Source organism: Natator depressus, chromosome 3 (assembly GCF_965152275.1).
Source record: "Natator depressus isolate rNatDep1 chromosome 3, rNatDep2.hap1, whole genome shotgun sequence".
Lineage (NCBI taxonomy): Eukaryota > Metazoa > Chordata > Testudines > Cheloniidae > Natator > Natator depressus.
Window position 1 is genome coordinate 47,308,274 of NC_134236.1, and position 211,777 is coordinate 47,520,050.

Genomic DNA, 211,777 nt, shown 5'->3' on the forward strand with positions numbered 1-211,777 from the left:
CAGAAAAATATTACAGATTGAACTGTATTACCTTTCTGTAGAGCTCCACAGGACTGTGGGGGGTGGGGAGAGGGGATAAGGAACAACTCCCCTCACTCTTCTATACACACACACCCTATGTAGGAGGAACAGATGTGTATATGGAGTGTTCCCTCTGAACACAAATCTAGGGCGCATGCCTGGACCTTGGGTATGGACCTCAGGAGTTAGACCAAGTTGAATAATGTTTCCAAGTTTGAAAACTCACAACCCAGGTGCAAAATGTTTCATCAGTCACCCCAGTCTTAGGTGTTTCACACGCAGCAAATAATATCAGATTTACTGTAAATCTGAAACCCTTTCTTCCTCAGCAAAGGATTTCCCTGCAGCTAAAGGGAAAAATCAATTGCTAACTTACAGCGTTTGTAAAGCTGAAATAAAAATCAACCCTGCTTTTTGGTTATGGCCACAGGCGATGGTATAATAGGCCAGGGAAGCTAAGCCTCCCCTGTGGCGAAGCTGCCAACCCGCGGCCTTTGAGAGCACAGATGCCTGGGCCATGGTGGCCCCTCCCACTTTCCCCCTGTGGCCCTGCCCATGCTCCACCTCTTCCTGTCCCTGCTCAGTCCCTCCCCAGAGGCACTCACTGCTGGCCAAGTCCCTCCTCTCTTCCATCCCCCCCCAAGCCGCCTGCCACTCACTGTGTCCCTCCCTTCCTCCACGCGGTTGAGCGAGTAGCAGGGGTCTTGGGGGAGGACGGTGGAGGAGAGGAGGGACGCAGCAACTGGTGGGCGGTGGGAGTCTTGTTGGAGACAGGTGGAGCGACTCAGCAACCAACAGGCAAACAGGGAGGACTTTGGGGGAAGAGGGGGTGGAGGAGAGGAGGGATGCAGCAGGCGGCAGGTGGTGGGTATGTCAGGGATGGGGGGTGGAGGAAGAGGAGAGAGACGTGGTGGGGTTCTCGGGGAAGGGGAGCTGGAACAACTCAGCAAGAGGCGGGCAAGGGGGCTGAGTGTGAGTGAGGCCTGGGGCAGAGCGTGAGTGGAGTGTGGGCGGGGAGAGGAGGCCAAGTGGCGATGGGGCCATGGTCCAGGCACCAAGGGAGCTTTCAGCACTCGGGCCAGCCTCCCAAGCTGGTATCAAGCAGAGTGCCCCAAGGGTAGGTCCTGGGGCCAGTTTTGTTCAATATCTTCATTAATGATCTGGAGGATGGCATGGACTGCACCCTCAGCAAGTTTGCAGATGACACTAAACTGGGAGGAGTGGTAGATATGCTGGAGGGTAGGGATAGGATACAGAGGGACCTAGACAAATTAGAGGATTGGGCCAAAAGAAATCTGATGAGGTTCAACAAGGACAAGTGCAGAGTCCTGCACTTAGAACGGAAGAATCCCATGCACCGTTACAGACTAGGGACCGAATGGCTAGGCAGCAGTTCTGCAGAAAAGGACCTAGGGGTTACAGTAGACGAGAAGCTGGATATGAGTCAACAGTGTGCTGTTGTTGCCAAGAAGGCCAATGGCATTTTGGGTTGTATAAGTAGGGGCATTGCCAGCAGATCGAGGGACGTGATCGTTCCCCTCTATTCGACATTGGTGAGGCTTCATCTGGAGTACTGTGTCCAGTTTTGGGCCCCATGCTACAAGAAGGAGGTGGAAAAATTGGAAAAGCGTCCAGCGGAGGGCAACAAAAATGATTAGGGGACTGGAACACATGAGTTATGAGGAGAGGCTGAGGGAACTGGAATTGTTTAGTCTGCGGAAGAGAAGAATGAGGGGGGATTTGATAGCTGCTTTCAACTACCTGAAAGGGGGTTCCAAAGAGGATGGATCTAGACTGTTCTCAGTGATAGCAGATGACAGAACGAGGAGTAATGGTCTCAAGTTGCAGTGGGGGAGGTTTAGGTTGGATATTAGTAAAACCTTTTTCCCTAAGAGGGTGGTGAAGCACTGGAATGCGTTACCTAGGGAGGTGGTGGAATCTCCTTCCTTAGAAGTTTTTAAGATCAGGCTTGACAAAGCCCTGGCTGGGATGATTTAGTTGGGGATTGGTCCTGCTTTGAGCAGGGGGTTGGACTAGATGACCTCCTGAGGTCCCTTCCAACCCTAGTATTCTATGATTCTAGGAAATGCTGGAGCCACACGCTGCCCATGGCATGGCCGCTGTAACATGTAATGCGATCGAATTAGCTTTTTCTGAGAGGCTTATCTATGCTGTGCGCTTTGTTATGCTATCTTTGAGTGTGCTGCTGCATCAGACTACAGTTCGTATTTCTTTACTCTCAGTATAAGTTGAATATTTGTTACAACAGATTTAAGAGGAATTTCATTTGGTCCTGCTGACCAACGAATAAGAATTTTCCTTTGACCTGGTCACAGGGAAATAATTGAGGGTAGTACTCGCATTGAATGCATTGCAAGGGCATGCTTCACTTTAGGATCTGCACTGGTCAAAAGGGAAGTGCTCCAGCAGCAGAAACTCCTCAGTGAGTTGGGGAGGTTACAGCTACACAAACCCACTGAAACTCCTGCTTTACATGGGGACTCCTGGGGGGCGTTGATGCCTGTGTAAGGGGACTGTTGCCCCCTTACTAACATTCAGTGGGGGTGTTTTGGTTGGCTAGCTCCCAGTACTAAAAGGGGAAGGGTCTATGGGAAGCCAGGACCCTGAGACTGATAGTCCCCAGGAACAAGGGGGCGAGGCCAATGCTCCAGGTCAGCCTGAATGACAAGGCGAGCAGGCTAATCAGGGAGTCAGGAGGCCAGGGAGGTCCCGTCCTCCCGGTCAGCTGGATTTGCCTGGGTCAGACAGAGTGGGGCTGAGCTAAGGAGAAAGCAGGGGCCCAAGCTGAGCTGGGGAGCAGACCTGTGCAAGATCCAGAGGGACCAGAAAAGCAGCCCAGAGAGAGCAGACCCTGTCCTGGGAGCAGAGCTGCAGCCCCAAAACTAGAGGCACGGCCCAGAGAGAGCAGACTTGCCCTGGGAGCAGAGCTGCTGCAACCAGAGGCAGAGGGGCCAAAGAAGCAGCCCAGGGAGCTGGAGGCAGAGCAGCAGCAGCCGTGCAGAGACAGAGTGGTGGAGCTGGGGCTGGAGCAGTCCGGAGCTGGGTGCGGTGAGCAGCTGCGGAGAGCGAGGGGGACCCTGGGCAGCAGGCCCAGCACAGGGAGACGCCTCAGCCAAGAGGCTCTGCAGGCCAGGCTTGGATCATAACCCCAACAGGGCAGGGGCGACACTGGGAAGAAGGGTCGTACCACTTCGAGCCTGAGAGCGTGTGGCCACCACCAGAGCAAGTGTCCAACCCACAGCATCCCTGCAGCAAAGCCAGGGCCGGAGAAGGAGGCCTGGGACTTATAAGGAACAGACTGTGAACTGCCCTGACATTCCAGAGACACTGCTTGTGATGTTCCCTGCCACAGAGCTGGTTGATGTGTTTCCTTTAACCTTTCCCATTTTTCCTTATTCCTTTTAAAATTAATTGTTGATTACATAACTTGCATTTGCTTTAACTTGTATGTAATGGTCAATGGGTCAGAGAAGTGCCCAGTGCAGAGAGAGTACGCCGGAGTGGGGACACCCTAGCCCCTGTCCTAGGTGACCACAGCAGGGTTGGGGGATCAAGCCCCCAGGAATCCTGGGCCCAGCCTTGTTGGGGTTACGAGGACTCTGCCAGACAGGAGAGTGGAAGGGGAGTCATCAAGGGCAGGGAGGCCACTGGGTAAAGGAAGTGGGTGCGAGGACTCAGATCCTTTCGCTAGCCCACTTCACCGGGGTAGTGCAGAAGCCAGGAAAGTTCCCCACAATAGCGGGACTATTCCCCCGCTTACACTTGCAAGATGTGCTGACCGAACACATGCTCCGGGCAGCTTAATTTTAAAGCCTTGCTGCATCTCACCCCAAGGATCATTCTGTGGGATGCAGCAGCCCCATTGTCACAGAAGGCTGCAAGTTACACCCATTATATTAACAGGGATAGAGCAAGCCTTATCATAAATGCATTAGATTTCATGTTATATTTGTTTTATAGTTGAAAAAGATTTGCTCCAAAATTTAAAAAGGCAAATTCTCCTTTTGTGTCAAATAACATGCAAAATGAGAACTTTAATTTCTGAGAATAGTGAAGTACTGGCAAAGAATATGAATCTATGAATCTATGGATAGCTAACTCCCTGCAATGCAGATGATTTGCAAGGTGCTCACTCGTGCAATTATTTTGCAAACAGTGTGCCTGAGCCGGAACATAATATCCATCATCTATTTTAGTGCAAACAATGAGCAAAGCATCTACTGTTTTGCAGTCAGCACACTGTAGACACTGATTGTCTTTGTTCCAACCTTGCAGCTCAGTAGTTTGAATTGGCTTCTGCAGAACTCAGTATAGCACTGGAGGGGATGGCTTATTTTTAAACATCAGGTTTGAAATACCTACATGGACTTGATAAAACCATATTTGAATCCTAGTAGGGTAAATTCAACCCTTCATCCCTTTCTAAGTAGATTGACTTTTAAAAACTGAGGTCCTATTTTTGTTGTTGTTGTTGTATAGTCATTAAAGATCCCTTGGCACTTTTTGTTACTCATGAGTTAGCCAGTATTTCCAGACCAGCTAGTGTTTTCCAGCGTGCTGCTTATTGCTGTCTGACTGGCTGCAATTCTCCATCCCAGAGATGGCTGCATGTCAGTAGCGCAATGTGTAAGTACTCTGCAGTCTTGCTAGATTAAAGGTTGTATAGACATATGGAATATCATTATTATTATTACATTTCAAAAGAATGTGAAGGTTGCAAAACCAAACACTCAAAAGGTTAGGAAATGCCAGAGTTTGGCACAAGGGGGACGAATTAAGATTGCACAGTCAACCTTAATTCTGGCATTTCCAAACTTTTGAGTGCTTGACTTTGCAACTTGTTGTGCTTTTAACATAGTCTTTTTAATGTAATTTCCCATTTTAAAAAAAATATAAACTGAAAAACCAGAAATACCATCATATTGACCCCCAGCTTGAGTCATCAGCATGTTCAGACATTTAGATCTACAGCACAGATGTCCACTACTGGAGCTAGGAGAGTAACTGGTAGCGGTAGTTATCTGTTGCCCAGTGATGGATTCATAGAATCATAGAATATCAGGGTTGGAAGGGACCTCAGGAGGTCATCTAGTCCAACCCCCTGCTCAAAGCAGGACCAATCCCCAATTAAATCATCCCAGCCAGGGCTTTGTCAAGCCTGATCTTAAAAACTTCTAAGGAAGGAGATTCTACCACCTCCCTAGGTAACGCATTCCAGTGTTTCACCACCCTCCTAGTGAAAAAGTTTTTCCTAATATCCAACCTAAACCTCCCCCACTGCAACTTGAGACCATTACTCCTTGTCCTGTCATCTTCTACCACTGAGAATAGTCTAGAACCATCCTCTTTGGAACCACCTCTCAGGTAGTTGAAAGCAGCTATCAAATCCCCCCTCATTCTTCTCTTCTGCAGACTAAACAATCCCAGCTCCCTCAGCCTCTCCTCATAAGTCATGTGCTCTAGACCCCTAATCATTTTTGTTGCCCTTCGCTGGACTCTCTCCAATTTATCCACATCCTTCTTGTAGTGTGGGGCCCAAAACTGGACACAGTACTCCAGATGAGGCCTCACCAATGTCGAATAGAGGGGAACGATCACGTCCCTCGATCTGCTCGCTATGCCCCTACTTATACATCCCAAAATGCCATTGGCCTTCTTGGCAACAAGGGCACACTGCTGACTCATATCCAGCTTCTCGTCCACTGTAACCCCTAGGTCCTTTTCCGCAGAACTGCTGCTTAGCCATTCGGTCCCTAGTCTGTAGCTGTGCATTGGGTTCTTCCGTCCTAAGTGCAGGACCCTGCACTTATCCTTATTGAACCTCATCAGGTTTCTTTTGGCCCAATCCTCCAATTTGTCTAGGTCCCTCTGTATCCTATCTCTGCCCTCCAACATATCTACCACTCCTCCCAGTTTAGTATCATCTGCAAATTTGCTAAGAGTGCAATCCACACCATCCTCCAGATCATTTATGAAGATATTGAACAAAACCGGCCCCAGGACCGACCCCTGGGGCACTCCACTTGACACCGGCTGCCAACTAGACATGGAGCCATTGATCACTACCCGTTGAGCCCGACAATCTAGCCAACTTTCTACCCACCTTATAGTACATTCATCCAGCCCATACTTCTTTAACTTGCTGACAAGAATACTGTGGGAGACCGTGTCAAAAGCTTTGCTAAAGTCAAGAAACAATACATCCACTGCTTTCCCTTCATCCACAGAATCAGTAATCTCATCATAGAAGGCGATTAGATTACTCAGGCATGACCTTCCCTTGGTGAATCCATGCTGACTGTTCCTGATCACTTTACTCTCATGTAAGTGCTTCAGGATTGATTCCTTGAGGACCTGCTCCATGATCTTTCCGGGGACTGAGGTGAGGCTGACTGGCCTGTAGTTCCCAGGATCCTCCTTCTTCCCTTTTTTAAAGATTGGCACTACATTAGCCTTTTTCCAGTCATCCGGGACTTCCCCCGTTCGCCACGAGTTTTCAAAGATAATGGCCAATGGCTCTGCAATCACATCCGCCAATTCCTTTAGCACTCTCGGATGCAACTCGTCCGGCCCCATGGACTTGTGCACGTCCAGCTTTTCTAAATAGTCCCTAACCACCTCTTTCTCCACAGAGGGCTGGCCATCTACTCCCCATGTTGTGATGCCCAGCGCAGCAGTCTGGGAGCTGTCCTTGTTAGTGAAGACAGAGGCAAAAAAAGCATTGAGCACATTAGCTTTTTCCACATCCTCTGTCACTAGGTTGCCTCCCTCATTCAGTAAGGGGCCCACACTTTCCTTGGCTTTCTTCTTGTTGCCAACATACCTGAAGAAACCCTTCTTGTTACTCTTGACATCTCTTGCTAGCTGCAGCTCCAGGTACGATTTGGCCCTCCTGATTTCATTCCTACATGCCCGAGCAATATTTTTATACTCTTCCCTGGTCATATGTCCAACCTTCCACTTCTTGTAAACTTCTTTTTTATGTTTAAGATCCGCTAGGATTTCACCATTAAGCCAAGCTGGTCGCCTGCCATATTTACTATTCTTTCGACTCATCGGGATGGTTTGTCCCTGTAACCTCAACAGGGATTCCTTGAAATACAGCCAGCTCTCCTGGACTCCTTTCCCCTTCATGTTAGTCCCCCAGGGGATCCTACCCATCCGCTCCCTGAGGGAGTCAAAGTCTGCTTTCCTGAAGTCCAGGGTCCGTATCCTGCTGCTTACCTTTCTTCCCTGTGTCAGGATCCTGAACTCGACCATCTCATGGTCACTGCCTCCCAGATTCCCATCCACTTTTGCTTCCCCCACTAATTCTTCCCTGTTTGTGAGCAGTAGGTCAAGAAAAGCTCCCCCCCTAGTTGGCTCGTCTAGCACTTGCACCAGGAAATTGTCCCCTACGCTTTCCAAAAACTTCCTGGATTGTCTATGCACCGCTGTATTGCTCTCCCAGCAAATATCAGGAAAATTAAAGTCACCCATGAGAACCAGGGCGTGCGATCTAGTAGCTTCTGCGAGTTGCCGGAAGAAAGCCTCATCCACCTCATCCCCCTGATCCGGTGGTCTATAGCAGACTCCCACCACTACATCACTCTTGTTGCTCACACTTCTAAACTTAATCCAGAGACACTCAGGTTTTTCTGCAGTTTCGTACCGGAGCTCTGAGCAGTCATACTGCTCCCTTACATACAGTGCTACTCCCCCACCTTTTCTGCCCTGCCTGTCCTTCCTGAACAGATTCACTTAAAGGATAAAGAAAAGGAGGACTTGTGGCACCTTAGAGACTAACAAATTTATTTGAGCATAAGCTTTTGTGAGCTACAGCTCACTTCAGCGGATGCATTCAGTGGAAAATACAGTGGGGAGATTTATATACACAGAGAACATGAAACAATGGGTATTATCATACACACTGTAACGAGAGTGATCAGGTAAGGTGAGCTATTATCAGCAGGAGAGCGGGGGGGAAGAAACCTTTTGTAATGATAATCAAGGTGGACCATTAATATTTCTAACACACCTCTGAACAACATACTAACCCACAGAGACCTTCCTACCAAGACTACAAAAAGAAGGATTCTGGGTGGACTCCTCCTGAAGGTCGAAACAACAGACTGGACTTCTACATAGAGTGCTTCCGCCGACGTGCACGGGCTGAAATTGTGGAAAAGCAGCATCACTTGCCCCATAACCTCAGCCGTGTGGAACACAATGCCATCCACAGCCTCAGAAACAACTCTGACATCATAATCAAAAAGGCTGACAAAGGAGGTGCTGTCGTCAACATGAATAGGTCGGAATATGAACAAGAGGCTGCTAGGCAGCTCTCCAACACCACTTTCTCCAAGCCATTACCTTCTGATCCCACTGAGGGTTACCAAAAGAAACTACACCATCTGCTCAAGAAACTCCCTGAAAAAGCACAAGAACAAATGTGCACAGACACACCCCTAGAACCACGACCAGGGGTATTCTATCTACTACCCAAGATCCATAAACCTGGAAATCCTGGATGCCCCATCATCTCACGCATTGGCACCCTGACAGCAGGATTGTCTGGCTATGTAGACTCCCTCCTCCGGCCCTATGCTACCAGCACTCCCAGCTATCTTGGAGACACCATTGACTTCCTGAGGAAACTACAGTCCATCAGTGATCTTCCTGAAAACACCATCCTGGCCACTATGGATGTAGAAGCCCTCTACACCAACATTCCACACAAAGATGGACTACAAGCAAACAGGAACAGTATCCCCAATAATGTCATGGCAAACCTGGTGGCTGAACTTTGTGACTTTGTCGTCACCCATAACTATTTCATGGTTGGGGACAATGTATACCTTCAAATCAGCGGCACTGCTATGGGTATGCATGGCCCCACAGTATGCCAACATTTTTATGGCGGACTTAGAACAACGCTTCCTCAGCTCTCGTCCCCTAATGCCCCTACTCTACTTGCGCCACATTGATGACATCTTCATCAACTGGACCCATGGAAAAGAAGCTCTTGAGGAATTCCACCATGATTTCTAGAATTTCCATCCCACCATCAACCTCAGCCTGGACCAGTCCACACAAGAGATCCACTTCCTGGACATTACAGTGCTAATAAGCGATGGTCACATAAACACCACCCTTTACCAGAAACTTACTGATCGCTATGCCTACCTACATGCCTCCAGCTTTCATCCAGACCACACCACACGATCCATTGTCTACAGCCAAGCTCTACGATACAACTGCATTTGCTCCAACCTCTCAGACAGAGACAAACACCTACAAGATCTCTATCAAGTGTTCTTACAACTACAATACCCACCTGCTGAAGTGAAGAAACAAACTGACAGAGCCAGAAGAGTACCCAGAAGTCACCTACTACAGGACAGGCCCAACAAAGAAAATAACAGAACGCCACTAGCTATCACCTTCAGCCCCCAACTAAAACCTCTCCAACACATCATCAAGGATCTACAACCTATCCTGAAGGACGACCCATCACTCTCACAGATCTTGGGAGACAGGCCAGTCCTTGCTTACAGACAGCCCCTCAGCCTGAAGCAAATACTCACCAGCAACCACACACTACACAACAGAACCACTAACGCAGGAACCTATCCTTGCAACAAAGCCTGTTGCCAACTGTGTCCACACATCTATTCAGGGGACACCATCATAGGGCCTAATCACATCAGCCACACTATCAGAGGCTCGTTCACCTGCGCATCTACCAATGTGATATATGCCATCGTGTGCCAGCAACGCCCCTCTGCCATGTACATTGGCCAGATTGGACAGTCTCTACATAAAAGAATAAATGGACACAAATCAGACATCAAGAATTATAACATTCAAAAACCAGTCGCAGAACACTTCAATCTCTTTGGTCACTCGATTACAGACCTAAAAGTGGCAATTCTTCAACAAAAAAACTTCAAAAACAGACTCCAACGAGAGACTGCTGAATTGGAATTAATTTGCAAACTGGATACAATTAACTTAGGCTTGAATAAAGACTGGGAGTGGATGGGTCATTACACAAAGTAAAACTATTTCCCCATGTTTATTCGGCCCCCTCCCCCCCCCCCCCCCCCACTGTTCCTCAGACGTTCTTGTCAACTGCTGGAAATGGCCCACCTTGATTATCACTACAAAAGGTTCCCCCCCCCGCTCTCCTGCTGGTAATAGCTCACCTTACCTGATCAGTCTCGTTACAGTGTGTATGGTAACACCCATTGTTTCATGTTCTCCATGTATATAAATCTCCCCACTGTATTTTCCACTGAATGCATCCGATGAAGTGAGCTGTAGCTCACGAAAGCTTATGCTCAAATAAATTTGTTAGTCTCTAAAGTGCCACAAGTCCTCCTTTTCTTTTTGCGGATACAAACTAACACGGCTGCTACTCTGAAACTTAAAGGATAGGAGATGTACCCTTTGCCAGTGAGTTTCACAGCTATTTACTAACAGCAGAATAATGTAGAGACTGTGGACTCCTGGATTCAACTTGAGGTTCTGTAGGGGGTGTTCTCTAGTAGTTATAGTCTCTTCTGTCCCTGTGTCCCTAGCCTGTCTCTGTCCTCCTCTCTTCTATCAATCCCCCCCACCCCTTGCTCCTGCCCCTTTGGTGTCTATCCCTTATATCCCTTGGTTCCTGCCTACTTCCTGCTCTCCTCCTATCCATTCCTACCACCCTCCAGCTCTGGCTCTCGTGCCTCCCACTCTTTGTGCTCGTGGACAATCCTTCCACCCCTTCTGCTGTCCCCCCACACCCACTCCCTCTGCATTCAAATCAGGGAACTTCTTCCTTCTCTTCTTCATTGCCTCGGCCCAGGAGGGGCTCACTGAAATCAGAGACGAGATAGACAGTCTTCACGCTCTCACTTCTGGTGCTGATGCTGCAGCTGCCCCCAGATGCTGGGAAGAGTGATTACTGAGAAAATCCTTCTCAGCCCCTGTAGCCCTGGGATGGAGTGTGTTCAGTTGCTCTGTGGGGATGGTGCATGCACCATTCGATTGCCATGTAGGACCTATGTTGTGGGGATGAAGCATGCTAAGTGCACATAGAATCTTTGGAAGTTTAGGTTCAAGACTCTAACAGACCTCTACTGAGCATGTGCAAATGGAGATCTTTTTCAGAGGCTTGTACCTTGGCCAAATTTGCATTGTTTTTCTTTTTTTTTTTCTACCAGAACAACAAAGGACACATCCCTGACAGTGGGGAGACTGCCCCACTAAATTTCAAGTCCCTGCCCCAAAGTAGGGGACACTAGATCGTCTCAGTAAAATACTTGTAAGAATGTTTTCAACATGGGCAACACAACATAATTTTCTCTGACCTTGTTCTCAGAAATAGCTGGACTGTTTTAGCCAAAACTTTTTTTAAAAAAATCAGCTGGAGGCATGGAAAGTTCAGTCCAAATGGTTAGTTTGGCAAAATTATAAGCAACTGGGAACAGGATCTTTTAATGGGAAGTGTTGAACAACATTAACTAGAGGCATCGTTACCAGTTTTTAATGTCTCCCTGCAGTTATAAAGTGCATAGCATTGGCTTGATCTGTAGTTGTCTCATCCTCTCCCTTACTTTTCTCTCTGCTTTTGGTCTTGAGGCTTAATTGAGATGATAGGAGAGAGCGTCTCATCTTTCACAGAAATTATATTTATAATAAACATTATTTTGCTCTTGGAGAAATGGGGGAGGGGAGCAAAGAGAGGCACCTAAGGGAAGAGTGAAAAAAGTGTGGGGGCTGGGTGAGGAGGACGGTTGAATCTCAGCAACATGTTAAACATGCACTTAGCTTTCCTATGAAGTTATAACTGTTCATGCTTATGGGCTGCATCCTGAGATCATGACTGAGATCTCACTGGGACAAATCCAGCCCCCTTATCTGCAGCTGTGGAGGGGCCTTTTGTGGCAGGATTGGTGTGGTTCTGGTATGCCAAGTTGGAGAAGTCAAGAAGATGGGGGAAACCACATAGGGCATGCCCAATAGCTGCAGGAGGTGGAGTCTCATTCTGCAGGGTCTCTCTTCAAGCAGTACACACAGAACGGAGAGGGAGGGCCCATATTTGCAAGTCTATGGACCTGATGCTGCATACTCATACAACTAGGCCTAAATCATGCAAGTAAATCCATTGAAATGAATAGGGCTACTCAAGGTAAGTCCTTCTGCTGCACTGGAACTAATCAATTTGAATTCTGTTCGTCACTTGTACACTGACCTGCTCAGTGATGAGCTGCCAAAATCTTAACAACGGGTTCCCTCCTCACCCCACGAGGGGGTCGTTGCCCACCCCCGCCCCCTGGGACTGCTGCCCCATCCACCCCCCTCCCCTGTCCCCTGACTGCCCCCAGAACCGAGCAGGAGGGTCTTGTGGGCCACCGTAGTGGGTGCTGACCCCACCCCTAAGAGCCAGAGGCACCTGCCGGGGGGTGAGGTGGGGAGTCCTGGCAGTGCTTATCTGGGGCAGCTCCCAGGAAGCATCTGGCAGGTCCCTCTGGCTCCTAGGGGCGGGGGAGTGTAGCTGGCAGGGGAGCAGGGGGAATGGCCGCTCCCCCCACTGATCACATCAAAAGTGGTGCCTTAGGTGCCGACTCCCTGGGTGCGCCGGGGCTGGAGCACCCATGGGGAAAATTTGGTGGGTGCAGAGCACCCACCGGCAGCTCCCCGCCCAGCCCCAGCTCACCTCACCTCCGCTCTGCCTCCTCCCCTGAACGCACTGCCCCGCTCTGCTTCTCCGCGCCTGCTCCCCCTGGCTTCCCGCGAATCAGCTGTTCGGTGGGAAGCCGGGGTGGGCTGAGAAACAGGTGGCGGCTTCCTGCTCAGGCCCAGGGCGGCGGAGGTGAGCTGGGACAGGGAGCGATTCCCCTGCATGCCCCGCCCCTGGGTTACCTGCTGCGGCGTGGGCAGCCCTCCTCGCACCCCTCTGCCCCAGCTCACCTCCGCCTCCCTGGGGCTGAGCGGGAAGCTGCAGCCTGCTTCTCAGCCTGCCCCAGCTTCCCGCGCGAACAGCTGATTCGCAGAAAGCCTGGCGGGGCAGAGAAGCAGAGCAGGGCGGCGCGTTCAGGGGACGAGGCGGAGGCAGAGCGGAGGTGAGCTGGGGCCGGGGGTGGGGCAGGGAGCTGCTGGTGGGTGCTCTGCACCCACCAAATTTTCCCCTTGGCTGCTCCAGGGCTGGAGCACCCATGGAGTCCGCGCCTAAGGCGCCACTTTTGGCCGTTTAAATTTAGAAGCTTTTTTAGAACTGGTTGTCCCTCGCGGAACAACTGGTTCTAAAAGGGCTTCTAAATTTAACAACCGGTTCTAGCAAACCGGTGCGAACCGGCTCCAGCTCACCACTGGACCTGCTGTTTGGCCTTAGGCAAGTCTCTGCATCTAATTTTCCCCTCCCACCCTTTGTCTGTTGTATCGATTTGGACTGTAAAATTTTTAGGGAAGGGTCTGTATCTCTCTCACGGGGCCTCTTCCAAAGCCCATTGAAGTTAAAGGAAAGACTTCAGATAAGACCCTATGTGTCTGTACAGTTCCTAACTGGGACAGCTAAGCGTTATTGGAATATAAATGTATAATTTTAACATACAATAGGTCCTGTTGTTAAGAAAGGGAAAAAAAAGTGATCCGGGTAACTATAGGCCTGTTATTTTGACATCTGTAGTATGCAAGGTCTTGGAAAAAATTTTGAAGGAGAAAGTAGTTAAGGACATTGAGGTCAATGGTAAATGGGACAAAATACAACATGGCTTTACGAAAGGTAGATCGTGCCAAACCAACCTGATCTCCTTCTTTGAGAAAGTAACAGATTTTTTAGACAAAGGAAACGCAGTGGATCTAATTTACCTAGATTTCAGTAAGGCGTTTGATACCATGCCACATGGGGAATTATTAGTTAAATTGGAAAAGATGGGGATCAATATGAAAATAGAAAGGTGGATAAGGAATTGGTTAACAGGGAGACTACAGCGGGTCATACTGAAAGGTGAACTGTCAGGCTGGAGGGAGGTTACCAGTGGAGTTCCTCAGGGATCAGTTTTGGGACCAATCTTATTTAATCTTTTTATTACTGACCGCGGCACAAAAAGTGGGAGCGTGCTAATAAAGTTTGCGGATGATACAAAGCTGGGAGGTATTGCCAATTTAGAGAAAGATCGGGCTATCATACAGGAGGATCTGGATGACCTTGTAAACTGGAGTAATAGTAATAGGATGAAATTTAATAGTGAGAAGTGTAAGGTCATGCATTTAGGGGTTAATAACAAGAATTTTAGTTATAAGCTGGGGACGCATCAATTAGAAGTAATGGAGGAGGAGAAGGACCTTGGAGTATTGGTTGGTCACAGGATGACTATGAGCCGCCAATGTGATATGGCCATGAAAAAAGCTAATGCAGTCTTGGGATGCATCAGGCAAGGTATTTCCAGTAGAGATAAGGAAGTTTTAGTACCGTTATACAAGTCACTGGTGAGACCTCACCTGGAATACTGTGTGCAGTTCTGGTCTCCTGTCTTTAAGAAGGATGAATTCAAACTGGAACAGGTACAGAGAAGGGCTACTAGGATGATCTGAGGAATGGAAAACCTGTCTTATGAAAGGAGACTCAAGGAGCTTGGCTGGTTTAGCCTAACTAAAAGAAGGTTGAGGGGAGATATGATTGCTCTCTATAAATATATCAGAGGGATAAATACCGGAGAGGGAGAGGAATTATTTAAGCTCAGTACCAATGTGGATAAAAGAACAAATGGATATAAATTGGTTTAGACTTGAAATTAGACAAAGGTTTCTAACCATCAGAGGAGTGAAGTTTTGGAATAGCCTTCCAAGGGAAGCAGTGGGGGCAAAAGACCTATCTGGCTTTAAGATTAAAATCAATAAGTTTATGGAGGAGATGGTATGATGGGATAATATGATTTTGGCAATTAATTGATCTTTAAATATTCCTGATAAATTGGCCCAATGGCCTGTGATGGAATGTTAGATGGGGTGGGATCTGAGTTATTACAGAGAATTCTTTCCTGGGTATCTGGCTGGTGAATCTTGCCCATATGCTCAGGGTTCAGCTGATCGCCATATCTGGGGTCGGGAAGGAATTTTTCTCCAGGGCAGATTGGAAGAGGCCCTGGGGGTTTTTCGCCTTTCTCTGTAGCATGGGGCATGGGTCACTTGCTGGAGGATTCTCTGCTCCTTGAAGTCTTTAAACCGTAATTTGAGGACTTCAATAGCTCAGACATAGGTGAGAGGTTTATCGCAGGAGTGGGTGGGTGAGATTCTGTGGCCTGCATTGTGCAGGAGGTCAGACTAGATGATCATAATGGTCCCTTCTGATCTTAATATCTATGAATCTATGAATTACTTTTTCAGAATTTTTTTGCAAATATTTACTATCATTCCAAATCTATAGAGAAGCAAATTAATTTCAGCACATTTACAGAGAAAAAGAAAGCATTTTTACCAGAGCACATTTATATCACGAAAATCTGTTTCCTAACAGAAGGGGCTAAAGTCTGGTTGGTAAAAGTAGCTGCCCTTTTGGAGCTCATTAAACACATCATAATATTTGCCTATGTGCCAGTACCAAGCTTGAAAATATCCATCTGTCAGTTCTGCTTCCCATTTACTCTTTCCACTGGTATGGAGCACTTTATGGTGCCTATGAAAAATTCTTGTTCTCTCACAGTAAGTGTGTTTAGGAAATGTTTACTTTATTTGACCTACGTACCTTTAAAAACAATTGATTTTGACAGTTGTGACACCGGTTTTATAGAAATGGACAGCCTTTTGATTGATGTTGTGACCAAATAGATTAGCTCTGCCATTTTATTGTGAATTTAATAATTTTATTTTTGCCAGGACTTCTTTTCAATTTCCATATAATGGTTAATATTTTCTTTTCTCTTGCCATATATTTTATGTGACTTCTCGAAGTTTGAGCAGTCCTCCATATGCCCTTAAAACAAACTGTAAATTTTGCTTTTGGTGTTCTGAGTAATCTCTCCCTTGAAGAATCATGTCTAATTCCACAGACAATTCCCCTTACTAAACTGTCATGTACAGTAAGCCACTCAACAAATTCACGTCTCTGCTTTCATCTTGAATAGTCACTATGAATAGGCAATTTCAAGGCAAATAAAAAATCTTTTACCTACTGCAGCCGCTTCCAGTAATTTCTTTGATTAATTTTCCATTGAGTGTTGCAAATAAATGCCAGATAATATTCTTTTTGTCCTGGCTCTCAGATTTGTCAACTCAACAAATTTCACAATATGTCAGTTCCTCTTTTCAAATGGGGAAATGTCTTTAATCTCTCTCTCTTTTTTTTTTAATGCTTCTCTTTTACCAGGATATTTTGATATTTGAATGACAAACAGCAAAATAAAATTCTTTTTCTTACTCTAAAAGCTATTAAAATATAATAATCTAATTAGCATGCATTATATCAGAAAAGTACCATAACAGGAAACTGATGTGAAAGAATCAATATTAAAACTTGCATTTATCAATAACAAAATGTAAAAGTGTGTGTGCGTGCATGTGTGTGCAGGTAAGATCCTATTTCATTATATTAAGGGCACTAAACTTCCCTTCCAGTTAAGATGAAAGAGGAAACTATGAAATTATGAACCACAATAAAAATTACAGATTGGAAAAAAAAATTAGTCAGTGAAAACATTTCTCACCATCACCTAGGCTGCTGGAGCCCCAGTGCTAATTACTTTTATTTGACTTCAGATGGACTGGCAAAATATTCTCCATACAGGGCAAGACTTAGGAAAAATGGTGCACTGGATGAACTTGTATTTTGGTCCCCTGTGGGCTCCCCAGGCTCCCCACCCCACCCTCTGCCACTAATCCCTGCCCTGTTCCCCCTTCACCCCTAACCCTGCACTCCCCTTCTGCATCCTGAATCCCTGTACTCCCTCCTTTGCCCCTGACCCTTGAACCCCTCCTCCTGCACCCCAACTCCTGCACTGTGCCCCCTTCACTGCTAATCCCTGCACCCCCTCTTGCACTCCAGCCTCTGCATTGTGCCCCTTTTTCCCCAACCCCTGTCCTCCCCTCCTGCATCCCAACCCCTGAACCCCTCATCCTGCACCCCTAGCCCCTGCACTGTGCCCCCTTCATCCGTAACTCCTGCACCTCCCTCCTGTGCCCATATAGGGAATCTGACTTGGAAGTACAGAGCAGCTGGCAATTGCTGCTCACTCCCCACATTGAATGCTGCTCCTCCATGTACCCCAGGGAGCTGTGGCGGGGGAGGAGGGGGAGGCGGGGTGGCAGGAGCAACATCAGGGCTCCCTGCGTCAAGGTCATTTTCCATACCTGGGCTGTGTAAGGGGAGGGCAGGAGAGCAGCAGCTCCTGATGCTCGCCTCACAGCAGAGCGCAGGTGAGAAAAGTGGATAAGAGCGCTTAGTGTTGCTCCTCGCTTCCCACCCCCCAGTCACAGCTGCCTAGGGGTAGGGTGACCATATGTCCCGATTTTATAGGTGCCTATTACACCCCCACCCCCTGTCCTGATTTTTCACCCTTGCTATCTGGTCACCCTACCTATCGGGCCATGGAGGAATGTTGGGGGAGGGGGATAAGCAGTATCTGTGTGTCACCGCTCGCCATCTCCCCATGTTCCTCCACCAGGAGAAAGCAGGGAGAAATCGGGGCACCCTTCCACATGGCACTCCCCTGCCAGTCAGGAGCAGTTTCTGACAATACACCAGCAGTGCACACCTCCACACATCCTTGACCACCAGTGCCCTTGGCGGTCATCCAGGTGGCCCACACCTAAGACTGGCCCTGTCTCCAGATATACCAACCAGCGTTGGAAACAATGTGGCAAAGGACTGCCTCTGATGTATACCTACTTGTTAGTGCTCCCTTAAATTATATCCCTCCAAGTCAGCAGAGCATTAGATTGTAAGGTCTTCAGAGCAGGGACTGTGTCTTCTTGTGTTTTTGTACGGGACCTAGTACAATGGGCCCTGATCCTGATTGGGGCCTGTAGGTTCTAACTCAGTACAGATAGTAATAATGAATAATGATGTTCAATAGCATGAGCTGAAGTGTTGTCATTGTCTAACAGAGCCCCGGAGCAAAGACTGCAGGTGGAGTTTAATAGATTATACTGCCTGTCCAGATCCGGAATATGTGTGGGTAGCTTGGCTGAGGCTGTTCAGGTCTAGCCAAATCCAACAACTCAGTTTTCTCTGTTGGGTCTGCAGGAGTACAGGAGCAGACCACAAGCAATTAAGGGGCTGCAGAGCCACCACAGCTCTGATTTGTTACACTACGCTGACGCCTATAAAAGGAAAAGACGGATGTTGGCCTGGACTCAACCTGATAAGAGACTCTGGTGCCTGCCTATACCCTGGCAAGGGGAGGACTTTTGCTTTGCTTTGTGGGCTGGTAATGGAGAGCCCACCCTGTCACACTGGCCCTCAGTAGGAGCCATCTTTTAAAGGTGTCTCAAGTCAGTGTCTGATTTTGCATCTGCAGTTAATTGTGGGTGCAATATTAGAGGCTGTTTTTAAAAAACAGGCCTGAATGCTTGTCTCTGCTTGCTGTCTTCATGATGGTCATGACAGCGACTGGGAAAGCAAAGAATCCCTCTCCAGAAATAACTCCCAAATCCTCACTTGCCAGAATCCCAGCTCTATTTGTTCTACTTTTCTGGCTTCACAAATGTAGTCGTCAGAGGGGTTCAGCCCTTGAAGATGGGTGCACTGTAACAAATCATGGTTTGTAAAGCAATAGGCTTATTGCTAGCCCTTCCTACAAATCAAATTTAAGTAAATCAGATTAAATCAGAGGACTGCTACCTGATGTTATTTACAACTAATTATTTTTAAACAAAGGCAGAGGTTACAGTGTGCAATCCTTCTTTTTAGGGGGAGGAGAGGAGAAGAGATGCTGTACAATGGCTCAAAAGTATTACTATTTATACCAGCCTATAAATACATTGACTGCACTAAAATGCATTGTAATCAGCACACGCCGCTAAAGCTTTGCTCAAGAGGTTTATTATGTCACCAGAATTCCTAGATTCTTTTAGACTAAGGCCTTGTCTACTTTGGCAAGTTTCTGCGCAGTAAAGCAGCTTTCTGCAGTGTAACTCCTGAGGTGTAGTCACTGCCAAACCACTTAGTGCGCAGACACTGTGCAGTTGCAGCGCTGTAAAAAATCCACCCTGCCGAGAGGCGTACAGATTTCTGCGCCAGGGCTACAGCGCCGCAGTGCCAGTGTAGACACCCTGGTCAATTACAGTGCTGCAATTGGCCTCCGGGAGGTGTCCCACAATCAGGGGTGGCAGGTTTGTATAATTGGTGGTGGTGTCCAGAACGGGTCCAAGTCCTGTCCCCCCCGCACACCAACACACACACCTGCCTAAGGCTTTGGGAAGGAGTTTTGGGTGCAGGAGGGGGCTTGGGGTGCAGGGTCAAAGTGAAGGAGCTGCAGAACGCCTACCACAAGACGGGGGAGGCAAACCGCCGCTCTGGTGCTGCGCCCACAAGCTGCCGGTTCTACAAAGAGCTGGACGCGATTCTTGGTGGCGACCCCACCTCCACTGTGAAGGCCACTGTGGATACTTCAGGGCTTGCGTGCCAGTTGAGAGTGGAATGAGCCTACAGGAGAAAATCTAGGACGAGGATGTGGCGGGGGAGAGGGACCGGGAGGGGGACCCAGAGGCAGAGGATGACTCGGAGGTCAAAGATGCATGCAACCAGGAGCTCTTCTCGGAGGAGGCTAGCCAGTCACAGCTGTTGGAGCTTGGCGAAGTGCAAACAGGAGAGGAGGCCCTTGGTAAGTGGCTTTGATTTTGGGAATTGCTGAAGCGAGTTGTTGCGGGCAGGAAGGTTGCAGAAAGCAGGCTTGTGTCTGTGTGATGTACGTACCACCACATGCCTAGTCTGAGGGGTGGAACAGGGTGTTGTTTGACTCCCTCGCTTCACGGGAATCTGCCTCAGAGAGCTGCATGAAACTCTCATGGACATAAATGGGCAATCCACTGCTGCAGGTTCTTTGGCAGAGCTGTTTTGTTTCTTGCCCCATTAAGGGTAACTTTCCTGCGCCACTCTGCTGTCAAGGGGCCGGGGGTGGGACACCATTGCTACACACAGGCGAGCCGCATAAGGACCGGGGCGGAAGCTGCAGTCTTGGAGAAGACCCTCTCTTGATTCCCTGTTCACCCTCAGCAGCGCGATATCTTCCATAATGAACACAGCCTGTGGAAAATGTGGGGACAGTAATGATTATAAGGCCACCCCTACAGTGCTGACTGTTCCTAAGAGCCACAAGCCCAGTGTATAGTTTGGTCCTGGAACACTGATTTCCCCTGCCCTGGCGGTTACTCACCATTCTGGAGGTCTGGTGGCTCAGGTGTGCTTGCTTGGGGTCAGCCAGTTAGTGACAGGTATGTGATTAGTGGCTGTGTTTTAAATAACGGAATCAGTGGTCTGTGTGTTGCAAACAATACTGCTTCTGTAAAAATGTTGCATTTTGGCTTCACAGATATGACCTTGGGAGCCCAGCATCCTCCTTTGTTATGGACGGCTGAACGGCTGCACAGAATTAGAAAGTGGCCATGAAGAACTAAAGAGGACTTTCTGTGTGATGTCATGATGCACTCCGTGGCTGAAAAACAAGAATTGAAGGAGTGGCAGGACAGAGAGAAGAAGGACCGAAAGGAGAACACGGCACGCCAGAACGAAGCCATGGAGCATCTCTTAAATGTTATGGAGCGCCAAGCGGACACGCTCTAGGCACTACTAGCACCGCAAACCAATCAGCTTCGTGCCTGCCCTCCCCTGCAGCCGCTGTCGCAAAACTCTTTCCCATGAGTCCCCCAGACACCACCAACACACTCTTATCAACCTCCTGGCTCCAGTCTGTACCCGCTGCATTCCACTCCTGCCCGGTCACAGTCCAGCCCTGCACTCAACACCCGTACCTCTGCAGTTTAGCCCTGCTGAAGGACAGTACCCACTCATTGTACTCCAAAGGACAAGGTTGAATATGATACCTGGACATACACAAATCTTTAACCGTCCCAGGACCCCACCTCCTCCTGGGACCCTCCCTTCCCTCATCCCCCACAGGGCTGATGTGGTTTTTTGTTTTTCTCTCTCCGCCCGTTGTTGTTTTTTAATAAAAGACTTGTTTTGGTTTGAAAGCAATCTTTATTCCATTAATTGAAAGCAAACAGAGCCCTTCAAAGCAACAGGCAATTTTCTTAAACCTTCAAGGTGCATCATCTGCACCAATCACAGACACCCCCTAGCATTACAAGCACTGCAATCCCGAGCACAGCAACAAATATTAGTGGCTTTCAGCTTCAAATTGCTACCTCAAGGCATCCCTGATCCTTATGGCCCCACGCTGAGCCCCTCTAATAGCCCTGGTCTCTAGCTGCTCAAATTCAGCCTCTAGGCACTGAGCCCTGAGTGAAGCTTTCACCCTTCCCTTCACAAATATTATGGAGCGTACGGCACGTGGCTATAAGCATAGGAGTATTGTCATTGGTCAGGTCCAGTCTCCCATATAGGCAGTGCCAGCAGGCCTTTAATCAGCCAAAAGCACACTCAACAGTCATTCTGCACTTGCTCAGCTGTTGTTGAACTGCTCCTTGCTGCTGTCAAGGTTCCCTGTGTATGGCTTCATAAGCCATGGCATTGATGGGTAGGCGGGATCTCCCAGGATCACAGTGGGCATTTCGACTTCCCCTACAGTGATCTTGTGGTCCATGAAGAAAGTCCTTGCTTGCAGCTTCCTGAACAGGCCAGTGTTCTGAAAGATGCATGCATCATGCACCTTTCTGGACCAGCCTGCGTTAATGTCCGTGAAACATCCACAAGCGCCTGGAGAACCATAGAGAAATACCCCTTCTGATTAATGTACTCAGTGGCAAGGTGGTCTGGTGCCAGAACTGGAATATGCATGCCATCTCTCGCCCTTCTGCAGTTAGGGAAGCCCTTTTGTGCAAAGCCATCCACAATGTCATGCACATTGCCCAGCGTCACAGTATTTCGGAGCAGGATGCAATTAATGGCCCTGCACACTTCCATCAACATGAGTCCAACGGTCGACTTTCCCACTCCAAACTGGTTAGTGACCGATCGGTAGCAGTCTGGACTAGCCAGCTTCCACAGTGCAATCGCCATATGCTTCTCCAACGACAGGGCAGCTCTCATTCTCGTTTCCTCGTGCCGCAGGACAGAGGCGAGCTCATCACACAGTTCCAAAAGGGGCTTTCCTCATCCAAAAGTTCTGCAGCCACTGCTCGTCCTCCCAGATGTGCAGGACGCTGTGATCCCACCACTGTGTGCTTGTTTCCCGAGCCCAAAAGCGGCGTTCCACTGTGGTCAGCGCCTCCGTGAATGCCGCAAGCAATCTCGTGTCGTAGCTACTAGGCATGGCAAGATCAATGTCGCAGTCCTCTTGTCTTTGTAGTTTAAGGAATAACTCCACCCCCACTCGTGACGTGTTAGTGACAGCAAGCAGCATATTGGTCAACAGTGCGGGATCCATTCCTGCAGACCAAAGAGGCAGAGCACGCAGTACACAAACCGTTGAAAGATGGCACCAAATGCGGACGGAAGCACAGGGATTGATGGGATGCAAAGCAATGCATCACGGGGCATTGGGACAGGACCCAGGATGCCCCGTGACCCCCTCTGCCTTCCCACAACTCTAAGTGGCAGAAGAGGAAGAGATGCTCTGTGGGATGGCTGCCCAGTGTGCACCGCTCAGCATACCGCCGCAAGTGCCGCAAGTGTGAACATGCTATTGGGCAGGCAGCTGACAGTGTGAACACACAACAGCGGTTTTCCTTCAGGGCTCTCTGAGCAGTGAGGTAACTGCCGGTGATGTAACTCTGCCAGTGTAGACATACCCTTATAATACATGAGTTTTATTTCACTGTTTATTAAGTGACATCTGACTTGTGTACATGAAGGTGTAACACTTTAAGAGTCTGGCATGATTACACAATAGTGAATTATAACAGCTTGTGTTGTTCTGTGATAAAAAGGAGATAATTTACAGTTGCAGCTGCCTGCTGTTTAAAAACTCCTTATTTAATGATTTCAATAAAAAGTAAGAGCTAGAAGTGGTTGCAGTGATCAGCAGACCGCTTTGAGAAAGGAGAAGCATGTCTCTCATTGTGAATGTACTCTAGTAGTCAGCCCAGTTTGACTTTCAGCAACTCTCAAGACTTTAGTTTACTGTTTGTTTGGTAGTATATTGATGTAATTTGCTTGAAGGGGGTTGGTAATTCCTCTCCTCTTGCAGGGAGAATCAAAAATTTAAGATTGAGAGTTTTACTCAGATTATTTTTTAAAGTAACTAAATCCAATACACCTTGTAGCACTTTAGTCTCTAGTTCTTTTTCTCTTACATTTTCTGCTTTGCCCCGCCTTCTCTGTTTTTTTGCCTTGTGCTCTTTTTGTGTTTCTCTCTCTTTCCCTTTTCCTTGTCTACATAAGGGGAATTCTGGGGGGAAAAACAGTCTCTGAGGGCTGGTCTACACTATGTGGTTAAGTTGACCTAAGTTATGCAACTCCAGCTATGTGACTAACGTAGCTGGAATAGACGTACTTTAGGTTGACTTATTGCAGTGTTTATACCATGCTGGGTCGACGGGAACATAAAAACATAAGAACGGCCATACTGGGTCAGACCAAGGTCCATCTAGCCCTGTATCCTGTCATCCAACAGAGGCCAATGCCAGGTTCCCCAGAGGGAAAACTCTCCCATCGACTTACCTTATGCTTCTCATTCCAGTGGAGTACCGGAGTCGATGGCCGAGCGATCGGCGGTCAATTTAGCGGGTCTTCACTAGACCCGCTAAAATGACCCCTGATGGATTGATAGCTGCAGCATTGATCCACTGGTAAGTGGAGACAAGCCCCTAGTGTGGTTAAATTGCAGGAGCCCTGTCTTATTTTTACTGCATTAATTATACCTGTCTTCCAGCAGTTTAATATGGTGCTAAAAATGCCAGCAGCCACCAGAGCATCCATCACCATTGCAATCTCTATTTCCTTCTCCCCTCTTTTTCTTTCTCACCAAAGCATCACCAACAAATGGGGAAATGAAAGCATATTGCTCTCCTGGATCTGCCAAGGCTGCACACTAGTGTTTTCCCTATGGCACTGCCAAAAATAACTCAAAAATTCACAATTAATTGGTGAATACCACAAAACATATTGAAATAGTTTGACTTAATTATTTACCTGGGCGTTAGGAGGGGCAGGTTCAGGGCATTTGCACACATAACTATGGGTTTCCTTGATTTATTGCCTTTATGCCATTCTTCACTTTCTTTACATTGTTTGTTCTACAGAGCAAACAAATGAGGCATTCCTCACATTCCTTTTGAAAGAGTAGAAAGCAGTTCTGTCAAATCTCTGGCACTGAGCAAGTGACACCCACAATTTGAACTCTCACTCACTGATTTCAAATAATAACCCTGTGGATTGGTAGTGTGGTCAGTCTAATCTACCTAGGTATTTACATGTGGTATTTGACTGCTTTGAAAAAAATCAGAAAAAAACAAGAGGATTTTTCATTTCTTTTGTGCAGAAGCATGTAATATGGAAACTATTTAGAAAGGGAGATGGAGACTTGTCGATTTGATGGTCCTGGTATGAATCCAACCCAAGTTGGTAGCGACACCAGTCTGTGACTGTTTCGTGGTCTATGTGAAATGAGGACAGCTGTCCATATCAGAAAAACTGACAATAATTGAGACCCCTGTTGGTCTTTCCCAGCAGAGACGCTAAGGAGGTCAAGATGGAACTACCGACTAACACTTTTAAAGCTGATCCCTGCATTATAGCGTAGAAGCACATCAGTTGGACAATTTGGGGAAATCTTGCACTAGGGTTCCATGCTGTATATGTTTTGTGACTTAATGGAGGAGGCCAATTTCCTGGGCTGTCAGTCTGGCACTGAATAGTAAATTTGCATACAAGATGGAAAAAGATCATCCAGATGCTACTTTTTTTTTTTTACTACAAAATGTAAATAAATGGTCTGCATGCTCAAGATAGACTTAGATTAGCTTGTAAACCTGTTTATGGTCTTCTGGAGTGAAATACTGATCCAATTGTGTGAATAGGAATTTTGCAAATTACTTCAGAGGGGCCAAGATTTCACTCTTGATGTAATAGTATTTGTATTACTCATGACTTGTTTGAAAGTCAACCTAGCTGCTGTATTTTGTTGTTCTCTAAAAAGTTTCTTGTGTGCTATACTTAATCTAGTCAGTGTTAGATCAGCAATCGTTACAATTATTTGATCTACTCAATCTAGCAGCCGTCTCCATATGCAGTTTCTTCAGATGTATTCAGGGCTTGCATTTTTTTTTTTTAAATCACTGGATACATGTGAAAACAAATGAAATTTCTGGTTCCAGACTGATATGTTTGGGATGTTTGTAACAAAGCAGGAAACATTTCAGGTATTTATTTAATATTTTGTAGGCTAGTTAACTGTTAGCAGTGTACAAAATCCTAAAATGTCAGGACACATTTAAGAAAAATCATCAGATAATTGCAAAGGCTGCAGAAATCAGACAAATGAAACTTGCGAGATTTAGCAGTTGATCTAACGTGAGAAATAATACATTAGATTTTAAAAAGACTTCCAATATTCTTACTATCAAATAGGAATTATTCAAGATTTTAGAAAGTGGGAAAGAAGAAAGACAATATTGGATTCAACCCCCTCCCAAAAATATATTTTCCATTTTCCAACTTTATAATTATTAACAATATCTTAACAAGTTCTAATGCTAAATAGTTATTTTCCTAATGCTAAATAGTTATACACAGTTATGCAGAGTCCAAAAATGGTATAAGGAAACCCAACAAACAAGATCTTTGAGACTGAGTTATCTCTGTAAAGCTCTGTAGCCATCCCACTCTCAAAGGCATGAAGGAATGAAGTTTGTAGTAACAGATGGTGTTGTTTGTATGTTTGCCTCTGCTAACCCTCTTGACCTTAGAATTAGCCTTTTTTCAAATGAGTTGAAAACCTTATTTTAGAAAGCCTTCAGCACAGCAAATTGGTTTGTTTTTATGATATAATCATTTTAGTTTGTAAGGTGCCTAAAAGTTATAACATTTTCTTTTTAATTGCTTCAACAATATAGTGTGAAGAATGTAATGTAAGAAAATATATGCAGTCTGCACACAATCTTGCTCTTAAAAGATACAAAGCATCTCAGAGAAAGAAGCTTAGACCTCTCTGGCCAATACTATGGTTAAGCCAGGTAAATTCAGCTGGCCAAATTCATTCCAGTCTCTTTATTCACACAATATAGTTTGTACTATAATATCTGAATGAATATGCAAATTAACATTACTGTACTTGATTCTGCAAATCCTTACACCTATAAATAGTCCCACTGCAGTTCAATGGGACTAGTCACAAGTGTAAAGTTACTCACCTGCTGGATTAGGGCCTATGTTAAGCATGTTAGAACAGCAGTTCTCAACCGGGGGGCCGCGAGTAGGTTTCAGGGAGTCCGCCAAGCAGGGCCAGTGTTAGACTCGCTGGGGCCTAGGGGAGAAAGCCGAAGCCAAGTCATGCAGGGTTGAAGCCCGGGGTCCCGAGCTCTTTCACCCGGGGCTGAAGCCGAAGCCTGAGCAACTTAGCTTCACGGAGCCCCCTGTGACATGGGACCCAGGCAATTGCCCTATTTACTACTCCCTAATGTCGGCTCTGGATTTTATATGCAGAAAAAGAGTTGTTGTGGCACAGCTGGGCCGTGGAGTTTTTATAACATATTGGGGAGGGAGGGGAGGGCTTAAGAGAAAGGTTGAGAACCCCTGTGTTAGAATACTATTGTGTACCTTCTAAAATACTTTTATTTGATACTCCTCTAAATTATATATTACGTTGGGATGGTAGCAGTATAAATTAGTACCACCAGGAAAAAGTTCTGCTGGTCCTGTCCTACATGAGGCCTGATTCCGCATACACTTAAATAAGTGCATAACTTTATACAAGTGAGTCCCTTGGTGTCCCTAGCCTCTGTTTGCCAGAAGCTGGGAATGGGCGACAGGGGATGGATCACTTGATGATTACCTGTTCTGTTCATTCCCTCTGGGGCACCTGGCATTGACCAGTCGGAAGGTAGGATACTGGGCTAGATGGACCTTTGCTCCAACCCAGTATGGCCATTCTGATGAGTAACAAAGTTAAGCATGTTGCAAAAGTGTTAGCAAGGTTGGGACCTAAGTGAGCCTTACTATGGACTGAGTGCAACATGGAGCTACTATTTATTTTTTATTATATTTTTAAGGCATTGGCTAGTGTAGTATGACAAAAGATTTGTTATAAAGCAGTGTTTGCATGTGCTGAGGTACACAGAAAGACAGGTTTTGTGTAACTGGGGTTGTCTGATCCTGCAAAAAACTATGAACGTAACTTTCCTCAGATGAATAGTTCCACCTGTGTAAGTGTTTGAAAGACCAGAGCCTTGTGACAAGAGCTGTGATTACAATCACAGACCAGGATGACAATCTTTCCACTTTCTGACAATATCAAATGGTGTACTGACAATGCTGCTTTTCTACGGACAAGGTTTCAGACACTGAAGAGGACAGTCAGACTCCATCACCTATTAAAAGTAGAGATAGAGTGGAAAAATTACAATTTTAAAGCAATATTAGTGTTTGTACAAACTTCTGTTTTTACTGTCTATATTTACAGAACCCCTCATTTTAACCATCCAAATCAATCAATAATCCATCAGATTCTTCCTCTCCCCCCGGGGTGTGTAACCCCTCATTCAGCTTGTTTTGTTTTGTTTTGCTGGTAGGGTGGGAAAGTTGATCCTGTTTCTTAATGGGCAGGAAACTTTGAAGGGTGCAATGCTCCCATTGCCTCTTGCCTCGTGTTGTTGCTGCAGCAAGGAGCAGCAGCAGAAGAGGTGCTCTGGATTGGTGTCCCAGAGCCTCAGGGTCAGAGACCAGAGTCAGGAAGGGAGAGGGGGAGGGATCAGGGAGTGATGATGTCAGCCTGGAATGAGAGGGAGGGAGGGCGAGAGCGAGTGTTCCGGGTCAGGAAGAGGAATGAAAGGAGGGAGAGAAGAGCAGAGCGCCCAGGGACCCGTGCTAACGAGATACAAGTGATTGGAGAGCAGGGGCCCCACAGGAGACCATAAGAAGGACTTCCCCCGCTGCTCCTGCTCGTTGGGCTTTCTGGGACTGGTCTAGGGGGAAGAGTTTCCTCCTTCTCCAGCAGCGTGTTGAATGCGGGTTCCTGTTGCTGCCTCTGCTGGGACTCGCAGTGGGAAGAGGAGGAGCAGGAGGGAGGAGGCTTTGGAACCCGGAGCGGGTTGCTGGCGGCTGGGGCCGCTTTGGAACCCGGCGGGGGTTGCTAGGGGGGAGGGGGGCGGGCGCTTTGGAACCCGGCTCCGGCGGGGGTTGCTAGGGGGGCTCGCAGCCCGGCGCGGGCTGGTCTGGGAGGAGCGTCGGACCCGGCCGGGCTGCTGGGTGCGCTCCCAGGCTCGCTCTTGCCGCGGCCGGCAGTAGCCGGGGAAGGCGGCGGCAGGGAGAGGCGCTGCTGCTGCCAGCCCTGCAGCAGCCGGACCCCTCGTGGGCGGCGCTGGCTGCTGCTATGTTTCATTGCATCCCCCTGTGGCGGTGCAACCGTCATGTGGAGTCCATCGATAAGCGGCACTGCTCGCTGCTCTCGGTGCCCGAGGAGATCTACCGCTACAGCCGCAGCCTGGAGGAGCTCCTTCTGGACGCCAACCAGCTCCGCGAGCTGCCCAAGGTGAGCACGGGGGCTTGGGGAAGCAAGGCAAGGTCCTGGGGTTAAATTGCCCAGGCGGGCTCATTTGCCTGGGCTGGGGCTCCTCCCCCCTCCTCCGCTATTGTTACAGCCTGCTCCAGTGAGGGTTACAGGTGCCGGCTTTGTGGCGTGGCCGTAGCCGCCTCCCGGTGAGGGGCTGCACCAGGTGAGCAGCCCCGGCAGGAGCCCGTGGCCCGGATTACCTCCCTCGGCGGCTGCTGAGGCTGAGCCGGGAGCAGTGCTCGTGCTTTGGCCGCTCTCTATGAGCTGTCACAAGCCAGGCTCCCGAGAGGTGTTTGGAAAAGGGGCGTATGGGGGGCGGCAGCTCATGGAAGGCCAGTCCTCTTCTCTCTCTCCCCCCCCCGACTGTGCCCAGGCCAGCTCCTCTGAAAACCTGCAGCTCCATCCATTCGAGAGCCAGCTGCCTGCTAAAACAGGCAAGCCGTAAGGCAGAAGGGAATGTACTGGACTCCACCTTGAATCCAAATCCACTCGCTCAGCTGGTGTTTCAAGTACAGCGTGTCCCCCCAAGGCGTGCAGCTAGGGTGACTAGATTCCCGATTTTATAGGGACAGTCCCGATTTTGGAGTCTTTTTCTTATATTGGCTCCTATTACCCCCGATTTTTCACACTTGCTGTCCGGTCACCCTACTTGTAGGGTCGTGCGAGCCACGCGGCTCAGTGGTGGTGGTGGGTGAGTTTCCCTCCTCACATTAGAGCGATCCGTCTGAAACAGTGCAGCTCCTCCCCTACCAGTCCCCCAAGGAGAACCGCGGGGGGAAGAAGGGTAGCTACTTCTGCCTTAGTTTGGTGTTCACCCTCGTAGAGTTATTTGCTGAGGCTGTTAGTACTAATGACCCAATACACGTGTTTAACCTCTGGTGTGACTTGGTGCAGTTCACCAATTAAACAAGAACAAACTTGTGATAGCAATGTTTGCCTAGGGAGGGTGTCATCTAAAAAAACAAACAACTCCCTCCCCCCCCCCATAAAAATAAAAACCCAGTAGATCATAAGATCCGGGCAACTTTCTTTGGTTTAGAAGAGGAAAGCTTGTCAGAATTAATATAGTCTTAAACCAACGGTACTGCCTACAATCAACTATTATCTGTCTAATTAAAGGGACACAATAAAGTTTTATTTTTTTAAAGTTAATTACTATTCCTAATAGCACTGTAGATAATTGCAAGTGGAGGGGAAATTAAAAAATGTATTAGTTTACACCACCAGTGTTTGTTTACTTCTGGTACTTTTCTCAGGTCTGCAGTATAAAAAAATAAGCCAATCAGTTTGGCTCTCTGGCTTTCATTCACATTCTGTCACAAATATCTAAAGCGGCACTCCATTTCAGATCTTGTTAGTGTCAGAACATGCGTTAAAAGTGATTTTCAGATACTACATGCTAATATTGTGGGTTTAAATAACACTCTACTGTATCTGAAAAGAAGTGAGCAATCCAAATAAACAAAAGGAGTAACTTGACTATACATGAAGTACTGTAGAGCGTACACTACAAAGTAAACAGACTGCATTTTACAGCTGTGCTGAGGTTAGGTGTTACATGTAAAACACTCTTAAATGAGTTGTCACTGTCCATTTACGTTTAAGCCAACTATCTTCATTTAAGCTTTTTAAACCAATAGCAATATTTTTATTGATGTTGGTTCTAAATTCTGGGTCTAGGCTTGCTTGATAATGCCCATTTAATGTATTATAATGCAACTGGATTATCAAACTATATACTGATTTTGGTAACACTAGTAGCAGAGGAAAATCATAATGTGGCATTAGTTTTTAGTGTTTCACCATGGCTCATAGTGGTGTAAGTGGCCTTTCAGAAACAATATTTCAAAATCCTAGTGTGTGGAAGTAGTACAGTACTTGCTATGGGAGAACTGGGGAGATGAAAGGCCTAAAGCTTGCTAGTGTGAATGTCAGTGACAACATCTATTCACATCTGTCTTTGTGCTGCTGAGTTATAAGTAGACTTTGTATCTAGCCAGGTTTTTTTAATATACTAATCTGTAGGGCTGACAAATTCTCTTTTTTTCCCCATGATGTTGATGATCTTTCCTTTCTTGTATTCTCCTTCTGGAAACTAAAAATGTTTGATTCTTATTTTGTTGTACTGTAGATTTGCTCTTCAAGTTGGTATGAACTCTGCTAGGTCATCAGTGTTGTGCTTCATTTACAGAAAGCATTCACCAGAACTTTCTGTGTAGTACTTCATTGGCATAGTTTGTCATGTTTGACAACATTTCCTGTACAACTTCTAACAAATTAAAACTTGCTACTAATCTATTGTGAAACATTAGGTGTTGCTACCATGAATGGCATAGGAGCATTTGGTGATTCTGAAAAAGCTACAGTCCAGAGTAATTTGTTTTTTTTGTTTTTTTACAGTTACTCATTAAAAACAAAAAAACTTTTTAAAAGGTTTTAGCATGGGAAGATGATTAGCCAGTTGTTAAATTGTGGGTGTGTTTAGTTGTTTGTGGATGATGGTGTGCTACTTTTTTTTTCTTTTTTTTTTTTTTAAAGCGTTCTCAGGTGCAAACTTTGGACCCTAGTGAATTGCAGTGGTGAAAATCTAACGCTGGAAATGAAACATGCTTAACTGGAAACTGAATTTAATAGGCAGTTGAACGTCTGTTAACTCAGAATTCAGTTAAAACAGCCTATGTAACTGAACAGAAATGGATAAACCAGAAAGGAGGAACTTTCAGAGGTGTCCAGTATTATTTTTCTGGGATCAGGGGAGTATAATTCATTCTCTGAAAGATAAATGATGGTTTTTAAAACAAGTTTTCTCACAGGAGCTATGACTGTTTTTTGACTCTCTTTTTTAATAAGAGTAATTATGAAATGGTAAGGCGTGACTTTGCTTAGTGAAACTAGAAGAAGTGTTTTTAACTGAAGGGAATGCTTTACTGGTCCAAGTATCATCTTTTGAAATAATTAGACTTCCTGGAACAACAGGTTTGAATCTGGGCATACCTGACTCAACTCTCCATCCTTATGAGGTAGATAAATCCAGTTTCACACAACTCTAGCTTGTGTGAGGCCTTTCAGGTATGTAGTGTAGTTGTAGCCGTGTCAATCCCAGGATATTAGAAAGACAAGGTGGGTGAGGTAATATCTTTTATTGGACGAACTTCTGATGGTGAGAGAGGCAAACTTTTGCGCTTAGAAGAGCTCTGTTTGGCACAAAAACTTGTCTCACTCACCAACAGAAGTTGGTCCAACAAAACATTACTTCACTCACCTTGCCTTTTGGATAGGACCTCTCTTAAAGTGTCATCTGCTCTGTGTGGACTGAACACCCTATGACTTTTTGTAAGAGTATGGCTATCTGACCAAAATTTCCTCTCCCTCTCAACTCCGTCCTTGTGCAGTATACTGTGCTCTTGCTTACTGTAACTGCTGTCACTCTGCCTCAGACAGGACCTTGTTTCAGGGATGCAGTGAGAGTGCATGAGGGGGTTGTAGATCCTATTGAGACCTAAGGCTCTGAATAAATGTAAAATCGCTCGGGTGCTATAAATGATAGAGGCAGGATGATCCATGCACTTCTTGCAGTCATTACTTTTTCCTGAACAGTGTTGTTGATGTCTGTCAGGTGATTCATACAATAATTTTTTTGTCTGTCCCCTATGCGATCTTCTGCATTCAGCCTGCTTAATGATGGCATATAAATCCTTCTCTACTCAGTGTATTGGGAGTCCCCCAGATATAGAAAATAGCTGATGGATAAGGACAAGTGTGCTGGGGTTGCAGTATAGCAAGAATCAGAGTTAAACAATAAATCTTGGTAGGTAAAAAGATGTATTTGAGAACAGATGCAGTCTTGTCTGAAGTTTGTGCATGGGCTTTTAGAGGTACTGTATTTGTGTCCAATGCATACAGTTTATGGAAACTGTCTGTCATGATATCTATCCTTATGCTGCCTGGCTTATCAGAAGCACATAAACACATTTACTAGTCTGCCTTTTATAGTGTCCTATGGACTTTTCTTCTCCATTGTTCTACTGTGTGTCCATTAACAACTTCTGATAAATGGGCTCAGCTAGGGGTAGTGTCTGAATAGATATAAGAAATAATAACAACAAAGTGTGTGTTATAGTGCTCTTCTAATCTTTTGAGATCAGAGACCACATCTCTAAAAACATTTACTGTAATGGAAATTTTAAAGTTGTGCTGTTTGGAATAAAACTGCCTTGGTAGGGTAATGTAAGAACTTAAGAATATTTTGTTTTTAAATGTGGAACTTTACATCGCACACAAGATGCTGTAGTCATCACTTTATATTAAGAGAAGAGTGAGGCACAAATTTTGCAAAGAATTGGTAAAGGGGCATGTTGTGACCCTCTCGTAGGCAGAAGATGCCACTGAAATTGTCGGTGAGGTCTGTTTATGAACTGATGGGACAATATGGACCTAAATAGTCACCAGTCTTATTTTTTATATTGTGCTCTAAACACACTACAATATTTTTATAAACAAATTCTCATTTTAACACACAAAGCAAACAACTCTTAAACAAAGCTCCCAAAGACCTCCTGAATTCAGCAAAACCCTCCTTAGTCCACAGTTAGAAACTCCTCTTGCTCATTTCTTGCGTTCACCACACCTGCCCAGGAAAAGCTGTGGGAAGTAAGGGTCCTGCGACATGCCCTAAAGTTCATTATGTGAAATGCGCAGACCACAGAGTGAACTTACTCTGCAACAACACAAACAAATATTTGTGTCCTCGTTAAAATGTCTGTACTTGGGATTGGTTAAAGGGATTACTTAAGGCAGTTCTCAAGGAACTAAGTAAATTACATACTTGACAGAAATGTTTTTGATTGTGCTGCTCAGAGTTGTAGAGGTTGTCAGTAGAGTAAGAAGTTACACTTCTGTAGACAGATTCTTCATGCCACCTGCTACTTCCTTATTAGAGGGCAAAGTCTGCACCTTAGCTTTTGAGGCCTTTTGCTGCCATGCATTAGAGCTGATGTAGTTCTGTTGTGCTGAAGGACTGATTGTGGAGGGGCTAGGGCAGGGGTGGGCAAACTTTTTAGCCTGAGGGCCACATCGGGTTTCCAAAATTGTATGGAGGGCTGATTAGGGGAGGCTGTGCCTCCCCAGACAGCCAGGTGTGGCCCGGCCCCTGACCCCTATCCAACCACCCCTGCTTCTCGCCCCTGATGCCGCCCCCCCCCCCGGGACTCCTGCCCCATCCACCACCCCCTGACTGCCCCCGGAACCTCTGCCCTTGAATGCCCCCTGCTGCCCCATCCAACCCCACCTCTCCTTCCTGACTGCCCCCCCCGGGACCCCTGCCCCCATTCAACCCCCCGTTCTCCCTGTCCCCTAACCGCCCCTGAAACCGCTGTCCCTGACTGCCCCCTGCCACCCTATCCAACCCCCTCCCTTCCTGACTGCCCCCTGGGACGCCTGCCCCCATTCAACCCCCCTGTTCCCCGCCCTCTGACTGCCCCCCGCCCCCAAACTCCCCTGCCCTCTATCCAACCGTGCTGCCTGGAGCACTGGTGGCTGGCTGTGCTACAGCCGTGCCGCCCAGCTGGAGCCAGCCATGCCACCGCGCAGCACCGAGCACCGGGTCAGGCCGGGCTCTGTAGCTGCACTGCCCCAGGAGCTCGCAGCCCTGCTGCCCAGAGCATTGCACTGGTGGCGCAGTGAGCTCAGGCTGCGGGGGAGGGGGAACAGCAGGGGAGGGGCCGGGGGCTTAGGGGCCGGGCAGGAGGGTCCCAGCCCCCAGGCCATAGTTTCTCCACCTCTGGGCTAGGGAGAGGGCCTCAAGAAGCAACATAGTCCAGTGGATACAACACTGGACTGGATGTCCTGCAGTTTTGAGTGAGTGCTATTTCTAGATCTGCCATGGACCTGTTGTGTGGCCCTGGGCAAGTAATTGCCTGTCTCTCTGTTTTCCATCCCACGCATCACCAGTCTTGTCTGTTTAAATATTCTGTTCTGTGGGACACGTTTTATGCGTTACTGTGTTTGTCCAGTGCCTGGAACGATGGGGCCCCGATCTTGGGGCCTGTAGGTGTTTCTGTAACATCACTACTGATGATACAGGAGGGAGGGAAGCAGTGTGTAGGGAATGAGTGAGACATAGCCGTAGGCTCACGTAAATACATTGACACACTGGCCAAAATCTCAGTGTCATGCACTGCTATGGTCTAGAGGCTGTGCTGAAAGACTGGTCCATGCTTTGGCTGCACGTTGGTGGAATAATTACACACTCATCGTACACAAACTTTTGTCATTTTGCTTCAGGCAAGGATGCTAATTTGGCCTCTGTAGGCTTTGCTCTAAGGCGATAGTCACTTTTGTAATCCGCTTAAGTGAAATCACAGTAGGACATTCTTAATTTGAAATGTGTCCACACAAAGACTTGCATAGAAATAACAAAAGATGTGAATTAAACTAGATTTTAGTTAGTTCAGCTCCAGTTTGTACGTAGACAAGCTCTGAATGTGTTTGGAAGGATTTCTGTAGAAAATCATAGACTACAGGGCTGGTGCGCGCTCTCTCTCCGTCCATCCGTCCGACCTACAGTCCATGATGCTGCATTTCCCCCCAAAACACCCACCCATTCGTGAGTCAAAGCATTGTCAGGTGGTGAACGCCAGGAGTGTAAATCAGTGGTGGCAACTTGATGGTTGGTGGCGGTAGCCTTCCATTACTCCACTCAAATTATTTAAAACACAAAAGTAGTCATGGAATTTATTCCCCAACAGTCACTAACTTATTTATAGGTTCTTTGTTTCTCACATGCACTCTACTGTATGTTGTGGTAATTGGTCGCCTAAGAAGTCTTTATAGCATTGTATAGTATCTGATCTTGATTGGAGAAGACTTTATTGAATAAAGAACCAGCTGAGCAGCATAACTTCCCTGTGTGTAAACTAAGATATCTGGTCTTTGTTCACCCGGTCCTTATGTAGTTCAGCCTCCTATAACTCATAGGGTTAAGATTAAAAAGAAAAAGTTGATTTGATTGACCAAAATCTAGTAGTTAAGAAAAAGACCTTTATAGTCTTCACCGAGTGCCTCTTTTTAACATACAGTATTTGACTGACTGTATTTAGTTTGACCGGAAAAGCACAATGCATTGGCGCAACAATGTTCTTAGTCACTTACAACCTTTTATTTATAAACCACGTTTCATTAAATGTCCCTTCTTTACTCACCTGCTGGAGGGAGTGGAAATAGTTTTTTATTCTTTCAACTTAATTTATAGTTAAATATCATTTGCTATGGTAAAGAAACTAACCCTCACTGAAGAGTAGGGCCTTTTTAGGATTATCTTCATTTTTCTTTTTCTTAAATTCCTCTTTCACTCCAAATCTGAAGATGCTAGTGGGGTAAGAGACAAATCGAGTAAGCTCACAAAGCTTTCTGAAAGGAAGCAAATACACATGCTGTGTGATTCACTTCATAAACATATTTATATTCCTCAAACATGAAAAGGCACACACCAAAAGTTAAAAGCTTTCAAGTCTGAACATAAGTCTCCAGTCAACTGCGTTGCATTTCCCAATTTTGTGTGTTGGCCCTTAACTACCGATACACATTTTTATCAACTTATTTACGTTTCAGCACTTGACCTATTACAAAGTTTCATTCAAACCAATCTGAATGTTTAAAAACACATCCTATCATCGCTGAGCTGGTTGGACAGAAGTGCAGGTCCTTCAGAATTTTTGCAAATTTTCAATTCGGCAGTCATGTCTTGTCATTTTACTTCTAACATTTAATGCAACGAACTGTGACACAAATGCTTCTGTATAGATTTGGGGTAGAAAACTGGGTTGTCTTTTGTAGCTTTTAAAATTAAAGGAGTTAATGGAGGATTACATTTCAGCTTTTCTTCCTGTTTTGCAGACAACCTGTGATCTTTGTATTTGGGATCAATTATGTTAGCAAGTAACGGAAAGGTTCCATAACTTCTTTGAATGGCTTTTCAGTTTTTGTCCTTGTGATGTTCCAGTTTTTCATTAGATCAAGCGTTTTCCCAGAGACTGAAACAGGCCTTATTTACACAGAAAATTAGAGTGGCTTAAACGAGTGCAAACCTGTGTGTGGATACTCCTCATTCATTTTAGAGTGGCTTATTTCAGTTTAGCCTGTTGAGAGCAGGTTTAAGCTAAATCGAAATAGCCACTCCTAAAATGAAATGTAATGCACACACCTATGTGGATACACATTAAATTTGCACCTTTAGTTAAACTAGTGCAATTCTCTGTGTAGATAAGCCCACAGTGGTGTGTGTCCTCCCTTTGTAATCTGTCAAGTCCCACTGAAATGTCTTGTAATTGCTATAGTATATTAGTACAGTACCTCTTTGTAGAGTCCTTGTAAACTGAATGAGTAATTTTTTTTCCTTTCCTCCACCGAACTGGTGGGTGAACTAAAAAACCCAAATGTTCAAATTTCTTGGGTCAAACTGAATGTTTTGTTTGCTGCAAAATGAATTATTTTCATTTTAGTTTTGATTTGGTTTTAGATATTTTTACTTTTTTTTTTTTTTTAAATTTGAACTAAATTTAAAAATAAATATTTCATTTTGAAAGTGTCATAACACAACATTTTTCAAACTTTTTTGGAAAAATATTTTCTTTTTTGTTTTTTGCGAAATATACGAATAGATTTTTGTCAAACCAAAATTGCATTTTTTGGTGAATAAACTATTTGTCTGAAAAATTTCACCCGGCTCTAGTCCCTGTATTTATAAAGTGTGTGTGCCATGTCTTGATCAAAATCCTCCTCATTCAGGATAAAGTGCTATGAAAACTCTTTAAACATAGGTCTTTCCTTCTCTTTAGAATATGTGAGACACTTAAGTATACTGTTTAGTTATATGGAAGATGAAGCTTAGCTTCTCCCCTTATGTTATGCATTATAATTATCCTCAGTTATGATGACATATTTCTAAATAGATTTTTTTAAATTTGTAGAAAATATGTGCGGCATTTGAAGTTGTCATATGTGGGGAGGAGAGGGGAGATGTCCAATGGAACATAGTCCAGCATGCTATGGATGGGATTATAAAAACAGTTGTGACTAGCAGTGTGGTGATGGCATATACAAGGGTTTAAGGTTAAACTACAACACTAATACTTCCACAAATTACATCTCTATCAGTAGGTTTCAGAGTAACAGCCGTGTTAGTCTGTATTCGCAAAAAGAAAAGGAGTACTTGTGGCACCTTAGAGACTAACCAATTTATTTGAGTATAAGCTTTCGTGAGCTACAGCTCACTTCATCGGATGAAGTGAGCTGTAGCTCACGAAACTTTATACTCAAATAAATTGGTTAGTCTCTAAGGTGCCACAAGTACTCCTTTTCTTTTATCTCTATCAGTAGTGGTTAATGGATCTTGTTGTAAATACTGTTCTAGAACTAGCACCTGGAAACATTCATGTCAAATGCAATTTTAAATTTGCTTGTATTTCAGGCTAGAAATATAGATTATACAACAAATAAATTTCAATAAATTCTGTGCATTCCCTTACACAAAATTCAAGTAGCATGCATATGCTCTGTGAAGATAATTGAACTAAAAAAAGATTTTTTTTGTGACAAAACTAAAATTATATATGATACTAAATGTATATTTTATAAATGTCTCCACTCTCTCACCCTCCCTATTTAAAGTCTGTAATACACTTGCACTGACAGTTAAAGTAAATGATGCCTTGCAGAGAAATTATACTGGGATATTATGTTAACGCAACTAGTGTAAGTATACAAGAACACTGTGTGCTGATTGCTCCAAATTGCAGTAGGTTACTAATGCACAATGTTCCTTTAAAATTGGTTTTTGTCCTTTGCTGGTTGAGGCATTAAGAAAATAATGTATTTTTAGTGGACTGACAAACAAACTGCCAACAAAAGAAGAAAACAAGTTCAGCAGAAGTGAATATTTAGATAGCTTCTGCAGAGCCTGTAAATTCCCTGTTGGTGCCTCTGAGAATGTGGCAGAATACAAATGCTTTCAGAAATCTGGATTTTCTTTGAGGTCCTCTTGATTTAATATTTCTTTTCCTTTTATTTTAATTTGGAGCCCCTTGCCTACAGTCCTGTAGAGAGGCAGTTACAGTGGCATTTATCTCAGATGGAGGAAGAAAGAGGGCACATGTCTCAAAACAGTGTTCATTATGTTTTACTGTAAAACATGGATTGCTTAGCAGATTGGTGCATGCTACAAATTCACTATTGAGAAGAGGGGTTGCCTTGCCCTGCTTAAGGTGCTCGAGGGCAGTTTAATTGCAGTCTCAGCAGCACCAGCTGTAATGCTTGATCACTGGCCTCCCCTGCAGCAGCTAAAATAAAATGGTTTCCCCCCCCCCCCACTGTGATCCTATGTCTGTGGCACCAGATGCTCTTTAATCTTTATTGCTGCTGCTTAGTCCACATAAAGGAAAAAGTAAATCCTTGCCTACAGGAAAATAGAATGAAGCAACCTTTTCAATGTGTTGCATTACAGAGCGGGCATGTGAGTAGAGATGCAGCAGCATGTGAATTTGTAAGCCCAGATAACCCCTTGTGCTTTTTTTTTTTCTCTGTTTTTGTAAAAGTGAGATGTAGCAGCATAGTCCTGGACTCAAAACTGGCCAGTTACTGATTGTAGGTCAGGGATGGCATGTCTTTTGAGCACAGCTGCCAAACACTAAATTGGTGGTGGTGGAGTGCCAACCTTAGTGTAGCTTCAGTTATCCCATTCGCTCTCTCTCTTTGGCCTCTTTTTTCCCTTCCCTTTCTGCCTTGCTGATTTTGTATCTCAGACTTCAGCGCATCCATTGGAGGGAAGAGGGGCATGCTGCATTTCTTATGTCTTGTCAAGCACGTCATCTAGAGTGCTTGCCAGCGGAGTTTGCATCATGAACTGTAGGTCTGTGCTTTTTCTTGGCCTGAAATTTGGCTTTTTTCCTTCCCTTCCTTTTAGTGTGAGTTGCACATGTATGTGAAGCTTAAGGAAAAGATGGAATGCAGAAGCATGACATTCTTTCATGCATTATTCAAAGTCTTAAAATTACGTAATGACTCCAGAAAGATGAAAGCACTACTCTAACCCAGCTGTAAAATTTTGGGGTGGATGTTTGGACACAATCCTTACCCATGCTCACTCCCATCCCTCTGCGCAAAAAAACAAACAAAAAAAACAAAAAAAAAAACCCCACAAAAACACCCTCTAGCAGGCTCCTTTTCACTGTGATAAATACTGTCAGATGACTTTGTTTGTGGGGCATCCACAGACTTGATTCATTGTACAAAAAGGTGACTGGTTCTTTGGGCCATCCACTACTTTCTGCTGCAGAAATGAGGTCAGCTGGTTGTGATGAGGTCCAGTAGTTGTTGGGGGTTTTGTAGAGGCCTCAGCCAGATCAAGGCCCTGTTGTGCTAGGCAAACAGTTAAACGACAGTCCATGCCCCCCAAAAGTTATAATAATATTTTTTCTAAATTGATTATTGTCCAGAATAAATTGAGGGGAGCAGTGTTTGTCAGATCCCGTTCTGTTCTGCACCCCACTTACTATCCCAGTAAGTAGTGAGAATGCAGGATTTGCTCACTTGCTAATGGTGAGGCCATTGGGTAGCTGAAAGATCCTGACTTCAGTTATGTTATAGTAACTGACGTTCTATTGTACACAAAGCTGCTGCTGACTATCCTACAGTTCATGAGACTCCAACTTAATTTTTTTTCACACTTATACCTGTCCAAACCAATTAAACTTCATAGTTATTTCAAATGCTTAACTTCCTCCAGATGTTTATACCATGGTTAAATAGACAGTTGGCTGTTTTCTGCTGATCTCTTGAGCTGTCATTCCTCATTGTTCCCACATACTCCTGCTCAGAGGTCATTGTTTGGGATCAGTGGGGACTATAAACTCTTTTAAGGGCTTCATTGCAACAGTTAACTTGAGGTAGTACACTCAAGTTTCTCCACTTGAGCAAGCCTAGTATTATTGAAAGCTGCCATATTGCAAAATAGCACTCATAATGCGCAGTGATTGGATTAGCAGCGCAGTGACTGGGTTAACTGGTGGTGACTTATAACAATGAATTCCTGCATCTCCACTGCATACAAGCTCCAACCAACCCTCTGCCTCACACCCCCTCCAACAGACCAGCTAGTTTCAGTTCTAAGCACCACTTGAGCTGCAGGTGTGTGTGTGTGTGTGGATGGGAGTCTGATTATGGGGGTGAAACTTTAGATGTGGCTTCGATAGCATAATAATGCCATGAAGACAAACCCTAAAGCAAAAAGGCAGTTGGATATATACAGTATCTGTACAGCAAAGACAGTAACTAAGACATGTGGTTAATACATTAATGATGTTCTAAAACAGACTATTAATATACCACAAAAATATCCCTTCTGTGAAACAATTAGTGATAGGTACTGACATAGCCATACAGTGACTTGATTTCCACATGGGAGGCATCTGTTAACCAAGCAGGTGTTCAGAGCTGAAACAATTGCTGTTCAATATTAGCAGTATCTCTTACATGTTAAATTAGGTGGTTCTTCTGAAGTTTGGTTGTCTTTCCAATGTAAAAGAAAGTTATTTAAACTTAATATAAGCCATCTAGCTATACTTACTCAAATTTACCACCAGAGGGTCCAGAGTTGATTGAAAAGTCTTCTTCAAGAAAGAAATAAACTTGGAGCTTTTGTGTCTTGGGAAACAGTGAAGTCTTATAGTAGTTTAAGAGATGAGGCCTTATCCTTCTCATAGAGGATGCTGGTAATCTATCAGTGGGTGACTACTTCACTGCTTTAGGCCCAACTGCACTCTATGTAGGGGAAGATCAGACTCTTATCTTTGGTTGTGATGGATCCTACATCCATGAATACTGGCTTGAGGTTTTCTTTCCTTCCTTTTATTTTGCTCCTGAGATATATATATTGATTGGCTGGAGACTTCCTCCTGGACATATCGTGGAAAATTGCCAGGTGTCATTCAGTTGCTTTTTCAGCCATGCAGCTACACAGGTAGTGTGTAAACTGACTTTTAAGAAGAATGAGTCTGTAACTTTCAGACTGTTGATCCATTATTATCTGAATTTGAAGAGACTTCTTTCAACAGAATTTAAATTACACATTAGGTTTTTTACTGGCCTTTATGGGTTTGGCAGTCTCTTTTTGCTGTAAAAGTCCTTTTGACGTTTTTCAGTTTAGTTTCTGCTCTTGGAATAAACTCCAAAACTAGAATTCAAATCTGAGGTTAGCTTGGACATGGTAAGTGCAGTTGGCACAACTCCCCACACTTTTAGAACTTAACATTCAAGAATAACTACTCTATCGAGGATTACTAGTTAATATTCATTGTCTTACTAGGACAAATAAGCACTTGGAATGACACTGTCCTTGCATATTCTACAGATTAAATCATGCTTTTAGCAAAGCTAATCAATGGCATAGGTTGCATAGTATATGAATATCTACACAAAGCACCAGTCTCGCGGTCTGTCATATTTTTAAATGTATGTAATCCTCTTTGACTTAAAATTGGTGACCAGTAATCTTGAAAAACATATACCATTTATTAAAACTATATTTAGACGGACTCTCCAGCCCATAATATATGTAGGCTTATAAAGTTAGTCTGAATTTTCTGCATGCAGTATAATTTGTAACTGTATGTGCAGTGTTATGAAAGATTCCATGCTGAGCGTTGCTTTCTTCTGTGAAAGTTGTGTATTAAGGGAAAGATTTATTTAATTAAACTTTACATTTGAGCTGGCATGCCATCACTTGTGACGCCAGCAGCAGAGGATTCCAATGTCCAATCAAAAACATCTGAAGTAAACCCACCGCAACAGTTATTTCCCTCTTCTGATTATTTTAACATTCTTACTCCTGAGGGAATTCTGTGTCCCTGTGTGTGTGCAGAATTTATGTCCCCCGCAGAGTTCTTTGCTTCCTCGCAGAAAAATGACTTTCTGACAGGGAAGCAATGGAAAGCGTAAGAGCGGTCATACGACCCTCCTCAGCAGTATGTTTCGGGTGCCCAGGGCAGCTGTCAGAGAGGTAAATCACTGTGGAGCAGGGGGCAAGACTTGAGAAGACCTGGCTGGTGGTTCCTATCTTGTACCGGGCTCACCTGCTAGTCCCAGCGGGGCTAGGAAGGACGGGACTTTCTCTTCCCCTGCATGGCATCTGAGGCCATGTCAGACCCACCTTCGGATTTCTCCCCTAGCTGTAGGAAGCTCAGCAAACTGTCTTCTCCCCCTGTCCCCAGTCCCCTTGCGCTTCCTGCACCCATTGCTCCTCAGCTGCAGGGGAAGGGATCACTGTACAGGGAGCTGCTCCCACATCCACCAAACCCCCGTGCATCCAGAACCCCTCATACCCAGACCCTCCCACTAAGCCTCATCCCCTTTCACCCAACCCTCCCCCCCCCCCCAACGAGCCCCACTCCCCCTGCATCTGGACCACCCCGACAAGCCACCTGGATCTCCACCCTATTGAATCCCAACCATCTATACCCCCACACCCAGACACCCCCTGCCCCACTGAGCCCCAGCCTTCTTCGCCTGGACCGCCCTGCAGAGTCCCATTATCATTGCACCCACAACTCCCCAACAAGCCCCTGTGCATCCAGATCCCGCACTGAGTTGCCCTCATCCAGATTGCCCCACACAGAGCCCTCTCAACCCACACCTGGATCTCCCCTCCCCCTGCCAAGCCCCTCCACACTTAGGCTCAGCAATGCAGGATCCATCTGCCCATACCTGGTGTACCTGGCACAGAGAGGCAGGGCTCTGGGGTGTTTCTGGGGCAGGCCTGGCCTTTGCACTGTGTCAGGGTTGCGTGCAGCCTCTCCGCTGAGTCCATGTCCTGGGGGGGAAACCTCACAGTGATCTCCCATCTCTGTGCAGCCGGTGGCCTGTGTTCCCAGTGCCATGCTGGAGCCTCCATATTTATTTGACAAATAAAATTTGTGGAATTTTGCAGACTTTTAAAATATTGTGCAGAATATTTAAATTTTTGGTGCAGAATGCCCTCGGGAGTAAATCATTCTGCAGTTTGGTTTCCATCATCCTCATTCAAAGTGATGCTTGCTCTTTCACACTTTATCGCTTCAATGATATGTTAAAACTGTGCTGCATTTCACTGTTTGGGAAAGGATTTATATGTATATTTTTTCCAGCTTCAGCCCCCTAGCAAGCTGAGGCAATGGTCTTAGCTAGAACGGCAAAAAATGTCAGCTATGCTAGATGTTTTACCATCCCAGTACAAAGGTGCTCATACGGGTTATACGAAATGTTTATACCATATCTATGCTATGACAAACATGCATTTAATGGTATCTGTAATCTCAAAGATTTGTGAGATAATTTGGAACAAATGCCTTTCCTTTTAGCTGTCTTTTCAGAGAGTTCACCAAAACTTCCTTTGGCTTCTGCCTGTTTGCCCAGAAAAATATTTGTGGTTGTGACAATGAGCTTCAAATCCTCCCTTTTTTCTGGGGCAGCACAAGAGAAGAATAAAACAGTTTTAAAGAAAATGATTCTAATCCGTGTCCTGATAATTACAGAAACGTAACCTGCAAATGGAAGATTACTCTCTCAAAACCCGAGGGCTTTTCTCATTTTGGTGGCTTTCATACTTTGATGTTAAAAATTGTTGCCTAAAATTAGGCTTCTAAATAAGTGGCCTGAAAAGAAGTGTGGGTTTATGAGCGTAACTAAAGGCCTACATTTAAAAAAAGTTCTTGTTCAAATTGTTTATCAATTTACTATACGTGAGGCTTTTTATTCTCAAACTTTTCTTCCTAAATCTGTAACTCCTATATGCCTATTTTTCCTTTTTAAAAGCTGTTGCTGCCTTAAGACAGGGGAAGTTTTGATCTCTGTTCAGTTATTCTGTGCCTTGATACTTTAATTATAGGCACTATATGAAACAGTAAGTAAAATAAAAGTTCCAGTGACTTTCAGATATCCCCAGCGATATGTTTATTTCTTGGATTTGAAATTCCAGCCTTTATTATCTGAAGTTGACACCAAAGCTATGTTACGTATAAAATGCTTAAGGGGCTATTTTAAAATAGACTTTTAACTGCTTGTTACCCCCCCCCCCCCCAAATAAGGCCTCAGTTTTCGTTAGATACAACATTGAGCTTGCAACTCATTCATAGTCTCTTCATGGCAACTTATTGTGGATGTAACTGTTGTCATTTCTAGAAAATCAGGCCCTAATTATCTTTCTGAGGCTCCTGCTGTTAGTGGTGGCCTTCCTGAAGGAAGATGTTGCTTGTGATGTTAAGCGTTTTGGTCAATCTGCTGAGTCAAAGGGAGATTATAAATTGACTTTCACATGGCTTCAGTGTGGTTGTATCATTGAAAAGAACACTTAAAGCAGCCTAGCTTCAAGAGTGTTCTTTAGCCCTCCATTATCTTCGGTTTTTTTTATTGTCTCTTGCTTTCATCTGCTCCTTATTGTTGTTCAGGCAAGGGATTGAAATATTCATGCAGGATTCTAGTGCATTAATGCTCTGCCTTCTTGTAAGAAGGGAGCAGTCAAAGAAATCCAACAACGTGTGTGTGTTTGGTCAGTTGCCCAGAAGAGAAGTTGGAGTTTCCTCAATCCTTGTTAGAGACTGAGTGACTTTATTTTTTGGTTTGCTTGTTTCCAGATTCAGGAGGACCAATTATAATGTTTGACATGAAAGATTTCATTAAGGAATGAAATGTGTGGTGTATAATATTTTTTGGTCATGAACATTATAAGGATAAAAATTGATTTACAAGGTCTTAATTTGTGGACTATAGCTAGTCAGTGTCACAAGTGACCCTCCCCCCTTCCTTTGCAGCAAAATGAACAGCATTAGCATTGAGCTTTGAAGTGTTCCTCCTAATATAAATCCTTAAACACAATGCTGAGAAAAATGGGTAATGTTCCCTTTCTTTTTCTTTTTTAAACTGAGAATTCTTTCACTAAAGAAGCTGTATTTAAAAAATGTTGCCAAAACACGTGCAAAGAAGTTGGATCTACAGTCAAAACCATGCTGTTGCAGCATATTTTGAATGCTGGGTAGACACTCTGGTCTGGCCCCCATTCAAATATCAAGAAATTATTATGTTGCACTTAGGTTCCTACCAGAGTGCTTTGTGAATAGAGTCCGACTATTATGGTAATCTAGTAATGAGCCAGGTCTATCAGATTACATGTAGCAAATATTTAAAGCAGTATGCTCTCTTGATGAGTGTAACGTGTGCATGCGTATAGATATAAATATAGATATTTTTAACTAGTAAATACTGCTATTTTGGCCACTAACAAACAATTGGCAGAAGTAAGGGTAGCTCAGAGACTACCTCAAGGCTTCAGTGAGCATTGACAGTGTAGCTCTTGCTTAACTATAAATAGGCATTATCTGAAATTGGAATAGGATCCGCTAAAATTGGAACTGAAAAATGATTTAGGCCTGTATAAAAAGGTTACAACAACTTTAAGACTTTTTTTCACATTTCTACAGTTTATCATTTATCTAAATATTGGATAATATTGGATTCATTTATCTAAATATTGGTGTTGCCTCCTTAACTGGTACATAAAATGGACATACAATTCTTAGAGAACTTTAAATGTATGAAATTTAGTTCACTTTGGGAATAGTAACCTGGCTAAATATCTTGTAACTTGTTCAGGTTTAACTGGTCCTATTTGGTCCTTATACATTTTTATGTGGTGTTTTCAATATATATTGCAGACATGTGTACATGCTGTATATGTAATAAACAGCACTGTGTGGATGAGGAGTTCTCAAATGTTTCTAGTCTGCGCTGTATATTAATAGTGTCTTGTGAACCATCTCCCCTTCCATTTGAAATTGTGTGCACTATATCCCTTCTCATTTGCTTGGAGTCAAGTGATATCCAATATCGTTTTTGTTTTAGTCCTTCATTGTTGCACAGTTGTATTTCAAGGGAGTTCTGCATATTTCTTGACTTCATAGTGAGTAATGAAAGGTCAGTTTTATTAGTGATGAGTCTAGTAATGTCAACCTTAAGGGTTAAAAAAAATCATATGTCAGCCCCCCCCCCCAACCATGAGATTTTAAAATAATAAAAATTGGGGCTTCTTTTTATTTGCCATCTGTGGATTTTTTTATTTTTAAATCCTTTAGAAAACACTTGGTCCATATTTTCACTGCAGCCATTAGGGCTAGAACATTTTCTAAATGAAAGCTGAGATTGAGTCCAGGAGCTGGGGCTTAAACAAAAGCAAACCCCTCCAAACCTAAATATCATGAGACTTGCAATATAATTTTGAGTTGGCAACACTGTTTTTCTTTTGTAATGCCTTCTTCTGAAAAGCAGTTTTCAAAGTAGAAAATTGTGATATCCAAGTCCAAGCTATCACAAGATCGTCCTATAGATGATGTTTTATTGACTTGTGTGAGCACAATATTTCCCTATAGTATTAAAACTATGGGAATGGAACTTACAGACTTTTTAGAGTAGCGAGTTCTCTTTGTGCTCTAACCATCATAACTGGGATGTGGATATCTGTGTATGTGAATAGCTTTTATAATTAATATTCTACTTTGTGAGATCAGAACAATGCTGAGATGTTCTCTGAGAGAGTTGCTGAATAAATAATACCAAAATAGTATTTATCTAGAAGTGTAGTCAGCAAACTATATTGCTTAAAAACCAGCCTCTAAGTAACAATTACGTAACTGTCTAGACATTATGAATCTGCTGTGATTCATAATGGCTAGAATTTTATAAATGTTCTAAAAGCTACACTGAACTTTATTTTTCACAAAAGAGTGCTGCAAGGTCTACTCACCTTTCATAGCAAGGTCAGTACAAATACCTAGATGGAAATTGTTTTCTGTGGTTCTGAAAAGAATCTGACTTCTTTTTAAGTTGTTTCTGTACTTGATTTTTATCAGACTAAGGGTATGTCTTCACTACACAGCGGGTCGGTAGGCAGCGATCGATCTAGCGGGGATCGATTATCGCGTCTAGTCTACACGCGATAAATTGATCCCCGAGTGCTTTCCCGTCGACTCCTTTACTCCAGCGCCTCAAGAGGTGCAGGCAGAGTTGACAGGGGAGCGGCAGCAGTCGACTCACCGTGGTGGAGACACCATGGTAAGTCGATCTATTCACATAGCTGAAGTTGCGTAACTTAGATTGATTTCCACCCCCCCCCCCCGCCCCAGTGTAGACCAGGGCTTAGTTGAATAAGAAGATTTGTGAGGCAGTCCCTGGGACTTTAGATGTTTATATCAACCAGTGCAGCTGTCCCTCAAGAAACTTGACATATGTGAACTTAACCAAGTTGCAGATGCATTATGTGAATAATAATATGGGATTTTCTTTTTCAGCCCTTTTTCCAGCTTGTAAAATTACGGAAACTTGGACTCAGTGATAATGAAATTCAGCGGCTCCCTCCAGAAATAGCAAACTTTATGCAGCTGGTGGAACTTGATTTGTCTCGAAATGGTAAGCTAGAGTATTCACAGACTTGTTTGGTTCTGCCCTATTTATTGTACAGAGGAGAACCTTAGAGTTACAAATACCTCAGGAATAGAGATTGTTCAGAACTCTGAAATGTTCGTAACGCTGAACAAAACGTTATGGTTCTTAAAAAGTTTACAACTGAACTTTGATTTAATACAACTTTGAAACTTTACTATGCAGAAGAAAAATGCTGCTTTTAACCTTTTTAATGTAAATGAAATAAGCACAAACAGTTTCCTTACTTTGTCAAATTTTTTAAAATTTGACATTTGTTTTTTTTAAAGTAGTTTAACACAGTACTGTACTTGTTTTTTGGTTGCTTTTTTTTTTTTGTCTCTACTGCTGCCTGATTGCATACTTCCAGGTCCAAATGAAGTGTGTGGTTGACTAGTCAATTCGTAACTCTGGTGTTTGTAACTCTGAGGTTCTACACTGTACTGTGATTCTCAATATGCTACTGGGGGTCTTTGTATGGCTCTGAAGCCTCTAAACACCATGAAGAATGTGCTCCTAGATAACGCAGTTTTTTCTGGCGTGCTAGACTGTGTGTGCTATGGTTCAATGCTAAGGGGAGCCAGCAGTAGAACTATAGCATTAGAGTACTGTTTTTCTCTCTACCCATTCCTTTCTGAAAGGTTAAATACTGTTGGCTGAAGGAATACTAATCTATATATACTGTTTTGCTGTGTGTGTGTCTGTTTGTTTGGTAAGGTTTTCAAGCACAGTTTATAAATATACACCTAGAAGGCAGAGACAAAATGAAAGATGTGGCAGAAAGCCCATTGATGTACAAAGGCTATGCCCTGGCTAGATGTCCATTCCATTCCTCATCCTTTTCTGTCTCTCTCCGCCTAATCTTTTGTTCTTCCTTGCTGCAAGTAAAAAGCATGCCGTTTGTTGTTCAGGTCTTGCGCTTGCTTCAGCTACTGCTCCTGCTTTTCTAAGCAGTGACAATGAAATTGGTGTGACTTGTCAGCTTTGTAGCCTGGTGATCCCTTGGTAATTGTGGGAGATGTTTAGGACCTGCAGGGCCCCCTCTCAGCAGCTTGCTGCCCTGATGGGTTAGGAACAGCAAATCAGTGTTTAGGAGTGGAGCATGGTCTCTTGTTGCCTGGGCCAGCAAATATCGGGAACGCTGCAGAAGCAACACACAAGGAGCCCTGGGCAGAGGGGTCACACTCAGTGATATGCTTCTGGGTTAGTGAAGGAACAAGAGCCAGTTAAATGCAGAGGCAGTCATGTCTATCCTTTTAGGTCTGGAGTGTTGCTTCAGTGTATACTTCTGAAAATTGCCATGTATGCGGGGGACGGAGGCAAAAATGTACCTGAATATAAGGAGAAAGAACACTGAAGAGCTAGAGAAGTGACGTTAAACTGTAAGGGAAATTTGTATTTGTTTCCATTGGTAGAGTTACCTAACCTTTCCTCTCCCCTTCTTCCCCCCCATATCTATCTAAACTTTGAATCCTCGCGTGAAGGTGTCAGGTGATTACATTCTCACCAGACCCCTCCTTTGGACATTCAGTAATGAAATGCAGCCACTTCTGACCCCCATTCCCAAAAGAATTACTGCAGGACTTCCACTGTGCTATATCATTTCATTCATATTCACAAAGCTTTGTAGGGAAAAGGCTGTGTTATTGAGCAGGAATTATCTGGGAGCCAGAAAGAATGCATTCAGTTGGTTAAGAAATTGCATTGTAAAAATGGTGTATACGTCTCTGTGTTAATGCCACTGGCTTTATGTACAGCATTTTTGGCTGTGTAGGTCTGCCAAGAGATGGCAATCCTTTAATTCCAAAAGAAACAGTACTTCGGCTCAACTCTGTGTTTTTTTTTTTTTCCCTGCAAATGAAGAACTGATGGAGCAGAGCCATTGGACCTTAAGCAGCCTCACTTCACTTGGAAGTTGGCATGAGAGTTCAATTCTAACAAGAATGGATAGTGTGAATGAATGTTTGTGCGTGGAGGGTGGTGGTGGTTTATAAAATACTTCCTTGTGCAATAACTTCCGAAGTGATGACTTGGACTAAAGTAGGTTGCAGGAAGCAATGTCTCTTAATCACCCATTTTATTGTGCTATTTTCTTGCTTCCAAGTTCATTACCCGAAATGACTGGCTTAACTTTCTTCAGTTCAATACAGTTGCATGTAACTGCTTACAACTTAGTTGCTTTTGTCAATCTAAAAAAACCCTTGTGTAAGGATTCTCACAATATTCTAAATATCAGAGTGTTCTGTGTGGTTCCTACTTCTGTTCTTCAGAACAGCTTTATATAGGAGAGAATCTCAACATGCCTAAGGTTCCTCCTACCCGGTGACTCTCTATTAATCAGTCTTTGCTATTTATGTATTCAGCAAAAACTACAATCATGTGTGTTTCTTTCAGACCAAGGAAAACAGCTCTGCTTGTCAAAACATGACCTGCTGCGTGCATAGGGAAGTGTGGTGGTGACATCTTAACTCTGGGCACAAGAGATCATTGTTCTGTTCTTGTCCTAGCTGTCTGCTTAGTGCACTAATTGCTTTCATTTCTGACCATCCTACTTCCTTCAGAGATGGAATACTAATACCAGTTATTAAATCACAGTTACCACCACTGCCCGTTGTACCTGTCTATTCCCCACAGATAAAATGGGATACTCTGAATGTTCTATCACTGGATGAGGTGGAGGAGAAGTTACTGAATGAACAGAATGCTCCCATTCTTCTATCATAGAGCTAATGTTTTTTCCTTTCTCCCCACCCTTCAAGTGATAAGCTGAGGGCAACTTTACATAGGCCACTATCAGATGTATAGACTACAGAACTGCATTGCAAATCGAAAAAAGTGTGTAAAGAGCCAGTGGCATCCCCAGCACCAACAAATATAACTTGCAGTATATTTTAAACTCCAAGATATAAATGAATTGCTAAATGCAGGCAACACTTCATCATGCTGTCAGCAGAGTGAGTGTGTCTCTTATGTTGGCATGAAGGGAGGAATGCTACTCAGTGAAAGCTTTGTCAGGGATGGTGAAGATCCATTCCCTGCCACCTTTGCTCCTTGCTCTTTATTACTCCCAGAAGTCCCAGCCCTGTGCTTGCTACCCAGGTGCCTGATCTCCTAACTCAGTGTACATGGTACCAGGATTTCTAGGACTGAGGGACATCTTATGTTCCCCACTGAGGTAGCAGCAGCTGAGAAGGAGAAATAATAATATACTCCAACAAAGGACACATTCAGTACTTCAGAAAAGATGTTTGTGCAAACTTAATCATTGTACGTGTGGGTTATCCCTGCATATGGGAATGGAAATTTAGGACATTTACACAAGGAATTAAGCTAAGGTAAACTTAGTCCACTGTACTTCTGACTGAGAGCATCCACACAGGAGTCTCAGGGTATGTCTATACTTAAACTGCAACAGCCACAGAACTGCAGCTGTGCCGCTATAGCGCTTCAGTGGGAACAATCCCTATTCCAGCAGGAGGAATTCTCCTGTTGGCGTAGGTCATCCACCTCCCCGAGAGGCAGTAGCTATGTCGATGGAAGAATTCTTCCATCGACATAGTGCTGTCTATATCGGGGGTTGGGTGGTCTTAGTTACATCTCTCAGGAGTGTGGATTTTTCAAACCCCTGAGAGACGTAGCTATGCCAGTGTAGGTTCCCGTTGTAGATCGGCCCTAATGTGCTTTAAGTAATACACTTTAAATTCACACCTTTCGTTCAGTTGGTTTAATTTCTCTGTAGACAAGCCTTTAGGATTCTTGAGTTTGACTGACAAAAAGTTGTTCCTGGTGTGGGCAGGGGTTCCAGCTTGAATATCTGGCCCAGGCTATCTGCTTGGAGGAGACCATGTCTACGCTAGGAAAGTTGTGCTGGCATATCTATGCTAGTATAGCTATATCAGCAAAGTATCCTACATAGATGCAGCTTATATCCGCGTAAAAGTGCTTTTGCTGGCATAAGTTACACCAGTTCCCCTGAGAGACATAAGCTATGCCTGCAAAAGCACTCTCTTATGCTGGTGTGTGTAGACTAGGGGTTGCTCTACGCTAGAAAATTAGATCGACCCAACTACATGGCTCAGGGGTGTGGAAAAAATCCACACCGCTGAGTGAGGTAGTTTGGTCGACCTAAGTTCCTGTGTAGACAGTGCTCAGTTGACAGAAGAATTTTTCTGTTAACCTAGCTACCGCCACAGGGGTTCTCCTGTCACTGGATTAACTCCAGAGCTGCAGCTGTGTCACGGTAGCGTGTCAAGAGTAGACAACCCCTAAGACTTGTAACTAGAGTGACCACAGCTTCCCAAAGAGAAAACGGGACATTCCCAGCCTCTTACCTGAGGCCCCTTCCCCCACGAGGCTGTTGCCTGTCGCTGGAACCCTGCTGGCCCCCTCCCCATGCTGGAATGTTGCCTCAACATTCCCCCCACCCCACCCCCCGCCCCAGCTCTGTATCCCTCCCTGGTGGGAGGAGGGGGCTGGCATCTCCGCTTGCCCCCACCAAACATTCCTCCACAATGCACCCCACTTTTTGACACAAGTGGGCATCCAGACTCTTCTCCCCCCCCCCCCCCAAAGTAGGCATTTGTCCCGTTTGCTCTTGCCAACTTGATCAGCAAACGGGACAAATGCCTACTTTTTTGGCGGGGGGGGGGGGAGTGTGTGGAAGCTCGGGACCAGGCTTAAAAAAGGGACTGTCCTGGTCAAAATGGGACATATGGTCACCCTATTTATACCGGCATAGCTATGTCTGTTTAAACAAAAAAAAACAAACAAAAAAACCCCACATGCCTAACCAATATAACTATGCCCGTATAAGTTTTAAACGTAGACCTCAGCACTTCTTCTGGCCTCAAAAACAGCATGGTTTCTGGAGATGCTAGCCCTACCATGACTTATGTGAACTGTTTTAGCATTAATATAACACTGGCAATGTCTGGGGATTGTAGCAGTGAGGATGATGGCAACTATCCCGTTTTCTATCCTAGCTGTTCACTGTTCCTTGTCAATCAGTACTTCCTCCACCAACCACTTCAATCAAACTGAGGGGACAAAAATTTACCCATCTTAGTTTCTATCGTGCTCATGTGCTCACATGATTGAGGTGCAAAGAGCTGATGGCCAGAGGGAAATGTAAGCTGTCACTTCTGTGTGTGCACTATTCTCCTGCAACTGAAGTTCCTTCCCATTACATGTGAAATAAGAAAGCTACCTTCACCTCAGGAGCAATTCTAGGTTCCCATTATTAGGGGAGTTATTTGTAAAGTAGAATTTGGCTAAAAAGCCAGCATTTTGTTGTGCTTTATGATTTATATAAAGGATGAAGACTCTCCAATTTGCTGTTGTTCCATTGCTTAACATTCGTAACTTTGGCCTTTCGGATAATAATTTGGAGCCTTGTGAAGACCATTGCTGGGGGAGAGGAGGGGTTAAATGTTCTCTTTGCCCATCTCCTCTTCAATAGCACCAGGCCTGCTTCAGCCTGAAATGAAAACAAGACTTACCTTGCACCCATAGTTGTGGTATATAAATATTATCTTTCTTCCCAATGAAATAAGGAATTCTAAAAGAAAAACTTTAAGGGCTGTCCTGAAACTAGTGTCTTGCTGCCTTTTCATTCTGGCCTTGTTTCTTCTCTCCTACTCCGCTTGTGTTTCTGTCCCATTATATTTCTGTCTGCTGTTGTAGATCACTTTCTTTTCTGGGGTGGTCCCTGAATCTGTTGTGTACAGACTGCTGTGTAGAGTGACTAACTTAAGTTTGATTTTTCGAGGCGTGTCCCTGTGAGTGTTTCACTTCAGGTGATTGTGCATTCCTGCGCCTTTGATTGGAGAATTTCAGCAGCAGTGCTTGTCTGGGTTGCAAATTCGCTCTCCGCATCTTGTGCCATTGTCAGCACTTATCTAGCGCTGTGCAACCAGATCCCCCTCAGTTCCTTCTCAGCTGTCCTCTGCCTGAGACTGAGCTCCCAGTAGTGTTAAAACCGATAACTATACTTAGTGTTTAGAACAGTCTTTTAGAGTGGTCTTAAGTACCCTAATTAGGTTTACTTATCCCTTTCTCCCTGTTTATTTTCTTAAAGAAAGAAAACAAAACCTTTTTTTCCCTCTCCCCTTTCTTCCAAGTTTGTATATCCCTTAGCATAGTTTGTGTTCACTGTTAGGATCGAACCACTATAATTTGAACCATTCCTGGTTCACTGGGCGTCAAGTGCTGCCTTTCCTGATGGGAGGTGATCCCAGTTTCAGATGGACACTGAGTACCTCTGGCACCTAGGTGAGACACATGTCCCACAGAAGTGCTCTCGCTACACCAGTTTAAAACCTTGCGTCAGGAAGGACAGAGACCTACATCTCAAACTTCTACTAATGGAGAAGTCTCTGCACCTGGCATCCGATCCTGGTCCACAGACTCCCTCTGGACTACAGTCTCCAGCAACTTCACCCTTCTCACAGTGGAAGGCTCACTCCTCCAAAAAGGTAGTGAGGAAAAGAGCATTTACTTCCTATCCTAAAGAGCTGCCAAAAAAGAAGTGGTCTCCGGCCCGCTCCATGCCCTTGGTACCAACTGCACTGCAGCTGAGTACTTACAAGGCACCAGGAACCTCCAGTAGTGCGCATACCGTGAAAGTGGGCAAGCTCGGTGTCGAGGGGCAAACAGACATCTATCTCCTCTGCTGTGGCACACACCGAGCTGCCTAAATATGCGGCAGCAGGATGCTGCACCCAGGCTACGGCACCACCTCCTGTCCCAATAGCGCAGAGTGCTCAGATATCAGCACTGACAGCTGCAATTGCAACAGCATCGTTGGCACCGACCACCTTTGTACCAAAATCATTGGCACCACACCATTTTCTATACCACAAGGACCTGCTTGTTTCACTGACGCTGGAAACATCTCTCTTCGGTACCAATGTTTCTCTGGCATGTTCGGCACCATGGGAGCCCATTTCATCTCTGGCCCCTCCATTTTCCAGCGAGGAGAAAGATGAGGAGGAGGTTGCCTTCTGCTGTGAGAAGGATGGCACTGCCTATGCCATTCCCCACTCAGTGGCCCTACTGGGACCCCTAGGGGCCTTATAGGAGACAGTATCCCAGCACCCTGTGGGGAGAGGATTAGATTTCCCCCACCATCCTCCATGACTGCACCATCAGAGCCCCTTGAAGAAAGCTTTGAAGAACAGGCAGTGACCCTGGATAGGACGTGACACCAGCCACTAATATATTTCTTCTTCTTCTTTCTTCTTCTTCCCAGATGAGGCCATAATGCCACCGCCACCCACAGCTGCGGACGATTTCAAACATTTCCAAGAGCTCTTTAAAAGAATCCCTGATTCCCTAGAGATCCCTCTAGAGGAAGTCCCAGAGTTCCAACACAAACTACTGACATTTTCCAAGCATTCTCTTCATCGAAAATAAATGACGCACTCATGAAGTCGGCTAAAAACATGGCAGACCCCGGCTATGATACTGCCCACTTCCAAGAGAGTGGATAAAAAGTACTGTCCCCTCAAAGGAAATGGACTTTTTATTTTCTCACGCTACATCGAATTCCTTAGTGGTTGATGCCATCAACCAATGAAACAGGCAGCACAAATCCAGATCCACTTTGAATGACAAAGAGTGAAAACAGTTAGACCTCTTTGGACACAAGGCCTATTCATCAGCCACTCTTCGATTTCGGATTGCCAGTAATGCTGCTTTAATGGCAAAATATGACCACACGAACTATTCCAAACTCTCAGATTTTATTGACATAATCCCAGAAGACAAAAAAGATCAATTTAAAGCCATTATTTCAGAGGGCCAACTCCCAGCTAAATCACCTAACGGGTTTCTTTAGATGCTGCTGACCCGGCGGCACACTCCATGGCCACTGTCCTAGTTATGTATCAAGCTTCGTGGCTTCACTTGTCTGGCTTTCCAAAAGAAATACTGTCCACAGTGGAAGACCTCCCATTTGATGGCCAGAAGCTGTTTGCGGCAAAGACTGATGAGTCCCTTCATACCATGAAGGACTCTCTGGTGACTCTTTGCTCCCTTGGTGTATATACACACCTGCATCAATAAGAAAACAGGGTAAATACTATGCCACACAATGTACAAGGTCTGTCCCATATGCCCAACAACAGAGGAAATATGACACACAAAGGCACAGACCGAGACCTCCAAAGCATCAACCACCCTCAGCTCAATCATCAGCATCCTACCAATCCTCTGAAAAACAACAATTTTGAGGGTTTGGTCAAGGGCTTGAGAGACCTGTACCTCTTCAGGGACGCCTCTCATGAACACCTTCAATAGCAAGAAGTAAACCACTTCCTCCATCTGGGTGCCGTACAACAGGTATCATCACAACACAAGGAAAAGCTTTTACTCCCACTACTTCTTAACCCAGAAAAAGAATAGTGGATGGGGGGTGGGGGGGTCTATTCTCTACCTCAGAAAACTCAACAAATTCAACCAGTGGTTCGGGATGGTCACATTAGCAACAATAATATCAGCATTGGAACAGGGGGACTGGTTTTCAGCCCTCGACCTACAAGATGCCTATTTTCACATAACCATACATCCTGCGCACAGGAGGTCCTCAGGTTTACTCTGGGGACAGAATATTATCAATAAAAAGTTCTGCCTTTTGGCCTTTCGACAGCAGCGTGAGTCCCCCCCCAGATTCTTGTGGTAGTGGCGGTACACCTCCGCAAGCAGGGAGTGACAGTTTTTTTTTTTCTCTATATGGACAATTGCCTTCTAAAAGTACCCACAGAAGTAGATGCCATAGACATTATGCACAGGATAATCACCCTCTTCTCGCGGTTGGGATTCCAAGTAAACATAGAAAAATCAACATTGACACCCATGCAGGAACTGGACTTCAACAGGGCCCATCTTGAAGCTCTAGAGGCCAAAGCGTCCCTACCACCGACCAGATTAGTTACTATAATCAGTCTGATCTTCACAGTACTGAACAGCCCACAGATGTCGGTGCGGACCTGTCTCCAGCCATTAGGCCTCATGGCAGCAACCACATCCGTAGTACGACACACATGACTTCACATGCTCTGCAGTCAGGGTTCGCTAAGAACCGTCTACATTCCACACAAACATGGCCTGAACAGGCACCTCACTGTGCTGCTCAAAGTCAGACTCTTTACGCTGGTGGACCCAACCCCACAACATGTGTGTGGCAGTCCCTTTCAGACAGAATCCACCCTCAATGCTTCTCGCAACAAATGCCACCTTGATGGGGGGGCTTACCTACACATCGTACAATTCAGGGAAGATGGTCTCCCTCTGAGACACTGTAACACATAAACTTCCTGGAATAGCGCAGTCCGCAATGCATGCTTGCACTTCCTGCCCTTGATCAGGAGCAAAACCAACAATGCCTGAATGTTTTATATAAAACTGACGGGGGAGCAAGATCACACTTCCTGTGCAGTGAAGCCAGGAAACTATGGAACTGATGTATCCGCTACAATGCCTCATCTCTCTCTCTCTCTGGATGTCAGAACACCGCAGCAGATACAAGAAGGAGGGAATGCTCTCAGGACCATGAGTGGAAGCTAAACAACACGGTTCTGCAGAACATATTCAAACACCGGGGTCACCCATTCATAGAACTCTTTGTGACATCCCAGAATTATAAATGCCCGCAATTCTGCTCGAAAGCAGGGTTGGCTCGCTGATCCCTGCGCAATGCCGTTCTTCTCAAATGGGATGTCTCCCTGCTATACGCGTTTTCCCCCATCCCCCTGCTATCAAAGGTAATACACAAAATAAGAGGAGACAAGGCCAAAGTCACCTTGATAGTCCCCACATGGCCCAGACAAACTTGGTACTTATACCTTTTGAGGATGTGCACCATGCACTTTGGCGGTATGTGCACCATGCACTCTTCCACTTCTGCCAAATCTTCTATTGCAAGGTGCTGGACAGGTGTATCACACAAACCTGGAGAGGCTTCTCCTGAGAGTATGGCTACTACACGGTTCCATCATGACGAACTGACCTGCTCAGAACAGCTGAAAAACGTATTGAACAGTAGAAGCACAGGTTTCAGAGTAACAGCCGTGTTTGTATACGCAAAAAGAAAAGGAGTACTTGTGGCACCTTAGAGACTAACCAATTTATTTGAGCATAAGCTTTCGTGAGCTACAGCTCACTTCATCGGATGCATACTGTGGAAAGTACAGAAGATCTTTTTATACACACAAAGCATGAAAAAATGGGTGTTTACCACTACAAAAGGTTTTCTCTCCCCCCACCCGACTCTCCTGCTGGTAATAGCTTATCTAAAGTGATCACTCTCCTTACAATGTGTATGATGATCAAGTTGGGCCATTTACCACCCATAATACTTCATAAATGGAGGAGATTCTATACCTGGTGCAAAAACAAACTATCCCGAGCTGTTACCGCCCACTTACCAATGATTTTAGAATACAGGCTAGAATTCTTTAGTTACAGCCTATCCCTTAGCTTGCTCACAGTCCATCTCGCAGCTATTACCGCCTTTCATCACAAGGTAAACCCTCACCAGGAAAAATGGCATAAAGAAGAAGAAAGAAGACCACATGATCCATGAGATCTGTATTTTCCCATCCTATCACCAAACACTTTCTTAGGGATATCAGAAATGCCCACCCTGAAATATGAGTACCTGCCCCTCCCTTGGGACTTGAACTTGGTAATATGCTGCCTTTCCTGGGCCCCATTTGAATCATTAGCAACATGCTAACACATCTGTCAATGAAGGTGGCATTCTTAGTCACTATCACGTCTGCCCGACGAGTGGGAGAATTAGGGGCCCTCCTGGCACACCCACTATATACCATCTTTTTCAACGACAAGGTCACCCTAAAACCTTGTCCTATATTTTTATCCAACCAATCCATCTTGCCTCATTTTTTCCCTAAACCTCATGGAGAAAATGGGACTCAATATTTCACCCTCTGGATACCAGACACACACTAGTGTGCTACTTTGAGAGAACTAAGACCTTCAGAAAGTCACTGATACTTTTTATTTCAACTTCGGAATGATCTGAAAGTTCCACCCTTTCCAAGCAGAGACTGTCTAAATGGATTTCTGGATGCATCCACCTTTGCTACCAACAGGAGGATATACAACCCCAAACAGAGATCCGAACCCATTCCCCCAGATCCTTATCAACCTCAGTAGCCTTTCTCAACAATTACCAATCATGGACATAAGTCAAGTGGCTACCTAGGCGTCCGCATACATGGTCAGAAAACATTATACAATAGATCCGAGCTCAAGTTTGGACAAATTGGTAGGACTTAGTGTATTATCATCCGTTACCCATGCAACTCCTAAGCCCCTTCCATCCACTGAGGGGCACTGCTTGAGTCACCTGAAGTGGAGCACCCACAGGGACACTCTTCAAAGAAGAAGAGACGTTTACTCACCCTGTACAGTAATTGAGATTCTTCGAGATGGTGTTCCTGTGCGTGCTACACTACCCGCCCTCTTCCTTCTACTTCAGATTTCAATTTCCGGATTCTATGGTAGAGAAGGAACTGAGAGGGGTCTGGTTGCGCAGTGCAAGATAGATGTCGACAATGGCATGAGATGGGGAGAGCACATGCAGAACCCAGGAGAATTTCAGTAGCAGTGCTCGTCTATCAAAGGTGCAGGGATGTACAATCACCGAAAATGGAGTACCCAAAGTGACACCATCTTGAAGAACCTCAGTTACTTCACAGGGTGAGTAACCTTCTTATTTCCAACTCTCCCCTCACTGTCTTAATACTGCCAAGTATTAAACTTACCTTTTTTTGTTAATTGTGTGTATTTTTTAAATAGCTTTTTGTCTGAGAACGGTTTGTTAAAAACAGAATCTGAAGTCTACCCTGGACTTTATTTGTGGATGCCCTCACTAAAAGGTGACCAGGAAAGTATTTGAGTGGTGGTGCTTTCTTAAATAATTAGGTATGTTGGTAAGGGAAACTCATTGCTACATATTTAGTTTCTCTCAAATTCTGTTGTGCTAATACTGAATATAAGACAGTGAATTTCCCTCTTAGAAAAAGCCTTAGATTGAAATCGTCAGCAGGTGCAGGCCCTACAACCTCTTAATGTCATTGTTTGTTTGCCAGTATAGAAGCGTGACGTTGTTTCCTTTTCTACATTGCTTTACTTCTCCCCCAACCTTCCTGGCGCCGGGGATGGGGGAGGAGACTTGAGTAAACCGTGTAAGCAGCATTAACTCAAATTATGTCTGAGAGAGCATAAATATGCAAGTAATAGTTATTCCATTGTAAGGCTGTGTCTGCATGGGGATTTTACCAAAATCATTCCCACCAGTGTCCTCCCCAGTTCATCTGTAAATTTTCTTCGTGTAAACAAGGTTGTAAGGAGGTACCAAGGAAGAATGAGTCAGTCAGGGATGTGAATGTCAAAGAACAGATAAGATGTGGTAGGCTGATTTTTATAGCGGATCTATGAATATTTTAAAGGTTATTAGGAAACATTTTTATGGATTGGTGTAAGGAGCTGGACACTATCCTTGGTAGCAACCCCACCTCCACTGTCGAGAGACCTGTGGATACTCTGGTGGGAGTGGACAGTGGACTTAACCCTGTGGACGAAGTTGTGGACGAGGTGGTTGGTTGAGTTGGAGGACGATGTGGAGCACAAGGCAGGGTCGTTTGGTGGTGTGGCGAGTTAGGACTTCTTTTCCACTCTGGAGGGGTCTAGTCCATTCCAGCAGTCTGTCTCTGGCGCACATGATGCGGGAGAGGAGAGCCCTCTTAAATGCTGTTTTTGGGTTGATGCTAACCGAAGCAAGGAGGACATGTTCAGAGAGATGTTCCAATCCTCAGAGGCTGAAAAAAGAGAATGCAGGAAGTGGAGAGACCCTGAAGGAAAAATTTAAAATAAAAAGACAGGACAGAAAGGAGAGTGAGGAGCGCATTGTAAAGGGCCAAGAGCAGATGATAAAAGTGATGGAGACACAAACAGAGATGTTTAAATCCCTAAGCATGCTCCAGGCAGAATACGGGTGTGCTCACTCTCCTCTCCTCTCCTCTCCTCTCCTCCCCACCTCACCCCCCGGCCGGTTGATAGAGAACTGCCTTCCCAAAACTCCTCCCGCACATACCTTGCAACTTCCCGGAAAGTCTCGGTACTCCGTTCTCTCCACCCCTTTGGACAGATTCCAGAATGAGAGCTGGACTTACACACAGCTATAAGAGCCTATGTGCCCTGCACTCTTATCTCCCATCCTACCAAGCCTTTTGTTTGTGGTGTTAATTGGTATTTAATAAAAACAAACTCTCAAAAAGATAAGCAATCTTTGTTTCATACATGTAGTGGTTGGTCATAATAGTAATACATAGTGTCAGTTTGATCATTTGCTGACTGTAAATCCCAGTCAGGAATCATCACAATTTTCATGCAAGGTGGCAAGTTAACAAAGCATGGCAGAATGCTATGTAGAAAACACATTACTGGTGCTTATTGTCAAAATGTTGCCTCAAAGCCTCCCTGACTTGAATAGCCCCCCATTGTGCCCCCCAAGTAGCCATGGTATCTGGCTGATCAAATTCAGCCGTCAGGAGATCCACCTCTGTGCTCCATCCTGTGGGAAACTTTTCACCCTTCGCCTCACAAATATGGAGAACGCAGCAGGCTGCTATGACCATGGGGATATTTTCCTGGTTTAGGCCAAATCTGCCATTAAGAAAGTACCAGGGCATTTTTAGTCTGCCAAAGGCACATTCTATGGTAATTCTGCACCTGCTCAACCTATTGTTGAAGTGCTTCTTGCTGCTGTCCCGGTTTCCCGTGTAAGGCTTCATGAGCCATGGGAATAAGGGGTACGCTGGGCCTCCCAGGATCACTGTAGGCATTTCAACATCCCCTACTGGCATCTTATGGTGTGGAAACAAAGTCCCTGCTTGGAGCTTTCTGTACAGGCCAGTGTTCCTGAAGATGTGTGTGTCATGCACCTTTCCAGACCATCCCATGTTGATGTCAGTGAAATGCCCACCATGATCCACAACCTCCTGCAATACCATAGGGAAGTACCCCTTTCTATTGATGTACTCCGTCGCAAGATGGTCCAGGGCCAGAATTGGAATATGCATGCCATCTGTTGCCCTGCCGCAGTTTGGGAATCCCATTGCCTCAAAGCCATACGCTATTTCACGCATATTGCCAAGAGTCACAGTCCTTTGTAGACGGATGCAATTAATGGCCCTGCACACTTGCGTTACTGTAGCCCCAGTGGTTGACTTCCTGACTCCAAACTGATTCGTGACCAACCCATAGTAGTCTGGAGTTGCCAGATTCCACACAGCGATCGCCACGTGCTTCTCCACTGAGAGGGCAGCTCTCATTTTGGAGCCCTTGTGCAGCAGTTTTGGGGCGAGCTCTGCACATAGTTCCAGGCAGGTGCTTGTCGTCCCAGGCTGCATAACAATGCAGTCTGACCACTCAGTGCCTGTTTCCTAAACCCAAAAGCAATGGTCCACTGTGTTCAGCTGCTCCATGAATGCCAAAAGTAATCTGGTGGTGCTTGTTTCTATGGTGTACAGCAGGTCAGGCAACTCTGATTCCTGTTCAGATTGGGTGCTCATGGCCATCCATAACAGTGACCACAACAGTAGATAGTAATGTGGTATCCATCCTTTCAGACAGAGATGTTGGACGCACAGTAAAGAGGATCTGTTGAAAAATGCAGTTGGAAGCCCATAGAATACTGGGTAGCCCATAGAATCTTCATAGGGAAAGTAATATCACCCTCTGTACTAATATCTCTTTTGGTGTGTAAATATACTAAACTCAAGTGTGGTTTTAGTGGTTTTAAGTATGTGACTATCAGTCTTTAAATCAGATATTTAAAGATATTTGTATTCAAGATTGGATATCTTCTTTGAGCCAACATTTAGACGAAGGAGTTATGGAAGAAGAAATGCATATTATGTCTGGTTTTAGTCTCTGAATTCTGGCAGCGTTCTGTTCTTCCCATGACCCTGCAGAATTCCTTATTCATTTGCTGCCAAAAAAAACCCAACCTCCTGTAAAAATAATTAGCGGGTCAGAGGGTATGTCCGCTAGAGACTAAATGAATTGGATACGCACAGCTTAGAAGAGATAAGGCTACAAATACCTGTAGAAATGAAAGACAAGAATGAATTAGTCGGTATACAAGACTAGTGAAGATAGAAATGTAAGTTTTTGTTAGTGACTGGGATGGAAAAGATCATCTTCACAGTGAGGTCTTGCAGTGGAATTATATAATTAAGGAAGTTAAATAAGGGAGTGGATTTCCAACAAATAGAGTTTGGCTAAAGGATTTTTTTTTTGTCTCTGTATTGGACAAGATGGCCCAAAAAGTAGCTTCTAATCTTATTCAAGTGTGAAACCTGTAAGCCTGTAACTGTATTTCATCTGTGTACTACTGCAAAAATCATCTTAGTCTTCCTAAATCCTTCAGTTTTGGCTGCAGAAGAATAGGGCCATACTACTTGGTCACTTCAGAAACTGAGACCATTTCACTCCTACCCGTCTCTGGATCCAAGACGCACAAAATATTCTGATCAAAAAGCTCTCCATGGACTTGCTCAACTCCTACTTTTGTCATCACCTCTGTTCATTCATTCCACTTGCCTTTACCTCCTGCCCCTTTAGTATGACTCACTACACTTGGGCTTCTCTGTGTGATTTACCTGGAACTCCTCCTCAAGGACACACTTTCTTTTCCATCTCACCTTGGAACCCTTCCATCCGTTTCACGTTAGCCTATAATTGATCACCTCTACTTATCCATTCTTTCCTGACATTACTGATGGCTTAAATTCATCACTAACTAGTCTGCAAGACTAGTGTTTTGCTTTTAAATCTCACCTCTTCTTCCTTGTCTATATAGCTTCCCTTGTTCTGCATGTGTAACCCACGTGCTTTATAAAGTAGTATCTTGGTGACTTTTGGGCTTCAAAAAAAAAAAAAAAGGAAGAAAAGCATCAGTCATTTGCATCTCTTGCTCACCTGTGCGTGCAGCCGAGTAGGGAACATGGTTATAAGATTGCCATGCCTTTCTGGAAAATTGGAAGCTCTTTGGGGCAGGGACTGTCTTTGTTCTGTATTAGTACAGCACCTAGCACAACCGGGTCCTGGATCCTAGGCAGTGGTACCAATTGAGGGGGAAGTGGTGAATGCCCTCCCACCCCCAGGTTTTTGCACTTTAAGTATTGGTCCCATGCTAAATCAGTACAGCTGCTGCCAGAGCCATTCGGAGCATCATTTTGGCTGCTTGGCTGAAACACCACTGAAATTTGACCCAGTTGCCCCTTTTTACAGACGGAGGGGCATCAGATGTTAGTGAATGGCATTGCAACCTGGCACATGAGGTTGCAGCATCACTCAAATTTGGCCCTGCTGCCCCATCATCCAGATGAAGGGGAGTCTGTTCCTGTACAGTGGAGCACAGGGGAGTCTGCTGAGAACTCTACTCCTGGCAGCACTGGCACAGTGAAGCAAGTGGGTAAGAGAGAGGGGAGACTGAGGCTCCCTGGCTGAGGGAGACCTGCCGCCCCAGTGGTGGGGAAGAGGTTGGGACAAGTAGGACTAGGGTGGGGTCCCTTCTGTGGGGTTGGCGGGGACTGGAATTGCCCCTGCTTCCAAATATCTGAATTGATGTCTCTGCTTGTAGGCACTTACCTTAGACCTTAGTCCATCCCATGCTTTGCTGCACATTGGGCTACCCACATTTGCCATCCTTGCCTATCAACTGCCCTTCTCTCCAAATCTTCCCATTTCACGTTGAGGTGCTTTAATGTCATTCAGAACTGTTCGTTTCCATGTTATTTGCGGTCTTCCTCTCTTTCTTCTTGCGTTTCGTGGCTTCCATTCAAGGCTGTATTTGGTAAGCGTTCTCTTTCCATTCTCAGCACATGTCCCAGACACTGATGTCCTTTTTGTAGATTATTTGTGAGGGTGCCTTGTCCAGTAATTTCTGACTTCTTCATTCGTCTTCCTATCTCTATATGTTATTCTCAATACAGTAACTCCTCACTTAAAGTCATCCTGGTTAACGTTGTTATGTTGCTGATTAGTTAGGGAACATGGTCATTTAAAGTTGTGCAATGCTCCCTGATAACATTGTTCGGCAGCCGCCTGCTTTGTCCACTGCTTGCAGGAAGAGCAGCCTGTTGCAGCTAACTGGTGGGGGCTTAGAACTAGGGTGGACCAGCAGCCCCCCCATCAACTCCCCGCTCCCCTAAGTTCCCTGTGCGGCAGCTGCAGTCTATCAATTGCCGGCAGTTCAGCTGTCCCTCCCCCCACTGCCATGTGCTGCTCCTGCCCTCTGCCTTGGAGCTGCTCTCCAGAGCCTGCTCCTTGCTGGGGGGTGGGAGGAGAGTGGGGCTAATGTCAGGGTGTCCCCCTCCCCCCTGCTCCTGCACCCCTCTTACCCCGTCTCCAAAGAGCAGGGGACACACACGACAGAGCTCAGGATGGAGGGAGCTTCTGTCTCAGCTTGCTGATTAACTTAACAAGGTAGTGTACTTAAGAGTGGAGTCAGCGCACTTGAAGGGGAAATGCCCATCTCTCTCACACACAGGGTGTGTGTCTCTGTCTCTGTCTGCCATACTGTCTCCCCTCCCTCCATTTGTGCTGCCTTGTAGAGCGTGAGGCTACATTAACAACGAGTTAACCCTTGAGGGCTCAGCCAATTGCTAGTTCATCATTGAGCAGTAAGGCATTCCCTGGGAAATATCCCACCCTCTGACTCTACCACCTCAACCAAGCTTCACAATCATCATCGCTGTGTACAGTATTAAATTGTTTGTTTAAAACTTGTGTGTGTGTATGTGTATGTGTATGTGTATATATATAATAGTCTTTTGTCTGGCAAAATTTTTTTCTTCCCTGGAACCTAACCCCCCCCCCCCCCCATTTACATTAATTCTTGTGGGGAAATTGGATTTGCTTAACATCGTTTCACTTAAAGTTGCATTTTTAAGGAACATAACTACAACGTTAAGTGAGGAGTTAGTGTATTCTTATCAGACGTTTGTGATGAAATGCATCCAGTTTTGGTGTATCTTTCTTGGTAAGTTGCCATGTTTCACTGCTATATATTGTGATGGCAATAACAGTTGCTTTGTACACGTTCGGTTTTGTCTTGAGGAGATGTTTGAGTTGCCAGATGTTTTTGAGTCTTCCAAATGCAGTGTTTTCCTTCCCGATTCTTCTTGCCTCGGAATTGGTACCATCTTGGCTGATGGTACTTCCAAGATACGTAAAATTGTCCACCTTCTCTAGTTTCTCTTCTTCAATTCTGATTTCTGTCCCTGTAGTTCCTATTAGCATGACTTTTTACATTTCTTTGCATTGTATCTCAAACCTGTCTTCTCCATTACTACTTGGTTTGTGCATTTTTGTAGTCTGTTGGCATCTTCGTTTATAAGAGCGATGTCGTCAACAAAGTCTAAATATAGATCAAATGGCCTTGAATTGTTCCATTTTAGGCCATATGTATCAGTGTCACATTGTTTTAATACACAGTTGATGACTAGCATAAATAAAAAAGGAGACAGGACACACCCCTGCCTTACACCTGTCTTGGTGCTGAATAGCTTACTCAGTCCACTTTTAATTTTAATGCAGCATTTATGAAGGCATTCTATGCCAACTCAAAAGTTGATTGATTTTGTTGGAATTCCATATTGTTCTACAATTTTCCACATTGTTTGTTTTTGTTTACACTATCGAATGCCTTTTGAAAGTCCACCAAATTGATGGCAAGACTGCCTTGGAATTAAGTTGTGCTCTCAATAATCCGTCTCAGGGTGAAAATAGCATCTGTGCATAATCTCCCTTCTCGAAATCCAGATTGTTGTTTATGTAGGATGGTATCCATCTTTCCTTTCATTCTGTTCAGGAGGACGCTGCTAATACTTTTCCTTTGATAGAAGTTACTCTCCTCCAATTTGAGGAGTTGTGTAGATCACCTTTCTTCTGTAACTTGATTATTATACCGAGGGTCCATTCTTCTGGCACTTTCTCCTCCATCTATATTTTGTTGCATAGTGAACAGATGACTGATTCCATGTCTTTGCCTCCATTTAAGCATCTCAGGATGAATGCTGTCCAAACCAGGTGCCTTGTGTTTTTTTTTTTTTTTTTTTTTTCAGGTTCTGCAATCCTGTTTTTACTACTTCCATTTTTACCTCAGATACATCTATATCTAGCTCTAATAGTTTGTCATTGTTAAATTCCAGTCTTGTAATTGAAGTGTTCCACCCATCTATTTTCTTGTACCTTCTGTGTTTTCAAAATTTCTCCTTGTTTCCCTTTCACTGGGACACGTCTGAATTTTGATCCATATCTTGTTAACAGTTTCAAGATCTTGTAGACTGTTCTTGTATCACTTCTTTCCCCTGCTTCTTCAGCTTCACTAGCCTTACTTTCTATCCAGTTTTGCTTATCTTTTTTTGCATTGTTTCTTTACTACTTTGTCAAAGTTCCTATAGGTTTATTTTGTTTCTTCAATCGCATATTGTAGTATTAGAGTCTTTTGTTTTCTTCTTTTGTCTATAGTTTTCTGTTTCTTCCGAGATCCACTGTTCTTTATTGCTTCCTCTCTTTCTACCAATTATCTTTTCAGCTGCTTCTAACATAGCTGTTTTGAAAAGATCCCAGTATTTTTCCACTTCATTTTCTTCAAGATCTTTAAGAGCCTCAAACCTGTTCTTGACCTCTCTTGTACTCTTTTCATATCCTGCAATCTTGTAGTTTCTGTGTATTGAATAATCTGAATCTGTGTTCTTTCTTTTTGAGTGCTTTAAACTTCAATTTGATGTTTGCTTTCAGCAAGTAATGATCGCTCCCTATATCTGCTCCTCTAAATATTCTTGTGTCTAACACTGACGTTTTCCACGTCTGACTAACACAGATATAGTCTCTCATTTTGCGTACAGCCATTTGGTGAAATCCATGGGTTTTTTGTGCGTTTTGTGGCAAATTGCTGGTACGATTATGATGGGTCCCGCTCTTCCTCTTCTTGGGAGGGGGGATTCAGGGCACAGTTTCCTGCCCCTGAACTAGGGTATTTACTGTCCCACTAGTAACCCAGAGAAGGGTAGTGGAGAGGGAGGGACCCGGGCCTGTCCTCTACTCCGGGTCCCAGCCCAGGGGCCCTAGGGATAGTGGTAAACCACTTGAACTAGTGCTTCCTTCCCCTGGGCTGCTTCTTTCCCCTGGGCTGCTTCCTTCTCCTGTTCTTCAGCTTGTGGGGCTTCCTGCCCCCCACAAGCTGGGTGTCTCTTTACCTAGGGTCTTGGTCTTCTAGCCAGCCACGGCAGTTCTCCAAACTCTCCTCTACTTCAACTCCTTCAAACTGCTCTCTGCTCCAACTCCAGACAACTCTGCTCTAACTCCTTCCCCTGGCTGATTGAAGCAGGTGGTTTTTATCAGGTGATTAGCTTCAGGTGCTCTAATTGGCTTCAGGTGCTTTTAATTAATCTATAGAAACCTTTCTTCCCTCTACAGGGAATAAGGCTTCTCCTCATCCTGGGACTTACATATCTCTCCTACATCACTTTCCTGCTGCCTTCTGGCTATGCTGTATCACAGTTTTTATGTTGGAAGAAAGAATTGCAGATGCTAAAATTGTTTTCGGCACAAAATTCAAGAAGTCTTGTGCCATTGTCTGTTGTTGTTGTTTTTCCAGTTGTATGTGGGCCGATGACTGTTTGTTTCCCAACCTCTTCTTTCTTTTCTGATCCGGGCATTTAAACCTCCCATAACCAGGACAAGATCATGGTTTGGTATTTCTTTCATTACATCTTTCAATTCTGTATAGAATCTCTCTTTATCCTCTTCATCTGTATCGTTGTTTGGAGTGTATGCCTGGACTATGGTGCACTTAATGTGCTGAGAGTGGAATCTAGCTGCCATAGCTTATCTGATATTGGCTGCCAATTCACAAGTGATTTCTTTGCAGTGCTATTCATGATGATCCCTACACCTCTTTCATGTTTGGTTCTACCTGAATATAACATTGCTTGTTTTTTCTCCAGATGTTATATACCTTGATCTTTCCACCTAACTTCAAGAAGTCCTAGGATGTCAATTTTATATCTATCATTTCTTTGATGACCTGTGCTAATTTTCCTGAACTATTTAAAGTTCATACATTCCAGGTAGCTATGGATGTACTCTTTTTGACCGTCAGAATTTGAACCATCGAGTGAGTGACTTCCCGATGGATTTGATCATCCACTGTCATATGTGCATCTGAATGCTTTCCATCCTCCTCAGGCCATGATTTTTGGTTTATATGGTTTATGTGAGTAGTTTCTGTAGCTAGAACTTTATTTTACGGTGAAGCCACCTCATCAACCAGTCCTCCTCCTTTTTGATCCGGGCTTGGGACTGGCACTGGCGGAGTTGCTCGTAGGCACTAGACCAATGTTTCCAAACTGGGGTTCATGAACCCCTGGAGGTTTTGTGAAATGTTACAGGGGGTTCTCGGGGGCGGGGGGGGGGAGAATTCCGGGGGCGGACAAAGCTGTCCCTAGGGACCCCGGGCAGCACGGGGCCAGCAGCCCGGAGCCCCTGGACTTCTAAGAGCTAAGCAGATCAAAGCAAACATATCTATCACACTAAGGAGATTTAAACTTCAAAACTCCTTATAAGAAATGGAAAGGGAGGTGGATATATTTTGGTGTTTTTAAAATTAAATAGGCAGCTAGTATTGTTTTTAAAATTATTATCAAGAACAAGTTTAAGCTGTGTTGTAACATGCGTTGATTGCCTGGACTGCTCAAGACCTGAATGCTTGAGGAGGAACTCTTTGAGTTGGCTTCTTAAATACCTTCATTCTGTTTCATATTTGATACTCCTTGATGAAACATAGGAGCCTTGTCTTATAACAGGCTTATTCAAAGTGATACAAGCTACGAAAGTGAGATCTTGGAAGAGTGTTGCCATTTTCATAATGTAATAAAAATACTGTAATGATTAATAATAATTAATAGTGTGTAATAAGCATGTCATAAAAACAAAAGATCAAAGGTTTTATAATTTTATACTCATGTAAAGGAGAAAATCCTGGGAAATCCTCATTTTTAGGAGGGGGTTTGCGAGACTTGACATTTTAGTGAAAGGGGTTCACAGGTTTTTAAAGTTTGGGAACCACTGCACTAGACTAATATAAATGTCAATGAACTTGCTTTGGAGCTTTACTCAAAGCTGTATAGACAGCCTCTGTTCTGTGCAGGCAGTTCTGAGTGTCTTACACATCCTCAACCTGAGAATTGAGTTAATCAGCGCTCATGGACGGAAATATTACACATGTAGGAGCTATAGGGAGCCCTACCAAATTCACGGTCCATTTTGGTCAATTTCAAGCTGGTAGGATTTTTTAAGTGGTCACTTTCACGGTTTCAGATATTTACATCTGAAATTTCATGGTGTCGCAAGGCTATTGAAGGGGGGGTCACAGTATTGCCACCCTTACTTCTGCGCTGCAGCTGCTGACAGAGGCATTACCTTCAGAGCTGGGCAGCTCAGATATGAAAGGGTCACATGTTATAGGGGTGTGTTATCACTTGAGGAGGGCAGGGCCAGTCGTATGGGTGGGCGACTGTGCAGGGCCCTGTGGTTGGGGGGCACTGTGGCCCCCCCAGCCAGCTCACGGCTCCTTTAATCCCTAAGCACTGGGCCTAGAGCAGGGAGGGGCAGGGCTGGGGACAATGGTGCCAGAACCTTTATAGAAGTGAGGGGGCCACCGGTGCTGGAACCGGGGGCGGCAGGGACCATGCCCTCCACTTTTTAACATGGGCATAGTTTGGGGGGGGCAGAGGGAGGCATTGCCCCCCCAAACTGCAAGCCTTTGGGCACACACAAAGCAGCGCCGATAGGGGCTGCGCTTCGTGGCAGCGTTGCCCCCCAAACGGCAAACCTCAGGCAGGTGCAGAGTGGCGCCCAGCTTCTGTGCCATCAAGAGAGCAAGAGGGGACCTGGCATGAGTAAGAGAAGGAAGTGGGCCTCAGACTGGGCATAGCCAATCCCCAGATGCAGCCACAAGGGGGTGCTCCAGCAGTGACTAAACCCTGTTACAAAGTCACATTTGGCTAACAGTTAACCGCTTTAAATAGGGACTCTGTCTGGGTAAAGAGCTCAGAGACTGAACTTAATGAGAAGAGGGCATGTAACGGGGCTGCTCTTCTGAGGAAAAGAGTGCCTTATACAAATCTAGGGAATGAGTATTTTATATGCGGATGTGTCAAAATCTGCAACACTGAGCTACAGGCAAAGTTCTCTATCTGACTACACAAGTTGAGCAGACCAAGTCGACTATTCAGAGACCTGAATGCTGCTCTCTACAAAGATAAACTGACCAGATTGAAGTGTTCGGCTGTGGACTGCAGTTTTCATTCCAGTTTGGAAGAATCCAGGCGATGTTACATTTTGCAGTCTGTGCTTGGTGTTGACTAAAATCTCATGGTATTCCACCCGCACAAAGCGTGTCTTGTAACGTTTAACTTTAGCATGCCACACAGAACTGAACTGAACAGGGTACAAACAAAATGGATACCCTGCTCCCTATGACATGCATCTGACGAAGTGGGTATTCACCCACGAAAGCTTATGCTCCAATATGTCTGTTAGTCTATAAGGTGCCACAGGACTCTTTGCCTGCCTCCTATCAGTGTAGCCAGCAGCTGGTAGTTCAGAGGCAAGTGGAAGATGGACTGCACAGGGAGAGAGTTCTCTCCTCCCCCCGTTCTGCCCCACACCGCCACTGTCTAAATTTAAAACTGGCAGTTAGACCATCCCAGAGGGATACAAGATTGTTCCATAGATACATCTCAGAGGAGCCACGGCAGAGCTTTTGTACCACTTAAGAAATGTTGAGTAAAACTGCCAAATATTAGCAAATATCAGCTGACAAGATTAACCAGCTGATCACAGTACTCCATTTCTGATTTGGGCTTGAAAATTGATCCAGAGACTGACTACACCTTCAGAAGTTTAAAAACACACCCCACCCTCTCCTTTACAGGGGAGCATGGAACATTTCCAATATCTTGGTAAGTGAACAGAGACAGGAAAGATTTGGCCCAGCTGTGGGGAACTTCAGCGTGATTGTAGGCAGTAAGGCATCACACCACTGAATGGAATAACTCCTGAATACCTTTTAAAAAAGTCTGAGCTTAAGTCTCATTTTCAAAAGTGATTTAGGGCATGTCTACAGTACAAACTTTTGCTGACACAAGTTACATTGGCATAAAGCAGCCGCAGTTAGTATATCGCTTGGGCTGGTCATGCGTGGCTGCTTGCGTCAGTGCTGCTTGTCTTGATGCACAGTGCCGTGCACTGTGGCTAGATATCCCAGCGTGCAACCTGGAACTGTCAAGCACATTGTTTTGGCAATGCATGGCGGGGCAGAAACGAGTCACGCAGGGGTGACCGGGAGCAAGGGGTCAACTTCCCAGCATGCAACTGTCTCCATCCCATAATGTCATCTCTATTCCATAATTTTTGCACCTTTTTAAAAAATCTCACAAACGTGTGTGGTCCTTCTCGCTGTCTGCCATTTCTAATGGAAGCGTGGAGCTGACACATCTCTGGATTATTGTCCATAAGCATTGCAAGCACAGGCTAAACGGTCCTCCAGTATTTGCAGAGCTTGTAAGAAAACCTGAATTGGCATGGAACATGATGATTTCTTGGAGGACAGATTGCTGTGGGACATAGAACCAATTTAACCTTGTTGGTGGCGTTCACAGAGCAGCTATGGATGGTGGATCTTGTTGGTTTAAATCCAGAATAAATGTATTTAGATCAGAGGGGCACCCTCCACATTTATACTAGTAACTGAGGTAATTTGGCTCATAGGCTGCAAATGCTGCCAGAATTTGACCTTCTATAGTGACTAGAGTGCCACTGGTAGTGTCTTAGCCAGCCACTTTTGTATCTGCAAAACAGCTATTGAAAGCTGTGTGAATTGTTGTAGAGTGCTTAGTAGATACTGGCAATACAGCCATTAGGTAGGCAAATGAAGCAACTAATTTGTTACTTTTAAGTGCTTTGGGGGACATGGAGCACAAGCGGTCCATAAAAACACATTTTATTCTGTGTAGAACTGAGTGACTTAGTTTTAAGTGGTTTCCAGAACAAGGTTGTTTTTACCATATGGTGAAAACCTACTAGGGAGAAAAAGGTAAAATAGTGCTAAACTGAACATGAGATACATAGAGGTTTTTGGTTAAAACCTTGAAGGAAGTAGTGCTTGAGGTAGACAATGCAGGGAATTCTGTAGTCAGACTTTTTCTCCCAAGGCTATGTGTACATTAAATATAGCAAGCTTGCTAAATTGTCAGCGACAAGCATAATTTATTCTTAAACAAGGGTAATAAATTACCAGAGAGCAACCCTGCCTGGAAAAAGGTATATCCTCTTACATACATGACTGCTGAGCTTCATTTTATCTGCTTGTGTGCTGGTACAACTTTCGCTTGCTGTCAGCGTGGCTGCATTGTCATACGTCATAGAGCTTATGAGTGCTTTAGCCTTCCTATTCAGCAGTGCTTGCACATAGTCTGTGTATGCCAGAACATCGGGGGCAGCATGTGTAAATGCAGAGCATTCATCAATGTGCAGCATTAGAAAAATCCTGGATATTTAAGCAGGATTTCAGTCTGTTATCCAGCAACAGTGAAAAGTGTCTTACCTGGCTAGTTTTACTTTTGGCACGGATGTACTGTTTAAATATCAGCTATGAAACCTAATAGTGAACAGAAATGGAAGATGCTGCATAACCCACTGAAATTTAACACTGTCTCAGGGACCTCAGTATTTTATACTGGTCGTTGTCATTTCTTCCATTATGGTTCTTTCTTCTTTTATAATTATCAATTCAGGATGATTCTTGATAGGTACAGTGTTTCATCCTGGACCTCATTTCATATTTTTCTCTGCTCACCTATATCCTGTAATTTTCTTTAAGAGTTAAGTAAAAGGAGTTCAGAAATATTGTTTAAATCCTCTGCTTTAAATTGACCTTCAGTGGGCAGATATTCCAGCTCCCTTGATAATCCTTTCCTGATGTCGTCATGTAATGAAGAAAAATGAAGTTTGGCGTCAGCCTTGATTGATTTTTTTTTTAATCTACTTTTGTGATAGTGTGACTCAAGTGAATATCAAATTCATGTTTTTGTTGGGGTGTGTGTGGAAGAAAGTGTAGATGGAAGGAGAGAAGAGACACTTTGTGGGCAAGTCTCCTTTTCCCCCAATTCTGCAAACACCCTCAGGATTTGTTTCCACTTATTGAAGACATTTCTGCTCCTGTAGTGAAATCATAATCCTTGGGTTTTACATGGGTCTGAAATAGGAGAAAGTGGGCCAGAAGGGCATGTTCTTTTAATCTGTGAATTATAAATGATCTAAACAGGCTGTCTGCACTGCTTTATAATAGGAAACTTCGCATACTAAGAAAACACAGGGGTTTTGTGTCAAATTAAAAAAATCAGTCTTTGGCCTTAATTTTACTTACTGGTGTTACAAATGACACTTAAGATAGCTGAAAGATTCAGTGAAAAATATTTTCAGTATACTTGTTTGTTCCGTTTTTGTGTGGGTCTCTTATACAGAAAGAGAAGAGAATTTCTTTAAAATGTGGTTTTATAAAACCACAAAGTGGCATGGTAATTTAGGGCATGATTAGTTCCTGAAATTATTTCTTAGCTTTATTGAGTGGATTTTTAAATCTGTTTCTGTTATATGTTGTGACAAAGTCAGGGCGGAGGGCTGCAGGAGGGTCTGGGAAAACAGGTACGTTAACCCTAGAATGCTGAAGGCCCTTTTTCCTACAAGCTGGGAAGGGGTCACTTCAGGTCAATTAGGAATACCTGAGTCCAATTAAGGGCTGCCTGAAACCTGTTAAATCCTCTCTCCTGGCTGGGAGAAAACAAACTGCTGCAAGGCTGGCAGCAGCAGGAAGATAAGCTTCTCCAGCGTGTGAGTCTGCGCTGTTTCCCATAGGGGAGACACCCAAACCCAGTGCCTGGGGAAGGACTGACGCCCCAGGGCCAGCAACAGAATAACACCTTCCCCATGAGGGGGGCAGAGAAAGGTATTCCTTTTTGTTTCAGTGCGTTACAGACTTGTTTCCCTTTGTTTGGCAGAGGAGCACTCCTCAGGCCTGCTCCAAGGCCTACTGGGAAGACACTGAGAAACAAACCCCGAAGAGGGAAGACGAACACGCTCCAGAGTGGGACTGATTTCCCCAGGCCCTGTCCCTATAGGAGGAGGGAGCGCTAAGTCTGGCGAGGCAGAAGGGGTGCCTTGCCACAATGTCCTGTTTCTATATGCCTCCTCCAAAGCTCGGCAGACCAGATTGAAAATAGTTCCTCCTTCTATTTTGGAGAAGAGGGAAATATAGGTACTAACTGTGTTTGGGCTGCAGCGAGACAGGATTCTAGGTGCTGATTAGTTTTTAAACTGTTGTGCCTATCACTGTAGCATCTGTCTTGAGGTAGATATTATATAGTGTCGACAGTATGCTTTGGTGTTATACAAAGAGAAGATGAGGTCCCTGCTTTGAGGAGCTAAAATCTAATGCTAACTGAAATATTGTTCAGACATGTCAAGAGGAAAGCCCAAACACTCAAGGAAGTGCAGGGGCAAATATGGTTGTTCTCTCCCCATCCATTGGACAACTGTCTGGTAAGGAGGCAGGAAGGAGTGAAGTATGGGCAGATCCAGACCCATGGGTCAACCATCCTGCATGCTGGCCAGCAAAAAGGAGTATGCTATAGTAAAGGGCTACAGGAAGTTACTTGGGAAATACAACAGGCACTGTGTGGCTAACTACGTATGCCAACTGGTGCCTTCTTTCTACCCCTGTACTGTGCCCAGTTTAGTCCTGTATGGGCAACATTCAAATGGGGGAATGAGATGAAAGCTGTCTAATTCAAAAGTCAAACTTAGCACTTATATTTCTGTGCGGGGGTGGGTAGAATCTTACATTTCCCTTTGTACAGGGCACCTTAACGTGGTGAATTGTAAACTTGTGGGCTACAAACCCTGTCATTTCTGTGACAGGTGAATTTAACTGAAGGTGGACACAGCAGATGCCTCTTCCATATACTGCAGTAGTCCCCTAACTGTGAGGTGCACTCTGGTTGGGGGTGGCATGGAGGAACATTCGGGGAGGGGGGGAGGAGAGTGCGGCGGGGCCCTGGATTGCCCCCATGGGGCATGGGGAGGGAGTGCCAGCCTGCTCCCAGTGGTGGCTCCGCTCTTGGCTACTGGCCCTGGCTCCCAATCCGGCTATGGCTTTGGCCCCTGGCTCCCGGCCTGGCTGTGACTCCAGCCCCAGGCTCAGCCCCCTTACCCCTGTCTATGCATCCCCCACCTCTGGGAGCCACAGCCCTGCTCCTGGCCCCAGCTCCTGACTGCAGCTCCCGGGAGTGGAAGGGGAGACGGGGGATGCAATGTGAAAAGTTGGGGGACCACTGATATACTGGATAAATTCTCAGAATGCTGGTAGTTCTCTTTGAGGATGCACAAGGGGTGCATGTGTCCTTCAAAGATTTGCAGGTCTTTTCATACCCTGAGGAAACAGGTATCAGAACCCAGCTACCAGGCAAACTGACTTCTTTATGTGCCCACTCTAACAGATATGACACCTAAAATCAGCATAGAGAAGACTGCACAGAGAGAAAAAACATTGTACTAGGTGTCAGTACCAATGCTATCAGTGTCTTGCTTCAGGCCTAGAGCGAGGCTTCCCCAAACACAGAGGCAGATATTCTAAATGGAGCTCATGGCCTTCCCACAGGGACAGACTGCTTAAGGCCTCAGGAGAGAACCACTAAGCCTCATGTGTGACATTGAGGGCTAGTGACAAAAAACAGCCTGTGGCATAGAGAAAAAAACTATCTAGTGCCAACCCTGGTATTGGTGGCACAACCTTTGGCATTGATGCCTGCAGCTGAACAAAGACCACTTGATGTGCCCCCAGAAGAACCAGGCATGTCCTCAGTACAGTCCTGGTACAGAAAGCTCTGTAGGCCCTGGCACTGCTCCTACAGATTTACTCCTTCATTAGGGCACATGTTCTCACCGGCTTTGAGCAGAGAATCTTCTCCTCTGAGATCTGGGGGTGACACCACTGAAAGACCACTTGGCTGACCCTACAGGGTTCAGCGACCATCACATCAGGATTGACATTGAACTGGGCAATATCAGATGAGCCAGCCACATCCATAGGACATGCCACTGTGGCCCTATTGAACATATTGGGGTCCAACCTCTATGTGCTTCTAAGAGCCAATGTCTACCACACTCCAGGAGGAGAGAGAGATCACTCTCCCCAGTGGCATCCATGGTTAGGTCACTGACTCCAGGGCAGGGGGAGAGGAAGGAATCAGGAAGAAGGAGACCTGGGACCAGAGCAACACCTACACCCTACTTTACCACCGAAGGACTTTTCATCCTTGTCAGCTGATGAAATGGTATCCTCGGTGCTGGCTTACTTCAGGAATTTCTTATGAGAGTTGTGGGGACTCTAGAAATAGACACATTTGTCATACAAGAAAAAAAAATCAAAAGTTGTTCAACATATTGACAACTTCTGTCCTGGTTAAAATTGCTATCCAAATAAATGAGGGACTGATAGACGCTGCTATGGGTGGCAAAATATCAAGCCCTTCTGGCCAACTGATTCTTTGACCTAGGTAGAACAATTCCCTCTTTTATTTCTTTGAGCTTTTCCCTGTTCTATGGTGGGAGCTTTGATAATCGTAGATGACCAGTTGGTGGCCAGATGGCCCTACAGGTGGGCAATGGCTGTATTTGTGGTCACAGCGATGACTATGTGCGGAGTGTCATGGCTTCAAGGATTGGGCGTTAGCAGGGACACATATAAGCCACATTTGAGGACCTGACTTTTGAAGGCGTGGAACCATTCAGTGAGCAGATAGACAATGCCATGCACTCCATTAAAAAGATTGTAAGGCCACTTGGAGATACACATCTCAGCCCTGTCTTGCAAGCCATACAGTCATCAATCCCAGATGAGAGAGTGACATTTTAACACACCAGACAACCTGATTACCATGGCCCTGTTGAACCCACGTTTCTTCTTGGTGCCAGCCTTCCTTCTCCCCTGCATCTATGGGGCATCAGCAAATTTTGACAGGATTTTTGGGAGCCACAACAGAGCCAGCCCAGAAGGCATGATCTGTGGTAACATCAGACAGGTGCTGGAGATCGCCCACGGCTCTTCCATCCAGTTCCACTTTTTGCCCTCTAGTCCCCCACTTCCTTTGCCCTCTTAAGGGACATTTCTTACAAGAGACTGTTACAAGCAGAAGTGTCTCATTCCTTTGTCTAGGACCCATAGAGGAGGTTCCATGAGAGTTCAGGAGAAGAGGCTTCTAGTCCCAGTATTTCCTTATTACGAAGAAGAAAGGAGGTCTTCGTCCTATATTACAGCTGAAGAAATTCAACAAATACATATGCTGCTCCAGGATCAGGATGGTAACTCTCTTGCTTCCATACTTTCACTTCTTCACACTCATGACTGGTTCATGACTTTCGACTGCAGGGTGCATACTTCCCCATAGTGAAGTCCACGGGAAGTACCTCAGTCAGTGTGACCCAACCATTGCCAGTAAAGGGTACTGTCCTTCAAACTCTCAGCAACACCATTTTCACAAGATGCCTGGCAGTGGTCGCAGCACTTTTAAGGAGAAAGGGAATCCACTTTTACTCATGCCTACATGAATGGCTGATCAGAGGCAGGTCCCAGGAGGAAACTGCAGCAGCTCGGCAGTGTGTTCCTCTCTCTCTTCTCCCAACTAGTACTCTGGGTGAACTATAAGAAATCATGCCATCGTAGTCCCATGATGGCATAGCCATGACTGATTTGTCTACCTCCCAGAGGAGAAGTTCCATTTTCTCCAGTCTGACAGACCACCTTCAGTCAAATCTGTTGGCTGTGCATACATGTCTGGAGCTTCTAGGCCACATGTTGGCTTATCTGATTTCATTTTCAGCCCTTGCAGCTGAGGTCTGTGTACGCCCTGTCCAAACATTACGTGAACAAGAGTCGTGCTCCTGTCTCAAATTCTATGAGAACTCACTTGGTGGCTGGATGCAGAGGACATGAAAGGGGGTTCTCTTGTTTTGTGCTCCCTGCCTGACAACAGGCAGACTCCTCAAGGATAGGATGGGGCACCCACCTAAACCTTCTGCAGATGCAAATAACTTGGTCTCAGGACAACTTGAAACTGCAACTTGAAACTGCCTGGAGCTCAGTGCCATCTGGTTGGCTTGTGTAGTATTCCTGCCTGTTTTGCAGAAATCCACTATGCAGATCTTGACAAACAAGATGTAATGCACTGGGAAATATCTGTATTTTTTTTTTTTTAAATAAATCTGGTGCATGTTTGTTTCTGTTTCTTCATGATGGGTTACTTGCTATAGACTGAGATCAAAAGGCATTGTTGCAATCAAGCTGGAAAGGTAAAATGGGTCTATATAAGGAGCATCCCAACAATCAAGCATAATTGCCAGGTTTAAAACTCTGAAGAAGCGACTCCTTGGCCCCAACATGTTGATATAACTGGTTTGCCAAGGCTGAGAGAGAGAGATATCAAAGGGAACACTAAGGGCACGGCTACCCTAGGGAGATTACAGCGGCACCAATTAAAAACTCTATGTAGCCACTCTAAGCCGATGGGAGAAAGCTCTTCCATCAGCTTAACCACTCACAGCTTCTGCTGCTTGCAGGGGCTGATCATTGGGAGAAGCTCTTCTGCCGACATAGCGCTGTCCCTACCGGTGCTTATGTCGGAATAACTTTTGTTACTCACCTCTGAGTGACCTAAATTATGCTGACATAAGCTGTGGCATTGATACAACGTAAATTGATTAAGACCCTGGGCCTAGGGGGAAAAAAAAGGAGTGAGTTTGGGTGAGCTAAGGAAGGTTGCCCAGGGAGTGTTCGTTAAGTTGACATGCAACTGAGGGAACACACAGACAGTGCATGCTGCAAGCAGAATGGTCTGTTTCTCTCAGCCATGCCCGGGGAGAATGCTAGCCACAGGGGAACTTAGAAAAGCTGTCAAGGAAAGATTAAGGTAACAGTAAGATCCAAATGCATAGGCCACCTACTGTTTATACGCTTTGCCCTGTGTGCTCTGCACCTTTGGGGGAATGAATATAATGCTTTGTTTTTGTTTTGTAGAGATGCTGTTTTTTGAGTCACTGGAATGTTTAATCAGTTTGCTGTTCACAGGTCCCCATAGGGAAAGGGCTCACAGGTACCAAATGCCGTTGGGCCTGTAGCATTCCCACTTTTGGAAAATGGGTACTGCAGGCCAGAGATCCAGTCTGTCACTGCTGCAAACAAAGGTGTGACTTTTTTAAAAAAAAAATCTAGCTAGCGCAGCTAAAAACAGCAGTGAAGATGCAGCGGCGTGGGCTTTACACACTCCCCCAAAACCCTGGGTGTGTACTTGTGTGGCTAGCTTACACTGGGGTCTGTGCTGCCAATCTGGACTCCTATTTTTAGCCATGTTAGCTAGCTTAAAGCTAGTGTGGCTAGGTCTACATGAGTTGCAATCACACCTTCAATTGCAGTGTATACATCCCTCCAGTCTGAGTGATTGGACCATGGTACTGCCCAGGGTAAGGTGCAGAAATTCGGGCCCCTCTCTTAAGTGAGAGGGGTGCACTTAAGTGGGGGACTAAAACGATCGGAAGGTGCCGTTTGCCCTGTAATTGTGACACAGCACTTCCCTGATGCACTATGTAAACAAGGAAGGAGGCTCTCGGTCATCCCCTCTCTATCAGGAAACAGTCAGGATGTGGATGTGGTGCCATTATTACAGAGTAATCCCATTTGCTCTGTACCTTCTAGGAGCCAGCAGTGACCTGGAATACTTCTTAAACGGACACGTGGTAAACAACCTTGAGTGGTTGCTGCAGAATCCATCATGGACCTAATATTTCACCAGTACTGCACTTGAAATATGCTGGACTGGCAATTGATTTGTTGAAGTCCACCTTGCGGCAGTATCGGTGTTGCTCTCTGATACAGTCATTCTCTTTTCTCATCCGGTATCAGAATTCTCAAGGGCGTCCTACCTACGTATCCACCTGCTAGAGATACTAGTCCGGTGTGGCATCTCACCATTGTCTTCAAGCTCATAGAGCCTATTTCAAGCTGCCCTTCAATTGTTTGATTCATCATCTTACCCTCAAGACCATTTTTCTAGTTGCTATTGCCTCCAGCACGGAGGGTCAGCAAGCTCCGAGCCCTTATGAGTGGATCTCTTCAGGGGCAAGGAGGTACGAAGGTAACGCCTTCAGTTCCATCCTAAAGTGGTTTTGAAATTTCACCTATATCAGTCTATTAACTTACTACTTGTCTTTCCAAAACCACATGCGATGCCAGGGGAGAAGCTGCTTACTTTGGAAGTTTCAAGAGCCTTGCTTTATTATCTTGACAGGACTGAGCATTTTAGATTATCACGCCACTTCTGTGGCTATATCTGGCCTGTCAAAGGGCCAAGCTATGCTTTTGTAAAAGATATGCTCTAGGACTTATTTTGGTGAAGTTCTCTGGCCTGCGTTGTACAGGAGGTCAGAGTAGTTGATCACAATGGTGCCATCTGGCCTTGGAATCTGTGAACCACAGGGAGTCTCTTAAGTGGATCACACAGTGTCTTTCCATCTGTTGTCAATTAGCTTGTGAGCCTCTCTCCGAATGTCAAATCATACTCCGCCAGGGCTCGGGCATTAACAGAAATACCAGTATAGCTTATATCCAGGTAAATAAATAGATGCAGCTACCTGAGCGGTGTCCACACTGCTGCACACGCTGATTTAAGCTACTTTGCCTTTGAAGCTGTATCCACACTGTGCTCTGCTGTGTTGATCAAAGCATGTTGCGCTGTGAGTAGGCATCTCAGGGTACTAAGTGCTACTTCTAGGTGCTTCACTTTCTAGGTAACTTTCATAGCAGATTGTGGGATATTTCCTGGATGCTCAAAGAATCATGAGATTATTGCTCAGATTCATGTGATCTCTTTTTCTGAATCACAGTAATCTTTTAGTGGTCATTTGCCTCTCCCTGACAGCAGTTTAAAAATGAAAGAAATGCAGATGAACACTTCGATCCTTTTTATGTATATTATTTATATCAGCTGGATGACCTTGTCTCCTAGGTGACCCTAGTTGATGTGCTTTTTGTACAGTTGTGTGAGGAAGCAGAGGAGGTTTCCAGGGAAACACTCCTATATAATCCCCTCATTGAGCATCTAAACTTAGTTAAGCACTGCTTCTGCAGATGGTCTTGCTTGCTTGCTCTTCAGTTCTGCAGTTGGAGGTCATTCAAAAGAAACGTTTTCCCACAGGCTTCACAATATAGTTGTGGGAAAGCTTATTTTTGCTGGGGGGGAGGAGGGAGGAAGTCCTGCTATACCTAAGTCGGGTTTCTAGAGTTGAAACTCCAAAGTTATTGGATCAGATTGGAACACACTTTCCAAATTCCTTTTTTAAACTAAATATACCTCCCACTACACACAGGCCATATAGTTCTGCTGGCCAATAAAGTCTAGGGAACTATTTGTGTGAGTAAGTATATTGGATCACTGCCTGACTACATTTCCTGTGTGGTTAGAATTGGAGGAATATATTTAACAAACTTAAACAGGGGATGTGGTCTGGGAAAAATGTGAGGCGGGGATGGAAGGGAACTGAAAAGAAAATTTTATGACTGGGCAATTGCTGTTACTTTTTTTTAGATTTACCTTGGTTTCTTCTGACTAGAGAGAATTTAGATCTAGTGTGATGTTTCTATGCGCTTTACACTTGTTTTAAATGTGTAATATTCCTACACAGGTTCTGGAAGAATTGAGAAAGTAGATAACAACTACCTTTTTTTGTTGTTGTTGTTGTCATTGGTTTGACCAATAGGAGACTAAAACACAAAATAAATCTCAACCTGGTAGATTTAAAACACTAGGTCAAGCTAATTACATTATTGTCCCTGGCAAACTCCTCTAGCCTTCACATTTTCACTGAGCCTGGTATGAGTGTGTTTTGCCTCTTGTTAAAGTGGCTGAACTAAGTGTTCCAAGGATGAAGCAGTGGCATCTACATTTTAAGATAAGTTTAATAGCAGTAACAAAGAATTAGGGGTTTTCTAGAGATAAACATTCTGAAAGTGCTCTCTACTGTCTCGTCTCCTAAACAATTCCCAGATGAAAGCGGGGCTCTTCTTCAAAAGAGGATGCTTGAAACGAAGGGACGTATGTACAAAGGTTTAATTGCTGTTAACATACTGTTAACATGTTGAACATACTGTTTTCCTCTGTGCATATCTCTATCCAAGTATTCATATAAATTGTATTCCTTTCAAAGTAAATGACCGGAATCACAAATCTGAAACTTTGAAAGCAAATACATCCTACCAGTGTGGGCATTATTCTTGTTGTAATTTAATGTAAGAACTTAAGGACCCTTAACGTAGGCTGCTCATGAAAATAGCATTGATGCATGAAACCTGGCAGGCATCTTTTTAAAGCTCTACTTATATGCTGTACAGTATTTGAAACTTCCTGTTTACCTACAAATATCTGATTAACTTCATTTATATTAAGCCAGACCTCTGACGGCTTGTCTACTCTTACCACCATTTTCACGTCTGCTTAGTGAAGGTGCTATCTATGCTGAAAGGAGAGCTTCTCCCGTCAGTGTAGATATTCCACCTCCCCAAGTGGCAGTAACTGTCTACACCGGGGTTAGGTCAGTATAACTATGTCGCTCAGGGATGTGGATTTTCCACACCCCTGAGTGATGTAGTTATGCTGACATAAGTTCCTAACGTAGACCAAGCCTGACTAACAGTGTTTTGCATTTATTTGAGACCTAGATTCAAGAGAGTAGTACTATAAGGCGGTGGTTTTCAAACTTTTTTTCTGGCCACCTAGTTGAAGAAAACTGTTTGATGTTCATGACCCAACAGAGCTGGGGATGGGGGGTTTGGCGTGTGGGAGGGGATCAGGGCTGGGGCAGAGAGTTGGGGTGAGGGCTCGGAGGGGTTCAGAGTGTGGGAGGAAGCTTTGGGCTGGGGCAGGGAGTTGGGGGTGCAGCTGGGGGTGCAAGCTCTGGGGTGGGGCCAGGGATGAGGGGTTTGGGGCGCAGGATGGGGCTCTGGGTTTGGAGAGGCTCAGGGCTGGGGCAGGGGGTTGGGATGGGGGAGGGGGTCTGGGTTCTGGGTTGGGGGTGCAGGCTCTGGGCTGGGGCCGGGAATGAGGGGCTTGGGATACAGGAAGGGGCTCCAGGGCTGGGGCCGGGGATTGGAGCACAGGGTTACCTCCAGCGGCTTCCGGTCAGCAGTGCAGCCGGGTACAGAGGCAGGATTCTCACCTGCAGGCACCCCTCCCAGCTCCCTTTTGGCTGGTTCCCGGCCAATGGGAGTGTGGAGCCAGTGTTTGGGGCAGGGGCAGTGTGCGGAGCACCATGGTCTTTCCCCCCCCTCCCCCCCCGCCTAGGAGCCGGGCCTGCTGCTGGCCGCTTCCGGGGTGCAGCGCGTTGTCGAAACAGGTAGGGACTAGCCTGCCTTTGCCAGGTAGCACCACAGACGGGACTTTTAACGGCCCTGTCGGCGGTGCTGACCAGAGCTGCCGCGATCCAGTCCCTTCCATTCTGTGACCCAGTTGTGGGTCGTGACCCACGGTTTGAAAACCACTGCTATAAGGTGTGAGATTTTAGTGTAGTAAGAGGGGATGGTACTGTGCCCATGAGTGTACATTTGGGCAGAGATATTTACTTTTTTTTTCCTGTTCCACCCTCACACCCTGCCAACACACCCTTGTCAATAAAATGCCTGTCCTTATATTGACCCAAATTTCCAAATGGCTGGATTAGATGATTAATCTAGGACTGTGTCCTTAAAGTGGCTGACTTTGGCTTTTGCTAAACAGAGAGACTGAATTCCAGAGATTCTTCTGCCAATTTACAGACAACCCTCATTTGGACAAGTGAGCATTCCAGGCCCTTTGAGCAGGGCATGAGAGATAAATAGTCTCTAAAATGTCTGGGTCCCAATTAATTTTGGGCTCTCTAAATGTTAACTAACACCTTGAATTGTATTTGGAAATATCGGTAACTTTTTAAAAAAATAGTCTTACATTTAAAAAAAGTCACAGCACACAGCAAGATAACTTCCTTGATTTGAAATGACCAGATACAGTATGTAATGCTGTGACCATTTCCGAATAAAAGGTCGTCTTCTACATCACAATTGTTAACCGTGCATTTGTTTGTTTCTGCAGAAATTCCTGAAATTCCAGAAAGCATCTCCTTTTGCAAAGCACTACAAGTAGCAGACTTCAGTGGGAACCCACTGACCAGGTAACACTCCCCCTTATGCTAAGTGCTTTCCAGGCCAGCACTACAATCTTAATTAACTTGCTCAGTTCTTAAAGTAAATATAGTGTGTGTCTGAGTCATGCAGGGTCTATTTCTTCCACAGGGTGGTGGCCAGAGATCAGAGTTACAGGGACAAGTGCACCCTTCCTTCCCAGGGGGTTGACGATTACAGGCTACTCAGAACAAATGTGAATTTAGTCAGTACTTAAGAACGCAAATCCAAATGATAAAAAGCCTGGCAAGCAGGGCCAGCAGTATAAACCAGCAAAGCTATGGTGCTATATTTTTCCACTGTCATCTGTTCTTCCATCTCTAGCCTTTGTCTATATGTGGGATGTAGCAGTCAGTGACCAGCAAACTAGTGTAGCTGCACTGGCATAGTTTGACTGCTTAAAATTAGGGTTAATTCAGCAGGTGCAAATAATGGCTCTCCTTGCATACGCCTGAGGCTTGCACCCATTCCGTATCCCTAGCCACTGAATTAGGGTTAATCCAATATATTTATACATGCCATGTGGCCAAACTGTTCTCCATCTGATGGTGACTGCTGCTTCTCTAATATCCGTATTCCCCCTCTTGGTGCAATTGCATGGTTGCAGTGAAAGCAGTTCATAGTGGCATTAGTCACTGCTTCCTCCTGTTTTGGCCTAGGAAAGAGTAATAGTTGATGGTAGTTCTTCCTCTCATGTTCTGTACAGCACCAAATAAACCGTAACTGATCATTTTAAGAAAGCGTCCTTTAGATGTCTCTTGATTGGCTCAGTTTGGCAGGATTCGCTTGATTGCTGTGACTCTGATTCAGCCTAATGAATTAGTGTTCTTTCCCCCACCACTCCACATACCAAAGGAGAAGGACAGGCTCTTGGACAATCAAGATGATTGATAGAGAAATCAAATAGGGGGCAAATGAATGATAGACAGGGACTCTGTGCAGGAGCAGCTAGGAGAAGTGGGGCTCAGCTCAGCCTTCAAGTGCTGAGTTGCTACTAGGTGCTGCAGCAGCTACTATAACTTCCTTTGCCCTGGCTGGTTGCATCTAGCAAGAAGGGGGTAAAAGGAAAGCCTCTAATGCATTGTGACTGTCTCTAGACGTTTAGAAATAGGGAGGGAATCCGCATAAGTGATCCTTCCCTGATGGAACAGAGTAGCATGTTTGTCATGTAGAGAGGGCACCAATCCAACATTGCATAGACATAGGGCCTTCTGCCAGTAGCCGTCCCTCTTCCTCCCCTGGAATATTTAGGCTAGTGTTGCCTAATATGATGGGACTATAACATGGCCTAAGCCATAGCATTCTCTAACTAAGTAATAGTTGTCGTGTCCATGCTAGCAGTAAAAGCGTTGTTGTGGATACCACAACTGTGTTCTGGCTTGTTACACTTGTGCTGTTAGGCCCTGTGCTGCTCTTGTTGTTCAAGCAAAGAATTAGTTTTCTCATCCTTCTATATTTCATGTAACAATGTTTAAAAGGATTACTCGTAAGCTGAATCCTTCCCTATTTCCTAAACTGTAAAGAAAGTCACAAGGTGTTAGAAAATAACAATAAGCTTCTATTTGCTGGGGTTTAAAATGAGGAGCAATATGCAGCACACTTCTTGATGAAGGGAGAACAGTTGTATTGTATTGGGGGGGGGGGGGAGCCACTTAAAATGATTTCCTGAAAATAAATATGTATTGGTCTTTGTCTAATATATATTATATTGCAGTCAAAACAACTACATGAAAAGAACTGTAAGGTTTCAAAATCCAGGGTTCAAAAGCTGTAAAATGTCACAATTTAAGGTTGCTTGGTACAATTTTAATTCTGTCTCCTTGTGCATATGCATTATGACAACCTTCAGTTATATCACACACACTACTTTTCCACAGGACCCATACCTCTGTCAGTGTACTGGATGGATGGTGCTCACAGAATGAGCAGCTGTTCAATATTTTGTTTTCTTCTCATTGTTCAACATGTAGCCCCAAGTTTTATTTACTGCACAGTATTGAAGTCCTGCTCTGAAGACAAAATTATTAACTTCCTTGTGGGTTTTAGTATGGTGATCATCACAATAGAATCTGAGTGCTTCAGATATTTATTAATTTACCTTCACAAAACCCTGGTGAGGTGGTGGTATTATCCCTAGATTACAGAAAGCAAATGGGACACTGAGGGACTAAGGTAAAAACTGTCCCCTTATCTTGGATGCCCAAATTGAGAATGCCTTAGAACTGGTTTTGAGATTATTTAGCATTTTATAGCATTTCATACGTTCCAGCACAGCTCTTATGCATGCTCAGCACTTCTGCATATTAGATTCCAAGGTATCAAATTGGGTATCCAGAAGCTGAAAAACACACATGACCAAAATGTTCATGTTTGGCCACTGAGTTCCTTGCCGAGCATCACACAGGAACTCTGGCAGAGGCAGGGATAGAATCCAGTTCTCCTGGGCAATGTTCAGTTGTCTTAACCACGAGACCACCCTCTGTCTTCTTGCAATTCCCTACCTCATTAATTACTCACCTTCCAACTTCTGCAACAAATGAAACAGAGGTCCTATAGACAACAGCCTCTTTTACTATACAGTCCTGATTAAACTCTGGAGCACAGGTCATCCTGTGCACTGAATGAGGAAGGGATCATGTGGAAAATATAGTATGGGATCATGTAATTTGTGTACACATTAGGATACAGTCTTTAAAGGGGTTGAATTAAGGTTGCACAGGCAATTTTCTAACTTTTGAATGCTTGACTATTTGTAGCTTTCTAGGTGTAAAAAACAAACCAGCAGAAATTCAATTCCATGGAACCATGTTGACACTCAAATGGTTGCAACATTTAGATCCATTGCACAGACCTCTGCCACTTGAATTAACAGAGTAAACTGACAGAGGATAACAACTTATTACTGGTAGGTGGACTAGCACTAGAGGGAGTCAGACACATTTTGCCAGTGAGTCTCTCAGCTATTTGCTGACACCAGAGAAATGTTGAGACTTGGGAATCTTGGGTTTCAATCTGGATTTTGGTGGAGAGTGTGCTGTAGTGGTCACACATCCTTCTGCCCTGTCTCCTTCAGTCTAGCCAGTCCTGGTCAACTCCTTCCATCCCCTCTCAGGTCACATTCTTGTCCGCTCTGCATTGAAGTTAAGTGGCTTCTTCCATAGCACTGCTTGGGATCCAGCAAGCAGGAGCACTGAGAGAACAGGAAAAAGTTTCCTTGCATTTCTGGTCTGATGCCATAACAGCCCAGCAGGTCAGAGCAGCAATTGCAGGGAAAGTCCTGCTGAGCCTCCACAGCCAGGGCCTGAGTATGCTCAGTACATATGGAATCTTTGGAGGATCATAGAAGATTAGGGTTGGAAGAGACCTCAAGAGGTCATCTAGTCCAGTTTTTTCTGGATCAATTTTTTCCTGTTTTCTATTTGTATTTCCAGTATTTATAACACTACCCAATGTAGTAATCTTCAGTTTTAAAAGTGGCTGTCAACCAATTTTTTTCCATTAGATTTTTATTTATTTAGGCCCTTTTTTTATGTATAAATCTATCTCAGGCTAGGCATTTTGACTAGCTTTTAAAAAAGGTAAACTCTATCAGCTAAATAAGCCTGCCGTTTAACCCCAGCCTTCAAACAATTAGAAACCAAAAAAATCAATTGACATTTGAAAATGCACTGATGTCCCCTGAATCTGTGAAAAGAAATAGTTCTTGCTGCATGCCCTAAAGATAGCTCATGTTAACAAATCTTATCTGATCACTAGGCCAAAAGGTCTCTGCCTGTTCTACATTAGGTCGCCTTTTCCTTAGCGTGATCCATCTCCCACATAGCTGGGATCAAGCCCCCTGGTATTTAGCAGTATGAGATGGCTAGGATGGCTGCACAATGTGTTCCATGCTTTAGACATCTTTAACAAATAGTTAAAAATACAAAAGAGGCTGCTCCATAACCTAATATTGAAACAGGTGGCATGAAAAAATAAGCCAAATTTCCCATTCTTCCGAAACAATAACTCTTCCCTCACAGGTTTCAGAGTAGCAGCCGTGTTAGTCTGTATTTGCAAAAAGAAAAGGAGTACTTGTGGCACCTTAAAGACTAACAAATTTATTTTGAGCATAAGCTTTCGTGAGCTACAGCTCACTTCATTTCACTTCACTTAGTCTCTAAGGTGCCACAAGTACTCTTTTTTTTCTTCTTCCCTCACAGTATATGCTGCTTCAACAGCTTTTGAATGTATCTTTTGTGGTGGTCTTATTATATGGGATATGCGTTGCCTTAATACATACAAACAAGAAGAAAATTAAACCCATTTGGTTTACTTTTAACTTTTTTCTCTTTCTAGTGCTTTTCCCTTTGTCTTAGTACTATTGTTTAGTTTTTTATATAAGAGCCACCTCATATCCTTTTCCACCAACTATATACAATCTGACTGTGCCAATATGAATAGTTATTGTAGTACAGGTGTTTGATTTATCCGAATTAATATCTCCATAGGTTGCCTGAAAGCTTTCCTGAATTACAGAATCTAACGTGTCTTTCTGTAAATGACATCTCACTGCAGGCACTACCTGAAAACATTGGGAAGTAAGTTGTTTGTTTGTTTGTTTGTTTGTTTTTAATCAAGATATGATATTTAATTTGTTGTCACTGACTTAGATGTGGTACACCAGGTGTATGCAAAAATGTAAAGATTAAATTTACAAGTATATTACACAAATTAGTAATTGATTCAGGGTAATACGTTTTTTTAGTCTGTTTAAAAACCTTCTCTTGTGTTCCTATCAGTCACTCCATTGAGGTGACTGCACTGAACTTGGGGTATATGTGCATATGTTTAGTCTTTGGGAGGTACAAATCTAGGGAGTTGGGAGAAGCTGACAGACTAAAGGATAAAAGACTAAAAGGATGTTATCAGTTTGATAATTGCACCTCTGTTCAAACTTGTTACCTACAATTCTTCTTCATGCTGAGAGCCACAGATCTATTACAGTGAGCGCCTGAGCCTTGTTGCAGCTCACAGAGAGACCCAGACCTGGCAGCAGGAGAATGCCCCACCCGCTGGAGTTCCACACAGTTTTATGTGCTTCTGCAGTGGCTGGTGGCTCTGACCGTTCCCCCTGCCACAGAGCTTGTCTGAGGGAAATTGCAAACTTCTGTTACAAATTTCCGACCACCAATCTGGGTTAGTCTTTGTCCAGTTCCCAACAGTGTCCCAGTGCTGCATTTGCCTTTTTGGGGAGACTTCCCCTCAGCTTTTCCTCCCCCCCCCGAGATATTTGCAGTGGCTGGTGCTCTGCAGGCTTCAGGGAGAGTGCTACGCCGAGAAGAAAAAGGCAAAAGGAAAGGTCTGTTTCTTCTGTGTCTCCCTCTATTTTGTGTGTCTCACTGGGGAGCTTAGCTGGCTCCGAGGGTAGAGTGCAGTTCATCTCTTCAGTCTAGTCCAGGCAGGGTTGATTAGGGTCTTCATGCTTTTGTTGTTCGTTCCTGATGGCTCACCAAATTTGATGGCCTGTTGTCTGATGGGTGTCTTCCCAATACACACCCAGTTGTAATGGTTACATAGTCCATATTTCTAATTTTAGATTCAGAATTGATACATGCATACAAATTGGATAATCACGTTCAGTAAATTATAACCTTTCCACTGATACCTTACAAAATCCATCTTGCATAAAGTACATCTCAGTTATGTCATATCCGTAACATAAGCATATTTCCATAAAGAATATGGAGTGCAACATCACAGTGCCATTTATTACTTTCTGGTCTCCCGGCCTCTATTTTATAAGGGCATGATGTTCTTTTAGTGTGCACCAGTCCAAATTCAACCTGGTGTCACTTCTGAAGTTAAGTTTAACTGTCTTTCATGGTGGTCAGGGACTCAGCACTTCAAACTGGGGAAGATATTTTTTAACCTAATCAAGTGGCCTCCTCACTATAAAAGCCGTTTGTAGGCAGCCAAGTCCAGGCAGGTGTCACCTCAGCTCCTTCTTATGGGCATGAAAGCTCTCAGTTGGCATCAGCCAAAAAAGAACTTCATACTTTATTTTTTTTTTAATTTAGACACCTTTCTTATGCTTTCACAAACCATGCTAACTTGGATCATACCTCCCATACTGACCACCTCTCTTGACCTGAAATATTCCCTATTGTAAGGAGTTCTTCCTGAATAGATAGTGGGGAAACAAATCTGTTTAATGTAGGCCTTTGTCATTGAGATCAGACACTTGGACAAGTGAGTTCTCCACTCTCATCATATTGTAGTGGGAAAACTTGATGAAAAGCTCAGACAACTCCGGAGTTATTGGGGAAAAATAGACTTACAATCCTGGCTCCTGCCAGACACTACTGCAAGGAATACAGATAACATGACAAGCAGTCCCTGAAGTACAACAAGAGGGATTACTGTTTTGCAAGGGGTACCTGGAACAAATCTAGGATGCTCTGGCAAGGTCAGTAGTTGCCCTCAGTTGCCTCAGAACAATCTGTTAGACTCCTGACGGGTGCTGGGCTCTTTCATTCTGAGAATAAATGGCTGCCTATAGCTTTCCTCAAAATGAGGTCACTGGACGTTGTCGAGAATGGCTAATCCTTGGAGCTGTGCTAGAATTGCAAGCACAGGTTTGTCCCTTTTCCAGTCTCTAGTAGTCTATTGGAATGCCAGGGCAGGAATGAAATCCTACATAATCTACTTCAGATCAGAGCAATATCACCATTCTCCATCATGGCTGTTCCTTGTACTGTGTCTAGCTTTAGAGAATTGGGAAGAAACAGACTGACCCCAGTTGGAACACCTGAAGTTCCTAAAGAAGGCTCACATTCTAACGTTATCATTCATCAGACAGCTCTCCAGCTTGGCATACGGATCGTGAACTATTTTCTTCAAAACTGATTGTTACCCTTTGATCTGACAGATGCTTCCAAGGTCTCTTCCAAGATCATGAGAGTATTAATATTGGCTTTAAGGAAAAAGGGCGTTCACTCTTGTCTGTTCCTGGAAAACTCTGCTCGTCTGGGCTCTGTTTAGAAAGTTGAGACCAACCTGTAGTGATACGGCTTCTGGAGTATTGTGGATTCATGATAAACACAGATGTATGGTGCCAGGGACTCAGTCATTGGTGTGGACTGAGGATGAATTCTATTCGTAAAAGGTCTTATGGCAAAGAATGTTAACATCAGATACAGATGGTCATAAGGGAAAACTAGTGTGTCAGAAACAATAACCTATTTCTTAGTGAAGCCTGTTGGGAATGCTGTGCACAGAGACTTAATGAATCAGAGCTCACATGAGCCCTACCCAGTAATTTGTGTTCTCTTCCGCATCTCACTTGAAATAACGTTTGTTGACAGAGGTCACAGTCCCATTGTCTTTTTTCCACTCTGCTCTCTGAATTGGGGAATGCAGATAATGATTTTTTTTTTTTTTCCAAAAGGGTCCACTCTTAGTGTGGTAGGCAAAGAAATCTTTTGTCAGATGTTAGCAGGGGTTAGTGGAGAGGACTCTTTCAGGTCCCAATTCTATCCAGGAAAATAGGTCTTAGAACGAAAGCATAGCATCCACTGGCTGGAACACAATGATTTGAGGTCTCAGTGTACTCTTCTTCCCATTGATAACAGACTTGTTCTGGTTGTGACAATCTCTATCTGATGGGATTTTCTTAAGTAAAGTAGAACACAGTAAGCCCACCCCTAGAGAAAATCAGCTTCTGTCCTGGACAGACCAGAGTTTCCTGCCTTGATGTGCACTTCCCATCAAATGGAGGAGGAGGAGGAGGAGGAGGAGGAGGAGGATGATGATGATGATGATTACCAAGACTTACATGGCAGAAGTCAGATCAAGCAGAGTGGCATTTGGATCCAGAAATATTCTTGCTGATTATAAGTCAATTTGATGGGCTGATGATTGATCTCTTTGCATCTGCAAATGGCCATTAAGTGCCCTGTGGCCTCTCCATATGTCAGGTTCTGGTTTCAAGGTGATGGATGATCCCTTGCAAAGCTGGGTAAGGTCTCTGCTCTTTGCCTACTCACCTCTTTTCCACTTCTCCCCAGGACAAAAGATAGGAAAGAGAGTGTGGCAGTGATATTGGTTATGTCTTACTGGTTCTTGGGCTTGATTAACCGAACATTGGACCGTTGGCTGTGTCTGCCTGAGGAGGTCTGTTATTGAAAAAGCAATCCTTGACCCAGGAACAGATAGGTTCAAAATGGATGGTTGGATGAAGTGATCATCTTCTCATGGATTCTAGAAAGAAATTGACACAGCAGCACTATGTAATAACTAGGCCATCCCTGACAGGTGTGTCTAACCTGTTCTTAAAAACTTCCAATGCTGGAGATTCCACAACTTCCCTAGGGAATTTATTCCAGTGCTTAACCACCCTGACAGTTTTGAAGTTTTTCCTAATATCCAACCTAAACCTCCCTTTCTGCAATTTAAACTCATTGTTTCTTGTGCTATCCTCAAAGGTTAACCAGAACAATTTTTCACCCTCCTCCTTGTAACAACCTTTTATGTACTTGAAAACTCTTATCATGTCCCCTGTCTTCTCTTCTCCAGACTAAACAAACCCATTTTTTTCAATCTTTCCTCATAGGTTATTGATTCTAGACTTTTAATAATTTTTGTTGCTCTTCTCTGGACTTTCTCCAATTTGTCCAACTCTTTCCTGAAATGTGGTGCCCAGAACCGGACAGAATACTTCAGCTGAGGCCTAAGCAGTGCAGAGCCTTAAATTCCCCCAGGGGGGCTCTAATGTAGGTGTATGAGACTGTCCAAGCAAAAGGTAACATCTCTGTATTATAATATTCTCAGCATGGTTGAGAAAAAGAGTTTTGTACAAGCCCTGACACTAAATGCTTCTGTAGAGCAGCTTCCCTGGTTCCACTCCAAGACTATAGAGCCCAACCTAGGAAGCTCATTCTGCTCCTTCCAGCACTTTACCCCTGTCATAAATATAAAGGGAAGGGTAACCACCTTTCTGTATACAGAACTATAAAATCCCTCCTGGCCAGAGGCAAAACCCTTTCACCTGTAAAGGGTTAAGAAGCTAAGATAACCTCGCTGGCACCTGACCAAAATGACCAATGAGGAGACAAGTCACTTTCAAAGCTGGAGGGGGTGGGAACAAAGGATCTGTCTGTCTGTGTGATACTTTTCCTGGGAACAGATCAGGAATGCTCTTCGGAACTCCTGTAAAAAGTTAGTAAGCAATCTAGCTAGAAATGCGTTAGATTTCCTTTTGTTTAATTGGCTGGTAAAATAGGTTGTGCTGAATGGAATGTATATTCCTGTTTTTGTGCCTTTTTGTAACTTAAAGGTTTTGCCTAGAGGGATTCTCTGTGCTTTGAATCTGATTACCCTGTAAGGTATTTACCATCCTGATTTTACAGAGGTGATTCTTTTACTTTTTCTTTAATTAAAATTCTTCTTTTAAGATCCTGATTGCTTTTCCATTGTTCTTAAGATCCAAGGGTTTGGGTCTGTGTTCACCTATGTGAATTGGTGAGGATTTTTATCAAGCCTTCCCCAGGAAAGGAGATGTAGGGCTTGGGGTATATTCTGGGGGGGAAGACATCTCCAGGTGGGGTCTTTCCCTGTTCTTTGTTTAACGCGCTTGGTGGTGGCAGCATAGGGTTCAAGGACAAGGCAAAGTTTGTACCTTGAGGAAGTTTTTAACCTAAGCTGGTAAGAATAAGCTTAGGGGGTCTTTCATGCAGGTCCCCACATCTGTACCCTAGAGTTCAGAGTGGGGAAGGAACCTTGACAACCCCATTGAAGCCCTGTACCAGGTTTTATTATATTCACTATTCCCATTAAAGTAGACTTCCTGATAACTCTAATCTCCAGTCAGGTAAGTTTAGGAAAATAGAATGGAATTATCATGTCTGTGAAAGTTGTTTGAAGCAGAGAGGGTGTCAGGGGTGGGGCATTCACCTGCTGCTAGTGACTGAGAGGTCTGATTCTGCCCCAAAGCTGCAAGCAGGCTGAAGTAGTTACTGTAACAGATCTGTGGACCTTATTATTCAAAGAAAGAAAACATTCCGGTAAGCACAGGTATATTTTTTCCTCTTGTTACAAGTAACACTTTTATGATTACTAGAATTGAAAGATTAGTGGGGATAAGGATTTGTCTCTATTGACAGGTCTTGTGTACTTAAAACATTCCACAAGACATAAGACTTTTGAGAAACTTGTATCTAGACACGCTTTCCAGAGTAGATGGAAAGCTAAATATCCTTCGATATCATGTCAGAAAGATGAAGTCACAAAACATAATTTTGATTTTAGAAGTACTTTTTATAACTTGTAGGCTTAAAATGGCAGTGATTTGAGTCAAGTTGTATTGATATCTGTGGACTGAAAGACTTTACAGAGGCAATGGAAATGTCTCAGAAATGCATACCAAATGTTAGGCTTATTACTTTTCACTTATGGCTTCATGAACAGATGTGTGGCTGAGAGAGTTGGTGTACATCAGACTGATGTAAGATGGGCAAGGATGCACTTTTTTACAGACATAAACTTGCAGTCTGAGACATCTGATGGCTTCACATGGAGTAAAAATAGTTCTACGGGTTGTATGGAACAAGGCAGAAGAGTTCACTTAATGACTGTACTTTAAAATGCAAACTTGTTAAAGTGCAGTGTTACAGAAGCAACAAATGAGATAGCAAGGCTTAACTCATAGTGATATGGAAAGTGGAATTTTTTTACTTGTACTGCTAGATACACTCAGTTAATGCTATGGGTTCTCTGTCTGACTCTGTTTGCTAAACTCTGATAAGCTTAGCTTTAGAAATCTTTGCACTTTTGATTAGGTGGGGCTCTGTGTGATGCAGACTGCTCTCCATTAAATAGCAAAACTGAATGTTCATGAATTTGAAAGTGTTTACACTGTATTTCATGAGCACTATTATAGCAATTTAAAACTTGTAATGAATAGAGTGACCTCTGATGTTAATAGATCTATCAACTTGTGTATAAGTCAAATGTTTGTCTTATGTTAACTTAGTATTAAAAGTTCCATATTTAAATAAAATACTGAATTTTGTTGAGCTATTTTGTTAATGGAGGCAGCGGAAAAGCAACCTGGAAAATAAACTGAATGGAATAGCTTTTGAAAATAGCTGAAACTCTTACCTCATCTTATGAATTGTCTTAGCATTTACCCCTATTTCAGTAATATTCCTGAGTAAACTGTAGAATGTTCAGTTAGGAAATCCAAAATCACATATATTGATCCACATATTTTTAAGCACCCTAATTCTTCTCCCCAACAATGCTTTTGAAGATTCCACAGTGGAGTCCAGTAGCTCTGACTGTCTTTGTTGGGCCCCATCTACTGCTGAATTTGGTCACGCTCTCTCTTAAAGTGTGTGTGTGTGTAAAATTAGATTTCAACAGTAGTTTACACCCAGCAGCTCTTTTCTTCAGGGTTCAGTAAACTTTGGCGTGGGTGGAAATTCATGGGAGGGGAAGATTACTGGAGGGTTGTACTTAAAGATTAGGAGAGCCAAGGCCAAGCTGAGAAGGGTGGAATCTGAATAGTCAAGAGTGAACCTTCAGACCAGTTTGTGTATTTCTGATTAAAATATTTTGGCGAAATTAGTCATCTAAAGAATCTGCATTAAGTGGCCAAGCTTCACTGACTGAGGCAATATCTGAGCCATTAGCAATTATCTTTGAAAAATCATGGAAGACAGGTGAGATTCCAGATGACTGGAAAAGGGCAAATATAGTGCCAATCTATAAAAAGGGAAATAAGGAGAACCTGGGGAATTACAGACCAGTCAGCTTAACTTCTGTACCCGGAAAGATAATGGACCAAATAATTAAGCAATCAATTTGCAAACATCATGATAAGATAATCAGGTGATAAGTAACAAAGAACTTCCTTTTATTTGTTTTAAACCTGCTGCCCATTAGTTCATTTGGTGGCCCCTAGTTCTTACATTATGGGAACAAGTAATTAACTTTTCCTTATTCACTTTCTCCGCACCACTCATGATTTTATATACCTCTGTCATATCCCCCCTTAGTCTCCTCTTTTCCAAGCTGAAAAGTCCTAGCCTCTTTAATCTCTCCTCATATGGGACCCGTTCCAAACCCCTAATCATTTTAGTTGCCCTTCTCTGAACCTTTTCTAATGCCGGTATATCTCTTTTGAGATGAGGAGACCACATCCGTATGTAGTATTCAAGTTGTGGGCATACCATGGATTAATATATTGTTGTGATCTTCTTTGTTGTGAAGGCCAAGACCATAATGGGGTTCAAACAAGAACTAGATAAATTCATGGAGGATAGGTCCATCAATGGCTATTAGCCAGGATGGGCAGGGATGGAGTCCCTAGCCTCTATTTGCCAGAAGCTGCGAATGAGCGACAGGGAATGGATCACTTGATTACCTGTTCATTTCCTCTGGGGAATCTGGCATTGGCCGCTGTCGGAAGACAGGATACTGGGCTAGATGGACCTTTGGTCTGACCCAGTATGGCTGTTCTTATGTTCTTAAGGCAGTGGAAAATATATAATGCGTTTTGTGTTAGGAAATACCAAAAACTAATCATTTAAATGCTTTCTCGTTGTGTCCTGTGGCCCCTTTCCAGCTTGTGGCCCTAGAACTATGAAACAGTTATCATCGTTACACTTCAGAGTTAGCAATGTTAATGTAAAAGTTAAGTATAATCTTAATTATCTACTATCTGCTTGTAGATAGTGATGCTTTCTAATACTTGTGCCCACTCTTGCTTATGTTTTTTTGGAGATACTAGTGCAAAAGGGAGCACCTGGTATACTGTGGTGAAATCCATAAAGGCCAGTTAAAGGAAACTTGAAGAGGAATAAGTGTGCAGGGAACCCCAAACTGCATATTCAGTGGTAGAAATACTTATAAACTACCAGAGACATAGTAAAACTACATGCAGTTAAAATTCCTGTTACTAAAACTTTCTGAATGTTGGGCTTCTTAGGGGGAAACACAGGTGCCTCAAATGTTCTAACTCTTCTTTCCCTCTGTGTTGTGTGGGGAGCCATTCCATGCTAATAACTTTTTGTATCCTCTTCATTCTCAACCTATAGATCTCTGAAAAATTACTACTCAAAACAGGCTTCCAGTTTGTTCCCTATTCTGGGACACCATCAGATATGGTGGAGGGGGAGAGGAGAAAAATTCTTGCCAGTGAGATGGAGATGCCTAACTTCCTTCTCCTGGCTTGAGAAGAGAGGGGAAACATTCTTTGGACTCCTCCTAAAGCTCAAGACAAACACCTGGACCCAGCTCCTTTTCCCTCAATAAGTGACTGTCTTTGCAGGGATGGAGGGAGAAGGTATGAACAACTGGGGCAAATATATAAATGGTTTTGTCAGACAAGAAATCCTGCTTCCAAAGTATGTAGACCATGCATCAGAAAGTGACAAGTGTGATAGAGAAGTGAGATCAAGTTACCTGACATGAATTTAAAAAAAAAAATTGTGGCTCATACTCTTAATTTGTGCTTCCTGCTTTCACATTCTCTTACTAATGCCATTAATGGCACACTGTCCTATTTGACAGTTCTCCGAAATTAACCTGCAACAAAGGATATTTCCAGATATCAGTTAGGAAAGTGATATGGCAGAGCACAAATTTTCCAATACATTCTTGGAAAGTATTGGGGACAGACTTTTTGTTTCAGCAAGTGGAGGAAGTATCCAGGGGGACAGCAATTTTAGACTTGATTCTAACCAACAGGGAGGAAGTGTTAGCAAATGTGAAAGGGATCATGAAACGATAGATTTCATGATTATAAGGAAATGAAAGAATGAAAGCAGTAGAATAAGGACTCTGGATTCAAAAAGGCAGACTTTAACAAACTCAAAAATCATAGGTAAGGTCCTGGGAAGAAAATCTAAGGGAGAAAAGAGTTCAGGAGAGCTGTCAGTTTATAAAAGACAATACTAAAGGCACAACTGTAAACTATCCCAATGTGAAGGAAAGATAAGAAGAATAGTAAGAGGCCAATATGACTCCATCAGGAGCTCTTTAATTACCTGAAAATCAAAAAGGAATCTACAAAAAGTGGAAAAATGATGAATGGCTACAGAGTAGAACAAAAATAAAACACAAGTGTGTAGGGACAAAATCAGAAAAAACTAAGGCACACAATGAGTTACATCTAGCAAAGGACATGCAAGGGAATAAGAAGAGGTTACTTTAAATAAATCAGGAGCAAGAAAAAGAGTCAAAGTGTAGGTCCTCTACTTAGCAATAACTGATGACCTGAAGAAGACTCTTAATAAAGAAGGCTCAGATGTTTAATATCTATTTTGCTTCTGTCTTCACTAAAAAAGTTAATGGTGACCATGTATTTAACACAATTAATATTAACAACAAGGGGAAAGGAACACAAGCCAAAAGAGAGAAAGAACAGGTAAAAGAATATTTAGATAAGTTGAATATATTTAAGTTTGCAGTGCCTGATGTAATTCATCCTAGAGAATTTAAGGAACTAGCTGAAACCATCTTAAATCATTAGCAATTATCTTTGTTTCACTTTTTAAAGACAGGTACTATGTTCACTCTTCTCCAGTCCTCCATGAGTTCACAAAGAGGATCTGGGGAGCTATAGACCAATCAGCCTAACTTTGTTACCTGGAAAGCTACTGGAACAAATTATTAATCAATTCGTAAGGAACTAGAGGATAATAAGTTTATACAGAATAGACAGCATGGATTTGTCTAGAACAAAACATCCAAACCAACACATTTTCCTTCTTTGAGAGGGTTACTGGCCTCGTGGATTGGGGGGAAGAGTAGACAGGATGTATCTTGATTTTAGTAAGGCTTTTGATATAGTCCCATATGACCTTCTCATAAGCAAAATAGGGAAATGTGATTTAGATGAAATTTCTAAAAGGTAGATGTACAACTCGTTAAAAGAGCGTACTCAGAATAATAATCAATGGTTCACTCTCAAACTAGGAACATATATTTAGTAGGGTCCCACATGGGTCAGTCCTGGGTCTGGTACTAATCAATATTTTTATTAATGACTTGGGTAATGGAGCGAAGAGTGTGCTTATAAAATCTGTGGATGACACCAGGCCGGGAGGGGTTGCCAGCATTTTGAAGGACAGCATTAGAATTCAAAACTACCATGACAAATTGGAGAACTGGTCTGAATTCAGCAAGATGAAATTCAATAAAGTTAAGTGCAAAGTACTATACCTAGGAAGGACAAATCAAATGCCCAACTACAAAATGGGGAATAACTGGCTAAAAGGTAGTATTGCTGAAAAGGATCTGAGGATTATGTTGGATCACAAGTTTGAATATGGGTCAACAATGTAATGCTGTTGCAAAAAAGGCTAATATTCTGGAATGTATTAACAGGAGTATTGTAGGTAAAATGAGGGAGATAATTGTCCCGCTCTACTCAGCAGTGTTGGTTGAGACTGTGTCTTATTCTGGACGCTGCACTTTAGGATTTTGTCCCAAAAATATGGGCAAATTGGAGAGAGTCTAGAGGAGAGTAACGAAAATGATAAAAGATGGAAAACCTGACCTCTGAGGAAAGGTTTTTCTTAACAACAACCACCACCCCACCCTGGAAATGTTTATTCTTGGGAAAAAAAGGGGGGGGGGGAGAGAGACTTGATAAGCCTTCATATATATTAAGGGGTGTTAAAAATAGGACAGCGATCACTTGTTCTCCATGTCCGGTGAAGGTAGTACAAGAAGTAATGGGCTTAATATGCAGCAAGGGAGATTTAGGTTAGATATTAGGAAGAAAGGGTAGTTAAGCACTGGAATAGGCTTCCAAATAAAGTTGTGGACTCCCCATTGTGACTGGTTCTCCCCGGGGTACCACCTGGAACTGGGCTACCACTGAGCCCCCTGACCCACTAGTGTGGGCTCCCTTTTACACTGTACTGCTGTGACAAGCTGCAAAGCCCTCTCTCTAGCCTGCACTTTCACCAGCATACATACAGGTAGGGACACACCCAGCTAAAGTTACATGCAGATAGGCTCTTTAACCAGCCCCTGCATAGGAAGGCTTCTGCTAGGGCAAATCCTAGCTCCTTAGGCACACACCCTCTCTGGAGTGTAAACACAAAATTATACAGTCTTGCGCTGCACAGGGAACTGTACAATGTAAGCGCCTAAAATTCACCCCCACACACACACACCCTTCAATTTGGAGAGGAATATGCAAACAGCTTTCTGCCCTTCAGTTATGATTTCCACGCACTGGTTTAGATCAAGCAAAAACAAACTTATTTACTACAAAAGATAGATTTTAAATGATTGTAAGGAATAGCAAAAGCAAACTAAGCTTAATATACTAAATAGGGTGAGAATCTGCTCTACGTATCCAAAGTGATGATACAAGAAGGCTGAAGTTTCTTAAGGGGCAAGCTGCACTTGCTGCCAGCTTGGAATCCCTAGGTGTTCCATTCACAGGCTAAAAATCTCTTTAGCTTGGGTCCAGCACTTCTTCCAGTTCAGTCTTTGTTCCTCAGGTGTTTCCAGGAGTCTCCTTGGATGGGGAGTCAATGAAGAACCTAGATAATGTCACTCCTCTGCCTGATATAACTTTTGCATATGGCAGGAACCCTTTGTTTCAAAGCTTGGATCCCGTGCCAGTCAGTGGAAAAATACTGACATCCCAAGATGGAATCCAGCACCAGATTACCTGGTTACATGTCCCTGTAGAGTCACAATACCCATCCCACACTGGCTGTTTGGAGCCTTCACAGGAAGGCTCCCCAGGTGGGGAGGCCTCTCCTAAGGCCTATTGTTTCTTCCTCATGGCTTATTAACCTGAATGGACCCTTTCCAGCCAGCCATGTAGACTGAGTGCATTTTGCCTAGTGGGCGTTGCCCAGGAATAGCTATGTGTGAAATAGAAACATAGTCAATATTCATAACTTTGGATACAAAAATGATACATGCATACAAATAGGATAATCCTATTCCACAAACCATACCCTTTCTAATGACACCTTCAATGTCTTACTGCATAAAATACATCATAACTGTGGTATAATTATATCCTACTAATATCACTATGAAGAATATGGGGTGCAGTGTCACACCCATCATTAGAGGTTTTTAAGAACAGGTCGGACAATCACCTGTAAGGGATGGTCCAGGTGTACTTCGTCCTGCCACAGCAGAGGGGGCCAGGCTTGATGACCCCTCAATGCTTTCCATTCCTACATTTCTATGATTTAATATCTACCAAGCCTGGGATGATTTAGTTGGGGTTAGTCCTGCTTTGAGCAGGGGGTTGGACTAGATGATCTTCTGAGTTTTTTTCCAACCCTAATCTTCTATGATTCTAAGCCATTTTCTATCTTGTTCCCTCCTTTCCCCAAAAAAATTATACATTGAACACTAAGAAAAGAAAATAGCATTTAACTTGGACATATAAGGATAAATCCCTACCCTGAGCTTATTTGGCCTCCAAAAAGAAAAGAAAAAACTCCCCACAAATTATTAAATTGATCTTTAAACATATTGGTCAGTAGATATAACAACTCCTTTAAAACTAATACTTCATCAAAACTGACGAGTGTAATTCTAGTTGCCTCACTTCATTATTATTTTTTTTTATAATATGTATGTATTTTTTATAATATGTATAATGTATGTTTGGAAAGGTGGAAGAGCCTTTATTTATTTTTTATTTACAATTTTCATATTCATAATGTGGAAAATCCTATTGACTTCATTAGTAATCTTTGTGGATTTCGACTATCTTAAAGAATTCTGTCCCTGCTACTACTGAATCCTATTGGATGCTTCCAAAAACCTATAGAATATTTGTGTTAAATTCTGTAGGCTTTACAACCTAGTTAAATTCTATCAGACTCTTCATTAAGAAGAGTAAAAAGAATAACTAATTCATAGTCACAGAATGAGTTTTACTTACACTTATGTTCGTTGTTATGCATGTTGTAATACATATTTACCCAATTGAAGGCCCCCAAAACCCCACCTAATCAAAACCCCATTTAAAAAAAAAATCTCTGCTTAAACACAGCTTTATGAAACAGTCTGCTGGGAAAATGAAATTTAATTTAAATTGTATATCATTTGCAGTGTACCACATAATACATATGAATCATCAATTCATTTTATGACCATTTAAAGTTGAGTCTGATATGCAACTTTCGATAATTACATAGGATGACATTAAGCACTAGTTGCAGCTGTAAATAAGCATATAGTATTCAACCTTCTAAAGGAAAAACATGGTAGGAAAGTACATCAGTGGATATAATAGTATAATTTGTGGGCTGTATAGTCAGAGAACTTTTATGAAATGCCTGGAATGTAATCCTTTAGAATGCTAATGTTAATTGGTTTGTTAAGGTAAATCTGATTACACCAAAAAGCAAAACTGCCTAGGAGCCCAGTTCTTCAAAAACTTCAGTAAATGCTAAGCTTGTGGCATTTGCAGAACAAGGCTTCTAAGTAGTAACTGATCAGTACGTGCAGGTGAGTGAAGACAGACACGGGATGGATTTAAGTGACAGGTTGTAGTTTGAATTTTAATACTGGGTTGAAGCGCTATAGGCTCATCCACCCAAGACTCCTGTGCTAGGCATTTAACTGAGTCAAGTGTAACGTTACGAAGCTCCTATCATACAACCAACAACTCATGCACACCAATACAGTAACTCCACACTTAAAGTCGTCCCGGTTACCGTTGTTTCGTTGTTACGTCGCCGATCAGTTAGGGAACATGCTCATTTAAAGTTGTGCAGTGCTCCCTGATAACATCGTTTGGCAGCCGCCGGCTTTGTCCACTGCTTGCAGGAAGAGCAGCCCGTTGCAGCTAGCTGGAGGGGGGGCTTAGAACCAGGGTGGACCTGCAGCCCCCGATCAACTCCCCGTTCCCCCAAGTTCCCTGTGCAGCAGCTGCCCAGCAGGCTATCAATTGCCGGCAGTTCAGCTGTGCCTCTCCCCACTGCCATGTGCTGCTCCTGCCCTCTGTCTTGGAGCTGCTCTCCAGAGCCTCCTGCTTGCTGGGGGGCAGGAGGAGAGTGGGGCTAATGTCAGGGTGTCCTCCCTCCCCCCCTGCTCCTACACCCCACTTACCCCATCTCTGTAGAGCAGGGGACACACACGACAGGGCTCAGGATGGAGGGAGCTTCCTGGCAGCAGCTGCTGCGGTCTCAACTTGCTGATTAACTTAACAAGGCAGTGTACTTAAGAGTGGGGTCAACTTAAAGGAGAAATGCGCATCTCTCTCTCTCTCACACACAGGATGTGTGTCTCTGTCTGCCATGCTGTCTCCCCTCCCTCCATTCGTGCTGCCTTGTAGAGCGTGAGGCTACATTAACAACGAGTTAACCCTTGAGGGCTCAGTCAATTGCTAGTTCATCATTTAGCAGTAAGGCATTCCTTGGGAAATATCCCATCCTCTGACTCCACCACCTCAACCAAGCTTCACAATCATCATCGCTGCATACAGTATTAAATTGTTTGTTTAAAACTTATACTCTGTGTGTGTGTGTGTGTATGTATGTGTGTGTGTGTGTGTATATATATATATGGCGCCATATATATATATGGCGATAGATATAGTCTTTTATCTGGCAAAAAAAAAAAATCCCTGGAACCTCCCCCCTCCCCCCCATTTACATTCATTCTTATGGGGAAATTGGATCCTCTTAACATCGTTGCGCTTAAAGTCGCATTTTTCAGGAACATAACTACAACGTTAAGTGAGGAGTTACTGTAGTAACATCATATTCAGCAAATCGTAACCTTTCCATAGACCCCTTACTTGACAAACTTTGTACAAGATTTGTTGCAGTTATATGACAGTGGTAGCAACAATTTTCTACATAGTCATATTTTAATCAGATAATGTCACACCCTCCTCAGCTGCTTCTAGGCCTCAGCTTAGTTTTGATTCCTTTTGACCTCTTCCACCTCAAGCGGCTAGGGTACCCAAGAGGGAACTTGGTCTGTGAAGGCTTCAGATCTCCCCTTCTCCCAGAGGCCCAAGGTCTAACAGCGAAATCCTGAGTTTCTGTTTCTGGGAGCTGGCCCTTTTAGCCTTTATCCGCAAAGGCCACTGGGTGCTCCACCTATGAGCTTGGTCACACCCCTTATCACCTTGTCTTTGCCTGCCCCAGTATACCATCTGTAGCGTAAACATACGTCCAGTTTCCAGCAGCCTATTGCATGGACCTCCAGGAGTCAAACTGTTTCATGTTGCAGATGTCACTGCTCCAAACTTGAAGGAATGTGTGCCATAGTTTGCTGAGTTGAGATGCAAGTAAGCTCTAATGCCTTCGCTACCTCAGTGAACTTGTGTCTGGTCAGGTAGCCGCCATCACTGTGCACAAATAGTGGGTCTGACTCCTGGTTTCATGTGTCTAGAAAGGCTTTGACAGCTTTTACAAACACACTAGTTCAGCCAAGCATTCTCTTAGCTGTGTTGTGGCCCCTTTTCTTGTTTTATCAGTTTTGGAATACCTCAGTTTCAAGGGCATCCGTTGTTCTTTGAGTAAACAGCACACTTGCTCGCTTAGTGCATGCTTGGACCTGCTGACTGTGCCCGGGTACATGTTCTCTAACCGTTGCTTACTACTGTTTTAAATGAGGAATACCAAACTGAACACAATTGAGGGTCTACATTGCGGTACATAGAGGAGCCTTGAGAGTAGAATAAATGGTAGGTAATCCTACACTCTCCTTCAGGTGTCTTACACACCACATCCAAGAACGTATCTGTTGGTCAGGCACGAGTAAACTCAAAAAGGGGCCCGCTACCTGTTTAGCTGCTACCTCCACCTGAATTTTTTTCCTGAACTATTTGCTCAAATCCTTTAACAGACTTCAAGTTTTCCACCCACACATGAAATCTTGCTGCCTCATATGGGATTGTAAAACCTGGCCGAAATTCATTCCATGTATAAGCCTCAACAGTCTTGTTAGGATAACATAAGAAGGTAGTAACACCTCTAAATAATTGGGGCTGGGGCTTTTTCCAGAACTGCCCCTTCCTCTCACTGATCCTGTTGGAGTACTGTCCCCCTGCTAACAGCCCCTCTTTCTGACATATCAGGCCTTTTCGTTGCCCCTATAGCAAACGAGGGCACTGTCTTGACTTCCACATTTCTTATACGAATGTTTGTATTTGCAGTAGGAACAAAAATGCTTTATTAAATGCACAACAGATATTAGAGCTGATATCTGCTTTTGAAGCTTGTGGGTTAGATACTGGTAATCTACTGCCTGTATAAACATGCTGGCCCACATGGCATGGTGGTTCTTACCCCATGGGAGATTTGGCTCCTCTGCTGCCTAAGTCTGAACTTCATTGTATCTTAACTATGCCTCACCCCCATTCATGGCATGTGTTCTGGATATCATATCTAAATATTATGAAAATTGGGATGCTTGGTTCAATTTGTTTTGCACATTACGTGTGTGTGTGTGTGTGTGTGTGTGTGTGTGTGTGTATGTATGTATGTATGTATGTATGAAAGGCTGCAGTTCAATTCTCTAGTGTTCTAGCCATCTTGAGCTTGTCCAGTTTGTCGTCTTCTTTCCCTCCCTCCCCACCTGTTTCCTCAATCTGGTTTGCACAGAAGAGAAGGGTGAACATGTCCACATGCTCTCCTTTCCAATTTTTTTCTATAATATCCTTTGACAAATGGGCCCCAAGGGGTTGATCGGTTCTCACATACGATCACTTGGCATCAGTGCCTGTGTCCCCTTTGTGCCTCTCTGTAGACAGGGAGGAGGTATAGCCTTGTTAGATGTACTGCCCCCTAGTGTTGGAGTGTCTTAGTCCACTGTACTCTTTTGTAGGTGCCTGGCTCTGCCATGCAGGGATGCAATGGGACAAGTTTTCCCCCTAGCCTTTTGGCAATGAGGTGCCAATGATTTTGCTGACTTGTTCCGCACCTCATGGGGCTGCTTTTCTGCGGCCCTGGTGCTGAAGAGGGGGACAGGTATGCAGCTATCTCTGAGGTGTTGGAGGAAGGCTTGCTGTCTTTCACTGTGTGCTTTTTCAGGGAGTTTCTTGAGCAAATGCTGTAGTTTCTTTTGGTAACCCTCAGTGGGATCAGAGGGTAATGGCTTGTAGAAAGTGGTGTTGGAGAGCTGCCTAGCAGCCTTTTGTTCATACTCCAACCTATTCATGATGACGACAGCACCTCCTTTGTCAGCCTTTTTGATTATGATGTCAGAGTTGTTTCTGAGGCTGTGGATGGCATTGTGTTCTGTACGGCTGAGGTTATGGGGCAAGTGATGCACAAGAACAAATCCGCACAGACACACCCCTGGAACTCCGACCAGGGGTATTCTATCTGCTACCCAAGATCCATAAACCTGGAAATCCTGGACGCCCCATCATCTCAGGCATTGGCACCCTGACAGCAGGATTGTCTGGCTATGTAGACTCCCTCCTCAGGCCCTACGTTACCAGCACTCCCAGCTATCTTTGAGACACCACTGACTTCCTGAGGAAACTACAATCCATCGGTGATCTTCCTGAAAACACCATCCTGGCCACTATGAATGCAGAAGCCATACACCAACATTCCACACAAAGATGGACTACAAGCAAACAGGAACAGTATCCCCGATAATGTCATGGCAAACCTGGTGGCTGAACTTTGTGACTTTGTCCTCACCCATAACTATTTCACATTTGGGGACAATGTATACCTTCAAATCAGCGGCACTGCTATGGGTATGCATGGCCCCACAGTATGCCAACGTTTTTATGGCTGACTTAGAACAACTCTTCCTCAGCTCTCGTCCCCTAATGCCCCTACTCTACTTGCACTATATTGATGACATCTTCATCATCTGGACCCATGGAAAAGAAGCCCTTGAGAAATTCCACCATGATTTCAACAATTTCCACCCCACCATCAACCTCAGCCTGGTCCAGTCCACACAAGAGATCCACTTCCTGGACACTACGGTGCTAATAAACGATGGTCACATAAACACCACCCTATACCGGAAAGCTACTGACCGCTATTCCTACCTACATGCCTCCAGCTTTCACCCAGACCACACCACACGATCCATCGTCTACAGCCAAGCTCTACGATACAACCACATTTGCTCCAACCCCTCAGAAAGAGACAAACACCTACAAGATCTGTATCAAGCGTTCTTACAATACCCACCTGCTGAAGTGAAGAAACAAATTGACAGAGCCAGAAGAGTACCCGGAAGTTACCTACTACAGGACAGGCCCAACAAAGAAAATAACAGAACACCACTAGCCATCACCTTCAGCCCCCAACTAAAACCTCTCCAATGCATCATCAAGGATCTACAACCTATCCTGAAGGATGACCCATCACTCTCACAAATCTTGGGAGACAGGCCAGTTCTTGCCTACAGACAGCCCCCCAACCTGAAGCAAATACTCACCAGCAACCACACACTACACAACAGAACCACTAACCCAGGAACCTATCCTTGCAACAAAGCCCGTTTCCAACTGTGTCCACATATCTATTGAGGGGACACCATCATAGGGCCTAATCACATCGGCCACACTATCAGAGGCTCGTTCACCTGCACATCTACCAATGTGATATATGCCATCATGTGCCAGCAATGCCCCTCTGCCATGTACATTGGCCAAATTGGACAGTCTCTACGTAAAAAAAATAAACGGACACAGATCAGACGTCAAGAATTATAACATTCAAAAACCAGTCGGAGAACACTTCAATCTCTCTGGTCACTCGATTGCAGACCTAAAGTTCGCAATATTACAACAGAAAGACTTCAAAAACAGACTCCAATGAGAGACTGCTGAATTGGAATGAATTTGCAAACTGGATACAATTAACTTAGGCTTGAATAAAGACTGGGAGTGGGTGTGTCATTACACAAAGTAAAACTATTTCCCCATGGTTTCCCCCCCCCCCCCCTTCCTCAGACATTCCTGTTAACTGCTGGAAATGGCCCACCTTGATTATCACTACAAAAGGTTTTCTCTACCCCCCCCCCCCCCGCTCTCCTGCTGGTAATAGCTCATCTTAAGTGATCACTCTCCTTACAGTGGGTATGATAACACCCATTTTTTCATGTTCCATGTGTATAGAAATCTCCTCACTGTATTTTCCGCTGAATGCATCCGATGAAGTGAGCTGTAGCTCACGAAAGCTTATGCTCAAATAAATTGGGTCGTCTCTAAGGTGTCACTAGTACTCCTTTTGTTTCTGTTTAAAAAGTTACATTAGATTCTAAACTCATACACCTGTTTATCGTAGTCAAGGTACCAGCATCTCATCATTGTGGATACTTGATCATAATCCAGTTTCTTGTATTGATTCAGAAGAAAAATATTTATTTGCAACTTTGTTTGTCCTTGGTGGGTTTTTATACTAAGGTACCCATTCAACTTCATGTATCCTCATTCTAGTAATAAATTCTCCAATGTTGGATATAGTCAATGTTAGAAATGTTTTAAATTTAGTTTTTGTTTGAATTCAGATTTGGCTGAAGAATAGGACAGTGATTGCATTTCTCTTTGCAGTAGTAGCTATAAATACTTTATATTTTTACCTCACTTTGTCCAAAAAGAAAATTAAACCTTTAGCACTCAAGGCAGAGCATATTATGTTGTAGAGAACTGCTTTTTATTTGTAGATACAATATCTGGTTTTTATTTTTTCCTGGGATGCTAGAGGATTAAGGCAGATTATAGCATTGGGATAATGTCTGACTCCTTGTGTTCCATTGAGTCATAAATAAAACCCTGAAAAATCTGAATGTTACTATGGTGATGTTTAGTAAAAGCCTGGGTTCTGGAGTAAGCAAACAGCTTAGAAACATACTGTCACTTATGATAATGAGCATGCCATAGTTGTCAAGTTGGGTATAGCCAGAGATGAGTTTAGTGGCTGCTGCTGTAACTTTACAGCCCGCATGTCATCATCTAAAAGCCAATCAGTAAAATTACTTTCATATAATGACTTAAAAAAACCTACATTATCTTTTTAGTAACTGAATACCACTGACCTTTTTATCCAAGTGGAAATGTGGGGTGTTACTTCCTATGTTGATTCCTTCCTTCCTTGAACTGTTTTTAAACAAAAAAAAAGTCTAATTTTTAAAATTTCTCTTTAGTCTATCAAGCAATCATGTGAAATGAAGTGTGAGGAGATTTTAAAAAAGAAATTATTGGGGGATGACTTCCAGTAGAGATCACTGGAATACACTGTATAAAGCTTCCTTTTTCCTTAGTTACTGAAACTATTAAAGAAAATATCTTAAGATGGCTTCAAAAATTATCATTTCTTTTTTTAGCCTTTTTAACCTGGCTTCCTTGGAACTAAGAGAGAATCTTCTGACATACTTACCTGAGTAAGTTCCATTGCATCTGTGTCTGTGGTCGTGTGTGCTTTAATATATGCCCATCCTTGGGGGGGAAAAAAAAAGTCTGAAGTTAATATTTTCTCTGGCCCTCATGTAATTTGTGGATGAATACAAGGTGTTTTCAGTCTCCTGCGTAATGAATGAAGAGTTACGGGCTGTAGCTTTCCCTTCATAAATAGCAAGTTGCCTCAGGAACTTAGTTCATCACTGGTTAGGAACAGGAGTCTGAAGGCTGTGTGCAAATCAGTTTTACCTGTGTAATATATCTGTGTAATAAAAATGTGCAGAATATACTGAATAGCTAAATACTGTAAATGAATGCCAAATTATTAAAGAGGTGGAAGCTTTAATCACTACATGACCAATATTAATTATTACGTAAATGAAGGTAGATCTCATGTTCAAAACTTTTAACATTCACTGTGTGAGCTGTATTAAACCTGTGTGGAGCTTTACATTTTTTTAAAAAACCATTGTAAATAAGCAATTACATGAGAGGTTGAGTAATTTACAGAAACCTTGCCAACCTGGAGATGAGAGCGTCTGGCATCCTCTTGCAATATATAATTCAACCCCACTCCTTCAGTGAAAGAAAGAAGGTCCTAGGATTTTTATTGGGGTGCTGTGTCTGCACCAGGTACAGGGAGTCAAGTCTTTTTTTTTGGCGGCCCCTGCTTAGACATCTGACTGACTGTTTGTTTTTGAACTCCTTTCTCCCTTTTGGCTACTGGAAGAGGAAGATTTTTCCCTTCTTTCTTCCCAGTACCCCAGAGTCTCCTCACTGCTGAGGGACTAAGGGAGTAAAGAGTCTCTTCTCTTAGCTTCCTGGCTGCTACTATCAGGAGATACTCTCCTCCTGTATCATCCTCTTTTGAAACTTCCTCTCTTGCGGATATATCCAGTAGTTCCCCAGTTGCTGCTGTTCGTAACTCTCATGAGCCTCATGGCGCTTCAAATGCCACAATGAACTGTAGAGTATGAATAGATAGTTTTTCCATGCAGCATCAGAGTAAAACTGTTTATAAATGGATAGTCTTCCTGCTGCTCAGAGTTCTGACTAGCACCAGTGAAACTGGCCAGTCTTGTCTTCATGCTGAGGCAGTGTGGGGAAAGGTAAGCAGAAGCTCCAGAGGAGGGGTCTGTTCTGAAGTGTGTCAGGAAAGCTCTGTTGTTTGTTCACATTCAGAAGGCTTCTTTTAAAGCCATAAATGCTCAAATGCTTTTTTTTTTAATTCAAGCTGAAATTCTGTACAAGCTAATGAGTTAAGACATTCATCAGGGGAAAAAAATCTTTATTTGCTCTTGGTGAGTAGGCAGATGAGGGACTTGTTAAATCTTGACCTACATCTTTATAAACCATTTAACATGAACAATGCAGGGTAATGTCAGAAGTTTTCATCCAGGCGTAAATTGGTTTGGCTCCGTTTTGTGGAGGTTTTCAACTTATTCTAAATTGTGGTATTGACCATGGCTAAGACTGGTGATTAGCATAGTGGGCTATGATCTTATCAGTTATAGTGTATTTTATGCTTCAGAGGCACAACATTATACTGACAAACCCAGTACTCTTCAGTATCATGTTAATGTACATAATCTATGCCCAATAAAATCCTTTTCTAGAAGAACGTTTGGCTATACAGAGGAAAGAGCTCATTCAAATATCTAGGGGTTCTGATGGTCTAGCCTAATGGGGTTCTTTCTCTGCTTACAGATCACTCACCCACCTGCAGAGACTAGAAGAACTTGATTTAGGAAACAATGAACTTTATAACTTGGTAAGATATTATCAGTGGAGTATGGCATTGAATATGTTGCTGTTTCATGTGGAACTAAAATATCCAGAACAGAAATGTCCCACACTGGAAGCAGTGACACTTCTGGAACATTTCTATACATATAAATGAAAAATTGGCAGTGACATGCTGCCATCATGTTGCCTATTTCTTGCGATCATCGTACAATACAAAACAGTAAGTTCAGCTGATGTACCTTGATACTTTTATGACCCTATCCTAACTATTACTATAGCTATTAAAATGATGTGATCTGTAGTTTGGCACTTCACCATATGTTGTTAATTTGTGGTAGAATTATTTTTCTGCAAAAAAGGAAGGATCCCCACAGATCTCTCTGCAGAAACAAAGCAAGGGGCACAGATTGTTTTGTCTGTTCCTCAGTTGTGCCCCAGTACTTACCTTTTTTTATTTCAAGATTGAACGGAGGTCTCATTTGGGTGCTAAAATGTGAAATAAGGCTCTTGTGCAGAAACACAAATGCTTACACTTTGCTCTTTTTAAAGCATATTTTAGTGATTACGCTAAACACTAAAATTATATTAATGTTACAATTATGGTTCCACCAACAACTCTAATTACGCAGTTGTGGTATACTGTGTTCTCCCGTATATTCTTATGGCATTCAGATATGACAGTAATATATAGTATTTTGTGTGTGTATATGGGGGGTGGGAAAGGGATGGGTTAGAGTTGTTTTGGGAGCTATAACTTGGAGTTTAATTCTTTAGGTAAGCAAAACAAGAAAGAGGACCCTGTATGGTCACTTGAATATACATTTTTTTCTGATTCTGTCTAATGGGTTGTAATTGCTAGCCTAATACCTGTCTCTCCTCTGCATGTAAGGGTGTTTAAAAACTGTCTGAGAATGTGGAGTCCCCTTTGTTAGACTAACATAGTCTTAGTCAAAAACATAAATCACCTGTTGGATACTTACCAGAATATATAATGAATACAGATAACTTATGGTCATATTTAGTCACATTTTCTAAATCAGAACTAGCATTACAACATAGTAATAGTACTAAAATCAGTGTGTTTGGTCTCCTGGGCAACCAGTTTTTCTTCTGTTGCATGCATTGCTTGTTTCTGTATTACTCTAACTACCTTTTGCTCTTTTGTTTTTGTTTACATTTTGCAGCCAGAAACAATTGGTGCACTTTTCAGTCTTAAAGACCTCTGGCTGGATGGAAACCAGTTAGCTGAAATACCTCAGGTAAAGTAGTGGTCTCGTGAAAAAAAGTATGTGTGAAGAAAAAATTCTTTGCGGCTAAACTACAAATATCAAACTTGCTTTTTTGGGGGGATATGTTTTTAGACTTTGAAGTTTATAAGCTTTTTTGAAAAGTTCAGCGAGTATCTTTAGGATTTCTGCCTCTCAGCTTTAGAAGGTTGGGCATGATGCCTTTGTCATATGCACCAAATATGGCTGGTAGGCCTCAGAGTATTTATGTGATGAATGACAGGATATTTCCCCTTTCCAGAAATTGATTATTCTGTCTGTAGTGTTCATGGCCCAGGGATCAGGGGACCAGTATTCAGTTCAACTGATCCTCACTCTTCACACTTGTCAAAATGCAACTAATCAAAGTTGTGTGTGAGCTGTTCTCTTCTGTAGCTTTCTTCTGCTGTTTAAAATACAGTGTACAGAGGATATAGGATAATAAAATTTCCTCCATAAATAGAATTTTGAGACCCCAGTCCTGCAACTGGATACATGCAAGCAAATACCCCATTGACTTCAGTTGCAGGATGAGGGGCCTTAACAGCTAAGGTATTTCTGTAATCTGGTAAGCTTCCCTGTCCTTAGTGCATTAAGAACAGCTTTTTTTTTTTTTTTTTTTTTTTTTTAAGATTCAAGCCAAAAAAATCAGGCCATTTCACTGGTATTCTATATGCTGAGTCCACTGTGGGTGGTGTGGAAATCTTGCATGCTGAAAATCAGTGCAAAAATAATAGTGATTGCAACTGAGCTTAGTGTATGCCTTTTTCAGTCATTTAGACTAGCTACAGTAAGAACTTGTAAGAGGATCCAATTAGACTCTGCTATATCAGGTTTTCTGTGGACATCTGAAGTTTAGCAGCCATTTTTAGCAATAATTAGTGGGTTTTGTTAATGTCCAATGGAAAAATCCTAAGAAAAAGCTTTTTATGAGCAACTTACTTTATGTAATTAGTTGTTCAAATATTAGAAAATAGAGAGAAAAATCTTTGCTATCTAACGTGATCAGTCTTCAGATTTTCAGTGATCTTGTTGCTACTCTGTAAAAGTCTATATATGAAATATTAAGGTTGCTGTTCTATTTTTTATCTTTATTTTCAGCTGTGTTGGTACAGCAGTGCTGAATGTTTTGATGATTAAAGTCAGCTATGACAGAATGTGTGTAGGTGTATACTCAGAGTGAGGGTGTACTGAAAAATATAAAAATAAGAGGTGTCAATTTTTCCCAATCAGATCTTTAGATAAACTATATTGTTGTCAAAACTAAGTAATTGGTAACAATAGCTGAGGACTTCAGTATAATTTCATAGCTTTATAAGCTTGCTAGTGCAGCACTTCTGATTTGTATTTCTCCATTTGTTGCAAAGGGAGGAAAAAGATATGAAATCCCTAGATATTGATAGTTATGGTATGTTGAAATATCAGCCAAGAGCCAATTTGCCTTGAGTTACTTGGGAGAGACAGACTTTGTATGTGGGATTTGAGTTCTGTAACTCTGAGAAACAACTCCATTGAGTATTTCCTCAAGAAAAAGACTGTTTTGGCTTATGTTTCACTGATATTGCTTGCTCGTGGTTCCTATTATGTACACAATGTTTGAGATGGAAATGTTTTGTCTAAATTACCTAGCCTGTGCTAGTCAATATTTTTTTCATAAGAAGCTGCTGTTGTCATTTGTAATATCACACAAAATGAAAATGGTCATCTTCCAGCATTTAGAAGAGAGGTCCTCCTTCTGAGTTCTTCATGGAATTTAAATGTGGTAGGAAACTGTAAGTGACTTGGTATTGCAAGTTGGGACATGATTTTGGATTTTTTTGTTTTGTGAAATGTGTTGTAGGAAATAGGAAATCTGAAAAACCTGCTATGTCTGGATGTCTCTGAAAATAAATTGGAAAGACTTCCTGAAGAGATCAATGGTCTGACTTCCTTAACAGATTTGCTTGTTTCTCAGAATTTACTTGAGGTGCTACCTGATGGTATTGGTAAGTAGTACAAAGTAAACATAATAGACAACTACTGGATCTGGTCTAAATAGCAAGCGTATGTGTCCTGAATATCTTTTGCAATTTCTGCCTATGTAAGAGATGAGCCTATCCCAATTTTTTTAAACAAAGTCTAATTATACACACAGTCCTGCTAATTTTGCACTTTGAATATTTTTATTTCTACTATGGAATTTATGCCTCACCATTTAGGCTGCCTAAATTTATTATTAACTTGCTGAGCAGAGTATGAGACAGTACATCGTATGTGATACATTACCACCAGCACCAGAGGGTTGAGTGTCACAGTTCAGGGCAACTGCCCCATGCTCCCTCTGCATGGGGTCCACCAATGGCACCCACTCAAGGCTCCCGGCTCCTCAGTTGTCATTTCTCTTGGTTAGAGACACGGATCTTTCTTACTCTTGACTGAGTGTTTTGAGGCTGCACAGTTCTCTGCCTACATTGTGATAACCCCAGAAAGCCAGACTACCTAAACAGGTCGCCATCTTTCTCTTCAAGTGCTATAAACAGCTATAGTTGTGAGCAGTCAAGTTACCACACAGCCCTTTCTAAGCACGCACATTTATTCTTAACATGAAAACATTACAGAGAAAACATCTAAAAAACAATATAAGTTCCTTATACGCATGCTAACAACTTTCCAGAGGTCACCCATCAGTAATATGGGACCTCAGTAGGCCCAAATCCTTCCAACCCATCCAGGGAAGGATTGGGTCTGTCTGTTGGTTGGAATGGATCAGAAATAAGACACTCAGTTATTTTAAACTCAGTTTATCCAGAAGTCCTTTCTTTGCTGGTCTCTGGAGAATCCTATTTGAACTAGTACATGGGAGCCTCTCCAGGTGGTGACACCTCTCTGGAAGTGCTGCAGCCTGAGTGAATTTGCCTAATCACCCCCCATTGTTAGTTCTTGCAGGAGCTTTGGTCACCCTCCCCCATGGAATTCATGGAATCCTTGGCCTACAATGATACATAAACTTAATACAGTAAGATCTTCCAGAAATACTGCAGGAACTTGCTCTGTCACACTCTGGTGTACAAGTTGATTCATTGGAGGTTTTATAATCTGTACATTCTATTTTGTAGCACATCACATGTAAAATTATTTAGTAAAATTCATTGAGCATAGGTCTTTAAAAAAACATTTTGTGTGGTTTTTAAACCACAGCAGCTCCACCACTGGCTGCCTTTTGCATCTGAATGGAGGGAGGAGAGTAACTCTGGCAGTTCCATTATCTGCTTCCCTGTTGGGTTGTTAGAACCCTATGAAGAACAGGAATGGAGCTTGACTGATGCTGCCAAGCCTAGCACAGCCATTCAGGGCAGCTCAGGAGAGGGTAGAAGGAAGAAAACTTAACTTGGCACCCGGTGATGACTCACAGGTTCTCTGTCTCCAGAACAAGTTAGAGCAGCCTGGGGAATGCTCAAACTTTCCTCAGCTGGCAGAGGTCTCCATCGTACATAGCACAAAGGGACCAGAACAGGACAGAGTCTGCCTGTAGCATCAGTTGTGGCTCACTGACCTTTTTAAAAGTAATGTTTGGCTCTTCAGCTGAAAAGGTTAGATACCACTGACCTGGAGGAAGATGTGGTCCTTTCCCCAAGAAGCAGAGTGGCACTTATTGCTTATACTAGCTATCTGTGTCCTGAGCTACAGTGATTCTGGTACAGAGCTCTTTGACAGTGACAGGGCTTGAACTCATCTCCCAGAATGATTTTCTTTGAATTCTGACCTTATCAGTTATTGCATCTGTCTATCTTTGTTGACCAGGCCAGTATGAGACTAACTAGTGTTTGTACAGCACCTAGTGTATTTGTCCATGGTCCTATTTGGGGCTTTTGGGCGTGCTACCTCAAACTACGGCTGTTTACTGTTAGTATTACTACTTCTAGTTTGTATTGCTAGAACAAACTAACAGTAATAATAGTCTGGCATTTATGTGGTAATTTTTGTCAGCTTTTTTTAAAAAGTAGAATGCAAAAAAAAAAAAATTCCTATTTGGTGCCACTTGGAGACATTGAGGCTGATGTGCAGAGTTCAGGCTACAAGTCATGTACTGATATCAACAGATGGGGTTGTTCGAACTTTCTTTCTATGCCTTTTGGTCTTAGCCCTCTTCAGTACATATGCACACAGGATATTAAACTGCAGCATTTACCAGTGTAACCTCCTTGGCAGCCTTTATCATGTGATTTCAGTTACCTGCTAAAATCACTAAGAGTATGTTAGGTGAGGCAAATGCTTGAAAATTTTACGTTAACTGTCATAAGAGCACACAGTGGAAGGAAACAAAGCAAAAAAGGAAATCACATGAAATCTTATATATTCATAGAGAATTCATTATATAATGAAGGATCTGGTTACCTAATGTTTAGGATTATAATTGTGTTTTGTATAAAACTAGCATGTTCGTATAGTAGTCCAGCACAATGATAAGGATAGAGAAGGGCATCCTACATCACATCATGGACCTGCCTATTCTAACTAAATGTAGTATGTTTTGATCACAGAAAATTAAATGCGGGTTCAGTTTTCATAAGTACTAGATTGTTTGTTTGTTTTTTAATATCTGTGTTTAATGAATACAGATTACTAGAGGCTTAAAATTTCAAACACTTTTGTATGCTTATCTGGAAATACTGTATGGCTTGATTTCTCTTCCCCCCCCTTCCCCCCCCATCTCCCCAATCATGTTTGGATGGTGAAATATTTAACTCCTGATTATCCCACACTCCCTGTGTAAAAGGACTTCCCATTTCTTAATGCATTGATATGGTATACTGTTACCCCTTTGTCAAACTTCAGACTCATGAAATATAACTGAAAACACTTTTGCTCCCAAGCAAACCTTTCAGTTATTGGATTTTAAAGGCATTTATTATTGGGAGCATTTGCTCTCGAGTTCACCCCACAACTAACTTTTTTTCCTTTTCACATAGATTTATGGAGTCACTATTTGAGGAGGACGATATATGATTTTCAGCTCCTCTTCCACCAATAACAATCCTACAGTTAAAATTTATTTATGGATATTTTATTATCATTGTCTAGAAGAACTTATAGTATGCTGGCAATTCAGCACCTAAAATCGAAGTGGAAATAAGCATTACATATTCAATAAAACACAGCCATTGCAAATTGGAAAATTCCCCTGTTTGGCTTACATTTGTGATGTCTAATTCCAAGTGAGCTTTCATTGTCTATATCTGACACTTATCCTGTTTTTGCTATTGAACTTTAGTCTGGAAAACTCTTGTCAAATACACCAAAATTTCCCAACAGAAGAAAAGTTGCACTGTATTTTGTATGATTTTAAATGTTCAAACTGTAGGTTATGTGCAGTTTCATAGTCTCCATTGTCTGCTGTTGAACATGCTTAGAGTTCCTTACTTTATTTATTTATTTTTTTTGCTCTTACTGTTTGTGTTCAATCCCCATTAGCAATGCAATCCAAAGCATTAAATGTTTTCTGAATTATAGAATATTTAGTATTGTTGTAGCTTTACAAAACTAGTTAGGTTATCTGAGGAAACAATGCATTGTAGCATTTGGTTTTACAAAAAATTGTAATGCAATAACAAAATCTAACATTTTAAAAATGTTATTTAAAAAAAAATTAATATTTAGATATTCACATATATTGCAGATGTTTTGGAATAATATAATTTCAACAACATGACTGTGTTAATCTTAAAGGGAACATCTGATGCAGGTATAGTTGAAGCCAACCACCAAACTTAACGATTCTCTTTTATCTATAGGAAATTTAAAGAACTTGTCTATCTTGAAGGTTGATCAGAACAAACTTGTTCAGTTGACAGAAGCAATAGGAGACTGTGAAAGCCTTACTGAACTAGTTCTAACGGAAAACCAGCTGCTGGTGAGTATAGTCTTGACTGCTCAAATAGCTGGCAGTAATTAGGCCTGCTGCTATGCCCTGATTCATTCTGATTGTAATGCCTTTATTTTATTTCTTCTCCTATTATAGTTAATGCAAACTCCACTGTATTGTACTTAGCAGTAAGTAAATGCATGATTGTTACAACAGTCGTGATATTGTTTCCATATAGAATATATTCTGTATATTTAAATGACAATACATTCAAGAGGAACTTTCCATAATATAAAATTGGTAAATCAAAGTTCTCATTTTTAAATAACTGTTTTTCTGCGAGTGATTATATGAGAGAATGGCATTGTGGGGTTACAGATTTGTTTTACTGACTCTTATGGAAGGTATGCTCTGTTTACAAGTATAAAGATTTTCTTCACCTAATGGCAAGACCTGTAGACTCAACTTTTGAGCGAAAAATCAATTTAGATTGTTTTGAATATGCGAATCATTATCATCATCATCAACAACAACAACAATTGTTCATGTTGCCCAGGTGTAACTAAAGGCAGAACTTGGCTCTGCAATTAGATTTTAGTTCACAGTTTTATTGATGGAAAAAGCAGAATGGAACCCTGTTCAGTTTTAGCTATTTTGGCTCTGCAATACTAATGAGTAAAAACTTATTTATCAAAATAACAGATGTGAGTAGCCTCAGTCTTTTTACTCTGTTCTTGACCATGGTATGAACTGTAAGCACCGATGACTGAATAGGTATAGAGCAACGATGCTGAGTAAAAAGGTGCCATTTTTACATGGTCCATATTTTGAAGTAGAGCTTCACTTTAACTTGTGATTTGCTGACTTAATCTAAAATTATATACTAGGGCTGTCAATTAATCTCTGTTAAGTCACGCAATTAACTCAAAAAAATTAATCGCGATTTAAAAAATTAATTACAATTAATTGCAGTTTTAATCACACTGTTAAACAATAGAATACCAGTTGAAATTTATTAAATATTTTGGATGTTTTTCTACATTTTATATATATTGTATTCTGTGTTGTAACTGAAATCAAAGTGTATATTATTATAAATATTTGCACTGTAAAAATGATATACAAAAGAAATAATATTTTGCAAATCACCTCATACAAGTACTGTAGTGCAGTCTCTTTGTTGTGCAAGTGCAGCTTACAAATGTAGATTTTTTTTTTGTTACATAACTGCACTCAAAAACAAAACGATGTAAAATTTTAGACCCTGCAAGTCCACTCACTCTTACTTCTTGTTCAGCCAATTGCTAAGACAAACAAGTTTTTTTTTTTTTTTTTTTTTTTACATTTACAGGTGATAATGCTGCCCTCTTCTTATTTACAGTGTCAAGAGAAAGTGAAAACAGGCAGTTGCATGGCACTTTTTTAGCTGGCATTGCAAGGTATTTCTGTGCCAGATATGCTAAACATTCATATGCCCCTTCATGCTTCGGCCACCATTCCAGAGGACGCTCGTTAAAAAAATAACGCATTAATTACATTTGTGACTCTGTCCCCTGCTCTGTTTTACCCACATTCTGCCATATATTTCATGTTGTAGCAGTCTCGGATGATAACCCAGCACCTGTTGTTCATTTTAAGAACACTTTCACTGCAGATTTCACAAAATGCAAAGGAGGTACCAATGTGAGATTTCTAAAGATAGCAAAGCACTCAACCCAGGGTTTAAGAATCTGAAGTGCCTTCCAAAATCTGAGAGGGATGGGGTGCAGAGCATGCTTTCAGAAGTCTTAAAAGAGCAACACTCCAATGCGGAAACTACAGAACCCGAACCACCAAAAAAGAAAATCAGCTTTCCCCTGATGGCATCTGACTCAGATGATGAAAATGAACATGCTTTGGATTGTTATGGAGTAGAATCCGTCATCAGCATGGACGCATGTCCTCTGGAATGGTGGATGCAGCACAAATCTTTAGCGCATCTGGCACGTAAATATCTTACGACGCTGGCTGCAACAGTTCCATGAGAACACCTGTTCTCACTTTTTCAGGTGACATTGTGAACAAGAAGCAGGCAGCATTATCTCCTGCAAATGTAAGCAAACTTGTTTGTCTTAGCGATTGGCCGAACAAGAAGTAAGACTGGACTTGCATGGTCTAAAATTTTACATTGTTTTGTTTTTGAATGCAGGTTTTTTTAACATAATTCTACATTTGTAAGTTCAACTTTCATGATAAAGAGATTGCACTACACTACTTGTATGAGGTGAATTGAAAAATACTAGATCTCTTGTTTTTTACAGTCCAAATATGTGTAATCAAAAATAAATATAAAGGGAGCACTTTACACTGTATTCTGTGTTCTAATTGAAATCAATATATTTGAAAATGTAGAAAACATCCAAAATATTTAAATAAATGGTATTCTATTATTGTTTAACAGTTTGATTAATCATTACTAATTTTTTAATCGCTTGACAGCCCTATTATATATATTTTAGTTGAGTTAGCAGAGCTTATTGAACGGCAAGGAATAACCTGAGTATAGTAATAGGAGCTTGCTTCCCTGCCTGCACCTTTTTGGGTAAGTGAAAAGTTCAGGATTCTTTTAGATATAGTAAGAATCGTTTATCTGCTGTGTGTAGGATAGCAAGAGGATATTTTGTTTTGCCCCAACGAGCTCAACTGAGCAATTGTAATCCAGAAGCAGATGGCATGGGAGCCTGTATAAATACAAGAAGTAACCTAATGTCTTTGTCCGTGCCACAGTGTCCCCAATGAGAATTCATACTGAGTCTCTGTAAAGGAGTAGACCCACCCCTGCAGCGCCTCCTGCTGGTCATTGGGAAATTAGCTCTTTTGAGCATGGAGCACTCTCTGCAGGCCGGTGATCCGCAGAGCTCTGGCCCCCGTGTCCCTTTCTCTGGGTTCTGCCCCCTGGTATTATCCCCACATTCTACCTCTGGGTCTCCCATTCCTGGGGAACCCCCAACCCACTATCCCCACCTTGCCTCAGTCTGGGTTACTGCCAGTCATCACCAAGCCCCTGCTCCCTGGGGCAGACTGCAGTGTAAAGGCCACTCATCATAGGCAAGGGGGTTCGGACCTTTTGCCTTCCTCTTCCTCCCAGTACCTCTGTGGGCCTTAGACCAGGCCCTACAGCCTGGGGAGTTGCCAGCCTGGAGCGCCCTGCTCAACCTGCTCCTTCCCCAGCCCTCCTTCACTCCCAGTACCCTGTCAGGCAGGCAGCCAGGCCCTGCTCTCTCCCAGCCTGAGAGAGACTCCTTGGGCCTCTGGCTCACAGCCTTTTTATACAGGCCAGCTGGGGCCTGATTGGGGCATGGCCCAGCTGCGGCGGTTTCCCCAATCAGCCATCCCCAGCCACAGCCTTCTCCGGGGCTGCTTTTAACCCCTTCTATTTTAGGAGCAGGGTAGCCACCCCGCTACAGTCTCATACAGGGGAAGTAGATGATGTCTGAAAGTGGCAGTCAAAGTTTATACTGTATCTAGCTAAACAGATTCCTTTGTCTTTTACCTCTAACCGCTGAAGGATCTGACTTGACATGAAGGGAAGATTTGTTCACGTACATATTCATTTTAAAGTCTTCCATGACTAATAAGAGAATTGGAGAGCCTGTTGTGTAGGAAGCTTTTACTTTGGGTTTGTCTACACATGAACATTGTGTAGGAATAAGATGGAGTATGAATTTAAAATGAATTAACTTCCTGATTCAATTTGGTGTGTTGATGCTCTTATTTCAGAGTAGAGCATCCACACATGAATTTAAATTGGGAATAGCTCCCTGTGTAGACAAAGCTCCCCTTTGATGCCAACTAGTGCTGTGCATATCTTGATAAATAATGGTGGAGTCAAATTGCAGGCCCCACTGCTATGTGGTTGCTCTTTGTGTCGCTCCCTGCTGTGTTAATCAGTTGTTTCAGCCAGTGATTTAATGCTACACGTGTTGAATGAAAATAAAATCTGAGGTTTTAGGGTGTGTCTACACTGCAAAGTTGTTGACACAAATTTGTCTTTCACAGGTACTTAAAAAAGCCCACCCACAAAAGGCAAAAGTTTTGCCGACACAAGTGGCAGTGTGAACGTGGCTTTGTCAGCAGGAGCGCTCTCCTGCCGAGAAAGCTAAAGCCGCTTGCGGGGCTTGAAGTATTTTGTTGGCAAAAGTGCTGACAAAGGGTGTTTACACACACTGACTTTTAGCAACAAGGCTGTGTCGACACAGCCTTGTCGCTAAAAGCTGCGTGGTGTAGACAATCCCTTAGTTACAGCGGGAACTTATTTGTTTTTCCACTTCTTCAAAACTGCCTTCAAAAGGACACTTAAATAATGTATCTTCTACCTTGTGTATATGGTCATTTTAGTACAAAGATAAAGTAAGGAGTGCAGTTTGGTTAAAAGCTGAAACAAACAGGCCAATTCTGCCTCAGTTACAACTCTGGAACCCCACTGAAATCAGTGGAGTTGCACAGTTGTGACTATGAATAGAATTAGTCCCTTATTTGTAAACTTTTTTATTACAAAAAGGGCTCTGTCTCCTAGATTCTATTCAAAGTGAGGTAAAGTTTTGTTTGACATTGTGATAATAGAAAGCTTGTTCACGTGTCACTTTCTATTGAAACAGAAATTGCCGAAGAGCATTGGAAAACTAAAGAAGCTGAACAATTTGAATGTCGACAGAAACAAATTAATATCTTTGCCCAAAGAGGTATGTTGTGTGCAGTCAACCATTATGATTATAGATATGCATTATTATAGATAGTCTGTTACAAATAAAAATGGTGAATATCAGTGCTTGTAGGAAGTAGTAAGCAGCTTTTGTTCTACGTAAATTACTAGAAAATATTCCTACCTAACAGGCTATGACCAAGGCTTTGTCTATAGGATTGCAGAGGCTGGACAAAAGTAGAGGTGGTTTGGCTGCTAGTGAGTGGCTGGTGTAATGGAACAAGAGGTCCAAGACCTAAATAGTTTCTTAGAAACTATCTGATTGTACGTGTCAGACCCACCACTACTTGAAGACAGGTTTTTAAGGTCTGCTTATAACTCAGTGCACTTAAACCAAGGTGTAATTTTTTCTGCAGGTAGAATGACGATACCACAAGAAATTCTGATCTTTAAAGTTGTGGTTGGAAAGCGCATGGGTGGTGGGTTTTTTTGTTTTTTTTTAATATGAGAGAGAGAGAAGAAATTATTTGGGGTTCTGCAATTTTGGGATCTTTGTTTTATGAAAGTCTCTACAGGCTGCTTGGGTCATCAAACAGCCAGACCTAAAGCATTGATTTGTGTAATACTAAGCTTAGTGATACCCTAGTTTTATAGCTGTGATCACTGGGGCTTCGTGCTCAACTTAAGCAGTGTATGAAGCGAAACAAAGATAGAATAGGATTAAATGTAATGGTGGTCTGAGAAGTTGGTCTAGCTCATCAGTAAAACCTGGAAAGGTTGGTATTGCTGGGGTTGGCAGGGAGTATAATAGAGAGTGCCAGTGTGATGTGATTAAAGCATGGGACAGAGAGTTAAGTGGCCTGAATTCTAATGCCATCTGTGCTACTGATTCAGTGTGTTAATTCCTCTTTGCTACCCCCTGCTGCTGCCTACCCCTATTAGAGGTAACAGCTAAGCTTGCTGTAGGGGGAGATTGTAGTCTGAACTCGCAGAAATAAGAGCCTTACAGGGAGAGTTTGTTGGGGGAAGGAGAGGGGAGGAGTAAGGACCTGCAGAGGGGAAGAGCAACCTGGAGTGGGGTCATGGGAAGCAGCCAGGGTGGGACTGTGGTGGTGATGGAAACAGAGACCTGGGGTGGATAGGGAAGTTGGGGCAGGGGGAGAAGTAGGAACCTGGAAAAAGAGTTGCGGGGGCAGGCAGGGATTGTGAGATAAGTGTGGGAGGGGAAGTGAATTTGGTAATGGGGCTGAAGGAAGTGGGTGGATGGGGGCCAAATCAGGAACCTATAAGATGGGAGTAGTGGTGATGAGGGAAGCCAGGGCCCTGGGGTGGGAAGGAAACTGAGCATGTGGGTGTGGAATCAGGGGAAACCGAGATGGTGAGTGGAAAAGGGGGGACCACAGACCCTGGAGTGGGGTGAGACAAGCTAGACCTGGCTAGGGGGAATGAGGGAGCCACACAGAGATCTGGGCATAGTAGGAAATGCCATTAGGGAGGGCAAGGAGGGAAGGGATGAATGTCATGGGTGGGCCATACTGTGCCTCTGCCTGGGGGGGAGAATGGGGCATACACAGCCCCCTGGCAGTGGCAGACAGGATGGGAGTGGAAGGAGTTGCTGGGAGTCCCTGAAATAGAGGGGGATGGGAGGGTGGCATGCAGGGAACAGGGGTGGGGATGGAGGAAGGAAATGAGACCTTGGGGTGCACAGTGCATTCAGCCTACAGAAGCTACAAAATGTGTAACCCCTTAATAGTCACCTTTACAAAGCAGTGTGCACTTAATTAGCTTTTTATCTAAAGATTTCCGAGGTTTTTTGTGTGTTTTTAGTGCTCGCTATAATCAGAACGATAAGCTTTAATCCTATATCTATGTCTTCACCACTAACAAAATGCTCTGGAACACTAACTCTGCTTAAGTGCATTTGCTTTGTGCATGATTTGCTAGCCCTTGAAACTTCAGGAAATGCAGTCTGTTACTTTCTGTTACACATTGCTATTATAGCCTTTCACCTCAAAGTCAGTGGTTTGAATTCAGAGTTGGTAATGGTAGCAAATGGAAAATAAATTACACTCTTGGATCCACGTGGTAGCCTCTGCATTTGCTTCACTTGCTTTCATAAATAACATGTCACAGAAACCACAGCCTAACTGCTGTGAATTAGCATCTGTGACTGTCTCAGTTCTTTGTGCTTAGACAGGCCAACACGAATGCCTTTTTGGATTCTGCTCCGCCCAAAAAAGACTTAGGAACACTCGTGGGGTCATGTGGAGAAGCTTGCTGTGCTGCTTATGCTGTGTGTGCTTGGGATAATTAACAGTTCAGTTCCCTTAGTATAGTACCCATCTTAACCACAAACACTAGCTTTAAGCAAAACGTAAGTTTTTTTTTTCTTATTTGTGGCACAAATTCATGATGTTAAAGTGGATGGGGGGTGGGGAGGGGAATGAATGGAGATTCATATGTTCTACAATTCTAAAAGAAAAAAGGAGTCTGACCAGCCTCGTAGGTGGTATGGCACATGCAGTGTGGGCCATGCAAACAACCCAGGCTCAGGAGTGTCTTCAAGGATACTGATAGTGTTGATCATGACTCCAGTGATGAATCTCATCATGGAGGAGATTTGCTTGGTCTTTTGCTGGAGATTGTGTCCATTTCCCTACTGAACAAAACAGTGTTACAAATATTGAAGACCTTTTCATTCACTCTTGTTGGTAAGAGAAGGGAAGAACCCTGCTTGTGACTACTTAATAGTGAGATTGTACTGTGTTCATTACCACTTTCCCATTTATTCTCATCTCAAGCTGATTTTGATACAGAAGTTAAGCAAGGAGGTCTGAAAGTTCACTTAAAAAACTGCCATTGGTGACTTGGTCCCTCTTTGTATTGAACTCAAGATGGCTGTCGGGATGGCATTGGGAAGATGGTGGTCTCTGACCTCTAAATGTCAATAGTCAAGTGTGAGCTGCTAAACACACATGTGTTCTTCCCCTTCCGGCCCACTAGAATGTCTCCCTGCAGCAGAGATATAACTTGTACCTGTGATATCAGAAATTGTTTGTCTGTTTTAATGAAATATAGTGCTCTGACAGAACTATGAATTGTATGAATAAAACTTTATTTTAGGCGTGGGGTTTGGGTAAACCTGTGAAACAAGTATTTATGTACTTATACCTATACACACTTGTAAAACCAGTCTTTCCCTACTGCAGTAAGGTGACATTGACACCTTATTACATAATTATGGTATGGTTCAAGATTATTCTGAACCTTTAGCATCATAATTCCTTAGATGCTTTCTGGTTCAAAGGTTCTTCTGAACCTGATGGCAATTCATAATGTGAAAATGTTAACGACTGAATGGCTGCCAGATACTCCAGTCGCTTGACAAGTTATGTATTCAATATTTGTATTTTGAAGATGATTCTGCTCTCATTGAAGCTAGTGGCAAAACTCTGACTTCAGGAAGAGCTGAATGTGTTTAAACTTGTTCATGATCACAAATTGTTTATTCCTTTAAACTTGAAAGACCTGTTCGGTGACTTCCTCTAATCTTAAATCCCATCCTGCGGTTAGAACATGAGCGAAACTAGTGTGCTGAACCACCTGTTTAGGATACTTTAAAGTATCCTAAATTGTGTAATTACGTGCTCATTAATGAGCCTACATCATCTGCAGAAATCTGACACAGAGAACTACCTGGCATAATAAGTAGAGCTGGTCAAAAAAATTTTGTTGGAATGATTGTCTGACTGAAAATATCCATTTTGCAAAATCAATATTTTTCCTGGGAAAACTTCAGTTTTCCCTTGAGGAGAGAAATCAAAATAACAGTTTCCCTGTTGTCCACTTTTGAAGGCTCTTGTTAGTTTCTCTTTCTGCCTTCCCCCAGCCATCCAGCTGCTGTGTGCACTGAACTCTCAGACAGCCAGGCTGGAAGGCTTATGTCAGTTTCACTGGGAAGCTGGAAAATGCTGTTCAGAGTCTCCCAAAATAGCTTTTTTTGTTTGTTTTGTTTGTTTTTTAAAAATCTCTTCCCTTGAAATATTTCTCAGTTTTGACTTTTCCTTCCCAGTTTGGGATTAAAATTTGTTCCAAAAACATAAATTTTTTTGTGGGAAGGGATTCCTATTTTCCAGACAACTGTAATAATAACAAAACAAGTAAAACCTCCGGTGTGAATCTGTGGATTCGTTTGGGTAACAGTTATGTGTTTACTTTAAGGCCTTTAGTTTTACATCATTCTGTTTCAATTGTTTCTTAATTTCATAAACTGGAATTGTAGAGTTTAACCCTTCAGCCACAGCCACCTTGAGAGAAACTGAATTTGGGGCAGCTGAAGCCAGGACTCCCTCTACATGACTTGTCAGAATCTGCAGTTGAAGCCCACCTTTTCCTCTTGCACTGCTCTTCAGCTCACTCCACTTTCCCAGCCATGGCAGCACTCGAGGCCATGCTGCCCTTAAACCAGCGGCACTGCTATGGGTACCCGCATGGCCCCACAGTATGCCAACATTTTTATAGCTGACTTAAAACAACGCTTCCTCAGCTCTCATCCCCTAATGCCCCTACTCTACTTGTGCTACACTGATGACATCTTCATCATCTGGACCCATGGAAAAGAAGCCCTTGAGGAATTCCACCATGATTTCTGGAATTTCCATCCCACCATCAACCTCAGCCTGGACCAGTCCACACAAGAGGTCCACTTACTGGACACTACGGTGCTAATAAGCAATGGTCACATAAACACCACCCTATACCAGAAACCTACTGGCCGCTATTCCTACCTACATGCCTCCAGCTTTCACCCAGACCACACCACACGATCCATCGTCTACAGCCAAGCTCTACGATACAACCGCATTTGCTCCAACCCCTCAGACAGAGACAAACACCTACAAGATCTCTATCAAGCATTCTTACAACTACAATACCCACCTGCGGAAGTGAAGAAACAGATTGACAGAGCCAGAAGAGTACCCAGAAGTTACCTACTACAGGACAGGCCCAACAAAGAAAATAACAGAACGCCACTAGCCATCACCTTCAGCCCCCAACTAAAACCTCTCCAATGCATCATCAAGGATCTACAACCTATCCTGAAGGATGACCCAACACTCTCACAAATCTTGGGAGACAGGCCAGTCCTTGCCTACAGACAGCCCCCCAACCTGAAGCAAATACTCACCAGCAACCACACACCACACCACAGAACCACTAACCCAGGAACCTATCCTTGCAACAAAGCCCGTTGCCAACTGTGCCCACATATCTATTCAGGGGACACCATCATAGGGCCTAATCACATCAGCCACACTATCAGAGGCTCGTTCACCTGCACATCTACCAATGTGATATATGCCATCATGTGCCAGCAATGCCCCTCTGCCATGTACATTGGTCAGACTGGACAGTCTCTACATAAAAGAATAAATGGACACAAATCAGATGTCAAGAATTATAACATTCATAAACCAGTCAGAGAACACTTCAGTCTCTCTGATCACTCGATCTCTGACCTAAAAGTCGCACTATTACAACAAAAAGACTTCAAAAACAGACTCCAATGAGAGACTGCTGAATTGGAATGAATTTGCAAACTGGATACAATTAACTTAGGCTTGAGTAGAGACTGGGAGTGGATGGGTCATTACACAAAGTAAAACTATTTCCCCATGTTTATCCCCCCACCCCCACTGTTCCTCAGACGTTCTTGTTAACTGCTGGAAATGGCCCACCTTGATTATCGCTGCAAAAGGTTTTCTTTCCCCCCGCCGCTCTCCTGCTGGTAATAGCCCACTCTCCTTACAATGTGTATGGTAACACCCATTGTTTCATGTTCTGTGTGTATATAACTCTCCTCACTGTATTTTCCACTGAATGCATCCGATGAAGTGAGCTGTAGCTCACGAAAGCTTATGCTCAAATAAATTTGTTAGTCTCTAAGGTGCCACAAGTACTCCTTTTCTTTTTGCGAATACAGACTAACACAGCTGCTACTCTGAAACCAAGCAACTAGCAGATATCCTTGGTTCCTTTAAAAGATTCAGTAGATACTGCAGCACTACCTCAAAGAGTTTACAGTCATTTAGAGACAATACACTGACTAGGATGAAGGATACAGCATTCAAGCAAAGTAACAAAGGTCGTAAGAACCATGTCATGTTATTTCCATCTCTTTTTAAATTGTCCCAACTGATATGACTATAATTTACTCCTGCTGTATTGTTCAAAAGAAAAGAAGTGAGCCTCCAGGAAGGATTTAAATGAGGAGAGGGTACTGGCTTTGCAGACCAGTTCAAGAAGGGCATACTAAGTTGCCAGGGAGGAGTGGGGAGGAGAAGAAGCAAACAAATGGAGCCTTGAGGTTTGCAAAATTTGCAGAGGAGTAGCACAAAAAAAGATTCAGTAAATGAACAAGAAACGGTGAGTGATGCAGGGCCTTAAAGGATAAAATCAGAGTCCATGATGCAATAGGTTATGGGAGAGCCACTGGAGACATGAAAAGTCAAAAGAGGAAGTGGTGTGGCTGTATTTGGGATGGATAGGTAGTGGGTGTCATGGTTATCAAGAAAGTGAGAGGCTGCAAGAATCAAGACTGGAAATAATCAGGGCATGGGTGAGAGAACGTTATTGTGGAGGAGGACATGGCAAGACATGGACATATGTTGAGAACGAGATAAGAGTTGCAGATGGTGATCCCCAAGTTGTGAGGTGAAGGATGGTGGTATTGACCGACCGGGAAAGGAGGAAGAGTGGGAGAATTTTGTGTGAAAAGATAGAGCTTTTCTTCAATCATGTTACACTTTTAATTAATGGTGAAATATCTGGTAGAAGACATTGGAGAGAAATGGCAATGTGCAGTTTGGCAGAGATGGAAAGATCAGTGGTGGGCTGAGCTGAATTATCCGCATAGAGATGCGAGCTGAAACCATGGAAGTAGAAAGAATCACCCATGTCTGAGGTTTAAAGGTCATCCACAGTGAGATAAGGGAAGAGCAGTCACTGCTGGAAGAGCAGCCAGACTTAGGAAAACCAAAAAATTGTACCAAAAAAGCCAAGGGAGGAGTTTCCATGTTATCCAATGAAGTGTATTTTCGAGAACACTTGCATTGTAATGTAAATAATAAGCATGTGCATGATTTGTATGTAATTTTTCTAAATCCTAAACACTTAATTTTCTTTCAATTATCAGATGTAGACTGCATAACTATCAATTGTAGGGCTATGATATCTTATTTTAAACATATGTAATTCAACCTTACAAATTGCCATCTGACCAGCTGGGTTGATTTTATTTGTTTTTTTTTTTTTTTTTTTTTTTTTTTTTTTAATTTTTAAAGGAAAACAGACAAGTGATATAACATGGCTGTTATGCAAGGCTGTTGTAACAGACCTAGAAACTTGTTTTTGTATAGTACTAAGATATATTTTCTTATGTTATGTTTAGTTGTGTGTAGACTATACTTTGAAATTGGTTGTGTATCAGCACTTTCCATGGCATATAGTTTAGTAAAGACAGTTTAAAAAATGTCCTCACTTTAAGCAGCCCCAATTCAACAGGGCTATGAAGCGTGCACTTTCCTCGGATGAGTAGGCCCATTAAAATCAATGAAGTCCATATTTAAAGTTAAGTATGTGCTTAAACGTTTTGTGGAATGAGGGCTGAACTGTTGTATGTTTAGTATACATGTAATGGTTTGAATATGTGTTTGAAATTGTGCATAATAGATGTTGCCAAACCAACAAAAGCATGGCCTGAGTCCCTGGCTCTTTGTCAATTAATGACGTGCAGCCAAGTAAAGTACAGTGTTCTGGTATTGCATTACTTCATAGTGGTCACAGTGACATATTTTTCTTTCAATATGCTATTTAGTACATGCAGTCTACCTCAGTGGCTTTTGTGTTTCGGTCCTGGTGTCTTCCTACAATGCTGGGTGGATGCATTCTTTTCTTGAAATAGTAGCAAATGCTTATCTTCCAAATGATTCATTTATCCTGTCATAAAGTTTTCCCTTAACGTTAATTGCTCAATATATGCTGTCTCCCCCATGGAAGAACATTGTTTCATAAACAGCTTCCAGTATTTTGTCTGTGTAATTTTTTCTTTTGAAATACAAATGGTCTGGACTTGTGAGTTTATTATTAGACTACGTTCTGATGAATTGTTCATGTTAAAGTAATTGAGGCAGCAGCAACCACATGTGAATTTTGGCAGCTCTTTAGGGGAGATGGGATTTATGTTTTATCTCCATTTTTAGCATAGTATGGTCCATCCAGTACAGATGATGAAGAATAAATCAAATGAATGTCTCTTGTGTTTTCTTAATTGTTAGCTGCTTGGAAAATTGAGTCAGGTAAACTTGTAACCTTTTAAATATTATTCAGTCCACAGTTGCTCTATTATCTCTCATTTAAGTGCTTTAAATGCATGATGACTCAAACCAGCTGGCTCCACTGCGCATTTTTCATTGTCAAAGTTTAGAAATTTCCAGCTTAGTGGGGTATCCCAACAGGGCTGCATGGCTTTTTCTGTTTGTCTGGCAAAATTGTTCAGATCCTCATGCTCCCAAGATTGAATTACTCAAACTTCATTCATAGAAAAACAAACACTTTGTGTATGGTGAGTCATCACTTGCCAGCTCATCTAACATTCACTAACTGTAGCTGTTGTCCTCACAGCTCCTCATATTAGATGCACCAATTAGACACTGAATAGATTTGATTTTTTTTTAAGATGGCACCTCAAATGCTGTGAATTTGTCAAGACAACGTAATTAACAATTTGAGTGAGTGGTCACGTGATGCTGCAAATAGGTGGTGAAATAAAGTAATTAGCAGAAGAATTGTAATTTTAAAATTTTTGCTTATGCTTTCAATGCCAATTTCTAGTATAGTTAAATACTGCATTCGTCCGTGAAAATATATGTAAATGTAGATGAAGGTGGTGGATGGTTTTTGTTTTGGTTAGGGTTTTTTAATCCAATATGTTAAAACCTTTATTAACCCAGAAGAAAGGGAGTAGTGGGTTAAATGCATATGATCAAAACATATTATTTTGTTTGAAGACAACACACAGCTTAATTTTAGATGGATTTTTGATTATTAATTTCTAGCTTTGGCCAAGGTAGAGCTTGCTCTGACAGCTAGTTGGTACTACCACAAGTAATTTGAGGATCCGTAATCAAGGATTTTAAGAGCTTTGAATGTTGTTTGTAATGAAAGAACCATATTGCTTTACAAAGGAGCCTACTGTTTTAGCAAGAGAGTGACATTGGTGGTGTTGCTGACGATAGAAAACATTTCATGTTGGAGAGAAAGCTGCCAAAGAGGAGGCATCCTGGATAATATCAATTATATATTGGTTCTCTTGAGAGAGAGAATATTAATTAATTGAATAATAAAATATTATTAAACTACTTAAATTGTGTGTGTATATATGTGTAGAAAGAGTCTTACTTTTTAGACTAGAATCCACATCCGTAGCTTCTGCTTTTACTAATGCAGTCAGGTTTTAAATCAACTTGATCTGAAAGTTTCAAAAGGCTTCTGATATTTTGGCCTAATACATGGATTAAGGGGAAAGAAATATACTTTTAAGTAAGAGGGATTTTTGTTCTTTTTTTTTTTTTTTTTTGAACATATATAAGATTAGCAGACCCAAGGTAAGTAAGGTTCTCATCTGAAGGAAAACAACCAGTGAATTGCTTGAAGAAGCTTTCTGCTGGGTGAATTCAATAACCTCAGTACTCTTGTTATCAGTAATTGCCATCCAGAGCAAAGGTCACTGAAGCTGGATTTTGCCAATTTAATGCTATTTTTAACTATGTATTTTATGTGAAAATATATTTTGCATCAAAGTCCGGGTGTAGAAACTTGTATCTGTGATGAACAGAGGATATATTGCCCATGTGGAGTGCTGTGGATGAGGTAAGCTTAGTTGGCAGGATGGAGAGAGTTAAATGATCACATTTGGAAAAAGGCTGGAGGCAGAGGATATTAGAGTATATTGGGCAGCTTGTATGGGAAAGAAGGGATGAGTTTTGGAAACTTCTAATAAAACAATGGTGTCACTGTTTGAGCTATACCAAAGACATTTATTTGTAAGATGTTTATTACTTTGTCTCACACTGTTGCTAGTTGCTGACTCTAGTGACCGCAATCTCAACAAATGTTAAGAGCTGACTGGCTTATTTAACATTTTATATTGCCCAGAGCTCTGTTGTGCTTGGTGAGGTACAAAAACGATCCAAGAATGTTAACACTGAAATATAAGGTTAGAAAAAGTTGAGGGGTAAAAACTAACATTTGCTGGGAGATGCATACAGATGACCTGTGCAGCTGAGATAATTGGTTGTGCAGTAGAAAGCAGGAACAGGTGAGGCAGAATCTTGACCTCTTTGTTTCTAAATAATGAACTTTATAGTTTTACAAGCTTATTGTTCATGAAAGTACTAAAAGAGACTGTCTAGAGATCTGTTATCTCATTAATATTATTAATTTGCAGTCTGTGACTTGAAGCCATTATAATTTGAATGTGCTGTGACATCTTGTGCAATCTATGTGACATGCTTTTCTTACAATATGGTTCTGCAACAAAAATAGTTTTCCTCTCTTTTTAATATAGATTGGGGGGTGCTGCAGTCTTAATGTCTTTTCTGTGCGTGACAACAGATTATCTCGAATTCCCTCTGAGATTTCACAAGCCACTGAACTGCATGTCCTGGATGTAGCTGGAAACAGGTGAGAGAGATTTTATAGTGTCCTGTTACCATGCTGGTTTTGCTTCATATTCAGTCAAGACATGTAGATTTGATGTCTTAGAATGAAGCAGCAAAAAAAGCTTATACTCGAATTTCACAATACTTTGAAATTGGCAATATGTTCCTGCTCTCTGGCCAAATGTAATTCCAAACCCTGCCAATACGTATGTGTGTCAAAACTACCTTTGTGACAAATGCACATAAAAATATAGGATTCCAATCATGACTTTCAGGTTTTCTTCAGCCAGGAACAGAAAAGTCTCCTAACTTTTTTTCACTTCATGTACTTCTGACTTTAAAGTAAAACAAACAGATCTTGGCTTCAGGTGAAGTCTGGTGAATTGATGCATTAATGCCAGCTGATCCTTCTAAACGGGAATTTTGACAATCAGGTTAATCATATAAATGTTAAAACAACAGAAGTTATGCTTTTTTTATCAGCATAAAAACTGGGCTTACAGATCTCATGTCATGCAGTGGTGTTTTGGATTCATTTATTTGTTGTTTATATTGTTGCACAAGTAGAGGCCTGAACCAGGGCCCCATTGTGGTCAGCACTGTACACACACAATGAAAAGACATTCCCTGCTCCAAATTACATCTAAGCATAACGAGAAACAGCTGAGTAGAACAGGCCGGGCACAAGGTATAAAGTGAGATGGTTAGCCAGTTCGTTGAGTCATCTTTATTTTTACTTGAAATCAAACCATATGCAGGTGTGCAACTGGTTCGCTGCCCAATTGGGCAGGTTGATTTATTAAGTCTCTTAGAAACTGGCCTGAAATTTCAGACTTCCCATTTCTTTTTAAATTAGGCTGATACATCTTCCTCTGTCACTGACTTCCTTGAAGCTGAAGGCTTTGTGGTTGTCTGATAACCAGTCCCAACCTTTGCTGATGTTCCAGACTGACACAGACCCTGAAACAGGAGAGAAAATTTTAACATGTGTTTTACTTCCTCAAATGCCTTCTGAGCCCAGTTGCCAAGGTATGGTATGCTTTGAAAATCATTTCCACATACAGCAGAACTGTCATCTTAAAAATCTGTCTGGTATCTTCCCCCCAGCATTGTACAAAAAGCTTTAGTTTATCTTTAGTTTATTTAGCTTTTGTTTAAAAAAACATAACAAAAACCGTTAATATTTGGTAACGGATAACATTTTCGTTGTTCACCTTTAAAGAGCTTCTCTTCTGCCTTTCACTATTCACTGTCTCAAAAGATTTTAACTCCAGTGGGTAAGTTGATAAGTAAATTGATTTACCTCTCCTCTACATCAGTTATATAAGTGTGAATTTATTTAACGAAAATACAAAGTAAGCAAGCATAATTATCTTGTTACCCCCCAAATCCATGAGAGCTCGGTAGTGAAGCACATGTGTACAAAGTGGATATATGTTTTTCAAACTTGTGTATGTGGCTATGGAACAGAGTTGGAAGCTGAAGATTGAGTTTTGACTCGAAAAATCCAGGTGAGTTAATAGCAGATGTCATAAAAAATAGGCATTATCATCCCTAGCATGTCACCATTCTGTCAAAAAGGGGTCAACAGGCTTTCTCTCAAATGTAAATACTGTGCAGTAACTTTGTATTTCAGTGTTAAAAGAATAGGTGAGGGATTGGTGGGGTCAGTTAAATTGCGAACTCTTTTTCACTTTGTTCCCTCATGTGTAACTAGTCCCTTCGGGGCTCAGTTGAGTCTTTAGAACTTCTGTGGCAACCCAATATCTGAAGGGTCAGATATGCCCATAAAAGTAACAGCTATTTATTGGTACTCAGATACTGTGGTGATTGCTCAGTGTTGTCGGTTCTCACAATTTTATTGTGGTTCTCTATATTTGGTGTCTGTCTTAAAGGCCAACTCCAAGAGGCATGTGGATTACATGAGAATCTATTTAATTTAAAAACAAAAACCAAAAAAAACCCCTAACCCTTTAGTGCCCATAGTTGCAGAGACAAAGATTGAAAATCTGAATCCTAAAATCTCAAACCAGAAGGCAAATAAAAAGCATGAAGATTTTATTTGTTTGGCTTAAAAATCATGATTTTCAAAAAAAGCCATGTCATGATATTTGAGAACCTGGCTGATTTTTGAAAACTTGGGGGTGGCAAGAGTGGAACCTAGATAGCCTGGTTAGAGAAGGGGGTTTAGGCATGCTACTCTTGGGGGGCGGGGGGGAAAGTGTCACTGATAGGTAGTGTGATGGGGGAGGTGTCACTGATAGGTAGTGTGATAGGGTCGGACCAGATGGCTATAGGAGAGTAATAGAAGTGCATATTAGCCCCAGGCTAAGTAGGTCCCTTTTCCCTGGGTAAGGTAACAGGGAAGGTTCCAGAACAATCAGGAACCTTCTGGAGACAATTAAGACAGGCTGATTAGAACACCTGCAGCCAATCAAGAAGCTGCTAGAATCAATTAAGGCAGGCTAATCAGGGCACCTGGGTTTTAAAAAGGAGCTCACTTCAGTTTGTGGTGTGAGGAGCTGGGAGCAAGAGGCACTAGGAGCTGAGAGTGAGAACGCGGACTGTTGGAGGACTGAGGTGTACAAGCATTATCAGACACCAGGAGGAAGGTCCTATGGTGAGGCTAAAGAAGGTGTTGGGAGGAGGCCATGGGGAAGTAGCCCGGGGAGTTGTAGCTGTCTCACAGCTGTTCCAGGAGGCACTCTAGACAGCTGCATTCCACAGGGCCCTGGGCTGGAACCCAGAGTAGAGGGCGGGCCCGGGTTCCCCCCAAATCCTCCCAACTCCTGGTCAGACACAGGAGGAGTCGACCTGGACTGTGAATTCAGAAAAACAGCCAAGCTGAGGGCTGCTGTGAAGCTCCAAGGCGAGCAAATCCGCCAATAAGCGCAAGACCCACCAAGATAGAGCAGGAACTTTGTCACAGTAGGAAACTGGGTGGCACACAAGACCATAGTCCTGACGTAAACAAAATAAGTGTAGTGGGTCCAGCTTCTTGGATTACCAGCCACTGTCTCATCCACTTGTTTAACATGACATCATGTCAGCCAATGACAGAGAGTTGATAAATGTTGTATTGTTGCCTGTTGATTAGCTACAAACCTTTTGGCTCATTTCTTAGCCAGATTGTTAATCCAAAACTATAGTTTTAACCAAACACATACGCTCTACATATTCCTTCGTGATGAATGCTTGATAATGAAAAAACTGCTATCTTTCTCTTCTGTCAAAAATAAAATTGCTTGACTAAGTGAGTGGTCAGTAGAATTTTTGTATGGGATGATGAGTAGGTAATAATTAGGGCTTCTACTTTTCAGTTTTAGCTGATAACACCCCCAGTACAAAAAAAATGAATGTTTCACTGGAAAAATGCCAGAAATGGTTACTTGTACTTAAGGGCTTGTCTATATGGAATACTAATGCAGACAAGGGTGTGATGTCTAAAATTCACTAACATGTTGCACATTAACTGGCCTGTATAGAGGTGGTGGTGTGCACTAAAGGTTCCCCAGTGCATTTTAATGTTGTGCTGTTTGAAACAGTACTAAGTTAAAGTGCACTAGGTAACGTTACCAAGAGGTTACTTGTTACAGTAGGATACATTGTAACAAGTAATGTAATTAGTAATGTATATTATATACGAAGAGCCCCAAAACCCACCCAATTTTTGGACATCTACATAAAAGTTAAAAATTACTAAAAACAAACCCTGCAAAATGAAATTAATTAAACCCCAAAGTCCTCATAATATATGTTAACGTGTTCTTTCTTGAGAAGGTTCAGCTTTGTTTGTTTCCATTATAACAGATAACCTGCCCCGATGTGGTGCATTTGAGAGCTTGGTAACTGAAATGTCAGATGAAACCTGGAATGAGCGTGCAGTAAACAGAATCAGTTCAATCCGCTTTTTAGACGATGAAAAAGATGAAGAGGATAATGAAATGGTACGTTTCTCAAACATACGCTATTACACATGTAGTGACTAAAATGCAAAAGAGTAAAAAGTGTTTGGGCTGTCTACATCTTGCCTTAAACATTCCAAGTTTCTAACAGTAGTAGCAGACTTTCTACGTTTATAGCAGAGCTGTTAAACATTGGTTTTATAGTGGTTTAAAAAGGCTTTTTAAATTTGGTATTGTTTATCTGCTTAAATCAAATACAACTTTCAGTTCTGCTAAAACAAGACTCTCTTACTGTGAAAATTTTAGTCTGTTTTTTCTTTATTTTTTTAGGATGGTTCCTTCCAGTTTTCCAAAAGCAGGATAGGAGTAGGGTCTTCTTCTGCTCTGTGGAAGGTGTAAGCCTTGGACTCTATGTCCTTTAGGCAGTAACTTTGAGTTATTACACTCCGACATGCGTCCACATTGAGTTTTCTACCCCCACTATCATGTTTGTCTTTTCCCCCATTTTCATTACCCCTCCTTCATCTCATGACCATATGTATTGATACCAACATAGTGTCCATAATCAGGTGGCATGTGGCACATTGCTGCATGCTGTTTCCAACTCAAATGAAGAAGGGCTATTGGGAGCATCTGTCACTGTACTTATGAGACCTCCATTAAATGGTCATTTCATACTCCCTGGAAATAAAAAATTTGAGGTGGTCTTTGAAATAAAGCATTCTTTTGTAATGGCTTTGCTTCACTAACAGCAACTACTTGTAAATATTGAGACTTTTAGCGCCAAAAGAACTTTCCGCAGACTTCTAAATGTCTCCCAAAACTTGCTGATAGTACCAATTTTGCGTGCACATTTTCAGAGGCATGCTGATGTCTTCGCCTTCAGCCTAATTTGAAGTGAGCCTGCATCAAAACACAAATCTGAAAATCCCCATGTTTGGAGATTTTTTTAGATCTGTACTCTCTCAAGAACATCTTAATTATAACACTCCAGACATGCTAGCAGTATTCTAGGCTTTATTCTGAAGAGTGACTTTGAAACAGACAGTATTTTTAACAATCACTTGCATATCAAATATGCTCATTTTACAAGTATACAGATATGTTTTTCCTTACTACCTGCTCTGTAAACTGAACTAGCGATCTGACAAGCTAGGGTCCGTCCTTTTCAGAACCAGGAGTAAAGGGTTTAGCAGATCAGATTAGTCCCTCTGACATCTGTGCCAGCTGTGATTGCCTCGTATTGGTTTCCACAGGGGTAGCTGATGGAAACTTAGTAAGCAACTTTTGTGAATACACAAGGGGGAATATAATCTAGTTTACTTTTCTTCAGTTGTGTCATTTGTGCAGGGCTAACTGGAGTAAAAAGTAGTAAAACTAAATTTGGTCACTGAAGGCAGCATATGTGACTGGGGCAGCACACAGCAGAACTGCGTTTTGAATAAGGTGTCACTTTTCATAACTGAACCATATAAAGTTGTGAAATAAGAATCTTTAACTAAACTCTAAAACTTTTACCTCTTCTTATTGAACCACTTGTAATGAACTCGGAACAGCAGGCACTTTGAAACACTATTAAAAATTCAAGTGCAGGACATTACTTGGGGATTTACAGACTGCCCTGAAGCAGTCCACTTTTGATATTGGAAAAAAAATATGTATGTAAATCATTTTGTGATCTAATCAAAAAAGTGTTTTATTCAGCTAGTCGTTAATTCCCAACGTATGCTACTGTAATAATGTAAATAGTACACAAAACACTTATTTTTAAAAATTATATCCATATGCACCTGCACACACACTCATGCTGTTATACTTAATGTGGTATAGATTTTTTAAAAAGAAAATTAAAAGCTAATTCACTGGTTATTCAAATTATGCAAGTAAATCATCTTTCCATTTAGCTTTTGTCAACTTTCCTTGCACATATTCCAATATAAGGACATATCCTTCTCTAGCAGATGGTACAGAATTACTGAAAATAAACTGTTGTTATGTTCCCTCTCTTTCCCTCCAAGTTCATAGTGTCTATTTGGCAAAACATAATCTAATCCATGTCTTGATGATGGAAGGAGAGTAGAACATCACACAAACATTTACTTGACCATATAGAGAGACATCACAGAGAGGTGTTGTGGGATTTTTTCAAAAGCATCTGTTTTGTTTGGTTAATGGAATTAATTCCTAAATCACTTCGGCGGTTTTGAAAATCCCATATAGTTTTTTCATGACACCCCCCCCCCCACACACACACACACACACAACTGGGAACTTCTTTTGATGTGGATTTCAAATTAACAGGGCAGATTAGGAAAATTATGTGCCCAGAGTCTGTCCCCCCCCCCCCCCCCCGCCAAAAGACCTCTTTCACTGACTTCATCAACAAGCAGCTATGAAATTAACATATCTTGAAATTAACATTATGATTTTTAAAAATCATGTTATAGCTAATATTTGGTATTAAATGCTAAAACCTTGAAAGTGTGTGTGGTTCAAAAAGACAAAAGCAAAACCGTTTACTCCACTGTTTGTTTTTAGAGAACACTTCTAAGGCGAGCCACTCCACATCCTGGAGAGTTAAAGAACATGAAAAAGACAGTGGAGAATTTACGGAATGATATGAATGCTGCTAAAGGACTGGATTCAAACAAAAACGAGGTCACTAATGCCATTGACAGAGTGACCACTTCTGTGTAGAGTTACATCTCCAGGTTTTACCTCCTGTGTCTTCCCCTGCTGTTGAAATGTTCCTGTCGTCTTCTGGGACGTCATTCAGACCCCTTTGTTTTTAACCAGAACCTGATTCATCATCTCCTTGTATGTGGAAGGTGCTGATCACTGGAAGAAAGTGCCTTATCTCAGCCAGGCATTGAACCAATAATCTACAAATCAATATTGTACTTTTAATAGTTTAGTTTGTTTTTAATAAATAGAGTACACTACTGTATAGGTAGTGCCATATTTTTGTCTTACATGTGGGGAAATATGATTTTTCCTAAGTGCTGGGGTATCTTCTTCCCAGTTGCTAGATATGCTGGTGAGAAATGTAGTTTTATGTGGAAAATGGATACATTTTTACTCTTTGGCAGCTCAGATGGTGTAAATTTTAAAATTTTGTATAGGAGTTTCATAACAAAATGGTGTATTTCATTTTTAAAAAGAAATTTATCTTAATCGGTACATATTTTAGTATTTGTGGAAGAGAACGTGAGTTTCATGGACAGTTGTATTCATTTGTTGTTTGTACTGCCCACTTGTGCCTTAATGTGTCTTGTACGTCAGACCAGTCTTAAAAGAAAACAGAAGCCTTGGGCAGAGCAAGGTTAAAACAATTGTGCCTGTTTGGAAGTGTTCATTTCAAGCAGTAATTAACCTTTGGGGTATTACAAAAAAAAAAGGAAAACTGATGTTTATATCACAGGATTCAAATTTGTGAAGCACAACTGTTTATTTTATTGTATGCTGAGTTGAGATTAAATGACCAGACTGCTACTGTTTATTACACAATGCACTCACACTTTAACTTAATCATAAGGAAACCTCTTGTTTTGGATGCAACGATGGATTGCAGTCAATAGAAACTCATGCTCCCACTTTTAAAGTTGAATGTGCCATTTGTAAAATAAACAGAACAAAATGCACACTAGACTTTCAGAAGCACAGTATGAAACTAGTTTTATGTATGACACAAGAAGAGTGATATTCTTTTAAAGTGCTTTGCAGGTTTTATATCTACATATAAAACCACAATAAAATAAAAATCTGAAAGCCTCAGTAGCTTTTTATTGTATCATTAAAATTGCTATGATAAATATTCGAATTGACTTTATTTGTACATTTTATTGTGCTACATCTTAAATAAGTGAACACTGGCTTTATTAAGTTAAGTAAACTCTGTTAAACTGAATGTAATGCTGTGGAAAGTACCAGATTTAACATATGTTGGAGAAAGTAGTCTCTCAAATGCAGTGCAAATACAACACGAACAGTTGCATTGTAAGGTTTCTCATGTTGCCACTCTCAATGTTCCTGGACTGTGGCATACATATCAGACCAATTCAGTCTCCATATATATTAAATTCTTGGCACTTCTGCTGAGACTTGAAACAATGGTGTCAGTTTTGATTGTATCTATGTTGTGTGTCTGTGTCCTCTAGGAACTGGACCAAGACTGCTAACTTATCCCATGTAGACAACTGAATAGCCTTTAGGTTCAGAACACAGGTTTAATGTACCTAATGCGTTCAGATGCAAGTCGATAACTGAAATGAACAGACTTAAATTGGATCAAAATAAACCTGTTACTTTCTCAGCACATAATCATTTGGAACTAAACCTTCTTGTAAACGTTTGAATGTTTGACAGGAAGACCTGAGAAACTTACAGCGAGGAAATTCTTTGTCCAGTTTGTATTGTTAGCAAGAATATTTTGAAGGCCAAAGAAACTGGCTACTGTAAACTTCAATTCTTCTTCGAGTGCTTGTTCATGTCCTTTCCACATTAGGTGAGCCCGCGTCGCGTGCATGAGTGTCGGAAACTTTTCCCCTTAGCAGGCCCTGCCGGGAGTGGTGCCACTGCGCTGTGCATATATACCCCTGCCGCCCGACCCCCTCCAGTTCTTTCTTGCTGTCCGTGGCAGCGTTGGAACAACCTCTCTCTCGGATGAGAGCAATCCCTTAGCCTTTCTCATAGATAGCTGTTATCAGTTAGCATACCTTTGTTCTGGACTGATTAGGTGCTTGAAGGCTTCCAGCACCCGCCCCAGGCCCACAGGTTGAAGGCTTGTGCCACATGCCGCAAGCCTATGCCAGTTAGTGACCCCCACGGCTCGTGTCTACGTTGCCAGGGGGAAGAACATCAAACTGAGTAGTGTAAGATTTGCAAGGTGTTCAAGCCAAGAACAAAGAAAGAAAGAGACTCTTGTTTAAAGCAGTTGTTGATGGAAGCCGCATTGCAGCCACCAGGCCCGGAGCGCCTGATGCTGGCTCCGGCTTCCTCGGTGCGTAGTGTCCCGGAGCCATCGGGAAACCTGGCACCGGCTAAATACCGAAATCTGTTGGCCCCAGAGAGCCAGACTAGGCCCCAGCACCACTCATCCTCCATGGCGCAGCCAAAAGGAAGGCGCGGACGTTCCCCGCATAGAAGCACCAATAAGAGTGGGAAGGCCACTGTACCGGTGCTGGCACCTGTGGCTTCAGCACCATAAGTCCCACCGAGCCCAGGCCTAAGTGAGCTCAGTGCGGATGATGGGCTCGAGGATTTAATGGATCAGCCCTCCACGCCTCGTACCTTTGAGTCGGCAAAGGACCTCATTGAGCTGTCGGCAACCCCCTCCCGTATAGGGAGAATCCTCCGGCACCCATGCCACGGGTGCCGTTGAGGGGTAAGCTGGCAATGGTGTGCCGTTAGAGGACACCGTCCCGGCATCGCTCCCGGAGTTGGTCCCAGTCGAGCTCTGCGTCTGCGGATTCCCATTACCCACGGCTCAGAATATGTCGCGTTACCAGAAGTGGGTCGGCACGAGGAAGTAACGGAAGAGTCATGACGCTCTCCAGCACCGATTAGAGACTGGCACTGGGAGGAGTTGAGACGGCCCTCGCCGGAGGACTCCCGCAGACGCCGATCCTGGTCCCAAGAACACCGGTGCCGGTCCCGGGGATATCGGTACCTGTCTCACTCCCGTTCCGTTAGGAGCCATTCATTGACCTCCCGCCAGCACAGATCATTGGCACCACAGTGGCCTTTGCAGTCAGCTTCGCTGCAGTCCGGCGCTGACTCCAGCCATTACTGTTACTCATACCGTGCTCCGGACAGCAAGGACCCTCAGATGGGGTGGTACCCCCAATGGGGGCCACCAGGTCATTGGCCCTTCTGGCCTCCTTGGGCCTATCAACAGTGCCAAGGGGCCCCATCCAGGGCGAGCTACTCATTGCAGCGGTCCCATTCCCTGCACTGATGCCCAACTACTGAAGCTACAGTATCCAGGCCTCCAGCATCCCCCCAGGATAAACCGGAGAGACCAGCACCAACTCCGGTGTCGCCTCGAGGTCTCCCAGCCTGAGCCAGAGGCCCCTCCCATAGGAGAAGGGGAGCAGGACCACCAGCCAGAGCGGGCTGAGCAGCTGCTAACCTCGTCATCCCCGGATAAGGTGGTGGCAGGAACAGCGGTGTCTGGCCCTCCACCCATAGACCACAGAGCCCGCCAGGAGTTACTGCGTAGGGTCACCCAGAACTTGGGGTTGCAGGCTGAGGAGACGGTTGAGCAGGAGGACCCCATGGTGGACATTTTGAGCCCCGAAGGTCCATCTAGAATAGTGCTCCCGCTCATTAAGACCATCCAATTGAATTATAAGACTATATGGCAGACCCCGGCCTGCAGCGCTCCAACGGCCAAAGGTGTGGAGCGCAAGTACTTTGCCCTGTCAAAGGGCTACGAATTCTTGTTCAGCCACCCAAGTCCATGCTCCCTGGTGGTCTCGGCGGTGAACGAAAGGGAGCGTCCTGGTCAACAAGCCCCGGCACCTAAGGCCAAGGAGGCAAAACGCCTGGACCTTTTTGGTAGAAAGGTGTACTCGTCAGGGGGCCTTCAGTTGAGGATTGCTAACCAGCAGGCCATCCTCAACAGGCATAACTTTAACTCCTGGGCAGCGGTGGGGAAGTTTAAGGACAACCTCCCGCAAGGTTCCCAACAGGAGTTTACGGCCCTGGTGTACGAGGGCAAGGCAGTAGCTAAGACCTCTCTCCAGGCCTCCCTGGATTCAGCAGACACGGTGGCCAGAACAATCGCATCAGGGGTGGTCCTGAGGCGCTCTGCGTGGCTGCAGGAGTCAGGCCTGCCACCTGAGGTCCAGAGTACGCTTCAGGACCTCCCCTTTGAAGGGTCTGGGCTCTTTTCGGACCAGACATTCGTGCGGCTGCATAGCCCCAGGGACTCAAGGGCTACACTTAAGTCACTGGGTATGCACACCCTGGTGACACAGAGGAAGCCCTTTAAGCTGCAGCCTCCGCCTCAGTGCCAGTACCAGCCTCGTCACAGGCATGAACCTTACTGTAGGTGATAACAGGGATAACAGGCGATGGCGCAATAATAACAACAATAATGCTCCGGGTCAGAACCATGGTCAGCACAAATCCCAGCCGGGCACTAAGCCAGGCTTTTGAAGGTGCGCTCAAGGACAGCATACCAAACCAGTCACCAGATCTGTCCCCTTGTTTCCTGAACTGCCTGGCCCATTTCTCCTGAGCATGGTCCAGCATTACATCAGACCGTTGCGTCTTATACATGGTACAGAACAGGTACTCGCTGCAATTCTCTTCCTTCTCTCCCTCCCACCCCCCTTCCCCATCCCTCTTCAGGGACCCCTCTCACGTGCATCTCCTAGAGAGCAAGGTTCGCTCGCTGCTGGAGGCGTGGGTGGTAGAGGGTGGGACAGGTTTCTACTTCCGGTACTTCCTCATTCCCAAGGCCAAAGGGGGCCTTCATCCCATTTTAGACCTGCGCAGGCTCAACAAGTTCCTGGTCAAGGTCCGGTTCCGCATGGTCTCTCTGGGTACCATCATCCCTTCCCCGGATCTGGGAGGCTGGTACGCTGCCCTCGACATGAAGGACGCATACTTTCATCTCGCCATCCACCCAGCACATCGGCGGTTCCTGCGCTTCACGGTGGGCCAAGAACATTACCAGTTTGCGATTCTCCTGTTCGGTCTAGCTGTGGCCCCACTGTTGTTCACAAAATGCATGGCGGTGGTGGTGGCCTTCTTACGGAGGCAGGGGATCCGGGTTTACCCGTACCTCGATGACTGGCTCCTGGGGGATCGAGCTGAAGCCGAAGTGCGGGGCCACGTGGAGGTGTCCCTGAGATTGTTCCGTGAGCTAGGGCTCCTGGTCAATGTCCCCAAGTTCACTCTCATGCCCATGCAGAAAGTGGAATTCATAGGGGCGGTCCTGGACGTGGTGTAGGCCAGGGCAAGCACTCCAGTGTCCTGATTCTGGGCTATCCAGCAAGTGGTGGCCTCCTTGCACCAGTTTCCAATGGCAACGGCCAGGTGCTGCCTGCGGCTGCTGGGCCACATGGCAGCATGCACGCACGTGGTCAGGCATGCCAGACTGAGACTCACTCACAGGCATGGCTCGCTCGGGTGTACTGCCCAGGCAGGGACCCCCTGGACTTGGTAGTGACAGCCCCAAGAGACGTGCTGGACTCCCTGCTGTGGTGGCAGTCCCAGCCTGTGGTTTGCGAAGGCATCCCCTTTGCCTCCCCACAACCGGACCTGACGCTGGTGACGGACGCGTCAGACCACAGTTGGGGGGCTCACTTGGGGGACCTCAGGACTTGTGGTCCGGAGCAGAGCAGTCGCTCCATATCAATGTGAAGGAGCTCAGGGTAGTTCGTCTAGCCTGCCAGACCTTTCACGCCACTCTGAGTGGTCACAGCGTGACAGTTCTGACAGACAACACTACTGCCATGTCCTATATAAACAAGCAGGGTGTGGTCCGTTCCTCGCTGCTCTGTCACGAGGCTCTCCTCCTCTGGGACTTTTGTATAGCCCACGCCATTCACCTCTAGGCGTCGTATCTCCCATGGCTGTGAAACGAGCTGGCGGACTACCTCAGCAGGTCATATCGCATGCACGAGTGGACGCTCAGAGCAGACGTCATGCTTTCGCTCTTCCGCAGGTGGGGGTTTCCTCGGGTAGACCTGTTTGCCACCAGGGCCAACGCCCAGTGCCCGCACTTCTGCTAGTTCCAGGGCCACGGCCCAGGCTCAGTCACAGACGCACTTGCAATCCCGGGGGGGGAGGGGGCTTGATGTATGCTTTTCCTCTGCTCCCCTGGGTACACAAGGTCCTGCTCAAGGTACACAGGGACAGGGCAGTGGTGGTCCTCATCGCCCTGGTGTGGCCCCTCCATCACTGGTACACAAAGCTCCTAAAGCTGTCGGTGGAGGCCCCGGTAATCCTGCCCCTACACCGGGACCTCATCACGGAGGATGGCCCGCGGCTTCTCCACCCCAACCTGCAATCACTACACTTGACAGCATGGAAGCTCTGTGGCTAAATGCCTTGGAGAGCTAGTGCTCCCTTGCTGTGCAGCAGATTCTGCTTGGCAGTAGGAAGCCCTCTACCAGGGCTACTTATGTGGCCAAGTGGAAAAGGTTCTCGCATTGGTGTGAGCCCTGACAGGTGCGGCCGTGCCAGACCCCGGTGCAAGCCATCCTCGAGTACCTCTTGCACCTCAAGCAGCAGGGGCTGGCCCCGTCCTCACTCAGAGTGCACCTGGTGGCCATCTCCGCCTTCCATCCAGGGTTTTCGGGTGGCTCGGTGTTTTCCCACCCAGTGGTGGGATGGTTCCTTAAAGGATTGGAGAGGATGTTTCCGTACTCATGCCCCGCAGTCCCTCCTTGGAACTTTAACTTGGTCCTCTCTAAGCTCGTGGGACCCCCGTTCGAGCCCCTCACTACCTGCTCCCTCCTCCACTTTTCCTGGAAGGTGGCATTTCTGGTGGCCATTACCTCGGCCAGAAGGGTGTCTGAGCTGAGGGCTCTCACCTCTGAGCCACCATATACAGTGTTTCACAAGGATAAGGTGCAGTTCTGACTGCACCCCAAGTTTCTCCCTAAGGTGGTCTTGCAATTCCATTTGGGCCAGGACATTTGTCTGCTGGTGTTTTTTCCAGAACCCCATACGGACCCGAGTCACCGCAGCCTACACACCCTGGATGTCCGTCGAGCGCTGGCATTCTATTTGGAACGCACCAAGCCCTTTCCTAAATCCGCGCAGCTGTTCGTGGCCATAGCCGAGAGGATGAAAGGCCTCCCGGTGTTGACGCAGCAGATCTCGTCTTGGATTATAAGCTGCATCCGGGCGTGCTATGAGCTCGCAGGTGTTCCGGCCCCGGCGGTCACGGCCCACTCGACCAGGGCGCAAGCAACTTCCACGGCTTTCCTGGCATAGGTCCCGATCCAGGAGATCTGCAGAGCAGCCACCTGGTCCTCGGAGCACACCTTCATGACCCACTGCGCAGTCAACCAGCAGGCCAGAGTGGACACGGCAGTTGGCAGAGCGGTTCTCCAATCAGTTGTTCCGTGACTCCTACCCTCCTCTAGAGGTAAGCTTGTGATTCACCTAAGGTGGAATGGACATGAACAAGCACTTAAAGAAGAAAAAACAGTTACTTACCTTCTCGTAACTGTTGTTCTTTGAGATGTATTGTTCACGTCCATTCCACCACCCACCCTCCTACCCCTCTGTTGGAGTCGCCGGCAAGAAGGAACTGGAGGGGGACGGGTGGCAGGGGTATATATGTACGGCGCAGTGGCGCCACTCAGGGGCCCCGCCGGCCCGACGGGAGCTGCTAAGGGAAAAAGTTTCCAAAGCTCATGCACGCGACGCGAGCACACCTAATGTGGAATGGATGTGAAGAACAACAGTTACGAGAAGGTTTGTAACAGTTTTTTTTTTCCTTTAGCAGGCACAGAAAGGGGAGTGGGGGTGGCAGGCAGAAACAATAATAGAACTTCTTCAAGTAGATGCAGCTATGTATTCTACTTAGGTGTGTGCACATCCAGTGGACTGGGGCCAGAGAACTTTGCCCAGCAGTACCTTTAGGAGAGGTGCTCACAGCCCTAGCCCTTCCCCAAGCCATACAAGGGCAGCACTGCTCTGACCCTCTCCGTCCCTGCTTTCAGCCCATGGCTACAGTCAGAACTCTGCTTTTGGTCTCAGTTTCTGATAATTTTTTTTTTCTTGTATATACTAGTTAGTACATTAGGTTAAGTTTAGTATGGTATTAGAGTAGTTGGCTGTCCTGTGTAGTGCCCTCACCAGGGTTCCAGCATTGTCCATTGTGTGGGGGGGCCATCCCCAACAATGATTCTCACACAAGGTGCTTGTGTCTCAGTGAAAGACACATTAAAGAGTTGTGCTCCATCTGCAAGTCATTCAGAGAGGACTCAGGTGGTAAGACACTTGCAGCTGAAGCAGCACCTGCTGGAGCAGGCCATGAGGATGGAGGCCCTTGTGTGATTGGCAGTCGCCTTCAAGTGATGTCACTCTGCGCTTTGGCTCAGCCATTTCCCCAAAGAGGTAGGGGTCATTCTCCCTCTGCTGGTACAACGAGGAAGAGGTGCCATAAAACAAATAAGGACCACTCAGGGAGACTCCACCGCATTTTCTAAGAGGAGTGCTGACGGGCACCATACTCTGTCTGGCACACAGGATGGAGCAGTCCATCCAGCTGCTCCCCAAAACCACTCCCAAGATAGGGTAAGAGCCTGTACCATCAACTCTGGTTCTGGCCATGAGGTGTCTGTTGAGTCCAATACCAATGACATTGGCACCAGCGCTGACTACCTCCACTCTGATGACATACTAGGCAGCATGGGCACTTACTGCATCAAACCTGTTTTGCCTCTCAGTCTTGGACTCTACACTGATTCAGGAGTTCTCTGGTGCCATGGCTTCTACTGTCTCTTCCTATGTTGTGCCATTGTCACCTTCTGGTTGCATCACAGAGCTTTGGGTTCGTCAGCACCACAGCTCGCACCGCCCGGGCCTCAGACAGTAGAGTAGATGCTGATGCAGGGTCCGGCACCAAAGGTCCCATTGATGCTGGTGCATCCTTTGGCACCATGGTTGTCTTGGCAGCATATCCTTTTGAGTTAAGTACTGTCCTTAGCCTTGGTACTGGCACCTCTCCCAGAATCAGATGGGAGCGTGTTTCATTTGGTACCACAGGTGCCAATCCCCCCATTCCTCTTCAGCACTGATGCTACCCCATATTGGACATCAGAAATGTCTGCCCATTTGTTTGCTCCATTGGGGCTGGTTCCCTCATTGTCCCCAGAGAATCTCCAAGACTCCTCCAGAACAGATAGGCACAAGAGAGAACCTTTGGCTCACCATCGGTACCGAGATTTGACATCTGTCCCACAGTTGAGGCAGGAGCTCTTGGCCTGGTGCCTGCTGGCCACCAATGCCTTATCTGTATGCCCAGTGGCCTTCTTGGAATCTTTGGGATGCTCCTTGGTCTATGAGGTCCTACTCCTTGCCTCGCTCCAGAATGAGATCGCTGATGGTGGCTCCTGCTCCCAAACCATGTCAGCTGCAAGTGACTGCTGAGCCCTTTCACCCTGGACCTCTGGGGCTCTTCCCACTGTGGTGCAAGAATAGGATCCATCATTCGTGCACCAAACCATCTCCTCATCCTACCTGGACAACTCTACTGTGCCAGAATCATCTTCTTCCTCTGTGCCAGAAGACTTTAAGCCATATTCAGACCTCCAGAGATGTATGGCTTGGGTATCCAGGAGGATTCCTGCAGGAGAATTACTCATAAACTGTTGAATATTCTCAAATTATTAGCTCCAGGGAGAGTAACCCTCTCAATAAATGAGGCTCCTTTTGAAGTCTGCAAAGGCCTTCTGGAATTATCCAGCTTCGTTGTCTCCTGTGGTATTTGGAGAAGCGGTACTTTTTTCCACATGAAGGGTTTTGAGGGTTTCTACTCCCACCTGGCCCCTAACTCTTTGGTGGTAACTGCAGCAAATGGCAGGGCACAACAGAGAAGGTATAAGTCCATGCCTAAGGATGAAGAGCCCAAAAGGATGGACTTGATGGAGAGGAATATTTATATCTCCTGTTCCCTGCAAATGCACATCACAGACTAGTAGGCATTGCTCTCTAAATATGACTTTGTCAATTGGGTGGCCATGTCTAAGATCATGGATAAGTTACTAGAACCTTCCATAGAAGAGTTTAATGTCTCAGCCAGAATTATGGTATTGGCTGTGACCATGAGGAGGACCTCATGGCTGCAGGATTTGGTCATTGCACCCAGTGTGCAGCAGACCATTGGGGGATTTAAAGTTTGATGCCTGGGTTTTGTTTTTAGAGAAAACTGACAAAATTTTGCACTCTTTTTTTTAAAAGACTCCCAAGCTACTTTGTTCTTTTGGAGCCTATACTCTAGCCATGGAGAGATGCCATGATAGCGGTCAGCAACAGCAGCAATACCATCTGCAGATTTTTTTCTGGACAGTCCTACCTTCCTGTAAGGCAGCTGGACTATTCCTGAAAGGGCCACAGATCCCAGAGGAGCAGGTCTTCTGGTTCTGAGCTTAACCAGCCAGCTCTCCATGCCCCCCTTCTCCTCCACCCCCCACATCCAGTGAGTGCCCATTTTGACTTGTGTGTCCAGGACTGAGCCACGGGTGGCCTCTCCTCCATCCCCTCTGTTCAGGGACTTGTTGGCTTGTTTTTATGGTGTTTGGGACTTGATTACCATGGACAACTGGATCCTAAGCACTGTCATATCAGATTGTGCCAGATAGTTTCTCTCCATCCTTCCTCCCCACCCCATCCGTCTTCAGGGACCTGTCTCACATGAAACTGCTCCTTCAGCAGGTTCAGTCTCTACTGGCTCTGAAGTCTGGCAAGGAGGTTCCCTTGCAGCACCGGGGGCAGGTTCTAAGCATTGGTATGTCCTGGTCTGCAGCACCAAGGAAGGGATGAGAGCTGTCCTGGACCACCACAATTTCAACATGTATGGCTAACCTAACAACTATCCTCCCAACCTTAATCATGACTAGCTTTCTGCCCTCAACCTGCAGGACACTTATTTTCTTGTAGTAATCTTTCCAAGCCATAGGAGGTTCCTCGGGTTTGTCATAGATGGCCGGCACTACCAGTTTACCATGCTGACTTTCAGCATGTCTTTTGGTCCCCAGGTTTTTACCAAATGCCATGACTGTGGTAACATCATACCTCAGGAAAAGGGGAATTCATATCTTCCTGTATTGGGACGATTGGTTACTGAGATGCAAGTCCAGAGAGGAAGTCCTCTGGCATGTCCATTTCACATTATTACTCAGTCGTTCAAGTCTCATCCTAAACGACAAGAAGTCAACACTGGTTCCAGCTCCAAGAATCAAGTCCATTGGGGCCCTGAGAGCATTTGAGAGCATTTCTACTGACCAAGAAATTCCAGGAAATTTGCCATCTATATCTGGAGTTTCACTCTCAATTCTCAACCACAGTCCAAGTATCTCTGAGATTGCTAGGGCATATAGCTGCATGCACAAGCTGGTCCAAGATACCAGGCTGCACCTACATTCTCTTCAGATGTGGCTGAAGTTGGTCTATCATCTCAGTTCTCATCCTTTTGGACAGACTGGTCCAACTTCCTCCTCCAATCCTGGACTGGACAGGTTGGGGAGTGCATCTGGGGGTCACTGAAAGTTCAAGGCCTATGGTCTGAACTGGAAGCGTCTCTGTATATCAATGTCCTGGAGCCTCCTGCCATCTATGCTGCCTGTCGGCCCCTCTGAGATCACATCAGAGACTAGGCAGTGCACATCCTTACAGACAATATTGTGGTGATGTATTTACGTGAACAGACTGGAGAGCATGCTCCAGCATGCTGTGTCAGGAGGTGATCAGGCTCTGGCAGTTTTTTGCATTGGGGAAGGTGCACGGTCAATCACTTATCTTGGATCCAGAATCACCTGGCAGATCACCTCAACATATATTTCTCCCTGAATCACAAAAGGTTGCTAAAGCCCAGTCTCCTGCAGTTCATTTTTGCAATTTGGGGCATCCCAACAATCAACTTGTTCATCACAAGAGACAACAAGAAACGTCAGCTGTTTTGCTTCCAAAGGGGGTCTCAGTTTGGTCTCCTTTTCACTTGAGCTGGGAATCAGCACTCCTGTATGTATTTGCTCCAAATTCCAATCATCCTGTAGGACGTTCTCAAGCTGAAATTGGACTGTGTCAAGCTCATTCTCATTGTCCCAGCCACGCTGGAGCAATGTTGGTTCTCCAACCTCCTCGCATTATTGGTTCAGCCTCTCATATCCCTTCCTCCTTATCCTGATCGCCTGACTCCAGTATCTTGGTGTGTTCAGTTCCCTGCATCTTACAGCATAGATGCTGCATAGTTAAATGATGAGGAGGAGCAATTTTGGAGGTGGTCCAGCAAGCCTTGCTCAATAGAAGAAAGCCCTCCACAGGAGCAACCTATTTTGGCCAAGTGGAAGCAGTTCTCAATATGGTCATTAGCCTGGCAAGTTCGTCCAGAACATCTTGGAGTATGCGTTACATGTTCAGTCGTCTGGTCTTACACGTAGTTCATTGAGAGCTCACCTGTTGGCATTTTCAGCCTTTCATCTGCCCATCCATTGGAAGTTGGTGTTGTCAAGAACCTCACTGCCATGGGGTTTGAAAAGAGTCACTCGTCTCCACCTGCCAGTGAAAGAGACAATTCATTTGCGTGACCGTAATGCTGTCCTAGTGGCTCCTATAGGGCCTCTGAGGCTCTGACAACTTCTTTCTCCCTTCTGTGTTAGAAAACTGCCTTTCTTGTGGCGATAACGTGTGCAAGGAGGATGGGTGAGTTGTAGGCTTTGATAGTGGAACCCCCTATATGCAATTTTCTAAAGACACAAAGCAATCCTGCATCCGCACCATAAGTTTTTATCCAAAGTGGTTTCCCATTTGCACGCGAACCAAGTGCCACATTCAACCCCAGAGGAACAATGTCTTCACACATTGGATGTCTGACGATGTTTAGCTTTTTATCTAGGTATGACCAAACTTTTCCGCTCTCATTTTCTTTGTTTTATATGCAAACCAAATGAAGGGTTAAGGAGTCTCTTCACAGATGATCTCCAGGTGTATAACTTCCTGTTTCATGCATACAGCATGTAAAGTAGCCCAGGCTACGTCTCCTCAAAGGGCGTTGGCTCATTCTAACAGAGCCCGGGGAATGTTGACGGCGTTTGAGTGACATTCCTATATTGGACGCTTGCAGGGTTGCCACTTGGTCCTCAGTGCATATTTTTACAAGTCACTATGCTGCATCTAGATTAGATGCAAACTTTGGGAGTGAGTCCTGCTGTCCTTGTTGAAACAGACGTTACGCCACCTCCTGCCAGGACTGCTTGTGAGTCACCTAAGTAGACTGACTAGACTACACACCTGCATCTACCTGAAGAAGAGAAAACTGTTACCTGTTTTTCAAGATGTGATGCACCCACCCTCCATCCCCACTGTATCAGTGTCTAGACTTCTGACGTTCGGTGTGAAAGGACTGAGGGGGTCGGGGCAATGCAGCACTTATGAGATCGGGGAGGGATTCATGAGCACCGTTCCTATGCATCCTGCTAGGCAAAGTTGTCTGGCTCCAGTTCACTGGGTGCAAACACGCTGAAATAGAATCGTATCTTCATCACATTTCAAAGAGCAACTTTGAGGTAGGTACTTACTTACAGGTAGGTAACCATTTTTTATGAATATTATTAAATGTTTGTAATAATTATAATTACTTTGCATGCATTTTAAATCACTAAAACATCAGTAAAAGGTTTGAGTAGGGTATGCTTTCTTGCATTTTCCCACTGAGTGGTGAGTTGCAATACTGGTTTGTTCAAATGCTCCAAGTCAGGCTTATACAAAATCAATATTACAGACTCAAAATGTTGGGTATATCAGGTTAACACTTACTGTAACTTTCCTTTTCCTTCAGAATTTAACATGAACTCTGTATAATTTGTCCAGTTCCAATATAAAGTACATAGGTAATGCATTTCATAGTCTGATCTGGTCCCAAGTAGTCCAGGTTTGACCCGCAAAGCATGTTTATTTGCATGGTCTGCTGCAGAGAATGGGGTTTGATAGGGATTAGGTTTACATGGAGTAAGGACATTCTGTTTTGCTGGAGGCAGAGTTTTGCTTGTCATGGGTATGTTGCTATTTAATTTTATTTGTTAGTTTGTGGCAGGGTTGGCTATAACCTTTGAATAGGGTGCCTTTTTATTGTTTTGATAATCCAAATATTACAAAAGATCTGAAACTATGGTAGACTGTATAGCTAGAGTCCAGATAAACCTCAGCAAATCTGTTCTAGGATAAACCTTTTGCACTGGAGGAAAGCAAAAATGGTAACTAGTGACATCATAGTGTCCTGTGATGACTGTACCATCCTCTGCTGGCAATTGATTAAAAAACATTCTTTCGTCTCTAGACTCTGGATGAGTAATCACAGAAGATTAGGGTTGGAAGAGACCTCAGGAGGTCATTTAGTCCAACCCCAATTAAATCATCCCAGCCAGGGCTTTTTCAAGCCAGGCCTTAAAAACCTCCAAGGATGGAGATTCCACCACCTCCCTAGGTAACCTTTCCAGTGCTTTACCACCCTCCTAGTGAAATAGTTTTTCCTAATATCCAACCTAGATCTCCCACACTGCAACTTGAGACCATAGCTCCTTGTTCTGTCATCTGCCACCACTGAGAAGAGCCGAGCTCCATCCTCTTTGGAACCCCCCTTCAGGTAGTTGAAGGCTGCTGTCAAATCCCCCCTCACTCTTCTCTTCTGCAGACTCAGTAAGCCCAGTTCCCTCAGCCTGTCCTCGTAAGTCATGTGCCCCAGCCCCCTAATAATTTAGTTGCCTCCACTGGACTCTTTCCAATTTGTCCACCTCCTTTCTGTAGTGGGGGGGCGGGGGCCCAAAACTGGACATAAAACTCCAGATGTGGCCTCACCAGTGCCAAATAAAGAGGAATAATCACCTCCCTCAATCTGCTGGCAATGCTCCTACTAATGTAGCTCAATATGCCATTAGCCTCCTTGGCAACAAGGGCACACTGACTCATATCCATCTTCTCGTCTACTGTAATCCACAGATCCTTTTTGGCAGAACTGTTGTTTAGCCAGTAGGTCCCCAGCCTGTAGCAGTGCATGGGATTCTTCTGTCCTAAGTACAGGACTCTGCATTTGTCCTTGTTAAGCCTCATCAGATTTCTTTTGGCCCAATCCTCCAATTTGTCTAGGTCACTCTGGACCCTATCCCTACCCTCCAGTATATCTACCTCTTCCCCCCTCCCCCAGCTTAGTGTCATCCGCAAACTTGCTGAGGGTGCAATCCATCTCCTCATCCAGATCATTAACGAAGCTGAACAAAACCGGCCCCAGGACCAACCCCTGGGCACGCCGCTTGATACCGGCTGCCAACGAGACATTGAGCCCTACCCGTTGAACCCAATGATCTAACCAGCTTTCTATCCACCTTTTATAGTTCATTCATCCAATCCATACCTTTTTAACATGCTGGCAAGAATACTGTGGGAGACCGTATCAAAAACTTTGCTAAAGTCAAGTTATATTATGTCCACCGCTTTCCCCATATCCACAGAGACAGTTATTTCATCATAGAAGGCAATCAGGTTGGTCAGGCATGACTTGCCCTTGATGAATCCATGTTGACCGTTCTTGATCACCTTCGTCTCCTCCAAGTGCTTCAAAATGGATTCCTTGAGGACCTGCTCCATGATTTTTCCAGGGGTGAGGCTGAGGTGAGGCTGACTGGTCTGTAGTTCCCTGGATTCTCCTTCTTCACTTTTTTAAAGATGGGCACTCTATTTGCCTTTTTGCAATCGTCCGGGACCTCCCCCGATTGCCACAAGTTTTCAAAGATAATGGCCAATGGCTCTGCAATCACATCAGCCAACTCCCTCAGCACCCTCGGATGCACTGCATCCAGCCCCATGGACTTGTGCATGTCCAGCTTTTCTAAATAGTCCTTAATCTGTTCTTTCACCACTGAGGGCTGCTCACCTCCTCCCTGCATTGTGCTGCCCAGTGCAGCAGTCTGGGAGCTGACCTTGTCTGTGAAGACTGATGCAAAAAAGGCATTGTGTACTTCAGCTTTTTCCACATCATCTGTCACTAGGTTGCCTCCCCCATTCAGTAAGGGTCCCATACTTTTCCCTGACCACCTTCTTGTTGCTAACATATCTGTAGAAACCCTTCTTGTTACCCTTCACATCCCTTGCTAGCTGCAACTCCAGTTGTGCTTTGGCCCTCCTGATTTCACCCCTGCATGCTAAAGCAACATTTTTATACTCCTCCCTAGTCATGTGTTCAAATTTCCACTTCTCGTAAACTTCCTTTTTGTATTTAAGTTCACCGAAGATTTCTCTGTTAAGCCAAGCTCGTCGCCTGCCATATTTTCTATTGTTTCTGCACATCGGGATGGTTTGTTCCTGCGCCCTCAATAAGGCTTCTTTAAAATACAGCCAGCTCTCCTGGATTCCTTTCCTTCTCATATTAGTCTCCCAGGGGATCCTGCCCATCAGTTCCCTGAGGGAGTCAGTCTGCTTTTCTGAAGTCCAAGGTCCGTATTCTGCTGCTCCTTTCTTCCTTTTGTCAGGATCCTGAACTCGACCATCTCATGGTCACTGCTGCCCAGGTTGCCACCCACTTCTACTTCCCCTACCAATTCTTCCCTGTTTGTGAGCAGCAGGTCAAGAGGAGCATGGCCCCAAGTTGGTTCCTCCAGCACTTGCACCAGGAAGTTGTCCCCAACACTTTCCAAAAACTTCCTGGATTGTCTGTGCACTGCTGTATTGCTCTCCCAGCAGATGTCACTAGCATAAAAGAAAACGTTGGGCTGTAATTTGGGTCTTGTCCAACACTCCTTCAAAGGTTCAGGCTCATGCCAAATCCCTTCCATCTACACACAAATCTGTCTGACTCAGGCCAATAAGTTGGCATAACCCAGCCCCTAGGATCTGGGGGTGAATCCAAGCCAGGTTCTATTGGACTCTCATTCATTTTGCAGTGTGAATGCAGTTTGGGTCAGTCTCCCCAGACTCAAGTCCTGAGAGTCCACCAATACTATCCCATGGGCCACTGTTCCTTTCCTTTCCTTTCTATCCCAAGAATAGCCAATCAACTCCTAGGAAACAGAAGCAACCTCAGTGATTCAAGTACAGCCAGTGGTGAGCTGGAGCCGGTTTGCACTGGTTCGCTGGAACTGGTTGTTAAATTTAGAAGCCCTTTTAGAAAGGGCTTCTAAATTTAACAACTGGCCAAAAGTGGCGCCTTAGGCATGAACTCCGTGGGTGCTCCAGGGCTGAATCAGCTGTTCGCGCGGGAAGCTGGGGAGGGCTGAGAAGCAAGTGGCAGCTTCGCGCTCAGGCCCAGGGAGGCAGAGTGGAGGTGAGCTGGGGTGGGGGAGCGCGAGGTGGGTTGCCGGTGCCGCAGCAGGTAACCCGGGGGTTAGGGGGGGCAGCTTGCAGGGGAACCGCTCCCTGCCCCAGCTTGCCTCCGCCTCCCTGGGCCTGAGCGCGAAGCCGCTGCCTGCTTCTCAGCCCTTCCAGGCTTCCTGCGTGAACAGCTGATTCGCGGGAAGCCGGGGCGGGGGCGTGGAGAAGCAGAGCAGGGCGGTGTGTTCGGGGCAGAAGCAGAGCGGAGATGAGCTGGGGCCGGGCACGGGGTGGGGAGCTGCCAGTGGGGGCTCTGCACCCACCAAATTTTCCCTGTGGGTGCTCCAGCCCCGGAGCACCCACGGAGTCGGTGCCTAAGGTGCCACTTTTGATGTGATCCGTGGGGGGAGGGGCCACTCCCCCCCTCAGCTACGCTACCAAGCCCCTAGGAGCCAGAGGGACCTGCCGGATGCTTCCTGGGAGCTGCCCCAAGTAAGCAATGCCGGGACTCCCCACCTCACCCCCCGGCTGGTCCCTCTGGCTCTTAGGGGTGTGGCGCAGTGGGCACCCACTACAGTGGCCCATGAGACCCTCCTTCCCGCTTCTGGGGGAAGTCAGGGGACGGGAGGGGGGTGGATGGGGCGGGAGTCCCGGGGGGGGGGCATGAAGGCATGCAGGGGGTTGGATGGGTCAGGAGTCCCGGGGGGCGGGGGTGGGCCACAACCCCCTCGTGGGGTGAGGAGGGAACCAGTTGTTAAGATTTTGGCAGCTCATCACTGAGTACAGCAGCTTGGTGCTTAACCCTTCCATTTTACTCTGACCACTGAGCTTCAAGCAGAATGAACCATTTCCTGCATTAGCTTTGGCCACAGACAAGAAGTCCTTTGCCAAGCATGCTACTACCTGGGCATGGGACCGCAGTCAGGTTCTGATAAATCTCTGGTATGAGGCAAAGCAAGATGTTCAACGTCAGTAAGTGTACTAAAAATGACGTGTACCAAGAAATCGTGGATAAACTGGCAGCATTGGGGACCAGATTAAGTGGCTCAAGAGCAGCTAATAGAAAGCCAGGAATGAGAACCATCACTCTAGGAACTTGTCATCATCAAGCCTCTTTTTTGAGAACTTTGGCTACTGCTGGGCACTACGCTGAGCACTGAGCCAAGAGCGGTTCATGGTAGCCTGATCAGCCAGGATGGTGACCTTCTGACCCTGACTCTAACATAGTACTGGAGGGAGAGTAGGCAGCTGCTGGATCAGGCTAGTGAAGTGACTTTGGTGGTCATGCCAGTCCACTAAGAGGCTTTGCCTCCACAGAAGCTGTAGCATGACCCAGGTCCATACTTGAGGAAGGAGCTGTTTTATGACACTCTCCCTGAGGCAGACTGCCGGCAGCAGAAACCGCTACAGAAGCAGTCCCACACACTTTCATGGGCTTCAGCCCACTTCGTCAGATGCATGCAGTAGAAAATACAGTAGGAAGACATATATATGCATGCTGCATGCATCTGATGAAGTGGGCTTTACCCACGAAAGCTTATGCTCAAATAAATTTGTTAATCTCTAAGGTGCCACAAGTATTCCTCGTTCTTTCTGCTGATACAGACTAACACGGCTACCACTCTGAAACCTGGTTTTCCTTAGTTATGTATTGAGCTAATTTATGATAGAGGAAAACAACTGTTACAGGCACTAGTGTGTGTATATATATACACACACACACAGAGAACTGAAAAAATGGGGGTTGCCATACCAACTCTTAACGAGACCAATTGACCAAGATGGCGGTGTGGATTAATATTAACATTTCAATACTGCCATTCTGCTTGTGTAGTCATAGGGGTAAAGAGTTTGTTAGGCTCAACCTATTAAGTTCAGTAGTCCCATGTGTGAGCACCAAAAGCATTCTACATTTCTCAGTAGTATATTTTCTGTAGTCTTTGTACAATAACAGATTTTTTTCAACCACTTGAGGTATTTGTGATTGTATTTTCACAGCTGTGATCTCACAGGTGCACTGTGAGATTTTGTGTGTGTAGCTATAGGGCAAGCTTGCTTATTATATTCACTGCCTGGCCTTCATTATATTTAGCTGCTTTCATTATATTCAGCCATAACACAAGAAACCTACAGGTCTGTTTCCTGTAAGATATTAGCTGAAGCATAAGTTAGTATAAGTGTGGTTAAATTGGCCATAACCCTTGGCATAGATTAGTGGTTACCTTTAGATTTTGGGAACTAAGAAGATCTTGCTCAATGGTAGGAGTTAGCATGTTTCAGTAAGTGCTACCGCAAGGAACATGGAAGTAATAACTGCAAATCCACTTCAGTAAAGAATGATGGGTATGATCAGGAGCTGTTATGGCAGTTACACATATCAATATGCTGACCTACTATAGAATAAGTACACCTCAGTATTATGTGGGTGAAAAGGCTAAATATGGGCATGGAGGACTGAGCATGAGAAGATGATGCTCAGGCCCTATAACAAGACAGTCACCATGTGGTCTGGGGCTTGATCTTTCCTGGGTTTCTTCCATTGCTGTCTGCTTTTTCTACTGTTTGACCCTTCAACTCATTGAGGAACTTGGACCATTGGACACTGTGGCATGCCAAAGACAGTGCTGGTCCTTTTTGTCTCCTACCACTCGGTCCTCAACAAAGGGTGTGAGTATGTAATTCTAAGAGCTTATGCATAGAATGATACCACAGATAACAAGATAGAGATAATACAACATTGGGGTTATGTGGCTTGGGTCTTTTCTAGCTTTATCCATTATTTTAGTAAAGATACCTAACGTTTTACTTTGCTTTCAGTGTAGTCTTTGTCATCCACCCCGAAATTCCCCACAAAATAGTGAACTCCATAGTGTGTGTTCTGTGTAGCCCAATTCTGGAGGAAGAACCTTATCACAGATCAATTGGCCATTAATTCAAACATTATTAACCTTAAAAAGGGTCAGGCAACATGTGTAAGCTTTGATGCCATGTTCTGTAAGTGGAATACTGTGGATGTACATGTTCAGTTAAGGCTACTCTTTCCTACAACATGAGAGCACAACAGCTGTTATTTTGGGGCTGTCCTTTATTAGGCTCCTCACCATAGTATTTGAACAGTCATGGGGAGTGTTCTCTACTAGTAAAGCAGAAGACTAGAAATCTGCACTCTCCTGTTCTGTTCCCATCTCTACCATTAACTTGTTTTGTCCCTAAGGGCAAAGCATTGAACTTCTGTGCCTCCATTCTTCCATCGCAAAAAGGGAGATATTAATGTTTACCAGAGTTGAGTGAATCATTTCCTGCTGTTCTTAGTATGGCTGGTTGATGTGAACCAAGCCAATAACGATACCATCTTGTGCTATGATTCTTTCACATCTCACAACCTAGGTCTGATTAGGCTGCATTGCCACTTTGATAGGAGGGTACTGAGGGAACCCTATGGGCTGGTCTACACCAGGGCTTGAGTAATCACAGAACTCCGTTCCGGCCTTTTTTGCATTCTAGCGTCTGGTACTTTTGGTTCTGTTGCCTACGAGTGACTACTGGAAGTGTGTTTCAGCACTTTTTTTAATTTTTAGGATCTGATCACTGGTCTACACATAGCTTTTGCACCGATATAACTAAATCAGGGCAACTCTAGTCTAGAATGTGGACTCAGTTAGACTGGCATAAACATCTTTAGGATAAACACCACCTTTATGCTGGTATAACTGCATCCACAATAGGAGACTTTCAGTTCATCTATTTGTTTACTGAAATAGGTGCAAAAACTGAGTCAATAAGCTCTAAGGTACTGGTAGAATTGGTGTGGCTGTCACCTTAATCAGAACTGAAGGACTTTCTGATGCTGGATGCTGAGCCATGGGGTAGGGAGCAATACACTGTTGGTGTTTGCCATCTTCTGGATGAGATGCCAACCTGGAAGTCTTGATCATCTGTGGTGATTAATGATCTTGTGGCCATTTTGGGTTGTTTTTTTGTAAGTGTAGGAGCATTAACCCTGTGAGCCTAATCAAAATTCCAGTTTGAGTGATTACATTCTGCCCACCTCGTGAAACTTCAGTATCTGTTGGAAATAGCCTCTTCCTGTTCCTGAGAATATTGGTGGATTTAGTAATGTTGATGTGTGTGCTGTTCAGGTTAAGAGATTTGTGCACTTTTAAAAAAATCTGTTTGATTGTAAAGCACTTTGAAATCTTTCTCTCTTTAAAAGAGCTATATTAATGTACAATCCTTTTTGGTTGGTTAGAATGCTACATGCACTGTATACATAAAATGGCAAGGGAATCTACTCTAGGAAAACACCTTGCAAAACTAAAACCAGTACCATACTTTCACAATTTTAAAAAAAATATTTTAAAATATAAATAAACTTATTTTAAAAATAGGGAACAAGCAGGTTGGAATGTGAAATTTGGGCTTTATGAGCTAGGTTATGGATAACAAAATGTGCTTCATTTTGCATGTTCTACACATCTGAAAATTCTGCCATGTTAACATTCCTTCTGCAAGTCAAAATACAATGTAATCAGTCTACTGCTATGAAGATTGTTTGTTTCTCTTTAATCTTAAAATGTAAATGAGTAGATCAGCCATTCTTCTCTTTTGAGTAATTGATTAGGATTTTGTTGTTGTTTTGCACAGATGATTTATAGCGATATGTGGTACTTGCAAACCTTTTTGTCTGTGGAAAACTCATTCCTATAGAGGATTTATTAAAGAGACTTTTTTTTTTAATATCTGCACACCATTTTATTTGTGCCCTCATGAGGATAGCTTGTCCTCTTAACACACAAGGGTGTGACAAAAAATACTGTTCCATATGGATTGCTAAAGTTAAGATTTTGAGAGTTATTTTCAGTAAAAGTCAAGGATTGGTCCTGGGCAATAAATAAAGATTCACTAAAGCCCATGACCTGTCTGTGACTTTTACTAAAAATGGGGTAGGGGGGCTGATGGGGAATGACTGAAGCCCAAGGGAAGAGGGATGAGAGCCAGATGGGAGGGAAGCAGTACCTGCTACCCACAGTGGCTTGGAGCTCCGGGGCGGTAGGTGGGAGTCCCAGGTCTCCACCAATGCCCACGGCAGCTCGGTGCTCTGGGTCCCCCCCACCCACCGGCCGCAGCGGCTGAGGTGAAAAATGTTATGGAGGTCTCTGGAAGTCACAGAATCTGTGACTTCCATGACCTCAGTGACATAATCTTATCCTTAGAGATTGCATATGAAGACAGCACAGGGTAGGAGGCAGAGATTAAGAGCCTCTGCAGGGGAAAGGAGGATCACCTAACCTGTTTCTTGTTCATTAAGTAGAAAAGCAGTTTTGTAAGTCAACGTGGTGTGTACATGCTGATGAAGGGCATGCAATGGGAACTGTATTTATGTGCATTGTAATGAAATAAACTATGATGAATATGAGAAAAATGTTTGTTTCAATAATTTATTTTAAATTTCCTGAATGGAACTATATTCCATAAGCAAAATATCTTTGCTATTTTAAAAACACTTCTTTAAAAAGTTCTGAATACAAAATTAGGAACCAGGGTATCCAATTCTACTCTTGGATTATTTCAAAAATGTCAAAGGTTATGGTCTAAAAGTTAGGCACTTAAATTCATATTTGATATTAGGCACATTAGGTTTGCCATTTCACCTTGGTGTGCCTGAGTTTCTTCTCTTTGTAAAACAGGGATGTGAATGATTATCTTACCTGGGTGTCATAAAGTTAGCTATTGTTTGTAAAATGCTTGGAAAGCAAAAACTGCTGTATTAGTGCTAGTATGGTGCCAACGGGTGGCTCTGTCTCAGAGAAAGCCATATATTCTATTCGGCCAATAAATGGGGGCTGTTGAAAGATTCAAGTGCTAACGAATATTCAATTATAATACAACACCATCAAGAGACATCTTGATGCATCTTTTCTGGATGCATGTCATTAGTATAACTAAGAATGGACAGCATTGTGTACTCCGGTTGTATGCTTGGTTTTGTACAATGTGGAGCAAGACATGGTTCTGTGCTCCAGGGAGCTTGCAGTCTTTGGGGTTTGAGCCTGCAAGATGCTGAACGCTCCCTGTTCTCCATGCAGCACCCTCCATTCTTACTGTACTCAGGTTCATGACCTACATCTCTGCATTGTTTGTTTATTGATTTATTTTTGCATTGAAAACTTTTATGGAAGAGGAGTGATTTTTAAAAAGCGATGAAGAATTAAGGCTTGCATTCACATCAGCAGACCGGCACAAAGATTTCATTGGCTATGTTTTACTTTGTGGCTCTTTGCAACGCATTCTGGTTATCGATCGTGAGGGAACATTGCACAGTCCTGGTAGAATGGTGAGCTCTTTTTCTCTGGAACTGCCTGTGTAGCTCTACCTCAGTGATCCTAAATGTGTGTGTATAGAAAAAAACTGCTTAAGGTGGAATTAAATTATTTATGCATATTTTGCATATGCAAAAGATCCCCAGTGATGAAAAAGCTTATGAATGTGAAAAAGATCCTGGATTCCTAATGTGCTTTTGCCCCCAATTCCCTTATTTATCACCATTTGAGGCCTGAGCATAAAGTTCAACCTAAAAAACTGATGCTATGAAACTTATTGTACCAAAGAAGAAAATACAAATAGGGAACGCAGACTACCCTACCCTGCACTTCCATCCTCCAGGCTTATCTTCCCTTCCAAGTTACAGATTTCAGAGTAACAGCCGTGTTAGTCTGTATTCTTAAAAAGAAAAAAAACTGGTTAGTCTCTAAGGTGCCACAAGTACTCCTTTTCTTTTTTCAAGTTACAGATTGAAATTTAACCTGTATCGAGGACAACCTACTCACTTTCTATATGTGTGTGACAGCAGCACCACCAGCAGTGAGGGTGAAATGAAGCTCTCTTTTTTAACTGACTGAGACCTATCCACATTCAGTCATAATATTCTCTGTTTACATCTTTTAATTTGCACTCATTTGGGAAAATGGACTTTTTCTGGTCCTACTGAAAAAGTGTTTTCAACATTGTGTGTGTGTTTAAGGAGCTGCCGTTCAGCTTTTAAATGAGGTCAGAGACCTACGCCTGTGTTTATTTTTACTATCAACACTGTCTGCTTGCTTTCTAATGGTCTCAGATGCAAAGCAGAGAGAGGTCCAATCCCTATGTCCTAACACCCTTCCTTCTTGTTGGGGAAGTTCAAATCCATAATTAAACTGCGGCTGAGTCCAATTTCTAATGTTTTAAAAAATAACCTCTATAACCTCCTGTACTGGTGATACCCTACCTGCAGTTCTAGAACCTCATGGTGGCTCTTTCATGTAATCCATGTGTCTGATCAGAGGTCTGATCTTCCTACCTAATCTCAAAAAGAATAAGCAGAGTGGTGATCACAGGAGCAGTCCCCGTGCTGTCTGGCAGCCAAGGAGAGTGATGAATAAATGCAACAGAGAATCCTTTCTCCTATCTACCAAGCTGTCAGGAATGGGGGGCCACTAATGCAAACCTGATTGTCTGTGGCTCTTTCAAACTCCATTCATTAGTGAACTGGCTCTACAGCTCTGCAAAGCAGAATACTTCGACCTTACATGATTTAGAATATCCAGAAATCCTTGCTGTTTTACTATTAAAGGGTCAGGGGTTGGGGAGTTTTTAAGCATAAAATTATTTTGAGTGCATCCTTTAACAGCTAATTTCTTTTACAGGCAAAGTGACCATACTGGAGTATAGTAATGGAAAATGTATGTTTAATTTTTATTGTATTACGATCTATTAGAAAAGTCTGTGAAAGAGTTCTGTAATTTTGTCATACATCTTGCACTGAACTACTGTTGTTGCATGGTACCTAGTCTCTTCAACTATAATAACAAAAAACAAGCAGACAAAATCCCAAGAGGACTACAAACATATTGCACGATCTTTCAGCATTGTAATCCTTGTCTTCCTATGTTCCCTCCCTAGGACTTTTATTGTCATCAGTTGCTTTATTATATATAAAACAGATTGTAATATCAGTTGTGCTGACACCAATAATTTGTGTATGTGCAGAGCCTCATATAGTAATGATGCTGCATTAAAAAACAAAAAAGCAATATGAAGAAAACCATTTCTTAAACCAACATCTGGTTAAACAGCGTGAGTGCAACCATTTGTTGAGGATGGAATGTTCTTGAGGTAGCCTTTCCTGAAGTTTCCCTTGTCTAGAACTGTCCTCCATCTCTTTACCTCATTGACGAATACGTATATGTGTCTCCGCATGCACACACACTTATTTTATTTTATTTTAAATTTTTCTCTGTGACTCATGGATACATTCAGAAAATGGATTGAATTCATCACAAATAATTTGTGTAGTATGAATGGGGTGTAAACCTCTGCTAGAGTCCAAGTTAGATGTCTTCAAGTTGGCAGGACCTGACAAAATTCATGTGAGGATACTTTCAGAACTTGTGGAGGATAGTAGAGATCCCAGAGGCCTGGAAAAGTGCAAAAATATTACCAATCTATAAAAAAGGGGAATAAGGACAACCCAGGGAATTACAGACGAGTCAGCTTAATTTTGGTACCCAGAAAGATAATGGAGCAAATAATCAAACAATCGGTTTGTGGATAACAAGGTGATAAGTAACCGTCAACATGGATTTGTCAAGAATAAATCACGTCAAACCAACCTATATCCTTTTTTGACAGGTTAACAAGCTTTGTGGAGGGGGGAAGAAATAGATATGCTATATCTCGACTTTAGTAAGGCTTTTGACACTGTGTCTCATGATCTTCTCATAAGCAAATTAGGGAAATATAGCCTAGAGGAAGCTAGTGTATGGTGGATACACAACTGGTTGAAAAACCGTACTCAGAGAGCAGATATCAATGGCTCACACTCCAGCTTGAAGGCCATATCAAGTAGGGTTCTGAATTTATCTGTCCTGGGTCCAGTTCTATTCAGTATCTTCATAAATGATTTAGATAATGGCATAGAGAGTACACTTATAAAGTTTGTGGACAATACCAAGCTGAGAGGGGTGGCAAGCACTTTGGAAGATGAGATTAGAATTCCAGTTCTGGGCACCACTCTTTGGGAAAGATGTGGAAAAATTGGAGAAGGTCCAAAGAAGAGCAACATAAATGATTAATTTCAGAGTAACAGCCGTGTTAGTCTGTATTCGCAAAAAGAAAAGGAGTACTTGTGGCACCTTAGAGACTAACCAATTTATTTCAGCATGAGCTTTCGTGAGCTACAGCTCACTTCATCCGATGCATACTGTGGAAACTGCAGAAGACATTATATACACACAGAGACCATGAAACAATACCTCCTCCCACCCCACTCTCCTGCTGGTAATAGCTTATCTAAAGTGATCATCAAGTTGGGCCATTGGGTGAGAAAACCTGGATTTGTGCTGGAAATGGCCCAACTTGATGATCACTTTAGATAAGCTATTACCAGCAGGAGAGTGGGGTGGGAGGAGGTATTGTTTCATGGTCTCTGTGTGTATATAATGTCTTCTGCAGTTTCCACAGTATGCATCCGATGAAGTGAGCTGTAGCTCTCGAAAGCTCATGCTCAAATAAATTGGTTAGTCTCTAAGGTGCCACAAGTACTCCTTTTCTTTTTATAAAAGGTCATGTTTTCTAGAACTTTAATCAATGAGGAAAGATTGAAAAAAAAATTATTTTTTTGTAGTCTTGAGAAGAGAAGACGAGAATGGCAAGGTGGGAGAGTGGAGGGGGACATTAGTCTTCAAGTATGTAAAAGGTTGTTATAAAGAGGACAGTGATAAATTGTTCTCCTTAACCACTGAAGACAGGACAAAAAATAATGGGAGATTTATGTTAGCCATTAGAAAAAATTTCCTAACTGTAAGGGTAGTTACTCTCAGGAACAACTTACCTAGGGAAGTTGTGGAATCTCTGTCATTGGAGATTTTTGAGAACGGGTTAGACATACACCTGTCAGGGATGGTCTAGATAATACTTAGTTCTGTCTCAGGGGACTGGCCTAGATGACCTATAAAGGTCCTTTTCTAGTTCTACATTTCTATGATTCTATGTGGGGCGTGTAACCTGTGTGCCTCGGTTTCTCCATCTGTAAAATGAGAATAATACCTACCAATTATAGAAATGTTCTTAGGCTGTAAAATGCTTTTGAGATCCTCAGATGGAAGCTATTGTATAAGTGCAATGTAAAAGAACTGATGCTTTCCCAACACCAACCTCCCTAGCTGCTGCCTCATTTCCAGGGTCAATACTGTAGCTTTAAGGAGTTTGTTCAAAGAGAACATATGTACATTTGATGATGTGTGACCACTATCACCCATCTTTACATGCAACTTTTCTAGGGTCCACACATTGTGTAACTGCAAAGCTCTCTGAAATGTGTAAGTTTGGGTGGGAAAAGAGAACTATTTTTGTATAGCTTTAATGAGAGGCCCACATGTTGTGAAAACTGGACTAAATTACCACACGGTAAATTATAATAGCATGCTATGTGGCTCTCAAAGTTCCCCCTTTCCTTTGTGCCTTGGCTTTTTCACAGTGCTTTAGATATCCGTGAACTTTTTAAAAAAATGCTAATTTACTGTTTTCTTATCTTTTGTTGGCAATGCTTTTAAAATAAAGCACTTCGTTCCAAGGGCAGTGAAAGCAAACACTTAACTATCACTGGGATTCTGCATCAAGAGATGGGGAGAACCAGCGGGTGAAGTTGTGGCTGCTCTATCAGACCGTTTGTTTTAACAGGACAGTATAGAAGCCACTACCTGGTGCTCTCACGGACAATGTTGCCAATTGTGTTTATCTGAGTGTAAGCAGTGAGCTCCCCCTTTAAGATGCTGAATGTGGCCTCGATTCAATGCCGGCTGATCTCGGATCATACCCCATGCCACCACTACAGCCTGCTTACTCCTTAAGGGTACATCTATGCTGCAATTGAGTATGAGCTGTAGGAGTTGTAGCTCAGGTATGTGTGCTCACGCTAGCTCTAATCTAGCTAGCACAGGTCAAAACAGCGTGTAGATGGTCTTCACCTTTAAGTGTATTAGCTAGATTAAAACTAGTGTGTTAACTAGATTAAACCTAATGCAAATCATACCTTCAATTGCAGTGTGGGCATACCTTAACTGTCTCTGTTGGACTAAAGGCACTTTCCTAGGTGCAGTGCTTACCTCCATGTAAGCCAATGAAGAATTATGTGATGATGAAACACTCAACCATATTAGCCAGACCATCTCCTTGCTAGGTAGATATTGACAGTAATACAGTCACATTTTAAAAATCTATTCATTGCCTCTTGTCTTGTTTTATTCTTCTTCACCAGGACTCTGTTAAGTGGCTTCCCAAGTCTCCTAAACTCTATAGCGGCCATAACTGGAGCTCGCAGAGCTCTCGCTGGGCCTCATTAAAGGGAAAAGAAAGTTTTCGTGATGGCAATGTGTATAAATTCAACTCAGGCAATGAAAATTGGAAGGAAGGGAGAGTCAGTCCTGAGCAAGAAGCAGAGGAATTGGAGGATCCTGATGAGGATGTAAGTAGCTTCCTTTACAATCTCACAGACATAATCTAGTAGATTAAAAATATATTCAACCCATTCAATTTTTGATTCGATGAACATCTGGATGCTCCTGGTTAGAAAGGAGCTATAGCTTCCTGAACTGGCCTGGTCACTGTTCTAATCCATAGTTTCAGTGTTCCTGTTCGTGTTTTGTGGTGGAGGAGATGGAATCACCTTCAGGCCTTTATTTATTTTGATTGAAATACATTTAAGCAGATGCCTCTCCCGGATTCTAGGAGCCTTAACAATTGTCTAAAACAAAACCACTTGGGGCAGAGCCCCAAACCCACACTTAAAAAAAATCTGGCCAGCAATGGAAAATAGAAATATCCTCTGTTTCCCTAGAAATACCTAGCCTTCCATATCGACATGCCTCCCCCAGCTCTAGTGAAATGGGCTATTCAGCATACCTTGATGATCAGTGGATTCAGACTATTGGGGAATAAGGAGGGGAATGGAGAGTGAATTCCAGAGACAAGGGGTCTCATGTTAATTAGTTATATCTATACAAATGCTAGCGTGGAAAAGTTATAGAAGTCTGAATATTTTGAATTGAGTAAATGTAGGTTATTTGGATAACGCTGGCTTCAGTACAGTCCTTACAGAGATCAGTATATAAATCCTTGACCAGTGCTGTCTAAAAGCTAAGTTGGGACTTGGTGTACTTACTCATGTAAAGGCTCCCCTTATTCCCCACATGGTGCTCAAGCTGCTCGTACCCCTGAAGCATGTAGGCAGAACCTTGGTTCCTCCCCCCCCCCCCCCTTAAATCACTGACCAGCAGAACTGAGCTGGCCAGAGGTGGTTGTACTTTGCTTGTGGTACAGGCCAGCAGCAAATTTATACTGCTTGGATCAAGGGGGAGGAAGTAGTGAGGAAATTGTTCCTCAGAGCCAGAGTCCCTTAACTGTTCTGCCCCAGGCTGGTGCAGCTACTCTGTACCCCATGCACAAGGTTTGTAGCAAAGCCACAATCTAGCCTTAAAAATCAATGGCCTGATAAGGACCAGGAGTTTTGCTCTAGGAAGGTTGGTAGGATTAGGCCTATTGTCTTGCTTTGTATTAAGTACTGCAACTTTAGAAAGAGAGGCTGAAATCCTGGCCCAGTTGTTCATACACGTGTGTATGTTAAATAATTTTATTTCCAACTAGGGCTGTCAATTAAATGCAGTTAACTCAAGTGATTAACGAAAAACATATTATCTAGGTTAAAAAAATAGTTGCAATTAATCACAGTTTTAAACACACAGTTAATAATAGAATACCAGTTTAAATTTATTATAAGTATTTTTGGATGTTTTTCTACATTTTCAAATATATTGATTTCAATTACAACACAGGATGCAAAGTATATAGTACTCACTTTATATAATTTCTTACTACAAATATTTGCACTGTGAAAAAGATAAAAAAAGAAATAGGATTTTTCAATTCACCTCATACAAGTACTGCAGTGCAATCTCTTTATCGTGAAAGTGCAATTTACAAATGTAGATTTTTTTTTTTTTACATAACAGTGCTCCAAAACAAAACAACATAAAACTTGAGCGCCTACAAGTCCACTCAGTTCTACTTCTTGTTCAGTCAATCGCTAAGGCACACAAGTTTATTTACATTTATGGAGATAATTCTGCCTGCTTCTGATTTACAATGTCACCTGAAAGTGAGAACAGGCGTTTGCATGGCACTGCTGTAGCCGGTTTGCAAGGTATTTACGTGCCAGATATGCTAAACATTCATATGACCTTTTGTGCTTCAACTTGTAGATTCCACTTTTTTTATCTTTTAATCGTTTGACTGCCCTACTTCCAACTAAAGGAGTAAAGGAGTAACAATAGTCAACAGATCTGATCCAAACCTTTAGCTGCCAAGTTAGAAAGAGAAAAACAGCCGTATATAAATATGGAAACCCTGTACCCATGGAGCCAATTTAGAAGAGAGGGGCTGAGATTTGTTTAGCCAGCTTGCTAACTCCTCTCTAATAAAAATAGCATCAAGAAAAATAAAATTGCATGTGTGAAGATGGAAAACCTAGTGCTCTTTGAAACCAGAGCTGTCTGAAGGAACTCCCCAGCCTGAATGAATTATTGGGGATGTTTTATGTGGATGGTTTATACATACATTCTTCTTCACTATCTCTTGGAGCCTGAGCTAAAAACAATGGGTTGGATCACCACCTTCTCATGGATCCTGGGGTTACTACACGAATCTCTGGAGATTCACAAATGACATAAGGTCATCTGCATGGAGGACCTATGCCTCTGCACCATGTATGTGCCTCCATTGCCCCATTCACACTTCCTGGCAGCATGGCTCCAATGTAGCTGTTGTACCAGGGATTCCAGCTGGCCCCCCACTCCCTTAGTGGAAGATTCCCACTGCAGAGGAGGTTCCGCATATTAGGTAATCCATTCCCAGGCTGCATTATTTTATCTCCATGGATTCAGAGCAGGCAGAGGCCTCAACCCTGCTAAGGAGAGGCCAACCACTGCCCACCTTCACCCTTACCCAGTCCCCTACCATTGCTTGTGAATCCCAAACCTGCCTCACATGCTCCACAGGGCACTGAGAAATGGGAGGTGGTGCCACAGAGGCAGTTGCATGGAGGATCCCCTCTGTATATGAATTTGAAAGACACAGTTAAGTCTAGCGTCTTCAGTAGAGTTACCCCTGATCTACACCCATGTGATAGAGAAAAATGACACTAATTTACTGAATATAATGTCCAGACTCCTAGACAGTAATTAGGCATTTACATTTCTGTTGTTTTGTCTTTCTCTAACAAACAGGAGCCGATATCCAAGTTTTCTGGCAGTCTTTTTGACACTGATGACAACATTAAAGATCAAAGAAACCCTAGAGCAGCTGTTCAGGAAAAGCACAAAGCAGCAGTGAAAGTGAAGCCTTTTCCAGAGGCTAACAACAAGCCACAGGCTCCTGCCTCCACAGCAGGCAGCTTTCCAGCAGACATCAACAGGTTTCCAGAGGAAACGAAAGAGCAAGTTCCAAGAGCTGCAGAGGTGACACAGCCACCATTAAAGGTAATGCAGCATCTCCCTGAAGAGCCTTTCACTCCCGCTCTGTTCTGTGACTCTTGGTTTATCTGAGAAGCTTTGAATTTAAAGGAGACCGTTTTTAAGTGTGATATATCAGGGCCGGCTCCAGGCACCAGCAAAGGAAGCAGGTGCCTGGGGCGGCCAATAGAAAGCGTCATCTGGGCGGCACGTCCAGGTCTTTGGCAGCAATTCGGCAGCAGGCCCTGCAGTCCCTCTCTTCCTCTCCGGCAGCACTTTGGCGGCGGCTCAACCAGGCTGGTTTTTCTTTTTTCTTTTTCCTTCGCCGCTTGGGGCGGCAAAAAAGCTGGAGCCGGCTCTGGATATATAAAGACAAGAAATATCCTCATCTGACCTACAACATATTCATATAATGCTGTCCGGGGTCCATTCCTGTTCCCATTGGCTTTAGTGGGAACAGGGGTTGGTCCATATTCTGAGTTATTTGTAGCCAAATTTTTGAAAAGAAGCCCCTGATTTTGGGTGACTAAATTTTTGAATGCCCAGCTTCAGACACTGTGGGATGATTTCTCAGAAGGGCTGAACACTCACAAGTGCAAGTGCAAATGAAGTCCTTGGGAGTTGTGGATGCGCCACATCTATGGAGATCCATTCCCAAGGTGTCTCTAGTTGGGCTTCCAAAACCAGTGGTTACTTATGGATATTTGGGCCTTAGTGACTCACAATTAAAGACACAGCCTTACAGACCCTTACCTGTTTTTACAGACCTTGCATACTTGAATATCTCTTTGCAATTGGTGGGAATGCTCAGATGAGCAAGGACTACTGTTATGAGTGGGAATTGCAAAACTGGGCCTTGGATTTATGGAAAAAACTACTGTGTGTGTGTGTGTGTGTGTGTGTAGTGGGGAGGGGAGGGGAGACTAGATCATGGTTTGACCATAGCCCTGAGCATGGCATGACATGGCCTAGGTGCACCTCCCCTGAAGCAGCACAGAGAAGGAACTTCATGCCTCAGAGGCTTGCTCTAGGGGGTAGTGCTTGATGCAGGTTCATACCAGTAGTAAATTATGATCCCTCCCCATGCTGAGTTCTCTCTCTGCTGGCCAGCATGCTGGAGGGAGCACAGACCCTCTCCCTACCCACTTGGTTAAGTTAGGGCTAATAGCAGCTACATAATGCACACATATGGCACTGGAGCCTGGGGAAGCTGTACAGGAATGTAAGGGATGGTCTTACTCCCCTATGTGGATGCACAGACCAGGCTATAGTCTAGCCTGATGAGATCAATGAAGCGTTGTGGGAAATGATGGTCTTGTGAGCTTTGGTGCATGTGACTAACTTTACTCTCATGAATGGTCCTATTGAATTCAATGGGACTACTCAGGCTGAGCATAAATAGGGGTTGGACTCCATGGTAAATGGAGCGTAATATAAGTGCTGTAGGTTTTTTAATCAGTATAATAAGGCATTTTCTTGCACGTTTAAATATAATTAGTTACAAATCAACACACCATGTTAGAACTGTAATATTAATTAAATACACTGTCTGAGTGGTTTAAAACCACAGCTGTATTGAAAAATCCTGAATGTAAAATTTAAAAAAAATCCAAGTTCTGATTGCTTTAGAGGTGTTAGCAAAAGCAGCAAAAGTAAGAGCATCTCAGCTACACACATGACTGATGGATGAAACCTTATTTATCTTCCAGCTCAATTTCAATTTTAAATGGTTTTCCTTACCTAATATTTGCTGTATTAGAATTGTGTTTGCAAGCTATTTCTGGTTTTCAATATCAATGACATTGTTTATGAAAACCATCAAATAGAACTTGCAAAAGTAATGGTTAATTTAAGTTGTCGTTGTGACCTAAACGAATTCCATTTGGCCTGTGTTGTAGGGACTGGAGATGCAGAATATGGTACAAAGATGTTGCCCAGATGTACTAAAATTTCTAGGGATGTGAGAGTGCAGTAAGAATACAATGTCAGCTTTAACTCTGAATTCCCTTGCTTTTTTAAAACCAAAAGGCCTTTACCATTTAATGAGCTAGTAGTCTGAAAAATGTTGATTTTAAAAAAAGGAGAAGATTACATTACAGTAGCTCTAAAAAGAGCAGTCTAAATCCAATTTAGTGCTGATCAACTGTAATTACCTGGTCCAGAAAAGAATGTGTATGGGATTTCAACCCAAAGTGAGTATAAAAACTTTTCCAAAAAAGGGGTTTACAATTCGCTGTGACGCATGCATAGAAATAGTGTTGTTGCCAAGGCAAATGCTCAATAAATCATTGATGTGAAAGAAATAATTTGATCACCCCACCTGTTCTCTGAAATAGATACCTGATGATCAGAATACAACAGCACTAGCTATTTCACGTTGGGTGAAATCCTCTCCTCATTGAAGTCCAATGGGAGTTTTGCCATAGCTTTCAATAGGGCTAGGATTTCATCCATTCAGTAGTACCTGACTCCATAATTAGTACTCTTAAAAGCAATGGGACTAACCACTAATATACTGCTCGGTATATAAGGGTGACATGATGAGAAAATATAAGCTTCCAAAATTGTCTCTGCATGGCTTTCAAATCTAGATCTGGAAATACTGTGTTTCTTTGTGCTTCTGGGAAAGGTAAAGGCTATACTTCCATGTGGTAGTACGTGCGAAGAGGATATTACTAAAGAATAAACACCATTTTTCTTTGTGTTGAATTAGATAGATTGTTTACAGAATGGGAACTACAGTATTGTTGCCTGTGTAATGTATGGGGTGCTGTTTTGATTCATCAGGCCACTTGTTATTAACTATAATTCTCTTGCAGATAACCATTACTGTGTGCAGTCAAATGGGGAGTCTTGGTATTAGCATTGCTGGTGGAAAGGGCTCATCTCCATATAAAGAAAATGATGAGGTGCATTTCATTATTCCAACATTTACCAAGTAATCTTCAGAAAGAGATGGAAAAAAGCAATTTTTGGAAGCTAGCCTATTTAGCTGTTTTCTTTTTGAAGTCATCATCAGTCATCATCCATGTAATGCTGTAAGCTTATTAGTACAGTTGACAAGGGGAACAAAAGGGTATTCTTATATTTGTCCCCAAGATAGATGTTGAAGTTGGTAGTAGCTTTTAACTGTGATGCCTCTTTGCAAGGAAGCATCATGTGAACAATTAGTTCCAGAAGAAGGCCTCACAGCTGAAATCCCACTGGTTATTTTCCACCTGAATTCAAGGTAACTCCATTTGCAGCCCACACACTAATGCAGCTTCCATCCCATTTGTTCGTTCACCCTAACCCCTTTTTGAACAGTGCTTGTCTTTTCTCAGTTTATCATTCAAATCCTTATTCTCAAATATGTCCCTCGTGGCGCTGGGTAAACTGTTACTGACTTGTGTTTATTGCTGTTTGTGTCAGTCAGCAATGGGTGGTTTTATTTTTCTGTTAATGTGTTAATTAAGACATTTAGCTTATATTCATTTAGAGGCAGCTGAGCAACAGGCTTTGAAAATCAATTTGCTGCACATGTACTTTTTAACATCCAAGAGCTATGGGATAAACTCCGTTGGATCTGAAATTTTGTGTTTTATGTTACCAGGCAATCTTAATTGCAAGGGTGGCCAAAGATGGCCCAGAGGACTTGACTGGGGTACAAGGAGGAGACAAAGTGCTGGAGGTAGAAAGCTTTATTTGATAACGGAGTGCTGTATTTTCTTACATGAGCGATAGAATTCCCTACTCCTCCCCCACTGGGTCTTATAAACACATGTTTAATCTGATTTTTTTTTTTATGCACCTGAATCAAAATCCTTAATCTGAATATCCCAGATTTTGGAATTTTGGATCCAGATTTGGACTTTGCAGCTTTGGAACCGTTTTTAGTTTCAATATGCAAATCATTCATGAAATGTTTCAGAGTCGTAGTGTGTTAGTCTGTATCAGCAAAAAGAACGAGGCATACTTATGGCACCTTAGAGACTAACAAATTTATTTGGGCATAAGCTTTCGTGGGCTAAAACCCACTTCATCGGATGCATGCAGTGGAAAATACAGTAGGAAAATATATATACACAGAGAACATGAAAAAATGGGTGTTGCCATACACACTATAACTAGACTAATCAGTTAAGGTGGGCTATTATCAGCAGGAGAGAAAAAAAACTTTTGTAGTGATAATCAGGATGGCCCATTTCCAACAGTTGACAAGAAGGTGTGAGTAACAGTAGGGGAAAAATTAGCATGGGGAAATAGTTTTTACTTTGTTCATGAAATGACATCCTTGACTTCTGAGTTTATTCCCATTATTTACCATATATTTTTCAGATCTTATACTTTCTAAGCGTTTAACAAAATATCCTGATCTTTAATGGCTAATTCATAAAGAAAAAAGAACGCCTTATTATGAACCTGAAAATGCACTGCCTTTATTAGCTCAATGACTAATTCTGAGAAGGTTTCTTATTTACTTCAGTTAGATTTATTAGTCCAGATTTACCAAAGCTTGGTGCAGGAAGTATAAACTACGCTTCCTTATGCCCTCAAGAGGATGCTCACACCGGGGAGGTCAGCTCATAATTGCTCTACTGATACAGGCTTCAAATGAGATGTGCTAAATAATACGTGTGTATGTCTGGCTGCTCTACCTTTAGGCCTTTTTCTCCACTAGTGCCACCGGTTCTTTTGATTCATGTAGGTCCCTCAGGTTTCCCCAATGAGGAGATTGCAGATGTTTTGTGCCAGGATTTTCCTCTGAGCAGCCTTTGCCAGGGCTGTCCTGGGATGAATCTGACCCAGTGGTGCTACTATTCCAAGCTATAGTTCTCAAACTAGTAACCTTTTATTATTGTTGCTAGCACTCTATTATTATTATTATTATTTTTCCTAGAGTTAATACTATTTATTCTGAGATGTTTCTTGTTGAATCAAGGTAGATACATAATATGTATTAAGTTGTCTGCATTGGGGATATAATGCATGATCTACAAAGCCTTTTATAGAAAAGTCCTAGAGAATTTATCGGGATAAAAAAATAGGGAGGTATAGAAAATAAACAGGATTCTACAAGAAATTTACTCCAAGAATTATAGAATTTAACAGAATGATATCCTTTCTCTTGAATGTTTCAAACTACCCTATAGAATTTAATTGAGGATTATATTCCTGTGGTTGAATTCTACAGGTTGGCTGTAAAATTCTTTGGAAAGGTTATAATTCTCTGTGAAATGTTATAGGACTTTTCCATAGGGGTGAATACAAACTTTTTCTTTGAATAAAGGACTACTATTACCTGAAAACAGTTGGATTTTGGCAAACTGAAAATTTGAAAGAAACATTTTATCCATATGTATTTCATATCAGCAGATTATCTGCAAAATAAATCCACTTTTCTAGTTACTATTGGCCCTACTGTGCCCTCAGTTTTGAAGTAGAATTCCTGACTGAAATAAGTAGACAGTTCTGCTTAAAAATCAGTGGTGCAGTATGGACTCATGCAGTAATAATCTCTTAGAACCCAGAGTCACTCAACATGTGTTAGCTACTAAATATTGTTCAGTTGGTGAGCGTGTAAAATCAAGAACCAAAAAGGGAAGACATTCCTTCTCAAATATGCAGCTGGTTCAACAAGTATCTGTATTTCCTGTGCATGCCACAAGATGGCACTATTAGCAGAACAATTCAGATATTTTAAAATGTGGGGAAAGATTTCACTTTTTTGCGAGATGAAAAGGAATTAGTACATTAAAATATATTTAAAAAGGAGTTTTAATGTTTTGACAACAGGACAAATGTAAGTTCAAGAAACTAAAATTGTCACTTGGCTTTACGTTTTACAATTTTTTAGTGTTCTGACCTTTTCAAGAACTCAAACACACATATTCGGTGAATTAAGGAACAGTGAGAGGAATTAGCCCACTCTGCTTGAATTTACCCTGGTGGAATCCTACATGATAATGTGTCTAGTCACTGTTTAAGCTGATTTGAGTTTGGGGGAGTTAGTTATCCTTTATTTTAGCAGTACCCAGAAAATAAAGGTGGTCATTTTATGCTTTTTTTTTTTTCTTTTCCCCCCTCAAGGGATCCATCCTTTTAGAACCAAGCACACCTGACTCTGGTCCTGGTGAAGCACCAGCTAAAAGCAGCCCATTCCAGACAGTAAATCACATCATAACAGTAAGTGAAGATGGTGAATTCAATGAACAAACAGCAATGCTTACACAAATATTTTTTGACTTGTGTTACAAATGCTGCCCTAGCATTCGGAGAGACAACATTAGCAAAAATTTTGAATTAATAAAAAGTTGGATAATAAAAGAAACACTGCATTATCAAATACTCAGATTATCAAATACTCAGCAGCCATGATCAGGACCAAATCCCAAAAGAGCTCAATTCCCATTGAGAAATCAAACTAAGAAATCAGATTTTCACTCTTTTGGGTCTCTTGAAAATCTGTCCTTAAGTGCCACACTAGGAGATGCTGGGTGCTGAATATTTTTGTAAATCTGACCTTTCCTTAGATGCTTAAATGGAAACTCAGCTCTTTTGAAAATCTGGGCCTAGCTGGGGATGCTGCTGAGCACTGTCCCATTATCTATTCGGAACATACTGTATAATCCAGGGATACTCAAGGGAAAGAGGAGTGACCACATTGTCTAAAATATTCTCTCAAATTTTAACTCAGTTAGAGCCTTCATACTGGAATGCCTGCCTCCCCTAGAGCTGGTACCAGGTGGTTCTATCTACCAATAGAATACTTTGTTTCAGTTCCCTTTCCTCCAGCCTCTCTCTCAAACCACACCTGCCTGTGACACAGCTAATGGGGCAGGGGAAGCTCTTTACACTAATTTATATGTGTCAAGGTTCCTTCCCCACTCTGAACTCTAGGATACAGATGTGGAGACCTGAATGAAAGACCCCCTAAGCTTATTCTTACCAGCTTAGTTTAAAACTTCCCCAAGGCACAGATTTCTTTCTTGCCTTGGGAACCAGCTTAGGTTAAAAACCTGATATGCTGCCACCACCAAGCAATTTAAACAGAGAACAGGGAAAGAGCCAACTTGGAGACGTCTTCCCCCAAAATATCCCCCCAAGCCCTACACCCCCTTTCCAGGGGAAGGCTGATAAGAATGCTCACCAATTTGTACAGGTGAACACAGACCCAAACCCTTGGATCTTAAGAACAATGAAAAAGCAATCAGGTTCTTAAAAGAAGAATTTTAAGAAGAAGAGGTAAAAGAATCACCTCTGTAAAATCAGGATGGTAAATACCTTACAGGGTAATCAGATTCAAAACGTAGAGAATCCCTCTAGGCAAAACCTTAAGTTACAAAAAGACACAAAAACAGGAATACACATTCCCTCCAGCACAGCAAATTTTACAAGCAAAAAAAAACAAACGAAAATCTAACGCATTTTCTAGCTAGATTACTTACTAACTTTACAGGAGTTGGAAGGCTTGCATCCTTGATCTGTTTCCAGCAAAGGTATCACACAGACAGGCAAAACCCTTTGTCCCCCTCCAGATTTGAAAGTATCTTGTCCCCTCATTGGTCATTTTGGGTCAGGTGCCAGCGGGGTTACCTTAGCTTCTTAACCCTTTACAGGTGAAAGGATGTTGCCTCTGGCCAGGAGGGATTTTATAGCACTGTATAAAGAAAGGCGGTTACCCTTCCCTTTATATTTATGACAATATGTATGAACATATGATTCAGTTTTTATTAAACCTCTGGAATTTTTTAAGCAATTTGATTGCAAGTTGGTCACATGACCAAAAATAGATCAGAGCTAGATCAAGCTGGAGGACATGAAATGACTTTGAATTTGGCTGTGTTTTGAATTGGAAACTTTGAAATTCTCTGCAAAGGAAAATTCTGAAAATTGTTTAGTTTTGGAATGATTGAAATGTTTAATTATGTTTTGATTTGACTTTTTATTTTTATATGATCTTATATAATAATAATTCAAAATAAAAAATAGAAATGAAATGTCATTTCAAAACAAAACAGCAAAACAGAACAGGTCAATGTTGTAGGAACTTTGTTTTTTCAGTTTTTGTCCACAACAAAATGTTGGCAAAATTGACATGATTTCCTGAAGCTTTTTGATTTAGAATGAACTGCCTTAAGTTTTTCTGACCAACTCTAGGCAGAGTTAATATCCTCTTAAGAGGTATTAGCAGATATTCGAGGCTAATAGTCTGTCAGACATCATCACTGCAATTCAACGGGAACATGATTGAAAAGGCTGGTTAATATGGTGGTTGGCTGACCAAATCTTTTGTAGAAGGAGCTTGTTGGCTTCTCCCTTTGATTTCTGCTGAGGAGAGAAACTGACCACTTCCCATGTTATCTCCTGATGGTAACATAACCCAGCTGGCTTCTATGATATTTCCTTCCGGATATGACCAGCTAGCCAGCCCTTTGTGAGAAGAGGAGGGGACAGGTCAGACGATGCTGGCCACTTTAGAGCAGGAGGCCCTGAAGGAGCCAGCTAGCTAGAGCTGTTTCAGGTGGTGAGGTGCTTCAGCACATATTTTCTGCAGAGAAATTTTTGCATTGAAATCTTTGTAAATGTGTCTCTGCAAGAGACTTACTCACAGAAGTCTTTATGCTGACTTGTGCATACTACTGTGCCTTTGGCAGAGGGGAATATACAACACTCTCTGGGACTCTCATCTCTTTGGGAATGTTATCCTATTGACTTTGGATGTAGTCAATACCTCATCTTATATTCTTACTCCGACTTTACTCAGGCACAGCTCCTGTTGACCCTAGGTGGAAGTTTTCCCTGAGAAAGGATTGCAGCATTGGGTCCAGACATCTGGATAAAAGACCAATAGTATTCAGAGGGATGGACTAGATGGTGCAGAAGGTTCTTACTAAAGCTCTGGTGGGCTAGAATCTTCCTCTTATTAAAGATCTAGGATGTAACATTTTAATGATCTTTCTGTCCTTAGCAGAGTATTCTTCTCCCCTGTATTTCTGATCATGCCTCAAAAACAGAGAGGAACATCTTTTGCTACATTTATTAAATTATAAATTCAGAAATAAAACACTTTTGTGTGTTTTTAATCAGGAAAAACTCTCCCTTTTATTATTAATCATACTTCTGTTCTTTCAACATCCTGCCTGGCCTCTTTTATCTCCTATGCTTTAATGATGTCTCCACAGATCGTATCACTGCCATGACAAAAGATGTTGTCTCCAACAGATTCAATTTCTCCTCTCTGGTCTTCCATTCTTCAAAGAGCTGGTTGCTCCAGATTATTTTAAAAGGCTCATTTGAATTTTAACTAGTCCAAAATCCAAATGCTTACATGCCAGCCTTCAGCTTTAATGCCACTTTGAATTATCAGTAATTAGTTGGACAAACAAGAAAATCTCTTTCACACCGCATCACTGTTTTTCAAAGTAAAAATTAGGCCAGGTCTATGCTACCAGTTACTTTAGTATAATATACGTTGATCAGGGATGTGAATATGCCACCCCCCTGAGTGACATAAGTTACACCAACCTAAGCACCTGTGTGGACAGTGCTATGTTGGCAGGAGAGCTTTTCCCAACAACATAGCTACCGCCTCTGGCAGAGGTGGATTTATTATGCCGATGGGAGAGCTTTCTCACGTCAGCATAGAGTATCTTCACCAGATGCACTACAGTGGCACAGCTGCACCAGTGCAGCTGCACAAATATAGCGCTTCTAGTTTAGACTAGCCCTTAGAAACAGACTAGCTTTTTTAAAATTTGTGATTGACCAGTTTAACTTTTGAAATTTACAATCTCAAAAACTCAAATTACAATGAAATATAGTTTTCACTGACAAACTTTACAAACTTGCCATAGCTATGCATAAAAATTACTGACACTCCCACAGCAAAATAACTGCATCTTTTGTTATTTTGGGGTACCTCTGTAAGGACACTCTTCTTTCAGAATAGAAGTGTCTTAGTGTGGGTTAGCTTAAGTTGATTCCTTACTAATTTAAACTAAATCAGAGTAAGACATTCTGAGTCCACAAAAGAGTGTCCACACACAGACTTGCAAAAAGGCTTGAATTAAAACTGATGTAGTTATTTTAGTTGTGTACAAAAGTCCTGAGAAGCCAAAAGATCAAAGGCTGAAAAAATAACCTAATGCTATGGGACTCAAATCACTGCTTGTGGATCTCTGTGCTTTCAGAGCAAGTCCTGACTTCACCTATTTCCAAAAGGAACACATCACTCAAGCTTGCCCCCATACTATGCTGTCTCGGATTCTGCATGCTTTTTATCTAATTCTGTTTCTTTATCTTCGCCATCTTCCTCTTTTTCCTCATGGAGTAATAGTGCTGCTTCTGCATTGACCCTAACCCACCTGCACTGCCTGGCTTTCTCCAAGAACGTGATTTTCTGTTGTTCTGTTCCTCTCAGTCTTCAGTATCTGCTGCTGTTTCTGGAGACTAGACATCTGATCCTCTGTTTAAAAGAAATCAAACCTTATTCTCCAAGTCTGAGTTTGCATTGCAGTGGACTCTCTCCAATACGAATGTTATCAGCATCACCTATTCTTCTCTTCTGAAGTGTGTCAGCATGTCCTGCTTCTTTTCTGGTCCATCTTTGTTGCAACTTTTGACCTAATGATTCCTTAATATTACCAGGCTGTTTGGACTTAATATTGTTTCCAAATCCTGTCATGTGATATCTCCCCAGTGTCCATTAAAATTCATTTTTCTTATCTTTCTACCTTAAACCCGCAAATTTCCCATGTTTCCTCTGTTGTAGTGTTATATGTCATTTACCAATACAGTCAGCCCTAATTACTAATTATTGCAGATTTTTCAAAGAAGCCTACAATTATTTCAAGGCGAGTTGGGCATGTATTCCCATAGGTGGTCCTCAGTTTTAAGGAAATCCCTCTCCCCCATCATTGAAATCATCAATCACACCTTATTATTTATGCAGAGTTGAATGGGAATAATTTCCCCCATCTTATGAAACTTTTGGAAATTAAAAAAAATTTCCCATTCCTCATCTGGATGAAACAGAGACCTGATTCAGACCAGGGACTTGAACCTAGGTCACCTGCATCCCAGGTGTGTACCCTACCTACTGGACTAGAGAATCTGTCTCTCATTCAATGAATATTTAATTATTTATACAAAATGGAACAGCTCCAACAGGAGAAACTGTGCAAGACCCACCCTAGAGAACCAGATAGTCTGGTGATCAGGACACACCTGAGGTGTACAAGACCCAGGTTTAAGTCCCTGGTCTGAATCAAGCATAGCAGGGGCTTGAGCTTGAGTCTCCCACAGCTCAGAGAAATGTCCTAACTCCCAGACTATTCTAGGGGCTGGCTCATTCTCTCTCAATCTGCAGAAGAATTGTGGTGGTAAAGGATGTTCATAGTCACCGCTACGCAAGAGGTCCTACAGTTCATCAGCACAGCCCCCAAAGTGGGGTGGCACTGGCCAATGAGTGTGCAGAGTAAAGCTCTCCTTCTGAGGGTGGCAATGCAAACCCCCCCCCCCCCAAAAAAAAAAAAAAAAACCCCAACCAACCAACCAACCAAAAAAACCCTGGTGTGGAAAGCCTTGGCTGTGATAATCTCAATTAATGTGTCTGCCCTTCAATTTGCAAGCTCCCCCCCCCCCCACTTGCACTGAACCATCTGGGCACGCATCACTCTGCCTTTCATTCGCATTGTTCAGACATGATCCAAGAAAATCTTTACATCAATCAGAATCAAAATGGACAAATCCTTTTCATCTACAGTCAATCCAGGCCTTGCAAGAAAATGCCCTCCTAACGGAGGACTGATTAAAAACTCAAATGTAAGCATCAATAACTTCTTTCCATTCCTAGTAGTTTCTGCTATCTCAGGAAAATGTAAACTTTTCACAGAAATGCGATAAATTTTCCTTCTCCATACTTCAGACATCACCTCATCTTCGTCATTTTATTGGAGCAAAAGTAATTGAATGTTCAGCTCAAAGAAGCAGAAGTCAGAAGATACCATTTAAATGGACTACAGAATGCTTTAATCCTCTTCAGTGATCATCAGACTTTTGTTCCAAAATTGTTTCAAACAACAAACAAAGCTTCTCAGAGTGAATGCTTTGAGAAACCTGTTATCCTGACATTACATGATTTGATATTCTTTTCAGACCCCTAAAGTTTTCTATGAAGAATTGCATTATCATTGATCAAAAACACCTACATGGTCCCTAGTGTGGTCAGATCAGTTTTTTAAGATTCCCTTCTAATTAGGTAGTTTTAGAGATTATAAGATCTGCTTCTCAACTGGCTTGCCTCTTGTCTAGGCATTTACTCCTCTGCAAGTGGGTGCAAGTTGCAAGCATTTTGATTTGGTTGCATTTTACATCCACTTTGTATGGATCCATTCCTACATAGCACTTAGGCACAAACATAGCTTGCTCATGTGAGTAGTCCCTGTGAAGTCAATTGGACAATTCATTTGAGAAAAACCATGCATGTTCTTAACTGCTTTGAAGGATCAGGCTGTAAATGACTACACAAGATGAAAGACACAGGAGAATCAAGTCCTTCTGTATCTAATTTAGGGCGCATCACTCAGTATGGCTTTGTCTGATATTTCAGCACTGTATGTTGGTGGCTTTGATTCTAAGGCTTGTCTATGTGGGAAGTTAGTGAGCAGCAAGTTAGAGCGCCTTAAATTCACACCCTAACTACTCTGCGCTAATTCTCTGTGTGGACAAACATACTTCACACTAAAAGTACACTTAAGCATATCGAGCTGAGCCACTCAAGGGTACTTCTAGTGTGGACTAAGAGTGTCCACATAGGGAATGAGTAGGGAGTAGCTAGTGTGGTATAAATTCACACTCTGGCTTACTGTGCACTAACCTCCTGGGTAGACAAGCTCACTTTGATTCTAAGTGATAAAATGGGCTTGTCTCCACTTACTGGGGGATTGATGCGTGGTGATTGATCCACCGGGGGTCGATTTAGCGGGTATTGAGAAGACCCGCTAAATCAATCGCTCTCCCGTCTACTCCAATACTCCACTGGAACGAGAAGCATAAGGTAAGTCAATGGGAGAGTTTCTCCCATCGACCCAGCATGGTATAGACACTGCACTAAGTCAAGCTAAGGTATGTCAATTCTAGCTACATTATTCACGTAGCTGGAGCTGTGTAATTTAGGTTGACTTAGCCCCGCAGTGTAGAACTGCCCTCAGACAAAACCATATTTAATGATACATTAGAAGATGAGGGAGATGGAGTGAAGCCTGCTAATCAGCAGCTTAAACGACATCTAAACCTGCTGTGGCCGAAGGGAGTTACGAATGAGGAAACACATTTGTCTTTCTCCATCCTTTTTGCCTTTTGCTAAGTCTGAGCTGTGCATTTTTCCCTAATTTCAGCTTCCTTGTTTTTTCCTTGTTTCTTCGGGGAGAATTATACTAGTACCAACTAAGGAGAAGAATGGGGAGAAAATACAATTCTCTTTTAAGCTTGACTCCTCTGCCCCAACAACACAGGAAATACACAATTTTTAAAAAGTACAACACAATTGGGAAATATATAATATATATATGTCTCCTCTTACATACCTCATGATGTATTAAAAAAATAACCAAGAGAAGCACCAGATCCTTAACCTTGTCTCCGAAGACTCAGACAAGCACAATCGAGAGTGAGTCTGCAAGATTGTTCCCAAGGGCATTGGAAGGGTTTATGCCTCGCTCTCCTGGACAACAGTGTTTGGAGCTGGGCAATGGACAGACAGCAGCAGATTCCAAAGGACAGAGGAAGGATTTTATAACCTTGCTGTCACTGATGTCAGCATTTTGGGGTTGGGTGGCCCCAGCAGCCACGTTAGTGTTTGCTTCTCTTTCATATCTCTTTGGCAGTAATGAATTCACACTTTTATTTGCATGTCTTCTGGGCTGTCTATTGAAGTTTGACATAATACCTCAACACACAATCAGTTCATTAAGGCTAAGGCTCTTTCTTTTAATGAAAAAACCCACTGTTACACATGGTGATAAAGATGAAGCATTTAGGGCTTGTCTGTTTCATGTCAGCTAGAACATTTTAACTAACATGTTTTAAAACTCTAGTATAGAGAAAAGTCTTATTGCATGCATAAATTTAGGCAGGCAGTTTCATGTGCATGTTTGTATGCAGTTGTGTGCCTGAGATGTTTAAAGATCTGGAAGAGATCATAATGTCTACCTATTTTATCTGTCTAATTACTCCGCCAGCCACTTCGGTGCTCAGGTAACATAGTTACTAACTTTATCCTGATAGGCAAAGCTCCTTTTGAATTATGCAGGTCATGGCAAATGATACCTCTGCAATTTATCACATGGACATTATGTGTATGTATGAATAATGCACATGGGCTGCATGACATGAAAAGTCATGCAAGTCTGTGAAACTTGTTTAAGTCATTCTTGTATCTTTAACTTCCTTTAAGTTTTCTTTGAGCGCAGGTTGTGTCATCTGTCTTGTCTTTATTTAACCATCACCTTATTGTATTAATTTAAAAGCCAGCAGATGTCAGTATTATCTAAGTTTTGGGGAAGTTGATAAATACATTCACTACTGCAATTCTCAGACACATTATTAGACTCTTCTGATAAAAATTATTATTTTTTAAAAAGCTATATATAATTAATTTTATCAGGCATGAGTAGGAATTATCTCCTTCACTCAGAGTAAAGAAATTTAATTTAGACAAGATCTGTTCATAGAATCATAGAATATCAGGGTTGGAAGGGACCCGAGAAGGTCATCTAGTCCAACCCCCTGCTCGAAGCAGGACCAATTCCCAGTTAAATCATCCCAGCCAGGGCTTTGTCAAGCCTGACCTTAAAAACCTCTAAGGAAGGAGATTCTACCACCTCCCTAGGTAACGCATTCCAGTGTTTCACCACCCTCTTAGTGAAAAAGTTTTTCCTAATATCCAATCTAAACCTCCCCCATTGCAACTTGAGACCATTACTCCTCGTTCTGTCATCTGCTACCATTGAGAACAGTCTAGAGCCATCCTCTTTGGAACCCCCTTTCAGGTAGTTGAAAGCAGCTATCAAATCCCCCCTCATTCTTCTCTTCTGCAGACTAAACAATCCCAGCTCCCTCAGCCTCTCCTCATAAGTCATGTGCTCTAGACCCCTAATCATTTTTGTTGCCCTTTGCTGGACTCTCTCCAATTTATCCACATCCTTCTTGTAGTGTGGGGCCCAAAACTGGACACAGTACTCCAGATGAGGCCTCACCAGTGTCGAATAGAGGGGAACGATCACGTCCCTCGATCTGCTCGCTATGCCCCTACTTATACATCCCAAAATGCCATTGGCCTTCTTGGCAACAAGGGCACACTGCTGACTCATATCCAGCTTCTCGTCCACTGTCACCCCTAGTTCTTTTTCCGCAGAACTGCTGCCTAGCCATTCGGTCCCTAGTCTGTAGCGGTGCATTGGATTCTTCTGTCCTAAGTGTAGGACCCTGCACTTATCCTTATTGAACCTCATCAGATTTCTTTTGGCCCAATCCTCCAATTTGTCTAGGTCCTTCTGTATCCTATCCCTCCCCTCCAGCGTATCTACCACTCCTCCCAGTTTAGTATCATCCGCAAATTTGCTGAGAGTGCAATCCACACCATCCTCCAGATCATTTATGAAGATATTGAACAAAACCGGCCCCAGGACAGAACTATTTCCAGACTCTTAGCAAAGTTTTGTCCCTCAAATTCAGATCCCCATAGTGAAAGGCATTTGAATATTGTGTCTTGCTTGTGCAATGGATGAACCTGAGAACATAGCAATTTTTCTAAAAAAAAAAAAGTTCCAGAGAAAAAATTAATTTGGTATAAGTGGGATCAACAAGTGGATTCCGTTCTCACTTACACCAGAGTCAATCAGGAGTAACCAGCACACTGTCAATAGAGAGACACTGCTGTAAAACTCCTGGTGAGATCAGAATAAGGCTTGTGTGACCTTTCCGGGCTGACTTCCATTAGCACGCTAAGCCTCTGTATATTTTGAGTGCCTTAGAACTGCAGATATTGAGGTTTAGTGTTCAGTTGCTTTCACTATAATCTGAGTTCTTTTTGCGTTCTCTGGTTTTGATAAAAGCAGTAGTGCAAGTAGGGTGGTACTCTCTAGTACGCAGTACCAACGAGATTTTTAGCAGTACGGGGTACCGGAAAGACTTGGGGCTAGCCCCCCCACCTCTGGGGGAGGAGGTGCACTCTGCTCCTTAAAGGAGCAGAACAGCCCTAGGGAGGGCATTCATTCTTTATATGGCTTTAACAACACAATGCATATGCTAACAAACTTAAACAAAGGCTTTTAAATGTTGTTAAATTGGTCAGGAGTCCTCAAGAGGGGAGCGGTGGGATTGGGGTGGGGAGGGGCAGAAGGTGTTTGAACAGTATTTTTGATTCTGTTTATCCCCATTGATCTGAATTATCCACGACATTCATACTGCATCACATCAAATCCAAATCATTAGAGGAATGCCTCTGCTTGCTCTGACCAGAGGATGTTTGGATTCTGATGTCAGCCCAGTTCTGCAGCCTGACAGGTATCAGGTGTTGTCCCCAGTGTAGAAAGAATTCTTCTTTGCAGCCAAACTAGTCTAACAGACTCCTGAAACTCTCTTACTATTTGCATGTCTATGGACCACCTTTGTGGTAAGAAGAAAAGGAGTACTTGTGGCACCTTAGAGACTAACAAATTTATTTGAGCATAAAAATATGGAACACTTCACGAATTTGTGAAGTGTTCCATATTTTTATGCTCAAATAAATTTGTTAGTCTCTAAGGTGCCACAAGTACTCCTTTTCTTTTTGTGAATACAGACGAACACGGCTGCTACTCTGAAACCTGTCTTTGTGGTAAGAGTTTCAGGAGTCTGTTCTGTTCCTATAAAGGAAGTTGAATCTCCCACTGAAATGCAATCTTTGGGTATAATACCATAATGCAGTTTAGGATACAGTTCTACTTAAAATTTGTCTTTTTAATAAGTCATATGCTGAAATGGCTCCTCACCCAACTCCCATATTCCATATAAACAGACTGAAATCCTGCATATTCTGGGAGAAAGTGAGTAGTTAAGCACGTTGATGTTTGTATATACGAACTTCCATTTCATCACTGTACTGGAAAATATAGCTGAACCTAAGTTTTCTATGACATGTGAAGAAAGTTTAACAGCCCCAATTGTTTTCTGTGTTAATCAGTTTGAACCGGAAAAAATTACATCCCTTCTAAGAGAAAAGAATCAGTCCACACTTGCTGAAAAAAAAATTCCTTCCAACTGGTGTTCAGACACGTGCTACAAGACACATACATAACCTGGTGAGCAGAGGACAGAAAGGAGACCCTCCCACATTGACGAGCAAAAAAAAAGTAGTAATAATAAAATCTCAAAGAGGCAGAGGTTCACAGATTTGCAAACCTAAAAACCTGTGTTATGCTTTAAACCACCTCAGCACATACCAGGTTTATGAACATTAAAAAGTTAACTGCAAAGGAACACTGAAGCCCGTTAACCTGAACGTGTGCCAGTCAGTGTGCCCTCACTGACTAAAGGTGCAGTCATACCTGAACAGCTAAAAATTAACCTTGCCCTTTTAAACTAAATGGAGTCATGTCATTGGCTTCTTCTCTGTTGTTACATAACAGATAACAAAACTCCAATGGGGCATGGTGCTGGCACATAGGGTCTGAGTTACATGGTGTGATTTTTCATAATCTCTTTTGGGAATAGTCCTGTAGGTGAAATAGCTGGTACTTATGATTATGCTATTTCTATGCATGTATATTCATCTTGATATCTGAAGTTATGAATATTAGCTATAATTACATGTTTGCTCCTGTGGTAACGCCCACAAGGTATTTAGCCAGCATGTGAAGGGAAAAGTCAAAAATGGACCCTGGAAAACGCCTGTCTACACTTAATGGACTTTCTGTGAATATTCTAACTAGAATATGGGTGGGGGTGATGGACGTGTAACTTGCCCATGTGACTCCAAACACCATCTTTCACAATAAGAACAGATTTCCCTTTACTTGGCGCTTAGCGGAAGCTAAAAGGCCCTAGCCTGGAAACATATCCATTTTGCCCCTTTCCTGCTCTGGCCTCTTTCCTGCTCCAGCCTCTGGACTATGAACATATACTAATGGAAGCATTCTAACCAAGGGACTGGGGACTTTAAGGTAATCTGGAGTCTTCATATTTCCTTGATCCTTTGCAGATGGACTTATGAGTTGGATATGGTACAGAGACTGTTCTAGCCTCATTGTTTGCTGATTTCTCCCTTGCAATGGACAAAGATCAGATGTCTGCTGACTTTCTCACATGAGTCAGCAGCCTTTGATACCTGTGGTATAAGCAACATAGCCCCTGCTTGGCTGGTTTTGTTCTTTCCTTTCCAAATGTCAAAGCCTGTTCCTATTGAACTCAATAGCAAAACTCCTTTTGATCTCAATGGGAACAGGATTTGGCCCCAAGAGATCAGAGAACGTGATTTTGATCAATTGCTTATCTGTCCAGAGACAGTTCTTATGCATGTTCTGCCAGGCTGATTTTGATTGCCCCTCCTGTATGTCATGCTGAGGAAAATAATAAAACAATTTGGGCTGTAGTTATATCAAGATGTACATGGCACGCACAGTTCTATGCCTCTTTTTAATCAAACCCAGATGGCTCAGCATCTTTGCTTTCCTAGTGCCTGGTGGAGGTCAATGCTTACATAAAGGCAAGGTGGCAGCAGCTTAGTTTGGACATAAGGGAGGCAGTCATAGTGTGTTAAGGGAAAGTGGGGTGATTGTCCTTTCTATCCTTCTTTCATTTAAGAAGTTTTCAATTTTGGGTGCTGCTGGATCCTCAATGACACCTGGAAGTACACCAGGGGCCCAAAGCATCATTTTACAACTGCATCTGTTTCAGTTGTAAAATTTTAGACCAGTAAGGGGGGTGTTGGAGGTGATGGGGAGAGTGTGGGGGCCCCAGGCTGGGGGCGGGGTGGGGAGGAGTCACATGGAGGGGTCACGTGGGAAGGTCACATGCCCTCCCATGAGTGCAGTACCAGCAAGAAATGATTTCTACTTGCACCACTGGATAAAAGGAACTAATTTCATGTTCTAGACCAGTGTTTCTCAAACTGGGGTTTGACATTTGTGCACTTACCTGCCACATAGTTTACAAAAGCTAAACCATTAAGAGCAAGGAAATAAATAGTTAAGGATATGATAAATTGTATGGTGACAGTGCTCTCTCTCCTTGTAGTTCCCAAGTTCCCAAACTCTAGTCTTTAGACCCTTGTTGGTCTGCAGAGTGATTTCATATAGTCTGTAGAAAGCTGGCTGATCACATGGTGTTGGCTCCTCTTCCTTGTTTCCAGCTGCAAAACTGCATGAAAAGACAGCTAAAAAACACATGAAATAACTTCCTAATGCTACTTTTTTGTGGAAGTAATTGTTGTAGTTGCCACATTGATGTTGTGGAGTCAAGAATGAGAGACAAGGTGGCCCATGTAGCAATGAATCTTATGGGAGGGACCTGAGAAAAATCTTTCTATTAATAAGTGTGGTACCTGCTTTTGCTTAAAACCATAGAGGGCTGTGTTTTTGGAACTAAAAGCTCAGTGTTCCAACCTCAGCACTGCAGGTGGTTTGTGTTGTTTTATGATGGAGAGGCCATAGTCCTTCCAGAGTTAGAATTGCAACCCCTATCCAGGTCCTTACCTCTCAGCTTGCCAAATCCCAAATGTGTGATGCACTGTGACATAGGATATGCCTAGTTCAAGCTTTGAGCTGGAGGTATAGTTTCCAGCTGGAGGGGACATAACTGTGATATCTCTGACCAAGCTAGTGCACTATAAATAATGTAGAGCTGCAGCAGCTCAAGCCATGGGAAGGGTTAGCGGTCCTGAGTACGAACCCATCCAAGATGCTAGGTATGTACTTGGGATGGCGAGCCCCTCCCACTACTTGCACCACCACATCTACAGTCTATTTTCAGTGCGCTAGCTCAATCAGAGCAAGGGTGGGTATGTCTCCTTGAGCTGGAGTTTACACCTTCCATTTTGAAGTGTAGTCATATCTATAGACCTACAATGAGGGACACAAAAATCTGTTTGTCAGAAACTTAAAATGCTGTGGCATTCATTCCTCTAGTGTAAGTAACTCGTTCTATAATCTCAGTTCCATGATTCTTTCACATGTAAATAATTTTAAAAACAAAAATGAGGGGAAATCAAATTTGTATGGACTGTAGGTAAGTTTAAGACTCGTGAATTGAGGGATGTTTAAGAGCAACTTTTAATTTTTTCGTTACATCTCATTGACAACTAGAATGTTTTGACATTTTGATTAAATTAAGTAAATGCTTTTTGTCACTGAAAGACCTAAAAATGGCTCCTTCTAGAATTTTTTTCAAAACATCTAATTATTTTTGTTTCTCAGCCTGTCCAATGAAATCAAATAACATCGTAATATTTGAAAAGTAGTTATATTTGACATTGGCTTATGTAAAATGCATATTTCAAAAGCAGGGCTACTGAAATGTTTAAGACATTGCTTTATTTGAAAGCTAGACATGATTCTGACATCTACTCCTAGATGTCTAGCCATCGGCTCAAGATCAACATGGCTAAACAATTCTTAAGCCCCACTCACCCCCATCCGCAAGCCTGCCCAGTATTTCTTTTCTCAGTCCCTGGAGACACCACCACTTCCTGCCTGTGTCTCGGGCATGTAACTTGGATGTCAGACTTCTCTTGAGATCCTCCCATCTCGGCTATGTTTGTCTTTGCATAACATCTCTAAGATATGGCCTTTCCTATACATCTACGCAGCTAAAACTCATTCAAGCTCTCATCAAGTTGCATCTCAATTACTCCAACATCTTTCTTTCTGGCCTTGCTAAATGCAGGCTTGTCCCACTCATATTCATTCAGAATGCTGCTGCACAGATCATTTCCCTAGCCTGACACTTTGACCATGTCACCCCTCTTCTTGCACCCCTCCACTCACTCTGTCTTCTCTACTGTTATCAACCATAAGCTACTTGTCTCCACTTTCCAGGCCCTTCGCATCCTGTCCCCTCTCTACTTATCCCTGTCACTCACTATCAAGCTTGCAACTCCTGAATCTGATCAGCCCGTGGTGCCTGCCTCCATTGCTCTTAGTTAAAATTTGGCAAGCGCCTTTGTGCTTTCTCCCAGTGCCGCCTCTCATGCCTGACAAGAGCTCCCCATAAACATCTGCAAACCTAACTCATTATCCTCTTTCAAACTTTCCTTTGCGTTGATGCATACAAAAATCTTGCAACAGTTAGGCGACTGGTGAACTGAGATCATGGCCTATATGCTGATCAATGTTGTCTCATTGCTTCTTTGTACTCCCCCATCAATGTCCGTATCTATCTGTTGTCTCTTGTCGTATACTTAGTTTGTAAGGAACCAGGTTTTTTTTTTTGTTTGTTTGTTTTATTGTGTGTTTCTACAGCACCTAGCTCAATAAGGTCCTGGTTCATGACTGGGACTCTTCGAAGCCACAATAATATAAATAATAATTAGGTTTTTTTGCCAATGAGACCACGGTGATGGAGAATATTTTAATGTTTATACTACAAAATGGCTGAGGGCTACTTTTTAAAAGGGAATGGAAACTCAGGCTCTGGTAAAATTACTCCTTCTCCAGCATTCCCAATTAAATGCTCCCAGGGCCTTGGGGAAATGTGCACATGTCTGTTTCAAGACCAAATAATCAAGAAACCGAGAACTTAAGTGATTTACCAAAAGTATCATTAAAAGTTTGTAGTGGAGTTTGAAACAGTCCACTGGGTGAAATCTGGACCCTGTTCCTGGGAATTTTACCACTAACTTCAGTTGGGCCAGGATTTCAGCCCTGACCTCTGAGGTAGTAAGCCTATATCACACCAGCTACACCACAGTGCCTCATATCCATATTCTACAAATCTCCATATGTAATTAGGCCATCTGAAACCTACTAGATTGGGCGTTAGGTGTGTAGAACAAAGCAACCTGGGTTCTATTATTGGTTATGATTTGTAGCACCTTATACCAACATTCAGTGTTAAGGGAGGTAGTTCTATGAAGGATGCACAACTAACTCAGCTATGTAGTGAGCATACATATCCTCATGGGGTGCACTGAATAAGGCAAATCTCCTCAAGAGCTATTACCAGGTTGGCCAGCACCTTACTCACTATTAATTAAAATATGGTGATCTCTCTGTCCCATTTTTTTAAATTAAAACACTGTATCTTTGATTTTCTTCCTTTTGCTTAGGTTAATTAAGATGAAGTTAGAAAGAGAGGAGAGAAGAAAAAACAATGGATCAAAAATTACTTGGAAAATTCCTAAAACCAAAATCTCATTTCAAAAACTAGTTGAAGTTGCTAAGTGACATCTGTGCACTTACCTGCCACATTTTTTACAAAAGCTAAACCCTTAAGAGCAAGGAAATGAATAGTTAAAGATATGATAAATTTTATGCTGCCAACCTAATAAACAAGCATGTCATTCTTATCAAGCATAAAGAAATGCATATTTCAACACAATAGAGCAACCTTAAATCTTATCCGCAATAACTACTACTTTCACCAGTAGTCTCAAAATTTAAACATAATACACACCTTTCTCAAAAAGAAACACAACAATCCATATATATTTATTAATAATACATTCATCAGTCTCAAATGAAAGTCCATATACCTTTATATTTTTGCCATCAATCACGTCATGTACTTTCCTATCATAAAAAATTGCTAAATGACTAAATAAAATTAAATCTCACACAATTCTCAAAGCACATCAGTTTTAAATACTTTATCAGAAATGTCTACAGTCATGTGACTAATATATTAATTATTATATTGACTATGTTACCAATTTTTTCCTTTTTAGTGTATTCCTTAAAACAAAATACAAAGACTTCAAAATCAAAATAATACATTAATTATTGGGGTTTGAAAAATGTATCAGAGTTAAGAGTTTGTGTTACGATGAAGTGTGCATTTCCTGATACCTAAATAAGAATATTGTTTGTTTGTTATGTGGGGAGTGAAAGATTTATGAGGTCCGTCAGAACTCATTTCCTTGCTTCCAGTGCATGGATTTTGTAAAAGGTATGATAGATAAGTACATTGTTCATACTCTTTCATCTGCCACAGATCTCTGCTGTGTTGCTCGCATCTGTTGCCCATTTTAATTGCACTGGTTATTTAATTCATCGGCTCTGTTCTCTCTTTTCATTCAGTATAATTTTGTTTTCTTGTGCTTTCTTGTTTTTGAACTCTCTCATCTCTTTTCTCTGAAATCCTTTCTATTTTACTCAAGATACCTCGAATCATCCTAACACGCCCTTCCACTTCAGATGAGGACACCGACCAATTAACCCACGATCCAGATGACTTTGAACCTGAGGAGATGGACAGTGCAGAAAGCCAGGGCTATTCAGAGTGTTTGAACAATGCTTTTTACCCTCCCTAATAAAGTACTCTGATAGAAGAACTTCATGGTATTATTTTTTCGTTGTTGTTCTCTTTCTGTTAAGGTAGTACAGTTACTTGAACCACTATGCCTTATTCATAGTTGAAACCAGTACATGGGCTGAATTTGAATTGAAAAAACAAAACAAAACTTAAGTTACATTTACGTTTATTTGCCTTGAACTTTACTTCAATTGGAATTAATACTCTTGAAATGGAATGTTCTGTATAAAGTTATATGAATGTCGCCAGTCAAGCGTTTAAAATTTCCACTTTAAGTGCATTCTGCAAAAACTCAATGTGATGATAAAGATTTTTAATCATTGGGGGTACTACACCACAACCCATTTGGAAACATGGTAAAAGCAAATGTATAGATTTATTTATTTTTTAAACCAAGGTGCGTATTCCATCTATGTGGCCAACCCCCTGTTTTATCTACAGGTTCCTTTGGATTGTCCCCTTTTATGTTGTTTTCTATCTGAATAAAATATTACTCTTCAGTCTAATGAATGGTTCTCTTTTGTAGATGAATGTAATTCACCCTGGAAAGGTGCAAGTCATGCCAAAGAATTAAAGAAGAGGCTTCTCTGAGTGCATAATTAATGTGATCCACATGTGAGATTTTTATAAGGACCTGTAAGTATGGATCCCATCAGATAAAAACTTAGAGAGGCCTCTTCTTCAGCCAGGAGCCAGGGAATGGGTTGAAAAAGAACTTCTGAACTGAGAGTGGTTTCCATGGTTTGTCTCTTCCTCCCCTCTATTTGCATGTAAACAGAACCCCCCATGAAATTTCGGCATGTGTTTTAAGGAGTAAACAGAAGCACATATGGTAAACAACAGAGACCAAATGTTCTTGTGCCTGAGCATTCAACCCTCTTTCTCTTTACCAGAATCTAATGCCTTCCATATGGTTCAGGCCCCTAGCATGTTTTTAGGTACTCAAAAAATAACCCATTGTTGGAACTGAGTACAACACATGGTATTGGCTAGTGTGCATATGTACCATTGTCCTGTACTTCGATGGAATCAGATGGCTCAGGTGTCTGACTGTCACCTTCTGGTGGTTGGCCTACAAAGAGGATGCCAAGTACTAAATAGTAAGGAAGGTCTCCCCTAGTTAAATTGGTAAAGACCTCTCCTGCTGGAGAAAGATGTACTGTTCTATTCCGCATGTACATTAGGCCTGTTTTGCTGGGAACCAACATATCTGTGTATATGTAAATATGGATTCTTTATAACATATGAATGCAATACAGCCCTATGACCCGGGGGAGCCTTATTTTCTATTCAAATACATGGACAATCTGCTGATAAATCTCTCAGAATGACTTGAATGGTATCATAGTAGTTAGCAGTCCTGACCTACAACAGGATTGATACCATATTATTAGCAAATCACCCCTAATAAGTGTGAAAGAAATTTTAATTTGAAAATTTAGGATCATAACACTGATAATTTATGATATGGGGATTTCTCTTGCATCGCTAGCTGTTTCCACCATAGTTTTCTTGTTATTTTGCACTTAGTTGAAATGAAGATAATTTACCAGTGATATGAGTATTAAACTAATTTTAATTGATTCTGGGATATGAGCATTACTACACAATCTGCTAGTGCTGTGAAAATGCCTATATCAGTTCCATAGTCTTCCTAGTTTGACTCAGAATAGACAGACATCAGTGGACGATATTAAATTTTAAAAAGGAACATTTGTTCTCTTCCCCTCCTGTGCCACACAGCTTGTTTTGCCATAGAAACAATCATTGTTTCTCCATAGTGACACAGTCCTTACTAAATGTACAAAGCAGAAATATCATTAAAGCTGGCCCTCTGCACTAATAAATGCCTTTGCAATCCAGTGTGTGATATGCAATTTTTATTAGTATTGAATTATGTCTTCCTGGACTGGAGGAATAGGAAAATATAGAAATTACACGGTTCTAAACCAATAACTGGCGGCAGTGAATGAACCTCAGTTAATCAAGGGAATTAAGTGGAATGAAATGGGATTCTATTGAGAACTATATATTTTCACTATCTTGCTCTACTCCAGCCAGTCATATATTTTAGGTTCTTCATTAGATACAAAAACTTTGATATTGCTTTCCACAATATTCAAAAAAGGCAGGGTAATTGTATGCTAGTATATATTGTGCACTTCAGCCTATGTTTTCAAAAGTGGCTTCTAATTTTGAGTGCCACAGTTTTTCAAAGTGTTCCTCTTGTGATCTCTTCAGCCTTCACCATCTTCAGCTGGTGTTATGGGTCTCTGAAAATAAGACTCTTGGTGTTCAAGTTGTTCCCCACAAAACAGAAGCACCCAGATTTAGTAGAAATTTTTGAAAATGTAGGCCTTTATTTGTTTATTTTTAATTGAACTTGCAAAATTCGGACTGCAGTGTGGAGACTTTTGTTCCATACACATACACAGTTCTCATTCCAATGGATGTACTGACCACAAGTTAACAGGAGGTGTTTTTATGGACTTTGTTGAATAACACCACTATAAAGACACACAACTCTAATGTGTTATGACTTAGACAGCACCATAAACATGCATGCCCCTTTACAAAACCGGAAAGACCAAATCTTGAAGCCCTTACTTAGTTTTTGCTCAGGCTTTACTCATGCAAAATTTCCAATCACTTCAATGAGAGGTTTGCTTGTATAGGGACTAAATAAAAAATTAAGAGCCAAATTCTGCCACTCTGACTCATGTTGTGTTATGCTCACTCACTTGAACCAGTATGGAAAAAGGGTGGGCAGAAATAGGCCCTGAATCAAGCCTTTAGTCAATACTGATATAACAATTGCTCAGTTCTTATCATTATTAGTTAATGACCGCATAAACCATTTATTCACAAAATGGCTCTCTGGAGCACTTGCTGGTTTCCTGTGGACAGCTGACTCCTCGTTTCCAGCTGCAAAATTGCATTAAAAGGTAATTAAGAAAGCATTAAGTACCTCTCTAATGTTGTTTTTTCCTTCTAAGGAATTGTTATAGTTGCCACAGGGATGTGATGGTGAATGAGAGGAGTGGTTGGTCGGTACCATTGACGTATGGAAGCGATTTGGGGGAAGGGGACAATCTCCATTTAAATGTGGTTCACACTGTTCATTAGCTTGAGAACACCTGTTTATGAGAACAGTTACTTTGTTAAAGCAACAGATGTCAAATGAAAAAGGGCTTGTATGTTTCTTAGATGTTCTTTACCTTTCAGTCATAGCATATACACTATGCTGTCATTGACACTGACACTGTTTGTAGTAGTCCACTTTCAATTAATAAGCTATTAGTAATCAGAGTGGAGTGCTCTCAATTTCTACCGCCTTCAATGGAGCAAGAGCAATCTCTAAAGGGTCTGTTTAATGTAATGCAATAAATAACTTTTGCAACATTCTTTCTGGAATCAATGCATTCAAAAAGGTTCTCTTCTGAGGAAACGTATAGAAGAGACTCATATACATTGTATGGTATGTAATGCTTTTATGTATTGGTTCCCCTGTACATGAGGCGGGGGTTTATACTGCATATAATAATTTCTCTCTTTCGCCAGGGCTGTTCTCTCTCCCTCCCCTGAGTATTTACAGAATAAGCACGTTGTCCAAAGAGTGACAGCAGCAGTTGTTGGTGGACTGTGACCTCTCACAAGGATTAACTTCCCACCCTCAGATTTCATGTCAATTGAAAGGTAAGCCTTCTCACTACATAACTGCAGGCAACTTCAGCACACACTTCATTTCTGCTGCTACAATGTAAAATACATGTTAGAAAAGCATCTGGAATCCTGATGCACATGACCTAGCATATGCATACAGAAACTTGCTGACTTGTCATACTGCAGGGGAACAATTGCTGGAGTCAAAAATAAATTAGAAATCTTAACTTGTAATTTCTTCATGAATTGCAGCCAGATGGGGGTGGATGGATCTATCTGAGTATTGTGGGATTTTTAAGCTTTTGAATTATTTTTAAAAATAAATGGTCAAAATGTTCCTTCCAAACCTCAAGAAATCTTAAGATTTCAACCTTAATTTCAGACCTCTTAATTGACAGACCTGATTTATCATCTGAGTAAAATGTGTCAGGACTTCATACTGGACCTAATATTCATTAACTTCTAGTGGTGTGTTTAGACACAATCATAAAGACATTGTTCCTGAAGTTAAGACAAAGACAATACATGTCGGACACACATTTCAATAAACATGGGGATCCAGTGTTTCAGCAGCATGGCTCGGTGCATGACAAATGTGAATAATAGAAGAAATATGGGTGTTGTGTGAATAAAAATGTGATCCAATGTGACACGGAAATTATTGTTACTAACCTATTTTCTTTTCCAAGCATCGCCGATGAACTGAGCACAGAAAATACAAAAGTTGCTGACACAGTATATTAGAAAACTCTTGGAATAATGGCTTTACATCATAAGGACCAAGTGCTCCCCCACCCCGAATAACCCAGGGAAGAAGGAAAAGTGCTTCTAGATCTACATGGGGTTCAACTCATAGGATCACTGCCACAGTCATAAAATTATAGAGCCATAGGGTTAGAAAGGACCACGAAAAGTCATCTAGTGAAAGTCTAACCTCGTGTCAATGCAGGATTTGTTGTGTCTACACCATCCAAGACAGATGGCTAGCCAACCTCCTTTTGAAAACCTCCAGTGAAGAAGCTTCCACGACTTCCCTAGGCAGTAAGTTCCATTGTCCTACTGTTCTTAGAGTTAGGAAGTTTTTACTGAGATTTAATGTAAATCTGCTATGACATAGTTTGAGCCCATCGCCTCTTGTCCTGCCCTTTGCAGCAAGAGAGAACAACTTTTCTCCATCTTCGTTATGGCAGCCTTTCAAGTATTTGAAGACCGCTATCATGTCTCCCCTTAAACTTCTCTTTTCCAAACTAAACATACCCATTTCCTTCAGCATTCGCATACTTCATCATCTTTGTCACTCGCCTCTGGATCCTTTCTAGTTTCGCTACATCTTTTCTATACATTGGCGATCAAAATTGAACACAGAACTCCAGCTGAGGTCTAACCAGTGCCGAGTAGAATGGTTCTAACACCTCCCGTGACTTGCATGCTATGGCTCTGTTAATGCAACCTAAAATTGCATTTGCTGTTTTTTGCAACAGTATCACATTGCTGACTCATGTTGAAGTTGTGATCTACAACAACTCCCAGATCCTTCTCAGCAGTGCTGCTGCCAAGCCAGTTTTTCCCCTTTCTGTATTTGTGCATTTGGCTTTCTTCTCTGAGTGTAGCACCTTACATTTGTCTTTGTTGAATTTAATTTTGTTGTCTATAACCCAGTTCTATAATTTATCAAGATCCCTTTGCATTTTAGCTTTATCCTCCAAAGTGTTTGCAAGTCTTTCCCCACCATGCTCCCATCTTTGTGTCATCTGAAAATTTGATCAGTATGCTCTCTATTCCTACATTCAGGTCATTAATAAAGATCTTAGATAACACTGGACCCAGAACAGATCTCTGTGGAAACCCACTTGAGACCTCCTTCCAATCTGACATCATTCCATTAATAGTTACTCTTTCTTTGTGGTTGTCTAACCAATTATGTATCCACTTAATGGTAGTTCTGCTAAGCTCATGTTGCTCCAGCTTACTTATTAGAATGTCATGTGGGACTGTGCCAAAAGCTCTGCTAAAGTCTCAGTATATTATATCTATTGCATTCCCCTTATCCCCTAAACTAGTTACCCTGTCAAAGAAGGAAATCAAGCTGGTTTGGACACAGGTCTCCCCTTGAGTTTACCCTTCAAATCACAAGAAGCCTGAGGTTTCCTAGGGAATTTTGCTTCCAATCCAGCAGATTTCAGGATGTGGGAGTCTCTCTGAATTATTTCCTGACACAGTTGCCAACTTTCACGTGGTAAATAAGCACTCTGACTTTCACAAGAAGCCAAAAATCAAGCTAATTCCATTTCAAAACAAGGCCAAAACAAGCCAATCCCTAAGAACCCCAATACTCTCTATATGACTAGATTCTACCCGTGTGCAGTCTGGAACTGTGGTGGCCCACTGTGCACCCCTGACTATCTCCCCTGCTTGCCCTCCCACCCCACCTCTGCTTGCCGGGAGCCAATCAAAAAAAAAAAAAAGAAGAAGCAACAAGCTACAACAAGCAATAAGCTACAAGTCAAACAAGCAACAAGCCTCAAGCCAAAAACTAGTCAACAAGTGACTTACAAGCCAAATAAGCCAAAAACAAGCCCAATTTCTGCATTTATTTCATGGGTTTGGCATGTGTGTTTCCTGAGTTTCTCTCCCCTACAGGCAGCAGAATCACTCAGGAACCATGATGCTATTGGTCCTGATGCTGCACCTATGCCCTACTTGTCATTTCCAATGTGGTGGTTAGAAGATTGCTGTCATCTTCTACTGACTTTCCCAGTGTCCAGCAGGTCACCGGGGAGCTGCTGTTCTCTGGTTCCATCCCGGCCTCCAGTGCAACCTGCTCCAACTCTGTAGCCCATGGAGAGCCAGCTGAATGCAATACATGGGGATGTGATTCTGCATTTTTATAGGGAGTGGGGTAATAACTGCAGCTTCCCAACCCTTTTCGGGGTTTTTGTCACACTTTTTTTGTATTCGTCCATTCAGGGCATAGTAGATGCACAGTGTGATGGAGACACTTGGCCCAATTTTTTTATTGTAGGTGACCTGATGCATAGATAATAGGCAACACTATAAGGGTGTTGATGGAAAATAATTATTGAAATATGAATTGTGTGTAGCCTCTATGTAAGCAGGGTCTGAATGAATGTTTCCCTGACAGCTAGCTGGGAGGGGAAGAGACTTTGGGTGTGTGTATGTAAATACAATTTGCTCCTGCTCTGCTTACATGTTCAGCAGATACTAGAGTGTCAAAGTGATCAACTTTGGCTGGTGTTGTGTACAAATCACCTTAGTACTGAATGGAGGGGTAGTGAAATAATTACCAATATTGTAATTATTGTAGGACTACAGGAAAGCAGGACTGTGCTTAACCTGTCCCAAATGAGGGGGCCACCTTCAGTTGAAAGAACCTCATTAAGCCAGGGGCTCTAATGTCAGAGCCCTGTGAAAATAAGAGTGGTGGGTACAGATATCCACAGCCAGGAGGTTGCACTGCCTCACAAAGGGTCCTTCCTAGACTGGTTTAGCCTGTTCCCTCCCTCCCCCACAGTTCAAAGAATAGCACTAAATAGGCTTCATTAGCAACCTCTTAGTTATTTTAATTGCTCAATCAGAGATGAAATCAGTTGTGGTAGGACTGCGCTTCTGCCCTGCCTGCCCAGAGCTGAAAATCCCTGAGACCTGAAATTACTTGCGGCAGGACTGTGTTTCTGCCCAGCCTACACAGAGCTAAAATCACTAAGAGACTGACTGGCAGAGGTCACATTGGATGCAGTGAGCCAGCGGGAGCCGTGACCCAGCAGGGGTGAACATGGTGGCATTTACCCCCCACCACCACACACACACTCATGGAGGGAGGAGAATTCATGCAGATTTATCTATGAACTCTGGGTCTGCACTGACCAGGCACAACAACTGTGAGTGGGGTGTTAAGCGGGGGGGAGGGGGCACACTACAAGAACTTGGGTATTGGACTCAAGAACCTGAAACAAAGGACACTGCCCAGTGTACTCTGGGGAGGGTGTCTTGCTCATGCTTTTATGTTTATGAATGGAGCTTGTGCTGTTTTCTCTGATTAATGCTAGGTTACTTTTATTAAAGAAACTCTTTCTATCTCAGACTCTGTGCTTGCAAAAGGGGAAGAATTGCCTCTTAGATATGCCCAGAGGGCAGAGTGAAATTTCCCCAGGTTACTGGGTGGGAGCTCAAGCCGATTTTGGTTATATTGTTGAAAAGGAACCACTTAGATATTGAACCCAGCCCTTCTTGCTGCCCACTCCAACTGGCAGAAGTATTACATCTATTTTAAATTGAATTGATAGTTCTGTGTTAAATTATAGTGTCCCTCGGGAGTCAGCTCAGCCCCTGTGATGCTACATATTTCAGAACAATAGGGTGAATGTTATCCTTTATGATTTTACTAGATTGGGCGGCTCTAGGAACACAAGAAGAATAAAGACAATGACCACAAACACAGTCACAAGTCTGGAAACTTGTGTGTATTATACACTGTAAGCAGATGATTAAGGTTACAATCACGCAGATGCATACAAATTTGAGAGAGCCCATGCAATAGCTACTGTTGTATTCATATGCATATAACCAAAGGTGTTACAGAAGCTGGTGGGTCTCTGAAGAAGGTGGTCATCATTAGAGGGGTGATTCATGCTGGGGTCTTCCCTCCTTTTCCATACCACTGAACCCTTGTTCTGTTAGTATGATCACACCTAACACTTTATGCATATGCATGAGAGATCCAACCTCCTTTTCCTTACCTATACTTTCACACACCATACATTTGGGGGTGCCTATTTCTCATAGGTTGTTCTTGTACTTCTCCTTATTCTTATTAACATCTTATTAACATTTATGTAAACATGTTACCGTGGTCACTTGCAGGAAGAGAATTTTTCATGATTTTACAGACATCTAGCCGTGTGGTCTAGATAGGTTCACGGAAGTATATTTTCCCAGAATATCACTATTGGCACATTCTTTACTGTAATCTTGTAACTTTACTGGCATAGGGTTATTCCTGGGTCACCTACTTATGTCAAACATCCTTAAGCCTGAGGCCTAGTAAGGCTAAGCTGAAATTTTACAGGCCTTAGCCTGTAGGCCTTGCAATATGGCCTTATTTTACTTATATACCTAATACACATTCCTTTCTTCAAAAATGTGTCAATCTTATAATCCTATACGTCTATAATCCTATCCTACTTATATATATACCTATATCTACAGCTTAAATCTATTCATCACACATTGATTAGATATGAAATAACATGAGTCTGCCATGATAGTAGATAACTCAATTAAACTAACTGGGTACATGTGTCGTAAGGATATTCTATTATTCTCAATCCCTCCCCCTATTGTGCGGGGACCTCTTGATATTAAGGGTGCAGTTGTTACTCTTCTGCATGATTCAGGAGCAGCATTGAAAGGTGCTGGGGAGATCCACATCCAGCTCCCCTTGGGTGAGACAAAAGTGGCAACAATATAAGACAATGAAAGTGGGTTCTTAGAGCCCAAATAAAATTTCAAAGAAGTATCCACCACCGTGTAACAGGTGTAAGTCATATGCTAATCTGCCAGTCCGCCCTCTATTGGGCCCTATTCTCCAATAGTCTGAATTTGTGGTCATCAGCATGACCACAAATTATCCTTTTTTCCTCTATGTGTTGTGCAGCTCAGGGTAATTTTGCACCTGTTTCAAAGTCGATTGAGGTCAATTGAAAGCCTTCCACTGGCCATTCATGATGATTCTGTATTGGGACAGAACACAAGACTCACAAATACAGGGGACTGAGCTTTCTTGGATGCTGGTTCGTGACTATTGCATTTGCTTTCTGCAGAGATTAGGATGATCACAAACCTTGATGCCCGCAGAGCAAGATTCAGACTGACTTTTTACATTTAGCTTTCCTCTAATAAATAATAATATATTAAAATGCACAATCATATCAATGGGGGAGGGATTGAAAAGAACAAGCTCTTTTCAGCTAGAGAAAATGCTCTTATATCATGGTGCAGGTAGATTTGATTATCATGGGAGCTATGATCATATGCTTCCTTCTGAGCATTTGCATATGTTCTTCTTGGCTGTATTTGACGGGGCAGCAGACATCCTGACATTCTCTGCAACTGAACTATGTCCCCCTCAGTAGTGTATAATATATATAATATTGGTTACATGTATTACTTGCACATCCTGTGTGAGCAAGTTCTGACTTTTCTAGCATAGACTGAAGCATCTGTCATATAACACACAGCTTAGACCCCTAATAAAGTACATTGGCCTCTAGTCTATGAACTTGATCTAGAGCCCATCAAAATCAACAGGAAACTTTCCATGAACTTCAATAGGCATTGGATCAGGGGTAGTCCAGTAATTTATTGCATCTCTATTTAAACATCATGGGCCTGATTTTCCTTTCCATTTCAGCAAAGGAAATCAGGAGTAACTCCACAAAAATCAATGCTCTTACACTGGTGTAAAACTACTGTAAGTAAGAGGAGGCACAGGCCACCTATATTAAAAATGCAGCGAATAAACACTTAAGAGCCAGATCCTCAGTTTGTGTCAACTTGTGTAGCTCCATTGATATCTGGCTCCCCTTTAACCAATGCTATGCAGGAAACTTTCTATTCTGTGCTTCGCCACTACCTCCAGGGCTGGTCTTACCATGAGGCGAACTGAGGTGGCCGCCTCAGGTGCCAGACTTGGGGGTGGGGGAGCACCACTAGGGCCCAGAGTGTAGAAAATTGTCTGCTGCTGGTGCATATGTATTCTCTCTGCTCTAGATACACAGAGATGGTGGAGTGCTGTGCTGGAGGAAGGAGGACACAAGAGACATAACAGGCAGGGAGGAGAAAAGGTGAGAGGGAATAACAGAAAGCAGCAGGAGCTGCAGGGAGAGAGAGGAGGAGGAGCCTCTTATGTACCTCTCTAGCACCCCCAGGAGCCTGGACTGATTAACACCAGTTTCTCGGGCAGCTTCCTGTTTCCTGCTGCTTTTCTGAACCCACTTGAGGAGATCAGGCAGTCAACTGAAGTAGTAGGAGCCAGTTAGGCCCTTAAGCCACTGATATCTTCCCTCAGTCAGGCCCTGCTACCAGCCTGCTCATTTGTCCCCTTCAACTGAGTGTTGAGAGCCACTATAGCTGGCACAGAACAGCATTCAGAAAAAGAAAGAAAGAAAAGGAAGCTTTTCCATCTAAGCAGGAAGGAACTCTCCTGAGATACATAGACACAAATGTTCACGGTGAGCCTTCCGGCCCCAGTGAGGATGAGAGTGGTGATGTCATAAATATAAAGGGAAGGGTAAACCCCTTTAAAATCCCTCCTGGCCAGAGGAAATCTCCTCTCACCTGTAAAGGGGTAAGAAGCTAAAGGTAACCTCGCTGGCACCTGACCAAAATGACCAATGAGGAGACAAGATACTTTCAAAAGCTGGGAGGAGGGAGAGAAACAAAGGGTATGTGTGTCTGTCTATATTTTGTCTTTGCCGGGGACAGACCAGGAATGAAGCCTTAGAACTTTTAGTAAGTAATCTAGCTAGGTACGTGTTAGATTATGATTTCTTTAAATGGCTGAGAAAAGAATTGTGCTGAATAGAATAACTATTTCTGTCTGTGTATCTTTTTTGTAACTTAAGGTTTTTGCCTAGAGGGGTTCTCTATGTTTTGAATCTAATTACCCTGTAAGGTATTTACCATCCTGATTTTACAGGGGGGATTTTTTTTATTTCTATTTACTTCTATTTCTATTAAAAGTCTTTTTGTAAGAAAACTGAATGCTTTTTCATTGTTCTCAGATCCAAGGGTTTGGGTCTGTGGTCACCTATGCAAATTGGTGAGGCTTTTTATCCAATGTTTCCCTGGAAAGGGGGGGTGCAAGTGTTGGGAGGATTGTTCATTGTTCTTAAGATCCAAGGGTCTGGGTCTGTAGTCACCTAGGCAAATTGGTGAGGCTTTTTACCAAACCTTGTCCAGGAAGTGGGGTGCAAGGTTTTGGGAGGTATTTTGGGGGGAAAGACGTGTCCAAACAGCTCTTCCCCAGTAACCAGTATTTGTTTGGTGGTGGTAGCGGCCAATCCAAGGACAAAGGGTGGAATATTTTGTACCTTGGGGAAGTTTTGACCTAAGCTGGTAAAGATAAGCTTAGGAGGTTTTTCATGCAGGTCCCCACATCTGTACCCTAGAGTTCAGAGTTGGGGGAGGAACCTTGACAGGTGAGGAGATGCCTGATCTTCCAGTTAGTCAGAGTGCAGGTGACCTGGCAGCTACTGCAGCATCCATATCTCCATCTCAAATGGATGTAACCATGCACATTCCTGAAGAAAAGCGTAGATCAGAGAAGAGTGTGGTGGAGGCGCAAGAAACAGCTGCTGCTCAGTTTAGTTCCTTAAGTTTAGATGATCCAGGACTGTGGACCCACTTGAGCAGTAACCTGAGGGACTTCCTTCTACTGCATGGGCCACAGCAAGTGATAAACTTCATGTTCCCCAAAGACAATGAAAATTAGAAGTTTCCATCCAACACATTACTGGCGTGAAATCCCCAATGATGACAAAGTGGAGAGGCCTTGGCTTATGTACTCAAAAACCTAAAATGCTGTATTCTGTTTTTTTGTTGCAAACTCTTCCAGTCTAATGTTCCAGCCACATTGGGTTCTACAGGAACAAAGGACTGGAAAAATCTGGCTAGAAATCTGGCATGCCATGAGAAGGCAGCAAATCACCACAGAGCATTTCATAAGTGGAAAGAGCTTGAGATGAGACTAAGGTTAAAGGCCACCATAGATGATCAGCATCAAGAGAAGATTGCATCAGAGTCTCTTTACCGGCAAAATGTTCTGAAAAGGCTCATTGCCATTGTGAGAATGCTTGCTACCCAAAATCTAGCACTGCGTAGCACTTCAGATCAGCTGCATGTGCCAAACAATGGAAACTTCCTTAAAATTGTGGAACTGATGGCTGAGTTTGATGCAGTACTCCAGGAGCATCTAAGAAGAGTCACCACCCAAGACATGTACACACACCACTACCTTGGAAAAACAATTCAAAATGAGATCATACAGTTACTGGCAACAAAAGTCAAACCGAAGATTGTGGCAGATCTGAAGTCAGCAAGATATTACTCTGTTATTCTGGACTGCACATCTGACATCAGCCATACAGAACAAATGACTTTAATGGTGTGTTTTATAACAACAAAAGAACCTAGTGAAAATGTCTCTGCAATGGTGACTGTCAGAGAGCATTTTCTAGAATTTATTGATATTGATGATACTACATGAGCTGGTATGACCAATGTGCTTCTTAAAAAGCTGGAAGATACGGGAATTGTGATAGCTGACATGAGAGGTCAGGGCTACGATAATGGTGCCAACATGAGAGGAAAGAACAGAGGAGTGCAGACACGGATCCGAGAGTTAAACCCTCGAGCATTTTTTGTCCCACGCAGTTCTCATTCATTGAACTTGGTGGTCAGTTATGCAGTATCAGCTTCTAGTGAGGCTGCTGAATTTTTTAATGTAATTCAAAGCATCTATGTATTTTTCTCTGCATCAACTCATCAATGGCAAATTTTGAAGCAACATCTGGGAACATCCTCTCTGACACTGAAACCACTGAGTGCCAAATAATGGGAAAGTCGAGTGGAGGCGATAAAGCCTATCAAACACCAAATTGGGAAGACAGATGATGCCATAGTTGCCATTATGGAGGATAATGCTATGACAGGAACTGTTCGTGGGATAACAGTGGCAGAGGGAAATGGAATCACCAGAAACATACATAAATTCAAATTTCTGTGTGGCTTAGTGTTGTGCATGACATACTGTTTGAAATAAATGTTGTAAGCAAGAGACTCCAAGGTGTTGACCTTGATATATCTGGAGCAATGGAACAACTGGACAAAGCAAAGTCATACCTACAGTCTTACCGGTCAGATGCGGGATTTCAAAACATTCTGAAGAGTGCACAGAAGTTGGCAGAGGAACTTCACACGGAAGCTATTTTCCCACCCATTCAAGAATACAAGAGTCACCAAAGAAGAAGACATTTTGATTATGAGGCACGGGATAATCCCATAAGAGACCCCAAACAACAATTCAAAGTTGAATTCTTTAACCAGGTGCTAGATTGTGCAATACAGTCAGTTGAAGAACGTTTCATGCAGCTCAAGGAACACAGCAGTATATTTGGGCTGTTGTATGATATTCCAAAACTCCTCGCTATACCTGAAGAAGACCTACACCAGCAATGCAGGGCTCTAGAGACAGTGTTGACACATGATGACATGAGCGATATTGATGTGAGTGATTTAGGTGATGAACTGAAAGCCCTTTCAAGATACATTTCAGCAGGATCAACTCCAAAGGCTGTTCTGGAATATAAGTGCACAAATAAGATGACCACCCTCTTTCCAAATGCTTTTGTTGCTCTGCGCATACTTCTAACACTTCCTGTAACAGTTGCCAGTGGAGAACGCAGCTTCTCTAAGCTGAAGTTAATAAATATATATCTACGCTCCACAATGACAAAGGAGAGGCTGATCGGCCTTGCAACAATCTCAATAGAGCATGAGCTGGCCCAGATTGTGGACCTTCAGGAAGTTGTTCAAATCTTTGGAACCAAGAAGGCACGGAAAGCACCACTTTGATTATTCAAACAGATAAAAATGCCAGTGTTTACTATGCAGACAAGAAAAGTTATATTTGCTGTTCAGGCGTTTGAAAGTTAAGTGTTACTTAAAATTTTTGAACAAGGCATTTTAAGTTGTTAGTTCTCCTTTATTGGAGTAGGTAGCAGAGCAGTACTATGAGAGGAGTAGAACAG

The 211,777-nt window shown here is 43.0% G+C and overlaps 1 protein-coding gene across 3 annotated transcripts; it reads left to right on the forward strand.

The window, feature by feature from the left end:
- Window positions 1–28,502: 28,502 nt before the first annotated feature.
- On the forward strand, window positions 28,503–197,330 carry LRRC1 (leucine rich repeat containing 1). Of its 3 annotated transcripts, XM_074947835.1 has the most exons (19): window positions 28,503–28,811; window positions 48,197–48,314; window positions 85,658–85,736; window positions 90,234–90,323; window positions 111,037–111,093; window positions 112,817–112,880; window positions 114,040–114,114; window positions 115,961–116,105; window positions 119,892–120,010; window positions 124,600–124,683; window positions 135,271–135,386; window positions 136,221–136,393; window positions 139,175–139,311; window positions 170,549–170,755; window positions 173,571–173,822; window positions 176,615–176,704; window positions 177,388–177,465; window positions 179,865–179,960; window positions 197,131–197,330. In XM_074947835.1, the coding sequence occupies exons 1-19, from the start codon at window positions 28,653–28,655 to the stop codon at window positions 197,281–197,283; spliced, it is 2,292 nt and encodes a 763-aa protein (XP_074803936.1). In that variant the 5' UTR covers window positions 28,503–28,652; the 3' UTR covers window positions 197,284–197,330. The 3 variants fall into 3 exon arrangements, with proteins under 3 accessions (XP_074803936.1, XP_074803937.1, XP_074803938.1); XM_074947836.1 differs by lacking the exon at window positions 176,615–176,704 and having other exon boundaries at window positions 197,131–197,329; XM_074947837.1 differs by lacking the exons at window positions 170,549–170,755; window positions 173,571–173,822; window positions 176,615–176,704; ... (1 more) ...; window positions 179,865–179,960; window positions 197,131–197,330 and adding an exon at window positions 141,808–143,062.
- Window positions 197,331–211,777: the final 14,447 nt, after the last annotated feature.

What these genes read in the sequence shown, in the direction of transcription:
- LRRC1 (XM_074947835.1), top strand. Translation starts at nt 28,653, where the DNA reads ATGTTTCATTGCATCCCCCTGTGGCGGTGCAACCGTCATGTGGAGTCC. An exon ending in CTGGATGTAGCTGGAAACAG is followed by an intron (nt 135,387 to 136,220) that starts GTGAGAGAGATT and finishes TTTTTAAATTAG; the next exon opens with GCTGATACATCTTCCTCTGT. An exon ending in CATATAAAGAAAATGATGAG is followed by an intron (nt 176,705 to 177,387) that starts GTGCATTTCATT and finishes TTATGTTACCAG; the next exon opens with GCAATCTTAATTGCAAGGGT.